Source organism: Erinaceus europaeus, chromosome 2 (genome assembly GCF_950295315.1).
Source record: "Erinaceus europaeus chromosome 2, mEriEur2.1, whole genome shotgun sequence".
In the NCBI taxonomy this organism is placed as follows: Eukaryota; Metazoa; Chordata; class Mammalia; order Eulipotyphla; family Erinaceidae; genus Erinaceus; species Erinaceus europaeus.
In genome coordinates, this window is record NC_080163.1 from 61,604,817 (window position 1) to 61,886,549 (window position 281,733).

Consider the following 281,733-nt stretch of genomic DNA (forward strand, 5'->3'; position numbering starts at 1 on the left):
AAAAGATCTGTGTACACATATGTTCTTGGCAGCACAATTTGTAATAGCCAAAACCTGGAAACAACCCAGGTGTCCAACAACAGATGAGTGGCTGAGCAAGTTGTGGTATATCTACACAATGGAATACTACTCAGCTGTAAAAAATGGTGACTTCACCGTTTTCAGCCGATCTATATGGAACTTGAAAAAATAATGTTAAATGAAATAAGTCAGAAACAGAAGGATGAATATGGGATGATCTCACTGTCAGGCAGAAGTTGAAAAACAAGATCAGAAAAGAAAACAGAAGTAGAACCTGAAATGGAATTGGCGTATTGCACCAAAGTAAAAGACTCTGGGGTGGGTGGGTGGGGAGAATACAGGTCCATGAAGGATGATAAATGACATAGTGGGGGTTGTATTGTTAAATGGGAAACTGGGGAATGTTATACATGAACAAACTATTGTATTTACTGTTGAATGTAAAACATTAATTCCCCAATAAAGAAATAAATTTAAAAAATAAAAATAAAATAAAATAACACATTTTTTAATAATTTTATAATTTTGCAAATCACTATTAAATCACAAATTTAAAATAAAGACATATTAAGAGTTAAGCAGTCACAACACCCCAATCTCTGCTCTCATATGGTGGAGGCACAAAATGGTAAACATAGCAAAATACTAGAATTGATAAATCTAGGTAATAGTATATGGAAAAATTTCAGTACTGTTGTAACTTTTCTATATGTTTGAAATTACTTTAAAAGTGTCTATTTTGGCTAGGGAGACAATATAAGGGTGATGCAAAAGACTTTATGCCTAAGGCTCTGAGGTCCCAGGCTCAAACCCCAGCACTACCAGATGTCAGAGTTGAGCTATGATCTTTCTGTACCTTTCTCTGTATCTCTTTCTCTCTCATTAAAAATTTTAAAAAATTATAAGAAAGCATTTATTCTCTCTTTTAAAAAGAAACAAAAAAAACAGCAATTTAAATAATTCAAGAAAATGTCTCAGAACTGGCTACGGAAGAAGGGCAAACGCTAGAAGAAGAAGAAGAAGAACTAAAGAACAGTTGATTCTGCTGAATACCCCATTAATCGAATTTCAGAAACTGCAGGTCAGGTGGTGGCTCACCTGGTTGAATGCATATGTTATATAAGGTGCAAGGATCCAGGTACAAGCTCACAGTTTCCACCTGCAGGGGGAGCTTCATTGGCAGTGAAGCGGTGCTGCAGGTGTCTCCCTGTCTCTCTCCCTCTCTTTTAAATTATATGTTTTGGGGCCAGGTGGTGGCACACCTGGTTGAGCGCACATGTTACAATGTGCAAGGTCCTAGGTTTGAACACCCACAACCACCTGCAGGGGGAAAGTTTTGAGAGTGGTGAAGTCATACTGCAGTTGTCTCTCTCCCTCTTTTTAAAAATTTTTATTTATTTATTTATTTATTTATTGGATAGAGACAACCAGAAATTGAAAGGGAAGGGGGTGATACAGAGGGAGAGAGACAGAGAGAAACCTGCAGCACTGCTTCACCACTAGTAAAGCTTTCCCCCTGAAGGTGGGGACTGGGGGTTTGAAGCTGGGTCCTTGCCCTTTATCACATGTCCTCTCAACCAGGTGCACCACCACCCAGCCCCCTCTCTCTCCCTCTCTATTAGCCCCTTCCCTCTTGACTCTGGCTAGCTCTATCTAACTAATAAATAAAGATAATGAAAATTTTTGGTTGGGATGTTTCTTGATGTATTCTTAGACAACTGTTGTCTAGGGTTACCCAGAGGGTGCAATGGAGGGACACACACACAAAAAAAAGAAAATTTTAAAAGAAAATTGTATTTATTTACATATTGAATAGAGACAGCCAGAAATCAAAAGGAAGGGGGAGGGAGACACAGAGACTCCTGCAGCACTGCTTCACCACTAGCAAAGCTTTCCCCCTGCAGGTAGGGACTGGAAGTTTGAACCCAGGTCCTTGCACATTGTAACATGTGCACTCAATCAGGTGTGCCACCATTCGGCCCCTCTGTCTCCCTCTCTATCTCCTCCTTCCCCATCAAATTTTCTCTGTACTTATGTTAAATAAATAAATATTTTTTTAAAAAATACGTTAAAGACAACAACAAGAAGAAATTCAGAAACCTGAATTTTTCTGTTAGCAGTGGTGGTGGTGGGCAGCTGCCCAGCAGTATAGGACTAAATGGGTGTTGGCTGAGGAGAGCATAGCGATTCTGCAAGACTTTCATGCCTGAAGCCCTGAGGTCCCAGGTTCAGTCTCTAGCACCATCATAAACCAAAGTAGAGCAGTGTTCTGGACTCACTCTTTCTCTCTTGCTCTCTCTCTCTCTCTCTGTGTGTGTATGTGTCGTTCATTAAAAATAAACAAACAGTGGTCCAGGAGTTGATATAGTAGATACAGTATTGGACCTAAAAGCTTTAGGACCTGAGTTCAATCCCTGGCAGCACATGTACCATGTGGTACATATTCTGATTCTCTCTCTCTCTCTCATTCTATCTCTCTAATAAATATTTTTAAAAAGTAAAACATAAAGTTACTCAAACTATTAAAACAAGAGGATTGAATGGATGTACAGTCTGACACTTATGAGAAAAATAACTACTGAAATCTACTGAGGTACATCATTGTGAAATCTCACAACACTGGAGACAAACAAGGTTTTTCAAACCTTTCAAGTTGTGGTGGTGGATGGATTTAAAAAGATAAGGGATGGGAGGGATGGGTGTGGGTAGATGGTTATGCAAGGAGACTGTGGTGCCTGAGGCTTCAAAGTCCCAGGTTCTATCCTCCCCCCACCTCCCCCCACCCCCATCACCATAAGCCGGAGTTGAGCGGAGCTCTAAGGGGAAAAAAAAGATAAGCACAGCGGATAAGAGTGCTGAGCTAGAATGCTTAAAATTACTGGTTCGCCTTTCAGTGCTGCATGCACCAGAGTGGTGCTCTGGCTTCTCTCTCTCCTTTCCTCATGTGAATCTCCCTTGCATATCTCATGTGAAGCAAATAAAAGAAATCTTTAGAAATTAAAGAGAATGTAGTCCAGGAGGTGGCACATTGGATAAAGCATTGGACTCGCAAACATGAAGTCTTGAATTCAGGCCCCGGCAGCACATGTACCAGAGTGATGTCTGGTTCTTTCTCTTTCTCCTCCTACCTTTTAAATAAATAAATAAGTAGATAATCTAACAACAGAAATGTCACAGTGGCTAAAGTACTGGACTCTTAGACATAAAGTTCCAAGTTTGATTCCCATCAATGGATGTGACAGAATGATACTCTCTCTCTTTCTCTCTTCCTCTCTTTTAAAATAAATAAACTTAAAAAAATAAAAATAAACAAACTTAAAAAAAATAAAAGTTAAAAAAAATAAAAATAAAAGTTAAAAACAGGGAGAAAAGGTAAAATCTGATATCTGGTTGGTATTTTTTCTTAGGAACTTTACAGCAGGAGCTCCAGTGGCATGCTATGGGTGAGCGTGCGGTACTTATACAGAAGCTCTACAGTTAAAACTTAAAAGTACACAGCATTGCCTTCAAGATTCTAAAAGAGAAAACACTTTCTTTTAAATTTTTTTAATATTTATTTTATTTATTTATTTCCTTTTGTTGCCCTTGTTGTTTTATTGTTGTAGTTATTATTGTTGTTGTCGTTGTTGGATAGGACTGAGAGAAATGGAGAGAGGAGGGGAAGACAGAGAGGGGGAGAGAAAGATAAGACACCTGCAGACCTGCTTCACCGCCTGTGAAGTGACTCCCCTGCAGGTGGGGAGCCGGGGTTCGAACCGGGATTCTTATGCCGGTCCTTGTGCTTTGCACCACCTGCGCTTAACCCGCTGCGCTACAGCCCGCCTCCCTTCTTATTTAATTTTATCTTAAACCCAATTCACCTATCCTTTATATCATAGGTAAAAACTGATTTACACTAGTCTCAGGCTTTCAAAGTCCCCACGAATCTGTCTTCTGTGCAGTCCTTTCCTCAAGAATCTCCCTGTCAAAAAAGAGTTCAGAATCAAGAATAGTATGAGTGAAAAGAGAACACCACACACACACACACACACACACACACACACACACACACACACACACACACACACACACACACACACCACACACACACGTGTAAAGGAGACTCCCAGAAGTACCATAAAAGGAAGTTTCTAGGAACACATAGACACAATGGAGAAAAATCTAACCAGGGGGGCCTGGCGGTGGCGCACTGGGTTAAGCGCAAGGACCTGCTCAAGGATCCTAGTTTGAGCCCCCGGCTACCCACCTACTTCACAAGCGGTGAAGCAGATCTGCAGGTGTCTGTCTCTATCCCTTTCTACCTCCCCCACTTCTCTCCAAATTCTCTCTCTACTATCAAAGAATAAGAAAATGGGGCCGGGTGATGGCACACCTGGTTGACAGCACTTGCTGCAATACGCAAGGACCCAAATTCGAGTGCCCAGTCCTCACCTGCATGGGGACAGCTTTGCAAGTGGCGAAGCAGGGCTGCAGGTGTGTCTCTCTGTCTCTCGCCTTCTCTGTCGCCCCCTTCCCTCTCGATTTCTGGCTGTCTCTATCCAATAAATAAATAAAGACTATAAAAAATAAAACATTGTTTAAGAATTAAAATTAAAAAAATCTACCCAGTATATTTCCAAGATCAACATACTGAAGGGAGTCCTGTGACACTTAGTCTTACCCACTGACTGTTATGACCTTTGTAGACATTTTTTTTTTTAACCATACCATTGTTCAGCTCTGGATTAAACCTGGGATTTCAGAACCTCAGGCATGAAAGTCTTTTACATAACCATTATGCTGTCTCTCTAGCCTGAAAAAAATATTATTTTCATGATAGACATAGCTCTAGCATATAGTGGTACAAGGGATTGAACTTGGGACCTTTGGGGCCTCAGGCATGAAGGTCTGCCAAGTTCAAGTGGCTACTGACCATTATGTAACAAGTTTTTTCTTTAAAAAAATTTGATTTCTATTAGCCAGTTTTTCCAAATTATATATTGTTTTGATTAGAAATACAAATAATCTCTGGCTAGGTAAGCCTGAGCATGTGAGTAACGTGGCTCCCCTCTCTGCCTTTCTCTGTCTCTCTTTTGGCCCAACATGTGATGTTGTCAGTTAAATAAAGTTAAAAATTCCTGGGGAAAAAAAAGAAATACAAATAAAGGGGCCTGGTGGTGGCATACCTGGTAGATGGCATATGTTACCATGCACAAAGACCCTGGTCCAAGTCCCCAGTCCCACTAAGAAGAAGAAAGCTTCACGAACTGTGAAATAGTGTTGCAGGTTTCTCTTTCTCCACACCCCTCTCTCCCTCTCCTCCCCCCCATATCTCCCCTTCCCTCTCAACTTTGGTTTCTACCTAATAAATAAAACCATTTTTTAAAAAGTTTATTTATTTATACTCTTTTGTTACCCTTGTTGTTTTATTGTAGTGGTTATTATTGTTGCCCTTGTTGTTGGATAGGACAGAGAGAAGTGGAGGGAGGAGGGGAAGACAGAGAGGAGGAGAGAAAGACAGACACCTGCAGACCTGCTTCACCGCCTGTGAAGCGACTCCCCTGCAGGTGGGGAGCTGGGGGCTTGAACCGGGATCCTTACTCTGGTCCTTGCGTTTTGCGCTTAACCTGCTGCACTACCACCCAACTTCCAATAAAACCATTTTATTTTGTTAACTCTCCTCTGTGTGTGTGTGTGTGTGTGTGTGTGAATTACACATTTTGTATTATTTATCTGTAGACTCTATATATGCTTGCTATATTTCAAATCAAATTTTCTTTTGTCACCATGCATGATGACCTGGCAACAAGCCCTAATCCTTACCTGCAGCGGGAATCTTCATGAGTAGTGGAACAGTGCTACAGATATCTCTCTTCTCTGTCTCTCTTTCTCACTCACATTCTGCTCTCTGTCTCTCACTCACTATCACAAATAAGGAAAAAAAAAGGGGGGCCGGGTGGCAGCACACCTGGTTGAGCACACATGTTACAATGCCCAAGGACCTGGGTTCCTGGACCTCATGTGCAGAGGGGAAACTTTGCAAGTGGTGAAGGAGTGCTACAGGTGTCTCTCTATCTCTCCTTTATTTTTTTTTAAACAAGAGTACTGCTCAGTTCTGGTTGCTCTTGGTGTCGGGCATTGAACCTGGGACATCAGAGCCTCAGGCATGAGAGACTCTTTGCACAACCATATGCTATCTACCCACTGCCCTCTCTCTCTCTTTTGATCACCCCCTCTCCCCTCAATTTCTGGCTTCTTCTATCCAATAAATAAATAAATATTAAAATATTTTAAAGGGAGTTGGGCAGTAGTACAGCGGGTTAAGCTCAGGTGGCATAAAGCAAAGCACAAGGATCAGTGTAAGGATCCTGGTCCAAGGCCCTGGCTCCCCACCAGCAGGGGAGTTACTTCACAAGCAGTGAAGCAGGTCTGCAGGTGTCTTTCTCTCCCCCTCTCTGTCTACCCCTCCTCTCTCCATTTCTTTTTGTCCTATCCAACAACAATGACATCAATAATATGTATAACAATAAAACAAAGGCAACAAGAGGAATAAATGAATAAATATTAAATAATAATAAGTAATAGAAATAAAGAAAAAGCAAAATCTTGATATGCAGATACTAGCAGACTATGTTTTTTATTTATTTTATTTTATCTTTTTTTTTTTTTTTTACCAGAGCACTGCTTAGCTCTGGTTTATGGTGGTGGGGGTGGTGGTGATGATTGTAACTTGGGACTACGGAGCCCCAGGCATGAGACTCTCTTTGCATAACTGCTATGCTATCTACTTGCCACTAGCAGACTAATTTAAAGCACTTCTTTAAGGAATTTCAATGGTCCTAAAATCCATTTTCAAATATTTGGCTCCAATCATAAATTCCAGATGGTCATAAGAAGATGACTGTAATAGACTACAGGAAATGAATTCCTAGAGGGCAGACATTGTGAGATCCCGAAGGACCTTATAGGCTAAGTAGTCCTGGCAAGTAGGAAAACTTTTAACTAAACCTGGAAAAGGACCAGGTATGTGCAGCTAGGGATTTCCCCACATCCCAGCCTTCTTCCTCAGTGTACCAGGTGTGCATCAGGATGTACTGATATAGTATAGAGTCCCAATAAGATGTAATATTATTAGTGTATGGGAAATGTCTCAAGTTCTTGGAGCAATGCTTTAAAATTTTTTGTATTTTTTAGAAAAGTTCTTGGGTGGGGGTAGATCGCATAATGGTTATGCAAAGAGATTCTTATGCCTAAGGCTCCAAAGTCCCAGGTTCAATCCCCCGCACCACCAAAAAGCCAGAGTTGATTAGTGCTCTAGTAAAAAAAAAAAAAAAATTGGCAGAGCTGGATAGTGACACACCCAGCTGAACACACTCATTACCATGCACAAGGACTCAGGTTCAACAGATACCCACCCATCCCTACCTGCAAGGCAGAAACTTCACAAGCAGTGAAGCAGAGCTCCAAGTGTCACTCTTTCTCTCTCTATATATATATACTCCCCTCTCCTGTCTCAATTTCTGTCTGTCCTATCAAGAAAACAAACAAACAAAACAAAAAAACTAGAAATTGTTCTTGACTTGCCACTGGACCTTAATAGAGATTAAACTCCTGGTCATTAGCCATCAGGACATCATGTAGCGTAAGCCACTTCACTTGGACTAGGTGTTAGTTGGCCTAGTTATCTGTTATACTTCTCCGGTCCAAAAGTTCTATATCAAAAAGAAGGGTTAGGTGCATGTTAGGATTATGTCTGAATGTCTTGAACAATTGCTTCAAGAGCAGATAACTCATATTTGTAGTGTATCTACTCAGGCTACACTCTGACCTCACCTGATTTTGAACACTATTATGTCATCACGGACAATTCCCGGGGCTAGGTAGTGGCACACCTAGTTGAGCACACATGTTACAGTGTACAAGGACCTGGGTTTGACCCCCCCAGTCCCCACTTGTAGAGGGAAAGTTTTGAGAGTGATAAAGCAGTGCTGCAGGTGTCTCTGTCTGTCTCCCTCTCTATCCCTCCCTACCCTCTTTATTTCTGGCTATCTTTACCCAATAAATAAAAATAATAAGAATAAATAAAAAAGAGAGAATTCCCTAAAGCCATTTGACCCAGGAGAAATAACTGTGAACCTGGATTACCAATATCACTTATGGAGTTGGAGCCCCTCTCAGAAGTTGTCCTGAAGGATTGTGAAGTGGTGAACTTTTCCCTGTGTGTAGAACATTAAGCAACATATTTCCTCATTCACAACAGCCAGAATAACCTGAACTTAGAATTTATGTAAATTCACCAGCACAGGCTAATTGGATGATGCCTAAGCTGAAATGAGCACTACGTGGAGATAGCTATCAAGGGGCTTTAAGGAAGATTCTTGAGGACAGACCTCTCAGAATATGCCATGAAAATGCACCTATTTGTGTCCATGTGTCTCATCTAAAATCCTCCACTTTGGAGAAAGCTCCTAGTAATCAGTTTGGTAAGACTAATGAAAGAAAATTAAACTATTTTACATTCCTTTATAACTGTTTTCTTTTTTAAAAAATGATATTGGTTTTTAAATTTTTTTTATTTATAGAAAAAAAAACATTAACCATACCATAGGATAAGAGGGGTACAACTTTACACAATTCTCACCACCAGAACTCTGTATCCCATCCCCTCCCCTGATAGCTTTCCTAGTCTTTAACCCTCTGGAAGTATGGACCCAAGGTCATTGTAGGATGCAGAAGGTTGAAGGTCTGGCTTCTGTAATTGCTTCCCCACTTAACATGAGTGTTGACAGGTAGATCCATACTCCCAGCCTGCCTCTCTCTTTCCCTTGTGGGGAAGGGCTCTGGGGAATCAGAGCTCCAGGACACATTGGTGGGGTTATCTGTCCAGGGAAGTCTGGTTGACATCATGCTAGCATCTGGAACCTGGTGGTTGAAGAGAGAGTTAACATACAAAGCCAAACAAATTGTTGACCAGTCATGGACCTAAAGGCTGGAATAGTGCAGATGAAGAGTTGGGGGAGTCTCCATTTTGTGTATCACTAGTAGGCATATTTTAATTATATTCCAAAGGGCCTGTGGCTATACTAGTGTTTTTTTGTTGCTGTTGTTTTTTTTTTTTGCCTGAGCCTGAAATCTGATATGCAGGTGGATCCTAATTATTTTTATTTCTTTTTAAAATATTTTATTTATTAATGAGAAAGATAGGAGAGAGAAAGAACCAGACATCACTCTGGTACATGTGCAGCCGGGGATTAAACTCAGAACCTCATGCCTGAAAGTCTAGTGCTTTAGCCACTCTGCTACCTCTCAGACCATGGATCCTAATTATTGTCTGGGGAGATGATATCATGGCTGGAAAAGGGACAGAAAGCTGGATCAGGGAAGAGAATAGCTCCCAAATATGGGAAAGGTATATGAATATTGTTGATTGTAAACCCCACTGATTTGATGTGATCTAGGGCCCATATTCAGCTTAGGAGCCTATGTGACCTCTGCATCTCTCTAGATCTGAGCTCACATTCTGTGGTCATAAGTAGGAACATTCCAAGCTGCCCCAATATCAGGACCCATCTTCCTCAGGTGTAGCATAGAGTATATTGTCCAGCTTCCCTTTGGAGGATGGAATATTCTCTACCATTATTGATCCAAGTTGAGGGCAACGTCCTATGGGGGACTACAAAGGGGTCTATTGTGTTGTTCCTGATAGAAATGACCAGTAACAATGGAAAGAGGGATTTATTCGAGGTCTAGGCCCATCATTTCTATTTGGGAATCTCAGGACTCCTCAATTAGGGCCCCAGCTGATGGGGTGGCCTGATAGTGACTAAAGAGTCATCATTAAAGTATGCCAGTCTCTTGCCCTTATTCAGCTTTTGCAGTCCTTGCTTTGATGAGGTTAGCTTTGGAGTGAGTGAGAGAACTATAGTAGAAAGTAGGTGAGGAGGGTATCTAAGTCTAAGTAGACACTATTTCATTATGAACTTGATACTGCCTCACTACAGACTATTGTATATTTTTGCTTTCAGGTATATATTTTACCTACTTTATGGATACATGTGAACATATGCTCTATCTTACTGAAACTAGTCTATGTCTAGGTTTTGGGACTTTGTTAGAAAGTGAACCTCCTGGAATGGAATTAGAGAATACCTTGAAAGGAAAGATCTCACCCTAGTAATGAAAGTGAAGGGTTGACATTCCATGCCCAACATCGCTGGACACAGTTTGAAGTGAAGCATGCTGAGGTGGTACTCTTTGCGTTGATTAGGTGGGGATCGGTGGATGCTGCCGGGATAGCCTGAGGGTGTTTCTTCCCGAGCAAGTGCTCTCTGGATTGGAGAGAACTCAACTGGAGCCAACCTAGGCTGCTGCGTGGGAGAGGGATCAGGAACTCATGCTAGCTTGCAGGAGAGAGACTCTGGAACTCTGGAGCCAGAAGGCAATCCCAAGTGTATTCAAACAGAAAAGCAGCTGTATATATACTTGCCAAGTAGGGTGGAAACAGGATGTGAAGTAGAGAGGGTGGAGCGAAAAGAGAGTGGTGGAAATCAGGGTGTGTCTGGGAGAGGGGGCAGAGCAAAAAGGGAGTATGAACCAGTGGGGATTAAACCAATGCCCTGCAGGCAGGGCGGTTCTAGTGGTTATGTAAATAGACTGCAGGGTTAAGTAGGGGGAAGCTGACGTACTGCCCAAGAGGATGCAATATCATTTGCTATGAATTGAGAGAAGCATGCAGGAAAGTGAGTCCCACCCTAGAGGTTCCAGGACTGGGGGAAATATAGGCTCTATAGAGGAAGTGGGAAGTTCCTGCTGTCTTAGGGTTTAAGAAGACAATATATAGTTATTGCTATAATCACATTATTTGGCAATTGAGTTAACTTAGAAAAAATCCCTTTATTAGTATTTGCTGTATCATACACAACATCACCATAATTTATGTCCTTTGACATTATTTGTATATAGTTGTGACAATATTGTTGTTTATTATTAGATAGAGACAGAGAGGAATCGAGAGAGGAGGAGGAGGTAGAGAAGGAAAGAGACAGAGACACCTGCAGCCTTGTTTCACCAATCATAAAGCTTTTCCCCTGTAGGTGGGAACCAGGGGCTTGATCCTGGATCCTTGTGCACTGTAATATGTGCAATTAACCACGTGTGCCACTGCCTGGCTCAAGACCACTTTTTTTTTCCTCTACCCAGACTCATTATATCATGTGCCTTTCCCGTAACCACTCATTCCCCTATAAGCAATTGACAAATACATGCAAGAACAACTTTATGTCTTTATGTGCTTCCTTTGGCACATAACCCTCCTAAATTATTTCATTACGTTTTCTTTAAAATCTTCCAGCATGTGACTTGGGAGGTGGTGCAGTGGATACGGTATTGAATTCTCAAGCACAAGGTCTCAAATTCAACCTCTGCCATCACATGTACCAGAGTAATGCTCTGGTCTCTCTCTTTCTCTCTGATAAATGAATTAATCTCTCATCCTCCTTGTTTATTTGACAGGACAGAAAGAAATTAAGGAGGAAGAGAGAGAGATACCTGTAGTACTGTTCCACTGCTCATGAAGCTTCTCTCTTAGGTGGGGACTGGGGGCTTGAACCTAGGTCCTTGAGGATGGTGGTATGTATCTTCAACTGAGTGCACCACTACCCAGCCCCTTAAACAAATAATTTTTTATATATATATTGATTTATTTGCTCATTTATTTGGGTAGAGACAGAGAGAAATCAAGAGGGGAATGGAGAGATAGAAAGGGAGACAGAGAAACACCTGCAGTACTACTTCAACACTTGTGAAGCTTCCTCCCTGCAGGTGGGGCCAGGGGATTGAACCTGGGTCCTTGTGCATTGCAGCATGTGTGCTTAACCAAATGCACCATCACCTGGATCCACAAATAAATCTTTTTTTTTTTTTTCCCGGGAGGCCTCTGCGGCCCCAAATAAATCTTTTAAAGAAAAAAAAATCTTGTAACAGGACATGACTTCAGATAACATGGAGTAATTGCCATCTTCACAAAGGAGCAAAGCAACTATCCAACTCTACATTGTACTGCCAGCTGGGAGCTTTATGAGAGGTTTCTGAGTCCTTCTCATCAAGTCTAACAGTGACCACCCCAAGAGTCATTTATGGGAACCACCTGGGTTCCTACTATTGAGCCCTTGTATTTATGTTTACTCCCTTTCTTATTTATTTACTCATTTTTGGTCATCACTGGGGCTTCACCACTTCACTCCAGGTTGACATTTTCATATAGAAAGAGATAGAAAGTGGGGGAGGGAGGTAGATAGCATAATGATTATGCAAAGAGATTCTCATGCCTGAGGTTCCAAAGTCCCAGGCTCAATCCCCTGAACCATAAGCTAGAGCTGAGCAGTGCTCTGGTAAAAAAAAAAAAAAAAAAAAAAAATGAAATGAAATGAAATAGAAAAAATATATATATATATAAAAGAAAAATATATATATGGAGAATCAAGGCTATAGGTGTTTCTCTGTCTCTTTCCCTCTCTATCTCCCCTCCCCCTCTCAGTTACTCTCTGCCTCTACCAAATAATAAATAAATAAATAACTGAGAGAGAGAGAGACAGAGAGAGAGAGAGACAGAGAGCTAGCACAATGCTGAGGCTTCCTTTTGCACTTGAAATTGTGTCTTGAACTTGGTCATGTTTGTGACAAAGCAAGTGCACTAATTAAGTGAGCAATCTTGCCTGCTCTTTCTCTTTAAAAACAATAAAAAACAAACAAATAAAAAAACACAAGCAAACAAAACAAAAAACACAGAGTAGTTATGCATCCAGTTAAGCACATATTACCAGGTGCAAGGACCTGGCTTCAAGCCCCTGATCCCCATCTGCAGCAGGGAAGCTTCATGAGAAAAAAAGCAGTGCTGCTGCAGGACTCTCTCTCTTTCTCTCTCTCTCTCTCTCTCTCTCTCTTCCTCTTTACCTCTCCCTGCCTTCCTTCTCAATTTCTTTCTGTCTCTATCCAATACATAATATATAAATAAAGGATTTTTAAAAACCAAATCTTGTACACAGGGAGTCAGTAACTTTATAGAGTTTTTAACCCTGCTATTCATAGGTGCCTTCTGAAATACACTTTTTCTTAGCAGAAAAAAGTGTCTCATTGTTAGCCTCTGCTTATCTTTATAAGAAATTATGGACATAAGTTGTCAGTAGCAAGTTTTGGGAACTCTTCAAGGATCCCCTTCACCCGGAGCTCAAGGATTAGAGGGCAGATTCACCACCACCAGTGCCAACAACTATCTGACTCACTGGGTTGGAAGAGTATCCAGGGTATCCTGACCAGTAAGCTGTCCCTGGCTGTGAGCATCACATTGACTCTGAGCTAAAAACAGATAAAACAGAGCTGGTCAAGGCTGTCCTTCAGATGTTCCGATAGGTGAGTGGATCTCAGGTGCCTGTGGCTAGCCAAGATGTTCCCAGTAGTAGCCAAATCAAGTCTGGATGTGGGCTCTGGAGGATTGGGGAGTGCTCTGGCCTGGGTAGCTACTGACTGAGACCATTCTGCCAGTCCTAAGGACTGTTTTTAGATTCTTCATTGGCTGGATTCCTTCTGATTCCTTTCTTTGTCTTTTCTCTTCCTCTATTTAAAGGAAATTCTCCTTGGGAAAATATGGGAAACACTCTCTGTTTCTAAGGGAAGTCTCTTGGCTCACATCCTTGGTAACTGGGGAAGATAAAGTTAAGATTCTACGAGTACAAAAAAAAAAAAAAATGATATTCTTAGTACCACCTGGCCACAATATTCCCTGGAGTCAGGTGAAAGATGGCCAGAGAACAGCTCTCTATATTGCAGCTGGGTCTGTTTTGCTGTAATCAAAAGCAATGGCTGGAACTCCCACATGGCCTATGTTTTATTATCCTCTATCAGAAAAAGCCAGATAACCATAAAGTGTTCTTTCGGAAGGGCACACACTTCAAACCTAAAGTCTTGCAAGAGCCAGACCCTGTTGAGTTCAGAGCAAGACCTCCATTTACAGTCTGTATCTCAGCCCTGATAGTTCACCCAAGAGAGGGAATTAGCTGAACCAAGAGAAAGGGAATCGTTCTCAGAAACTCAATCAGTATGCAAACAATTTTCCACAAAGAAGCACTAGGTCTGGATTGTTTTTATGGTGAGTTTTCAGACATTTGCTTGTTTTTCAGAGATGGGGGCTGGGGAGTGTGTGTAACTTCATTGTTCTGGGCAGCTCTTTTGTTCAGATAAAGAGAATGACACAATGAAAGAGAGGAAGAGACATCACAGCACCAGAGCTTCCTCCATGTGCTGTGAAGGTTAAAAACCTGGCTACCTTCATGACAAAGTATGTGCCCTACCAGGCGAGCTATTTCTGAGGCCCTTACTAAAATTTTTTTAAAGGATTTTATTTACTTATGAGAAAGATAGGAGGAGAGAGAAAGAACCAGACATCATTCTCGCACATGTGCTGCCAGGGATCAAACTCGGGACCTCATGCTTGAGAGTCCAAAGTGTTATCACTGTGCCAACTCCCGGACCACGTTACTAAATATTTTAAGGACAAATAATTTTCTCTTATAAAATTTTCACAGAGAGTAGAAAAAAGACTTTTCCATGTGGTCTGGGAGGTGGTACAGTGGATACAGTGGTAGATTCTCAAGCATGAAGTTCTGAGTTTGATCCCCAGTGACACACGTACCACAGTGATGTCTGGTTCTTTCCCCTCCTATCCCTCTCACTAATAAGTAAATTAATATTTTTTAAATACTTTACAATGTAAATATTTTTGTAAATATTTACAATGTAAAAAATTTACATTGTAAATACTTTACATCACTTCTTCTTCTTCTAGCGTTTGCCCTTCTTCCGTAGCCAGTCAACAGGTCAGGTTGAAAGCTGTGAGGAGCTGCTTGTTGCTGGCTTTGAAAGTGACTGGGATCCATGTGGATTCAGTCGGCTAGGAAGGATCGTCAGTTTCCCCAATGAATGGGTACTCACGGGATGCACCACGAGAAGGTCGATCCAATGCATCCCTTTACATCACTCTTAAACCGGAGCTCTGGAATTCAATCCCTGGCAGCACATATATCAGAGTGATGTCTGGTTCTTTCTCTCTTTCATCCTATCTTTCTCATTAATAAATAAATACAATTTTAAAAAAAGAAGAAGAGGGAGTTGGACGGTAGCGTAAAAAGTTAAGTGTACATGGCGAAGCTCAAGGACCGGCATAGGGATCCTGGCTCAAGCCCACGGATTCCCCACCTGCAGGGGAGTCACTTCACAAGCGATGACGCAGTATCCAAGTGTCTCTCTTTCTCTCTCCCTCTCTGTCTTCCTCTCCTCTCTCTATCCTATCCAACAACAATGCCATCAATAAGAATAAGAACTACAACAACAATAAAAACAACAAGGGCAACAAAATGAAAATAAATATTAAAAAAAAAGAAGAGAGAAAAATGGACTCTTCCTCATTTTATGAGGGTAGTATAAATTTTAATTGATACCAAACAACAATTAAAATCAAGAATAATTCAAGATAGGATCAGATTCATGGGTGAATCAGACAAATACGAAGCAAATGATCGATGTGTGCAATCCTGCTATTTATAAAGAAGGTGATATAACATGACCAAGTTGGGCTTGTCCCAGAAATGCAAAACTGACTTAACATCAGAAAATGTACCAAATAATCAAAACTCTTTTTTGCAACTTTGCCCCTCTTCTTTGCTTCAGTACAACTTGGGGTAGGGGCTGAGGAAAGAGTTCACTTGATAGTAGGCTGCTTTGCCACAGACATGACCCAGATTCAAGCCTGGCCCCCAGTGCATTAAAGGAAGCTTTGGTGCTGTGGATGCAAGTAGCATCCTGCTTTTTTTTTTTTTTTCATTAAAGATTTTATTTATTTATTTATTTATGAGAAAGATAGGAGGAGAGAGAGAAAGAACCAGACATCACTCTGGCACATGTGCTGCTGGGTACTGAACTCAGGACCTCATGCTTGAGAGTCCAGTGCTTTATCCACTGTGCCACCTCCCGGACCATGCATCCTGCTTTCTAGCTGTATGGCTTAGACTGCCCTAGAACTTATAAGATAAGACTCACGTTGTTTTTATCTACTGTGACTGACTTATTGTACTAGTATAATGTACACCAGGCCTACCCAGGTTGTTACATGTGTCAGAATTTCCTTCCCTTTTCCATTTCATTGTACAGTTAGACCACATTCTGTTTATCAACTCATTTGTCAGTGGACATTTAGGCTGCATAACCTCTTGGTCACTGTGGCCATGGCTACTATGAACAGAAATGAACATAAATCTCTTTACAATCCTGTTTTCAAAAGAAGAAAAAAATTGGGGTTGTGGTCGGGATAAATAGCATAATAGTTATTCAAAGAGACTCTCATGAGGGGCTGGGTGGTGGTGCACCTGGTTGAGCTCACATGTTACAATGCACAAGGACCCACGTTCAAGCCCCTGATTCTCTCCTGCAGGGTAAAAGTTACGCAAGTGGTGAAGTAGTGCTGCAGGTGTCTCTTGCTCCCTATCTCCCCCTTTCCCTCTCAATTTCTGACTGTCTCTATCCAATAAACAAAGATAATAAATACTTTAAAAATATTTTTAAAAATGAAAAAAAAAAAAAAGAAACTCTCATGCCTGAGGCTCCAAAGTCCCAGGTTTAATTCTCCACATCACCATAAACCAAAGCTGATCAGTGCTCTTCTTCTTCTAGCGTTTGCCCTTCTTCCGTAGCTAGTCAACAGCGTCAGGTTGAGCCTCATGTAAAGTTTCGAGACCTCCTTTGAATCTGGAGAGGTGGCAGTCGTTGACTATGTGGGTCATAGTCTGTCTGTAGCCGCAGGGGCAGTTCGGGTCGTCTCTGGCTCCCCAGCGATGGAACATAGCAGCGCACCGGCCATGGCCTGTTCGATAGCGATTGAGGAGAGCCCAATCATAACGTGCTAGGTCAAAGCCGGGTTGACGCTTGCAGGGGTCTGTGATGAGGAGTTTGTTCTTTACCTCAGCTGACTGCCAACTCTGTTTCCAAGAGTCTGGAACAGAGAAGTTCAGTGTAGGCGTAGGGGACCAGATTGGGTGATGAGACGTCAAGCGTTGAACAGGGTGGGCGAAGATATCCACGTATATTGGCAGGTCCGGTCGAGCATAGACGTGGGAAATGAGCTTAGATGATGCCACATCCCGACGAATATCTGGCGGGGTGATGTTGCTAAGAACTGGCAGCCATGGAACCGGGGTGGAACGGATGGTTCCAGAAATGATCCTCATGGAGGAATATAATTTGGAATCGACCAAGTGGACATGGGGGCTACGGAACCATACTGGGGCACAGTATTCTGCAGTGGAATAGCATAATGCCAGAGATGATGATCGTAGTGTGGAAGCGTTCGCGCCCCATGAGGAGCTGGCCAGTCTTGCAATGATGTTATTCCTCGCACCCACCTCTGCTCCAGTTTTTATGAGATGTTCGTGAAATGACAGGGTGCGATCGAGAGTAACGCCAAGATAGACTGGCTGGGCTTCATGCCGGATTCTCGTATCGCCAAGCTGCACATTAAGCTCAAGCGAGGCCGAGGCATGGTGTAGATGTAGTGCTCTGATAAAATATATCTAGATCAAATAACAGCTTTTTAAAACCTTTTTTTTTTTTTGTCAGAGCACTGCTCAGGTCTGGTTTATGGTGGAGCAGGGGATTGAACCTGGGACTTTGGAGTCTCAGGCATGAGAGTGTCTTTGTATAACCACATAACCATTATGCTATTTATCTCCACCCAGATTTCTTTTTTTTTTTTTTTTTTTTTTGAGGATCCACAAACATACTGTTTCCACGGGGACTGTATCTTTTTACATCTCCACCCATAGTGCACAAGGGCTCCAATTTCTCCATAGCCTTACTAACACTTGCTATTTTCTGGTTGCCCTTCTGATGTATGTGAGATATTATCACATTGTGGGTTTTGATTTTTCAATTCCCTAGAGATTATTGATGCCTAGCATCTTTTCACATGCTTACTGTCAATTTTTAATATTTTTTGAGAGATGTTAATTCAGTCCTTTGCCTATTTTTATATTGTTGTTGTTATCATCATTATTTTACCAGAGCACTGCTCACCTCTGGTTCATGGTGGTGCTGGTTATTGAATTTGAGACTTCTGGTGCCTCAGGCATGAAAGTCTTTTGCATGACCACTTTTTTTTTGCATACCAGGAAAAAGCCCTGTACATTTAAAAAAAATTGAATTATTTTTATATTTGATTTTTGTATATTAGCCTTAAAGTCTACAAGCATGATAAAGATTAATCTTTAAATTAAGGAAACATTGACAAAACCATAGGATAAGAGAGGTACGACTCCATACAATTCCCACCATGAGAACTCCGTATCCCATCCCCTCCCCTGATGGCTTTTCTATTTTTTAAAAAAATTTCTTTATTAGGGAATTCATGCTTTATATTCAACAGTAAATATAATAGCTTGTACATGCATAACATCTCCAAGTTTAGCTTTCCTATTCTTTTTTTTTTTTTCCCCCTTTCATTTATTTATTGATTGATTTTTGGGAACATAGTTGTTAAGTATCTGGTTAGTTCACAGGTCTGCCACCTAATATGTACATCAGTATTACAAACTTATACTTTCATTGCAGTATTGTGGCCTTCATTCTTTTCTTTTCAAGACTGCTATTATTGGCAGTACTGCTGGGGTTGAGATTCGCTTTTTTTTTTTTTTTTTTTTATTTAAGAAAGGATTAATTAACAAAACCATAGGGTAGGAGGGGTACAACTCCACACAATTCCCACCGTCCAATCTCCATATCCCACCCCCTCCCCCGATAGCTTTCCCATTCTCTATCCCTCTGGGAGCATGGACCCAGGGTCATTGTGGGTTGCAGAAGGTAGAAGGTCTGGCTTCTGTAATTGCTTCCCCGCTGAACATGGGCGTTGACTGGTCGGTCCATACTCCCAGTCTGCCTCTCTCTTTCCCTAGTAGGGTGGGTCTCTGGGGAAGCTGAGCTCCAGGACATATTGGTGGGGTCTTCAATCCAGGGAAGTCTGGCCGGCATCCTGATGACACCTGGAACCTGGTGACTGAAAAGAGAGTTAACATACAAAGCCAGAGCTTTCCTATTCTTTAAGCCTCTGGGAGTATGGACCCAAGATCATTGTGGGATGCAGAAGGTGGAAGGTCTGGCTTCTGTAATTGCTTCCCACCCCCAAACATGGGCATTGATAGGTCAATCCATACTCCCAGCCTGCCTCTCTCTTTCCCTAGTGGGGCAAGGTTCTGGGGAATCAGAGCTCCAGGACACATTGGTGGGGTTATCTGTTCAGGGAAGTCTGGTTGGCATCATGCTAACATCTGGAAACTGGTGGCTTTACATGTATCCATAAATTAGGGCAAAATATATACCTGAAAGCAAAAATGCACAATAGTCTGTAGTGAGTCGGTATCAAGTTTATAATGAAATAGTGTCTACTTAAGACTTAGATACCCTCCTCACCTATTTCCTATTACAGTTCTCTCACTCACTCCAAAGCTAACCTTAGCAAAGCAAGGACTGCAAATGCTGAATAAGGGCAAGAGACTGGTATACTTCAATGACGACTCTTTAATCACTATCAGGCCACCCCATCAGCTGGTGCCCTAATTGGGGAGTCCTGAGATTCCCAAACTGACTTGATGGGCCTAGAACTCAAATAAATCCCTCTCTCCATTGTTTGTTTGTTTGTTTTTTTAAAACCTTATTTTTAAAATTCATTTATTTATTTTCCCTTTTGTTGCCCTTGTTGTTTTATTGTTGTAGTTACTATTATTGTTCTTATTGATGCCATTGTTGTTGGATAGGACAGAGAGAAATGGAGAGAGGAGGGGAAGACATAGGGAGAGAGAAAGACAGACACCTGCTCAGCTGTGAAGCGACTGCCCTGGAGGTGGGGAGCTGGGGGCTCAAATCAGGATCCTCACACTGGTCCTTGCACTCTGAGCCACTTGCGCTTTACCCACCGCGCTAGCGCCCGACTCCTCCCTCTCTATTGTTACCAGTCATTTCTATCGGGAACAACAAAATAGATCCCTTTGTGGGCCCCCATTGGACCTTGCCCTCAACTTGCATCAACAATGGTAGAGAATGTTCCATCCTCTGAAGGGAGGATGGACAACATACTCTATCCTACACCTGAGGAAGATGGGTCGATACTGGGGCAGCATGGAATGTTCCTACTCATGACCACAGAATGTGAGCTCAGATCTAGAGGGATGCAGAGGTCACACAGGCTCCTAAGCTAATTTTGGGCCCCAGATCACATCAAATTGATGGGGATTACAATCACCAATAATTATAGACCTTTCCCATATTAGGGAGCTACTCTCTTCCCTGATCCAGCTTTCTGGTCCTTTTCCCAGCCATGACATCATCTCCCCAGACAATAACTTGGATTCACCTGCATATCAGACTTCAGGCTCAGGCAAAATCAAACAAACAAACAAACAAAAAACACTAGTATAGCTACAGGCCCTTTGAAATATAACTCAAATATGCCTACTAGCTATCTACAAAATGGAGGACCCCCCCAACTCTTCATCTGCACTATTCCAGCCTTTAGGTCCATGATTGTTCAACAGTTTGTTTGGCTTTGTATGTTAACTCTCTTTTCAGCCACCAGGTTCCAGATGTGAGCAGGATGTGACCAGACTTCCCTGGACAGATAACCCCACCAATGTGCCTTGGAGCTTCGCTTCTCCAGAGCCCTTCCCCACTAGGGAAAGAGAGAGACAGGCTGGGAGTATGAATTGACCTGTCAATGCCCATGTTCAGCAGGGAAGCAATTACAGAAGCCAGACCTTCAATCTTCTGGATCCCCTAGTGATCTTGGGTCCATACTCCCAGAGGGTTAAAGAATAGGAAAGCTATCAGGGAAGGGGATGGGATATGGAGGTCTGGTGTTGAGAATTGTTGAAAGTCTGTGCTATGGCCCTGGATTGAATTTTGTCAAACTCTTCACATATGTATTGAGGTTAATATGAATTTATGTTTTAGTTGAATACTGTGAATTTCATTAATTGTTTTCACTTTTTAAATTTTATTTTTATTCTTTTTAGTTTTTAATTTTGATTATTATTGCATAGAGACAGAAATTGAGAAAGGGAAAGGAGATAGAGAGGAAGAGAGACAGAGAAACACCTGTCACACTGTGTTACCACTTATGAAGCTTCTCCCTGTAGGTGAGTACCAGGGGCTTAAATCTGGGTCCTTAAACACTGTAGTGTGTGCGCTTAACCAGGTGCACCACCCCCCTGGCCCCTTCTCTTTTTCTTTAAAACATTTTAAAATTATCTTTTTTTATTGGATAGAGTCAGAAACTGGGACTGGGCGGTGGCATACATCCAGTTAAGAGCACACATTACAGTGCTTAAGGACCCAGGTTCAAGCCTCTCTGGTTCCCAAGGGCAGGGGGAACGTTTCACGAGCGGTAAAAAAAAAAAAAAAGGGATGCATGTGTCTCTCTGCCTCTTGTCCTTTCTTTTTTTTTTTTTTATTATTTATTTTATTTATTCCCTTTTGTCGCCCTTGTTTTCTTGTTGTAGTTATTATTGTTGTTATTGATGCCGTCCTTCTTGGATAGGACAGAGAGAAATGGAGAGAGGAGTGGAAGACAGAGAGGGGCAGAGAAAGTCAGACACCTGCAGACCTGCTTCACCGCCTGTGAAGCGACTCCCCTGCAGGTGGGGAGCCGGGGACTGGAACCCGGATCCTTATGCCGGTCCTTCGCTTTACGCCACCTGCGCTTAACCCGTTGCGTTACTGCCCGACTCCCAGCCTCTTGTCCTTTCTATATCTCTTCCATCTGAATATCTCCTTATCCTGTCAAATGAATAAAAAAAGTTAAAAAAAAATAAGAAGTAAAAAAAAAAGCATTAAGATAGAAAGCAGAAAAAATTGTTAAATAATCAGGAACCTAAAGGAAAGAATATTGCAGATGAGAATTGGGGTCTTCATTTTGGAAGACCCCAATTTGGTCTATTTTAGGTATATTCCAAGAGGCCCATGACTTTACTAGTTTTTTTTTTTTTTTTTTTGCTGAGTCTGACATCTAATATGCAGGTGGACCCAAGTTATTGTCTGGGGAGATGGTATCATAGTTGGAAAAAGGACTAGAAAGCAGGAACTGGGTAGAGTAGTTTCCAAATGTGGGAAAAGAAAATAAATATTGTTAACTGTAATCCCCAATGATTTGATCTGGGGCCCATATTTGTCTCAGGAGCCTGTGTAACCTCTGCATTGCTGTAGTTCTGAGCTTGCATTCTGTGGTCACAGCTAGGAACATTCTAGGCTGCACCAATTTTAAGACCCATCTTCCTGATCTTGGTAGAGTATGTTGCCTAACCTCCCTTCAGGAGAATGGGGCTGTCCCTACCAGATGCTGACTTCCTTGGGCAGATCCCGTCACCAGTGTGTCCTGGAACCCTGCCTCCCCATCTAGGGAAAGAGAGGTCCCTACCCATCTAGGGAAAGAGAAGGGCAGGGTGGGAGTATGGCTCGACCTACCAACACTCATGTTTAGCAAAGAAGCAATTAGAGAATCCAGACCTTCCACCTTCTGCACCCCATAATGATCCTGAGTCCATGTTCCCAGAGGGATACAAAATAGGAAAGCTATCAAGTGAGGGGATGGGATACGGAGTTCTGGTGGTGGGAACTGTGTGGAATTGTACTGCTCTTAACCTATGGTCTTGTTAATATTTCCATTTTATTAATAAGTAAAGTAGGAATTTTCATCCATAAAAATAATGAAAGGACATAACTGTAGATCTTACACATATCTGAGACTAATACGCAATAATTTAAACACTGCTGAGTCAGAAATTGATAGGGTACAGGGAGATAGAGAAGACAAAGGTGGAAGGACACCTGCAACACTGCTTCACCACTCACAAAGCTTTCCCCCTGCAGATAGGGACTGGAGGCTTGAACCCAGATCCTTGTGCATCCTAACATATGCACTCAACCAGACCCTCCTTAATTGACTTTCAGTTGGGAAAGCAGTCCTGCATTCCTGAGATGAACCCAGGTAGTCATGATATAGTGTGCTGTCAACTTACAAAATAACATGCATTTGTGTGTATGAAGGATATCCCTTTTTTGCATTGATTTTATTTGGTATCATAAACATTGACCTCAGTATACTAGTTGTAGTCTTTCTATCTTTAATTTTTTTCCACCTTTAATTCTCATCTAAAGAAATTTAAAGTAATTATACAGGATTGATTTTATTGAATGTTTGACAGAAGTTATCAGTGAAACAATTATTCAGGGAAGTATATTTGTGGAGGCTTTAAGCTATACATTCCTTCTCTTAAATTTATTCAAATTATCTATTTCTTTTTGTGTGATGTTTAGAATATTATGTCTTTGAAAGTTTTTTTTTTTTCATTTGATTTTAATTGTCAGGTATAATGGCATAACGATGTTCAGATTACTGCTTATTGGTCTCAAATATGTGTAGGATCTATGGTTACGTTCTTTCATCCCTGATTTTTAATTTAATTTAATTTTTAAATAGCCATCAGGGTTGTTGCTAGGGCTCATTGTCTGCACAATAAATCTACTGCTCCTGGCAGCCATTTCTTGTCTTTCCTTAATTTTAATGGAGACAGAGAGAAGAGGGAGAGAGAAACAGAGAAATACCTGCAGTACTATTCATGAAGTACTGCTCATGAAGTTTCATGCTGCAAATGGGAACTGGAATATTCTAAAACTGATACTAGATATCAAGTTATAAGCTTAAGAAACACCATGATTGGCACTCATTCTACTTATTTTATTTTTCTTTATTTTTTAAAAAAATTTCTTTATTGGGAAATTAATGTTTTACATTCAACAGTAAATACTATAGTTTGTACATGCATAACATTCCCCAGTTTCCCATATAACAGTACAACCTCCACAAGGTCCTCTGTCATCCTTCTTGGACCTATATTCTCCCCTACTTTTTTTTTTTTTTTTTTTTTTTTTTACCAGAGCACTGCTCAGCTCTGGTTTATGGTGGTATGGGGGATTGATCCTGGGACTCCAGAGCTTCAGACATGAGAGTTTGTTTGCATAGCCATTATGCTGTCTGCTCCCGCCTTTTCTCCACCTTCCATCCCCAGCACTGTTCAATTCTGGTTTATGTTGGTGCCAGGGAGTGAACCTGGAATTTTGAATGTTTAGGCATGAGTTTCTTTGCATAATCACTATGCTCCCTACACCAACCCTGTGCTCATTCTATTATTTTTAAATTTTTTATTAACCAGAATACTGTTCAGTTCTGGTTTATGGTGGTGTGGAGGATTGAACCTGGAACTCTGGAGCCTCAGGCTTGAGAGGCTCTTTGCATAACCATTATGCTATCTACCCTCCACCCCATTTTTTAAAATTTGTAATAGTAGGCTACAAGATTGTAAGATTACAGTGTATATTTCCACACCACAGCCACCACCAGTCTTATATCTCCATCCTCCCACCTCCCAAATAAAACCACTATAGTTCTCACAAGTTTTAGAAACAGTTTGCTTGCTTCTGAGTTGTTGTTGTTGTTTTCCTTTCTCAAGTTTATTTGTATCAGCTCTCTAGATCCTACATATGAGTGAAACCACCTGGTAGTTGTCTTTCATTTTTCATTTTGCTAAGCATAATCACCTCCAGTTCCATCCATTTTGTCCCAGAGGACACATCATCCTTTTTGATTGCAGAGTAGTATTTCATGGAACATATCTTTCATAATTTTAGGTAGTAATCTGCTGATGGGCCTTTAGGCTGCTTCTATTCTCTGCCTATTGTGAATAATGCAGCTGTTAACATAGGGCTGCATATGCCCTTTCAAATTAGTATTTCAGTGTCCTTTGGATAAATGCCTAAGAGTGGCATTGCTGAGTCATAAAATTCCATTTCTATATGTTTATTTTTAATTAATTAATACTATTATTATTTTGCCTCCAGGGTTATCTCTGGTGTTCAATGCTGGCACTATGAATCCACTGCTCCTGAGGGCTATTTTTTCCACTTTATTGGCTAAGACAAAAGACTTTGAGAGATAAGAGAGAAATAGAGAGGAAGTGAGAAAAATAGACACCTGCAGACTTGCTTTGATGCTTGTGAAGCACCACCTCCTGCAGATGGAGAGTGGGAGCTCAAACCTGAATCCTTGCTCAGGTCTTTGCACTTAGTACTATGTGCGCTTAACTGGGTGAGCCACAGCCTGACTTCCCATTTTTATTTGTTTAAGAACTTCGAATACAGTCTTCCAAAGGGACTGCACAACTCATTCTGTTCTTGAACTTAAGTGGGACAAATATAAAGAAAAACCTATCTGGACACATCATAGAAAGTACTGAAAACTAAAAATGAATAGAAGGAGATATAGGAAAAATGACAATGCTTTTCAGAGGAATGATGGAAACTAGAAGCCAATGGAAAGACATCTTTAAAGTGCTGAAAGATATTTATCAAGCGAGAATGCTCTACTCAGCAATAAAGTGAAAGGTGAACTGAAGTTCATAGGCAAATGGAAAACAGAGAACTAAGTCACCAGCAGACCTGCTGTGAACAGAGAACTTATTGAGACAAAAGGAAAAAAAGTCCAGACACAAGGGCATACACACATATTGGACCGAGTAGCAACGTACAGGACAAATATATAGGTAAATGTAATGAGTATTCGCTGTTTTGGAATGATGGTTATAAAATCTTGTGTGGCTTGAATATATGCACACCTAAACTACTTAACAATCATACTCATGGGGCCAGGCAGGGGCACACTTGGTATAGCAGACATGTTACAGTGCACAAGGACTCAGGTTCAAGTCCCTGGTCCCCACCTGTCGGTGGGAAATCTTCATGAATGGTGAAACAGTGTTTCAGGTGCTTCTCTCCATCTCTTTTTCTCCTTCTCCTTTCAATTTCTCTCTGTCTCCAGCCAATAAGTAAATAAATAAATAAATAAGCACAAAAGAAGGAAGGACATGTGGAACCATAGTATCCTAGTGTCTCAAGAGGTAAAAGTCATAATTTATGCTAGAGTTTATCAAGGTATTTATTTATTTATTTATTTATTGTCAACACTAGGGTTCCACTGCTCTGGACCACCATTTTCAGACAGAGATTGAGACAAAAAGAGAGAGGGAAAGACACACCACAGCTTTGGATTTGGGCTCTGTGTATAGTAAAGGAGGCATGCTCCCAGGTGAGTGAGCTTGATTGCTCTAAAATTTATTTTAAAAAAATCTGATCAATAAGTTAGTTAATGTTAACACTTCAACATAAGGCAAAGAGAGGAAGAGAAAAGATTATGAGCTATAAATGAAGTGAGCAAAAGGAAACCAACAGAAAGATGGTATGGCCCTGTAGGTGGTGCAGTGGGTAATCCTTGTGGAAAGATGAGGTCCTGAGTTCTATTCATAGTATTACATGTGCTCTAGTTTTCTCTTTTTCCTTATCTCTCTCTCTCTTTCTGAAATTAAGAATAAATAAAAAGAAAAAAACAAGATAGGGGGCTGGGTGGTGGTGCACCTGGTTGAGTGCATGTTACAGGGTGCAAGGACCTGGGCTTGAGCCCCTGGTCCCCACAAGCAATGGGAAAACTTTATAAGTGGTGAAGCAGGACTGCAGGTGTCTCTCTGTCTCTCTCCCTCTCTATGACCCCCTTTCCTCTGGATTTCTGGCTATCTAATAAATAAATGAAGATAATAAAAAACAAGATAGTAGATACAAATCCAAATTCAATAATTACTGTAAGCATAGCAGTAATTATATTAAATTATATTTTTATAATTACATTAAATGTAAATGGACTAAAACATTATTTTCTATTGCGATCAGAATAGACTTATACGTTTAGCTGGGCTCTGCATAAAAACATCACTAGCAATACAACTGAAAAATGAGGGATTCCTAGAGCAAACTGTGGAAGGGAGCAAGTTTTTAACTGACAGCTCTGCAAGGCTGAATGCTGAGGAAAATTCTAACCTAGGAAAGCTGTTCTTTCAGTGCTGCAGATTGGTTTTTAACATGCAAAAGAGGAGAACTCTTAATCTGTCTTTGTTGCAAACCTTTTATTTTGAGAAGACCTCCTGAGTGAGCCATTAAGTTATGCAAATGTAAAGCAAAGACTTTCTAGGAAACTGCTTGGAAAGCTAAACTGTACTTTGTTTTAAATTCTTGCTAGTGAGTGCTTAGATTCTAATTTGCACCCTACCCCCATGGCTGTGACTAGTATTCTTCTAAATTAACCTAAAGTAAACACAAGTCATCTTTATTTTATTTTTCTTTTGAAGACCACCAACTGGTATACCCAGCTCATGTGGAAGACTGGGTTTTCTATTAACACAATGTCCTCTTTAGGAAGTAAACATCTTGCCTTTTTTTTTTTTTTTTCTAAAACTGGACTTCCCTCACTTTTTTAAAAAAAAGTATATATCTAGAATTACATTCATAAAATGTCAGATGTTAATTGTCCAAGGAACAAATCATATTATTATAACCAAAGCCAGAAAAGGAAGTAAATATGGAAGTTAAGGCAGTGAACAAGAGGGTGGTCTTCATTTTTATTTTTTAAAACTAGAGCACTGCTCACCTCTGACTTATGATGGTGTGGGGGGATTGAAACTGTCATATCAGAACCTCAGGCATGAAAATCTTCTCGCATAAACATTTTGCTATATCTTGAGGGTGGCTTTTAAAAGGTAAAAAATGCACTGGTAGAGTACTGTTCAGGTTTCCCTCTCTTCTCTCTCTCTTCCTTTTTATCTCTGTCTGTCATGCTCTATTAAAACAAAAAAAGTGCCACTGGGAGAAGTGGATCCTAGCTCTCGCACCCGTAAGGGAAAGGCTACTTCTGGCGCTCTCCACTCCCCACAGTGGTTAATGCACTGGACTTACAAGCATGATGTTCTGAGTTTGATCCCCAGTATCATATGTGCCAAAGTGATGCTCTGGTTCTTTTATAACTAAATCTTTTATTTTTAAAAATCTTTTTATTTATTTGGATAGAGACAGAAATCTAGAGGGTAGGGGGTGATAGGGAGAGAGACAGACACCTGCAGCCCTGCTTCACCACTCATGAAGCTTTCCCCCTGCAGGTGGGGGCGGAGGGCTCGAACCCAGGTCCTAGCCCACTGAAACATGTGCGCTCAACCAGGTGCGCCACCACCCTGTGCCTAACTAACTTTTACATGAAAGGTAAAGTAAAGGGGATGGTGGTGGTGCACCTGGTTGAGCACACCTGTTACAATGTACAAAGGCCAGGGTTCCCCACCTGCAGGGGGAAAGCTTTACAAGTGGTGAAGCAGTGGTGCAGGTCTCTCTCTCTCTCTCCTTTTCTATAATCCTCTCGATTCCTGGCTGTTTCTACCCAATAGATAAACATAATAATAACAAATAAGGAAAAGTAAGATGAGAAAGTATTGGGGAGAACCGGTAAATGAGACGGGGGCACAAAGCTGTAAAGAGTTCAGATAAAGGTCTGGACACAAAATTAATAAGTACTGAATTGTTATTTTCATTTGGCACAGCCTTTCCGGTGACTGTAGGGAAAAAAAAAAGGTATGACTCAATCCCTACCTCAAGGAGCGGCAACAAGATTAAGATGAGAGAGGAGACAAAGAAACATGTAAAGGACAGTCCACGGTGGTGTCAGTTCTGTAAAAGAGCAATTCTGCACAGGGCATGGGGAGCAGGCTAGTGTTGGAACACCCCGGAGTAATAAGAGGAGTGCCACATACTAGCAGTGTGACCTTGTGCAAGTCCCGCGGCCCCGGGCTCAGGCTGTTTCCTGTAAGAATGACTGAAGCAAGGTCCGGCAAATCTCAGTGGTGGGGAGGATGAAGTCACCGCCATGCATGGGGTGGTCGCCATGCATTTCATCCTTTGCTACAGCAACTACTTATTCTTATAGCATGGATGAGAAGTCCGGGCTGACTGTGGGAAAAGAAAGGCAACGATAAAGGAGGTAACTTGCTTCTTCTCCACCCTCCGCACCCTGCGACTATGGGGCCGGGCACAAAACTGTCTGGAAACACAGACGCCATCAGGAGTTCAGAGCCCGTCTGGAGACCGGATTTCCGTGCCAAACTCAAGCCACCCCACCCATAGCCCGCCCTCAGTTTCCCCAGCTGTGTAATGGGGCTACACCTCCTCCTCCTCCTCCCTTTTCCTCCCCCAGTATACGCCTGACCCAACCGCGTGAGAAAGGCGAGAAGGAGCCCCCAGTTGCTGGCCTCCAGCCACCCCAGGTCCTCCTCCCACTTTGGCTTTGGCCTTTTGTACCGGCCCCACGTGACCCACCCGGGCGGCTCTTCTCTCCAGCTCTTGCCCCGCCCTCCGGCCTTTCCCGGCTCAGCGCCCAGCTCTTCCCGCTCCCCAGCCGCACCCCCCCTCCCGCGCTCCCGTTTCCTCCTCCCTCTCCCCCTCCCCCTCCCCCTCGCCTCCCTCTCAGGCTGTTCCCGCTCCCTCCCTCAGGCAGCCGTTCCCTCGCGACGCTTCCCCTCCCCCCGCGGCTGTTCCGCCGCCTCGCCGCCCCTCCCCCCGGTCAGAGCTCACTGTCTCCAAGATGGCGGCCGTGTCAGTTTGGGGCATCTCCGCGGTCCGGCCCGGGGCTCCGGGATCCCGGCTCTCTTCCCCGCCGGTAAGTAAGCGAGAGGCCACTTCCGACCATCTCCGGCCGTCAAGCCCGGACCCGAGCCGCTCCGGGGCCCGCTCGGCGGCCTCGCGGGGTCGGCGGGCGGCTGCAGGCCCCGCCGCGGCCTGCGCCGCCTCCCGCTGCTCTGCGCCAGGCCTCGGGCTGGGGCGCCGCGGCCGCCCCCTCGCGCCCGGCCGGCGCCCGGCTCCCCCCGCCCCGCGGCCCGCGCGTCGCCGGCCGCTCGAGCGCCCGCGGCCCCTCCGCCCTTCGCCCTGGCCACCCGCCCGCCCGCCCGTCCGTCCGTCCGCCCGGCCGCCCGGCCGCTCGTTCTCTTCGCCGCCCGCCCGGGCCCAGTTGGGGGGCAACCGGTGGGCAGGCGGGCGGCCCAGGCCGTGGAGCCTCGGGCTGGGCTGTGCGGTGCGGACAAGCCGCCCTCGGGGGCGCGCCCACCGCTCCGGCCCCACCTGCGTCCCGTCGCCCGGCGGCTCGGGGCTGAGCCCGGCCCCTTGTGCCCGCGCTCCCGGGGCGGCTCGTTCTCGCTCCCTCCGCGCTCCGTCCGGCGCGGGGCCCGGGGCGCGGAGCTCGGCGGCGGCGGGGCTGAGGCTGCGAGCGGGGGGTGACAGGCGGGCGCGGGTGTTGTGGTGCGGAGGCGGCAGCACGTGTGGTGTTGTGTCTGTCGGGCTGTCAGCCCCGGCGTCGGGAGGGGAGGCGGCGGGCGGCCTGTCAGCCGTCGGGCGGGTGCGGACAGAAGCCGCCCGACCTGTCAGGTTCCCCCTTCCCGCCCCCCCCCAGCCCTTATCCTGGGGGGGCGGGTAGCCCGCGCCCCCCCGCGCTCATGCCTCCTCCTCCTCGGAAGCTGCCTCTTTGGAGTTTTGAATTTGGAGGCGCGGGGACTTGCGAGCGACAGTGCTTCCCCCCCCTTTTTTTCTAACTCTTTCACGTGATTTCATTGTTAACTTAGTCCTCGGGCTCTGGTTTTCCCTCCTCCCTCCTCCACCCCCCCCCCCCCCCCCCCGCCGGGCAAGCTGCGGGCTGGTGCTCATGCAAGTTTGTAAAGTTTCTGGAGCTCTTTAAACACGAGAGCGCGAAGATGTGGTGTGTGTGTGTGTGTGTGTCTGTGTGGGTGTGTGGGTGTGTGGTGGTGGTGGTGGTGGTGGTGGTGGGGAAGGGAGGCCCGCGAAAGGACGGTGGGAAGGAAAGCGAGTTCGGTGAAGCTCCTTCTCTCCAGCCGCCGGGTACTTTGCAAAGAGTTGGGAAGTTGTAGTCTGCAGGCGCTTTACTTTTTCTGAAGCTCCGGAGACGGGTGGAAACAGATCTCGGCGGGAGAGACTGGGTAACTGTCATTCATTCTCTTCGTCTGCGAACGTAATCAATTAGGATCGTCCGGGTTTCCTTCAAATCAGGTGCTAGCTCCTTATTTAGAGTTAACATCTACATGGTGAACTTTTCTTGGAGTAATAATAGTAATATGATTTCTGTCCTCGGGGGATTTCTTTTTGAACTGCCAGTTAAAAACAAAACAAAACAAAACAAAACAAAACAAACCCTCTTGACTCGGTCTGAGTGTTCACAGCCTTTTCTGCCCTAGCAGTTGATGGTACCATCTATCGCTGTCCTGTTATCTATTAGTTTTCCTTTGAATTTCAATGTCACGCTTAGTAATTGCTCCGGAGACCAGTTTTCTAGCATTGTTTACATTGTCAGTGCACCTCAGAAGGAGAGCAGTTATCAAAAGCTCTTAAGTTAAACTTACTTTTGGAAGTCAAGGGGTTCTTTACTTTCAGAATTCATTCTTTTGGTGATTAAAAAATATTTGTATGAACTGTGTTCTTTTGTCTGTAAGAGACATACTGATTTTTATGCTGGAGAGACAATTTTTTTTTTATTAGTGTTCATTTCAATACAGCAGTCTTGAATTTTCATGGGCTGATCTCTTTAGAGCAGCAAACAGGCAGTCCCCCCCCCCTCCTTCTTCCTTTCTCTATATTGTGTTTTTGGTATGTTTAGTGTACATAGAGCTCAGGAACGTTCTGGGCCTTTCTGGTTTCAAGTTCATCTGTAGGTTGAACTTTGAACATTTTGACAGTTTGGCTTAGGAGGACTTATTAGCATGTAGTTCTTAAGTTCTAATGAAATTACATTATTAAACAAATTAAAAGTATTTTTAATTATTGGCTATTTTCAATACTTTATTGTTTCGATTTGGAGTTTTAAAGTAAAGGCTTGGGTGGTGGCACACCTGGTAGCATGAACATGTTCACCATGTGCGAAGATGCAGATTTAACCCAGTTTCCACTTCCACCCAGGAAGCTTCACAAGCAGTGGTGCAGTTCTGCAGGTCTCTCTCTGGCTCTTCTCACCCCCACCCCCCCAGTTTCTCTGTCTCTGTCAAAAAAATAAATACAAATAAAGAAGGAATTTTAAAGTGGTGATAATGCATTTACAGCTTGGTCAGTGTAAATTATATTTTTTGTTGTGGCTTCGCTACACCCAGCTGACTTTTTCAGAGAGACAAACAAAAAAACCACAGCATTGAACTCCCTTTAGTGTGTGTGTGTGTGGGGGGGTGGGGTTGTCCCTTGACTTGAACCTGGGTGGGGAGCATGGTAAAGCAGGTGCACTATGCAGGTGAGCTAGTTGACTGTCCCTATTTGTTGTTTTAAATAAATAATATAATTTTTAATGGTTTTGTTAATCTTACTGCTTTTTTGAAAACCTGTATGAATGTCTGAAATATGGAAGATTCATTCTTATTCTCATTGCAGGATTCTTCCCACTAGTCCAGATACTTGTTGAAGTACTGAATAGTTTCTTTGGGAAAGATGTCAAGGAAGAGTTTCAGTTCCTAGACTGGTGAGCAGAGATTGAGGAGTACCCCTTAACCAGTGCCCCTTTGATTAGTTGTAGCACAATGCTATTGTTCACCTCACTTGGTTTACTCACCCTGTCCTAATGATCACTTTTTAAAAACACCCCAGTTGTCTACATACATGATTGGAGTTTCAATGGAAATACATTAAAATTCCTATAGTTACTTAACAAATACTTGATTAAAAAACTAGGCTTGTTTCAACTGTAACTTGATGTAAAACTGACCTTGTTTTCAATTGTTTTTCAGGCATAAGATGTACATTTTTCAGCTGGGAATGAGATGTTCTTGAATTCTTACAACTTCATGAAGAGACCCATGTTTGGTGCTACTGAGAAATCTGTTGGGAAGTTTGAAGACACTTCAAATAACAGATTGTTTTGGTTTTAAAAGTAGAAATTGGGAGGCACTCAATTTCATGCAAGGAGGAAGCACTCAGGCCAGGAAACTTGTATGCTATGGTTAACTGGTTCCCAGTCTCCGAGAATGTTGTTTTCCATGGTGTAAAGCTTACTCAGCATCAGGATAAAGGATAACGACTCTATGGATATACAGAATCCTTCACCATGGTAAAACTCGCTAACCCGCTGTATACGGAGTGGATTTTGGAGGCCATCAAAAAAGTGAAGAAGCAGAAGCAGCGTCCTTCAGAAGAAAGGATATGCAATGCAGTGTCTTCATCCCATGGCTTGGATCGTAAAACTGTTTTAGAACAACTGGAGTTGAGTGTTAAAGATGGAACAATTTTAAAAGTCTCAAATAAAGGACTCAATTCCTATAAAGATCCAGATAATCCTGGGCGAATAGCACTTCCGAAACCTCGAAACCATGGAAAATTGGATAGTAAGCAAAATGTAGATTGGAATAAACTGATTAAGCGGGCAGTTGAGGGCCTTGCAGAGTCAGGTGGCTCAACTTTGAAGAGCATCGAACGTTTTTTGAAAGGTCAGAAGGATGTATCTGCATTATTTGGAGGCAGTGCTGCCTCTGGCTTTCACCAGCAGTTACGATTGGCTATTAAACGTGCAGTTGGCCATGGCAGGCTACTTAAAGATGGACCTCTCTATCGGCTCAACACTAAGGCAACCAGTGTGGATGGGAAAGAGAGTTGTGAGTCTCTTTCTTCTTTACCTCCAGTGTCACTGCTTCCACATGAAAAGGATAAGGTAAGAAAGGAATATATAGGGGGCCAGGCAGTGGCTCACCTGGTTAAGCACGTACACTATAGTGCGCAAGGACCCGGGTCCAAGCCCCCGGTCCCCACCTGCAGGGGGAAAGCTTCACGAGTGGTGAAGCATAATTGTAGATGTGTCTCTTGTCTCATTCCCTGTCTATCTCCCCTCTCAATTGCTCTGTCTTTACCCAATAAATAATAATAAAAAATAAGAAGAAAGGAATATATGTCAGCGGTCATAGAGCTAATGATAACTCATTACAGTTCTATGTTACTAGGAAGTTAATGAAATTGCATTCAGGTTTCTGTGTAGGGACTTGATTTTTTTTTTTTTCCTGTGAGAACTGAGATCCTGTTTGTTTTGATACTTTGAAATATTTGATGTTTAGGGCTCAAAGTATAAAATATTTATCCACCTAAGAGAACACATTAAAAAGTAGCATGCAACTTTAAAACTGCTACATAGAAGTTGGCAGGATACATATCAGCTGCTGGGAGTTGATGAGTAGGCAAATGCTAGAGATTTGAAACAAGCGGGTGACTCTAGGACCCTTTTATCACCTCTGTTGCAGGTTATCATTAGAAAGGATTGAGGGAGTTTCCTGGCCCATAGCAGTAGCTAAGCAAACTTAGCATTTTGTGTGTTTGCTGTTTATAGCTTAACTTTCTCTCATGTACTTTTCCTTGCAAGTAATGAAATCCTAAGTGTGATTATTTATGGTGTTGGCTAGTAGTGAATCTTTTCTTGGAGAGTTTTGTACTGTATTTATTTATTGGATAGAGACAGCCAGAAATTGAGAGAGAATGAGGTGATGGGGGAGACACACCCACACACACCCCCCCCACACACATACACATCTGCAGAACTTCTCCACTGGCAAAACTTAGACACACACACACACACACACACAGACACACACACACACCCTACTGGCAAAACTTAGACACACACACACACCCTGCAGAGCTTCTCCACTGGCAAAACTTAGAGACACACACACACCCCTTACTGGCAAAACTTAGACACACACACACACACACACACACACACACACACCCACCCTGCAGAGCTTCTACACACACACACACACACACACACACACACACACACACACGCACACACACACGCACACGGACACACACACGCCCAAAACTTTCCCCCTTCGGGTGGGTGGGGACTGGGGCTGTAACCTGAGTCCTTGAACATTGTAACATGTGTTGAGGAGTTTTGATACATGAATGACTTCCCTAGCTTTGCTGTGTGTTTTATACTGTTGCTTTTGCAGTTGAGCATTAGGTCTTAAAAGTTAAACTTTGGCCCTTAAATAAACTATATAGGTGATGTGGAATATTTTGTTGGGAACTAGTTTTCACATTGACCTGGTGTATCAGTTGTAAGTTTACCTAAGTCCTTGGAATTGTAGTTTTGTGTCTAGTGGAGGTACTTTAAGTTGCTGCACACATTTTTAACAACAGTAAAATACTCTTCATCAGGCTGCTTCAAGGATGAGAGGATTGTAAAGTTAACATTGAATATATTTAAAGTATTTGAGATTTGATCTAAGTTATTTAAGTTTATTGCAGCTTATAACCACCTATAGGCATTTGTTTAAATAACACTTGAAAATTAACATTAATTTTCGTTGATGCTTTTAGAGATATAATTTAGGAGTCAATTTTCCTTGTGGACTTTGAACTGGAAATATCACTTTACTCATATTGCCCTTATAATGACTCCACCACTGTCAAATTGACTGTCACATTCTCCTCATTTCATTCATAAAATGGTTCTGTATCATCTGAGCATTTAGTATGATTGTGATATTAGTGCCAGAAGAGAAGCACAGCGATTTATACTGCAGACTTTTTGAGGCACTGAGGTCTCAGAATGGATTCTATGTACCACCAGAAACTGGAGCTGAGCAGAGTTCTGGTTAAAAATATTGATACCACCACCAACAAATCAAACCAAACAAAGCCAAAAATTTGTGGTATGAAAATTTAAGGATTGCATGTAACCAAGATGCTTTATGCTGTAGTTCAGTGCTATTAAGAACTATTCTGGTCACTTATGACTGAATTTAAATGAAACATGATTCCTAAAGCTGTTATCAAGTGATCTACAGGTTAACTGCATGGAAACAGGAAGTAATCTGTAGTTTAGAGTGAATGCAGTGTCATCTGAACTGAGCATTAATTTTTTTCTTTATTTATTGGACAGAGACAGTCAGAAATTGAGAGGGAAGAGAGAGAGAGAGAGAGGGAAAGAGACAGGCACCTGCAGCCCTACATTACCACTCCTGAAGCTTTCCCCCTGCAGGTGGGGACCAGGGTCTTGAACCTGGGTCCTTGCATACTGTAATGTGTGCACTTAACCAGGTGTGCCACCTCCTGGTCCCTAAGAATTTTTTAAAAGATTTTTAAAAATATTTATTTATTCCCTTGTTTAATTGTTGTAGTTATTATTGTTGTCATTGTTGGATAGGACAGAGAGAAATGGAGAGAGGAGGGGAAGACAGAGAGGGAGAGAGAAAGATAGACAACTACAGACCTGCTTCACTGCTTGTGAAGTGATGCCTCTGCAGGTGGGGAGCCAGGGGCTCGAACCCGGATCCTTATGCAGGCCCTTGTACTTCGCACCACGTGTGCTTAACCCACTGCGCTATTGCCGGACTCCCGTATTAAGAATTTTTGTTAGAATTTCTGGGTGCTTGTATTTATAACAGTTTTGCCTGTTTAAATGATATATTTTAATTAAAGATATTAGCCACACAAAATGTTACTCCTTTCCTTGTTAGAAATAGCTCCACAGTGATTCACCTGGTTGAGTGCACATGTATTGTTCAAGGACGCTGGCTCAAGTCCTCGGTTTCCACCTGCAGGAGTGAAGAAGTGCTGCAGGTGTCTCCCTTCCCACTTCCCTTTCCTTTGCTACAAGTTCTCTCTGTCTCTAGTGAAACAAACAAAAAAAGTCAAAAGACTTTTGGGCACAGTGGTTTTCCTGTGCAGACACCAAGACCCATAACCCTGGTGGTGGCAAAAAATAAAAAAATAGCTCTGTTTATATAACTTACACATATGGTGGTGGTAATTGATTTTGAACTGTGTCTTTGGAAAATCTGAGTTTTGTTAAATAGGTTTCCAGTCATCCGATTGGAAAACTTGCATGGTGATATCTATGAAATTAGAGTTGATGAGATGTTTATATGCTTTTTCAGTGTAACTGGAGGTCTGTGCATTTGTAATTTCTCTGCTCTAGGCAACTTTTTCATCCAAGTAGACACAACCAGAGCTTTCTCTGTCATCCTGGTGACTGTCCTGTGGTACTGGGGCTCCAACCTGGGTCATATGAATTACAATGCAGGTACCTTGCTAGTAGGTGAGCTATAACTTATATAACCCAGAGGTGTTATATATTTTTAAGTGATGCTTTTTTAAAAAAGTTTTTAAATATTTATTTATTTTCCCTTTTGTTGCCCTTGGTTTATTGTTATAGTTATTATTGTTGTTGTTATTGATGTTGTTGTTGGATAGGACAGAGAGAAATGGAAAGAGGAGGGGAAGACAGAGAGGGAGAGAGAAAGACATCTGCAGACCTGTTTCACTAGCTGTGAAGGGATTCACAGGTGGGGAGCCAGGGCCTCAAACTGGGATCCTTACTCCGGTCCTTACACTTTTCGCCATGTGTGCTTAACCCGCTGTGCTACTGCCCAACTCCTGTGATTCTTTTTTTTTTTTTTTCAAATTATCTAATTTTTTATTTTTAAAATTTTTACCAGAGCACTGCTCAGCTCTGGCTTACGGTGGTGTTGGGGTGAAACCTTGGAGCCTCAGGCATGAGAGTCTCTTTGTGTAACCATTATGCTATCTCCCCTACCCGTGATTCTCATCTTTTTTTTTTTTTAATATTTAATTTGGGGCTGGATGGTGGTACACCTGGCTGAGCACATATGTTACAATGCTCAAGGATCCAGGTTCGAGCCCCCAGTCCCCACCTGCAGGAGGAAAGCTTCACAGGTAGTGAAACAGGGCTGCAGGTGTCTCTGTCTCTCTCTTTCTCTACCTCCCCCTTCCCTCTCAATTTCTGCCTGTCTATCCATAAACAAATAAAGATAAAAAGATAAATAACTTAAAAAAAGATTTATTGTATGAGGAAGGTGTGTGTCACGTCCCCCCCCCCCAATATACACATACACACAGAGAGACCAGGACACTGCTCACCATATATAATGCTGGAGATAAAAAATGGATCTTCACGCATAGTAGGAATACACTTTACCTGCCTTGCCACCTTTCTGGCAGCAAGTGGATTTTATTTGTAGCAGTGAATTTTCTTAGTGGCATTCTCCAAAGATGTGAAAGACTCACATTCAAAAACTTACTACGTTTACGTCTGGGGTGAGGATGTCTCCTTCGAGCAGATTATATAATGTCTGCTTTATTGTATTTTAACTTTTTCCTCTCCTTTAAATTTTAAGTTCTGATGTGGAATCGATTGTTTATGAATTGATGTTGTGAACCTAGATAGTCTCAAAAAAATGTTGCCAGGGTGTATTTGGCAGTGCTGAGGAGCAGAAAGTATAGGACAGTAGTTTCTCTTTTAGATACTGTTTAGTCCTGCATTTAGTCTTTGAGTACCTACTGTGGGCCAGGACCACTACCTGCACTGAAATGGTGTTATCATCACTGGGATGCAGATTTATCAATTGGTCTGGCCAGCTCTGGGTGAGAGATGAGATTCAGGGATGGTGTAGAGGAATCTGAGTTGTTTCTTTCTCCGATACTCCCCACCCCCATATGAACTCTTAACCTGTGTGGAATGAGATATTAATTAATCTTTGGGAGGAACTCTAGAAGTATTAGATTTTTAGCAGCTGAGTGAATGCACTTGATCTAAACCTTTGATGAAATCAGCTATATAGAAACAAATATCAAGAGTTGTTGTAAAGATAGTTGATTTAAATGTGTTCTCACATTCATAAATAATAAAGTGAATCCAAGGGATACTGTGACTTAAAAGTTTATTATTATTATTTTAATTATCTTTATTTATTGGATAGAGACAGCCAGAAATAGAGAATGAAGGGGGAGATAGAGTGGGAGAGAGACAGAGAGACACCTGCAGCCCTGCTTCACCACTTGCAAAGCTCCCTGCAGGTAGGGACTGGGGGCTTGGACTGGGGGCTTGAACCCGGGTCCTTGAACACTATAACATGTACGCTCAACCAGGTGCGCCACCGCCCAGCCCCCTGATTTAAAAGATTTATCCATGTTATAAGGGAAATTTCTGAGCTGTCTTTAGGGTGTGATAGTTTATGGTGAGTTTATTTAACTTAGTGATGTGTCTACTGTGTGCCAAGCATTACTTTAAAGCTCTATTTATTAACTTTTTCTATGTACAAGTCAGTGAGGTGAGGTAGGCATTTTTTTTTTATATTTTATTTATTTATCAATGAGAGGTATAGGAAGAAAGAGGGAAAGAACCAGACATCGCCTCTGGTACATGTGCTGCCGGGGATTGAACTCAGGACCTCATGCTTAGGAGTCCAGTGCTTTATCCACTGCGCCACCTCCCGGAACACATTTTTTAAATTTTTTTATTTTTTTATTGTTGTAGTTATTATTGTTCTTGGATAGGACAGAGAGAAATGGAGAGAGGAGGGGGAAGACAGAGAGGAAAGAAAGATAGACACCTGCAGACCTGCTTCACCGCTTATGAAGTGATTCCCCTGCAGGTGGGGAGACAGGGCTTGAACCAGGATCCTTACGCTGGTCCTTGCGCTTTGTGCCACCTGTGCTTAACCTGCTGCGCTACAGCCCAACTCCCAGAGGTAGGCATTTTTAAAACTTTTTTAAAAATTATCTTTATTTATTTGTTGGCTATAGATATCTAGAAATTAAGAGGATGGGGAAGATAGAGAGGGAGAGAGACAGAGAGACACCTGCAACACAGCTTCATCACTTGTGAAGCTTTCCTCCTGAAGACGGGAACCAGGAGCTTGAACCTGGGTCCTTGAGCATTGTCAACATATGTGCTCAACCAGGTGTGCCACCACCTGGTCCCAAGGTAGGCATATTTTATGGATAAAGAATCTGAGGCACAGAAAAGATTTAGCAGCTTGCTCAAATCACAAAGATAGTAAGTGGCAAGCATTAGGCTTTAAACTTGGCCATTCTTGCTCCAGAATCTTCCTAATGGCTACACCATTTTGGTTAATGTGTGTCACTACACTGAAGTAGACAATTGTGAATGATCTTAATGTTAACTTTCTAAAATACTCTCTTTAAAGAAAAAAATTTAAAATATTTTATTTATACCCTTTTGTTGCACTTGTTGTTTTATTGTTATAGTTATTATTGTCGTCATTGTTGGATAGGACAGAGAGAAATGGAGAGAGGAGGGGAAAACGGGGAGAGAAAGATAGACAGACACCTGCAGACCTGTTTCACTGCTTGTGAAGCGACTCCTCTGCAGGTGGAGATCTGGGGCCTCGAACCTGGATCCTTGTGCTGGTCCTTGCACTTTGCACCACCTGCACTTAACCTGCTGCTCTACCACCTGACTCCCAATTTTTAAAAAAAAATTATCTTTATTTATTTGATAGGGACAGCAAGAAATCAAGAGGGAAAGGGGTGAAAGAGAGACAGAGTCTACCTGCAGCCCTGCTTCACCACTCACAAAGCCATTCCCCTGCAGGTGGGGACCAGGGGCTCGAACCCAGGTCCTTATGCATTGTAATATGTGTGCTCAATCAGGTGCACCACCACCTGACCCCTCTTTTTAAAAATTTTAAATTATCTGTATTTATTGGATAGTAACAGCCAGAAATGGAGAGGGAATGGACAGGGAAGGAGACAGAGAAACACCTGCAACACTGTTTCACCACTTGGCAAAGTTTTCCTCTTGCAGGTGGGGAGGAGGGGGGGGCCTTGAACCTGGTCCTTGTACATTGTAGCATGTGTGCTCAACCAGGTGTGCCACCACTCAGCCCCACACATTCACTAATTATACTTTCATATCCATATTTCCCATCTCACTGTGTTCTTTTTCTCTCTATCATAGTACAAGTTCTGACTCTGAGCTGATTCTGAATCAGTAAAGCCAAAGATTATATGTAATCTATAGAGTTTTTTTATATCTGAGGTCGCCAGAAAAAGTCAAAATTATATATTTACATTTAAAATATGTATTTCAAAGATGTTATTTATTTATATGAGATAGAAGGAGAAAGAGGGAGTCGGGCGGTGGCGCAGTGGGTTAAGTGCACATGGTGCAAAGTGCTCAAGGACCAGCATAAGGATCCCAGTTCGAGCCCCCGGCTCCCCACCTGCAGGGGAGTCGCTTCACAGGAGGTGAAGCACGTCTGCAGGTGTCTAGCTTTCTCTCTCCCTCTCTGTCTTCCCCTCCTCTCTCCATTTCTCTCTGTCCTATCTGACAACAACAACATCAATAACCACAACAGTATTAAAACAAGGGCAACAAAAAAATAAAAAATAAATTAAAAAAAGGAGAAAGAAAGAGAACCAGGCATAACTGTGGTACTGTACCTTTGGGGTTTGAACTTGGGACCTCATGCTTGAGAATCCAGTGCTTTATCCCACTGCTCTACTTCCTAGGCCGCAGCATTAATTTTCATTTCAGTTGTCAGCAGTTTCAGAATTACAATTGATGATTGGCTGCATGAGTATAATGGAATGCTTTCATTTAGAATAACATGTTTGGCACAAGTAGAACCTGAAATGGAATTGGCGTATTGCACCAAAGTAAAAGACTCTGGGGTGGGTGGGTGGGGAGAATACAGGTCCATGAAGGATGATAAATGACATAGTGGGGGTTGTATTGTTAAATGGGAAACTGGGGAATGTTATGCGTGTACAAACTATTGTATTTACTGTTGAATGTAAAACATTAATTCCCCAATAAAGAAATAAATTAAAAAAATAAATGACATAGTGGGGGTTGTATTGTTAAATGGGAAACTGGGGAATGTTATGCATGTACAAACTATTGTAAAAAAAAAAAAAGCATTAGACTCTCAAGCGTGAGGTCCTGAGTTCAATCCCTGGCAGCACAAAAAAAAAAAAAAAAAGAATAACATGTTTGGATTCTTTGAATTGTGGAATGAAAGTGAGGGTTTAGTAAGAATTTCTTTTTGAAATGTAGATAGTACAGTAAGATGACTTATTTACCTTGTACATTCATTAAGAAAGTAAATGTCTGCTTTGAACCTTTTACTAAAGGAATTAAGGTAGACAGCATAGATACGGGAAATGAACTTTTTTGATATATTTTTATTATTTATTTATTGGATAAAGACAGCCAGAAATTGAGAGGGAAGGGGGAGATGAGAGACACCTGTATCCCTGCTTCACCACTTGTGAAGCTTCCCCCCTGCAGGTGGGGACCAGGGGCTTCAACCCGGATCCTTGCACACTGTACATAAGTGCTCAATCAGGTAGGTGCACCACCACCCGCCCCCTTGGTGTTTGTTTTTAGCTTACTAGTAACTTTTATTTTTCATTTACCATTTTTTAAAAATAACAATTCAGTATTGTGAACCTCTGAGAAATAGCATGTTTTTGGATGAAGCTAATTATTGAAACTGGTTGTCCATTAAAATAATCTTTTTATTTTATTTTATTATTTTTTAAATTATCTTTATTTGTTGGATAGAAACAGTCAGAAATAAAAAAAAAAGAAACAGAAATCGAGAGGGGAGGGGAAGTAGATAGAGAAGGAGAGACACAAAGAGACACCTGCAGCCCTGCTTCCCACTTGCAAAGCTTTCCCCTTGCAGGTGGGGACTGGGGGCTCAAACCTGCATCCTTGTGCGTTGTACATGTGTGCTCAACTAGGTGTGTCACCACCTGACCCCTTTAAAATTATCTTTAGATATTGAGTCTTAGAAGACTTATTTACAGGAATAATTTTCACTTTAACTTCAAGCTTCTGGGATTATGTTACACACATCATAATTTAGTTGAATGTGAGTATGCATGTGTGTGTGTGTGTGTGAGAGAGAGAGAGAGAGAGAGAGAAAGAGAGAGAGAGAGAGAAAGAGTGCTTATTATGTTCTATATTAGTTGTCTAGAAAACTTTGCATGGTAGTTAGCAAAATCATTAAAGTGTTGTTTGTGGTGTATTATTGTGGAACAAAATTATGACTTGCCAAAGCTTTGCATTTGGATAGGGAACAGAAAGTATTATGACCAATTAATGTTTAGGTTATTGCCCAGTGAGATAACCTGGAACAAAAAGATAATGTGTAAATCTATAGCCTTGTAATATAAGTTCTTTTAGTTTTAATTTAAAAAAATATATGTATTTACTTACTGGATAGAGGCAGAGAAATTAAGAGGGGAGGGGGGAGACAGATGGAGTAGGACAGAGAGACAGACACCTGTTGTCAGCTTTGCTTCACTATTTGCAAAGCTTACACCCTGCAAGTGGGGGCTTGAACCCGAGTACTTTCACATTGTAGTATGTGTGTTCAACCATGTGCACTGCCTACTGGTCTGGCCAGGCCCAGCCCTAGTCCCAGCCCCATAAGAGTCCTCACATGCCCTGCCCCAATAGAGAAAGATAGAAACAGGCTGGGAGTACGACTTCACCTGCAGTGCTCATGTCCAGCGGAGAAGCAATAAAAGAAGCCAGACCTTTCAACTTCTGCACCCCATAATGATTCTGAGTCCATATTCCCAGGGGGATAAAGAATAAGAAAGTTTCCAGTGGATGGGGATGGGATATGGAACTCTGGTGGTGGGAATTATATGGAATTGTACCCCTCTTATCCTACAATCTAGTCAATCATTATTAAATCAATAATATTAAAAAAAGTTCTCACATGATCCAGTAAACTCTTAGTTGAGCCAAATTATATTGTGTTACTGGAATTTGACACTTTGAATTCAAGTAAGTAGTGCTTTTATAGCAGTGTAGCATTTTTTTTCCCCACCAGCTTATCTCAGGCCTGGTGGCCATTAAATAATTTTTTTTTTTTTTGAGAAGAAGAGATGGAGAGAGAAGAGAGAGGAGGAGAGTCACTTACAGTACTGCTCCACTGTTCATGCCACCCCCCACCCCACGTAGGTGGGCACTGGGGACTTGAACGCAGGTCCTTCTTATTTATGGTGAGCTCTACTGGGTGCACCACTGCCCAGCCCCAGGAGTTTATGGCTTTTTGATTTAGAATACTTGTTAGAATGGGAATAAATTTTTCAAGTTACTGAGTTAAGAATGATAAAAACTGGGGGCCAGATGATGGCACACCTGGTTGAGCACACATGTTACAGTGTACAAGGACTCGGGTTCAAACCCCTGGTCCCTACCTGTAGAGGGAAAGTTTTAGTGGTGACACAGGTCTGCAGGTGTCTCTCTGTCACTCTTCCTCTCTATCTCCCCATTCCCTCTTGATTTCTGGCTGTGTCTATCTAATAATAATAATAATGATAAAAACTTTGATTAAGCTATTTGGAATGACCTCATAATGGTTTCACATTTTATGTGGTAGAATAGTGTTATTATAAAATTGTCTATAAATGTAAGCTTGGACATTTCAATTTCAAATATCCTGTTGCTGTACTTTATAGTAGTTGTCCCTGCTATTTAAGTTAAAGGATGAAGGATGTGCTGCCTACTTGAAGAATGATTATTTGGCACATGTGCACATCCCCACCCACTCACCACTGCTTGGCAGAGTGACTAATTCCTATATACACACACAAACAGAAAACCTGAAAGCAAAAGAAGCTACAAAAAAGTTAAGAGAGAAATTAGAAATAAATGAATAAAAGTCCTCAATTTAAAGTGTATATACTTTATAATAGCTTGCAAGTGTATGTATTTATAGTGTAACTATTGGGACACTTGCGCCCCCCCCCTTTTTTTAACACACCAGAGTACTACTCAGCTCTGGCTTCCGGGGGTGCAGGGGGTTGAACCTGAGACTTTGGAGCTCCAGGCATTCGAGTCACTTTGTATATCCATTATGCTATCTACCACCACCCAAGACTTGCTAAGGTAAAACAAAAAAAGACTTGCTCTCTAGCTTTTACATTGTGGAGGAGAGACTGAAAGTAGTCTTTAAGTAAAAAAATAATTATTTTAGAGAAAGTACTTTTTTTTTTATTATTATTTTTTTATTTTTTATTAAAGAAAGGATTAATTAACAAAACCATAGGGTAGGAGGGGTACAACTCCACACAATTCCCACCGCCCAATCTCCATATCCCACCCCCTCCCCCGATAGCTTTCCCATTCTCTATCTAGAGAAAGTACTTTATCAGTATTTATTTTGGATGGAGACAGAAACTGAGAGGGAAAATGGAGAAAGGCAGAGAGAGAGAGTGACACCTGCAGTTCTACTTCACTGCTTCTGAAACATTACCCCTGCAGATGGGTCCTTGTGCATTATATAAAGTGTGTGCTGTAAAAAGTAGGGAAGCTATCAGGGGAGGGGATGGGGTACGGAGTTCTGGTGGTGGGAATTGTGTGGAGTTGTACCCCTCTTATCCTATGTTTTTTGTTAGTGCTTCCTTTTCATAAATAAAAATTAATTAAAAAAAATGTGTGCTCTACCACATGTGCCACTACCCCTGACTCTCTTCTTCAAGTAATGGAAAGGATGCATGAGTAATTCAGGTGTTTTTTTTTTTTTTTTTGTAATGCATGTTTTGTGATACTGCTAAGTTTGCAACTGTTTTGAGTGCAACAATATTATATTCCTTACATCATTGTTTGTGTTTATGTGGTGCAACTCTAAATGTCTGGACCCTGAAGAGAAGTTAGCTGTATATAAAAGTTTGTTACTAGTAAGTCATTGAAGTAAATCCATTGTAAATGTAGTTAGGAATTGACTTTGTCTCAGTATATTTATTCTTATTGAAAAACATTTAAAAATAAAGCAGAAATGTGTTTTCACTGTATTACTGGTATATATTTTTTAGATTTTATTTATTTATTAATGAGAAAGATAGGAGGAGAGAGAGAAAGAACCAGACATCACCCTGGTGCATGTGCTGCCGGGGATTGAACTCAGGACCTCATGCTTGAGAGTTTAATGCTTTATCCACTGCGCCACCTCCCAGACCACTGTATTATTAATATTTTAAGAGGATTTACTTATTTATTTTTAAAGCTTTGTATCTATATATTATCTATCTTATCTTATCTAATCTATCTATCTGTCTAATCTATCTATGAGTGAGAAACAGCATTAATCTGGCACCCGTGACGCTGGAGAGTGAATTTTGGACCTTGTGCTTAAGAGTCCTTGGCTCTATCCACAGCACCATTTTCTGATTTAATAATTTTTCTGATTTTATTGATTTAATAATGATTGACTAGATTGTAGGATAAGAGGGGTACAATTCCATATAATTCCCACCATCAGAGTTCCATATCCCATCCCCATCCACTGGAAACTTTTATTCCTTATCCCCCTGGGAGTATGGAGCCAGAATCATTATGGGGTGCAGAAGGTGAAGGTCTGGCTTCTTTAATGTATTATTTGCTTGGATATAATCAACTGCATTTATTTTGTTCTGTCTTCAAGTTAGCTTATGAACTCTGTGTTTTGGTAATTTTTAGCCTATGACACACCCTGAAAGAAAACTTGAGCTTACTAAAGCAATCTTTGAGTTAGCCTTTGCTTATCAAAACTTCTATACTGAGTAGGTACATACAACCGAGACTTACAGTTACTAGCACTTTAGTCTTCCTTAGACTAACTTCTTTTTTTTCATTTAAAATTTTTTGTTAGGTGGTCCGGGATGTGGCACAATGGCTAAGGCACTAGACTCTGAAGCATGTGGTTCTGAGTTTGATCCCTGGCAGCACATGTACCAGAGTGATGTCTGGCTCTTTCTCTCCTACTATCTTTCTCATGAATAAAGAAATAAATTCTTTAAAAAATAATTTTTTATTAGTGATTTAATAATTCATTTACAAAGTTATAAAATAACAGGGGTATAATTCCACACCTTTCCCACCACCTGAGTTCTGTGTCCCCATTTTCTTCAATGGAAGCTGCATTAGTCTCCCAAGATCACAGATGTGGGTTTGACTATTATTTCTATATCTGTCTATCTATCTACCTACCTACCTATCTACCTACCTACCTATCTATCTATCTGTCTATATTTATATATATTTTCCCATTTACTCTGTGGTTTTTTTTTTTTTTCCTCCAGGGTTATAGGGGTTATTGCTGGGGCTTGGTGCCTGTACTACAAATCCACTGCTCCTGGAGACTGTTTTGTCACTTTTGTTGCCCTTGTTTATTGTTGCTGTTGTTATTATTATTGCTCTTGCTTTCATTGTTGTTTGATAGGACAGAGAAATTGAGAGAGGAAAGGAAGACAGGGGGAGAGAAGATAAGACACCTGCAGACCTGTATCACTGTCTGTGAAGCGATCCCCCTGCAGGTGGGGAGCTGGGGACATGAACTGGATTCTTACTCTAGTCCTTGCACTTTGAGCCATGTGCACTTAATCCTCTGCACGACCACTGGCACCCTCTATGGTTCTAAGTCACACCTACTACTTCTGAGTGCTCTTCCTCCACCTTCCAGGACCTGGTGGAATTGCAGTTCAGAACCCTCTGGTCATCTTTCCCTAACATTTGCCCCTCTGGGAGTATGGACCAATACTATGGGGTGCAAAAAGTGGGAGTTCTAGCTTCTGTTACTGTTTCTCTATTGGACATAGGCGTTGGCAGGTCAATTCATATCCCCATCCTGTTTCTATCTTTCCCTCATGGACTAACTTCTAATAAACTGAAATGAAGGGGAGAAATTAATGAAGATATTAGGTGTTGCATTTTCACAAGCCCTGTGCTCTACCCACTGTGCTAGCTCCCCAGCTGCAAAGATTTATTTATTAATGAGGATATTAGATACTACAACTTGCTTTAGGAGTAGTCATCTAAAGGACTTGATCATCTTCACTTTATTTTTTCCTCTTTGCCCCATATCAGTAGACTAATGAGATGTAAGTAGTTGCTTATATAAAGGTACTAACTGCATTTGCTAAGGTCTAACTGTGTGTTGGGAACTGTTAAGAGTGCTTTAATGTGTACTTTAAAAAATATATATACAATGGAAATATTGACAAGACTATAGGTTAAGAGGGGTACATGTACAACTCCACATAATTCCTGCCACCAGAACTCCATATTCCATTCCTTACCCTGATAGCTTTCCTATTCTTAATTCCTCTGGGCGTATGGACTCAGGGTTATTATGGGGTGCAGAAGGTAGAAGGTCTGGCTTCTGGAATTGCTTCCCCTCTGAACATGGGCATTGACAGGTAGATCCATATTCCTGTCTCTTTCTTTTCCAGGTGTAACATACTTTAATTGAAGTCTTAGTAGAGTCATACATGGTTAAATTTTGTAGATATTTTTGTATAATAGTTGTTTTTATTTATTTTACATTAATTTTATTGGGGTAGAGAGAACCAGACATATGTGATGCCAGGGACTGAATTTGGTACTTTATGCTTCAGAGTCTAGTGCTTTATCCATTTCAGCACTTACTGGGCCACTATAATAGTTATTTTATAATGTAATACAAGTTTTTGTTGTGACTTCTCAGAAAGCACCAAGTGGAAAATTAATGTATGCAATATATACTGTCTTTTTGTTTTTTATATTTATTTATTCTCTTTTGTTGCCCTTGTTGTTTTTATTGTTGTCGTCATTGTTGGATAGGACAGAGAGAAATGGAGAGAGGAGGGGAAGACAGAGAGGGGGAAAGAAAGATAGATACCTGCAGACCTGCTTCACCGATTGTGAAGCCACTCCCCTGCAGGTGGGGATCCGAGGGCTCGAACCTGGATCTTTATGCTGGTCCTTGTGCTTTGTGCCATGTGTGCTTAACCCACTTCTCTACCGCCCAACTCCTATATACTGTGTTTATCCTTTATTATTTATTTGTTCGGCCCAACTCCTATATACTGTGTTTATCCTTTATTATTTATTTGTTCGTCTTGACAGTGGCTAGTACTTTTAAAAGTTTCTATTATATTTATTATTGGTTAGAGACAGCCAGAAATCCAGAGGGAAGAAGGTGATAGGGAGAGAGACACTTGCAGTTCTGCTCCACCACTTGTGAAACTTTCTCCCTGCAGGTGTGGACTGGGGTCTCGAACCCAACCAGGTTTACCACCCCTGGACCCCATAGCTAATACTTTTCCCATTATACTTTTAAAACTGTAAAAATGAGTAGGTAGCAGGAATTGTTTGTTGAATCTATAAAAGAAATTGTACCATTCCTCTGGAAGTTCTAAGAACCTTCTTCATAGGCCTTCCCCCCCCACACACACTTCATGCACATACCCTTTTTCTACTTGGAATATCAGAGAAAGTATACTTTCTGCTCTGAACTTGAACTTGATTTTTAGCTATGAGAGAGCCGAATCTGTTGGTTTCTTAAAGTGGAATTATTATTATTATTTTTTTACACTGGGGAGTGTTTCTTAAAATTGTAATGAAGAATGCTTTTCATGTTCTGATTTAATATTTTTTAAAGAAGTGTGTATTAGGTATTAGAATTATTAAGATCCTCATGCCCAAAAAGTTGTTTACCAACTGGTTACTACTCTGGGGTGGAGTCAGTTCCAAAGTATTTACAACAGATGAGTTAGACCAGTAGCAACTTCATTCTTTTTTTTCCCAACTGAAGTAGGATTAGGAATAATTCAGTTGCAGATGGTTCTCAGCAAAATCTATACTGTTTCTTCTGGCTTTTCCTTTGACAGCAGAGTCATAACTTCCTAAATATGGCTTTCATCGACACTGTACACATAACTGTAAATTCAAGTTCACTCACTTTTAGCTTCAATAGAGAACAGGCGAAGAGACAGTTTTTAGCATGTCACTGTTTTGTTACTATTTAAACATATGGGTTACAGTAGTGTAGTATTTAGATTTGTAGAATGTTATACTGGGCCAAGGTGGTTTTTTAACTAGCCATGGGAGGAAAAAGACCTGGTAAGAAAAAAAAAAAGTATGTTGTAATGTTGATTGAGGTTTATTTTGTTGTTGAATTACATAATGCTCACAAAGTACATGCAGATTCTTAGAAAAAATACAGTTGAATCTTCAGAAATTTTTGAGACAGTAGCAACCTTAAGTAGCAGTGAATCTATGGTATTTCACAAATAGAGACTCTTTAGTGGTAGGGGCTTCAGTGTCTTAATGCCACATAGCCAAGTTAATAACATCTGTTAGGAGTAATCAGGCCCTTTTGGGTTCTGTACTTTTCATTAAACTGTAGTGCTGCCTTACAGTATTAGAAAGTGATGAGTGGTCCGGGAGGTGGTGCAGTAGATAAAGCACTGGACTCTGAAGCATGAGGTCCCGAGTTCAGTCCCCTGGCAGCACATGCACCAGAGTGATGTCTGGTTCTTTCTATATCCTCCTATCTTCCTCATGAATAAATATTCTTAAAAATAAAAAAGAAAGTGATAAGAATAAAATATGTAGTCAGAATAGTCTTCCTCAATGGAAACTGCATTTTCCATGAAATAAACCCTGTTCAAGAGGATTGTTTTTTAAAGCCACAAATATGTTAATCTGTTCTAGTATTTGAATATAGATAAATACCCTAAAAAGCTTTTTTGGGGAGAGTTTCCTATTTAAAAAGATTATTTATTGGGGCCATGTGGTGGTACACCTGGTTGAACACATTTTACAGTGCTCAAGGACCTGGGTTCAAGACCCACCTGTGGGGGGAAAGCTTTGCAAGTGGTGAGAATATACCTCAGGGGGGATACATCAAATACATATATTTAATTATTAAATGTATTAAACATATATCTTTAAATATTAAACATATAAAGTATAAGTAAATATATATTAAACATATATTTAATATTTGTTTACTTTAGTTATTTTTACTACATATGTGAATGAAAAATACATTTTTTTTTTTAACCAGACACTGCTCAGCTCTAGCTTATGGTGTTGTGGGAGAGGGGGGGATTGAACCTGGGGCTTCAGAGCCTCAGGCATGGGAGTATCTTTGCATAACCATTATGCTAGCTGCCCCTCCCATATTTGGTAATTTTTGCTTGCTTGCTTACTCACTTAAAATAGTCACCTCAGGTCTGGAAAAGTCATGATTTTTTTTTTCTGTGTAAATGTGTCGGTGTTTCCAACAACCCCAATATTTATAGTAATTAAAAAAATAAAAAAACTGGGGTACGGCTTGGTGTGGGTTTAAGACAAATTGAGAGGTTTATTACATTGCGTATAAAGGTATGGGAAGGTATGATTTAGGCAAGCAAAGTGGCAAGTATAAAAGTAGGCCCGACCAATGAGTTAGTCCATAAGATACTTATCAAAATTCAGCTACACATGTCCAGGTCCTGGGAGAAGTGGCCATGGTAGTCTTTGGGGAGAGAGCCAGAAAAGAGACCTACTTCTCGGAAGCTTGACAGTTAAATAAGTTTGCTTATTTAAGTTCGTCAGCCTGATGTCAGCTGTATGCTAATCACGTTTCAAAATCCTATTCACATGCTGTGTCACAATAAATATTCATCTCCAAATACAAGATATCTTTTTTCTTTCGGTGATAGAGTTGTAAGTTTTCAAGTATATATTCTACAGCTTCTTTATTAAATGGCTAGGAATAGCATTGCAGGATTATAATGCATTTCAATTTTTTTAAAATTTAGTTTCAGATATTTCATTCACTTTATTTTAATGAGAGAGATACAGAGAGAAAGACACACCACCCACACCACACCACACCACACCACATGTACACGCACACGCACACGCACACACACACACTAGAGCTTTACTCAGCTCTGGCTTACAATGGTGCTGGAGAGTGAACCTGGTACCTTAGACCCTCAGGCACGAATGTCTTTTGCATAGTCATTATGCTGACTCCTCAGCCCCCATTTTTTTTCTTTAATTCTTTTCATGCCCTTTTCCATAGAGGCACACCAGTTTGTTTTTTCACCAGCAGTGTGCCTAATTTTCCTTTTCTCCCTGTCCCTTGCAGTAAATGGTGTGCTATTATCCTGTACTATTATTTTGTTACTGTCAGTGTATCCCTTGAGGTCTTTTAGTAATTGGTTTGTGTATTTGGCTACACCCATTTCAGGTGCATTATATTAATGATAGTTGTATCTTGTTAATGAATTGATTCCTTGATCGTTATATAGTATATGCCTATGTTTTTATCACTCATTTGGGATAGGAGTTTATTTTATCAGATAATAGAGTACCAGTTTCTGCCCACCCTCCTACCCCCATTTTGGAATTGGAAAACCTTGCTTCAATCTTCTGAGTTTATCTTTTTATCTTGAGTCTCTTTAAATGCAGAGTATATAGCTGTGTACTGCTTTTTTTCTTTTCTTTTTCTTTTTAGTCTAATCATCCATTCACTCTGGTGACTTCTGACTTTAATAGAGTGATTTTTACTATATGGGACTTGTTCACTCTGCTATTCTGTACCTGAGAACTACCCAGATCTGCAAAGCAGCTTCATCATAGATGTTCAGGAAGCTGAAAGAACACCCACATTTCTGAATTCAAAACTGCTGACTCCATGAAACTGCATGAAAAATACTCCAGCCTCAAATTGTAAATGTGTAAAGCATTAAACAATATTAATGGCTGTTAGGGTACAGACAGAGGCAGTACTGCTTCAGATTTCTTCATCAGCTTCAGGCTTCTCAGTAGAATTTGTATAAGTGAGGAGAAAATGGAATGGCATATTCAAAATTTTAAAAGATAAAAATTTCCAGCCCAGAATACTTTACCTTGAAAAATTATTCAAACATTATTGGGGGCCAAGTGGTGTCATACCTGGTTAAGGGCTCACATTACAGTGCACAAAGACCCAGGTTCAAGCCCCTGATTCCTACCTACAGAGGGGAAGCTTCACAAGTGGTGAAGCAGGGTTACAGGTGTCTCTCTCTCTCTTTCCCTCTTTCTCCCCTCTCAACATCTCTCTTTCCAATAACAAATAAATAAATAAATACATATATACAGACATGATAAAGAAGCACTTTCTCAGACAAACAAAAGCTAGTGGAATTTGCCTCTACAAGACCTGCCCTATAAGAAATGTGAAAAGAATTGTTCATGAAAGGAAGGAACAAAAGAATATAAAAGTCTGTGCAGATGATAAACAAATAGGTAGAATCAGAAATAATAATAAAAGAGGAGACAAACAGAAAAGGGGGAAGGGAGGGAAAGGAGAAGGAAGAAATAGCCAAATGATGATGAGCACAGACCAGTGCAAAAAACCACTATTGTATCTAGTAAGTTGGAGTCTATGCTCATGATAACCACAAACAAAAAATACAGAGAGCAGACAACTAGAAGAATAAATGAAGAAATTGGGGGAATCATTCAAATGAAAAGGCAGATAGAAACAAATGAGAAAATAAATAACACAAAAAACAGGATATTTCTTATGAGAGAAAAAAAGTGTGAGAGTATGAACTCTCAGTGCACTGTCTCTCTTTGTGTCTTTGTTGCTGTTCTCTGGTGGTTCTGGGGATCAAACCCAGAATACCATGCATGAGAACAGACCCTGAAACTGTTTTGTTTTGACCTAAATTAGAAGAATGAATTTTTATATGTTTAGTTAAGTGGAAAATAAAAATGTTTTCATCACACTGCTCTGGATTGACCTTTTCTAGACAGAGAGACAGGGACAGAAAGAGAGAGGGAAAGATACCATAGCACCAAAGCTTCTCCCAGTGTGTTGGGGGCTGGTCTTGAGGCTGGGTCAAGCCAATGACAAAGCAGGAGCACTATCCAGCTGAGCTATTTTGTCGGTCTGTTTCTAGCCATATTTTAGGAGACCATTTTGAGGGCCAGTGAAATAACCTGTTTATATAGTGTGCTGCTTTGTCATGTATGTGACTCAGATTCAAACTTGGATCTTACCACATTGAAGAAATCTTAGGTGCTGTAGTCAGTCTCTCTCTCTCTCTGCCTGTATTTAAAAAAAAAAGAAAAAAAAAGAAATGCCCACCCCCCTTTTAAAAAGATTTTATTATTAATTAGAGAGGAGAAGAGACACAAAGAACCAGACATTACTGGCGCTTGAACTCAGTACCTCATACTTGAGAGGCTAATGCTTTATCCACTGCGCCACCTCCTGGACCACTGCTTTTTGTGTTTTGTAGAAAAAAAAAATCAGTTATGATTGAGTCTAAGAGTTACAGAACGCGTGTAACACAGATAACCTTTGAGTGACCTAAGCAGTTGGTTAAAAACTTCTTTTGAAAAGCTGAAAAACAAGATCAGAAGGGAAAACACTAAGTAGAACTTGGACTGGAGTTGGTGTATTGCACCAAAGTAAAAGACTCTGGGGTTGGAGGGAGGGTTCAGGTCCTGGAACATGATGGCAGAGGAGGACCTGGCAGGGATTGAATTAATATGTGGAAAATGGGGAAATGTCATGCATGTCCTAACTATTGTGTTTTACTGTTGACTGTAAACTATTAATCCCCCAATAAAGAAATTTAAAAAAAGAGAAAAACACTTCTTTTTATTAATGAAATAGTCTTTATTAAAGAAATCAAATTTGTATAGGCTGGACAAATATATAGTTTGCCACTCATTGCTCTGTATACAAAGTATCTAGATGATTTGTAACGCTAGTAAATAAATCTGTCAGTGAAAGCAGCATACAACAGATTGTTCTTGGCCTTTATGATTAACAGTTCATCCTAGTGTTACTTTTACTTGCCCTAAAATCTAGTGAGTATATTAGAATAGTGGCAAGGTTAAAGTTGGGGACACATACGTGTGAAAGAATTAGGTGGTTTTAACATTATTGGTAAAACTCGTTTAGTGACAAAAGTGGTAGAATTATGTCTGAAAGAAGGGAGCTGATTCCTTTGCTGTATACCTTTTGTGCAGATGGGATGGATGGATTGGGTTGGGGGGATGTTTTGCTTATACTATAGGCTGCTTTTCCCTCCAGGGAGACCTGTGAACTGTAATTGACCTAGTGAGCTGCCTGTTAAGCCTGGGCTTTCAGTTCTTTCTGCTTAGCCTAGTGCAGATTTATTTATTTATTTATTTATTTATTTATTTATTTATTTATTTGTTTATCTATCTACCAGAGTACTGCTTAGCTCTGGTTTATGTGGTGGTCCAGGGGATTGACCCTGGGACACTGGAGCCTGAGAGTGTCTTTTTGCATAACTATTATGCCATCTACCTCTGCCCAGTCCCATATTTATTATTATTATTTAAGTCTTTACATGCATTTAGTGTACAAGCCAGAGTTGAGGAATACAACTCCAACACTTAGAATCAATATCTCTAGGGGAACTGTCTGGGGAGCAATAGAGTAATGGGCTAGGAGCAGCAGGTATTTTTTGCCTAATAATTAAAATTCAGACATACATGAAACAACAGATTTCATATCCACTCTCCAGAAGAGACTTTAGATTCAGAACACTAAAAAAAAAAAATTTTTTTTTTTTTTGATACTTCTTAGCTGTTACTTCCTACTTTCCCACATCAGCTCTCATGTCCTCAAGGTCTTTTTTGGCAGTTTGGAGAAAGTTTCCCCTCTCATCATTCTCATACTTGTCTTGTAGTTGGTTGACCTTTTGGTTTATTACCTCAGATTCTTAATGTACTTTTATTTTATTGGGAAATTACACCCTTAAAATTAGCCAACTCTTTTCTCTTCCAGCTACTATTCAGAATGTGACTATTCATAATTAAAAAAAAAAAAAAACTTATTTATCAGTGATAGACCAGAGAAAGAACCAGAGCATCACTCTGGCATGTGTGATGGCTGGGATAGAACTCAGGACCTCGGGAGTTGGGCGGTAGCGCAGCAGGTTAAGCGCACGTGGCTTGAAGCGCAAGGACCGGAGTAAGGATCCAGGTTCGAGCACCTGGCTTCCCACCTGCAGGGGAGTCACTTCACAGGCGGTGAAGCAGGTCTGCAGGTGTCTATCTTTTTCTCCCCTCTCTGTCTTCCCCTCCTCTCTCCATTTCTTTCTGCCCTAACAATGATGACATCAATAACAACAACAATAATAACTACAGCAAAAAAAAAAAAAGAACTCAGGACCTCATGAATGTGAGTCCAACACTTTACGTGCTGTATCACCTTTTGGGTTGTTATTATTCATAATTTTGAAGGAAATTGCCTCTTACAAGTTTGTGACCTCTAATCTTTACTCTCCTCTCAGCTTGAAGGTCTATTCCTATGACTGTAGTCTGTTTTCTCTACAGCAAATCAGTATTTCCCACAACATTTTGCCTTTCTGATTTTAAGTAGACACTCCCATATTCAGAATAGAATCTGCCCAGCCATAAGAGCACAATCAACATGTCCCCCTCATACCCTAACCTAAAAATACATTGGTATTGGACTTACTATTTTGACCCCTTTTACTACCTTTTCAGAGGATGTGATAACCTCTCATTTGTGAGAAGATACTATCCCCTGTCTCTGGGTTATGCTCCACCTAAATGTTTCTAGTCTTTTTGCTCTGCCTCATATGTAGCAGATAGAGGTCTAGCCATAAAATTAAGATAAAAAATAAGCGAAGATCACTACTTCAGAACCTTCTTCCCATGTGTATGTTGTGTCTTTTTGTCTTCATAATGAGACCTCTTGTGAAAAGAGTATATTCATTCCAGTTCTGTTGCAGTCTAACCTTGGATCTTAGAGCGTCTTCTGAAACAGTTCTTGTGGGCAGTTTTCAGTGCTACCTGATGATGTAAGCAGTATTTAGCACTTGTTGACCATTCTCTGCTCCTTGACCTCTGGGATGATTCTTTCCTATATCTTATAAATGTCCTATATCTTTTTCTGCTCCATCTATATTCTTGGTAATTTGAGTTTTGTTTACTTTTTTTTTTTTTTTTTTTAATTTTAACTCTTCTACCTGTATTACATGTTGGATTCCCAAAGATTCTATTCTTTGCCTTCTTATTATTTCAGTATTTTGGAATTATCTCTAGTTTAGCCTTTTCTGTACTAGTAGATGACTCTAAATTCATATTTTAAGCCAGATCTCTTTTGAGTTTTATATCCCATTGTATGGTGATTTATCTCAGTCACTTCAAATTCATGATGACTAGATGGAATTTATCACCCTCCTTCAGCTTGCTTTTGTTTTCTTCCTGTGGTGAAAAGCATTGAAGTTGACTGTGACTCAAACAGGAACTTCACCATCTATACCTCTTCTGTATCTCTTGGATTCAGCTCTAGGTCTTCCTCCCCCCCCCCTTTTCTCCTCCTGCTTCTTTAACATCTCTTTTTAATTACCTTCTTCCTCCACTGTAGCTGATTCTTTATTGGTTTCCCATCTTCCAGTGTCTCCCTCCAGTTGATGTTCATGCCAAGAATGATCTGATTAAGAAGCGATTAAGAACATGGACTGAAGAACTAGACCATCTGGGTTTGCATGCCATGTTGACACTTTGTGACCTTGGGTAATTTGCTTATCTTTCTCTGCTTTCTTTATTTCTTACTTTTATTTATTTACTGGCTAGAGACAGAGAGAAACTGAATAGGAATGGGGAGACAGAAAGGGAGAGAGAGGGCAGAGGTAGATAGCATAATGGTTATGCCAAAAGGGACTCTCATGCCTGAGGCTCTGAAGTCCCAGTTTCAGTCCCCCATACCACCATCTGCCAGAGCTGAACAGTGCCTCTGGTTTAAAAAAAAAAAAAAAAGAGAGAGAGAGAGAGAGAGAGAGAGAGAGAGAGAAACACTTGGCAGCATTGCTTTACTACTTGTAAAGCTTCCCCTCTGTAAGTGGGGGACAGGGGGATTGAACCTGGGTTCTTGTACATGGTAACATGTGCACTTGACCAGGTATGCCATCACTCAACCCCTACATTTCTTTTCATAAAATGGAAGCTAATACAATGCCTACCTCAAAATGAAGTTGTAAAGATTTAATGAGCTAATATTTATCAGTGTTAAATAGAATTTTGCAAATAATCAAATATCCTGTATCTGCTGTAGTCAGTTCAGTAGCCACTAACCAGATTGAGTTCTTGAAATATGACTAAATAGAGGCCTGGTTAAGCACACACATTACAGTGCTCAGGGATCCAGGTTTGAGCCCTGGACCCCACCTGCAGGGAGAAAGCTTCATGAGTGGTGAAGCAGGGTTGCAGGTGTCTCTATCTCTCTCCTTCTCTAGCTCCCCCTCCTTTTTTTTTTTTTTTTTTTTTTTGCCTCCAGGGTCATCACTGGCGCTCAATGCCTGTACTACAAATTCACTACTCCCGTGGCCATTTTTTCAAATTTTTTTTGGATAGGACAGAGAGAAATTGAGAGAGGAGGGGGAAATAGAGAGGGGGAGAGAAAGACACCTGCTGACCTGCCTCACTGCTATTGAAGTAACAACCTCCCCCCCTCATGTGGGGAGCTGTGCAGGTCATGTGGGGATCCTTGTGCAGGTCCTTGCACTTATGGTATGTGCACTTAACTAGTTGTCTGGCCCCCTCTCTTTCCTCTCTCAATTTCTCTGTCTCTGATAAATAAATAAATAAATAAGTAAGTAAAACTATTAAAATAAAAAAATATGACTAAGGGGAGTCGGGCGCAGCAGGTTAAGCGCACATGGTGCGAAGTGCAAGGACTGGTGTAAGGATCCCGGTTCAAGCCCCCGGCTCCCCACCTGCAGGGGAGTTGCTTCACAAGTGGTGAAGCAGGTCTGCAGGTGTCTATCTTTCTCTCCCCCTGTCTGTCTTCTCCTCCTCTCTCCATTTCTCTGTGTCCTATTCAACAGTGACGACATCAATAATAACTACAACAGTACAACAAGGGCAACAAAGGGAAATTAAAAAAAAAGAAAAGAAAAAGAAATATTACTGTTGTGGTCTGGGAGGTGGCACAGTGGATAAAGCACCGGACACTCAAGCATGAGGTCCTGGCGTAATGTCTGGTTCTTTCTTCTCTCTCTCCTCCTGTCTTTCTCATGAATAAATAAATAAAATCTTTAAAAAATATATGACTAAGTTAATTGAAGAAGTGAAATTCAAATTTTATTTAATTTTAATTCAATTGAAATAGTAATATATAACTGGTAGGCAATGTACAGGACAGTACATTGTCCTGGACCTAAAGTCCAGTGCTCAGTAATTGTTAGCTATTATTTACTTTTCTAGAATTAAATGTACTATTCTGCTTCAAGTCCTTTAGTGCTACATCTATGGCATACACATACACATGCATATATATAAAACCTTTGGCAGCCTGGTAGGTAGTACAGTGGAATCGAGCATTGGGCTTGATCTTTAGTGTAGGATGTGTCAGAGGGATATTCTGGTTTGTTTCCTCACACCCTCTTTCTTCCCCTCTCTTTCCCTCTCTCTTCCTGTTCTCATAAATATTTTTAAAAAGCACAACTTTTAATGGCCCTTTTAAAATTTACTGTGTAGTTCCAGTCTTGTCTGCTGCTACTTGTTCACATACCATCTATGGTTCCACTATGTCAGTGATTCTCAGAGCGTGGTCCTGGGGCCAGAAGTAGCAGTATTGTCACCAGAAAATTTGTTTTAAAATGAGATTTTTAGACCATATTCAAGGTCTACTGAATTGAAACTAGGTTGGGGCCCAGCAGTTGTATGTTAATATGCCCTCCAGGTGATTTTGATGCTTTATAATATTTGAAAACTCCTGCATATTATACATACTTTTTAAAAAAAGATTTTATTTATTAATGTGAAATAGGAGGAGAGAAGGAAAGAACTAGATATCCCCTTTGTACATGTGCTGCCCAGGATTGAACTTGAGACCTCCTGCTTATCCACTGTGCCACCTCTTGGACCACTAGTTTTGTTTCTCTAAAGCTCTGTGCTCCACTTGTTCATCCCTCTAACCTCCACCCCAATTCCTGACAGCCACTAATCTTCTTACTGCCCCTGTTTATTTATTTATTTTATTATTTTTTTATTTACTAATGCTTGACAAGACCATAGGACAAGAGCTCTGCATCCCATTCCCTCCATGAGAAGTTTTCCTATTTTTTTTTAATATTTATTTATTCCCTTTTGTTGTCCTTGTTTTATTGTTGTTGTAGTTATTGTTATTATTGATGTCATTGTTGTTGGGTAGGACAGAGAGAGATCGAGAGAGGAGGGGAAGACAGAAAGGGGGAGAGAAAGATAGACACCTGCAGACCTGCTTCACCACTTGTGAAGTGACTCCCCTGTAGGTGGGGAGCCGGGGCTCCAACCGGGATCCTCAAGCTGGTCCTTGCGCTTTGCGCCACGTGCACTTAACCTGCTGCGCTACCGCCGGACTCCCGAAGTTTTCCTATTTATTCCTCTGGGAGCATAGACCCAGGATCATTATGGGGTGGAGAATGTGGAAGGCCTGGCTTCTGTAATTGCTTCTCTGTTGGACAGGGGCGTTGACAGGTTGATCCATACTACTTTATAAATTATTGGTTTGTTGGAAAAGTTGTGACACATTTTTACATAGCTAAACATAGGAAAAATACATCATATTTTTTTTGACAACCCAATACTTGTATTTCCTCAGATAAACTTTGTTTTCTCTGGTTCCTGTATTTTCCTTCTCTCTAGAATTAATCCCTTTTTTATTCTTCACCATTCCTCTCTTCTTTATCCTGGCAGATTTAGTTTTAACATAGAGGTTTTCTCTGATATCTTAAAGTAGACCATTCCTATCTGGTATGATTTGGTAGGTAATTTTTAGGGTTAGGAATATAGTGTTCCATAGGAAGGGAAACCTGTATTTTTTTAAAATTTCTTTATTGGGGAATTAATGGTTTACAGTCAACAGTAAGATACAATAGTTTGTACATTCACAACATTTCTCAATTTTCTTTCTTTTTAAAAATTTCTTTAGTGGGGGATTAATGGTTTATAGCCAATAGTGAAATATAATTGTTTGTGCATGCATAACATTTCCACATAACAATACAACCCCTGCTAGGTCCTCCTCTGCCATCATGTTCCAGAACCTGAACCCCCCCCCCCCCCCCCCCGCCCTGAGTCTTTTACTTTGGAGCAGTACACCAACTTCAGTCCAAGTTCTACTTAGTGTGGGAAACCTGTATCTATCTGTCTTTATTCCTTATCAGCCATCCTGCCTGCAGGCTAAGCTCTGCATGGATCTGACATCCCATACATACTTCCACCCTATCCTGTTTTACAGTGCATTATTGCTTTACTCCTACTCAATGGTCAGCTGAGGATCTTCCTTTTCATCTTTATATCATGTCTGGCATGTTTTCTAAGTATTGAACATATTCCAAGTGATTAAATCCTTAGAGAAAGAGATACGATCTCTGAAGTGACATGGAATGGTAAGTGCTATGACAGCCCTAACAGAGTGTGTAGAAACGTAAGAGGTTGGGAAAGTCATGGAAGTCTTCTCAGAGGAAGTAACAGATGAACAGTTACTGAAGTGGGGAAATAAATGGGTGGAGTGGGAAGCAAAAGTGGTTCCTGCAAAGGGAACAGCATGTACAGAGGCCTGGAAGCAAAATATTATAGGCACATAATCTTTAATATAAATAAAAAAGCAGTTGTCTTAAGTTTTAGATCTTGGTTTTGAAGTCACTATTTTTTCCTAGAAAACTAACATTTTATATATTTCTGTATTTTATGGATAGCCTTTTATACTTGAAGTCATACTTTCTTTGAGTGGATGGTTAAGGTGTAATGGAGTTACTACCAAGCCAGCAGTATCTTCTCTTTTCCCCCTTTCATATCTCCCTCTCTCTCTCTTCCTCCTCTTTCTCCTTCCCTCCCTCCCTCTCCCTTCCTTCCTTCCTTCCTTTCTCTTTTTACTTCTTTCTTTCTTTTACCTTTTAATGAAAGAAGAAAGAAAGGATTGTATTATCTGAAGAATTAGTCCACAAAGTTAGGAACAGTGTCAGCAAAAGTAAACACATTCCTGTCATTGCACAATAGACCAAGATTTTAACAAGCAGGTTCAAATTTCCAGTACTGATAAAGCATATACTCAAGAACTGTGAAAGAGGACTGAGGAGATAGTATCACGGTTATGCAAAAAATACTTGCATGTCTGAGGTACCAAAGGTCCCAGGTTCAACCCTTGTCACTACCATAAACCAGATGAATCATTTTACTGAGCAGTGCTCTAGTAAAATGGAACAAAATGATGGAAGTCAGTCCAGCATGACAGCCACAACTGTTGTCAGTTTTGTAGCCCTCAGAGTTGCTTCTTTTTTGCTTTTATATCTCATACTCAGCATTGAAGTTCTGTGTCCCATCCCCCAAAGGATACCACCATAGATTTCTCACTAAGTCTTAGAGACAGTTTGCAGTTTGGTTATTGTTATTGCAAATTTATGTGTTTCAGTTCTCTGTATTCTACATATGAACAAAACCATCTGGTAGTCTCCTTACATTGTTGTATATATTTTCTTTTGATGTAATACTTGAGTAGTAAGATAGGCAATCCAGGTGTTAGGAGAGCCAGGGTTCACTTAGCAGAAGTACGTATATGGTTAGTTAAGGGAATTAATGGAGTTAGAGCCCAAGTTTCTTTCGAGCCCAGCATGTCTTTCTTTTGTTCTTTCTTTCTTTTTTTTTTCTACATTTTTTTAAATTGATTTAATCATTAATGACAAGTCCGTTGGATAAGAGGGGTACAGTTCCACACAATTCCCACCACCAGAGTTCTGTATCTCATTCCCTCCACTGAAAGCTTTCTTATTCTTTAACCCTCTGGGAGCATGGACCTAGGATCTTTATGGGGTACAGAGGTGGGAGGTCTGGCTTCTGTAATTGCTTCTCCACTGGACATGGGTATTGGCAGGTGGATCCATACCCTACTTTCCATCTTTCCCTAGTGAGGCAGAAGCCCAGCACTTCTGTCATATCTAACTGCCTCTTGTTCTTGAAAATGGCAAACATTAAAAATGGTGGGTGCCCTATTAGCATCTATTACATACAGCTGTTAAATCATTTATTAAGTCCTATGTATTATAATTATATCTAGGTCCTGGTACTTTGTAAGATGATCAAAAAGTATTTATTGACGTTTTCCAGGTTTAAACGGAAGGGGAAGATAGGCAGTAGAGTTTTTCTTCTTTCCTTCTTTGTTTGCTTGTTTCTTTCTCTCTTTAGTTCTTTTTTTTTTTTTTTTATAGTACTAACTTTGTTAATAAACTTAGAAACTGAGCTGCCCTCACAAATTTGGTAATTTTTATAGGAAAAAGATCTTCAGTTGATTTCTCCAAGTGTTTTGATTTTTCAGGTGAAAGAACCATTTGCTACTTCCTTAGGGTGATATTTATTCTCTGTTTTGCTTATGTATTTTAAATAGCTTTGCATTTGTTTCCCAATATATAATATCTGTATTGGAACATAAAACTCAGGAAGTGTAAAAATAGTTTGTGAAAAGTATTCTTCTAACTACTGTTCCTCAGGGTACTGAAAAAACCAGTGAGGTTTTTCCCACCAGTGTCCTCCCAAGAGTCTGTAACTGTTGACATGAATCACTCCAACCCCTTCTTATTATGGTGTATCCACATCAGTACATTAGATTGGTGGTATTCCACTGTATAGATATATCATCATTTGTATAGCCGGACTTTTGCTGATGGACATTTGTTTTCAAGTTTTTGTAATTACAAACATCATTGAATTGAACAATTCCCCATTGCACATTATTTTCTTAAAATTTCCTGGAACTGCAGTAGCTGGGCCAAAATAGTGTTCATGTCTTTGTTATCTTTAATATTGTTAATTTCCTTTCTACAGTCACCAGATATTTATGAGAGTACTTGTTTTCCTATACTTGAAAACACAGTGTTACCAAACTTTTTGATTTTTGTTAGTGTGATAAATGAGAAATCATTACCCATTTTGACTCCATTCTTTTACTTATTAGAATTTGCTCTTCTAACCTGCTGACTAGAAACAGCCTCTTACCTGTATTTTTGCCACCATGCTTTCTTTAGCTTGATTCCTTAAAACAGTCAGTTCTTAGAGGTAATCAGAAATTGAAAAATTTTTAAACTTGTTATGTAGCTTTAAGAATGATTTAGGCCCTTTTACTGGGTCTCTCTGGTAAGCAACAGAAAGTAATAGATAAAACTGTCCCATTCTTACTTAGAATGAGATTCCCCCTCCCCTTTTTCCTTTGTAGAATGAATGAACTCCCCATCTTCTCCTATTTTCCACCTTTTTTTTTTTTTTAAAGATTTTTATTTATTTTATTAATGAGAAAGCTAGGAGAAGAGAGAGAAAGAGCTAGACATTACTCTGGTCCTTGTACTGCCAGGGGTTGAACTCAGGACCTCATGCTTGACAGCCTAGTACTTTATTCATTGTGCCACCTCTTTTTGTGTGTGTGTATTTAATGCTTTTATTATTATTATTTTATTATTATTTTATTTTTAAAATCTTTAAAAAATTTTTATTGGGGAACTAATGTTTTACATTTGACAGTAAATACAATAGTTTGTACATGCATAACATTTCCCAGTTTTCCATATAACAATACAACCCCCACTAGGTCCTCTGTCATCCTTTTTGGACCTGATTCCCCCTGATACCTGCCCCAGAGTCTTTTACTTCAGTGCAACACGCCAATTCCAGTTCAGGTTCTACTTGTGTTTTCTCTTCTGATCTTGTTTTTCAACTTCTGCCTGAGAGTGAGATCATCCCATATTCATCCTTCTGTTTCTGAATTATTTCAATTAACATGAATTTTTTAAGGTCCATCCAAGATTGAATTGTGCCACCTCTTGGACTACCACCCTTTCTAGTCTTAACCCATTACTATTTTTCTGGGAAACTCTGTTTAATAAATGACATAGTTTGTCCTGGTTTGTCAGTATTTAGAGAGTATGTTAATCAGTATTTGGATACTTGTATTTGAATAGACATTATACATTAGATATTAAGTTTGGGTTACGGCATTCCTTAAAGGTAAGTTGTCTAGCAAAGACTCACAAGTTCAGGTGACTTACCTAAGAATGTAGAGGCTAATGGAATAGTCAAAAGAAATGACACTGTCATCTAAAGAAACCTTGAATTATTACAACAATAACTGATTGCTTTAGGGCTATCTAAGAGCTTAGATCTCTCAGCCTAGTCACTTGTTTGATTTTTAAATTACTCTAGTGTTTGCTTGTTTCATTACTTAACCGGTTTTGTGGGCTTGAGTTAAGTGTTTCATTTTGTCCTTAAATTTCCTTATGACAGCTTGAGACTCTGCAGAGTTTTGGAGATAATAAGACACCACATTTGACAGCACTTACTATGTAACACTGGTAAATTATAAACATTCAGTAGATGTCATCTTTCTTCCATTCTAACCTGCCTTCAGAACAATTTATTATGTGCTGAGGAGAATTTATTATGTATTGACTAGAGAATGTGGGGTGTTTACTGTGTACCAGATAATAGAGATAAATAGATGGTCTGCTCTTAGGTAAGTGGATAAGGCTGATGACACCAAAATGAGTAAATAGTCTATAAAGTATCCAAACTGTCAGTGGTATCTACTAGATAAGACCTTATTTTAAAGTATTGAAGCGATACTGATACAAATTAAAGATTCTTAAAACTTACTTTGTAACTTTTAAAAAATATCTAACACTTAATTTTTAAAAATCTTAAAAATTTTTTTTATTATCTTTATTTATTTATTGGATAGAGACAGCCAGAAATTGAGAGGGGAGAGGGAGATAGGGAGAGAGACAGAGAGACACCTGCAACTCTACAAACCTTACCCCCTGCTGGTGGGGAACAGGGGCTTGAGCCAGGGTTCTTGTGCATTGTAACATGCACTCAACTGGCTACCACCCGGCCCCTTAAAAATTACTTTGGTTACCACACTTACCCTTATTTTATGCACAAAACTGATGTATGACAGTTTTTATTTAATTAAGAGTACTTTCAGTATGTTTACATTACAATTGATTAAGTATATCAGTGTACTTCCCATCTTAAAAAAAATGTTAAATTTAGGGGCTGGGTGTGACGGACCTGGTTAACTGTATATATCATTATGTACCAGGACCTGAGCCTGTTCCCCACCTGCAGGGATATGCTTCACAGGCAGTGAAGCAGGTCCACAGGTCTCTCTCTCTCTTTCTCTGTCTCTCTCTCTCTCTGTCTCTCCTCCATTCCCAATTTCTCTCTGTTAAGTAAAATAGAAAGAGGAAAAAAAGTAATTGGGAAAAAATGGCTGCCAGGAGCAGTGGCGTGGATTCATAGTGCCAGTACCAAGCTCCAGTGATAATCCTGGTGGCAATTTAAAAAAGAAAGGGTGGGTGGGTGGGTGGTAGTTGCACCTGGTTAAGTGCACATGTTACAGTGCAGAAGGACTTGGGTTGGAGCCCCTGGTCCCCACTGGTAGGGGGCAAGCTTTGCAAGTAGTGAAGCAGTTCTGCAGATGTCTCTTTCTCCCTCCCTCTCTGTCACCCACTTCTCTTTCAATTTTTGGCTGTTTTTATCCAATAAGATTATATTGGAGTCTCAAGCATGAATGTTGTTGGCATAACCATTAGGCTATCTCCGTGTCCCATACTTTCCTTTTATTGACAATAGAGCTTTACTGTCTTCATGTGGAAAGCAGGATACATACTTGGAGACCATAGTCCAGAATCTTTCTCCAGTGTGTTGGAGCCTGGGCTTGAACATGGATCTTGTACCCAGAAAAGCAGTTGCACTCCACTATCTGGGTGGCCTATTTTGCCAGCCCATGCTTGCTTTCTGTTGGTATGCATGAGACCCCTTCTGTTTCATTTGGTTTAAATCCCCCCTGCTTAACACTATTCTATTTACATAACCACTTCATTCTATTTACATAACAGCTGTTAACAAGTTCCACCCTCCCTCCAGGGCATTTGTGGTTCAGTGATAGGATTCTCGCCTGCTCTGCCCCCTCTTTGTCACACTCTGATTTTCACCAGTCACTTTTCTCTCCACCCTCTCTATGTCACATCCTGTTTCCACCTTACTTGGCAAGTATATATAAAGATAGCATTGTGAGTTTTACAGTACTGTAACTTGAGTTTAGCTTAGCTCGGTTTAGATTGGGCTGCGTCCTGCATGAATAAAGAGATTCTGCCTACAGCTCAACCATGAGTCCTGGGTCGTCTGTTACCCGCCCGTGAAGCCAGCCCATTGAAAACAACATAACCCATCGAAAACAACAGCTTTCAATATTTTAAAACATTAAAAAGAAAGTTGTTCCTAAGTTGCTTAAGTCCTATTCAGGTACACTAGTTCTGAAATATATGTTTTGACAACAAAGGTCTTTTTTGTTTTGTGGAATCCTTATCTCTATACCTCTTTAACTTTGTTGACTTTTTAAAAATATATATATAGTTAAAGGCAATGCCCTTTTCCCCACCTTTTTTTGTCTGCAAGATCTGCTTAAAAATCTCCACTATTTTTGTGTTTTTTAATTCTTTAAATTAATTTAATAATGATCGACAAGACCATAGGACAACAAGGATACAGTTACCACCACCAGAGTTCTGTATCCCATCCCCTTCATTGGAAGCTTTCTTATTCTTTATTCTTTATCCCTCTGGGAGTATGGACCCAGCATCATAATGGGTGCAGAAGGTGGGAGGTCTGGCTTTTGTAATTGCTTCTCCGATGGACATGGGTGTTGGCAGGTTGATCCATACTCCTAGCCTGTTTCTATCTTTCCCTAGTGGGGCAGGGCTTTGGGGAGGTGGGACTCTAGGACACAGTGGTGAGGTCATCTGCCCAGGGAAGTCCGGATGGCATCACAGTAGCATCTGCAACTTGGTGGCTGAAAAGCATTAAGATATAAAGTAGAACAAATCGTTTAATAATCAAGAGCCTAAAAGTAAGAATATAGCAGATGAGATTTGGGATCTCCATTGTGGAAAAAGCTAGGAAGTCTATTTTAGGTATATTCCAAGGGGCCCATGACTTTACTAATTTTTGTGAGAGCCTGAAAGCTAACATGCAGGTGGACTGCATGTTAGCAGTATTGTCAGTATTGTCTGGGGAGATGGTGTCAAAGTTGGGAATAGGACTAGAAAGCTGGATTAGGGCAGAGAGTAGCTCCTAAATATGGGAAAAGTATATAAACACTACTAACTGTAAACTTCATCAGTATGACCTAGGGCCATGTCTGTTCATATTAGCATAGGAGCCTGTGTAAACTCAGCATCCCTGTTGGTCTGAGCTCACATTCCATGGTCATAGCTAGGAACATTCTAGGCTGCACTCATTTCAGGACCAGTCTTCCTTGAGTGGCAGAGTATGTTGATGCAGCCTCCTTTTGGAGAATGGGGTAGTTTCTACCACTGTTGTTCTACATTGAAGGCAAGGTCCTGTAGAGCCTCACAAGAGGATAAGAAGCTTCACATTTAGGATTTTTCTGGGAATCTAATATTCATTCAGAATTTTAAGTTCTGGTGGCTAGTGGAGTTAGGGTCTTTGAGTGTACTTGCATTTGCAGTAAAATATCTGTGGGATTTACATTAAAGGAACAACAACAACAACAACAACAAAAAGCCAATATATGGAGTATGAGAGCTTACCCAGTAGAGCACAAACCGTATGTATGAGGACCCAAGTTCAGGACTACTGTGCCACTAAGGAGCACTGTGAATGGTGGTCAGTGCTTTGGTCTTTCCTTTTCTTATCTCTTTTTGTCTGAAATAAAAACAACAATTTTAAAAAAGTCAGTTTATTTTAATTGATAAAGATTATCTTTAAATTGCTAAAGATTATCAATAAACAGGTCTTTGTTATCTTTAATGTTTTATTTATTATTGGGTAGAGACAGAGAGAAATTGAGAAGGGGGAGGTAGAAAGGGAGAGAGATAGAGAGACACCTGCAGCCCTGCTTTACCACTTGTGAAGTTTTCCCCCTACAGGTGGAGACCGGGGGCTTGAACCTGGGTCCTTGTGTACTGTAATGTGAGTGCTTAACCAGGTGTACCAGCACCTGGTCCCTACTATCTTTTAAAAAAAAACTTATTTATTTATTGTTCATGGGGAGGGGCAGGACATTACTCTGAATAAATGCAGCCCAGGCTTGAACCTGTGTCTTGCGTGTGACAAAGCAAATTTAATATCTAGGTGTGCTATTTTGTCAGCCTCAAAACTTTTTTTTCAGAAAGAAAAAAGCAAAACATTTTGATTAAATCAAATGCTTTAATGTTTAAAGGTTTATTTGTTGTGTGTCACACACACACATCAGATTGCCACTTCATTTTCTGCCATACTGAAGATTGAACTGGGCCTCAGGCATGCAAAGCATATACTTTATCTGCTGAGTAACCTCCCTGGGACAAGCCCTGCCCATCCTCTTTTTAAAGAAAAAGACTTTCATATAAAGAAAAATGCCCTTGGACCTACATGATGAAACCAGAATTTTACTAAATAAACTTTTCAGTACTGAAAATAAGTATTGTGAATGGGAATTGAAGGCTTTTTATTACCTGCTGATTTGTGAGCACCTTGAAGGTAACTATTCATAGGTAAATCTTGTTTGTAGTTTGTATTTGAATATAAAGCAAGAAAGTCTTTGTATTCAATTGCAAAGTGCCTTCTGTGTGTCTGGCACTTAATCACCTGGGATTAGCCATTAAATGCTATTTGGTAAATTGTTTGTATTGTTGCCTCCTGATTCTTAAGCCTTCCTCACTTCTTATTCACCAAGGGCTGAAGGGATCTGGTTGTGGACTGCAGTCCTGCTAATGACTTGTTCAGGATTGTAGCCAGGACTCTGTTACAGAGGGGACACATTCCTGGCCTTACTGGACAGATTTATTTATGGGTTTTTATGTTAGCACTATTGCATGGCTTTGTGGATAACATTAGTGGAGCACCTCTAGATTTAACTTGCTATTTTCTGCTCTACTTTACTATAGTATTCTCTTTGCCTTAGTGTCTCCCCTGGCTTATTGGGTAGGGTGCTTTTGGCGTAGTTTCAAGCCCTGGTGCTACATTGGAGGTACATTGGCTTCCTCCCTAGAGGAAGCCCTAGTACTGTGATATCTATTCTTCTATGTCTCTTCGTCTGTCTCTGGATGAAAAAGTGGTTGGGAGCAGTGAAATTGTACATGCATGAGACTGTTAAAAAAATTGTAAAACTATTGTTTTGAGATTTAATGATAATGAATAGTTGAAGAATTATGAGTGATGATTTCTCAGCTAATTAAACAGACTTCAGCAGAATAACTAACTTAACCTAGTTCTAAACCTGTGACTAAAGCTATTCATTGCACCACCAAATAGTATCTTTTTGGAACACATAGTTGAGCCTTTTTTTTTTTTTTTTTTTAATTTCTAGTTGCAGCTTTTGTTTCAGTTTCTCTCTTATATTCTTTCTAATTGAATAACACCTCTTGATTTCTTAAAAATTTTTTTTAATTCTTTTATTTGACAGAAATTGAAAGAGGAAGAGAGGAGGACTGGGGAGACAACATAATGGTTATGCAAAAAGATTTCAGTGCCTGAGGCTCTGAAGTCCCAGATTCAACTCTTAGCACCAGTGTAAGCCAGAGCTGAACAGTGCTGTGGTGAAGTAAAATAAGAAAAAGGAGGGGGAGATAGGGAGAAAGAGAGACACCTGCAGCACTGCTTCACTACTCATAAAGCTTCCCCCGTACAGGTGGGGAGTGTGGGGGGCCTTGTACATGGTGTAATGTGTGTGCTCACCCCTGGTGCTCCACTGCCCCGGTCCTTGTAATTTGACTTTTAAACAGCGGAGGAGAGGGGTACAGTACCTCTTCCTCACCCTGCTCCTTCCCTAATCTTTGTATCTACCAGTTTCCATCCCAGGATGCAACTAACCTAAGCCCATCAATGCAAAACCATGGAGAGGAAATCCTGCTTATAAATGTGCAATTCAAGAGTTAACTGTGTGTACACACACATATGTGTATATTTGTCCTCTGTCATCCTTCTTGGACCTGTATCTACCCCCCCCACCCCAGAGGCTTTTATTTATATGTATATTTGTTTATCTGCTATTCTTCATCTTTTTTTTAATTTCCACTTCTCTTTTGCCCTGACTTCTACCCAAATAAATCAGTGCAAAAAAGAAAAAAATATATATATCAAAGCTCTAAGTTGTTTAAACAAAGCAAAACTGGTAGTGCTACCAACTGAAGACTTATTTGTTGAATTAATTATTGATTAATACAAGATATAAACTATTGGATTTTTTAATTAAAAGTTCATTATTATTTTATTTTTTATATACCACATGAGTGCAATCATGACATTTGCCTTTTTTAATAGCTAAAGTGGATAGAGACAGAAATTGAGAGGGGAGAGTGAGAGAGGGAGAGAGACACCTGCAGCCCTGCTTCACCAATCAAGAAGCTTTCCCCCTGAGGGCAGGGACCAGGGGTATAAATCCAGGTCCTTGTAGTCTATAATGTGAGTCCTTAACCAGTTGTGTCACTGCCTGGCGCTAAACTATTGGATTTTAATGAGCCAGTTATAGAAAGGTCTTTAATGTCAAGTTTTGGGGTGGTATCAAAGATGAATAGCTGAGACTAATCAAAAGGACTTAAAATACTTTGCTGTTTTCTATCTTTATGTCAACCACAAGACCAGATTTCTTCTCTGTATTTCATTAATTTTAACAGGCTACATATGGAAGAGAACCTGACAGTTTCCTACTGAGTCAGAAATTTAGAAGATCTGCTAATGTATAAGTCCCACTTTTACTATTTTATTTGGAAAATAACAATTTTTCATAAAACAATGGATCTGTCATACATTTCAAGTGAATTAAACTTAAAAAACTTTCCCCACGATATTTCTAGTAAGTTAAACATAGATACGTATAATCCATGCAAACAAAAATATTTCTGGGGACCTCATTAATTTTTTAGGGACCAGAAAGTCTAGAAACTCTGATGTAAGGTACTAGGCACCTATCCCTAACCCACTGTCAGTGCTGTATGAGTTTGGAAGCTCTTTGGACAGCTGATATGGTGACTGAGTAGAGGTCTTTTGCTTTAGTTACGGAAATGACAGCCTTTAGAATCCCACTTTTGACTTTTTTTTTTGTATGACAGTGACTGAGAGCATAAAGAAAGTATCTACCATAGTTCTAGATGGCAGCCTAAAGGAACTAAAATTTTGTATTTACTACAGCAGATGCCCAGTTTGCGAACTGGGCTGGCAATCTCATTTATGTTTGGCTGGTATGATGGCCTGTCACTGGTCTTTGTGTCTTATTTTTGTAATTTTTTAATATTTACGAGAGAGAGAGAGAGGGAGAGGGAGAGGGAGAGGGAGAGGGAGGAGGAGGAGGGGAGGGAGAGGGAGCACTAGCTGCAGCTCTGCCTCACTGTTTGTGAAGCTTTCCCGCTGCAGGTGGGGGCTGGGGACTCAAACCCAGGTCCTGTTTTGTAATGTGTGTACTGAACCAGGTGCACCAGCACACGGCCTCAACAGTAGTTTTTAAATGGTTGCAAAAAACCAAAAGAAGAATAAATACTTCATACATTTAAAGCTTATATGCAATTTAAATGTCAGTGATTATATAAGGTTTCATTAGAAAACTGTGACACTTATTTGTGGCTTCCCTAGTGCTTTACAGCACAGAAATTTAGTTGCCACATAGGCTTTCCTGTCTGCAAAATCTAAAATAGTTACTATCTGGAAAGTTTGCCAAACCCTGTTCTAATGTATATAAAGAATTCATGGGCTGGGTGCTGGCACACCTGGCTGAGTGCACATATTACAGTGTCAAGGAGTCAGGTTGGAGTTCCCGGTCCCCAGGGGGAAATCTTTTCGAGTGGTGAAGCAGTGCTGCAGGTGTCTCTCTGTCTCTCTTTCTCTCTCTAACCACCTTCTCCCTCAATTTCTGGCTGTGTCTATGCAATAAATAAATAAAGGTTAAAAAACTTAAAAAAATAATTTAGCACTTCTGATTTCTTCTACTGCTATATTAATCAAACTTCTTGGCTGGATTCTTGTTGCTCTTTGCTTTTGCCCTCTGTGCCTATACAGCCAGTGATTTTTTTTTTCCCTTTTTTTAAAAGTATTTTTTAAAATATTTATTCATTGCCTTTTGTTGCCCTTGTTGTTTTATTGTTGTAGTTATTATTGTTGTTGTTATTGATATTGTTGTTGTTGGATAGGACAGAGAGAAATGGAGAGAGGAGGGAAAGACAGAGAGGAGGAGAGAAAGATAGACACCTACAGTCCTGCTTCACTGCTTGTGAAGTGACCCCTTGCTGGTGGGGAGCCGGGGGCTTGAACCAGGATCCTTATGTTGGTCCTTGCACTTTGTACCATGTGTGCTTAACCCACTATGCTACCGCCCGACTCCCATTCTTTTTTTTTTATTGTTGTAGTTATCGTTATTGATGTCATTGTTTTGATGTCGCCATTGTTGGATAGGACAGAGAGAAATGGAGAGAGGAGGGGAAGACAGAAAGGGGGAGAGAAAGATAAACACCTGCAGACCTGCTTCACCACCTGTGAAGGTACTCCCCCTGCAGGTGGGGAGCCAGAGGCTCGAACCTGGATTTTTATGTCAGTCCTTGAGCATTTTGCATTTGTTTTTCTCTTTTCTTGGAGCACCCCTGCCCCTCACTTCACCCCACCCCAATAGTCAGTATCAGTTTATCTGTGGATACTGTGCACCAGGTATAGTTGTCAAGTCTAGGGATTTCTCTGTGAATAAAACCTAAAACACACTGATTTTTAAATTCTTTTTGAAACAATTTTTATTTTTAAAAATTATTTCTTATTGGATAGAGACAGAGAAATTAAGAGAGGAGGGGGAGATGGAGAGAAAAAGAGACAGAGACACCTGCAGTCTTGGCTTTACCAACTTGTGAAGCTTTCCCCCTGCAGTTGGGGACTGGGGGCTTGAACTGCCAGGCTAGATTTTTTTTTCCCCCTTTTGTTGCCCTTGTTGTAGCTTCGTTGTGGTTATTATTATTGCCCTTGTTGACGCAATTCATTGTTGGATAGGACAGAGAGAAATGGAGAGAGGAGGGGAAGACAGAGAAGGGGAGAGAAAGATAGACACCTGCAGACCTGCTTCACCGCAGGTGAAGCGACTCCCCTGCAGGTGGGGAGCCGGGGGCTCGAACCGGGATCCTTACCGGGCTAGCTTTTTGGGAGAGAGACCAGGAACTCATGGCAGCATGATAATACAATTCTTTATTCGTGCCAGAGTCTGGTGCGAGCACAGTGGGATAAGCCACATGGTGCCAAACTGCAGTGGATGCCTCCCACTCTGCATGCCAGCCCTTCTCCAGGTTGGGACTGGAGAGAAGAGAGAGAGAAGAAGAGAGCAAAAGCAGGAACAGAAGTGGGCTTTATAGGGTAAAACCGGAAGTGGCAAGTTGGAATGAAGATGGCTGGGAAAGGGGGTGGAGAAAAGAAAGAGTGGGAAGGTAGAAAGCTTTTGTAACAATGGTTGCTAGGGTTTTAACTGGTGGAATTAATGTACCCTGCAGGCAGGGCGGGTCTCGAGGTAGAAAGAAGCTAGATCAAAGGAATGGGTGGGGAATCTTTCAGGCGAAACAGTGATTATGTAAATAGGCCATAGTGTCAGCAATGGAGCATGGGGGTGGTGGCTGGCTTAATTAAGGTCCTACATTGAAACTGTATCCTTGTGCACTGTAATATGTGTGCTTAACCAGGTCCACCACCACCTGCCCCAAAACACACTGTATATATCTTTGTCCAGTTGGGGGTAGGGGGAGGTGTGGTGGTGACACAGCGGCAGCAAGTTAGCACATCTGGGAGACATGCACATGACCCATGTTGGAGTGCCTGGGAGAACTGTGATATTTGACGTGCACATGACCCATGTTGGAGCGCCTGGGAGAACTGTGATATTGTGGAAATTTTGGTGATACAGTGTCGCTCCCTTCCTCTGTCTGAAAAAGTTAGCTGTAGAAGTGAAGCCCCACGTACCATCACAAAAGGTATCTAATGTGTTACTAGAATCTGCAATAGAAGAAAATATAGTGTGCTAAGAGAGGCCTCATGGATGAAATGACATATGCAAAGAACTCTTTGGGGTCTGCAAAGTAAAGATTCGCATGGCTTGCTTACCTTCCCTTCTCTGACTACCTTGTGTGATAGGAAATGGCAGTCACACCTGCGACTCCTGATTGTTCCCTGTGCTATTTCTGTATATGACACATACTGCCATCTGATATCCTCTATATTTTGTTTTTGTTTCTTCCTACTAAAATGTAAGTTCTGAGAGTTCTTTTGACTTCTGCATTTTCCTTAGTATAGCAAATAGGGAATGCTCACATCTCATGAGTCAGCCTCAGTTATTGGTAATTCCTAGACATTTTTTTTTCTGTTTCATTATTTTTCATGCCTCAAATTTCAATTTTAATCTTGGGTTTAATAGCTCATTAACATTTTCTTTGATTACAAGTATTGAAAATGATAAAATTTTTACATTAGTGATAACCTGGGAAATGTGAATATGTTTTGTCATATTAATTCAGAGATACTATTTTGCATTGTTAAGGTTATTTTAAAGGATTAATTATAATATTTTCCAATTTTTAATTTAATTTTTTTATTTTAGTGATTTAATATTGATTTATAAGATTGTAAGATAGGGGAGCTGGTGGTGGTGCATCTGGTTAAGTGCACATCTTATAGTGCACAAGGACCGGGTTCAAGCCCCTGGTCCCTACCTGCAGGAGGAAAGCTTTGTGAGTGGTGAAGCAGGTCTACAGGCGTCTCTCTATCTCTCTCCCTCTCTGTCTCCCCTCCTCTCAATATCTGGCTGTCTCTGTCCAGTAAATAAAGATAGTAAAAAAATTTAAAAAGGCAAAAATTAAAAACAAAGATTGTAAGATAATAGGGCTATAATTCTATACAGTTCCCACCACTAGAGTTCTGCATCCTACACCCTCCACTGGAAACTTCTCTTTTGTTTATCCCTCTGGGAGTGTGGACCAAAATTCTTTTTGGGGTGTAGAAGTTGGGGTTCTGACTTCTGTAATTGCTTCTTACTGGACATAGACATTGGCAGTTTGATCCATACTCCCAGCCTGTTTCGGTCTTTCCCTGGAGAGGTGAGATTCCAGGAAATGTTGGTGAAATCATCTGCCCAGGGAATTCAGGATGGAATCAGTAACATCTGCAACTTGGTGGCTGAAAGGCACTAAGATGGAAAGCAGGACAAAATGTTTAATAAACAGGAACCATAAAGTAAGAATAGAGCAGATAAAAAAGTAAGGACTTTAGGGTGGAAGGAAGCTAGGAAGTCTATTTTAGGAATGTTCCTAGGAGCCTATGTTTTAGTAATCTCTGAGCTTGATAGCCTATGTGGGCGTGGACTAGAAATAATTGTCTGAGAAGAAGGTGTCAGAGTTGAGAGTAGAACTAGGAAGCAGGATTAGGGCAGAGAGTTGATTGCAAACTTGAAAATACATACATGCAATTAACTATATGATCTAACCTGGGGCCCATATCTATTCACATTTAGCACAGGAACCTGTACAACCTCCAGGTCCCTGTCAGACAGAGCTCATATCCCATAGTCACAGCTGGGAACATTCTATCTAGGCTGCACTCACTTCAGAACCAGCCTTCCTCGCGTGGCAGAGTGGGATCACCCCCCTTCCCTGTGGAGAGTGGAGTAGTCCCTACCATTTCTAGTTCATAGTGAGGTTATGGTCATGAAGAAGTCTGCAAAAGGGCTTATGTTGACATTCCTAGTGGGTGTAACCAGTGATGGTAGCGAGAGGGATCCATGAGAGGTCTAGGCCCATATTATCTTTGGGGGAATCCAAAAATTCCCTGTCTAAACTTTCTGTTTACTACTGGTGTTTATACCACACTTACATTGCTTTTACATTTACTGCTTGAGAAATTCATTATTTGGTAGACATTTGAAGACAAAGGAGAAAGTTCAGTGTTACTAAGTACTCTTCATGATGAATTTATTTCAATTCATACAGCATGGTTGCTAATCTGTATTTAGAAGATAGCCATTAAGAACAGTGATGATGCTGCTTTACTCCCATATTTACAAAGGACTTGAACCTAGGCTTATGCATTGCAAATCAGACACCCTTCCAGGTCTTCTTACTTTATTGGATAGAGACAGCCAGTAATTGAGAGGAAGGGGGGTAGATAGGGAGAGAGACAGAGAGACACGTGCAGCTCTGCTTCACCACTTGTAAAGCTTCCCCCTGTAGGCGGGGACTGGGGGCTTGAACCCAGGTAGTTTTACACACTGTAACGTGTGCTCAACCAGGTGCACCACCCATTACCTCCTTCCAAAAAAAAAAAAAATTGCCTTGTTCCACCTTTTTGTTATAAGCCCCACACTCACCTCTCCTAACTGACAAACATCTTTGTATAGTTAGGCATTTCCTACAGTCATATAAATGAAATCTAATAAATCTTTTTTTAGAAGATGATTCTTTTTTAAAAATTTATTTATTCTCTTTTGTTGCCCTTGTTGCTTCATTGTTGTAATTATTATTGTTGTTGTTGTTGTTGTTGTTGTTGTTGGATAGGACAGAGAGAAATGGAGAGAGATGGGGAAGACAGAGAGGAGAGAAAGACAGACACCTGTAGACCTGCTTCACCACCTGTGAGGCGACTCCCCTGCAGATGGGGAGCCGGGGGCTTGAACCGGGATCCTTCTGCCAGTCCTTGTGCTTTGTGTCGAAAGCGCTTAACCCGCTGCGCTACCGCCCGACTCCTGAAATCTAATAAATCTTTTTGAGATTGTCTTCTTTCATTTAACATAATTCAGGTACAGCAGTATTCTTTTTTATTGCTTAGTAGTATTCTGTTGTATACATAAATCATAATTTATCTGTTTTTTCCATTGAGGGACATTTTGATTGGTTTGAGTTTTAGGTACTTATGAATAAGACTGCTGCAAGGATTCACGTTACACTTTTCTTTCTTTTTATATTTATATTTATTTAATTATTTAGTTTTCCTTTTGTTGCTCTTGTTTTTGATTGTTGTTATAGTTATTATTGTTATTGTTACTGGTGTCGTCATTGTTGGATAGGACAGAGAGAAATGAAGAGAGGAGAGGAAGACAGAGGGGGAGAGAAAGATAGACACCTGCAGAGCTGCTTCACCGCTTGTGAAGCGACCCCCCTGTAGGTAATGGAGCCGGGGGCTTGAGCTGGGATCCTTACGCTGGTCCTTGGGCTTTGTGCCATGTGCACTTAATACTCTTTGCTTTCTTTTTAACTACAGCACTGCCCAGCTTTGGCTTATGGTTGTACTGAGGGTTGAACCTGGACCTCAGAGCTACAGGCATGAAAGTCATCTGCATAGCCATTATGCTGTCTCCCTGGTCCCATATTATTGTATGTGTGTACACACACATAGATTAGTTTCCTGTGGCTGCTTTAATAAATTACTTACCTAAACGGGTGCCTTGAAACAGCAGCAATTGATTCCCTCACAGTTCAGGTGACTAGGTATCTGAAATCAGTATTTTCATGTTGAAATTACTGGTAGTGTTAGCAGGCACTCTTTCCACTATTCTTCTAGCTTCTGATGGTTCCTGGCATTCCATGATTTGTTGCTTCATCACTCTATTCTCTCCCTCCCTCCCTCTGCCTTCTCCTCTTTCTCTCTATCAAATCTACATCCTTCTCTGTCTCTTTTCTTATATGATACTCCTGATATCATTTGGGCTTCACTTAATAATACAGGATAACCTCTGATTTCAAGATCTTAAACACACCCATTTCTAAATAAATTAATGTTTATGAGTTCCCAGAATTGGGACCTAGTATCTTTGGAAGTCATTATACAACTTATTCAGCATATACAATAGGTTTTTATTTCTCTTCTATAAATATCTAAGAAGAGAATTGTTGTGTTGTATGGTAATGGCATATTTAACTTTATAAGAAACTGTCATAGTGGTTATAGTCTTTCTCACTCTGACCAGCAATGTGTAAGTGTTCTACACCCTCACAGTTAGTTGGTATTTTCATTTTTTAAAATATTATTTATTTTTAGTGAGAGAGTGATTAAGAGGAGGGCATTGCTCATCTCTGGTTTATGGTGGTGCTAGAGGTAGAACCTAGGTATTTTGAAAGTTATTCTAGTTAATATACTTGTGAATGAAAATAGTATTGTGACAGTAATTTCTCTAATGGTTAGTCATGTTAAGCATTTTTTCCTGTTCTTGTTTATACCTTTTTTGGTGAAGTTATACCATTCTCCATACCCCAGCAGGGGCCTCACATAGGTAATTTCACTGCTCTTGGGCTGCTGTTTTATTCAGAGAGACAGAGGAACACCACAACATCAGAGCTCCCTCGTGTGCTGTAGCACCTTCTATGTGGTTCTGGGGCTCAAACCCGGGCAATGAACATGGCAAAGTATGTGTCCTACCCACTAAACTATCTCTTGGGTTCTTCCCTTTTTTCTGTTTGTTTCTTTTCTTTTCTTTTCATTGAGTTTGTTCTCTCTGTGTTTATGTTTTTAGCATTACACTGTATCAGGTCAATTTCTCATACAGAGACAGTGAAACATCACAGCACTGAAGCTTCTTCAGTGCTGGTAGTGTTCCTTTGTCATCTGCTGGGGCTTACACCTTGCCTAACCATATGACAAGGTAGACACCCTATTAAGTGAGTTATCTCACTTGCCCAAGTTTTTTTTTTTTTTTTTTTTTTTTTGCCTCCAGGGTTATTGTTGGGGTTCTGGACCTGCACTATGAATCCCCTGCTCCTGATGGCCATCTTTTTTCCCACTGTTGTTGCTGGATAGGACAGAGAGAAATTGAGAGAAGGGAAAACAGAGCAGGGGAGATAAGACCCCTGCCCCCATTGCATGTGGGGTGGGGAGCTGGGGGCTTGGGCCTGGATCCTTGTGCTTTGCACTATGTGCACTTAACCTGGTGAGCTACTACCTGACCTTTTCAAGTTTCTTTTTAACTTTGGTACCCCCAAAGATAGACTTGGGTCCAGGTGGTTAGAAAGATGTTATTACTTTTATAACCCTTAATGCTTCTTTGATGCAAACGTGCTTAATTTTTTGAGTTTCTAAATTGAAATAAATTAGACTTGAGTTCTTTTCTGAATCAATGAATTTACTCAGTAAAGGAAGTACTTTCTAAATCAGCATGTGGTAGATGTTTTAATCAGATGTGGTTGCAAGTAACTGAAAATATGGAGTAAAAGAGTGATTATATGATTAAATTGCAAAAAAGGGTAGTGGTGGAGTTGGCTTTAGAGACAACTGATTAAAGGTTTAGATCATTGCCCAGGTCTCTGTTTCTGTCTTTAAATTGCTCACACAGGTTTTCTTCATCTGATTGGGATTGTAACTGAAGACTGATTACTACTCAGATCCCTTGATTTTAGTGAATGGGGTGGGGGGAGAGGGGGAATCTGTTCACACTTGAGAGAAGAACTATTTTGGTTTTAGCATGAAGTCACTTATTGATCCCTAAAGTTGTCACTCTGGCCTATTTGAATATTTTTTTAAAATATGATTTATTTGCTTACTTATATTTTATGAGAGTGTGACACTGAGAGAATGCTGACCTGTGCACCTCTCTATCATATGTGGGCCTCCTAACGTGAAGCTGTACACTCTGTCCAGTGGACCACCAGCTTACATCCTTCTGCTAGATTATCTTCACTCAAACTTAACTACAGTACACTCTTGATTTTTCTTTTTTCCCCCCCTCTCTTCTTTTTGTCTGTTCCCTACAGTCCATATCAATAAATACACTCCATTATCACAGATGGAAAACAAAGAAGTACACTTTGATTTCCTTTAAGGAATAGTACTTTGCTTCCATATCCAGACCACCACTGTTTCTTACTATTTTGTAACTGTACTGCTTTTCTGTTTCTTATACACCAGTCTCTTTTCCTTTTGAACCCTTTACACATGCTGCTCCTTCTGCATGCACTTCCTCTAGCTTTTGTAAGGCCAGTCTCTTCAAAAAAGTATGACACCACTGGCATGCTGCTATGTATCCCTTTAGCACAGATCATTGACCCACCTGCTCCCTTTCATTCCTCACCTGCATTAACCTCAGATCGTCAGCCAAAAACGGGGCCAGATGGTGTTGCACCAGGTTAAGCACACACATCACAAGTGTGCAAGAATGCAGCCTCAAGCCCCTGGTCCCAACTTCAGGGGAAGGCTTTGTGAGTGGAGAAGCAGTGCTGCAGGTGTCTGTCTCTTCCTTTCTATCTCCCCCGCTCTGTTCTCAATTTCTCTCTGTCTCTATCCAATAATAAACAAAGAAAGAAATAATATTAACAACAACAACAACAAAAAGAAACAAAGGGCTTGTTTTACATGCCAGTTCCTTTTTTTTTTTTTTTTTCTTATAGCCCACAGATAGGTGAGAATATTCAGAATGTGTCTTCCTATTTCTGCTTTTATTGCTTTGTATGGACCCCTCCAGTTTTATGTTGTGGTAAAAGACAGTATTTAATCTCGGTCTCTCTCTTTTTAGTAACTCAGTAGTATTTCATTGCTTATATATACTTCAACTTCCTTATTCACTTTTCTGCTATTGTTTGAGTTGTTGCCATATCTTGGCTTTTGTAAATATCATTATAGTGAACATAAATATGTATATATATTTATATTTTCAAATTAGTGTTTTTGCATTCTTTGAATATATGCATGGAGGGGGTGAGATTGCTACATTGTGTGGTATTTAATTTTTTCTTTTTTTTAATATTTATTCCCTTTTGTTGCCCTTGTTTTATTGTTGTAGTTATTATTGTTGTTGTCGTTGTTGGATAGGACAGAGAGAAATGGAGAGAGGAGGGGAAGACAGAGAGGAGGAGAGAAAGATAGACACTTGCAGACCTGCTTCACCGCCTGTGAAGCGACTCCCCTGCAGGTGGGGAGCCGGGGTTCGAACCGGGATCCTTATGCCGGTCCTTGTGCTTTGCGCCACCTGCGCTTAACCCGCTGCGCTACAGCCCGACTCCCGAATTCCCTAATTTTTAAAAATTGTTTATTTTAGTCAGCAAGAGTTGGGTCAGAGTAATCCTCAGCTTTGGTTTATGGTGATACTGGGGATTGACCCTGGGACTTTCAGATTTCAGTTGTGATAGTCTGGTGCACTGTTGTACTGTCTTCCTGACCTTACACTTAATTTTTTTGAGAATCAGGAGAAATGCTTTTTTTTTTTTTTTCTATTTGAAAATAATGGTGACTAGTTTTGGTATTAGCTTATACTTTTAAAATTTTTTAAAAATTATCTTTATTGGATAGATACAGTCAGAAATCAAGAGGTAAGTGGGAGATAGAGAGACAGAGAGACACCTGCAGCCCTGCTTTACCGCTTGCAAGCTTCCCTCTGCAGGGTCTTGAACCTGGGTTTAGCATATGCACTCAACCAGGTGCGCCACTACCTGGCCCGTAGTTTATACTCTTACTGTTTTAATTCGAGTATAAATTTCTGAGTTATCTGTGGGCAGAGCTCTAAACTAAGCTTAAAACTTTAAAAACATTAGCTCATAGAGTTTGATTTGCAGCACACTTTTCCTCTAGCTACTTAGTGTCATGGACCGACATGTTATGGGCCAACCAGATGTTCTAAAGCACTAATAATGCCATTATTTTTACGTTGCACTGTTATGCTTCCCCATGGAGACTTCTGTTCAACTCTGGGTATTGTCTGTTCCCTTCTAATGCTTTCCTTTTCGACTGCCTATTTACTTAGTACTTTTTTGGAAGTTCAGGACAGGAAGGCCTGGAGTCAAGAATGTTTGAACACATAGTAGAGCACAAAAAGTTTACAAAAGTAGCTTGGACTGACATTTGAGTTAGTGAAGCTTAGTGGGTCATATGCTTCACCATGTAAATATGGTCACTTTTGAAATGAAAGGGTGTGCCAGGAAAACAGGTGTAAGTAAGCCTGGACTGTTTAAAGATTCCCAGTGATGGGATGATAATTAGTGTTGCAGGATTGATGATACACTGAGTCTAAGAACTTTGCATTGGAAATTGCTTTGCCTACAAGTATTTAGGAAGAAACCAGACAGAGTCTGGGCTTTTCTAAACGCTTTGGGGACTGAATGTAAGAAGTTAGTCAAGAGTCCTATAGATCTGTCTTAATTAGTAAGCCTTATAGATGAAGATGAAATCCTAGAATCAGAATGTAATCAATCCTGTTATATTCCAATAAGAAATTAGTGCCATGCTGTCTAGCATGCAGTCTTCTGGCCTGTAGTCAGAGGGCACTTACTAAGTAATTTTTGTTGTATACATGTCATGAAGACTTTGCCCAGATAAGTTCACATTCTTGCCAGTTTGTTCTATAGGAGGTTGTAACACACATTTGAGAGTAGGTTGAAAAGTGAACTTTAAGATTAGTTTTTCAAAAAGTAAAGTAAAGTAAAAGTGGACTCATCTATTAGTTAGATGATACATCACAGAATTTAGTCTTTAAACATTAATTCGCCAATTAAAAAAAAATTGAGTCTTTGCTTTTAAAATTCCAGTTTAGGAGTCTCTAATGGGAGCACTGTAATTGAGAATAGTAGCTATAATATAGCAAGACCTTTTTTTTTCTTCTTGTAACTTATTTTTAAGTTTAAAAATTATTAGTGATTTAATAATGATTTAACAAGGTTATAAGATAACAGGGGTACAATTCCATACAGTTCCCATCACCAGAGTTCCATGTCCCACTCCCTCCATTGGAAGGTTCCCTATTCTTTTTTTTTTTTTTTTTTTTAGTTTTTTAAAAAATATTTTATTTATTTATTTCCTTTTTGTTGCCCTTGTTTTTTTTTTTATCATTGTTATGGTTATTATTACTATTGTTATTGATGTTGTTGTTGCTGGGTAGGACAGAGAGAAATGGAGAAAGGAGGGGGAAGACAGGGGGAGCGAAAGATAGATACCTGTAGACCTGCTTCACCACTTATGAAGCGACCCCCCCCTGCAGGTGGGGAGCCAGGGGCTGGAACCGGGATCCTTACGCTAGTCCTCGAGTTTCATGCCATGTGTACTTAACCCACTGTGCTGCAGCCGGACCTCCCAGGTTCCCTATTCTTTATCCCTTTGGGAGTATGGACCAAAATTCCTTATGGGGTGCAGAAGGTGGAAGGTCTGGCTTCTTTATGCAATTGCTTTTCTGCTGGACATGGATATTGGCAAGTCAATCCCAGACTGTTAACAAGACTATTTCATTGTTAGGCAAATGTGGATTTTTTGGTAGAAAAAAACATTAAAGCTGTTTTTGGAATTGGAAGGTAATTAATTTACAACACCATCCCTGGAACTCCCCTGGTGCTATCCAAGGAGCAGCTAATGTGGTGCTGGGGCTCAAACCCCATATCCTTATACACAGCCAGTTATAGCCTAGTCCCAAACCCTGGGTTTGAGCCCGGGTACCACGTAGCTGCTCCTTGGATGGTACCAGGGGAGTTCCATGGGTGCTGCAGCAGTGCTGTAGTCTCTCTCTCTCTCTTATAGCTTGACCAGGGGTGAGATCATGTGTTTATTCCTAGCACTATATTAATTTCTTCTGGTGACTAATGCTAATCATCTTAAGCCTACCTTCTGTTTCCTTCTCCATAAAGATGTTTTGGCTATTCCTTTCTTACAGTTTTTTTTTTTAAAGATTGTCTTGCTGAATTATATGCTCCCAGGCTAGTCCTATATTTGGTTGTTCTGCAAAAATGAGTTAGCTGTTAAGTTTCCTGAGATGGCAATATTAATAATAAAATGAAAATTTCATTCTCATATAAAAAAACTAGAAGTGCCTTTTTATGTTTTAACTTAGAGTGCTTTATAGTTTCCTTTTCATTTAATCAACTCAGATGTGGTTACTGTTATCTCTGTTTTATAGAGGAGGAAAGAGCACTAGAGTAGGTCACTAGCTGTATTTTCAGCAATAGATTAAACCCTGAGAGCAAATTATTAAAGGTGAGTGATGAAATATGGTGGAGACCAACGTTGCACAGGGAGCTGTACATGCGAAGACATACATTGTAGAGTTTAAAATTGCTTTTCAAGGTTAAAAAAAAAAAGTACCAGATAGACATTGTATATTCACTTAGTCTGAGGTTGGCAGTACAAAATTTATAAATATGTGTTTTATATCTTCACTACATAATATCTTTATTATCATAATGGGATAATTGCTACATAGAATATGAATTGGTTTGGTTTATGCAGTGAAAAATTATTTTTTTTAATATTTAATTTTTTAAATTTTAAAAAATTTTTTCCCCTTTTGTTGCCCTTGTTGTTTATCGTTGTTGTTATTGCTGTCGTTGTTGTTGGATAGGACAGAGAGAAATGGAGAGAGGAGGGGAGCGATAGAGGGGGAGAGAAAGACTGACACCTGCAGACCTGCTTTACTGCCTGTGAAGCCACCCCTGGTGGCTTGAACCGGGATCTTTATGCTGGTCCACATGAATTTAACCCGCTGTGCCATCGCCCGACCCCCTGCAGTGAACAATTCCAATCCTAATGAACCTCTTGGTCTCAGCATAACTCTGCTATCTTGAAAATGCCTCAAATTCACCTCTCTTCTTAAGACTCTTAAAGTTCTTAAAGACTCTTAAGGCCTTAAAAGTCAGTGCTCTTGGTTTAGTGCTTCATTGATTATACAGTTTACTCACTTGTTAAGTACCTTACTGTGGTGTGGACCAGTTATTATCTTATATTATTTAACTGATTTATTTGTACTTACCTATTATGATTACCCTTAACTAGATTATGCGCTTCTTGAAAATGGTAAGCATGTTAAACACTACTATATTTAATCTGATTATAATTTTAGAAATTAAGAACTGAAAAAAATTTAAATAATCCTTCCAAATATTATTGTTTTGCAAATGAAATAGTAACTAGTGTAGTTATTTAACTCGTAATTTGAAAACTAGGACTAGAGAACTTGGATAGCCTTCTAGTTGACTATTAAATTTAATCTTAAGGAAGTCCTAAGCAATGCTGTTGATTGAAGCTACTACATTTTTATGTATAAACTATACTAGTGAAGAACAAGGCTATTTATAATCCCTGATTACAACATAGACTATTTCCTGTTTGCTTCTTATGACACATTCTTAGGGGCAGATTGCATGCTATTTTTGTAGACAAAGCATTTTGATCTTGAAAAAGCATTTTTGCTTTTGGACTAGATTTCTCAGTTTAAATAAATACTCAAGGTTTGTATTTTCATGTATTGTATTTGGTAGCGGTAACTTCTAGGTGTTAAGGGGTAGAAGTACTAATTTATAGAATCTAATCGTCCTGACTATTCTTGTGAACTATCAATGATTTCTGTTTTTTTTACATTCCAGTTTCAGTTTCAATATCACCACTGTGTGTACACACAAAGATGATAAGAACAGGAAACATTCTTATGTACAGATAAAACTACTTCAAAGATACCTGAGTGACCCCCCCTTTTGTAAAGACATACTTATTATCAAGAGAGAGTGAACCTGAACATTAATCCCTGCATCTGGAAGCCAAACTCAGGAACTTTTGCTTGTAAACTGAGTGCTCTGCTTTCCCAGGCTACTTAATTTTTTCATAAAATCCATTTTTATGCCATTAGTTATTGGCAAAATGTACATCAAGCATTTATAAAGTAAATGTTATTGGCTTATTTATTTGGTAGCATCACTTGTGGTTGGCATGTACCAGACCAGCTGAGACCTTTTTTTAAAGCAGAATACTGTTTCCACATGGGGTTAGATTATCTGCCCTCCTTTCTTCCTCTAAGAACTGAAATCAGTTTTAGAAGGGAGTCTTTGCTTGTGAATTAAGACTTTAATTATAGACTTTTTCTTCCCAAAGGCAGTTCCCTTTTCTGCAGTTGTTCTTGAGGTAGAGAGAGAGGGGTGTGTGGTGTGTGTGTGTGTGTGTGTGTGTGTGTGTGTGTGTCTTTGCTTGCAGCACTTGGATCTGTGCAGCACACTGGCTTTCTAGACATCCTTTGTATAGTAACAGCATGTGTGGAGGGGCTGGCAGCCTGTAAAACAGTTTTTCTTCTCTTCCCCCTCTCAACCTCATTCCCTCCCTAGATCTGGTGACATTACATAGATAAATGTGCTGGCTAGGAAAACAGCAGAAGGAATTGAATGTCTGCCAGAAATTTGTAGCATGAAACCAAGCTGGCTGCTTCAGCCTCGCTTCCTTGATCTCTTATTGTGTGTGTGCAGTCTGCACTTGTCAGGGCTTTCCTCATTGAGCATTACGTCACTCTATTTTCCACCTTCAATTACACTGCCTTTTCTTTTGAAGAGCTACTGTCCCTTAGCTTCAAACTAGTTCAACACTTACGGTTTCATTTATACTGTTATGGGGATAGTATTACAGACAATATATATATATAAATTTGATGTGATAATTGACTTATTTATGTGCATATGCATGCAAATGTGTTTTTGGTCAATAATAGGGTAAACTGTAGAGAAGAAAAGGCATCTTAATTATTAGAAATAGTTAAATTGTTTTAAAAAGATTTTCTTCAGGAAGAAGGTATTTTTTTCCCAAAGGACTTTGAAAATAGTATAGAAGATTGTTGATCACCACTACAAATAGTCATTTCTAGAACAGAAGTGATTCTTTTTTGCTGTCAGTTGAATTAAGATTTGAAATCTTGAAATTTGAGGGTTTTATTTTCAAGTCTGTTTATAAAGTTGGTTATCTTGATTGCAAATCTGCCAGTGATTTTAGAGAAAATTAGTCATTTATTTTCCAGAGTTTGATGAGCTTATCTAAATCCATGTTTAAAAATATGAGTTTGGCTACTGATTAAAACAATATATAGTCATTAAAAAATAAAATCGGGGAGTCGGGCTGTAGCGCAGTGGGTTAAGCGCAGGTGGCGCAAAGCACAAGGACCGGCATAAGGATCCCGGTTCGAACCCCGGCTCCCCACCTGCAGGGGAGTCGCTTCACAGGCGGTGAAGCAGGTCTGCAGGTGTCTATCTTTCTCTCCTCCCATCTCCATTTCTCTCTGTCCTATCCAACAACGACAACAACAATAATAGCTACAACAATAAAAAAAACAAGGGCAACAAAAGGGAATAAATAAATAAAATAAATATTAAAAAAAAAATAAAATCAGAGGGGCCAGGCGGTGACACACCTGGTTAAGTGCATACACTACAGTGTACAAGGACCTGGGTTCAAGCCCCTGGTTACCATGTGCAGCGGGAAAACTTTACAAGTGGTGAAGTAGAACTGCAGGTGTCTCTCTCCCTATCACCCCACCCCTCTCAATTGTTTTCTGATTCTGATTCTGTCCAATAATAAATAAATAAAAATTAAAAAAAGAATACATCTTAAAAAAATAAAATCAGGTCCATCTTTTTTTCCCCCTCTTTATTGCTTAAGTTTATTACAATGTATGGGAAAGCATTGTTTTTTAATTCATATATATATATACCTCTATAATATTTTCATTGCATTTGTTTCTTATGATCTGCATTGAATTGTAATGCATTTTCAATGTATATGCTTTCTTATTGTTCTGGAGACTGGAGTTGCATGATCATCATACTAATGGGACTGGTTTCTCTTAAGATTTCTTTCTCTTTTTCAAGATTTATATGTTTACTGTTACGAGACCTTTCTATTAGTCCTTCATATGGGCCATTTTTGCTATATTTTACTTAATTTTTAGTGTGTGTGTGTATGCATGCAGCCTTGGTGTCTCTTTCATGACACATTTGTCCCATAGGATTAGGACTTCATCCTTATCATTTCATTAATTTTTTAAATAAGATTTGTTTATTTGTTAATGAGAAAAAGGGAGAGAAGCAGAGCATCACTCTGTCATATGTGATGCTAGAGATCAGTCTTGGAACTCATGCTTCAAAGTCCACCATAACGACACTGCATTACTTCCCTGGCCACTTCATTTAATCTTAATTACTCCTTGAAAGCCTTATTTCCAAATAGTGTCATATTGAGGGCATATGAATTGTGGGGGTAGAAGGAGAGACATAGTCCTGTCTATATAATACTCCCCCGAAGATAGAAATGTCAACTCACTCAGCTGTTAGATAACATTTTAGTTAAAATATAGCCAGGAAAACAGAAACTGTGAGAAAATGTAATATAGGAATTTGATAAAGCAGTTGTTGGAGAAATAAAAGGCAAATGGGAATCGGGCAGGGCAGCGCACATGGTGAAGCGCAGGGACCGGCGTGAGGATCCCAGGTCGAGCCCCCGGCTCCCCACCTGCAGGGGAGTCGCTTCACAGGTGGCAAAGCAGGTCTGCAGGTGTCTGTCTTTCTCTCCCCCTCTGTCTCCCCTCCTCTCTCCATTTCTCTCTGTCCTATCCAACAACGATGACATCAGTAACAACAATAATAGCTGCAACAATAAAACAAGGGCAACAAAAGGGAATAAATAAAGATTAAAACAAAGTAGTTGAAATGTTCATTAGTGTGGGATTGGTTTTAAGATTTTTGTTGTAGCATAGAAGCCCCCCCACAATTAAATTTTTATTAAATTACTAGCAGTCCATTGGTTTACAGTGCTGTATGCATTTTGGGCATACACATGCATATATATATATATATATATATATATATATATATATATATATATCACACTGCTCACACTCACCACTGTGGTTCTAGTGTTTTGGGGTTGTTACACAGATATGAAAAGTTCTATGACCATCTTTCCTCTAGGTATTTGTCATTAACCACCTCCTTCCCCACAGTCCACGGACTTCCACATTTCTCGATTCTTTATTATACTCTTTATTACACTCTTCCATAGCTTCTTAGGCAGAACAATTTTCCCTTATTGGATTAATACCTTGCTTCTCTTGTAAACAAAAGAAGCACCAGGGTGCTTATTTTGGTCACCAGGGTTATCACTGGGGCTCAGAACCTGCATAATGACTCCACTATTGCCAGTGACTTTTTTTTTTGCTGGTATAGAGAAAGGGAGAGAAAGAGGGCGAGAGAAAGATACTTGCAACACTGCTCCACTGCTCATGAAACTTCCTTCTGCAGGTGGGGACTGAGGGTTTGAACTTAAGTCCTCCTTCATGCTAATATGTACTCTTAACAGGTGCGTCATTGTCTGACCCAGACTAAAGTTCTTCTTACCCTTTTAGTTAAATGTGGAATCGACTATTCCTTTATTGCTGTACTTCTTTTAAAAATATATTTATTTAACAAGGGCAACAAAAGGGAATACATAAATAAAATAAAAAAAAGAAATAAAAAAAAACAAGGGCAACAAAAGGGAATAAATAAATAAAATAAAATAAAATAAAGAAATAAAAAATATTTATTTATTTATTCCCTTTTGTTGCCCTTGTTGTTTTATTGTTGTAGTTATTATTGTTGCTATTATTGATGTTGTCATTGTTGGATAGGACAGAGAGAAATGGAGAGAGGAGGGGAAGACAGAGGGGGAGAGAAAGATAAACACCTGCAGACCTGCTTCACCGCTTGTGAAGCGACTCCCCTGCAGGTGGGGAGCTAGGGGCTTGAACCGGGATCCTTACGCTGGTCCTTGCACTTTGCACCACGTGCATTTAATATGCTGTGCTACTGCCCAACTCCCTATTACTGTATTTCTTTCTCTTATTCTTTGTGACTAGAAAAAGGGATAAAGATTGATTTATTATTCTTTGAATAATGCTAGTCTTTGATGAAGGCAAGGTAACCTTTGGTTAGTTCTATGTGAGTTATTGTTAATAAATAGGTGCACTAGTAATAATGGAAACTCTCCATATTTATTTACTTGTTTATGATTTTTCAACCAGAGCACTACTGAGCTCTGGCCTCTGGTGGTGTAGGGGATTGAACCTGGGACTTTAGAGCCTTAAGCAGGAGAGTCTCTTGGGATAACCACTATGCTATTTACCCCTGTCCTCCATTTTTTATCTTTGAGTTCAATCTTTAGTTATTTTATTATGCTGTGTGTGTCAGTGAATAAGTTGTTGGACCCTTAGAGCATGAGGTCTTGATTTCAATCCCTGGAAGTGCATGCCAGAGTGATGCTATGGTACTTTATCTCTCTCACTAATCATTATAAAACAGTCATCTTCTAAAAACTGCCGTTCTAGTTACAGAATTAAAGCTACTAAAAGCATTGGATTTGGAGTCAGGATAGTTACCTGACTTAAGTTGTCACATTATTTGCCATGTATATACCTTTGGCAATGATTTTTATCTTGAGGGAAATAATATATAATTTTTTGACACTCCCTTCCAGTTTCAAACACTGGGAGTCTTTATTTATATATATATTTATTTATTTATAAAATGGAAACATTGACTAAAACATAGGATAAGAGGGGTACAACTCCACACAATTCCCACCACCAGAACTCTGTACCCCATCCCTTCCCCTGATAGCTTTCCTATTCTTTAACCCTCTGGGAGTATGGACCCAAGGCCATTGTGGGATGCAGAAGGTGGAAGGTCTGGCTTCTGTAATTGCTTCCCCGCTGAACATGGATGTTGACAGGTCGATCCATAATACTGGTAGTCTTTTGTCTGTCTTTCTTCTTTTCTTTTCCTTTTTTTAAACCAGAGCACTGATCAGCTTTGGTTTATGGTGGTGTGGGAAACTGAACCTGGGACTTTGGAGCCTCAGGCATGAGAGTCTCTTTGCATAACCATTATGTTATCTACCCCCCCCCCAAACACTGGGTGTCTTACTGTAGAACATTGTACATCTTATCAAATAGGTATCAGTTATTACTTTTAGTATGTTTTGAGGAAATCATGCTATTTGCTAAAGTGCTACTTAACATAGATCCTTATTTGACTAGAATAAACGCCATGATTGCAGTCTCCCCTCTTTTCCCTTTCCCCTCCTCATTCCTGTCCTTTAGCATTGTGGCCTCATGCATGAGTGACTCACTGAGATGACATTTTCATTCGTGTGTGTGTGTGTGTGTGTGTGTGTGAGAGAGAGAGAGAGAGCGAGAGAGAGAGAGAGACAGAACGAACGAACACGAGAACACTTCCTCAGCACTACTTCACCATTCGTTGAGTTTACTTTGGTGCTGTGGTGCTTCCATGTGGTGCTGGGTTCAAATCCAGGGCCTCACACATGGTAAGATGTGAGATCTACTTGGAGAGCCCCTATCTCCCCATCTTCTATTGCAGATTGTTTGAAAATGTTATGAACATGAAGTTTTGTTGAATATCTTGTTCTTTTTAATGTGACACTGGCAAATGAACCCAAGGTCTTTCATGCATGATAGTATTAGTATTGCTGAGTGACCTCCTTGGCCCAATTTTTTAATTCATTATTTTCTTGAAGGAGAGGAAGGGAAGGAGGGACAGACTCAGACACTACAACACCATTTCACTTTTTATGGAACTTCCTTCTTTACTGTTGATGGTCCTCTCCCAGGCTAAGATTAAACCTAGGGACCTAGACATGGAAGACAACCCCTACTGAGTGAGCCAGCTCTGATTCACGTAGTGTGTGTGTGTGTGTGTGTGTGTGTGTGTGTGTGTGTGTGTGTCTCCCCATCCCCGTCCGTCCCACCAGAGCACTGCTCAACTCTGCCTTATGGTGGTGCTGGGGATTGAACCTGGGACCTCTGAGCCTCAGGCATGAAAGCCTTTTGCATAACTATTATCCTGCCTTCCCAGGCCCCACATCTTTTACTTTTTATGCTGTCACTTTACATTTATATTACATGTTTTTAGCATAGAAAAATATTAATGTAATGCTTGGGCTTTGTACATTTGCAACACTGTGTCACAGGCCAGTTTTTTCATCCCCAGTTTTAGATAGAGGAGAAGCACCATAAATGAATTTCTTCAAGAATTTTGCTTTTAATGTGGGTAACATACAGCCTAGTATGAATTAAGATGAATCTAATCCAGGACCACAGAGATAGCTCATTTGGTAATCTGTATACCGATACCATACCATATTCAAGACCCTGGCTTGAGCCCTGGCAACACATTGGAGCAAGCACCATGGACAGCACTAGAGAAACGCTCCATGCATGGTGGAATGGTAATAAAGTGCTTCTCTCTGTCTAAACATAATAATAAATAAATGGCCCAGGATGATAGTGTTGCTCATACTTTATATTTACACCATAGATCAAGTAACTTGGCTCAGTTGATACCTCTATGTGGCAAAACAAGCTAATTCTTAGAGGTAGATATACAAAGAACTTTGAAGGATAGGATAAAATAACTTGAAGAGAGAGAGAGAGAGAGAGAGCATAATATATGATTTCTAAAGATAGTAGATTAGGAGTAGAGGAAGAGAATGTTGGTATCTAGTATAGTGGAGGGGAGAGGTTGTAAATCCAAGTGTTTTTTTAAACTTTTGAGCCAGTCAAGGAAATGGATTAAAAATGTTTAATAGGGATTAATCTGGTAGCAATATGCAGAAAATAAAAACTAGAGTTATCAATCTATGTAGAAGGTTGAATATAGACAGCAGCCGCCGCCTCTGCAGACCCAGCATGAACTTGGACAAGCGCATCCACCTCGAGCTGCGGAACCGGACGCCCTCTGACGTGAAAGAGCTTGTCTGGACAACTGCCGCTCCTTCGAGGGCAAGATCGGGGGCCTCACGGAGGAGTTCGAGGAGCTGGAGTTCCTGAGCATGATCAACGTGGGCCTCACCTCTGTCGCCAACCTGCCAAAGCTCAACAAGCTCAAGAAGTTTGAATTAAGTGACAACAGAATCATAGGGGGCCTGGAAGTCTTGGCAGAAAAGTGTATGAGCCTCACACACCTGAATCTCAGTGGCAACAAAATCAAAGACCTCAGCACGATAGAACCGCCAAAGAAGTTAGGAAGCCTGAAAAGCCTCGACCTCTTCAACTGTGAGGTGACCAACCTGAATGACTACCGGGAAAACGTGTTCAAGCTCCTCCCGCAGCTCATGTACCTGGACGGCTACGACCAGCACAACACGCCGAGGGCTACGTGGAAGGGCTGGACGACGACGAGGAGGAGGAGGATGAGGAAGAGTATGACGAGGACACTCCCACCCCTGCAGAGGAAGAGGAGGAGGAGGAAGAGGGAGAAGAGGAAGACGTGAGCGGAGAGGAGGAGGAGGACGAAGCATACAATGACGGGGAGGTCTGAGGATGAGGACGAGGACAAGGAGGAGGAGCTTGGCGAAGAAGAGAAAGGTCAGAAGAGGAAGCGGGAGCCTGAGGACGAGGGTGAAGAGGACGACTAGAGCCCGCCGTCCATCTGTCCGTCTGCCCGGACAGAAATCTCTGTGATTTGACTGTTTTTACCCCCACTCCCTCCCCGTCTCCCCTCCCCGTCTCCCCTCCCCCCCCCAAAAAAAACACACTTTTTTCCTGATTGTAAACATTACCTTGGGCACCAGAGGAACCGTGTGTGGGGGCGGGGGGGGGGGCTGGAGGGTGGAATAAAAGTATTTTTACTGCTGATCTTTTATTAATTTTCTTCTCCCCCACCCCCATGTCCCCTCTTGGGTATCTTTGGGTATCTTTGCAGAGGTCACGCCCTCTGCACTGGGGGCCCGGCTCCCGACACCCCCACGTGTAACCAGCCCCCCAGAGGTGGTGGTGGCGGCCACCCCACGTCCCTCTTGACAGCTGAGCCCAGGCTGGCGGGGAGGCGGGCGTCACATGACTCCCGGAAGAGAACCTCCTTGTTTAAGACCCTCAAGACTGATAAGACCTCCTTGTCCTGGGGACCAGGGACGCGTTCTGTGTGACCGCGTGTCCTTGCCCCCACCTGCTACTGGGCCCTTCCCACAGCCTAGCGGGGAGGGGGCCTCTGCTGCAAGTTGAGTCTTCCCTGCTTTCCTCCCTTCCTTCCTAGCACAGAGAGACTGACCTAAAGCTGTATTTTCTTACCTCGCTGCCCCGAGGTGACCGCCACCCTGCCCCAATGTACAGGCTGCCTTCTAACCCCCGTGCCCGGCCACTTTGGGGGGGGCGGCCATCCCCGCACCCCTCTACTGTATAAAAGGACAACCTCGCCTCACCGGGTCCGCCGCCCCCCACCCTCCCCCAAGAGCCAAACTTTTGAGTTTTATGTCTGTTTGTCATTGATACATTTCAATAAAACTTTTTGATACAAAAAAAAAAAGAAAAGAAAAGAAGGTTGAATATAGTGATAAAATTAGAGAGACCAATAGAGATCAAAAAAATAAACTAAAAAGGAAAGAAAGATTTCCAAAGGAAAGGAGAGGCGGGGCCGGGTGGTGGCACACCTTGTTGAGCACACATGTTACAATGTGCAAGGAACTGGGTTCGAGGTCCTGGTTCCCCCCCTGCAGGGGAAAAGCTTTGTGAGTGGTGAAGCAGGGCTGCAGGTGTCTTTTTGTCTGTCTCCTCTCTGTTTCCCCCACCCCCTGTTAATGTCTGGCTGTCTCTATCCAATAAATAAAGATATTAAAAAAAAGGTAAAAAAGAAAGGAGAGGCAAAATAACTGCCTTGTAATAGCTTGGCAGTATCATATCTGGCTGAAATGTGAAGAAATTGATCTATCACTGACAGACAAGTGAGCTTTTGGATAATTAATGGATATGTAAAAGGTATATCACTTATCATATTATTTGAATTCAACAAATATGCGTATTATCATTTTTATATAGTTCTGACTAGGAAATAGAAATTGATATAGTATCTTGGCAGATGATTGTTTCTTTACCTAAATTTGCAGCAAATTGTATACATAGTAAAAGTATAAATTGAAATTTATCATTACTGATATAAGTCTGTAACATTTTCTTTCTCTAGTAATTTTGTTATGTCTAATTGTAGAAGCCATTGAATGAGCTCATCATCATAAAGATGAGTTCAATTTAATGCCCTTATTAATGCTTTGTATTGGCTTATGGGTTATGTGAACTGATTAAAATTGTACAAATCACCTCACTGTAGACTATACATAATGGAAAATGGCCATTCATGTTATGTATATAGCTGCATACTTTTCAAGAAAAGATATCCTAAAAATGTTTATTAAACAAACAGTGCTTGATACTATATGGGGTTCTTCAGAATTTAAGGAGATTAAATCTAACCCATGCATAGTTCCCCTGAAGATTACTGACTCTACAAAGAGAGGCTTTGAGTAAGTAACAGGTAAACTTGTTTGAAACTATGCATTATTTTGCTCTATTTTGATTCCAGTAAATGTTTACTTTACATACTGTGTAATAAGCCTATGGGGCAAAGGAAGAGGCCTGGGGTTCTTTTAGAATCCTTACCTAGCAGTCTGTGGGAACAGTAAAAAGGAAAAAATTGAGATATAAGCCATGAGAAATTATCTGGGAGTAGCATAAGTTTATCAAAGGAAAAATAAAGGAATGAAGAACTTGCATGACTAGAAGAGTATTAAAAATTACTTAACTGTCTTGATAAATATAAACACCTTCCAGCTGTCAATTTGTTTCCATTATAATGTTAACAAATAATTGTGCTTTGATCCATACTCCTAGTGGAGGAGAAGTGGTAGGAGGAAGAGGATAAAAGTACTCTGAACGCCAAGCTCCATCTGGACCTGCAGAGAGAGAAGGGAAAAGGGGAGGAACATTTAGAAGTAGTAATAAGGTCATGAGTGGCTTGGAGGGGAAGAGAGGACTGGACCTGGAAGACAAAGTGGGAAGTTATGTACAAATAGAGACAGATAGTTGTAGAGGTGACAGTTAACCCATGTCTGCAACTTTGGGAGAACCACGGTGGTTTGCAATGGAAGGACTTGGGATTCAGAACTCTGGTGGTGGGAACGGTGTGGAATTATACCTCTGTTGACATGTAATTTTGTAAGTCAATATTGAATCGATCCCCTCCTCCCTAATCATACAGTCAATATTTAAGAACAGAGACAGTGTAAAGGTAGATTTTAGTTCCTCAAAAGACTAGAAAAGGGAGACAATTAGAAGTATGTAATATTTTTTCAAAATCAAAGAACAAAATAAAACAAAGATATGTCTTGGGAGAAAATGAAAATTAGACTCAAAGGCGGGAGTATCTACAGATGATATATCTGGATATCTAAAATATGCTCTCAAATTTAGGATATTACAAAACATTGTCTAAAAATTATTTTCCTTCATTGTTTAATCCTCACATATTAGAGATCACCGGGAAAAACTGTATTATTATTATTATTTTTAAATTTTTTTTCTTAAAAAATCATTTCTTTATTGGATTAATGGTTTATAGTTGACAGTAAAATACAATAGTTTGTACATGCATAAGTTTTCCACGTAGTAATTCAGCCCCCACTAGGTCCTTCTCTGCCATCATGTTCTAGGACCTGAAACCGCACCCCCCCACTTACCCCAGAGTCTTTTACTTTGATTCAGTACACCAGATTGTCTTGTTTTTAAAACTTATTTCCAAAAGTACAACACAAAGCTACTAAACTGTCTATTGCTGTCAGAAATTGTACTATGTATTTACCTCAATGCTGCCATCTGGTGATTCTCGTGTAGATCTCAACATGGTGTGTAAGCAACCTAGGACAATTTCTAGAATGCGGTAGCCTCCTGCTACAAATCTACTCTGTTTTTAAGAAATTTAATGAAAATGGGTCTCCATAGTGAAAATGTAAAAGTACTCTGAAATTTCTTTGTAAACAATAGAATATTGATTGATTACTAAGACTATTACTGAACTGTCAGACTTAGTGCCAACTCATGGTACTTTCTGTCGGAGTTGCTTATTTTAAGTAATTTTTGTTTCTCAGGTACACCCACTGCCAGAATTCTTGTGGCATCACAACTAAGAGACTCCTCCACTACCTCACTGCCCCCACCCTCACATCCATCCCTGCCTTTTCCCTCTGATAATCATCTCCATAGCTTTCACAGAGTCTAAGAATTAATCTGCTCATTATTTTCTGCAAGTTCATAGTCATTTATATTCCACATATGTGTGAAACCATTTGGTATATGGCTTTGATTTTTACATACTTCACTTAGTATAGCCCCCATGATTTCCATCTATTTTACCCAGAAGAGTGCAATGTAAATTATTTCATTGAGTATATATTCCACAGTTCCTTTATCTAATCATCTGTTGGTGGGTAGTTAGGTTGATTGTAAACAGTGCTGCTCTGAATCCAGGGGTACATCTATCCTTTTGAATTGCTGTTTAGAGTCCTTCAGATAATTAACATTGCCTGCCATTAGTAAGGAGTGTTTAAAGACACTAATTTCTAGTTTAAAATTTTAAAGACAAAAGTTCTTTTTTTTTCTTTTTTAAATCTTTATTTATTGGATAGAGACAGCCAGAAATTGAGAGGGAAGGAGGTGATAGAGAGGGAGAGAGAGAGAGAGGGAGAGAGAGAGACCTGCAACACGGCATCACCACTTTTGAAACTTTCCCCCTGCAGGTCGGGACTGGCTGCTCGAACTTGGGTCCTTGCATATTATAACATGTGCTCTCAACCAGGTGTGCCACCACCCAGCCCTCAAGACAAAATTTCTTTTGCTGTGGAACAGTAAATGGTTTTCAGACTTTGTCTTTTCTGGTCCAGCAAAATAGCTCACTTGGGTAGTATGCTACCTTGCCATGTGTGCGACCCAGGTTCTAGCCTAGTCCTTAAGGTGTTTAAGGAAGCTTTGATGCTATGGTTTCTCTCTCTTCTGTCCCTCCTCCCCTCCCTCCTTCCCTCCCTGCCTCTATCTAAAAGACAAAAAGCAGACTCTTTTCCTCTTTGTTATATGTTTATTTTGTTAAATATGATCTAATCTATCACTCAGAAGTAGTAGCAGACAAACCAAGTACTGAGCTATACCCAATGCATGTCAATTATAACTTGGTTTGAATAATGATACTGACTCTGTCCTGCTCTACAGCTGCTGCTCAGAATGTAGGTATCTCCATCTCTTCTGTGATTATGTGTTACAGGGGACTCTTTATCTGAACCGATGTGTATTTCTTTTGTAGCTAGGCTGCTGAAGTAATTTAATATACATTGTATGTGAAAATGAGCCAGTCATTACACTGAATATTGTCCAATATTGAGTATAGAAGACTTTTTTTTTTTTTAAACTATCTTCAGTTTGCTTTAGCATTCAGCATAAACTCTGAAAGTGAAGACTTCTTAAAAATTTACTTTATTAGACAGAACAGAGAGATATTGAGAGGGGAAGGGCAGCTAAGGAGAGAGAAAGAGAGATAGCTATAATACTTGCTTCATCACTTGTGAAGCTCAAGACTTTGTCTTCTTTATTCACTACTATACCCTCAAGGTTAGAATACTTAGTAAAAATTAAGATAATCAATATAATGAATTAATAAAAATTTACCTTTTAGGGGAGTTTCCTTACTAGACAGACTGTTATACTAGGGAAGTGACAAACTCTAAAGTCACTGCTGAAAACAATCTTCAATAGTACTTCTAGTTCTTTCCTTTATTTCTGTTTTTATCTTACAGCCTAAAGTGCCTTCTGTGTTCTTTTAGCTTGTCAGCTCTCTTATTATGACCAGCACTTATATTTAACTAGACTTTTTAATCCTTTTTTGAATTTATTTAGAATAGAGACAGAAATCAAGAGGGAAGAGGGAGAAAGAAACACTTGCAGCACTGCTTCATGGCTCATGAAACTTCCCCAGCCCCCTCCCACCAGGGACTTAAACCGGAATCCTTATATATACTGACCACCACCTGGCCCCAGACTTTTTAATCTTAAATGAAGAGTATGCTTTTTAAAATCCTTACTGCACTGTTTTTTTTTTTTTTTTTTTTTTTTATGTGATCAATATGATCATTACAAGGGCAATTTATAAAGACTCAACCCAAGAGGCTTTGTAAAAGATGACCTAATTGGTTAGAAATTTAGGCGAGTGATAAAGTTGTCCTGATGTTATCAGTAACTTTCATAGGAATCATACCTTTACTTTCACTGTCATTCTGTTGATACAGTGAGGAATGCTAGTATATAAATGAATTTTTTTGTGTGTTTTTTATAGCCGGTTGCTGAACCAATTCCCATCTGCAGTTTCTGTCTTGGTACAAAAGAACAAAACCGAGAAAAAAAGCCAGAGGAACTCATCTCCTGTGCTGACTGTGGCAACAGTGGTATGTGATCTCCTTCCTGTATTCTTTCTAAAGTGTGTTGTTAGATAAGAGGGAAATATATTTAACTGAGTTTGTATTCTATATCCTTATGAAAGTAATGTTTTATCTCAGGCTTCATATAAACTTCTAGATGAGGAAAAGATTTAAATATATAGCTAAAATTTCTTACTCAGTCAATTTTAGTAAGGTTAAAATAAAGCTTTACGTAGGCTTATTTTCCCCTTTGATCTCTGTTTCACTGTCAAACATCTGCTTAAATCACAGCAATCAGTTTGAAGTTATTGCTGATTTAATAGTCATTGCTTGTCTTGACTTATGCCTCAGGTTCCATGAATAGAACCAGGGTGATAGCAGATTTATTTTTCTTGATAGAAACTTACATATGTCACTTTGGGAAGTAAGAGTGTTGACATTGCAATTTAGTGAATTGTGTGAAATTTTGCTCTTTAAAAAAGATTCTGTGAACTCTCCTAATTTGTCACCTCCAGAGATGTTCTTGCTGTTAACATTTTAAGAACTTACAAAGCTTACTGAAAGGCCTAGTAGACCAGCATTATCTTTGATCATTCTCTTAATTATCAGTGACAGTAGTGAAGTGTGTTAAATACCAACAATAGTCAGGATTTAAACCAGAAACTAGAAAATACATCAGATACTTTCAAAGGAAAGACATTTAATACAGGCATCCGGTATTAGTGGACTTGTTGGAAGGGTTTAAGAGACAAACTCTAGGCTGGGCTTTAAGGATCGATTCCTGGAACATTGTAGAAACTCACTGGGGAATCATTATATTCCCCTCTAATCTGGAGGAAAGGGAAGCAGGAGACTACTATAGATCTCTCTCTCTCTCTCTCTCTCTGGCTTGTTTTGTTTTAAACAGAGCATTAGCTTTGGCTAATGGTGGTGTTGTGCGTTGAGCCCAGGACGTTGGAGCCTCAGGTGTGAGAATTGTTTGCATAACCATTATATGCTATCTCCCATTGAGTTCTGGAGCTAGATAAAGTAATAATGAAAGATAAAGAATAATAAAAAATACAGAAAAAAGAAAAAGAAAGAAAATGTTGGCTCTGACCATCATCACAGTATAGCATCATCTCTTAATAGCCATAAAGATAAGGAATGGAAACTGGTATTTTCAAACTGGTACTTTGCTTTTATCAGAGAATGGTATCAGGAGAAAGGTGTTTTTTTTTTTTTTTTTTGCTAAGTTTCTGTCTTTGAAAAGCTGCATCTTTTTGCAGCCAGCTTCCATATAAGAATTAAATTCTGCGCAAAGTGCAAGGACCAGTGTAAGGATCCCGGTTCGAGCCTCTGGCTCCCCACCTGCAGGGAAGTCACTTCACAAGTGATGAAGCAGGTCTGCAGGTGTCTATCTTTCTCTCTCCCTCTCTGTCTTCCCCTCCTCTCTCCATTTCTCTCTGTCCTATCCAACAATGATGACAACAATAATAACCACAACAGTAAAAAACAGGGGCAACAAAAGGGAATAAATAAATAAAATAAATTTAAAAAATAAATAATAAAGAATTAAATTCTATCAACTAGATGTAGATTTTTTTCTTTTAGCTTTATATATATAGAAAACATGAAGAGAAGGTAGAAATACCTTTTGATTGGTAGATGAGCAGGTCAGGCATAATACCACAAAACAAAATGAACTCTAGATAGATCATATTTACATAAAAATATAAATTTAAAAGAAATTATATAAAAATATAGTGGCATGTTAAAAGATGCAGTGATTTCCAAACCATTTTGATAATGGAACCCTTTCTCCAAATCAAGTATTTTGGGAATCTCAATCTATAAAACAAACAAAAATGAAAATGTTTTAAGTAAATTGGAAATAAAATGGGGATGGGGAAAAGATTTTGTTATAGCCCTCTACCTTTTTTTTTTTAAAGTTTTATTTATTTTATATATGAGTAAGACAGAGAACCACTCCATCATATGCAACACAGGGGATTGAATTTGGACCTCATGCATGTAAAGAATGTGCTCTATATAGCCCACACTTCTGGAAGACAACTCTACAGGGGTGTTAAAGAGTTGGTACTCATGTCTGGAAATAGAAGAGAAGCAATCATAGAAGCCAGAATTCCTACCTTCTGCACCCCATAAAGAATTTTGGTCCATACCCCAGAGGAAGAGAAATGTTAGGGAAAGATGTCTCTGAACTCTAATTCCATCAAGTCCTGGAGAGAGAAGATATAAAAAGGAAGGACATTTGGAAGTAGTAATAAGTGTAGGTGTGACTTAGAAAGGAAGAGAAGGCAGAACCATAGGAAAAAATAAAGGGCGTATATAATAGTTAACCCATATCTGTGACCTTGGGAGAACTATTGCAAAGGGAATGGCGACACAGAACTCTGATGGAAAAGGTGTGGAATCATACCCCTCTTATTTCATAATTTTGTAAATCAATATTAAATCACTAATAGAAAAAAAAAGAGTTAAGTTTCTAAGGCATATTTCTGGTCACATAAACATCACCAAACTTCTAGATAAATACCTCCAGTGGTCCAGGAAGTGGTGCAGCAGGTAAAGCATTGGACTCTCAAGCAAAGGGTCCCAAGTTCAATCCCTGGCAGCACATGTACCAGAGTGATGTCTGGTTCTTTCTTTCTCTCCCGCTGTCTTTTTCATTAGTAAATAAATAAGCTTAAAAACAAACAAATAAAAAAACCTCCAAACACTTCTTATACTGAACAATAATTTGTTTTCTTTTTTAAAAAAGACTTCATTTACTTTATTAGATAGTGACAGAGAGAAATAGGGAGGGGGGGGAGAGAGAGAGAGAGAGAGAGAAGAGGGAAGAGAGAGAGAGTCAGCCTGTAGCACTGCTTTACTGTTTGAGAAGCTTTCCTCTGCAGGTTCAGACTGGGGGCTTGAACCTAAGTTGTGTGTGGCGACATGTGCGTTCAGCCAGGTGTACCACCACTTGGCGCTCAATTTGTTTTCATTCATTCATAGTTCATCTTTCTTATTCCAGTTTAGGATTATTGTTACCAGCACCTATTCTGGCCATTCAGACCACTTGTCAGAAACCAACTCTAGAGGAGGAACCCTTCCATTATAGGATGCACTCACACACTCACTTATATTGAGACAATTGATAAACAATAGTGAAGCTAATGTTTATCTTTTTGGAGTATGGAAGGGAAATCTGAATATTTGAGAAAATCTACACAGACATGAGAAGAATATGCAAATGCCACACAGTAACCCTGACCAGGAATTATTATTATTATTACCTCACCAGCAGTGTTATAATGCCACATTCAACAAAACTGTTATTCAAGTGCCAGCTGTGATGAAATTTTGCTTCCCAAACTGAAACTCAGTCTATATTCTAAGTTAAATAAAAAAATGAGAATAATTTGGGTGAAAAATAATCATATTTTATGGCAAAAAGTTAGAGGCTGTGAAGTATATAGAATATGTTTACATTTCAAGTATAAAGTCCAAGGAGCAGAGCTCATCAATAGGCAGCTTATCTGAGTGAAAGTTAATACTTGAACATATGAAAAACTGTTCAACTCAAGTCATGATAGGAATGCACACTAAAGCAGCTGTCAAGTGTCACTTTATTTGCCTTTATCATAATAAAACTTTAAATGTAAGAGAATCCAAATCTAGAGCTGATGAAATTGTGGTAAAGCATTTGTACTTTGTTCATGCCACTAGGTAGTAAATCATAGGGCTTGGACTATACTTTGGCAGTGTATGTCTACCTTTATAGCTATAAAAATGTACATTTCATTTTATTTATCAATCTCACTTCCAGGAATTTATACTAAGGAATTAATTTTTAAAAAGAGAATCTGTAGATGGGAAACAATTTATTTTGGTGTCTTTTTTTTTTTTTTTTCTATTATGGGTAATATTCTTAAGTGGTTCACAGTAGGAAAATGGTTAAGTAGATCACAGTTTGTCATTTTGGTGGCATATAATCAGTTCAACAATTATAATGTTTAGGGCTAGAGAGATAGCATAATGGTTATGTGAAAAGACTTTCATTCCTGAAGCTAAGATCCAAGTTCAGTTCCCAACACCAGTCAAAGATAAGCAGTACTCTGGTAAAAGTAAGTAAATAAACGAAGAATTTATTTGAATGAAATAATGAAAAGCAAACCCCAACTACATACCCTTTTATATTAAAGTTGTGTAAGGACTTTTGGTAAGTTAAGGAAAAACACAACATGAAAATGGCTATTCTAAGATAATAGGTTATAGTAAAGTAAGATTTCAACCTCCTTTCTCATTTTCTTTTTATTAGTGATGTGTTGATATACTTTTTTTTTTTTTTGTACTTAACCAGAGCACTGCTCAGCTCTGGCTTATGGTGGTGTGGGAGATTGAACCTGGGACTTTGGAGCCTCAGGCATGAGAGTCTCTTTGCATAATCATTATGCTGTCTACCCCTACTCATGACACACTTAAAATTTTTTTTTGTTATCTTTATTTATTTATTAGATAGAGACAGAGAGAAGTTGAGAGGGAGGAGAAGATAGAGAGGAAGAGAGACAGAGAGACACCTGCAGCCCTGCTTCACCACTTGCAAGGCTTTCCTCCTGCAGGTGGGGAGTGGGGCTTGAACCTGGGTCCTTGTGCACTGTAATGTGCTGTCAACCAGGTGAGCCATGACCCGGCCCCCCTCATGATACACTTTCTGTCTCATGAAAGTGAAATTTCTTTAGGCATAGAAGAAGATATTTGAAATCAAATTGACTGACTCTTAGGAGAGGAAATATTTTTTCCCCTTTGTTTTTGGTTACTGTTTGTATCACTAGAAAAATGTGCTTAAGTTTTAGTTTATCTTGAATGCCTTAAATTATGAGCAGACAACTCATACTAAGTAACGAGATGTCATCATACAGTTTTAGTTAGTAAAAGTAGCATGACTTTAAAATGAGAGCATAGAAGGGTAGAAAGTGAAATGTAAAATCCTTTTCCTTCCCAGTGTATAGATCTATAGACTAGGATTGTTCTTGTTTACCAAAGATGACCCAGATATATTTATATGCATACAATCATGCATCCACATATAATATTTTTATGGAGGCTTAACAACAATTAATGAAAGTTAGGAGTTTGTCAAATTTTTTAAATCATATTATGTAGAGGGGGCAGGGGTTCTAAGTTCTATTTAGTATGTTAATAAAACGGAATTAGAGGACCAAATCTTTATGAGAGGTATAGCATTCTTCTAGGAGTATCTTGTCTTTGATACATGTTTTGGTTTAAGATAAAATTCTTTTTTAATTTTATTTAATGCAGTTAAAAAAGTGATTGACTTGGCAGTTAGATGATAAATATTTATTGAGTGAATATATCCTTTTCAGCACTACTGTATTTATAAACTGTATTTATTTGGCTTGGTAATTAATTATATACTTATATATAACTTGAAAGTTTTATATATATTAGTCCTGCTTTAACAATCAGTTATTAGCAACCCAGGTTCCATAGTAAATACATGGAAGTTGATTGAATGAATAATGCTTTCTTTTAGTTCTCTTGAGTATAGAGAATAAGAGTGGCCATGTCAGGCATGTAGTGGATTATTTGTGAGTTGGATTATCTAGTGAAGACAAAGGCACATTGTTGGAGAGTGGGCCCACTGCCTGGGAAGTCCAGGCTGTTGTTTCCATAAGATCTGAGTGGTTTGACCCCAGGCTCTCTCCCACCCAGGGTCGAGCCAGTGGCAGGTTCCCCCAACCTCCTGAACTAATGATGGATGGCTTCTCTGGATGGGGTCTACCTTTCTGCACATGCCCCTCCTCTCCCCTTAAAACAAAGGCCATGAATTACTGTATATTGTGTTTGACCAAACTTGAAAACCACTGCAAACTCCTGTTACTCAACTGCCTCCCTCCTCTGAAGTGCCTGTAATTTTCCCCCCGGGGAAAATTGCATTGTGAGCTTGTGATCAAAGCTTGTATGGTAACTCTTCACTTTTTGTTTATTTATTTATTTTAAAATTTCTTCATTGGGGAATTAATGTTTTACATTTGACAGTAAATATAATAGTTTGTACATGCATAACATTTCCCAGTTTTCCATATAACAATACAACCCCCTCTAGGTTCTCTGTCATCCTTTTTTGGACCTGTATTCTTCCCCACACCCACCCCAGAGTCTTTTACTTTGGTGCAATATGTCAATTCCAGTTCAGGTTCTACTTGTTCTTTCTCTTCTGATCTTGTTTTTCTACTTCTGCCTGAGAGTAAGATCATCCCATGTTCATTCTTCTGATTCTGACTTATTTCACTTAACATGATTTTTTTCAAGGTCCATCCAAGATCGGCTGAAAACAGTGAAGTCACCATTTTTAATAGCTGAATAGTATTCCATTGTGTATATATACCACAGCTGGTAACTCTTCACATGTGATCAAATAGTTTATAGGTCAGAATGTGTTGTTTTGTCTTTGGGTTAATGATTACCTTAACCTTCTCCCTGTGCAATAGGTATATCTGCTTGCTTTCTCTCTCAATAAACTGGTTGCCCACTTCTCTGAGGCCTCTCCTAGAAAAAAAAAAGTGATTGAGTACTTATTAGTGAATTTCCTTTCATTAGGTCATCCATCCTGTTTAAAGTTTTCCCCTGAACTAACGGTTAGAGTGAAGGCCTTACGATGGCAATGCATCGAGTGTAAAACATGCAGCTCCTGTCGAGATCAAGGCAAAAATGCAGTGAGTATCTTGCCTTCCAGTGATACTTTGTTTTAGTAGTAGCATATGTAACTGATATTTTCCTCTAAGTATGGTTAACTATTTTTCAGTCAGTTGGTTCAACAGAATTTAGAACAATAGTCTTTGAAAACTGCATTTCGTAGTTTAAAGTATTTGTGTATTGAGACAGGTTATTTCCAGACAGTTACTAATGCATCTAATACATATATTTGCAGAGGCTAAGATACTTTAAAAGAGATATACTCATGTAATTTTTAAAAAATGTTTATATTTTTAAAATGTTTTTGTTGTCTTTATTTGATAGAGACAGCCAGAAATCAAGAGGGGAGAGGGAGATAGAGAGGGAGAGAGACATAGAGACACCTGCAGCCCTGCTTCACCACTCATGAAGCTTCCCCCCTACAGGAGGGAACCAGGGGCTTGAACCTGGGTCCTTGCGCACTGTAATGTGTGCTCAACCAGGTGTGCCACCACCTGGCCTCATACTCATGAAATTTGAGCACTATGGAGGGATTCATGCTGTCCTTTTCTTTTATTTGGAAAATTAAACAGACTAAGTTTATATATAGTAACTGAATAAACTTAGGAGTAATGGAACTGTAGGTCTTTATTAAAAATTGGATAGGCTTACCTCGTAGAGTACAAATATTACCATGTGTGAGGACCCAATTCTAAGCTCCTAGACACCATCTGCAGGGGGCAAACAGTGTTAGGTTACCTCCCTCAATCTCCCATAGTTTCTCTGTCTCTATCAGAAAGAAAGAAAAAAAAATTGGATAAAGCAAAACTTGTTAATTCTAGAACTATTTAGTTTACTCAGTTAATAAAAATTAAGGAAGCTCTTAAAGTAATTAATCTTCATAATAAAAATATTGAAACTTTGTAAGTTTAGATACTATTTTCTTGTGTGTTTTTGTTTCATATGGCCAAATATAACCGTCTGTTCTCTATTTCAGGATAACATGCTCTTTTGTGATTCCTGTGACCGAGGATTTCACATGGAGTGCTGTGACCCACCACTTACCCGGATGCCAAAAGGTAAGAAACATCAAAATAAAGCTGGAAGTACAAATGAAAGTACATTTTTTTTTGGATTTTAATTTTTTAAATATTTATTTATTTATAAAATAGAAACACTGACGAGACTATAGAATAAGAGGGGTACAATTCCCACCATCAGAGCTCTGTATCCCATCCCATCCCCTCCCCTGAAGCTTTCCTACTCTTTAACCCCCTGGGAGTATGGACCCAGGGTCATTATGGGGTGCAGAAGATGGAAGGTCTGGCTATTGTATTTGCTTCCCCACTGAACACGGGCGTTGGCAGGTCAATCCATACACCCAGCCTGTCTCTCTCTTTCCTTAGTGGGGCAGGACTCAGAGGAAGCAGAGCTCCAGGACACATTGGTGGGGTCATATGCCCAGGGAAGTCCAGTTGGTATCATGGTAGCATCTGGAACCTGGTGACTGAAAAAGAGTTAACATATAAAGCCATACAAATTGGTTACTAATCATGAACCTAAAGGCTGGAATATTGAAGATGAAGAGTTGGGGTCTCCATTTTGGAGATAGCTAGTAGGTCTATTTTAGGTATATTACAGACGGCCCATGACTTCACTAGTTTTTGCCTGAGTCTGACATCTGATATGCAGGTGGACCCAGGTTATTGTCTGGGGAGATGATGTCATGGCTGGAAAAAGGGCTGGAAAGCTGGATCAGGGAAGGGAGTAGCTCCCAAATATGGGAAAAGCGTATAAATATTGTTGACTATATAAAAGTACATTTTATGTTCTGTGTTAAAATAAAAAAATACTAATATAAATATTTCTAATAGGAACTACTTTGTGTGAGAGAGCTAGAGGTCAGAATACTTCCCTCATTATATGTGGTGCTGGGGATTGAACCCTGTGCCTCAGGCTTGCAATGCACATGCTCGAGCTGCTGAATCACTTGCCAGGCTGCATTTCTGCTTTTAGGTTTCTTAATTAAAATGTTTATAAGATACTTGATATTCTCTTTTTGGAGGATTGCAAGAACATTATTCTACTTTTGAATTTTAGTTGATTTTTTTTTTTAAAGGTGCTTTTGCTATCTTTAGAAGACTTAAGTTAATGTGTATCAGAAGAGTAAATATCTTTTTTTGCCTCCAAGATTATTGCTGGGGCTCTGTGTCTGCACTACGAATCCACTGCGCCTGGAGGCTATTTTTCTCATTTTGTTGCTCTTGTTGTTGTGCTTGTTGTAGTTGTTATTGTTGTCATAGCTGTTGTCGTTGTTGGATAGGACAGAGAGAAATGGAGAGAAGAGGGGAAGACAGGGAAGAGGAGAGAAAGATACCTGCAGACCTGCTTCACTGCTTGAACCGGGATCCTTACGCCGGTCCTTCCGCTTTGTGCCATGTGCGCTTAACCCGCTGTGCTACCGCCCGACCCCCCCTGAATTTCTTATCCAGAATCCAATATAGAACGTGACATTATATTGTAGCTGTCAGATTGTCGTAGTCTTTTCTAGTCTGTGTTAAACCCTCAGACTTTATTGTTCCTGATTGTGAGATCTTTGAAAAGTACTGGTGAGTTATTTAATAGATTTAGGTTACCTGCTTTATCAGGGTGAAATTGAGGTAATGGAGTCTGACATGAATATCACAAAAGTGAGGCAGGACAGTGGCATACCTGGCTGAGCACACACCTTACAATGGGCAGGGACACAGATTCAAGTCCTGGTCTCCAAATGTAGGGGGAAAGCTTCACAAGCAGTGAAACAGTTTTGCAGTTATCTCTCTACCCCCTCCTCGTGTACCCTCTCAATTTCTTTCTGTTAAACAAAAACTACTAAAACAAGCAAAATAAACAATGAAACATCTAATATGAAATCACAAAAGTGATACACCTCTCAGTGTATTTGTAACAGGGATAAATACTGGCGTATCATTACTATTGATAGTAATGTTAACTTTGATTTATGATTACAGGAGAGAATTCTGAGAAACACTTTAAAGTTACTCTTTTTCTGCCTGACCTGCTAACTCTGGCACCCATCATTGATTCTTACATATAGCAGGGCTTTTTTTTTTATATTTATTTTTTCATTTTCCCTTTTTGTGGCCCTTGTTGTTTTTTATTGTTGTTATAGTTATTATTATTGTCATCGTTAGATAGGATAGAGAGAAATGGAGAGAAGAGGGGAAGACAGAGAGGGGGAGAGAAAGATAGACCTTGCAAACCTGCTTCACCACCTGTGAAGGAATACCCCTGCAGGTGGGGAGCCGGGGGCTCGAACCGGGATCCTTATGCCAGTCCTTGTACTTTGTGCCATGTGCGCTTAACTTTCTGCGCTACCACCCAACTCCCACATGTAGCAATTTTTACTTTGGTATTTGTATAATGATAATTTTTCTGTTTTCATTATCAATTTACACTGTTTATTGAAAGTATAATTTAAGGGAGAACTATCCCTTTCATAAATTCAGTTGTTGATGATCCTTATGGAATTACGGACATTGCTTTATTCAGTGGATTATAATCTATTTCCATTGCTTTTTGTTACTTCTTTGTTCAAATTGACCCAGATATGACTATTGGGACTTCTTCAGGTTGACTCCATCATCTTTTGAGCATTTATTTATTTTCTAGCACCACAGGTGATTCGTATCATGCTTTCCCGGCTTGTGTGCTAGAATCAACCAATCCTCTATGGAAACCTAACTTTTCTTACAAAATAATAATTTGGAACCAATATCTAGGTTATAGGTGTAGAGTATGATTTTTACTGAGAGGCACTCTAAGGTAGATGTGAATCTCTTCATAGTTTCTAGAATTTTGTGTGTATGTTTTCATGTTTATGTTTTAGGGGAACTTTCATCAGTTTTTAAATAAAGCCCTTGATCTGAAACCAGTAAAGAGTGCCTGCGGCATCTGAAACCTTTAAATGTATGTTTATCATTTTGTGTGGAATTTTCTTTCTTTATAGGCATGTGGATATGTCAGATATGTCGACCTAGGAAAAAAGGACGGAAACTTCTACAGAAGAAGGCAGCACAGATAAAACGGCGCTATGCTAATCCAATAGGACGTCCAAAAAACAGGTTAAAGAAACAAAACACGGTGTAAGTTGTACTTGTGGCAAGGTGAGGGGAGAAAAGGATAGGGTCTTCTCTATAGGACTCACTTGTTTGCTTTGTGAAAAAGACATAGTTATTAAAATGGGCACTTTCATATAACAATGATGGCTAACACTTTTTTTTTTTTCAAACTGGAGAGACAGAGAGACACCTGCAGCCCTGCTTCAACAGTTGTGTAGCTTTCCCCCTGTAGGTGGAGACCAGGGGCTTGAACCCGGGTTCCTGTGCACTGTAAAGTGAGCACTTAACCAGGTGTGCCACCTCCTGGCCCCCTGGCTAACACTTTTTAAGCCTTAATCAAAGTGCCAAGACACTGTTCTAAGTGCTTTACATGTGTTAGATCATGTAATTCTCCACAGTACAATGAAGGAGGTGCTGTTGGCACTCATTTTTTTTCAAAGGAGGAAACTACAGAATAGAGTGATTAACTTACACAAGTATATAGATAGTGTTGAAGTGGAATTAAAACTCAAGTAGTCTGGTACTAGTACTGCCCTTTAACCATCGTTTTATACTGTTTTTCTTAAAAAAAAAAAAGGGGGAGGGTGTTGGGGTGGGGGGGTGGGACAGGTATTGCAGCTACAATGCACTGGACTTTCATGCTTAAGACCCCATAGGTCCCAGGTTCAATCCCTGAACATCACCATATGCCAGAAATGTGTCATGCTTTGGTCTCAGTCTTTCTCTTGACAAATAAATTAATACTATGGAAATAAAGTTATGTAGCATTTCACAAATGTCATTCTTGATACATTCTCAGTAATTATTATTACTATTATTATTGGTAATCACTGGGGTTTCACCAACCTAGGCTGTCTTATTCAAACAGAATGAGACAGAGATAGATAGAGAGGAAGACACTTGAGCATTAGAGCTTCTGTCAGTGTGGTTGGGGTTGGACTTGAGCCTAGGTCATAGCAAGTGCACTATACAAGTGAGCTATCTTACCTGCTCCCTTAGTACTTTATTTCTGTTAGATGGAACATGTCATTGGAGAGCTGCTTATGTTGAGGTTATGACTAATTGTCAGTTCTATTTCTTTTTTTTTTTAAAAGATTTTATTTATTAATGAGAAAGATAGAAGGAGAGAGAAAATGAACCAGACATCACTCTGTTGCATGTGCTGCTGGGGATTGAACTCAGGACCTCATGCTTGAGAGTCCAATACTTTATCCACTGCGCCGCCTCCCGGACTACGTGCCCAGTTCTATTTCTTGATGTAAAATAATGTGAGTTTTTCATCGATTAGCAGAAGTCAGAAATATAGTTAGCCCCCGTGGACTTGGAAACTGGGCTATGTCTTGTGTAGGTGGGGCAAGATTCAGTAGCTAATTCTCTTTTCTTTCTTGTGTATCTCTATTGTAATTCCTTTTGTTGTTATTTATGTAAAATATCTGTAGGCCTCTAAACTTTTCTTTATTGTCAAAAATTTCATCTACCATTTCTGCAGATGAGAGTATCTTAAACTTAGTAGAACTGAAAAGTACTAGCATTAGTAGTTTGAACTATACAAAGTCAGTATTGTAGCTCATAGTATCAAACTTCAGTTTTCCTAAAATAATCTCTTCATTCTGACATTCAGAAAGTAACCCATCTGTTTAGTGATAAAATGTAACTCTGAGTTGGTATAAAGATTGGAGTACTTTAGACCTGAGTGGATGGTAGTTGTTCTCAGGTCTCTCATTTTATGGATGAAGATACTGTTGTTTAGAGAGAATGTGATGTGGTCAAGACATACAGCTAGTAAGTAGCAAAATTGTGACTCAAACATATCATCTGACTCCTAACCTAGGATTCTTTTCACTACAAATAACTATCAATAGGTTTCCTGGAAATAGATGTTTTTAATAATCTCATTCATATGATATTTATAGTATGTGAAACATTCTTAACAAATTGATTTTTTAAATAAATTGTGGGGTATTTACTAATTCAATGTTATATGATATATAGAAGACTTTGAAAGAGTCTTTTTTAATAATTATCCTTTTCGGTTTTTGATTCTTCAGATCAAAAGGTCCCTTCAGTAAAGTTCGAACTGGCCCTGGAAGGGGTCGGAAACGTAAACTCACCCTCTCTAGCCAATCAGCATCATCATCAGAAGAAGGATATTTAGAACGAATAGATGGCTTGGACTTCTGCACAGATAGTAATGTCCCCTTGAAGTTCAACAAGAAAACCAAAGGGCTCATTGATGGCCTTACCAAATTCTTCACCCCTTCCCCTGATGGGCGGAAACCTCGAGGGGAGGTGGTAGACTACTCTGAGCAATACAGAATCAGGAAAAAGGGCAACAGAAAATCAAGCACTTCAGATTGGCCCACAGGTAAATGTTTACTTAGAAACAAAAAATATTCTTTAAGTGTATTATTTGAAGTGTCACTAGCCATGCTAGATAGTTTTATATTTATTTAAATTGTTTATGAAATATAGACTATTAATATACATATTTGATGATACTAAGATGATAATAATATCAGAAATTTAGAGATTTTAGGACCCCCCCAAAAAAAAGGGTGCATTTTTGATAGACTCCTAAAGAATCTGCAGGCAGAAATTTGGTTTGTAACAATGAACCAAGGACTACTTTACATTCATTAATTATCAAATGAAATCATGTGATGGGCATCTTAATGCTTTATTCCCTGAGGGAAATTGGAAAGTGTGGTGAATAAAATGTCTAAAAATAAGAAAAAGTTCAAAATATATACAGGCAGGATAATATCATTGAGTTTTCTATTTTAAATTGTTGCAAATATGGTTGTCATACTTCATAGGCTGTATGGAATGTGAGAACCACGTATCATTTGCAAATATATGTACAATTATTTGCAAAGTAGAAAACATCTGATTGCTCAGATGATTAAAATTCAAACTAGTGTCAGTGCTGCTGAGTGCCTTGTGAAAAAGTAGAAAGCGCTCTGAGGAAAGTAGAACTCTTTGGATCACATAGACCAAAGGGTACTCATTTTCTACAAGAGAGTTTAACTTTGATTTTTTTTTTCTCCCTCAACATCCTATTGGTGAGCATATGTCTTGTTTCCTCATTACTGCTTAAGTCAAATGAGTAATTGGGCGGCGGGGGGTGGGGGTGGGGAGGAGGGGGGCTGTAGCGCAGTGTGTTAAGTGCACATGGTATGAAGTGGCAAGGACCGGCTAAGGATCGTGGTTCAAGGTGTCTTCCCCTCCTCTCTTGATTTCTCTCTGTCCTATCCAACAACAATGATAGCAGTAACAACAATAGTAATAACAACAACAATAAACAACAGCCACAAAAAAGAAAAAATAGTCTCCAGGAGCAGTTGATTTGTGGTGCAGGCACCAAGCCCTATGATAACCCTGGAGATAAATAAATAAATAAATAAATAATAAATAAATGAGTAATTGGTTTAATATAGGAGAGAAAATCCTTATTATTGTTAGTCCCTTCCCCCTTTTATGCTGTTCTGGTTGATTTTTTAATATTTATTTATTCCCTTTTATTGCCCTTACTGTTTTTTATTGTTATACTTATTTTTGTTGTCATCATTGTTGGATAAGACAGAGAGAAATGGAGAGAGGAGGGGAAGAGAGGGGGAGAGAAAGGTAGACACCTGCAGACCTGCTTCACTGCTTGTGAAGCAACTCAGGGGCTCGAACCAGGCTCCTTACACTCATCCTTGTGTTTGCGCCACACTTGCTTGTTTGCTTACCCCCACTGCTCTACCACCCGACTCCTTGATTTTTTTCTTTTGCTTTTACATTGTTATTTAATAAGAAAATATGTAATTAACTGATAAAAATAGTTCTTGCAAGAAGCAGGCAGTTAAATAATTTATAAAGTTAGCCAGGTCAAATCCTCAATATCTCTGTCAGCAATCAGAATGCTTTTTATATGGTGTCTTTTTTTCCCCAGGAAACATGTATATATATATATTTAATTTATTTATTATTTAAAAAAGGAGACATTAACAAAACCATAGGATAAGAGGGGTACAACTCCACACAATTCTCACCACCAGATCTCCATATCCCCTCCCTATAGCGTTAACTGGTCGATCCATACTCCCAGCCTGCCTCTCTCTTTCCCTAGTAGGGTAGGGCTCTGGGGAAGCGGAGCTCCAGGACACATGATTTTTTTTTTTTTAACCATGTCTAATCAAGTAGTTTTCATGTCTTTTTCTGCTGCTTTCATTGTAGATAAGCTGCAGTTTGGACATATTAAGAAAACATGCTGGTGTATTGCACTAAAGTAAAAGACTCTAGGGTGGCAGGGGAGGTGGGGGCAAGTATAGGTCCTGGAAAAGGATGACAGAGGACCTAGTGGGGATTGTATTGTTATGTGGAAAACTAGAAATGTTATGCATGTACAAACTATTGTATTCACTGTCAAATGTAAAACATTAATCCCCCAATAAAGGTGAAAAAAGATAACCACCATAAAAAAAAAAAGAAAGAAAACATGCAAGTCATTTAGATTGAATTTAGGAGGAAAGAGTCTCATAATGCAGATCCTAATGAAAGGCATTTCTGAATTAACTATTTTGTACTGTAGATGGATTAGAAGAATCTGCTGAAAAATTTTAGAAATAGGAATTATTGGAACAAACACATAAATTACAAAGGAACAATTTGCACCATCTAATAACTTGCTGTTCAGTACTGTGCTAGATTGTGCTTGTATTCATCTGTGTCATGCACTAGGGGGCATTAAAGTCACATAGTATTTTCTAGAAGAAAAAAATGGATGTACATACATACATACATACATAAATACATATGTGTATATTTTTTCAGTTTGGAAATATTGTCATCATTGAGTCTTTGTCTCTTTTTTCTTAATGAATGTGTATGTGCAATAATTTGAAAATAATTGCCTGCCACTAATTGGTCTTTCAGCCACATTTATACAAAGAGGAAATGAGTCCTTCAGCCTTGTTAGCTCAGATGCAAAAAATATATTCTAATTCCTAATACTTCTTTCACTAATTTCATTGTCTATATGAGGCAGATACATCATCTAATGGTTGATTTGTATAATTGCTTATAGTTCACCCAGAGGGTTGTCTGTGATCCTTGGGTTTTTTGCAGTTGGTAATTTAGGAAGGACACACAGAATGTGAAGAGAGTTAGTACTTCCTAGCATAAGTTAAGGTAGGTTTTTTCAGAGGTAGTTGTTATTATTTGATGAGGTAAGGATTTATTGACCTCTTATTTTTATCTTATTGAATAGGGAAGAACCAAGAGGGAAAGGAGAGAGAGAGAGAGAGAGCGAGCAAGTGATTCTTATACCTGAGAGCCCCAATTCTATTCCTTGCCCTTCCCAGGCTGACCTGCTTGACTTCCTTGGCTAAAGACACAAACCCGTGTTCCCCCTGTAGAAAAGAGTGATTTCCTTGCAGCATGGCAAATGCAAATTCTCCTGCTCCCTGGCCAAAGAGGAGATCTTGATTCACCTCCCCTTGCAGTGGGCAAACTCTGCTCCTGCTGTATGGTTTTCTATTTTTCTAGCACTGAGCAATCCCCAAGCCAATGTGATCTTGATCTCGATCTCTCTCTCTCTCTCTCTCTCTCTCTCATTTTGTTCAAAATGCCGTCAATTTAGGATGCAACATTTTTTAGATGTTATTTATTGCCCCTCACATATCAACACACACAGAGGAAAAAATAAAGAATTGATTGACTTTATGAAGATTTCAGAACCATTTAAAAGTTCAAAATGAGCAACATTTCTGTTTTTTCTGTAGAGTGCTACAAATTGTATCTCACTATATTATAAACTTCTTCCACACTTTAATCAAAGATGAAAAATCAATATTTGAATATTACCATGTTAATTAAAAGTGTTAAGTTCATACTCTTTCAAAATAAATTTGTTTGTATAAAATAAAAAATAAGTAGTTTGTACATGCATAATATTTCTCAGTTTTCCACATAATAATACAACCCCCATTAGATCCTCGTCAAAATAAATTTCATGCTACTTGGGTCTTTTTCCCATTCTGCTTTAGTATGTATTATAGGGTTTTAAAATGCAGTCTCTTAATGAAATTCAATTTTAGTTATTTAATATTTTTAAGAATTCTTAAGACCAGGGTTTCCACTAAAGTTGGATATAATGGTGCGTATATTTTATTGGTTTGTATATTTTTAGGAGTCAGTTTGATGCTGTCTTCTTCACTGTTAATAATATTAAGATCTTTAAAGAAAATGTTTCTAGTTCATGTATTAAACTATAATATTGACAGTGTTTATTTATATTGATAATATTTCTTTATGTGCAGACAATCAGGATGGCTGGGAAGGCAAACAAGAAAGTGAGGAACGACTTTTTGGAAGTCAAGAAATCATGACTGAGAAAGATATGGAGTTATTTCGTGATATCCAAGAGCAAGCACTGCAGGTAAAGTTGTATATTCAGACTGGCCAACTAAGCAATTTGTTTCATGGATGACAAGAGAAGATTAACTATGCTTTGTGTACAGCAGTAACAGCGGTATATCCATCTGATCTGCAAATAGATGTTGTTTGTGCATCTAGATAGTCCTGTTGGCTAGGTTGCTCCTTTTGAACCCATGATAAATGCTTTGGTTTTGCAGATTAAAAATTAAAGCACATTGCTTTGGTTTCTAGTATTAAATTAGTTTGATTTACTTATTTTCTATCTTACATATGAAGGAGTTGGGATTTGATTATCCAGCCATCCAACCAACCAAAAACCCAAGCTACTTTTTAATAATAAGGCATCCATGTTAAAGTGTCTTTTTTTTTTTTTTTTTTAAACTTTTTGGGACGTATATCAAAATATAAATATATAGACAACCTATTTATGTGACAGATGTTGGAAATGCTAAAGTGAATAATGGGATTCTTCTTTCAAGTATAACCTAGGAGAGAATTTATAAATAAATTCATGAATGTAAGAAGTTTGATTACAGGATACATAGTGTTTGAAGAGAATAGGAGATAAACACCTAACTCTCCCTTTTGAGGTTAGAGGTGGATTCACTGAGGGGAAACACTATTTGTGCTGGTCTTAGAGGATGTGAAAAGATTATATATAATCAGAAGATTATAGAAGAACCTTTTCCTTCTTTGCCACCAACCCATGATATAAGCCAAGTTGAGTTCATCTCATCATGAAAATAAGAATAAAAAAAAAAAAGAATTTATAAGGCTGATGGTAGGGATTCATTACATAGGTGAAAGTTTTTTGATTAAAGGACCAATTTATATTAGTGAAAAGATAAATTCATGTGGGTCTTCTTGAGAAATAAAACTAGGAATATAAATATTCATCAGACATTTATTCATTCTACTGCTTTATGATTTAACAGAGTATTGGTAATGAGTGACCCAGGAGGTGGTGCAGGGGATAGAGTACTGGACTGAAGTCAAGCATGTCTTCCGAGTATTATTCCCAGAGTGATGTCAGGTTCTCTTTCTGTCTCTCTCATAAATAAATAAATAAATAAATAAATAAATAAATAAATAAATAAAATCTTTTATAAAACACCAACAGGAAAGCACTAGTAATGAGTTAGATGACCTGGATTCAAGTCTTGGTTAGTCACCACACATCCCTACTTCCACCTCAACAGAACCTTGAATACGTGTGATTTTATTGCTTATGGGCCAGCTTTTATTTAGATAGACACACAGAGAGATGGAGAGACACTGCAGCCCTGGATTTTTTGGGGGTTGGGCAAAAGAGACATCTTCACTCCCATTACACAGCATGCCAGAGACTGACTTGGAACCTCAAGAATGTAGCCCTTCTACCAGTAAGCTATTTCCCCAGCCACATACTAGGAGTTATTATTATTATTTTTTAATCTTTTATTATCTTTATTTATTTATTGGATAGAGACAGTCAGAAATTGAGAGGAAGGGGGAGACACAGAGGGAAAGAGAAAGAAAGATACCTACAACCCTGCTTCACCACTTGCAAAGCTTTTTCTCTGCAGGTGGGGAATCGGGGCTCGAACCTGGGTCCTTGCGCATTTCAACATGTGCCCTCAACCAAATGCGCCACCACCTGCCCGCCTAGGAGTTATTTTTATGCTTAAAATTTTCCTTTTTTTTTTTTTCCTTCCTTCCTTCCTTCTTTCCTTCCTTCCTTCCTTCCTTCCTTCCTTCCTTCCTTCCGTCCTTCTCTTTCTTTTTTTTAAAAAATTTATTTCTTTATTGGGGAATTAATGTTTTACATTCAACAGTAAATACAATAGTTTGTACGTGCATAACATTCCCCAGTTTCCCATTTAACAATACAACCCCCACTATGTCATTTATCATCCTTCATGGACCTGTATTCTCCCCACACACCCACCCACCCCAGAGTCTTTTACTTGGGTGCAATATGCCAATTCCATTTCAGGTTCTACTTGTGTTTTCTTCTCTGATCTTGTTTTTCAACTTCTGCCTGAGAGTGAGATCATCCTGTATTCATCCTTCTGTTTCTGACTTATTTCACTCAACATGGTTTTTTCAAGGTCCATCCAAGATCGGCTGAAAACGGTGAAGTCACCATTTTTTACAGCTGAGTAGTATTCCATTGTGTAGATATACCACAACTTGCTCAGCCACTCATCTGTTGTTGGACACCTGGGTTGTTTCCAGGTTTTGGCTATTACAAATTGTGCTGCCAAGAACATATGTGTACACAGATCTTTTTGGATGGATGTGTTGAGTTCCTTAAGATATATCCCCAGGAGAGGAATTGCAGGATCATAGGGTAGGTCCATTTCTAGCCTTCTGAGAGTTCTCCAGATTGTTCTCCACAGAGGTTGGACCAATTGACATTCCCACCAGCAATGCAGGAGGATTCCTTTGACCCCACACCCTCTCCAGCATTTGCTGCTGTTACCTTTTCTGATGTATGACATTCTCACAGGAGTGAAGTGATATCTCATTGTTGTCTTTATTTGCATTTCTCTGACAATCAGAGACTTGGAGTATTTTTTCATGTGTTTCTTGGCCTTTTGGATCTCTTCTCTGGTGAATATTATGTCCGTGTCCTCCCCCCATTTTTGGATGTGGTTATTTGTTGTCTTGTTGTTGAGTTTGGTAAGCTCTTTATATATGTTGGTTATTAAACTCTTATCTGATGTATGGCATGTAAAGATCTTCTCCCATTCTGTGAGGGGTCTCTTGGTTTGGGTAGTGGTTTCTTTTGCTGTGCAGAAGCTTTTTAATTTGATATAGTCCCATAGTTTTATACTTGCCTTAGTCTTCTTTGTAATTGGATTTGTTTCATTGAAAATGTCTTTAAAATTTATGTGGAAAAGAGTTCTGCCAATATTTTCCTCTAAGTATTTGATAGTTTGTGGTCTAACGTCCAAGTCCTTGATCCACTTGGAATTTACTTTTGTATTTGGTGAAATACAGTTCTTCTTCTAGCATTTGCCCTTCTTCCATAGCCAGTCAACAGCGTCAGGTTGAGTCTGATGTAAAGTTTCGAGACCTCCTTTGAATCTGGAGAGGTGGCAGTCGTTGACTATGTGGGTCATAGTCTGTCTGTAGCCGCAGGGGCAGTTCGGGTCGTCTCTGGCTCCCCAGCGATGGAACATAGCCGCGCACCAGCCATGGCCTGTTCGATAGCGATTGAGGAGGGCCCAATCATAACGTGCTAGGTCAAAGCCGGGTTGACGCTTGCAGGGGTCTCTGATGAGGTGTTTGTTCTTTACCTCAGCTGACTGCCAACTCTGTTTCCAAGAGTCTGGAACAGAGAAGTTCAGTGTAGGCGTAGGGGACCAGATTGGGTGACAAGACGTCAAGCGTTGGACAGGGTGGGCGAAGATATCCACGTATATTGGCAGGTCCAGTGGAGCGTAGACGTGGGAAATGAACTTAGATGATGCCGCATCCCGATGAATATCTGGCGGGGCGATGTTGCTAAGAACTGGCAGCCATGGAACTGGGGTGGAACGGATGGTTTGAGAAATTATCCTCATGGAGGAATATAATTTGGAATCGACCAAGTGGGCATGGGGGCTACGGAACCATACTGGGGCACAGTATTCTGCAGTGGAATAGCATAATGCCAGAGATGATGATCGTAGTGTGGAAGGGCTCGCGCCCCATGAGGAGCTGGCCAGTCTTGCAATGATGTTATTCCTCGCGCCCACCTTTGCTGCAGTTTTTATGAGATGTTTGTGAAATGACAGAGTGCGATCGAGAGTAACGCCAAGATAGACTGGCTGGGCTTCATGCCGGATTCTCGTATCGCCAAGCTGCACATTAAGCTCACGTGAGGCCGAGGCATGGTGTAGATGGAAAACAGATGATACTGTTTTTGCAGTGCTAGGGATTAGTCGCCATTTTTTACAGTAATCAGATATCAGAGACATGTCTTTCGTGAGTGTTTCCTCGAGGATGTCGAACTTGGATGCCTGAGTTGCACAGCAGATGTCATCGGCATAGATAGACTTCCTTGAAGAAGTTTCTGGGAGGTCATTGATGTAAATATTAAATAGCGTAGGAGCCAGAACAGAGCCCTGGGTGAGGCCACTTGAGACAAGTCTTCTTCTGGTAGACTTGTCACCCAGATGCACCCGGAATCTTTTGTTTTGGAGAAGAAACGATATAGTGTTGGCCACCCATGGAGGCAGGCATCTTGAGATCTTGACTAGGAGACCACGGTGCCAGACCGTGTCATAGGCTGCTGTGAGATCAACAAAGACAGCACCCGTCTTTAAATTCTTCTGGAATCCATTTTCAATGTAAGTTGAGAGTGCCAGGGCTTGTTCGCAGGTAGATCTTCCTGGGCGGAAACCAGCTTGGGTGGGTGTTAGGAATTTCTCTGTAAGATGAGAAATACGTGACAGAAGCAGCCTCTCAAGGAGTTTGTAACACACGGAGAGGAGAGAAATTGGTCTATAGCTGGCGGCCAGTGTTGGGTCTTTCTTTGGTTTCAAAACTGCTATTATCTTTGCAAGACACCAAATTTTGGGCATAGATTCAGATTCCAAGATGTGGGACAGGAATGAAGTGAGCCACTTCTTTGCCGTGGGGCCCAAGTTAAGAATGAGTTCTGGGGTGATGTTATCATAGCCAGCAGCTGTTCCCGGTTTAACCCTCTTCAAAGCGTCTTCCAGTTCAGACAGTGTAAAGGGAGAGAGTTTTGGAGATGGACAAGATAAACGGAAGTGGGATGACCACTCATGGGAAATTTCAGTGATTCAGTTTCATTCTTCTGCATGTTTCAACCCATTGTTTCCAACACCATTTGTTGAAGAGACTCTGCTTTCCCCATGTAATTGTCTGGGCCCCTTTGTCAAAGATTAGATGTCCATAGGTGTGGGGGCTCATTTCTGGACTCTCAATTCTATTCCACTGCTCAGTGTGTCTATTCATGTTCCAGTACCAAGCAGTTTTGATGACAATGGCCCTATAATACAGTTTGAGATCTGGGAGTGTGATGCCTCCGGTTCTGTTCTTTTTTCTCAAGATTGTTTTGGCAATTCTAGGTCTTTTCTGGTTCCAGATAAACATTTGTAGCATTTTTTTCTATTCTCCTAAAAAATGTGCTTGGGATCTTGATGGGGATAGCATTAAATTTGTAGATGGCTCTGGGTAATATATTCATTTTGATGATGTTAATTCTTCCAACCCATGAACATGGAATATCTTTCCACTTCTTTGTGTCTTTTTCAATTTCTTTGAGTATTGACTCATAATTTTCAGTATACAAGTCTTTCACTTCTTTGGTTAGGTTTACTCCTAGATATTTTATTGTTTTTGTTGCTATAGTAAAAGGAATTGATTTCTGGATTTCAATTTCTTCTAACTTAGTGTTTGCATAGAGGAATGCACTGACTTTGAATGTTAATTTTTAGCCTGACAGCTTAGTGTATTGCCTGATGATTTCCAAAAGCTTCTTGCTGGATTCCTTAGGTTTTTCCATGTATACTATCATGTCATCTGCAAATTAGGAGAGTTTGACTTCTTATCTTCCAATCTGTATGCCTTTAATTCCTTGCTCCTGCCTGATTGCTATGGCAAGAACTTCCAACACTATGTTGAATAGTAATGGTGATAGTGGGCAGCCCTGTCTAGTACCTGATCTGAGTGGAAATGCTTCCAGTTTTTCACCATTGAGTATGATGTGGGCTGTAGGTTTGCTATATATAGATTCCACTATCTTCAGGAATTTTCCATCTATTCCCATTTTTTTGTAGTGTTTTGATCATAAAGGGATGTTGTATTTTGTCAAAGGCTTTCTCTGCATCTATTGATATGACCATGTGGTTTTTGGTCTTGCTTTTGTTGATGTGGTGGATCACATTGATTGATTTATGTATATTAAACCAACCTTGCATGCCTGGGATAAACCTCACTTGGTCATGATGAATAATCTTTTTGATAAACTGCTGTATCCGGTTGGCTAGAATTTTGTTCAGTATTTTCGCATCTATGTTCATCAGAGATATTGGTCTGTAGTTTTCTTTTTTGGTTGTGTCCCTGTCTGCTTTTGGTATCAGGGTGATGTTGGCTTCATAGAAGCTGGCAGGGAGTATTCCAGTGTCTTCAATCTTCTGGAAGACTTTTAAAAGTAGAGGTATTCGTTCTTCTTTGGATTTTTTGTAGAATTCATTTGTAAAACCATCTGGTCCTGGACTTTTATTTTTGGGAAGATTTTTGATAACTGTTTCAATTTAATTAGTTGTGATGGGCCTGTTCATGTTATCCACTTCCTCTACTTAGTTTTGGAAGTTGGTAGGTATCTAGGAAATTGTCCATTTCTTCCAGGTTCTCTAGCTTGGTGGCATATAGTTGTTCATAGAAGCCTCGCATGATATGTTGAATTTCTGCAGTGTCTGTTGTGATATCTCCTCTTTCATTTACTATCCGATTTATTTGGGTCTTCTCCCTTTTTTGTTTTGTGAGTCTGGCTAAAGGTTTGTCGATTTTGTTTACTCTTTCGAAGAACCAACATTTACTTTCGTTGATCTTTTGTATGGTTTTCCTATTCTCAATGTTATTTATTTCTGCCCTAACTTTAGTGATTTCTGTCCTTCTGGTTGCTTTAGGGTTCCTTTGTTGTTCTTCTTCTAGGTCTTTAAGATGTGCAATCAGGGTGTTTATTTGTGCTTTTTCTTGTTTCCTAATGTGTGCTTGTATAGCTATGAACTTCCCTCTTAGGACTGCTTTAGCTGTGTCCCAAATATTTTGATAGCTTGTGTCTTCATTTTCATTGAACTCTCGAAACATTTTGATTTCTTCCTTGATTTCCTCTTTGACCCAGAAGTTGTTAAGATGTGTACTGTTGAGCTCCACATTTTGGCACAGTTACTAATCTTTTGTTGATTGTTAAGTGTTAGTTTAATTCCACTGTGGTCTGAGAAGATGCTTGGGATGATTTCCATGCTCTTGAATTGGCTGATGGTGTCTTTGTGGCCTAATATATGGTCTATCCTTGAGAATGACCCATGTGGATTTGAGTTAAATGTGTATTCCAGTTTCTTGGGATGAATGACTCTGAAAATGTTCAATAGTCTAGTTTATCTATCTTTTCATTTAGCTCCCTTATGTCTTTATTGATTTTCTGCCTGGATGATCTGTCAAGTTGAGAGAGTGGGGTGTTGAAGTCCCCTACTATGATTGTGTTACTGTTGATATATTGCTGTAGCTCTTTCAGTAGAAGTTTGATGTATTTAGATGGCTTCTCATTGGGTGCATAGATGTTAATAATTGTTAAGTCCTCTTGATTGACTGATCCTCTGAGCATTAAGTAGTGTCCATTCCTATCTTTTTTAATCTTATCTATTTTAAAGTCTATCATATCAGATATGAGGATAGCTGCTCCTGCCCTTTTTTGTGGGCCATTGGCTTGTATGATAGTTTTCCATCCTTTCACTTTAAGTCTGTGTTTGTCTTGTTGAGTTAGGTGGGTTTCCTGTTACAGCATATTGTTGGGTTGTGTTTTATGATCCATCTTCCTACTCTGTGTCTTTTAATAGGTGAATTCAGGCCATTGACATTTATTGATATCAAAGATTGAAGATATTTTAACGCCATTCTTGCAGAGTTTTAGAGTGTTTTGATATATATCCTATTTGTGGTGGTCTGGTTGTTTATAGGAGACCTTTCAGAACTTCTTTCAGGGCAGGCTTGGTGATGGTTGATTCCTTCAACTGTTGCTTGTCTTAGAAGGCTTTGATGCTTCCATATAGTCTGAATGACAGTCTAGCAGGATATAGTATTCTTGGCTGAAAGCCTTTCTCATTGAGCACTCGATAGATATCTTGCCATTCTCTTCTGGCCTGTAGTGTTTGTATGGAGAAGTCTGCTGCTAATCTTATGGGTTTTCCTTTGTAGGTGACTCTTTGTTTTTCTCTTGCAGCCTTCAGGATCCTTTCTTTATCCTTATTCCTTTCCATTCTAAGTATGATATGTCTTGGTGTCTTTAGGTTTGGGTTAATTCTGTTTGGGACCCTCTGGGCTTCTTAAATCTTTATGTCTTTGATGTTGTCTAGACTAGAGAAGTTTTCAGCTATTATGGCCTGGAAAATGCTTTCTTCTTCTCCTTCTCTTTCTTCCTCTGGTATGCCAATAATGCGTATATTGTTTCTTTTGAAGTCATCCCAAAAGACTCTGTTGTTGTTTTCAGCATCTCTTAATCTCTTTTTGAGATCTCTTACTTCTTTTTTAGTTGTCTCTAATTCATCCTCAATCTTGCTAATTCTGTCTTCATCCTCATAGATTCTATTCTCTCTGCCCTCTACTGTTTTCTGGAGTTCATCTATTTTGTTGCCCTGCTCTGATACTGTTTTAGCTTGTTCAACTAGTTGCATTCTTAGCTCAACTGTTTCAGCTTTCAGCTCTCTAATAACCATCTGATAACTAGTATTTTCTTTCATATTCTCATTTGTTGTTCCTGCATTTCTGATTACAATTTTTTCAAATTCTTTACTCAATCCTGTTATTATTTCCTTAGCTAATGTTTGGATGTTGAACTCGTTTTGTGCTTCACCCTCTGGAGGAGTTTTAGCTGGACTCTTGTCCTGGTTTGATTCTCCAATATTTCTTCTTGTTGTTTTAACCATTTTATATATTATGTTAGGAGTTCCCTTTATCAGTACTTTTCAAATTACTGATCACTATTGCTTGGATTGACTTGTGTCTGAGTAAGTTAATTAAAGGGTTCACAGTGGTGGAAGTTAACAGTTATTTCAATCCCTGAGTTGGAGCTCAGTTTAAAAGCCTCTTTTTTTTTTTTTTCCTTCCCTGTAGGCTATGGAGCCTGAGGGCTTTTAAACTATCAATAGGCTTCTTAGCTTAATCACTGACTCCTGACCAAGAGATAAAGCAGGGTGTGGTAGAGATAATCCAGTGGTTATGCAAAGAGACTTTCACAGCCCCTCAGCTATGCCACAGAGGTATAGGTCTTCTCCTGAGTTTCCTGGTTAGATCTCTGTCCCCTGGTGTCCCTTCCTGTCGCTGCTCCAGATTCTGAGGGTAGTAGCAATGGAGACTCAGAGTTGCACTTGATGAGTCTCTGGGGAGTCCTCTCCTCCCTTCAGCTGTCCCCTTGTTGGTGGAGCAGACTGGAGGTGGTGTCTCAACTGATAAACTGCTGAACTGTTAGCAGTAATTTAATCTCTCCTTAGGCCCCTCTCTCCTCTCTGTCACCAGCCACGTGTTTGCACTCACCGGTGATTTACTGGGTTCATGTGATCATTCTAGTCCTGTCTTGTTTGGTCCCAAGTGGTCTCCTTTGGTATTCCTAGTTGATCCGGGAGAGGAGAAGAGAGGAGAAGAGAGAAAGCCATCTGCTGCTCGTAGCTCCGCCTCCAGAAGTCTAATCTTTTTTTTTTGTTTTTTAAACCAGATCACTGCTCAGCTCTGATTTATGGTAGTGTGGGGGCTTGAATCTGGGACTTTGGAGCTTCAGGCATAAGAGTCTTTCTGCGTAACGATTATGCTATCTACTCCTACCCTTTAAAATTTTCTATATTTGGGGGAGTCCGGCGATAGCACAGCGGGTTAAGTGTAGGTGGCACAAAACACAAGGGCCAACTCAAGGATCCTAGTTCAAGCCCCCAGCTCCCCACCTGCTGGGGGTTCGCTTCACAAGTGCTGAAGCAGGTCTGCAGGTGTCTTTCTCTCTCCCACTCTTTCTTCCCCTCTTCTCTCCATTTCTCTCAGTCCTATCCATCAAAGACGACATCAGTAACTACAATGATAATAACTACAATAATAAAAAAAGTCAACAGAAGGGAATAAATAAATATTTTTTAAAAATCTATATTTAGGTAGGGGGAGTTGATTCAAGCTACATCATGTCTTTTTACAGATCTTGGTCATTTCCCCCCCAGCCAGCATTGAGAATATTAAGAATTTTAATCCCTACCTTGCTGTTAACAGTGTGTGTATAAAGGACAGAGACAGACTAATTTTGTCCAAAATCATCTTGAATTGAGAAATCATTGGCAAATAATGTTAAGTTTCTTTTGTAAACATAAATAAACAGTGGTATAGTCTGTCATTCTTATTTGCCTTTTCCACAGCTGTAGGCACTAGGCTCTATTATTTTAGTTGAAGATTCTGCCATTTTTCTAACAATTCTTGGTCCCTTTTAGGAGAGAATTGGGAGTGCAGTTCTACCCTTTTACTTGTTTAGAACCTAAGAAGTCCACCCATCATTCTACTTCCTCCCTCATATACTCCAACAAGCTCCCATGGTTCTGCTTACAAAATATATTCTCAGTATATTAAAAATACATATTTTCTCTTATTTTTTATTTACAAAAAGGAAACATTGACTAAACCATAGGATAAGAGGGGTATACCCCAACTCCACACAATTCCCACCACCATATCCATATTCCATCCCCTCCCGATAGCTTTCCTGTCCTTTAACCCTTTGGGAGTATGGACCCAAGGTCATTGTGGGATGCCGAAGGTGGAAGGTCTGGCTTCCCTGCTGAACATGGCCATTGACAGGTCAGCCTGCCTCTCTCCCTAGTGGTGTGGGGCTCTGGGGAAGTGGTGCTCTAGAACACACTGTTGGTGTTGTCTGTCCAGGGAAGTCTGGTCGGCATCATCTGGAACCTGGTGGTTGAAAAGAGAGTTAACATACAAAGCCAAACAAATTGTTGGCCAATCAGGAACCTAAAGGCTGGAATAGTGCAGATGAAGAATTGGGGGTGGGGGATTTCTCCATTTTGTAGATAGCTAGTAGGCATATTTTAGTTATATTCCAAAGGGCCTGTGGGTATACTAATTTTTTTGTTGTTGTTTTTTCCCTGAGCCTGAAATCTGATCTGCAGGTAGATCCAAGTTACTGTCTGGGGAGATGATTTCATGGCTGGAAAAGGACCAAAGAGCTGGATCAGAAGAGAGTAGCTCCCTAATATGGGAAAGGGGTATAAATATTGTTGACTGTAAACCCCGTTGATTTGATGTGATCTGGGGCCCATATTCAGCTTAGGAGCCTATGTAACCTTTTATCCCTCTAGATTTGAGCTCCCATTCTCTGGGCATGAGTAGGAACAATCCAAGCTGCCCTAATATCAGGACCCATCTTCCTCAGGTGTAGCATAGAGTATGTTGTCCATCCTCCCTTCAGAGGATGGAACATTCTCTACCATTATCGATCCAAGTAAAAATACATATTTTCAATGGAGGGAATGGGGACACTGGTGGTGGAAACAGTGTGGAGTTATACCCTTGTTATCTCATAATTTTATAAATCAATATTTAACCACTAATAAAATGTATTTGCCTACTTACTTGGTCTATATCACTTTCTATTATTGCTTGGACTTTCTGTTTCCAAACTAATCCCCTAGCCCTTTACTTTTTAATTTTTTATTATCTTTATTTATTTATTGGATAGAGACAGTCAGAAATCATGAGAGAAGGGGGAAATAGAGAGGAAGAGAGACACCTGCAACACTGTTTTACCACTTGCAAAGTTTCCCTTTGCAGGTGGGGACCAGGGGCTCGAACTCAGGTCCTTGTGCATTGTAACATGTGCACTCAACCAGGCACACCACCACCCAGCCCCTTGCCTTTACTTTTGTCTCTCTTGCCAATCACAAGTCTTTATTTTCACACAGTAGTCAGAGTAAATGTTCGTAAACTTGAGTTGAACCAACCCAAAACTCTGCTTAGAAGACCACTGATATTTTCCAGTCTTGCCTAGAATTAGGGAAAAAAAAAACTTTGTGCCCTCAATACTTTGTGTGATCTTGTGTCTTTTTCTCCCTTTAGTTTCCTTCCTCTTTTGCCTTTTATTTACCTGTAGGCCACTTCTTAGGCACACAAGTATACTCCTGCTTTGGAGCTTTTGTATTTATTGTTCTGTCCTCAGTGCCTTTCCTATAGTCTAGATATCTACTTGGCTCACTCTTCACTTAGTCTTTACTCGTGTGTCACCTTATCAGAGAGACCTTTCCTTTCCTAACTCTTCAACTAAAATAACATACATCTGTCCTTAACATGCACTCTTTCTTCCAATACCTACTTACTTTTCCTACATAGTACTTAATGCTTCTTGAATTTAAATTTAGATTTCTGGAATGTAAGTAAGTGCCTTGACAATGGGACTTTAGTTTTACTCCCTGATGTACAAAAAGTACTTGAAATATAGTAAAGGCTCAAGAAATATTTTTAAAGTATTATTTGAATGAAAAATTTACTAAAATGGGACAGGAGTTGAAACAATAAGACTGTGATGAAAAAGATGACGACTAGGGAGAGTTGAAAGGAGAGATGAACTCTACTGAAACTGAGTGGGAGTAGTATAAACTGGTGTTGTTTACAATCTGGTTAACTTTGTTTCTTCTTCCATTTAATTTGTGAATATGCATGTATGTGGCACTAAAAAAATATATTACAGAATAAGCAGGCATACAAGGAGGGTCAGGGAGAAAATAAAAGATTACCATGTAAAGAATTTTGACTTTGAAGACTAAATGACTACTATAAATATAGTGGGCAGTATGACTACTGGAACATGACAATCAGCAAATACTTGATTGTCTACTATGCATAAGTTTATATTGGGAAATGTATATGTATATATATGAAAGAGTAGGAGACCATAGAATCACCCTGAATATGTGATGCTAGGGCTTGAACTTGGTACCTTATACTTGCAATTCCTGCAACTCGACTGCTGTGCCAGCTGTCCAACCTGTAGTCGTAATTGCATATAGAAACTCAACTCTGATGATAGACCAAGTGACTAATTGAAGAAGATGTGAACATGAACACCTACTAGCTTAATAATTACAGTGATGAGTGACTTAGGGTCTAAATGAAGGCAGAGGACATAGATGGTTGCCACAAATTGTAAGAAAGATTAGGATAGGATAAATACAGTGTTGGGTTGAGAATGAGGGTAGAAGGAGAAGGTAGAACCAAGTAAGTGTCCTGGAATTTTTATATTTTGAGTAGGTCATATTAATATGGGGAAAAGAACTTGTTTTGATAGAGGAAGAAACCAGGGCCCCATAGTTAGGAGTTTGTAGAAACCTAAATTGAAGAATCTGTGTAGACTGTTGTACATGAATATGGAGGTCAGGAGAAATTTGGCCAGATTTGCCCAGTTATCAAAACACAGATGATAGTTGAGACAACATTGATAATAGCTGATATTGTAGATACCAACTTAACAGTAATTACTAGTTACTGTGTACCAGGTACTTGAGCAGTAGTAGTGGACTGAACACATTTAAAAATTCTTATTTTCAGTAGCTTACTGTTTATTTGGATTAGAATTGGGATAAAATAAATGATATATCACGTGGTAGTGCTACAGAAAGATTATTTAGAGGTAAAGGATGGAATTATACAATTTAAAATTGTTAGGTTATGGGTTACCTATCTGTCATTTAGCAGAAACCTTGAAGGAGGGGGGAAAGAATGATCCATGTAGATTTTACAGAGAGATGATGATATTCTACTCAAGAAAGCAGAAATGCAAAAGCCTTGAATAGAAATATGCTTGGCATGGTCAAAGGAAAACATGGAGACCAGTGTGGTTAGAACTGAAAAAGTAAAGGTGAGAATAGAAACTAAATGGTGGGTCAGTAGCTAACTTTTTTTTATTATTAATTTTAAAATTTATTTTAAAAAAGGATACATTAACAAAACCATATAGGATCTTACAGACCATTATAAGGACTCTCTAGTATCCCATATGAGATAGAATAACTGGGACAGTTTTAAATCAATGAGGGATTTAGGCTCTCCTGTGGAGATTAAAGGAAGAAATACACAAGGCAGCAAGAATTTAGGAGACTATTAGAATTATCCAGTATGCTGATTCAGGTCATAATGGTAGTGGTGGAATTACAATTCTGGTTCATTTTTAAGGGTGGATCCATTAGGATATGCTGATGGGTTGGATAATTATGAAAATGAGGAGTCAAGAGTGACTCAAGTACAGTTGAAGGGGATTGCATTGTCATTTATTAAGTTGGGGAGGATGCAGGAGGTGTGGGGTTGGGGGACAGATGATTAGTAGTTTGATTTTGAACACATTAAGCTTCATATTAATTCATATTGAGGTATGTGTTCTTTTAAAGAGAGAAAATAGCAAGTAGATAGTGGGACATAAGTATTCAGAGTGCAAAGTGTAGTTTTAGGCTTAGCAGTTCAATTTATGGCTTTGAACCGGTATTTAAAGGATGAAGCTAGTTGATATCTCCACAGAAAGAGAAGAATGACTAAGGAAATTGCTTAGCAGACAGAGTGCAGGACTTGTCTGGTTTGATCCCCAGCACTGCACGTATCAGAGTGGTGTTCTAGCCTGTCCCTCCCTCTCCACTCCTTTTTCCCTGAAATTCACTCTATTGCCACATTAAATATGTAAACCTTTAAAAGAAACATTTTGAAGAGTCCTGTGATAGTACAGCTTTTGGTGGTCAGAGAAACAGATGCTATCACTAGTGGAAGTAAGGGAAAAACCTCTTTGGAGATTGTGGTCCCTTAAAACCAAGTGAAGAAAAAATATTTCACAAAGAAGGGATGATGAATTTTGCAAATAGACCAAGGAAAATGAGGACTGAAACATTGAACATCAGATTTAGTCACATGGAACTGATCTCAAGAAAATAATGTCTATTCTGACAGGAGAGAGTGAAAATATAATTGGAATGAATTTAAGAAGGAATGGAAGAAATTAATTGGTTGTATCAGTAATATATGTCTATTCTTTTGAGATAATTTGTAATGAAGGATAATAAATAGAGAGGATAGTGAGAGAGAGATGATATGAGAGGACTCCCCATTTCTACTTCCCCCAACCCCTGGTAGTCACTATTCTACTTTATGTCTCTTAGAAATTAAATACTGGATGGCAATAGTACACTAGGTTAAGTGTACATGGTGGCACTAAGCACAAGGACCAGCGTAAGGATCCTGGTTCGAGCCCCCTGCTCCCCACCTGTAGGGGGGGTTGTTTCATAGGTAGTTAAGCAGGTCTGTAGGTGTCTCTCTCCCCATCTTCCCTTCCTCTCTCAATTTCTCTTTGTCCTATTCAACAACAACAGTAACAGCAACAAAATGGAGAAAATGGCCTCCAGTAGCAGTGGATTCATATTGCAGGCACTGTGCCCCAGCAATAACCCTGGAGGAAAAAAAAAAAAAAAAAGAAACGAAGAAATTAAGGACTACGTCCAGGCAGTGGTGCACTTGGTAGATCACACCTGTCACCATGCATAGGAGACCTGAGTTCAAGGGGAGAAGCTTCACGACTGGTGAAGCAGTGCTGAAGGTGTCTTTCTTTCTTTCTTTCTTTCTTTCTTTCTTTCTTTCTTTCTTTCTTTCTTTCTTTCTTTCAATATTTATTTATTTATTCCCTTTTGTTGCCCTAGTTTTGTTGTTGTAGTTATTATTGTTGTTGTTATTGATGTCGTCATTGTTGGATAGGAAAGAGAGAAATGGAGGAGGGGAAGACAGGGGGGTAGAGAAAGACAGACTCCTGCAGACCTGCTTCACTGCTTGTGAAGCGACCCCCTTGCACGCAGGGAGCCGGATGCTCGAACTGAGATGCTTACTCCAGTCCGTGTGCTTTGCACCATGTGCGCTTAACCCACTATGCTACCGCCCAGCCCCCTGAAGGTGTCTCTCTCTCTCTCTGTCCCTCTCTATCTCCCCCATCACTCTCAATTTCTCCCCCTTCCTCCCTCCAGTAAATAAATAAAATATTTTATTTTTTTGACTATTTATTTACTTTTTGTTGCCCTTTTTTATTGTTTTTGTAGTTATTGTTGTTATTGATGTCGTCGTTGTTGGATAGGACAGAGAGAAATGGAGAGAGGAAGGAAAGACAGAGAGGGAGAGAGAAAGATAAGACACCTGCAGACCTGGGGCTGGAACCGGGATCCTCACGCCGGTCCTTGCGCTTTGCTCCGCGTGCACTTAACTCGCTGCACTACCACCTGACTCCCAAAAATAAAATATTTTAAAAATAAAATAAAAAAATATTGACTACCTTAAGCAGACCACTTATAAGTGGAACCCTATAATATATGTCCATTTGTGTATGACCTATGTTATTTAACCTAATGTCTCCAAGGTTCAACCATGTTGTAGCATACGTCAGAATTTCCTTAATTTTACAGGCTCATGTTTGTTTGTATGTATATGCCACATTTAGTCTGGTGTCTGTCTTCAAGCATTGGCATACAAGTACCTGTTTAAATTTTTACTTTCCAATTCTTTTACAAACTCATGAATTGCTGTTTCAATGTGGTAATTCTGTGTTTAATTTATTTGAGGAAATACCATGTTGTTTTCTCCATTACACCATTTTACATTTCCATTAGTATCACACAATTTTTGTTGTTTTGTTTTTTGTTAATAGCCATTGCCCTGGGTGTGAAGTGATGTCTTATTTGTGATTTGCATTTACTTCTGAGTAATGATGATAAGCATATTTTCTTTTTTTTTTTAATTTTTTTTCTCTTTTTTTTATTTATTTAAGAAAGGATTAATTAACAAAACCATAGGGTAGGAGGGGTACAACTCCACACAATTCCCACCGCCCAATCTCCATATCCCACCCCTCCCCCGATAGCTTTCCCATTCTCTATCCCTCTGGGAGCATGGACCCAGGGTCATTGTGGGTTGCAGAAGGTAGAAGGTTTGGCTTCTGTAATTGCTTCCCCGCTGAACATGGGCGTTGACTGGTCGGTCCATACTCCCAGTCTGCCTCTCTCTTTCCCTAGTAGGGTGGGTCTCTGGGGAAGCTGAGCTCCAGGACATATTGGTGGGGTCTTCAATCCAGGGAAATCTGGCCGGCATCCTGATGACACCTGGAACCTGGTGACTGAAAAGAGAGTTAACATACAAAGCCAAACAAATTGTTGAGCAATCATGGACCCAAAGCTTGGAAAAGTGGAGAGGAAGTATTAGGGAGGTACTCACTGCAAACTCTAGTGTACTGTTTTCTTACTTTGGTGCCATACTCCAAACTCAGTCAATTTCTGCTTTGCGTTTCGACTTCTTTTTTTTTTTTTTTTACATGCATAACATTCCCCAGATTCCCATTTAACAATACAACCCCCACTATTTCATTCATCATTTTTCATGGACCTGTATTCTCCCCACACACCCACCCACCCCAGAGTCTTTTACTTTGGTGTAATACTCCAATTCCATTTCAGGTTCGACTTGTGTTTTCTTTTCTAATCTTGTTTTTCAACTTCGGCCTGAGAGTGAGATCATCCTGTATTCATCCTTCTGTTTCTGACTTATTTCACTCAACATGATTTTTTCAAGGTCCATCCAAGATCGGCTGAAAACGGTGAAGTCACCATTTTTTACAGCTGAGTAGTATTCCATTGTGTATATAGACCACAACTTGCTCAGCCACTTATCTGTTGTTGGACACCTGGGTTGCTTCCAGGTTTTGGCTATTACAAATTGTGCTGCCAAGAACATATGTGTACACAGATCTTTTTGGATGGGTGTGTTGGGTTCCTTAGGATATATCCCCAGGAGGGGAATTGCAGGGTCATAGAGTAGGTCCATTTCTAGCCTTCTGAGAGTTCTCCAGACTGTTCTCCACAGAGGTTGGACCAATTGACATTCCCACCAGCAGTGCAGGAGGGTTCCTTTGACCCCACACCCTCTCCAGCATTTGCTGCTGTTACCTTTTCTGATGTGTGACATTCTCACAGGAGTGAAGTGATATCTCATTGTTGTCTTTATTTGCATTTCTCTGACAATCAGAGACTTGGAGCATTTTTTCATGTGTTTCTCGGCCTTTAGGATCTCTTCTGTGGTGAATATTCTGTCCAAGTCCTCCCCCCATTTTTGGATGGGGTTATTTGTTGTCTTGTTGTTGAGTCTGGCAAGCTCTTTATATATGTTGGTTATTAAACTCTTATCTGATGTATGGCATGTAAAGATCTTCTCCCATTCTGTGAGGGGTCTCTTGATTTGGGTAGTGGTTTCTTTTGCTGTGAAGAAGCTTTTTAATTTGATGTAGTCCCATAGGTTTATACTTGCCTTAGTCTTTTTTGTAATTGGATTCGTTTCATTGAAAATGTCTTTAAAATTTATGCGGAAAAAAGTTCTTCCAATATTTTCCTCTAAGTATCTGATAGTTTGTGGTCTAACATCCAAGTCCTTGATCCACTTGGAATTTACTTTTGTATTTGGTGAAATACAGTGATTCAGTTTCATTCTTCTGCATGTTTCAACCCATTGTTTCCAACACCATTTGTTGAAGAGACTCTGCTTCCCCCATGTAATAGTCTGGGCCCCTTTGTCAAAGATTAGATGTCCATACGTGTGGGGCCTCATTTCTGGGCTCTCAATTCTATTCCACTGGTCAGTGTGTCTGTTCATGTTCCAGTACCAAGCAGTTTTGATGACAATGGCCCTATAATACAGTTTGAGATCTGGGAGTGTGATGCCTCCGGTTCTGTTCTTTTTTCTCAAGATTGTTTTGGCAATTCTAGGTCTTTTCTGGTTCCAGATAAACATTTGTAGCATTTTTTCTATTCTCCTAAAAAATGTGCTTGGGATCTTGATGGGGATAGCATTAAATTTGTAGATGGCTCTGGGTAGTATATTCATTTTGATGATGTTAATTCTTCCAACCCATGAACATGGAATATCTTTCCACTTCTTTGTGTCTTTTTCAATTTCTTTGAGTAGTGACTCATAATTTTCAGTATACAAGTCTTTCACTTCTTTGGTTAGGTTTATTCCTAGATATTTTATTGTTTTTGTTGCTATAGAAAAAGGAACTGATTTCTGGATTTCAATTTCTTCTAACTTAGTGTTTGCATAGAGGAATGCCACTGACTTATGAATGTTAATTTTATAGCCTGACACATTACTGTATTGCCTGATGATTTCCAAAAGCTTCTTGCTGGATTCCTTAGGTTTTTCCATGTATACTATCATGTCATCTGCAAATAAGGAGAGTTTGACTTCTTCTCTTCCAATCTGTATGCCTTTAATTCCTTGCTCCTGCCTGATTGCTATGGCAAGAACTTCCAACACTATGTTGAATAGTAATGGTGATAGTAGGCAGCCCTGTCTAGTACCTGATCTGAGGGGAAATGCTTCCAGTTTTTCACCATTGAGTATGATGTTGGCTGTAGGTTTGCTATATATAGACTCCACTATCTTCAGGAATTTTCCATCTATTCCCATTTTTTTGTAGTGTTTTGATCATAAAGGGATGTTGTATTTTGTCAAAGGCTTTCTCTGCATCTATTGATATGACCATGTGGTTTTTGGTCTTGCTTTTGTTGATGTGGTGGATCACATTGAGTGATTTACGTATATTAAACCAACCTTGCATGCCTGGGATAAACCCCACTTGGTCATGATGAACAATCTTTTTGATATACTGCTGTATCCGGTTGGCTAGAATTTTGTTCAATATTTTCGCATCTATGTTCATCAGAGATATTGGTCTGTAGTTTTCTTTTTTGGTTGTGTCCCTGTCTGCTTTTGGTATCAGGGTGATGTTGGCTTCATAGAAGCTGGCAGGGAGTATTCCAGTGTCTTCAATCTTCTGGAAGACTTTTAAAAGTAGAGGTATTAGTTCTTCTTTGAAAGTTTTGTAGAATTCATTTGTAAAACCATCTGGTCCAGGACTTTTATTTTTGGGAAGATTTTTGATAACTGTTTCAATTTCATTAGCTGTGATGGGCCTGTTCATGTTATCCACTTCCTCTTTACTTAGTTTTGGAAGTTGGTAGGTATCTAGGAAATATTCATTTCTTCCAGGTTCTCTAGCTTGGTGGCATATAGTTGTTCATAGAAGCCTCGCATGATATGTTGAATTTCTGCAGTGTCTGTTGTGATTTCTCCTCTTTCATTTACTATCCGATTTATTTGGGTCTTCTCCCTTTTTTTTTTTTGTGAGTCTGGCTAAAGGTTTGTCGATTTTGTTTACTCTTTCGAAGAACCAACATTTACTTTCATTAATCTTTTGTATGGTTTTCCTATTCTCAATGTTATTTATTTCTGGCCTAACTTTAGTAATTTCTGTCCTTCTGGTTGCTTTAGGATTCCTTTGTTGTTCTTCTTCTAGGTCTTTGAGATGTGCAATCAGGCTGTTTATTTGTGCCTTTTCTTGTTTCCTAATGTGTGCTTGTATAGCTATGAACTTCCCTCTTAGGACTGCTTTAGCTGTGTCCCAAATATTTTGATAGCTTGTGTCTTCATTTTCATTGAACTCTCGAAACATTTTGATTTCTTCCTTGATTTCCTCTTTGACCCAGAAGTTGTTAAGAAGTGTACTGTTTAGCTTCCACATTTTGGGACTGTTACTAATCTTTTGTTGATTGTTAAGTGTTAGTTTCATTCCACTGTGGTCTGAGAAGATGCTTGGGATGATTTCAGTGCTCTTGAATAGGCTGATGCTGTCTTTGTGGCCTAACATATGGTCTATCCTTGAGAATGATCCATGTGGATTTGAGTAAAATGTGTATTCCAGTTTCTTGGGATGAATGACTCTGAAAATGTCCAATAGTTCTAGTTTATCTATCTCTTCATTTAGCTCCCTTATGTCTTTACTGATTTTCTGCCTGGATGATCTGTCAAGTTGAGATAGTGGGGTGTTGAAGTCCCCTACTATGATTGTGTTACTGTTAATATATTGCTGTAGCTCTTTCAGTTGACATTTGATGTATTTAGATGGCTTCTCATTGGGTGCATAGATATTAATAATTGTTAAGTCCTCTTGATTGACTGATCCTCTGAGCATTAAGTAGTGTCCATTCCTATCTTTTTTAATCTTATCTATTTTAAGGTCTATCATGTCAGATATGAGAATAGCTGTTCCTGCCCTTTTTTGTGGGCCATTGGCTTGAATGATAGTTTTCCATCCTTTCACTTTAAGTCTGTGTTTGTCTTGTTGCGTTAGGTGAGTTTCCTGTAGACAACATATTGTTGGGTTGTGTTTTCTGATCCATCTTCCTACTCTGTGTCTTTTAATAGGTGAATTCAGGCCATTGACATTTATTGATATCAAAGATTGAAGATATTTTAACGCCATTCTTGCAGAGTTTTAGAGTGTTTTGATATATATCCTATTTGTGGTGGTCTGGTTGTTTATAGGAGACCTTTCAGAACTTCTTTCAGGGCAGGCTTGGTGATGGTTGATTCCTTCAACTGTTGCTTGTCTGAGAAGGTTTTGATGCTTCCATCTAGTCTGAATGACAGTCTAGCAGGATATAGTATTCTTGGCTGAAAGCCTTTCTCATTGAGCACTCGATAGATATCTTGCCATTCTCTTCTGGCCTGTAGTGTTTGTATGGAGAAGTCTGCTGCTAATCTTATGGGTTTTCCTTTGTAGGTGACTCTTTGTTTTTCTCTTGCAGCCTTCAGGATCCTTTCTTTATCCTTATTCCTTTCCAATCTAAGTATGACATGTCTTGGTGTCTTTAGGTTTGGGTTAATTCTGTTTGGGACCCTCTGGGCTTCTTGAATCTTTATGTCTTTGGTGTTGTCTAGACTAGAGAAATTTTCAGCTATTATGGCCTGGAGAACGCTTTCTTCCTCCCCTTCTCTTTCTTCCTCTGGTATGCCAATAATGCGTATATTGTTTCTTTTGAAGTCATTCCATAGGACTCTGTTGTTGTTTTCAGCATCTCTTAATCTCTTTTTGAGATCTCTTACTTCTTTTTTAGTTGTCTCTAATTCATCCTCAATCTTGCTAATTCTGTCTTCAGCCTCATTGATTCTATTCTCTCTGCCCTCTACTGCTTTCTGGAGTTCATCTATTTTGTTGCCCTGCTCCGATACTGTTTTAGCTTGTTCAGCTAGTTGCCTTCTTAGCTCAGCGATTTCAGCTTTCAGCTCTCTAATAATCATGAGATAATTAGAATTTTCTTTCATATTCTCATTTGTTGTTCCTGCATTTCTGATTACAATTTTTTTCAAATTCTTTACTCACTCCTGTTATTATTTCCTTAACTAATGTTTGGATGTTGAACTCGTTGTTTTGTGCTTCACCTTCTGGAGGACTTTTAGCTGGACTCTTGTCCTGGTTCGAGTCTCCAATATTTTTTCTTGTTGTTTTAACCATTTCATATAAGTTAACAGTTTTTTCAATCCCTGAGTTGGAGTTCAGTGGTGTAAAAGCCTTTTTTTTTTTCCCCCTGTAGGCTATGGGAGCCTGAGGGCTTTTAAACTATCAATAGGCTTCTTGGCTTAATCACTGACTCCTGACCAAGATATAAAGCAGGGTGTGGCAGAGATAATCCCATGGTTATGCAAAGAGACTTTCACAGCCCCTCAGCTATGCCACCGAGGTATAGGTCTTCTCCTGAGTTTCCTGGTTAGATCTCTGTACCCTGGTGTCCCTCCCTGTTGCTGCTCCAGATTCTGAGGGTAGTAGCAATGGAGACTCAGAGTTGCACTTGGTGAGTCTCTTGGGAGTCCTTTCCTCCCTTCAGCTGTCCCCTTGTTGGTGGAGCAGACTGGAGGTGGTGTCTCCACTGACAAACTGTCAAACTGTTAGCAGTCACTTAATCTCTCCTTAGGCCCCTCTCTCCTTTCTGTCACCAGCCACGCGTGTTTGTACTCACGGGTGATTTACTGGTTTTCTGTGGTCATTCTAGTCCTGTCTTGTTTCGGTCCGGGTGGTCTCCTTTGGTATTCCTAGTTGATCCGGGAGAGGAGAGGAGAGGAGAGAAAGCGATCTCGATAACTTTTTTCTTTTCTTTTTTTTTTCCCCCCATAAAAGCAGGTTCCAGTTTTTAAAAGAAAAACAACAAAAATCAACAGCTGAGTAGGTGGTGTAGCAACAGAGAGCATGATTTACAAACTTGAGGTCCTGAGTTTGATCTTCAGCACTGTGCATGTCATTTTCTCCCTCCCTCATGAATAAATGAATAATTTTAAAACAATCTTTTGGAATTCACAGTATTAATTAGTTGAGAGCAACCTCTGCTCTACTCACATTTTTCTTCCAGAACCTTTGTAATTCACTATTGATGTTCTTGTCCTAGAGGTTTTTTTAACTTCTTTTTTAAAAACATTTTTAAAAATATTTGTTTATTTATTCCCTTTTGTTGCCCTTGTTGTTTTATTGTTGTAGTTATTATTGTCATTGTTATTGGTGTCGTTGTTGTTGGATAGGACAGAGAGAAATGGAGAGAGGAGGGGAAGACAAGAGAAGAGGAGAGAAAGACAGACACCTGCAGACCTGCTTCACCGCCTGTGAAGCGACTCCCCTTTAGGTGGGGAAACAGGGGCTTGAACAAGGATCCTCATGCTGGTCTTTGTGTTTTGTGCCACCTGAGCTACCACCCCTACTCCCATTTCTTTAACTTCTTAACCTCTCAAGTTTTGTTTTCCCCTCCCCATTTTATAAAGTAGTGTATTGTTTTTCAGTTTTATGGGGTAGGTCCTGGCAAACACTAGAAGAAGAAGGGTAGGTCCTGAGAATTAAATGAGATAGTAGAGTAAGGCTTAGAGTGTGGCGCATGTGAAGCTTTGCAGAGCATGGTAGATGCTGTGCCAGTACAAATTCTCATTATCCTTCAAGGTCTTGTGCTTTCCATTTTCATGCATGTGAATTCATTCTTACAGACTCTTTCATCAGGTAATTTCTAATCCCTGATGAGTGGAATTATTTATTATAGTGTTTCTGTGGGAAAATGTTCAAATACTATTCTCCCCACCACTCATGTCCTTATGTTGATAATACAGCCCATTTCTCAATATGTCATTTTTTCCCATGTGGAGTAGAAAAGAAAGATCCAGGAGCAGCTCTGTAGTAGGAGACAAAGGGGAAGGGAACAGGATGTATCCGTATTATTGTAGTTTGGTATTTCAACTAGGTCTGAACTTGGGGCTACTATTGCAGGAGTGGCCTCTATATGTTGGAAGTTGTAATTAGATAAATCGTTCTACAGAAGTGGAGTCTTTGCAGGACAATAATAATCTTGTCTCAAACTTGTGGTCATAATAGCTTCATTCTCCAGAATAGACATATTTAGTTATCTTTTAGTTTAGTTCAACTACTAGTGTTCCCTCTCATATACTAAAAGGATCAAGGATTAAGCCAGAAATATGTTATGTTTTAAAGTTATTGATTTATTCAAGTGAGACCAAAGTGTTGAAAATATGTGTGTTAGTTGTGAATTAACTTAACCACTGTAAAAAACAGTCTAAAGATTCCTCCAAACATTAGAAATGGGCCTATTGTGTGTAGTCTGGCAATTCCTCTTATAGGGATTTACCCAAAGAATAAAAAATTACCTATCTGGGAGTCGGGCGGTACGGCAGTGGGTTAAGCGCACATGGCACGAAGTGCAAGGACCGGCCTAAGGGTCCTGGTTCGAACCTCCAGCTTCCTATCTGCAGGGGGGTTGCTTCACAGTTGGTGAAGCAGGTCTGCAGGTGTCTATCTTTCTCTCCCCCTCTCTGTCTTCCCCTCTTCTCTCCATTTTTCTCTGTCCTATCTAACAACGAAGACATCAATAACAACCACAATAAAAAACAAGGGCAACAAAAGGGAAAATAAATAAGTATAAAAATTAAAAAAAAAAAACTACCTAAAGAGATCTGTATCCATCTGTATAGGCCAAACTTGGAAGCAACCTAAGTGTCCAGTGATAAGATGAATGGTTAGGAAAGTTGTGTTAGGTGTACAGAATGGACTACTACTTAACTATAAGAAGTGCTGAACTTTTTCCTTTGCCATTTCTTGGACTGAATTTGAAGAAATTGTGTTAAATGTGATGAGCCAGAAGGACAAAGACAAATACCAGCTAAAATACAGGATGAAGCTTAATTTAGTTGTGGCCTATTGCAGTAGAATCAATCACTCTTAATGGGTGGAGGTGGGAGAGGGTACCGAGAGGGTGCTGTAGGAAGACTTGAGTTGGTGGTAGGCATGCTATTCAAACACCTATCATGGGGAGGTAAGAAATTGTACTTACGTAACAGCAACTGTCTTATGAATCATTATTTCTCTAATAAAGTGATTTGGGAAAAAATTGAGCTAGTTGTTTACAAAAGTGTTCAGTTTCTTGATTATTGGAAAGTTACAACTTTAATTAAAGAGGGTTTGACTATAATTTTATTTATTCTTTTGATGCCTGGGACTTGCACATGCATGATCCCACTGCTCCTGGACTGGCTTCTTCTTTTTGTTTTAGATAGAAGAAAAGGGAGAAGGATCAAAATACTATTCCACCATCTGTGTAACTTTCTCTGGTGCCATGTTGCTTCCATGTGTGCTAGGGCTTGAACCTGAGTGTGTGTGTGTGTGTGTGTGTGTGTGTGTGTGTGTGTGTGTGTGTGTGTAGACATGGTATGTTGACACCCTGCCAGATGAGCTATCTCCAGTCCTTGACTGAAATTTTAAAATAAAATTACTAAGCAAAAGTGACCTTGTAATTCGTATCTGCCAACTTGATTTCGGCAAGGGTTGGGTTAATGAGTGAACTAAGCAGGTGTTGCTTCTTCACTGGTGTAGAGCCTTTCTTAACCTCTAAACCATAGTGAGCGGAAACACACTGGCTCATGAGACTCTGTCAGGGGAGTTGGGAGGGTGGGTGGTGGAAGGCAGAGGTAGATGAGCACCTGTACCAGAACCTTTTACAGTACAAAAGGGCGAGTGTAGGAGAAGGCAGTGGGAAATTCTGCCCCTCGTCTAGTTTAATACAGACTCTTAATTGCGGTGATGTGCAAGCAATTATACTGGAACTGGATATCCACTTTCACATCAGGCATCCACCTGGAAGAGCGGCGGGCAGCTGATGACAAAGCTCTCAAACAGCAGGCAGTGCCACAGCAGGTGCATGTTTTCAACATTTGTACTTCCTATCTTCCTATTTGATCCTTGTCTCTGGAAGTTAGATTTGGTTTTTGAGATTTGGTACTTCTGATAATTTCTATGCAATAGCAGTTTTTTTTGTTTGTTTGTTTGGTTTTTGATCTGTGACTATAGGTTAAAAGACAGTACTTGGTGAATAAGAATACGTATTCTGGAATTTAGTTGAAAGAACAATGTTTTTAAAATCTTTTTAGAAAGATTTATTTTAATTTTGAGAATCTATGGTCTTCTTACGTATTTCCTTATGGTTTTTATATTTGCAAGAACCTTGGTACTATTCATGTCATAATACAGTTTATTCAGCTAATAGATGTTTATCTTTTGTTTTGAGGTGTCTAAGGAAGAGGTTGAGGTTTCACCTGGCTGTGTTCCAGTATGAAACCCTAGATAAGTCCCTTGGCCTTTTATAAAACGGAGCTGTTAGACCAGAGAGAGTTCATGAATGAGTTGTCATGAAGAGGCTTCTTCTATAGATGAATTTACATAAAGACAATAACAATCTTTTATCTTTTGTTTGAAGATGTGTAGGTGGGGGTAGTGACTCTAGTAGGAACTTTTAATCTCAGTAGTTTTTAAATTATAAAGTTGAAGTTTTATTTTGGTGGCTATTGTGATAGAGTTATAAAGACTTGTGTTTGATTAGACTAAATTTTAGCTTTGTCTTTTTTTCTTGTCAGTTAATGTTATAGAGTATGGTAAACATACAAGTATCTGCATACACTATATAGAGAACGTGCATTCACATGTGTTGTATATGAATCTGCTGCTATATTGGGTATAGAGAAAATAAAATCATTCTTGAATTTTAGATTTAAAAACCTCATCTTTGTAGTTATTACCAGTGAATTATATTTTAATTGCTAGACTTTAAGAACTATCTTCTTTTTTACATAGCGTAGTTTATTACAGGGGTAGGGTATCATAGAGATTGGTTTTATTATAAACAGAAAGTGAGTATGAAGAGCAGCATATGTGACAGTATTGCTTCCATTGACCAAATTTGTAAAGAGCTACTGATGAAAGGACTTTTAGGGGTAGGATAATATGAATTCAATACTCTTGATTTGTCATATTCTATTTACATTGTCCCTAAGTATCTGCTTTCCAGACTAAAATAATTGTTCTTTCCTATAGGTACATACATGCTCAGGAGACTTTCCATTGTTGTCAGTTGAAACACTATGTATGTTTGATCTTGGCAAGTGTGCAACAATCCTCCCCCCTAAAAATTATCCTTTATCATACCCTCCCCAAGATGCCATCAGTTTGTTTTTAATAACTAAGTTATTAAGCTAAAGTATAGAAAGTGCAGTAACACCAACTGTATTTGTTTTTAAGAGGTCGATTAGCATTTTTGCTCTTCATTTGGGTGCTCTATTTAAAAATATGCAGCTTATTCTAAAACATTATCTTAAATTCTTGGTGTTCCTTTTATTGTTGTTGTTCACCTGTGGAATCCTGAGAAGACACCATTTAGATTCAGATTGTTTTTTGTTTTGTTTTATCAATATATTTAATCTAGCTAACTTTATGTATTTTTGACTGCACAGAAAGTTGGAGTGACTGGTCCCCCAGATCCACAAGTCCGCTGTCCCTCTGTCATTGAGTTTGGGAAGTATGAAATTCACACCTGGTACTCTTCCCCATATCCTCAAGAATACTCAAGGTATGTTTTGAGAGACCCTTTAACTTCTGTGCTTAGATTCAAAACTAGAAGGAACTTTGGGGACATTTTAGTCCCGATAATCTTTTTACTTTTGAGGAAACTGGTGGCTTTTAATAAAGTCCACAACTGCAGCATACTCTGACCGCCACTTAATCTCAGTTTGCTTTAGATCTTCTTTTCTGTAACTTGTCCAAAAAGAGTTATTTGAAATTGGAAGCCTGACATATGGTCACAATGAAAGTGGAACATTTTTTCTTAAAGAAACATTTGCCTTTGTAGTTCACACTAAGAATAAAAAAATAAATAAAAAATAAAAAGTCTCATACTTTCGGGAGTCGGGCGGTAGCACAGTGGGTTAAGCGCACATGGTGCAAAGTGCAAGGACCAGCATAAGGATCCTGGTTCGCCTGCAGGGGAGTCGCTTCACAGGCGGTGAAGCAGGTCTGCGGGTGTCTATCTTTCTCTCCCCTTCTCTGTTTTCCCTTCCTCTCTCCATTTCTCTCTGTGCTATCCAACAATGACAACATCAATAACAACAACAATAATAACTACAAGGGCAACAAAAGGAAATAAATAAATGTTTAAAATTTTTTTTAAAGTCTCATACTTTAAATAAATGTAAAGTTGCACAGAGTAGCCTTTTATGTAAATTTTTATAATTAAAATTTTTTAGTGACTGGTTTATTTTCCCAGGCATAATTAGACAAATGCTTTACAGTTAATTACATCTGATATCAGTAGCTTAGATTTCCAAATATAAACATCGATCAGTCATCATTTACCTAATATTGCTTATCTAGCATATTAGCAAAAAAATTCTAACAGCATTAAGTTATTTAGTGCTTTATGGTATGCACAAATGCTCTAATATGGGTTATTCCTAACAAGCTGAAAAATATATGTGTAATTTAACTGGAAGTTGGGTGTTTTAATGATCCAAAGTACAGTTGTTAGCAGAGGGGTACAATCTCTCATCTCCCTTATAGGATATATATGTATCTTTTTTCCCCCTCCTTCCTTCTCTTCCTCTTTCTTTCTTTCTTTCTTTCTTTCTTTCTTTCTTTCTTTCTTTTTTTCTTTCTTCTTTCTTTCCTTCTTCCTCCCTTTATTATTTTCTTTCCATATATTTAATTATTATTTAATTATATTTAATTATATATTATATTATTGTCTGGTTTCTAAATCTAGCAAAAGTACAAAAATAAAAGAATGTTGACAGACTTCAGTGACAAAGACATGAAGAGAAAACAAGATTCCAGGATACTAACATACAAACTCATTAAACAACCATTGAAAACCATTTATTTTAGGATCAGTCCAAAACACTATGGTAGATCTTTAAGGTAACATTTTACTTACATTATGGAATAAAAGCAATTAATAGAAGTTTGTTAAAAGAAGGTTAAATGTTAGAGGGCAGAAAATTCCTCAACTGCCTATAAAACTCATGTGTTCAAGGTAATTTAGTCAGGAGTTCAGGGTAGCTAAGGTGTTGTATGATAAAGAAAAAGTTAATTTCTTCATCAGGCTTAAATTATTACTAGTGTTATCTTAATTGTATTCTTTGCAAACTGTCCAGATCATGAGAGCTCAATTTAAAAAAGAAAGCTTATTTAACATCTGTATTCACTATTCATCAGCTATTCCAGAGATCTTAGTACAGATAGATTGAAATTATAGGTACCTTTTCTACTCAAAGAGGAGAAAGTGTTTGATCTAGGAATAGAAATAAAATGCCAGGCTCAGCACTTGCTTTTCAAGAAGACTGAAAATGAAGCATGAAGTCTGTTGTCTTGAACTTTAAAATCTGTCAATTCTTTAAAATTGAAGATACTTTCTATTCGCTTCCCCACCCATTGTAAAAGGTTCCTTAATTTTTCATCAGAAAATATTTCTTTAATTTAGTATATTCTTCAGTAATTGGGACTGTTTTTTATCTATGTATTTATAATTCTATGAGTTGTATTTAAAAAACTTCCTATTTCATCGAGTTTAGTTTTTTAGTTTTTTTTCCCCTAAAGCTTTTAAGCTTACATGTAAGATACTGCTTAAGATTTGCAACTAAAGGGGCCAGGTGATGGTGCACTGGGTTAAGCACACATAGTATGAAGTGCAAGGCCATGCAAAGGATCCCAGTTCAAGGCTTCCCCGCTCCCCACTTGCAAGTGTGTGTAGGGGGTCAATTCACAAGTGGTGAAGCAGGTCTGTAGGTGTCTGTCTTTCTATTCCCCTCATTATCTTCCTTTCCTCTCTCAATTTCTCTTTTTCCTATCCAATAAAAATGAAAAATGCCCACCAGGAGCAGTGGATTTTTAGTGCCTGCACCCAACCCCAGTGATAACCCCAGAGGCAAAAAGAAAAAAAAATTGCAACTAAGAATTGACTAAAAGGTTTAGAGATCTTATGTTTTTCAGGTAGTAAATGTGAATCCTTGTTTTATTAGTCCACTATTCTGGGGCCAGGCAGTGGTGCATCTGGTTAAGCACACATTACAGTGTATAAGGACCCAGGTTCGAATCCGTGGTTTCCATCTGCAGGGGGAAAGTTTCATAAGTGGTGTAGCAGGGTTGCATGTATCTCTCTCTCTCTCTTTCTTTACTTCTCCATCTACCTCCCCTGTCAGTTTCTTTCTACCTAATAATAAATAAATAAAAATTTAAGATAAAAAAATTAGCCACTATTATTTTGTGCTAAATTACTTCCAAGTAATTTTATTAAAGGTTTTAAATTTTTTTCTATAAAGTTCAAATCCCAAAACATGCTAATATAGGAAAGCTGAGACAAAGATTTCAAAAGAAGAAAAACATTAGATATTTGTACATATATTATATAATAAAATGATTTTGGATCCCTGACTTTGAGAAAAACAACATTATAGAACAATAATGAAGTAATATGACTGTTACTTCATTTAGAAATGCATGATCAAGTTCCAGACACTGAAGAATATAAACCATGGTTTTAACCCTGTGTTTCTCTAAGTAGGTCACATGATGCTCACACACAGAAGACAGGTTCAGGGGGAGCCCCATGCTGCCAGTAAGACCAAGATATAGGTTTCCCCAAGATAGCTCACCTGGGCAGTGCAACTGCATGACCCAAGTTTAAGCCTGGCCCCCAGCACAGTAGGAGAAGCTTTCAGTGCTGTGGTATATTTCCCTCTCTTCCCCTACCTCTTTGTCTGTTTTTCTTTCTTGATGAAAAAGGAGGCTTGGAGCAGGAAAGCCCTAGCAAGGACAAAATAAGCATAGACTGAAGGCAGGAGTAATTTTGATTATGGAATGGTCTCTGCTCCTGAACTGTTTAAACTTAGCTTTATAACGACATCTTTACCATTTACTAAGCTTACTATTATACTAAATATCTTTGGAATAATACTGAGATGGATATTACTTTGTTTCACAGAACAGAGTTCTGCAAACACAATCAAGACTATACAGCCTTTATCTGACAGAACCAGGGCTTAAGTCCACCCTTATTTTACCTTGTAGCCATAAGCTTTAATAGCTGTGCTGTCAATACTCCATATTTGTATCTAGCTTGGTTTCAGCTGACTTTTACCATAATAATTGATTAAAGTAATATTTTTATGCAGGTTTTTTTTTTAATTGTAGTAAAATTCACTGCTACTTGACCTGTTGTAAAGGCCACACTTACTGGCATCTTGGGCAATGTTCACAAGCTGTGAAAGACCATAGGCATCCTGGGAAGAATATTTCACATCATCTTAGAAGAGAAGCAGTATTTCCAAAGACCACATAGATACAGTCATGATTTCACAGGCTGAGATAACGAAACAATAGCCAAATAGACTAAACTAAAAAATACAGAGGCTTTACTCTATGATGCAGCTGATCAAAGTAACCACATACCTGTTTGATAGTCAAGACCTAGATACTAATAAATAGAAGATGATACAAAATTGTACTGAGTAGTTGTCTCTAGGGCTAGGAGTATACATAATCTCAGTAACTACGTACATCATTCCACTTAGTGGTCTTTTACTGGGTTGTCAGAAAAGTCAAGATGCATTTTTGCATTGACAAACAGAAGAAATATATCATGACTTTCCCCAACAACCCAGTATATAATGTATTTTCTCCGTTCCTGTTTTTCTTTTTTCTTCTTAAACAAAAAGACTGTAGTCATTTGTACATTTTATTTTTTGAGGAGTTTTACTAGGTGATCCCCTTTCAACTAGCATCTTATCCCAGTGGGCTTGCTTACAATAAAGTAAAAGAGTCCTAAAATGTTTTCAGCAGCATCGGGGAGGTAGTTTAGTATTAGACACAATACATGGCTGTATGAGGCCCCTTAACTATTTTTAAATTTTATTTATTTATTCATTTCGATAGAGACAAATTGAGAAGGCAGTGGAAGGGAGGGACATACCTGCAGTACTGCTTTACCACTTGGGAAGCTTCCCTGATGAAGGTGGGCACTGAGGGCTTGAACTTGGCCCTTGTGCACTGTACTTTAGAGTGTGCTCTGCTTTATATGCTAACATCTGGCCCCTAAATAAAATGCTAAAAAGAGAAAATATGCTGTTTGAAAAGTATTTTCAGGCCATAGGGTGGTAGTGCAGCAGATTAAGCGCACATGGCGCGAAGCTCAAGGACTGGAGTTAGGATCCCGGTTCGAGCCCCTGGCTCCCCACCTGCAGGGGAGTCGCTTCACAGGCGCTGAAACAGGTCTACAGGTGTCTTTTTCTCCCCCTCTCTGTCTTTGCCTCTCCATGTTTCTGTCCTATCCAACAATAACAATAACGATAAAAAACAAGGGCAACAAAAGGGAAAATAAATATATAAAAATTTTTTTAAAAAACATATTTTCAGCCAGACCAAATAATAAAGTAGTGATTACTTTTACTTTATTATTTTTCATATAAAAAGTTTCACCTAAGTTTTATTTTAATCACTATTAAAATGGCATCCACCCTGCTATTTCAAGGAAATACAGTGAATTTTCATAATTTACCAAAGAAGACTTGGAAATAATTTTTTTCAATTTTATTTCATTGAACATTTTTTTATGAGGGGGCTAAAAGGGAGAGGGGAGAAACACCAGTGGACTGTTCAGCTCTGGTTCCTGGTCATATGGGGGATTGAACCTGGGACTTCAGAGCTTCAGGCAGAAAGTCTTTTGTATAACCATTATGCTATCTCCTCCACTTGAATACTTTCTTGAAAACTTTAAAAAAATTTATTTTGCTCAGCTGGGAATTGAAACCGAGGCATGTAAAAGCACAAGCATGCAAACCCAGGGCTCTACCATCTTGCTCTCTCCCCAGTCCTTTCGTGCACAACTTGAGTGCCAGTCCAGCTTAAAAAATAATTAAGTCTTCTTTTACAGATCTTAGTAAATAAAGTATAACTTCTTTTCACGTCTCTATATTAAGACCTAAAAGTTGGATCTAGTGCTTTTAACATTGGCGTTTATCTTTATTATTATTATCTACATGTTTGTCACATGGCCTTTCTTCCTTGACTGCCTTCTTCCCTCCCCTGATTTCTGTTTAGTTTTCTCAGATTTACACTATAGGAAATACTTAATAATAATATTTAGTTAAAATCAAATTTGTAGTTAAGGATTCTTTAAAAATAAATCTGGCTCCAGGAAATGAGCCCAGGCCCTATTTTGTATGCTATGTTTTTTTTTAGATGGAGAAACAGAGAGAAACAGTAGTGCACTGACTGCTGCACTATCCCTGGAGCTACTACTCCTGGTGCTTCCATGTGGTGGCAGGGCCCATGCGTCCTATTAGGTGCACTACCTCCTGGTCCATTCGAGATTCTTCTGTATCCCACCTTCACCACCACCCCAGGGCTTTGCTGGGCTTTTTGCCTGCACAATTCTGTCAGTCCCAGTTGACTCTTTTCTTGTTTTGTTTTTCCCAGGTATAGAGTGAGAAGCAGGGAGAGGGGAAGATAGACAGAGAGATAGAGAGAGAGCACAGCACTGTTTCACCATTCATGAAACTGCCACTTTTGCATGGTACTCCCATGTTATGACAGGGATTTAAATCTGGGTCCTCAAGCATGACCAACTTCTCACCTGACTACTTATGTATCTTCATTTTGCAGCAATTTAAAATTTTTCATCAAGAATCTTGTGTAGGTAAAGATAGAGTAAGTAGTAGGAGAGTTCTAGAAGAGCACTAATTACATTTTATAGGGAGAATCTCATTCTTCCACCTTTCCTTTAAGAAGAAATAATTCAAAATTAATTTTTCATGGTTTCTTTTTTTTTTTTTTTAACCAGAGCCCCACTTAGCTCTGGCTTCTGCTGTTATGAGGGATTGAAACCAGGATCTTAGACCCTAAGGCATGAGAGTCTGTTTGCATAACCATTATGCTATTTCCCCTCTAAAAGAACTCAGAATTTAAATATTCAGAAAAACAGACTAGCAGTTGTGATTCACTTTGAGATTCAGTATATCTAGTGCTCACAATAGGTGATGAAATTTGTAGTTGGAGCCATTTTGCTTTTTAATTTGTAGTTCTGGTGGTAAAGAAGGAAATAGCTATACTTCCTTTGAGTAGTAAGTTTGAGCAACATGCAGTAAAACCTAGGAATCCTCTTTTCTCTGCCCCTGACTACTTCATAATGTCAGTCTTTGTTTCAATCACTACTTTATTTTGGAATTATTTTGTTATTAGCAATATCATTTCAGGTTGTGCTGGTTTGGCTGATATTTGAGATTTTGGAGAGCAGTAGTACTTGTTACAGCCATATAAAAGCTTTACCAGAAGCTTTCATTATATTGAGTGGCGCTTTTAAAAATAAGATGTGAAGGGTTGACAAGATAGCTTACCTGGTAGCGTGCTTGCCTTGCTATGTGTGACCCAGATTTGAACCCCTACAAACCTCATGGTGTTACTACAGCACTGGGCAAAATTGTAGTGCTGTGATGTCTCTTCTTTTCTCTCTGTCTTAATCTGTTTCTCTATATATATGTCTGAAAAAAAAATTCAGCCTGGAGTGGTAAAATGGTTCATGTGTGAGGCTTCAGAGATACCAACAATAGGGTGGGTGGGTAAGTGGATGGATAGAAGGCTATGAGGCTGTCTAGGAAGAACCAGTGTGTCTAGGAAGAACCAGTGTGAATCCCCAGGAGAGAAGGAAATTTATTTATTTATTTTATTGTTATCTTTATATATTTATTGGATAGAGATAGCTAGAAATAGGAAAGGGGAAGATAGAGAGGGAGACAGACACCTGCAGCCCTGCTTCACCACTTGCAAAGTTTTCCCCCCTGCAGGTGGGGGCCAGGGGCTCAAACTCAGGTTGGTAACATGTGCTCAACTAGGTGCGCCACCACCCAGCCCCCAGAGAAGGAAATTTATAATGCACCCGTTTCCATCCTTTAGGGCCATAAAACACTTAGTGGACACAGGAGGAATGTTCCATAAATACACGTTGGGAAAGGCTTTAGTTGAATGTTAAATACTTTTAAATAAATTATAATTATGCTAGGATCAACAGGATAGCTCTCCTGGATAGTACTCTTACTTTGCCCCATGTGTGACAAGGTTTAGCCTGTCTCTTCCCCCACCCGCTTGCACTGGGGAAAACTTGGGTGCTGTGGCATCTTTCCTTTTCTCCCTCTGTCTCTCTTATCACTGTTTGTGCAATAGTCAGCTTAGAGTGGTGAAGTCCTGGCAGTGACTCCCCCCAAAAAAAATATAATTATGCTTCAAAAGTGGTTTTGAAAGTAAAATTAAAAAAAGAGTTCTTGTTTTTATACTTTAACAAATAAACCTTTTTGTATATATTAGTTTGCTAAGCAGATATTGTTTTCTTTAATTTCAGAGTAATCTTTTAAAAGCATAGCTTTCCAAATTGTGATAGCTGCCAAATTGAGGGCTACTTATCTCCTTTGATCTTGATACTTATTTACACAAGGAAAGATACATTAATCTCTTTGTATTATATTAGGTTGGCCAGTATTTTTGCATATGCAGTTATAGTGATATGGTCAGAGTTCAGATTAAGAAGGCATGACTTGGTGCTGGATACAGTTCAGGATGTAGGGAAGCCTCTGTGTTGCTGATATGCTGGTGAGATATTTTATAATAGAAAAGCCATATTGTCTTTTAGATTCAGATTAGCAGAGGTAGTGTAAGTAAGCCATTGGTATTTAATCTAGATCATGTTCTATTACTGTATAGACTCATTCAATCACTTAATTGTTTAGTTCCTCATAAAAGGAAGAAGTCTTGTTAAATGTTAGCTCAGACAGCAAAACTCTGAATAATACAAATTAACAACAGATAAAGCCTGAAAGAATAACTTGAACTTTCATCACACTTGTTGAATAATAGACTTTTGAGTCATAATGGTGAAAGGTAAAATCAGAATTTTAGGAGTGAAAGGAAGGAAGTAATATAGTACTTCTGAATTTCTTGGGGGAACAAAAAGATATACTTTTAAAATTAAAAGGCTACACTCAAACTGCTGTTAGTAAATCTGCTATATGTGTATTTTACTCAGCAGTGTCTCTACCTAGTATACCTAGCACAGGGACTGAGTTAATATGTATTGAACAAATGCTTACTTTCTGACATTAATAAATGATTTAATAAAGGAAGAAAGAATCCATAGATTGACAGAATGTTCACTTATTGGCATGTTCAAAGATAGATTTTATTTTCTAGGTGACAAGAATGTGAGACTTTCCTATTTGTCAACTTTTTAACTTTTGACAAGAGTAGGAAATACTAATCTAATAGAAGAACTTGGAAGATAGTGTCTTGATTTCTCACCCCTGACCTTTGCTGTTAAATAATTTGAACTTTCTGTCCAGACTAAGTTGTATTTTTAGTTTTTAAAGTCTTTGATTTTACTAACGGGGTAATGATGCATTCTCCACACTTCTGAGGAAGAGAAGGTGGTAGCAAGACACGAACCTAAGACCTTTTACATGTACACTATACCACTGAGTAACACCTCCAACCTACGTGCTCTACCTTTCTACCTGGATAATGATGAAAACCAAAACAGAAGAGTCAGATATAAATTAATATTTTTATATGAGTAGTAATATACAAGATATAAAACCTCTCTTGTTTAATTATCACTTACAGGCTGCCTAAATTATATCTTTGTGAATTCTGTCTAAAATACATGAAAAGTAGAACTATTCTGCAACAACACATGAAGAAATGTGGTTGGTTTCATCCTCCTGCCAATGAGATTTACAGAAAGAATAATATTTCTGTTTTTGAGGTAAAGTAGATGTCTAGTAGTTGTCTTCATGTACATTTCAAATAGAGTGTCACCTGTATTGTAGCTAATTGTGCAACTCATTATTTTTGGAAAATGTTATCTTTTGTTCATTTGCTACAGGGTCACATAATCCAATTTATAAGAGAAGTAGAATTTGGTCAGTCCAAAGGATGCCAAGTTCACAAACATGATGACAGAATAAACTATTCTGTGTTTTACTGAATCACAGGCATCAATTATAGTACATTAACTAGAAGGGGAAAGTATTGTTAATTAAGGTTCCATTTGATTATGAAATGTCAACTGTTTTTGTACATGTTTTTATATAACAAAATTATTAGAATCTGTGAAAGAATCCCTGCAGCTATTTACAAAGAATATTTTGTGGAGGTATATTTAAAGCTGTGGGAAATCTTAATTTTTCTTACACAAAATGAAAAGAGTAATGCCGTCATTAGTGCTTCTGTTGTGTTAGCAGTAGTTTTTAGTTTTGTGATTGCCAAGTACTGAGTACCTCTCACGAGTAACTACTCTTTACTATGATGATAAATTTCAGATTGTTAAGATCTACTAAGACATTCACATTCTTGATCATCCCTAAGACTATTTTAGGTGAAGAACAGAGGATCTCTTCACCTTGGGGAGATATAGTTGATATACAACGTTTCGGAATACTCCAGAGCAAACAACTTAATCATATAATTATGTGCATTTTGAAAGAAGCAATATTAAATAAATTATTGAGAAGTATTCAGTCTTGAATGGCCAAACATCTGTTGGCCTTTTCCTAAATGTAAACTCCTGCAGCTCTTAAGAGCATTGATGTGACAGGAGCATTCAAGCTCAGTCCTCCTGATCTTGACTGTTTGAATGAAAAAATTCTTATTTGTCCAGTTAATATATAGAAAGCTTGGTGGGTGCTTCTGACAATAATTAATACTCCTTTAAGTAGCATAATTTGGAAATAAATCTAGTCATGGCAGCCAGATCAGGTTGTTTCTGGCCACTGGCACAGATTAGACTAGTTATACCCTGCTTTACAAATATATTTAAAAGATGATGTATTTGGACCTTATGTTGAATTAATTAATTTTTTTTCCCCCACTCAGCTCTGACTGATAGTGGTGCAGGGGCCTGAACCTGGGGCCTCAGGCATAAGAGTCTTCTTGCATAAATATTAATGCTGTCTCTCCCACCTGAATTATTATTTTTAAAAGACTCATACCAGTTGCCATCTGCATCAATCTTGTCATAAAAATAAAATGTTCTACTTTTAAATTGGTCCAGTTAAAAGTATAGTATTTTATATGTATAGTTATCTTAAAACAGCAGGTATTGTAATTCTACTATAAGGGATAGCTTCTATGTTCCAGAGCATTCTGATAACCAACAGCTCCAGTAAAATTGACAGTGGATACCCAGAGTTGCTTTACTGAAGTATGTTATTCTAGAATTAGAGAGACACTCTGCTGACCGTTTGTTCTGTTTTCTTTTCTTTTTTTTTTTTTTTTCCCCACCCTGCTAGGTTGATGGTAATGTGAGTACCATGTATTGTCAGAATCTGTGTCTCTTGGCAAAGTTGTTTCTTGACCACAAAACACTCTATTATGATGTGGAGCCATTTCTTTTTTATGTCCTAACACAGAATGATGTCAAGGGCTGCCATCTTGTTGGCTATTTTTCTAAAGTAAGTATATATCTACTTAAAATTTGTTCACCTTACTGGTCCTCACTGGGAGACATTATTGAATACAGCCCCATTTGGGTATCATATAGCTTTTGGGAAAGGAAAGTAGAGCATTGAGAAATTCAACAAAGTGCTATAAGGTGCTTAGTAACACTCAACAGACTGTACTCTCCTGGGAACATGAGCTACTGCTTATACTCCTGAGGAAACGCTTTTAAATGGCTTCTGATCCCTAGGTAATAATTGATGGAACTTGTGTGAAATAAACATAGTCATTACTTCTCTGAGTTCTTTCTCAGTTTAAATTTTTTATTCCAAATTTGAATTTTTCGTATAAAAATAAGCCTTTTTTTTTTTTTAAAGGATGTCTTCTCTCCTTAATCTTCCATTGGTCGGGGGTGGGGGTGGGTAAACAAGTTTATTTTTCTAGACAAATAACAAAAGATGCACTTGGATTTTAAATATACCCAAGGATAATCATATAATTAAATAGAAAGTGCTAGTTTTTGTTGACCATTTTAATTGTTGCATATATGTTAAAATACACTTAGATAATTTTTTTTTTTTTTTTTTGGTTAATTTAGGAACAGCAATTAGGGACTTGGAACTTCCCTGTGTAGTGCCAGAGAAGGAAAAAAACAACAAATCACTTTGAAATAGTTGATGAGTTGAACTCTAGAGTGTCACTTTGACTTGTCATTTGTAACTTTACAGATTGATTGGAACTCAGATTCCTCTGCTCATCTTCAACATTGACATACTGATTTTGAGTTGCAGATGATGTCAGAGGGCATCATTTTTTATTTTAAGCCTTTATTCTCCTGGGTGCTGGTTGGGTAATGTCAGTGACTTCTCATTGTCTAATCTCCTTCCAGTTGGATATTTTTTTTTCCCTGGAAGTACCTTATTATTCCCAATCGACCAGAGCTGTGGTTTTGACTATTAGTCTTTGTTTCTTAATAATTAGTCTTACCAGCTTTTGAAATGGTTGTTTTAAAACTCAGTTTATATTTTCTCCTCCAGGAAAAGCACTGCCAACAGAAATACAATGTTTCCTGTATAATGATTCTTCCCCAATACCAGCGTAAGGGCTATGGCAGGTTTCTCATCGATTTCAGTAAGGATATTTTATAATTTCTCATTGTGAACTTTTCTTATAATGTTACTATTTTTAAGATTTGCATATGATTTATTGTTTACTAGCATCTTATCACATAGCTGTATGAGACTTTCTTAAAGCCACGGTTTTTTCCTTTTTGCTTGGCAATGAAAATTTAAATAATTGAATGGCAAACTTCTGTGTGATCTATCGAAAATACCTTTAATCTGCAACTGTTAGTACAATTGAGAGCTTATTTTTTCTGATTTTTTCTTTTTTTAATTTTTATTTATAAAATGGAAATACTGACAAGACTAGAGGATAAGGGGGGTACATTTTCACACAGTGCCTACCCCCCAGAGCTCCATATCCAACCCCCTCCCTTGATAGCTTCCCTATTCTTTATCTTTTTACCTTTCTTCTTCTTCTTTTTTTTTTTATTCCTCTGGGAGTGTGGACCCAAGGTCATTGTGGAATACAGAAGGTGGAAGGTCTGGCTTCTTTAATTGCTTTTCTGCTAAACATTATTATTATTATTATTGTAGTAATTCTAACAACAGTGCTAAACACATTGTATGACTGCTTCAAGTAGCGCTAATAAGGAATTACAGCACTTGCCTTGCTTCTGTTACTCATTTATCTAGGAAGTCATGTTTTTTAATTCCTATATTATTTATCATGTTTTTAGTTGCTGGTTCTACCTAACAGTTCAAAATAAGTAGTGTGATTAGGAAAAATAAAGGTGAATAATAAATGGAATGACTTAATCTGGGTTAAGAGTTGAAATTAATAGTTGTTTTTTTTGGTTTGTTTTATTTTAATTATTAGTATAGAGAGAAATTGAGAAGGGAGGACATATAGAGGGAGAGACAGAACACATGCAGACCTGCTTTACTGCTTGTGCAGCATCCCCCTTGAGGGTGGGGAGCAGAGGCTGTAACCCGGGTCCTTGCACTTAATAATATGTGTACTTAGCTGGGTGCACAACCGCCAAGCCCCCAAAAGTAAAAGTTTTAAAGAGGCCATTGTAAAACTTGCATTTTGTTTTATTCATAATTTTACTTAGAAAATAGCAACATTTAAGGAAATTTTCCTTTATATTGCTAAAATAACATTTTAGGGATATCATTCATAAACAAACAGTGGTTCAAACTAGGGACTTTAGTATGGCTAAATATAAGATGATTATATCACCAGCTTTAATTCTTATAGGAACCACAGAAGATTATTCTACTTGGTCTTAGACTATGCTTCTGACCAAATTCCATTAGAAATATGAGCCGTCATTGGAATGATCATATTCTAGTATTTTATCTAAACTTGTTGGGAAGGGGGAGTGATAAGTCTAACAAAGAGACAGAAAAAAGGTAAACAGTTAAAAGACTCCTTAGAGTGATCACACAGACTTAACATCTTAAGCATGTCTAAGTGCTTTGGATCGCATAACTGTATCTATGAATTCTCTGTAGATGAAAGGAATATATTATTAGTAAATGGGAAATTCAACAAAAGAAAAGTATCTGAACAAAAAGGAGTATTAAATGAAAAAATATCAGCCATTTGTTATTTTTGAACACTTTCTTGACCTTTTTGGATTAGTAGTAGAAGTAGAACATAAATTATTTTCTTTAATATCAATAACTGTTTCAAACTAAGACTCATGGTCGGAGATATTATGCCATTAAAAGCGAAATTTGGAGAAAATATTTTATAAAGGTGATTAGTAATTTAAGTAAATTCTTTTCACTTACCTTTCTCAGTGTATATATTTTCCTACGCTACCTCTCTTAGTCTGCTTTTGAGTCTTATTCTTTATTAACAAATTTCTATGTTTCTTCACTTTGTTATATGTCCTTTGAGCTTATGCCTCCCCCCCTTCTTGTGAGACCTGCACTATACAAGAGGACTAAATAATACCATATATTCCTATATTCCATTCACACTAATGTTGATCTTGCGGCTTACTGGAATTAACGTGATAGGTAATTGTGATGAGAACTTAAGCTGAAGTAGAGAATTTTGATCTGATTCCTTTTTTTGTTTGTTTTCTGATTCTCCTGTTTTATGTAACATAAAATTAAGACCAAAAACAATTGTTCGATTAAAATTTTAACTACTGCCATCTAGTGGTATAAGTAAAACATGGAAGGGCTGTCTTCTCCACATAGTACATTAAATAGAAATCATTATTTCCTTAAACTTAAAAAAAATATTTTTATTAGCAATTTAGCAGTGCTTTATGAAATTACAAGATTTCATGGGTATAATTTCACACACATGATGTATCTAAGTTACCATGTCATCTTCCAAAGTCATGTACCCCACACCTTGATAGCCACTATAGTTCTCATAGGATCTGAGACAGTTCAGTTATCTTTTTCTTTTTTTATAGATATTTCTTTCTTTATTTTCTTTTGCTGCCCTTGTTATTTCATTGTTGTAGTTATTATTGTTGTCATTGTTGGATAGGACAGAGAGAAATGGAGAGAGGAGGTGAAGACAGAGGGGGAGAGAGAGATAGACACCTGCAGACCTGCTTCACCACTTGTGAAGTGACTCCCCTGCAGGTGGGGAGGCGGACTCGAACTGGGATCCTTGCACTGGTCCTTGCACTTTGTGCCATGTGCGCCCTTCCTTCCTTCCTTCCTTCCTTCCTTCCTTCCTTCCTTCCTTCCTTCCTTCCTTCCTTCCTTCTTCTCTTTCTTTCTTCATCCTTTTTATTTTTAAATATTTTTATTTATTTGTTATTGGCTAGAGGTAGAAATTGAGAAGGGAGGGGGAAGGTAGACAGACCTGCAGGTCTGCTTCACCACGCGTGAAGCTTTTCCTCTGCAGGTGGGGACCAGGAGCTTGAGGTCCTTGTGCACTGTGATGTGTGCACTTAACTAGGTGCGCCACTGCCTCTCCCTCCCCGCTCCTTTCTTTGTTCTTACCAGAGCACTGCTCAGCTCTGGCTCATGGTGGTGCAGGGGATTGAACCTGGGACTTCAGAGCCTCAGACATGAGAACCCCTTTGCAATATTATGCTATCTCCCCTACCCTGATTATTTTTATATTTTTCTGTAATTTGATTTGGTTTAGTTACCTTTTCCATATATGAGTGAAACCATCTGGTAGTTGTCCTTCATTTACTTATTTCACTCTCTCCAGTTCCATCCATTTAGTCTCAAATGATACAATCTCATCTTTTTTTTTTTTAATTTATATTTATTTATTTATTTTCCTATTGTTGCCCTTGTTTTTTATTGTTGTTGTAGTTATTGTTATTGTTGTTATTGATGTCATCATTGCTGGATAGGACAGAGAGAAGTGGAAAGAGATGGGGAAGACAGAGAGGGAGAGAAAAAGATAGATACCTGCTTCACCACCTGTGAAGCGACTCCCATGCAGGTGGGGAGCCAGGGGATAGAACCAAGATCCTTAAGGGTGACTTAGCCTGCTGCACTACCGCCTGGCTCCTTTTAAAAATTTTTTTATTTTGACCACAGAGTAGTTTTTCATTGAACATATATGTCCCATAATTTCTTTATCTATGGGTTTCTCCTTGGATGTTTAGGTAGTGATATTTTAGCTATTGTTGTAAATAGTTCAGCCATGAACCTTAATTTTAATAATGTAGCTTATTAATATGAAATTTGAGTGTGTGTTTTTTTTTTTAAGAATTTGTTTATTTATTCATGAGAAAGGCAGAGAGAGAAAGAACCAGACACCACTCTGGCACATGTGCTATCGTGGGATTGAACTCAGGACCTCATGGGTGAGAATTCAATGCTTTTATCTACTGCACCACCTCCCGGACCACAAAATTTGAATTTTTTAAAGTCTAAATGTCTTAATACAATAACTATAGGCAGAGTTATACTACCCTAGTGTACAGTGATATAAATTATATAATTTTCCCAAAAAGTTGTTTTAATTTTTTTTTTGGCATTTTACAGTTTTCTTTTAATTTGCTTTTGAAATTCTTAATGCCTATACTAGTTGGGATTGGTTGTGGATCAAGGGCTTGTTATTTTTGTAAGTTAGCTGTTTAAAGTTGTGATTTGGTGGTCTCTTTAGGTTATTTGTTATCAAAACGTGAAGGACAAGCAGGATCTCCAGAGAAACCATTATCCGATTTAGGTCGTCTTTCCTACATGGCTTATTGGAAAAGTGTAATATTGGAGTGCCTTTATCACCAAAATGACAAGCAAATCAGCATTAAAAAGTTGAGCAAGTTGACTGGAATCTGCCCTCAAGATATTACTTCCACACTCCACCACCTCCGAATGCTGGACTTCCGTAGTGACCAGTGAGTATTACATTACTTTGTGTCCTCTGAAAGATAATTTAGTGGACATTTTTGGATCTGGCAGCTGTTATTGGTAAAAGTGCTACCCTTGATAATCGTGAGACATTATTTTCTACATTTTATACTAATGATCATATTTTTAAAACTCTTCTCTGGTTTTTCTCCTAACTTTCAAGCTCAAGCTACAGAATCTTTTATTTTCCAATATTTGGAACATGTTCCCCAAGTAAGAAGTAACTACTCTAGAAACAATGTTAATTAAAGTACACCCATGGTTAATTTCCATATAAATGGTATAAAATTAAAAATATAGATCAAAATGAACTCAGCTCGCTCTTAGTAGAATGGTTAAAAAAAAAACTCACAAAGAAAGTAGTAATTTAGTTAAATATATGAAGAACTAGAGGTAGCATGCAGGAGGGTAACAGAGATTCCAGAGGCGAAAAGTCTAAGGTAATAATTAAAATAGTTGTATCCATCTCCATAGTTGAGTGTGATGTATTTATCTGGCTTCCTATTTCTTAGCTGTCTCATATGGTGATTAAGTTTTGGATTTTATTTTCTAGGATGGCTGTTTTGAAACATTTATTATCACTTCCAATGAGTCTTGGACATTATAGCTACATACTCATTGTTGAGTATAGTCCTTATACATCGTTGTTTGCTATAAACTTTTCTCTGGTTTCAGATTTGTGATCATTCGCCGGGAAAAGCTTATCCAGGATCACATGGCAAAGCTTCAACTGAATCTGCGACCTGTAGATGTAGATCCAGAATGTTTGCGCTGGACTCCTGTTATTGTCTCCAATTCTGTTGTCTCAGAGGAGGAAGAAGAGGAGGCTGAGGAAGGAGAAAGTGAAGAACCTCAGTGTCAGGAAAGAGAATTAGAGACAAGTGTAAGGGTTGGTCTCTATTTTTGATGATGGTTATATTTTTGGTTTTCCTAAATATTTGAGAGTTGATTATAGGCTATGGTATCTTTTCTTTTTTTAAATGCATGTTATTTATTTTCATGAGAGTGACACAGAAGAAGAGATAGATAGGTAGATAGATAGTAGAGTACTACTAAGCTCTGATTTGTGGTGTAAGGGGATTGAACCTGTTACTGTTCAAGCCTCAGGTTTGAAAGGTTTTTTGCATAGCCATTATGCTGTTTCCCCTGCTGTTATTGTGATGTCTTTTTTTTTTAAATATTTATTTTATTTATTTATTCCCTTTTGTTGCCCTTGTTTTTTTTTTTTTTTATTGTTGTAGTTATTATTGTTGTTGTCGTTGTTGGATAGGACAGAGAGAAATGGAGAGAGGAGGGGAAGACAGAGAGGAGGAGAGAAAGATAGACACCTGCAGACCTGCTTCACCACCTGTGAAGCGACTCCCCTGCAGGTGGGGAGCCGGGGTTCGAACCAGGATCCTTATGCCGGTCCTTGTGCTTTGCGCCACCTGCGCTTAACCCGCTGCGCTACAGCCCGACTCCCATATTGTGATGTCTTAAATCAACACAGTTAACATTAAAATCTCAAGAATTTACTTCATCGATAAAAATTTCAGGGAGATTGGGTTTCATTTAATTATTTGTACTTTTTATATTTTAAAAATTTATTTTATTATTTATTCCCTTTTGTTATCCTTGTTGCTTTATTGTTGTAGTTATTATTGTTTCTTGTTGTTGTTATTGATGTCATTGTTCTTGGATAGGACAGAGAGAAATGGAGAGAGGAGGGGAAGACAGAGAGGGGGAGAGAAAGACAGACACCTGCAGATTTGCTTCACCACTTGTGAAGCGACGCCCCTGCAGGTGGGGATTCGGGGGCTTGAATTATGGCAGTCCTTGTGCTTTGCACCACATGTGCTTAACCCGCTGCACTACCACCTGACTCCCTATTTGTACATTTTTAAGCTTTGACTTATTAGAAGATTTTCAAATATGTTACAGTGTTACTTATGAATAAATATTTCTCACCAGAGTAGCTACATTTTAAGATATATATATATATTAATTGAGAAATCTCAATCAACCATTGCTAAAAAATGAAATGAGATAAATAAAACATCAAAAAATGTAGATACATGCATTATTTTTTATTTTTATTATTTTTTATTATCTTTATTTGTTGGATAGAGACAGCCAGAAATCAAGAGGGTGATAAAGAGGGAGAGAGACAGAGACACCTGCAGCCCTGCTTCACCACTCGCAAGAGCCACATCTTTTTTTTTTTTTTTTAATTGGGGAATTAATGTTTTACATTCAACAGTAAGTAAGTACAATAGTTTGTACATGCATAACATTCCCCAGTTTCCCATATAACAATACAACCCCCACTAGGTCCTCTGAATCCTTCTTGGACCTGTATTCTCCACACCCACCCACCCCAGAGTCTTTTACTTTGGTGCACTAAGCCAATTCCATTTCAGGTTCTACTTGTGTTTTATTTTCTGATCTTGTTTTTCAACTTCTGCCTGAAAGTGAGATCATCCCATATTCATCCTTCTGTTTCTGACTCATTTCACTCAACATGAATTTTTCAAGGTCCATCTAAGATTGGCTGAAAATGGTGAAGTCACCATTTTTTACAGCTGAGTAGTATTCCATTGTGTATATATACCACAACTTGCTCAGCCACTCATCTATTGTTGGACACCTGGGTTGCGTCCAGGTTTTGGCTATTACAAATTGTGCTGCCAAGAACATATGTGTACACAGATCTTTTTGGATGGATATGTTGGGTTCCTTAGGATATATCCCCAGGAGGGGAATTGCAGGGTCATAGGGTAGGTTCATTTCTAGCCTTCTGAGAGTTCTCCAGACTGTTCTCCACAGAGGCTGGACCAATTGACATTCCCACCAGCAGTGCAGGAGGGTTCCTTTGACCCCACACCCTCTCCAGCATTTGCTGCTGTTCCCTTTTCTGATGTGTGACATCCTCACAGGAGTGAAGTGGTATCTTGTTGTTGTCTTGATTTATATGCATGTTTTCTAATAGAGCAGTAAGTACACAAATGCCCTTGGTCACTTAAGGCTAACGGAGTGCTTTATTCTGTTGTATGGTTTTCAGTACTTTTCTCCACTTTATCTTTTTTTAAAAGCAGTGCTTTCATCTTTATTTTTTTATATTTATTCCCTTCTGTTGCCCTTGTTTCTTTTTATTGTTGTAGTTACTATTGTTATCATTGTTGGATAGGACAGAGAGAAATGGAGAGAGGAGGGGAGACAGAGGAGGGGGAGAATGATAAATGCCTGCAGACCTGCTTCACTGCTTGTGAAGTGACTTCCCTGCAGGTGGAGAGCTGGAGGTTCGAACCAGGATCCTTACACCAGTCCTTGCGCTTTGTGCCACATGCACTTAACCCGCTGCACTATAGCCCGATTCTCTGCTTTCATCTTTTAGAAGTCTTAGGTCCTCCTTTGATAGTAAAAACAATCTCATATCCATTGAATGTGCTTTTCAGAATGAAATTAGTCAGAATAAAAATCTATCAAAATAATTACAGAAGGGGGGCAGGCTGTGACCAGCCCAGTGGAATGAACAGTGTGCAAGGACTTGGGTTCAAGCCCCCAGTTCCTACCTGCAGGAGGAAAGCTTCTTGAGCAGGGAAGCAGTAATGCAGTTCTATTTCTTTCTCCCTCTCTGTCTCCCCTTCCTTATCAATTTATCTCTGTCTCTATTCAATAAATAGCTAAAATTTAAAAAAATGATAGTTTTTTCTACACCCCACCCAATAAAAAGCATTCCTTTTGATTTACCAGTGCTCCAGAACCCATCTTTTCTTAGTTTATACCTTTTAATTTCTTAGAACAGTTAGTATGAGCACTAGTTTCTGGGTTAGATAGCTTGGGTTTATTATCCTAGCTTCTTCATCTGCTATTGTATGACCTAGGCAAATTACTTACGGTCTCTGTGCTTAAGGTTTTGTAAAATGGGAATATAATGATAAAGCTGAATAGTTTTTTTGTAAGAATTAAGCATGTACATCTTAAAACAATGCATAGGGAATATGTTATTTTAATAATTACTAAGTTTTCCTCTTAAAACTTATCTAGTATTTAAATAAGGCCAGACTAAACAACATAAAATTATAGTCAAATAAGACTGCAAAATTAACCATCTTGGTCATTTTTATTTCTCTGTAAAAATCAGGTGTTAAAGTCTGCTTCTCGGGAGAACAAAGAACAAGATTCTTATTCTTCAGTAGAAAGTGAAAAGAAACCAGAAGTTACTGTACCAGCTAGTTCTACACGTTTGAACAAACAAGTTCTTCCCTGTGATAGTCTTCCTGCCAATAATCAGCCATCTCGGAGAGGCCGCTGGGGGAGAAAGAACAGAAAAACCCAAGATCGTTTTGGTGATAAAGATTCTAAACTGCTCTTAGAAGAGACATCAGCTCCTCAGGAGCAATATGGTGAATGTGAAGAAAAATCAGAAACTTCCCAAGAACAGTACACTGAAAGTGAGGAGCAGTTGGCACCTTCTCAGGAGCAGCCAAGCCAGGATGGGAAGCCAGACATTCCCAAAAGAAGACTAAGTGAAGAGGTCAGATTATGGCGAGGTCAGCTAAAGAAAAGCCCTGAAGCACTGAGGTGTAGATTACCAGAAGGCAATGATAGACTACCTCGTCGCTATAGTGATGGGGACAGGGCTCTTCTGAGGGGCTTCAGTGAGAGTAGTGAGGAGGAAGAAGAGCCAGAAAGTCCTCGTTCCAACTCGCCACCAATTCTTACAAAGCCTACCTTGAAGCGAAAGGTAAAACATTTCTTCCTCCTTTTACATCTACTGTATGTAATGCTAAGATTCTGTTCTAAAAGGGTAAAATATACAAATTCTGTTTTACACTTCAAAATGAAATTAGCCTTATACTTTAGCTTGTCTTCCAGTGAACACTGTGTGTGTGTGTGTGTGTGTGTGTGTGTGCGCGGGGGGGGGGGGGATTAATTTAGAAGTCATAGTGATGACTTTTTTTCAAAATTATTTATTTCCTTTTGTTACCCGTATTGTATTATTGTTGTCGTTGTTGGATAGGACAGAGAGAAATGGAGAGAGGAGGGGAAGACAGAGCGGGGGAGAAAAAGATAGACACCTGCAGACCTGCTTCACCGCTTGTGAAGCGACTCCCCTGCAGGTGGGGAGCTGGGGGCTCAAACTGGGATCCTTACGGCAGTCCTTGCACTTTGTGCCATGTGCGCTTAACCTGCTGTGCTAACTGTTCGACTCCATGGAGTGATAATTTTTAAAAGCATTGTTAGTGTGGTGTGTGTGTGTATGTGTGTGTGTGTGTCGGGGGGGAATTGGCGAGAGGAAAGAGAAGGGCTATACTAGAGCATCACTTTGGTACATGATGGGGTTGAACTCGGGACTTTATGATCTTAGGTTCAAGGTTCCTGATTATGTGCCATCTCCCAGGATATGATAAGCTTTTTCACCTTGATGACTTACCATTCATTTTATGGCTATTAAGAATATAAAACTTGCAGGTGTCTCTCTCCCTATTACCTCCTTCCCTCTTGATTTCTGGCTGTCTCTATCCAATAAATAAATAAAGATAAAAAATGTCAGAGCAAGACATTTTTTTTTTTTTTTTTTTTTCCTCCTCCAGGGTTATTGCTGGGCTCGGTGCCTGCACCATGATTCCACCGCTCCTGGAGACCATTTTTTTCCCCCTTTTGTTGCCCTTGTTGTAGCTTCGTTGTGGTTATTATTATTGCCCTTGTTGACGCAATTCGTTGTTGGATAGGACAGAGAGAAATGGAGAGAGGAGGGGAAGACAGAGAAGGGGAGAGAAAGACAGACACCTGCAGACCTGCTCCACCGCCTGTGAAGCGACTCCCCTGCAGGTGGGGAGCCGGGGGCTCGAACCGGGATCCTTACGCCGGTCCCTGCGCTTTGCGCCACATGCGCTTAACCCACTGTGCCACCGCCCGACCCCCCAGAGCAAGACATTTTTAAAGAAAAAATATAAAACTATTTTTAAAGTATGTTCAGGTTAGAATTATATAATTACAAGGGAGAAGAAAGTTTTATAATGTTTGATGAAAAGTGGGCATAGTAGCCCCCCATATTGGTATGGCTCAGAATGAAGTTGTTTATCATCATCATCATAATAATAATATTTTTACATTATATTATTGTTAGAAGCTGTTCATCTCAAAAAAAAAAAGAAGAAGCTGTTCATCTTGGGAGGCATTGTTTTCCCTGTACTTGTTTTTTTCCTCTTCCTTCCTGTCCCATCCCCAGTGGTTTGACTTAACCTTGTTTTAAAAATATTTTCTAAACTACATTCCACCATCTTACCAAGTTTTCTGAATCATAACATTGCTAATAAATGCTGTGATAATGATGTGATGATAACAAAGCTTATTAAACTGTATTGCCAGAACTATTTCAGGCTGCAGACTGAACTTCAAGCATTGCTACATGGCAGACAGAAATGTACTAGCACCCTGAATGAACCACTTATCACTGTGGGCTTATAGCTTCCATTCAAAGTAATGAAGTCATTTTTTCCTTAGCAGGATATCTTTAAAAAGTATATGGTGGGAGCAGGAGCTTTTGGGGTAAGGGGGAGCTAGCTATTGGGTCATTAGAAAAGTCTTGACATATTTTCTATGCAAAAACAGGTCATAACTTTTCCAGCAATCCAATAGCTATTGAAAATAAAGGTTTTTTTTTTAAATTTTAAAACAGTTTTAGATAACAGAATTATTGCATAGAAAATACAGAGACTTCCTGTATGCCCTAAATCTGTTTTCCCTGATTATCAAATTTTTCATGGAGTAAACTGTACTAATATATTATTAACTAAAATCTATACTTCGCTCAGATTTTCTCAGTTTTCCCCAGTGTCCTTTTTTTAAGAATCCTATCCAGCACACCGTATTACATTTAGTGGGCATGTGTCCTTGGGCTCCTCTTAGTTGCAATAGTTTTTCAGACTTTTCTTGTTAATAGTCTTAAATAGTGCTAATTGGGGTTTTAGGATTGTTATTGTTGTCATTACCAGAGATTCACTGTTCCAGGCTCATTTGTTCTGATAGAAACAGAGAGACAGGTGGGCTGGGTAATGGCACAACCAACTGAGTACATGTTACCATGTGAGAAGCCAAGTTCAAACCCCTCAGTCCCCACCTGCAGGTGAGAAGCACTGCAGTGGAGCAGTGCTGCAAATGTCTCTTTCCCTTTCTCTCCCACCCTCCCTTTCTCTATAAGAAATATCAGGGGGTGGAGAGGCTACAAGAGCAGTGTGTCACTTTGCTGGTACTGAACCCCAAGTGTAACTTTGATGAAAAAGTTAATTTATTGAATTAAAATTTTTAAATATCATTTCTCTGTGTAAAAATAGGTACTCACTTTATTTTTCCTATTTGATTTTGATAGGACAGAGAGAAATTGAGGGGATGGAGAAAGATAGACACCTGTAGACCTGCTTCACTACTCGTAAATCATCCCTGCTGCAGGTGGGGAGCAGGGGTTCAAATTTGGGGCCTTGCATGGGGCCTTGCTCATGGTATTATGTGAACTTAACTGGGTGCATGACTGCCCAGCCCCTCTGTGTAAATATAAAAAGGAAGTGTTATAGGCAGTGAGATCACGTATAAAGTATTTTTTCTTTTTTTATAATTTTTATTTGTAAAAAGGAAACACTGGCAAGAACCATAGGATGAGAAGGGTCCAGCTCCACACAGTTCCCACCATCAGAACTCTGTATCCCATTCCCTCCCCTGATAGCTCACCTATTCTTTATCCCTCTGGCAGTATGGACCCAACGTCATTATGGGGTACAGAAGGTGGAAGGTCTGGCTTCTGTAATTGCTTCCCCACTGAACATGGGCATTGCTAGGTCAATCCATACTCGCAGCCTGTCTCTCTCTTTACCTAGTGAGGTGGGTCTCTGGGGTAGGGGTGCTCCAGGACACATTGGTGGGGTCGTCTGCCCAGGGTGGTCCGTTTGGCATCATGGTAGCATCTGGAACCTGGTGGCTGAAAGAAGAGCTAATATATAAAGTCAAACAAATTATTGACTAATCGTGAACCTAAAGGCTGGATTACTGCAGGTGAAGATTTGAGTGTCTCAGTTTTGTAGATAGTTAGTAGGCCTATTTTAGGTATATTCCAAAGGGTCCATGACTTAAAAAGAAAAAAAAAAAACTAGTATTTTTGAAGTTTATAAAGAAATTAACTTGACTAGAGAGGGGGAGATAGCATAATGGTTTTGCAGACAGACTCTTGTGCCTGAGGCTCCCACATCCCAGGTTCAATCCCCTGTACCATACCATAAGCCAGAGCTGAGCAGTGCACTGGCAAAAACAAACAAAAAACTGGCGTAATTAATAAATGATGAGAAATTTACTTGACTCTGTCAGAGGCTGTGTTTTTTCTATATTGGTAGGGTATGACCTTGAACAAACCCTGTTACCTTTTTGACCTCTATAGAATTTTGTTATCTCTGGTGGCAGCTGCTCCTACTCTGCTCCTGCTCCTCCTCCTCATTATTATTATTATTATTATATTGCCACCAGGGTTATTGCTGGGGCTTGGTGCCTGCACAATGAATCCACTTCTCCTGGTGACCATTGTTTCTTTTTTTAATTAATTTATTTTTTATTTGATAGAAGGAATTTGAGAGGCATGGGGGAGATGGAGAGGGAGAAAGATTGAGAGATACTTACAGCCCTGCTTCACTGCTGTGCTCATGTAGCTTCCCCCCTTGCAAGTGTGGACCAAGGGCTTGAATGCAGGTTCTTGCAAATGGTAACATGCGCACTCAGTTTGGTGTACCACCACCTGGCCCCTATCTTTATTACTTTACAATAGGTTTTTCTTCACTTGAGGAAAAGAAATATTAAGGGATTAGATTTTATATCATTGCAGTGTTGAAATAAACACATCCTTGAGTGTTAAATTAAACAGAACTGTTAATAAGGGAAGTATAATCTCTGCTCTTAAGGCATGTTAAGGTTAAAACCCACATTTGAGATTCTACAAAGTTGCTTTCAGTTACTTAATATAAAGATGTACCTTACTTTGTACTTTGAAATAATATTAAAATGACTTTTGGCAAGCAGCATCTTCATTTTATATGTGCTCAGTCTATTAGGTTTAGAAACTATTAATCTTGTTAATAGGAATTTTAGTGTTCATTACTATAAATGCTTTCTGTTTTGAATAGAAACCAATTCTTCACAGAAGGAGGAGAGTACGAAAACGCAAACACCACAATAGTAGTGTGGTCACAGAAACAATTTCTGAGACAACAGAGGTATTAGATGAACCTTTCGAAGACTCTGACTCCGAAAGGCCGATGCCAAGATTAGAACCCACATTTGAAATTGATGAAGAGGAGGAGGAAGAGGATGAAAGTGAACTCTTCTCTAGAGGATATTTCTGTCATTTGTCCTCACAAGATGTCCTCAGATGTCGATCATCTTCTAAAAGGAAGTCTAAAGATGAAGAAGATGAAGAGTCAGATGATGCTGATGGTATGTTGCCTATTATTATTTATCACATAGTAATAGCTTCAAACACATCAACTTTTAAAAAGGTTGAGAAATGAACACAGCTCACTAGCAAGTAATGGATAACAGTAATCTCTGAAAGTTGTGTTATGTGTGTTCATCCTCATTTTCTGACTAGTCTCCTGTGCTTTTAAAATATATACACCTGTCTATTAATATCATACAGAGACTGAGAAACAACCAGGGAGCATCATTCTGGCACATGCAGTACTAGCAGTTGAACTTGGGACTTTATGCTTCTAAGTCTACCACCTTCTCTGTGCTTTTAAAAGTTATCCCTTACCACCCAGGACCTATTTTTTGCCTCTGCAGGAAATATCTTGCTCCTAGGAAATTTTTTTTTTTTTATGTCTAATCATTTCTGAGCTTTGATCTGGACTTTAATTAAGGGGTAGTTTAGCTTTAGTACCAGGAAGATATTTAATTAATGATTTTTAGTAGAATGTACACCCTATAGACTTATTAATTTCTGTATCCTGAATGCTTAAAATAGCCACTCAGTAACTATCTGCTAGATGAATGAATATTAAAGAGATGTTTTTTTATATAAGATAGATTTATGTCTGTTCAGGAATTCTCACTAAATCACAGCTCTAATGTATCTTATTCAAGTATTAATGAGTCTCTAATAAAAATAGTAAAATTGCTTCAAAATTTACAGCACAGCTTTAAAAAGTGCAGGTATTTGCTTTTGTAATGGCCATGTTCTTTCTTTGTTAGAAATAAAAATTAAAAAAAAAAAAAAAACTTGACTCATAGGTGAGTTGGGTCACAAACTTGTCTTTTACATCCCACTCTGAAGTTCTTTGGTTTTGTCAGTTTATCATTCTGCTTGCATCTGCAGAGTTTGCTTTTCAAGGGATTAAATTGAGCTAGTTTATTTTGCTGGGTGAATTTGAGCAAAGGGAGGTGGTTATCCATCTTGATGCATATAAGCATATAGCTTTTATGGTCTAGACTGGTGAGCTTTCATTCCTTTAAAATCACCAAAAATTAGGGGGAGGGGGTGGGATATGGAGATTGGGTGGTGGGAATTGTGTGGAGTTGTACCCCTCCTACCCTATGGTTTTGTTAATTAATCCTTTCTTAAATAAAAAAATAAAATTAAAATAAAATTTTAAAAAAGTCACCAAAAATCTAGTTGATAATTTGAAAAATTCTCTTTATTCTCATATTTTATATAAGTGCTTTAAATATAGAAATAATAATGACAAGTCCTTTGTTTTATTATCAGTGATTTTTTAGGCTTGTGGTATATTTTGAAATATATAGTTAAGAAACTAAATTTTATTTTGTAAATGTGTTTTAATACAGTTCTATCTTGGATCATGGCAGGCTTCCTGTTTATGTGAACAATTCCCCCACCCCCATGCTACCATTTCCTTTGTTTACTTTGAAATTATTGGTTTGTCGGAGTCATGATATATTTTTCTATACAAAAATGTGCCATGGCTTTTCCAACAGCCCAATATTACTGCTAACTATACTACTTTTTTTGTTTGTTTTTCTTTCCTGAAATTCCTGGTTTGCTTTTAAAAAATTCATAGGAAAAGTGAATGTGCAGGAGTTGGGTGGTGGCGCAGCAGGTTAAGCGCACGTGGCGCAAAGCGCAAGGAACAGTATAAGGGTCCCTGTTCAAGCCCCCAGCTCCCCACCTGCAGGGGAGTCACTTCACAGGTGGTGAAGCAGGTCTTCAGGTGTCTGTCTTTCTCTATCCCTCTCGTCTTCCCTTCCTGTCTCCATTTCTCTCTGTCCTATCCAACAACAACATCAATAACCACAACAATGTTAAACAACAAGGGCAACAAAAGGGAAAATAAATAAATATTAAAAAAAAAAATTTTAAGTGAAAGTGCTTAATGCCACACTAAACTTTTTGACTAATGTTAATGTGTGCTGTGCATATTTTATTATAATACTAAATGTATCTAGAATTTCATAGCATGTAGCAGATGTTATATTTTCCTGGATGAATTATATTCATATATCTCAGTATATATGAATACTTATTTATTTTCTATTGAGGTAATACTGGTTTATAAGGTTGTATATGTTTTAAGTAAACCTTATAACTAACCTCTGTTGAAATTGTATTTTGCCACACTACAAACATATATAAACATTTAGTGTATAGTAGGATAGGGTTTCAATTTCATTGGGAAAGTTTGGATTATTTAATATAGCTGGCAAATATGGTTAAATTTTATTCCGAAATTGTATGAATAATGAATAAAATGCTAATGTCAAGTTGATGTCTAATTGGTCATTGCCATAGACACATTAACATTTTCTTCAGGTCTTAGTACTAAGTGCCTTACAATTATTCCCATATAAATACATCCATTGAAGTAATCTTGCATAGAGAATTGTTCTGCTGTGGTCTGGAGTAATTGGCATATAATATTACCAGAAATAATGATTTGTGAGATAAAAACAAGGAAACAAAAGGTAAATAGACATTGCCATAAGAGGAAAAAAAAAGGAAGAAAAAAAAAGAAATGAATGGAAAAAAGGAAAGAAGGAGCTGATGTGAAACTTACAGTAAAGATTAGCATATCTGCAATAATGTAGTAACCATTTACTGGCCTTGTTAAAAAACACCTCCAGTTTATTGATTATGAAACTGAATCTTAGAGTAATTTCCCATAGCCATACAGTTTGTGAGGATGAACTGGCCCTGGTTCTTAATTAGTGGATGGTATCATGTTGATCAGGATTCTTTAATTATTCTGTTAGTTGAGTATATGACTATATGACATCAAAAAGATGTTCATTATATAGTATGTCAGTATAGTAGAAGTTATTAATAAGATTCCTCTTTTGGGTTCCTGATAATAATGAGACATTTGCAATTACTGACAAGTCATTTCTGTTTCACATGCTGGCCTTTAGAGAAAGACACTATAAAATGCAAGTAAAATTTAAAGTCTTGTAATCCTTTTTTCTTTTCTTCTCTTCTCCCTACACAGACACTCCTATCCTAAAACCAGTATCTCTCTTGAGAAAATGTGATGTGAAGGATTCTTCACTCGAGCCAGATACATCCACACCTATGAAAAAGAAAAAGGGATGGCCCAAAGGCAAGAGCCGAAAACCAATCCACTGGAAGAAGAGGCCTGGTCGAAAACCAGGATTGAAGTTGAATCGAGAAATCCTGCCTGTTTCTACTCAAGAAAGTAATATTGAGCCCATTGCTCCCATTCCTAAATCTGGACGTAAATCTAAAATTCAAGAGAATGAAGAAACTGTTGAATCAAAAGAAGACTTGACCTTAACCGAAGAAAGAAAGGAGGAGGAGGAGGAGGAAGAGGAAGAGGAGGAGGAGGAAGAAGAGGAGGAGGAGGAGGAGGAGGAGGAAGAGGAGGAAGAGGGACATGTGGAAACAGAAGAGGTTGAAGAGGGAGAAGAAGAAGATACAACCAGCAGTGAAGTTAGAGCAGCTTCTCCAGTAGAGAGCAATAATAGTCCTGAGACTGAAACAAAAGAGCCCGAGGTTGAGGAGGAAGAAGAAAAACCCCGTGCCATAGAAGAGCAGAGGCAGTCAGAGGAAGAACAGCAAGAACTGGAAGAGCAGGAGCAAGAGGAAGAGGATGAAGTGGCTGTAGCGACCAACCAGAATGAAGACCATGATGCAGATGATGAGGATGATGGTCATCTAGAATCTATAAAGAAAAAAGAGCTAGAAGAACAGCCCATTCAAGAAGATGTCAAGGAGGAGGAGCCTGGTGGCCAGGAAACTTTTTTAGAAACTAATATGCAGAGCAGTCAGGAGAATATAAAGGATAAAGATGAAACAGAACCAGATTCTGAAGAGGAGCAGACTTCTCATGAAACATCTGTGATATCAGAGCATTTGCCAGGGTCTGAGGATGATCATGAAGAAGACTCAAACTCTAAAGAAGAGTTGATTGAGTTAAAAGAGGAAGAAGAGATTCCTCATAGTGAACTGGACCTGGAAACTGTGCAAGCAGTGCAGTCTTTGACTCAAGAGGAAAGCAATGAGCATGAGGGAGCCTACCAGGACTGTGAAGAAACTCTAGCTGCTTGCCAGACCCTACAGAGTTACACCCAGGCGGATGAAGACCCTCAGATGTCAATGGTTGAAGACTGTCATGCTTCCGAACATAATAGCCCAATATCTTCTGTTCAGTCTCATCCCAGCCAATCAGTCCGTTCCGTCAGCAGTCCCAATGTGCCTGCCCTTGAAAGTGGTTTCACCCAGATCAGCCCAGAACAAGGATCCCTGTCCGCACCTTCTATGCAGAACATGGAGACCAGCCCCATGATGGATGTGCCTTCCGTATCAGACCACTCTCAGCAGGTGGTGGACAGTGGCTTCAGTGACCTGGGCAGCATTGAAAGCACCACAGAAAACTATGAGAACCCAAGCAGTTATGACTCCACAATGGGTGGGAGCATTTGTGGGAATAACTCTTCTCAGAGCAGCTGTTCTTATGGTGGGTTGTCATCCTCCAGCAGCCTAACTCAGAACAGTTGTGTTGTCACTCAGCAAATGGCAAACATGGGCAATAGCTGCAGCATGATGCAACAGAACAGTGTCCAGCCTGCTGCCAACTGCAATATCAAGTCACCTCAGAGTTGTGTGGTGGAGAGGCCTCCCAGTAACCAGCAGCAGCCACCACCGCCACCACAGCAGCAGCAGCAACAGCAGCAGCAGCAGCAGCAGCAGCAACAACAACCAGCACCACAGCCTCCACCACCCCAGCAGCAACAACAACAGCAGCAGCAGCCACCTCAGCCCCAGCAGCCTCAACCCCCACCCCCACCCCAGCAGCAGCCCCCCCTTTCACAGTGTAGTATGAGTAACAGTTTCCCTCCAGCACCTATGATCATGGAGATACCAGAATCTGGAAGCACTGGGAACATAAGTATCTATGAAAGGATTCCTGGGGATTTTGGTGCCGGCAGCTACTCTCAACCATCAGCCACCTTCAGTTTAGCTAAGTTGCAGCAGCTGACTAACACCATTATGGACCCTCATGCCATGCCTTATAGCCATTCTCCTGCTGTGACTTCCTATGCAACCAGTGTTTCTTTGTCTAACACAGGACTGGCTCAGCTAGCTCCATCGCATCCATTAGCTGGGACCCCTCAAGCACAAGCCACCATGACACCGCCCCCGAACTTGGCATCTACCACCATGAACCTCACATCACCTCTGCTACAGTGTAACATGTCTGCCACCAACATCGGCATTCCTCACACCCAGAGGTTGCAAGGGCAAATGCCAGTCAAAGGGCACATTTCCATCCGTTCCAAATCCGCACCACTGCCCTCTGCAGCTGCTCACCAGCAACAGCTGTATGGACGCAGCCCACCCGCGGTTGCCATGCAGGCTGGCCCTCGTGCATTGACTGTTCAGCGTGGCATGAACATGGGGGTTAATTTAATGCCAACCCCCGCCTATAATGTCAATTCCATGAATATGAACACCTTAAATGCCATGAACAGCTATCGAATGACACAGCCTATGATGAACAGCAGTTACCATAGTAACCCTGCCTACATGAACCAGACAGCACAGTATCCTATGCAGATGCAGATGGGGATGATGGGAAGCCAGGCCTATACCCAGCAGCCTATGCAGCCAAACCCTCATGGAAACATGATGTACACTGGCCCCTCCCATCACAGCTATATGAATGCTGCTGGCGTGCCCAAGCAGTCACTCAATGGACCTTACATGAGAAGATGAGCAAGATGAACTTGCAGTTAAAAACTTAAATATATATAAATAAAGGAACCTTTTATACTGACAAACCAGAGAAAAATGGACCTTTTTTTCCAGTTAAAATATTGCTGTAGATTTAGAGGAATTTTTCTTTGGTTTATTTTATTTTTTAGAAAACCTGGTCTTTTTTTTTTTTTTTTTTTTGGGTTCATTTTGTTCTCAGTCTTGGTTTTCTTCACAATCTTGAACATTTTACAATAGAACTCATCTAAAAGTGGATTTGGGGATGGGGAAACATGCACACAAATTTTTCATAATTAAAAAGAGCCTTACTTTCTTTACACACCACATGGACAGAATCTCTGTATAAGTGAATTACCTTTATTTTATTTTAAGATGTATGTTTCCCCTCACTGTTTGCAGCTCCCAGTGTTGTCCTTTTTAAATGTTATATAATACATCTCGAGGGTTAACCAGACCCTTTCCTCCAAACCCAACCTTTCATTTCCTACTTCATTCCAGCAGGAGGCACTTATGGGAGACTCGGATGGGAGACACATGGAGAACAACCCAAGCTCCTTAAACTTGTTATTATTGTTAATATTATTAATATTATTATTATTATTAAAGTGAGGCAGGAAAATGCTTCTCCTTTTAAAATCCCCTCCACTCCCTATACACACACACACACACACACACACACACACACACAGATACACATGCACACAGATACACACACCTCTTGAAATCGTTCCCCAAGAATGTTTCTTTATATATGAACTTCATTAAAATGTTTGTTTTTCTTAAATCAAGTGTAACATAATTTTTTACTATTCCCACTCAGCACTCAGAGACACAAAAATACTGTAAGTCTCAACAGCAGAAACTCAGAGGAAAGCTGTTTGCATTCCTATTCCAGCCTTGAAGGAACAGAGATGGTCAATTTACAGTCAAAAAGAGGAAATTAACCTCTTGTTTTTTACCACCTGGTGAATCAGCCATAATGCACATATTCCACACAGTCTCTTGTTTTTAGTATGTACTTTGAGATGCTAAGGGTCTCTATTCTTGAGCCTTTGACTCTTTGATTAAACTCAAATAGCAGTCCCCAGTAATTAGCCTCTTACATTCTTACATAAAGTGTTTGTGGATGACTGTACATTTCAGAGATTTGAAAAAATAGCCAACAAATCTCTGACACTGATTATTTTATGTTGGAAGAGATAATGCAAAATGTGTGTCATAAAGGGAGATCATGGTGTGAATTTTATAGCTACTTAACTGATACATACCTCTAATTTTCATTTGTCTTTGAAGAGCCTGAGTTCATTCCCTGTGAAACAGAGTGCACCAGCCCCTCGCCTGTGAGTGGCTAAAGAGAAGAGGGATAAACCAACCACCAGCATTGTAGGGCAGATCTGGAAAGCAGGGTTTTAGTAGGCTCCTATGTTGCTCCTAGCTCCATTATCTTTTTCTCTTGTGCAGCCAATTCTCCCCTTCTCTTCCTATTACTTGCTCCAGGGATAGGTAAAAAAAATATATATCTATATATATCTATATATGTGTGTATTCCATCATTAGAAGATGGAAGCTATCTATTATACCACTCGGTATGTGCAGTCAAATATCCAAAAGGGGGAAGAACTGCTTAAAGAAATACCTGTAAGCATTTAACTCTCTCCTTTATTTGTACATTTTATATAGATAAATTTTTGAAGTACTAATTAGGCATTAAATTTTTTCAAATGCACAGGTTTGTTCGTTTTTTTATATACACTTTAATTGACTTTTCTCAAATGTGTAAGGTAGAACAAGGCAGAATTCCACATTTTACCGCTATCAGTTCTGAGCATGTGCAAGGCTGTGTAGGACCCAGTTTCTCTGTATATACTCTTCCAGTTCCCAGTCATCTATGTAGAAAGTGCACTGTGCTGCCCTCTCCCTACATCTTCAGCTATGTCATTGCTTCCTGGTTGGGGTGGGGATGGGGTGGGTCGGGAGGGAGGTATAATGGGAGGAGGGTGGGCCAAGGCAGAAGGAGAAGCTGTTGAAATGAGGGCCGTGAATTCAGTTTCCGTTGGTTAGCGGTTGTGTTTGATTTTGTTTCTTTCTTAAAAAAAAAAAAAAAAAAATTCAATCGGGCAGCTCCCTTTTCCACAAGCCTTTTTGTGACTGTAGAACTATTATAGAGAAAACGTTCTTTTCTATATTATAAAAGAAATTATCCAACACAGTAATATTGGTACCTGTCATTTTTTCACTTCTGTTTTAAAAAAATGTATTTTTAGCAAGATAACTTGGGTAATCTTCTAAAAAAGAAATTTAAAAAAACTCACTGTTAGTGACTTTGATGCCTTTTAAAATAAGAGCTTTTTCATTTCATTCCATCTTTAAAATTTTTTATCTTTGTTGTAGAATATTAAAAACTATTTTAAGAAAGATAAAAATTCTCTTTAAAGAGATCTCTAGAGTGTGTGAATAGAGCTCCAGATGCCTCTAAAAGCCGCATGTACAAATGAAGCTAAGTCTATTACTGTCTGTTTATATTTGCTTTTCCTGTTTTGTAACCTCTTTGTACTTTGTTCATGGTGACTTGTAAGCTAAGGGGAAGGGGTGCCTAAATGCCTTTGTATTTCTCCATGTCATGCGCTCCTGGGCCAGTTGGTCTCCCTTCCTCTCCTTGTATGTAATATCACTTTTTCCCCCCCTTTCTAGCAAGTACTTTCAAAAGAACTCTGTACATTTTAACATAAAAAAATAAATTATGTTGAGCCATTTTGGATGTCAGTCTTGCATGTGGAATTTTTCTCCCAAATACATCAAACTCTAGTTTTGTTTTTTCCTGTACATATAGAAACTTACAGATATTTGCCTTTTCATGTTCCTCTTAATAGAGCAAGTTAAATTCATGACCTTAACTTGGAAATTCCAATTTTCATGTACCTATTTAAATGCCAATAAGATAAAGAAAAGTGAAGTATTGTTGCCTTACTTCAGACTTTTTAGGGAAATCCATTTGAAAAACTGAAGGGATTATAATTCACCGAACAGCAATAACAAAAAGAAAATACTGTTGTAAAACATAAGTAGCTGCAAAACATGGGACGTAAATTAGGAGAGGGTTTTTTTTTTTTAAATCTTATCATGTAACCCTTTTTATGTAACTCAAGGAAAAAATGAAAATATTTTTTCATCTCATTTATCAGATTATGTAGTCTAGGAAAAATAGAATTCAAGATTCTGAATAGTGTGTGTAGCTAGGGCCTTACACACGCTCAATTTTGCCACTCCTGGGTTTTTTGTTTGTTTTTTAATTGTTTTATTTAATAGAACAGGGAGGAGCAAAGGAAAAAGGGAGAGAGACACCTGAAGGCACAGCTTTACCACTTGGGTAGCTTTCCCCTTGTAGGTGAGGGCCAAGGGTTTGAACCCAGGTCCTTGCACATGGTAATACGTGCACTTAACCAGGTGTGCCACCTCCTGACCCTGATTATTGATGTTTTCTTAGATAATTGTATTTGCATCTCATCATTCAGAATTTTGAACATAAAAGCAGATTCCAGAAAATGAGACTCAGCTTTAGGAAATTGACAACTTTTCTTGGGTAGGGAGGTAAGGCAGCTATAAGTTCTGGAGGCCTCACAATTTATCTGCAACCCTTTCATTCCATGGTAGGCATTTGGGATATATGCATGAATAAGATCTATAGCAGATAATTATTTCTTTGAAGCCTTGTGACCAAGTTTAAGGCAATATAGTCATGTCATCTAGAAAAATGGCTTATTTCCCTTGATTCAGTTACCATGATCTGAGCCCAGGACTTGTCCCTGTGTAATTATTAGTGGATTGTCTCAAAAGCATAACCTCTTCCTCCTATCTGCTATAGTGAACTCAACACAGAACAATTTTGATTTTTCTCCAAAGGAGGTAATGTGAACAATGAATATTTCAGACATTTAAATGTTGGTTGTCTCCTCATGATATATTAAACTTCAAATTCTTTTTTTTTTTTGGCACCAGGGTTATTGCTGGAGCTTAATGTCTGCACATCAAATCCTTTGCTCCTGGTGGCCATTTTTTCCTTTTTTTTTTTTTCCCCCTATTTTGCCAGATATGGCAGAGAAATTGAGAGGAGAGGGGGAGGAAGAGAGATACCTGCAGACCTACTTCACTTGTGAAACTTTCCCCCTGCAGATGGGGAGCAGGGCCTTGTACTCGTTCCTTGCCCATAGTAATATGTGCTTTACCAGGTGCACCACCACCCGGCCCCCGCTTTTAATCCTTTGACAGTAATAGTCAATTGAAGAGAGGTGGTGCTCTTACTGTCCACCCTCTATTTTACTTCTTATCCAAAAGTAGAGGATAAAGGGCTAACCGATAGTGCTATTGATGAATGAGTATATTGCTGAGAACCTTGGCTACCAAAGTTAGAATCTTGCCATGGGTTCAATGACTCTTAGGGTATCAGAAATCACATTCCAATAAAACCTTGCCGAGCATCTTTGGTGGTGCCTTGCTTTGTAGCATAGTAATTAGTGTGTTCACTGCACATCAGAGTCTGTTACGTTGTTAGGTTGACAATTCTAGCTTTTTAAGCAAGAATTTGTTTCAGGTTTTCCAAATTACAGCCTGGGCAGTGTGTGATGGGTCTTGTTCTTCCTCTAGTCTCTTCATAATGTGCAAGACATGGGTCAATGGTGAAGATCATGGAAAGAGTGAAAAAAGCCAACTGTCCTGTTGACAGAATAAGCAGTTGTTAAGGTAAGTAGGTATGAAGAGCTCTATATCCTTGATGCAACTTTGAGGAAATTAAGAATTCAGGTGAAATGTTTCTATGAATTAACTCAGAAGACTGCCAGAATAACACTTTTCCATATTGGCAAATGTCTTGAACTCTTGAACCTGCTCATCCTATTAAAACCTGACACTGTGTGTGTGTGTGTGTGTGTGTGAGAGAGAGAGAGAGAGAGAGAGAGAGAGAGAGAGAGAGCGCGAGCAGTGGGAATGACGTTAACTTCCTTGCTAGAAAAGTTCTTTAAAGAGCAGGGTAGATTTACTATGTGAGTTGGTTGGTTATATGCAGTATAGTAGCATAGACCCATGGCTGTTTGTTCCAGAGTGACATCTACAAATGGGATTTAGTTGAGATCTTTTTGCTATTGATACATTAACTAGGGACCTAAATATTGATACGCAGATTACATAAACCCTCAAAAAGCAGCAAATGAAAATTTTGCCTGAAATAAGGAAAACTCTGGGATATAATGGGCTTTGGCTTTTTGAGATATTTGAAAATATTAGAAATAATCATAGAGAATTTCCCTGTGGCTGTAGTGAATACAGTTTTACTGCTTTGCTAACATTCTTGTTAGAAAAATATTTTCTTTACCATTTATCTCTCTACTATATAGTTATTTCTGAAACACATTAAGCAACATTTTAAAAATTAAAGTTTTTTGGAATGAAGTCCTCATTCTTTCCCCAGTTCTTACATGTGTTGATTTTGGATACAGAGAAATTGAGTGGTAAGGGGGAGATAGAATAGAGGGGAGGGGGACCTGTAGCACTGTTTTACCACTATAAAACTTTCCCCTGAAGGTGGGGACTGAGGGCCTTGAAGTTCAACAGGGTGCATCACCATCCAGCCTCCTCCTCCTCTCCTCTTCCTCTTCTACTTCTCCTCCTCTTATTTTTTTTTTTTTACCAGAACTTTGTTCAGCTGTGGCATATGGTGTTACAGGGGCTTGAACCCGGGACTTAGGAGCCACACTAATGATAGTCTTTTTGTATAACCATTATGCTTTATCCTCCACCTGATGTTTATTTTAAGCAGCCATTTTCAGAAATGTCTCTACATGCACAAAGATGAGTAAGCAAAGACAAGTGAATGAATTGAGATAAAACCGATTGTCTATCCCTTAAGTGTAGATACTTGTTTAGTTCATTGGAGTTTATCTGAATATAGATTGAAGAGTTAACATCTACACAATGTTGGGAGACACAAGTCATACTGGTCATCATTCAAGTTATGTATGTATTTATTTTTACTAGAATACTACTTAGCTCTGGGTTATGGTGGTGCTATTAATTGAACCTGTGATCTTTGGTGCCTGAAGCAGGAAGGTTTTTGTTTGTTTTGCTTTTGCATCACTGCCAGGATAGCCTGAGGGTGCTTCTTCCCGAGCAAGTACTCTCTGGGTTGGAGAGAACTCAACTGGAGCCAATCTAGGCTGCTGCGTGGGAGAGGGATCAGGAACTTGTGCGGAGCTAACATCGCAGGAGATACATTCAGGAACTCTCGGAGCTGGAAAGCAATTCCAAGTGTTTTTACTCAGAAAAGCAGCTTGTATATATACTAGCCAAGTAGGGTGGAAATAGGGTGTGACATAGAGAGGGTGGAGTGAAAAGACAGTGGTGGAGATCAGGGTGACTACGAGAGGGGGGCGGAGCAAAAAGACATCGTGAACCAGTGGGGATTAAACCAATGCCTTGGAGGGAGGGTGGTGCTTAGTTAACAGTGGCTTATGTAAATAGACTGCAGCTTTAAGTGGGATCAAACCAATGCCCTGCAGGCATGCTGGTGCTTAGTTAAGCAGGAATAGAGACAGAAGCTTTAAGCCGGGGGAGCTGGCATACTACCCAACACATCACCATTATGCTATTTCCCCACTGTTTCCTCAAGTTATTTAAATTGGTCTTTGAAAACATTTTGAGCTCCAGAATTTTTCCTTTTTGAAAATGTCATATAAAATCCTTTGAATCACTGTCCTAAGTTTAAAGTATTTTAGAAAACTAAGAAATGTTACACATGTACAAACTACAATATTTTGCTTTCAACTGTAAACCATTAATCCCCCAATAAAGAAAAAAAAAGTATCTTAGAAGTGAGTAAAGAAACAACCATAAAGAAAACATCTTTATTACAACTGAGGTTCTCTATGCCCTATACAAGTTCTAAAATGTGTAATTGGTGCATTACATAGAGTAAAATTGCCTAATCCCTTTAGTTTTCTTTTTAAATGTTTAGAAAGCCAGTTGTAGTAAGTTATGTCAAAGTCACTGAATATGATCATAGTTTTCCAAAGAAAACATATATTGACTAAGAGTCAATGGTGAAGGCTCTATGAGAGCTAAGGGTCTTTTGTAAAATAGAGTGGTTTCCTGCTGTTGATTTTTAAGTTTGAAACAAATAGGTGATCTCACTCACAGATGAGACCCAAGAAACAAAGCAAAGTGCAATAAAGAGTGAATAGTAAATGGGCTGTAGTCTATCTTAGCAGACCTGGGAACTCAGGAGGAAGACAGGAACACTAAGGGTAAGCTGGGGACCTGAATCCCTGTGGTGGGACAGGATGGCAGCTTGGTGGAGTGTGAGCTGTAGTGACATCCATCTTGGGGAAATGTGGAAATGAATCCTACTGACAACAGTTCTATAAATCAACATTTCCTCAGTAAAGTGTTGCTAATGTTAATAATACTAATTAAAAATATATATATATCGGAGTTGGGTGGTAGCACAGTGGGTTAATCACATTTGGCGCAAAGCATAAGGACCAGCGTAAGATCCCAGTTAGAGCCCCCAGCTCCCCACCTGCAGGGGAATCACTTCACAGGTGGTGAAGTAGGTCTGCAGGTGTCTATCTTTCTCTCGCCCTCTGTCTTCCCCTCTGTCCATTTCTCTCTGTCCTGTCCAACAACAACGACATCAATGACAATAATAATGATAACCACAACAACAATAAAACAACAAGGGCAACAAAAAGGGAATAAATAAATATTATATGCTGGGAAATAGTGCAGATGCAGTCACGTCTGCCATGTTGTCCCCTCAGGCTACTGCTAGTTCCCGCGAGAGTTGGGACATTCTCGGAGTGCCTGTTTCGCCATGTTGTGCCCTCAGGGCATTGTCTATTTCCCCGTGATATTTGGAGTGCTTTGGTCACTCCTCCCCCTTCCCATTCTCATGAGAGTTATTATATCCTGGAGTGCTATGGTTACTCCTCCCCCTTCCCATTCTCGCGAAAACTGCTCCTATAAAAGCCCTTCTTCTTCCGCACCTCGTTCTCTTGCCAGTGTTTCACTTCGGTGTTCAGACGCAGGAAAGGTTACTGCGTGAGGCGGCCATTTTCGCTACCTCCACGTGGCCCAACCTGCTTCTCTAGCACCCAACTCTGAGGTGCCACCGCAAATAAAGATTTGTGTTCCCTCTTCCCTCCAGACCTCCTCTCTCTCTTCTCTGCGGCACACAACAACAATTATATATATGGCAGGTTGACAAGATAGCTCACCTGTGTAGTGTGTCTGCTCTGTCGTGCACAGTACCCAGATGTGAGTTTGGTCCTTTTTGGTATCTTTCTCTCTGTCTCGTATCTGTGTCTATCTAAAATATGTGTGTGTGTGTGTGTGTGTGTGTGTGTGTGTATGGAGAAAAAGCAGTAGTGAAGCTTCTGAACTGGCAAAAAATCAAAAGTTTATTAAAATAATAATAATAAAATAAAAAGTTTGATGGGGGGGGTCGGGCGGTGGCACAGTGGGTTAAGTGCATGTGGCGCAAAGCGCAGGGACCGAGGTAAGGATCCCGGTTCGAGCCCCTGGCTCCCCACCTGCAGGGGAGTCGCTTCACAGGCGGTGAAGCAGGTCTGCAGGTGTCTATCTTTCTCTCCTCCTCTCTGTCTTCCCCTCCTCTCTCCATTTCTCTCTGTCCTATCCAACAATGAATTGCGTCAACAAGGGCAACAAAAGGGGGAAAAAAAAAATGGCCCCCAGGAGTGGTGGATTCATGGTGCAGGCACCGAGCCCAGCAATAACCCTGGAGGAGGAAAAGAAAAAAAAAAAAAAAAAAGTTTGATGGGCCAGGCGGTGATGCACCTGGTTAAGCACACACATTACAGTGCACAAGGACGCAGGTTCAAGCCCCTGATCCCCACCTGCAAGGAGAAAGCCTCATGAGTGATGAAGCAGGGCTGTAGGTGTTTCTCTGTCTCTATCCCTCTCTATCTCCCCCTCGCCTCTCAATCTTTATCATTATCCAATAATAAATAAATAAAATATAATAAAAACTAAAAAAAAATGTAAAGTTTGTCTAGCTTTGTTTAAGGGAAATATCTAAAATCGAGACATCCTATTTTGACAGTCCCCATGGGCTCTTGATTAAAAAGGCGTGAATCTGAAAATGGGATGTAGTGAACTATTTAAGAACAACTGTGATGAGCTAAGGAAATTATTCTATCAAAATCACACACTGGGGAGATAGTTTAGCCCTAATTTGCCTGCCTGTAATGCCAGAGGCTATAGGTTCAATCCTAGCACCACCTTTTGCCAGAACTGAGCAGTGTTCTGTCCTCTTTCTCTCCTAAAACATATATCGAATTTGTTTAAACAGAGAGAGGAAGTCAAAGCAAGCAGGTTTAGACCAGCCTCTACAATTGACCTTACTTGAGTTACTTCCTTGAGGACCCTGGGCTGAGGGTGGGAGGCTGGTCTTCCATCAGTCAACACCCCACTGCTGGTCTGAAACAGCTCTGTCTTCTGTTGGCTCCTGCCCACACTGCCTCCTGCAAATTTGAGATGTATCATGTTAAGACAAAGAGAGAGGTTGGGAGTATGGATCCACCTGCCAGCATCCTTGTTCAGCGGGGAAACAATTACAGAAGCCAGACCTTCCACCTTGTGCTCCCCATAATGACCCTGGGGCCATACTCTCAGAGGGTTAAAGAACAGGAAAGCTATCAGGGGAGTGGAGGGGATATGACGTTCTGGTGGTGGGAATTGTGTGGAGGTGTACCCCTCTTACCCTATGTTTTTTGTCAGTGTTTCCTTTTCTATAAATAAAAATTAAAAAAAAAAAAAGACATGGTTATACCCAGAGACAAAGAACAGCTTTGCTACTTAGCATCTTCTTAGTTAATTTTTGTCACCAGTCTTATTGCTGGGGATTGGTGCATGCACATCTCCACAGTTCACATAACCTCATCTTTTTTTTTTCTTTCTTTCTGTCTTGATACAGAGTAAGAGATAAGGGAGAGAAAAGAGAGACACCTGCAGGACTGCTCTATCACTTGTGAAGCCTTAACCCAACCCCACCCCACAGGTGGGGAACACGAGCTTGAACCTGAGTTTGCATTTGGTCATGTGTGTGCTTTACTGGGTCCTCTGAAATCTTATGGCTGTTTTTACTGTGAAAGAGTATACACAATGCATAGGACATGTACTATATACTCAGTGGATCTGCATAAAATGAATACTTCTGTAAAAATAAATTAGTGAGGGGGTCAGGCGGTAACATAGCAGGTTAAGCACATGCGGCACGAAGCTCAATGCCCCGTGTAAGGATCCCGGGTCAAGCCCTGTCGTTAAAGTTCAGAGGCTCCAGCAGGCCGGCCTAGCGACGTGGCGGTAGACAGAGACAGAGACTCGGGGACACACGGCTGGGCTGAGAAGCTGCAGTTTAATCTTTATTCACCAACGGGCAAATCACCACACCATCATTCTCCCTCCGCGGCTGCCGGCTGCTGCTGGGACTCTGGACATCCTTAGCATAGGGGGCGGGGAGAAAGCGGGCACGAAACTAGCAAGGGCCAAACCAATTCTCTCAGAGGTCGGGGGGGGGGAGGGGAGCAAACCAATATGAAACATACCAACAAAGCCCCACATTCCCCACCTGCAGGGGAGTCACTTCACAGGTGGTGAAGCAGGTCTGCAGGTGTTTATCTTTCTCTCCCCCTCTGTCTTCGTCTCCTCTCTCCATTTCTCTCTGTCCTATCCAACAATGATGACATCAATAACAACAATAATAATACTACAACGACAATAAAACAACAAGGGCAACAAAAGGGGGGAGCAAAAATAAATAAATAAATAAGTGAAAAAATAAATATAACTGAACAGGAGCCCAGAAATTCTCCCACCCTGATTCCAGGGAATAGCTGCAGGTGGGTAATATATGAGCTCAGTCAGGTATGCCACTGGCTGGACTAACTGTTCCTGTCACTTACAACCTGAGTATGTATTTTTTTATTAGTGATTTAACATTGGTTTACAAAATTATGAGGTAACGGGTATAATTCCACCACCAGAGTTCTGTGTCCCCATTACCTTCATTGAAAACTGCAGTAGTTCTCCCAAGGTTATAGACATGGGTTGATTATTATTTCTTTATCTATATTTATGTATAGAAATGCCCATTTTCCCCTATAGTCTTCCTTCTCTTCTAAGTCACACACCCATTACTACACTAAAACGTCTTTCCTTGTTTCCTCTTCCCTCTCTGGGTCATGATGGAATTAGAGTTCAGAGCCCTCTGGTTATTTTCCACTAACATTTTTCCCCCTATGGGAGTAGTGACCAAAATTCTTTATGAAGTGCAGAAGGTGGGAGTTCTGGTTTCTGTAATTGCTTCTCCAGTGGACATGGGCATTGGTAGATCAATCTGTATCCCCAGCCTTTTTTTTTTTTATCTCTCCCTAGTGGGGTAGAGCTCTCAAGAGGTGAAGTTGTCTGCTCAGGGAATTAAGGATGGAATCATAGTAGCATCTGCAATTTGATGGTGGAAAGGTGGTAAGATATAAATCAGGATAAAATGTTTAATAGGGGTTAAGCGCACGTGGCACGAAGTGCAAGGACTGGCATAAGGATTCTGGTTCAAGCCCCTGGCTCCCCACCTGCAGGGGAGTCGCTTCACGGGCGGTGAAGCAGGTCTGCAGGTGTCTATCTTTCTCTCCTCCCTCTCTGTCTTCCCCTCCTCTGTCCATTTCTCTCTGTCCTGTCCAACAATAATGACATCAGTGACAACAATAATGATAACCATAACAATGATAAAACAACAAGGGCAACAAAAGGGAGAAGGGATAGTCTCCAGGAGCAGTGGATTTGTGGTGCAGGCATCGAGGCCCAGCAATAATGCTAGAGGCAAAATATATATATTTTATTTATTTATTATTTTAATGAGTGAGAGGTACAGAGAGAAAGATAGATGCCAGAGCACTGCTCAGCTCTGGTTTATGGAGGTGTGGGGGATTGAACCTGGGACTTAGTAGACTCAGGTATGAAAGTCTTTTTGCATAACCATTACGCTATCTCCCCAAACCTCCAGAAGACTCATTTTTTTCAAAGATCAGTTAATTAAATTTGTGTAGGACTATTTCTGACTACTTTGCCCTGTTACATTTCTGGACACTCCATTCTCTCTATCTCTCTTTTTCATTACCATCTTGTTATTTTAAATTTTCTTAATATTATTTTGTTTTCCTAGACCATTGCTTAACCCTGGCTTATGGTGGCTCTGGGGACTAAACCTGGGACATAACTATGTTATCCAATTAGCCCTCAATATTAGTATCATCCTATGCTGATTAATGTAGTTTCATAGAAAGTTTTATAGTGAGTTACTGTTAGTCTTCTGACTATGCTCTTCAATATTGAGTTTCCCATTTTTTACATACGCTTTAGAATCAGTTTGTTGATACCTACAGGATAATTTGTTAAGGTTAAAAAAGTTTTTTTGGTTGTTTCAGGAAAAAAGAGTGTTACAGAGACAGAGAGAGAGCGGGAAAGTTTCCTTCAATACTGTAGGGGCTGGGTTCATTTTAAAAAATATTTATTCCCTTTTGTTGCCCTAGTTGTTTTATTGTTATATTATTATTGTTGTCATCGTTGTTGGATAGGACAGAGAGAAATGGAGAGAGGAGGGGAAGACAGAGAGGGGGAGAGAAAGATATAGACACCTGCAGACCTGCTTCACTGCTTGTGAAGGGACTCCCCTGCAGGTGGGGAGCCGGGGGCTCAAACCGGAACTGGGATCCTTATGCCGGTCCTTGCACTTTGCAGCACATGCGCTTAAGCTAATGTGCTACCGCCCAATTCATAAGTTGACACTTTAGAGTTCCTATCTATGAAGATGGAATATCTTTCTGTTCATTAAGCTTTTTGATATCTTTCCATATTTTTTTTAGCTTTTCCTCATACAGACTATATACATATGGCTTTTAAAATTTGATACCTAAATATTCAGTTTTTTTTTTTAAATGTTTTTTTTTTTTTTTTTTACTTCTTTACTGGGGAATTAATGTTTTATATTCAACAGTAAATACAACAGTTTGTACATGCATAACATTCCCCAGTTTCCCATATAACAATACAACCCCCACTAGGTCCTCTGTCATCCTTCTTGGACCTGTATTCTCCCCACCTTCCCATCCCCACCCCAAAGTCTTTTACTTTGGTGCAATATGCCAATTCCATTTCAGGTTCTACTTGTGTTTGCTCTTCTGATCTTGTTTTTCAACTTTTTCCTGAGAGTGAGATCATCCCATATTCATCCTTCTGTTTCTGACTTATTTCACTCAACATGATTTTTTTCAAGGTCCATCCAAGATCGGCTGAAAACGGTGAAGTCACCATTTTTTACAGCTGAGTAGTATTCCATTGTGTAGATATACCACAACTTGCTCAGCCACTCATCTGTTGTTGGACACCTGGGTTGCTTCCAGGTTTTGGCTATTACAAATTGTGCTGCTAAGAACATATGTGTACACAGATCTTTTTGTATGGATATGTTGGGTTCCTTAGGATATATCTCCAGGAGAGGAATTGCAGGATCATAGGGTAGGTCCATTTCTAACCTTAGAGAGTTCTCCAGACTGTTCTCCACAGAGGTTGGACCAATTGACATTCCCACCAGCAGTGTAGGAGGGTTCCTTTGACCCCACACCCTCTCCAGCATTTGCTGCGGTTACCTTTTCTGATGTATGACATTCTCACAGGAGTGAAGTGGTATCTCATTGTTGTCTTTATTTGCATTTCTCTGACAATCAGAGACTTGGAGCATTTTTTCATGTGTTTCTCGGCCTTTTGGATCTCTTATGTGGTGAATATTCTGTCCATGTCCTCCCCCCATTTTTGGATGGGGTTATTTGTCTTGTTGTTGAGTTTGGCAAGCTCTTTATATCTGTTGGCTATTAAACTCTTGTCTGATTTATGGCATGTAAAGATCTTCTCCCATTCTGTGAGGGGTCTCTTGGTCTGGGTAGTGGTTTCTTTTGCTGTGCAGAAGCTTTTTAATTTGATGTAGTCCCATAGGTTTATACTTGCCTTAGTCTTCTTTGTAATTGGACTCGTTTCATTGAAGATGTCTTTAAAATTTATGCGGAAAAGAGTTCTGCCAATATTTTCCTCTAAGTATCTGGTAGTTTGTGGTTTAATATCCAAGTCCTTGATCCACCTGGAATTTACTTTTGTGTTTGGTGAAATACAGTGGTTCAGTTTCATTCTTCTGCATGTTTCAACCCATTCTTTCCAACACCATTTGTTGAAAATACTCAGTTTTGATGGTGCTGAAGTAAATGATTCCTTTTTAACTATCACCAGAGTTATAACTGTGATTCTTCTTTCCCTTTCTTTCTTTTTTCTTTCTTCCTTTCTTTTTTTTTTTTTTGATAGGACAGATAGAGATTGAGAGAAGACAGGGAGAAAGAAAGAGAGACACCTGCAGACTTGCTTCACTTCTCATGAAGCTTTCCCTCTGCAGTTGGAGTGGGGGCTCAAACCTGTGTCTTCACGCATGGTAATGTGTGTGTTTAACTTCATGTACCACTGCCCACCCCCAATAATTATTTTTAAATTTCAAAACCTCTTTGATCATTGATGATTTGTAATAATAAAGTACAGGATAAGAAGTCTTAAACAACTTTTATTAACGGTGGGATTAATGGGAAGAAATAAGTTACAATATAAAATAATTGAAGATTAGTAAAATTTTTTCTAATGGGCACATATAAAACCTAGGGTACAAAGTAAGCAGAATATATATCTTTAAAAATGGGAGAGGGGGACTTGGAGGTGACACAGTCAGTAAAGCACACAAGTTACCATGGTCAAGGACATAGGTTTGAGGCTCCCCTGCAGGGGTATGCTTCACAAGCCATGAGGCAGGTTGCACGTGTCTTTTTATCTCTCCCCTTGTCTCTTCCTCTTGTGTTCTGTTTCTCTATTTCTATCATAATAGGAGAAAAAAAGGGAATCATATGCTAAGAACAATGTTGAAGTTAAAAGGGAAATTACAGTACTGCAAAGCAAATAAGATCTGACAATTAGAAATCTAGTTAGTCAAAGAATTAGTGCCCAGCAGAGAAGAATGAATACTGTGAGTCCCATGTAGTTCAGATGATCATGTGATCATAGTCTGTAGTCTAGAGACCAGAGAAGGTCTTGTAAGGTAGTGATATTTCCTGGAGAGTAAAAAGGAGTGAGTCAGGTCAGTGTAATTCTCCCAACTGAGCCATGAAGGGTAGGCCTCAAGCCTTTCCTAATAAAAATCCTCTAGATAGAGGGCCAGGTGGTGATGCACCTGGTTAAGCGCTCACACTGCAATGTGCAAGGACCCAGATTCAAGCCCCTGGTTCATACCTGTAGGGAGGAAAGCTTCATGAGTGGTGAAGCAAGGCTGCAGATGTGTCACTGTCTCTGTCTCTTCCTTCCCTCTCAGCTTCTCTCTGTCTCTACCCAACTAAAAACAAACAAACAGGGAGTCGGGCAGTAGCGCAGCAGGTTAAGCGCACGTGGCGCAAACCACAAGGACTGGGGTAAGGATCCCGGTTTGAGCCCCTGGCTCCCCACCTGCAGGGGAGTCGCTTCACAGGCGGTGAAGCAGGTCTGCAGGTGTCGAATATCTTTCTCTCCCCTTCTGTCTTCCCCTCCTCTCTCCATATCTCTCTGTCCTATCCAACAACAACGACATCAATAACAATAATAATAGTCACAATGACGAAAAAACAAGGGGGAAAAAAAAGAAATAAAACAACAAACAAACAAACAACCCTCTGGATATGTAAAGACAAACTTTTTTGCCTCCCTCAGTAAAGTTATATCCTAGTTAGGTTATCACTCTATTGTTACTCTTCACCTACCATGTTATTCAGTAGATCTGCCATTTTAGTTGTATACTCAATAAAGTCTATAATCTACACAAAAAGGAGAAACCAGAAGAAGAAACCAGAACAGCCTCGAGTAAAATTGGATCATTATCTATTTAAGTTGTAATTCTATCGATGTAGCCTAGTAGGTTAGCTCTCAATAAGCACATTATGAACTCTCAGTGTCTCTATTACCAATGAAAATTCATTTTTTTGTTATTGGATAGAGACAGAGAGAAATTGAGAGAGAAGGGGGGAGATAGAGAGGAAGAGAGACAGAGGGACACCTGCAGACCTGCTTCACCACCTGTGAAGTGACTTCCCTGCAGGTAGGGAGCCTGGGGCTTGAACCGGTATCCTAACTGATCCTTGCACTTTGCACCACACGTGCTTGACCTGCTGTGTTACCGACCGACTCCCTACCAATGAAAATTCTTAATAAAAACTGGACATAGATTTTGAATATAATTCATCGTTCAAAAATATAGAAATTAAAAATAATAAATGATGGGGGTTGAGTAATAGTTTTTTTTGGGAATTGACAGAGTAAAGGATTTAAGGGAGCGAGCCAGGTGGTAGCACACTGGGTTCAGTTCACATAGTATGAAGTGTAAGGACTTGCTCAAGGATCTCAGTTCAAGTCCTGGCTTCCCAGGTGCAGGGAGAGTGAGGGGTAGCTTCACAAGTGGTGAAGCAGGTCTGCAGGTGTCTCTTTCTCTCCCCCTCTCTATCTTCCCCTCCTCTCTAAATTTCTCTGTCCTATCTGATAAAAATGGAAAAAAATGGCCTCCACAAGCAGTGGATTCTCACCAGAGTAGTGCAGGTACTGAGCCCCAGTGATAAGCCTGGAGGCAAAAAAAAAAAAGAGAGAGTTTTTTTTCAAAATTATCTTTTTAAAATTTATTTATTGGAGGGAGGTGGGGCTACAGAGCAGTAGCAGCTGTGTTTCTCCCCTCTCCTCTCATGGGTCAACTAGGAATACCAAAGGAGACCACCTAGGACTGCAACAGGAGAGGACTAGAACAACTTCAGGAACACAACAAATCATCAGTGAGTGCAATTACGTGTGGCTAGTGGCCAGAGGAGCCTAGGGAGAGATTAAGTGGCTGGTAATAGTCAGGCAGTTTATCAGTTGAGGCACCACCTCCAGTCTGTTTCACCAACAAAGAGACGGCTGAAGGGAGGAGAGGACTCCCGTAAGACTCACCAAATAAAGCTGAGTCTCCATTGCTACTGCCCTCAGAATCTGGAGCAGTAGGGGGGAAGCCCTGTGCTGACACCAAGGGACAGAGAACTAACCAGGAAACTCAGGAAAAGATCTTTACCTCTGTGGCCTAGTGGTAGGGGACTGTGAGAGTCTCTTTGCATAACTACTGGATTATCTCTTCCCCACCCTGCTTTATCTCTTGGTCAGGAGTGAGTGATTAAGCTAAAAAGTATAGTTTAAAAGCCCTCAGGCTCCCATAGCCTACAGGGAAGAAAAAGAACTTTTTAATTACCTTACTTAGAAACAACTCAATCTAGGCAAGAGTGATCAGTAATTTGAAAAGTACTGTGAGAGAGACCTCATAACATACTATATAAAATGGTTAAACCAACAGGAAGAAATATTGGAGAAATGAACCAGGACAAGAGTCCACCTAAAAGCCCTCCAAAGGTTGAAGCATAAAATAATGAGGTCAACATCCAAACACTAGTTAAGGAAATAATCACAGGAGTGAGTAAAGAATTTGAAAGAGTTGTCATCAGAAATGCAGAAACAACAAATGAGACTCTGGAAGAAAACACTAATTATCTCAAGGTTATTTATTAGAGAGCAGAAAGCTGAAATAGCTGAGCTAAGAACACAACTAGCTGAACAAGCTAAAACAGTATCAGAACAGGGTAACAAAATAGATTAACTCCAGAAAACAGTAGAGAGGAGAGAGAATAGAATCAATGAGGCTGAAGACAAAATTAGCAAGATGGAGGATGAATTAGAGACAACAAAAAAAGAAGTAAGAGATCTCAAAAAGAGATTAAGAGATACTGAAAACAACAACAGAGACCTATGGGATGACTTCAAAAGAAACAATATATGCATTATTGGCTTATCAGAGGAAGAAAGAAAGAAAGCATTATTCAGGCCATAATAGATGAGAACTTCTCTAGTCTAGACAACATCAAAGACATAAAGGTTCAAAAATCCCAGAGGGTCCCAAAGAGAATTAACCCAGACTTAAAAACACCAAGACACATCATATTTAGAATGGAGAGGAATAAGGATAAAGAAAGGATCCTGAAGGCTGCAAGAGAAAAACAAAGAGTCACCTACAGAGGAAACCCATAAGATCAGCAGCAGACTTCTCCACACAAACACTACTCCTCAGAAGAGAATGGCAAGATATCTATCGAGTGCTCAATGAGAAAGGCTTTCAACCAAGACTACTGTATCCTGCTAGACTGTCATTCAGACTAGATGGAGGCATCAAAACCATCTCAGACAAGCAACAGTTGAAAGAATCAACTATCACCAAGCTTGTCCTGAAAGAAGTTCTGAAAGGTCTCCTATAAATAGTAAGACCACCCTAAATATGCTATCTATCAGAACACTCTAAAAATTACAACAATGACATTAAAATATCTTCAGTCTTTGACATCAATAAATGTCAATGGCCTGAATTCACCTATTAAAAGACACAAAGTAGGAAGATGGATCAGAAAACACAACCCAACAATATGTTGTCTACAGGAAACCCACCTAACTCAACAAGATAAACACAGACTCAAAATTAAAGGATGGAAAACTATCATAAAAGCCAATGGCCCACAGAAAAGGGCAGGAACAGCTATTCTCATATCTGACGTGATAAACCTTAAAATAAATAAAATTTTAAAAGATAGAGAAGGACACTACGTAATGCTCAGAGGATCAGTCAATCAAGAGGACTTAACAATTATTAACATCTATGCATCCAATGAAAAGCCATCTAAATACACCAAACATCTACTGACAGAGCTACAGCAATATATTAACAGCAACACAGTCATAGTAGGGGACTTCAACACCCCACTCTCTCAACTTGACAGATTATCCAGGCAGAAAATCAATAAAGACATAAGGGAGCTAAATGAGGAGATAGATAAAGTAGAACTATTGGACATTTTCAGAGTCATTCATCCCAAGAAACTGGAATATACATTCTACTCAAGTCCACATGGGTCATTCTCAAGGATAGACCATATGTTGGGCCACAAAGACAGTATCAGCAAATTCAAGAGCATTGAAATCATCCCAAGCATCTTCTCAGACCACAGTGGAATGAAACTAACACTTAACAATCAACAAAAGATTAGTAAGAGTCCCAAAATATGGAAGATCAACAGTACACTCCTTAGCAACTACTGGGTAAAAGAGGAAATCAAGGAAGAAATCAAAATGTTTAGAGAGTTCAATGAAAATAAAGACACAAGTTATCAAAATATTTGGAACACAGTACAGAGAGGGAAGTTCATAGCTATATAAGCACACATTAGGAAACAAGAAAAAGCACAAATAAACAGCCTGATTGCACATCTTAAAGACCTAGAAGAATAAGAAGAACAAAGGAACCCAAAGCAACAAGAAGGACAGAAATAACTAAAATTAGGGCAGAAATAAATAACATCTAAAATAAGAAAACCATAAAAAGGTCAACAAAAGTAAATGTTGGTTCTTCGAAAGAGTGAACAAAATCCACAAACCTTTAGCCAGACTCACAAAACAAAAAAGGGAGAAGACCCAATTAAATCGTATCATAAATGAAAGAGGAGATATCACAACAGACACCGCAGAAATTCAGCATATCATGCAAGCCTTCTATGAACAACTATATACCAGCAAGCTAGAGAACCTGGAAGAAATGGACGATTTCCTAGATAAATACAATCTTCAAAAATTAAGTAAAGAGAAACTGGATAACATGAACAGGCCCATCACAGCTAATGAAATTGAAACAGTTATCAAAAATCTCCCCAAGAATAAAAGTCCTGGACCAGATGGTTTTGCAAATGAATTCTACAAAACCTTCAAAGGAGAACTAATACCTCTACTTTTAAAGTCTTCCAGGGAGTCAGGCGGTAGCTCAGTGGATTAAGTGCAGGTGGTGGAAAGCTCAAGGACCTGTGTGAGTATGCTGGTTCGAGCCCCCGGCTCCCCACCTCCAAGGGAGTCACTTCACAAGTGGTGAAGCAGGTCTGCAGGTGTCTATCTTTCTCTCCCTCTCTCTGTCTTCCCCTCCTCTCTCCATTTCTCTCTGTCCTATTCATCAATGACAACATCAATAACAACAACAATAATAACTACAACAATAAAACAACAAGAGCAACAAAAGGGAATAAATATATAAATATTAAAAAAAAGTCTCCCAGAAAATTGAAGACACTGGAATACTCCCAGTTTTTTAAAATTCTTTATATATTTGATAGAGACAGCCAGAAATCGAGAGAGGAGAGGGAGATAGAGAGAGAGACATAGAGACACCTGCAGCCCTGCTTCACCACTCATGAAGCTTCCCCTCACAGGTGGGGACCAGGGGCTTGAACCTGGGTCCTTGCGCACTGTAACGTGTGCTCAATCAGGTGCACTACCACCCAGCCCCAACATTCTACATTTTTAAAGACTTTTTTAACTTGCTTTTCCCCCCTTTTTTTGTCCTTGTATTTTTTATTGTTGTAGTTATTATTGTTGTTGTTATTATTATTATTGGATAGGACAGAGAGAAATGGAGAGAAGAGGGTAAGACAGAGAGGGGAAAGAAAGATAGACACCTATAGTCCTGCTCCACTGCCTGTGAAGCAACCTGCCCTGCAGGTGAGGAGCCGGGGCTCGAACCGGGATCCTGATGCCAGTCCTTGCACTTTGCACCAGGTGCACTTAACCTGCTGCACCACTGCCCAACCCTCTCCCTTCCAGTTTCTATGAAGCCAACATATACCAAAAGCAGATACGGAAACAACCATAAAACAAAATTATAGACCAATATCTCTGATGAACATAAATGCTAAAATATTCAACAAAATTCTAGACAACTGGATACAGCAGTCTACTGAAAAGATTTTTCATCATGACCAAGTGGGGTTTACCCCATGGGTGCAAGGTTGGTTTAATATACGTAAATCAATCAATGTGATCCACCACATCAACAAAAGCAAGACCAAAAAAATGGTCATATTAATAGATGCAGAGAAAGCCTTTGACAGAATACAACATCCCTTTATGATCAAAACAGTACAAAAAATGGGAATAGATGGAATATTCCTCAAGATAGTGGAGTCTATATATAGCAAACCTACAGCCAACATCATACTCAATGGTGAAAAACTGAAAGCATTTCCCCTCAGATCAGGCACTAGACAAGGCTGCCCACTATCACCATTGTTATTCAACATAGTGTTGGAAGTTCTTGCCATAACAATCAGGTAGGAGCAAGGAATTAAAGGCATATAGAAAAAACAAAAGGCATATGGATTGGAAGAGAAGAAGTCAAACTCTCCCTATTTGCAGATGACATGATAGTATACATAGAAAAACCTAAGGAATCCAGCAAGAAGCTTTTGGAAATCATCAGGCAATACACTAAGGTGTCAGGCTACAAAATTAACATTCAAAGTCAGTGGCATTCCTCTATGCAAACACTAATTTAGAAGAAGTTGAAATCCAGAAATCAATTCCTTTTACTATAGCAACAAAAACAATAAAATATCTAAGAGTAAACCTAACTAAAGAAGTGAAAGACTTGTATACTTAAAATTATGAGTCACTACTCAAGGAAATTGAAAAAGACACAAAGAAGTGGAGAGATATTCCACGTTCATAGGTTGGAAGAATTAACATCATCAAAATGAATGTACTACCCAGAGCCATATACAAATTTAATGCTATCTCCATCAAGACCCCAACCACCTTTTTAGGAGAATAGAACAAATACTACAAATGTTTATCTGGAACCAGAAAAGACCTAGAATTGCCTCAACCATCTTGAGAAGAAGGAACAGAACTGGAGGCATCACACTCTCAGATCTCAAATTGAACTATAGGGCCATTGCCATCAAAACTGCTTGGTACTAGAACATGGATAGACACACTGACCAGTGGAATAGAATTGAGAGTCTAGAAGTAAGCCCCCACACCAATGGACATCTAATCTTTGACAAAGGTGCCCAGATTATTAAATGGGGAAAGCAGAATCTCTTCAACAAATGGTGTTGGAAAAAATGGGTTGAAACATGAAGAATGAAACTGAACCACTGTATTTCACCAAATACAAAAGTAAATTCCAAGTGGATCAAGGACTTGGATGTTAGACCACAAACTATCAGATACTTAGAGGAAAATATTGACAGAACTCTTTTCTGCATAAATTTTAAAGACATCTTCAATGAAACAATTCCAATTACAAAGAACACTAAGGCAAGCATAAACCTATGGGACTAAATAAAATTAAAAAGCTTCTTCACAGCAAAAGAAACCACTATCCAAACCAAGAGACCCCTCACAGAATGGGAAATCTTTCCATGCCATACATCAGACAAGCTTAATAACCAGAATGTATAAAGAGCCTGCCAAACTCAACTACAAGACAACAAATAACCCCATCTAAAAATGGGGGGAGGACATGGACAGAATATTCACCACAGAAGAGATCCCAAATGCCGAGAAACACATGAAAAAAATGCTCCAAGTCTTGATTGTCAGATAAATGCAAATAAAGACAATGAGATACCACTTCACTCCTGTGAGAATGTCATACATCAGAAAAGGTAACAGCAGCAAATGCTGGAGGTAACAGCAGCAAATGCTGACCCCACTTTGTGGGGTCAAAGGAACCCTCCTGCACTGCTGGTAGGAATGTCAATTGGTGCAACCTCTGTGGAGAACAGTCTGGAGAACTCTCAGAAGGCTAGAAATAGACCTACCCTATGATCCTGCAATTCCTCTCCTGGGGATATATCCTAAGGAACCCAACACACCCATCCCAAAAGCTGTGTACACATATGTTCCCAGCAGCACAATTTGTAATAGCCAAAACCTGGAAGCAACCCAGGTGTCCAACAATAGATGAGTGGCTGAGCAAGTTGTGGTCTATATACACAATGGAATACTACTCAGCTGTAAAAAATGGTGACTTCACCATTTTCAGCCGATCTTGGATGGACCTCGAAAAATTCATGTTAAGTGAAATAAGTCAGAAACAGAAGGATGAATATGGGATGATCTCACTCTCAGGAAAAAGTTGAAAAACAAGATCAGAAGAGCAAATACAAGTAGAACCTGCACTTGAGTTTACGTATTGCACCAAAGTAAAGACTCTGGGGAGGGTGGAGGTGGGGGTAGAATACAGGTCCAAAATGATGACAGTGGACCTAGTTGGAGTTGTATTGTTATATGGAAAACTGGGAAATGTTATGCTTGTACAAACTGTATTTACTGTCAAATGTAAAACACTAATTTCCCAATAAAGAAATAAAATTAAAATAATATAATATAAAAAGAATTATTTATTAATTTTCTAGATGCTTTATTTCTATTAGTACCAAACTGAAAAAAAATTATTTATTGGATAGAGACATCCAGGAATTGCGTGGAAGGGGGAGATAGAGAGGGAAAGAGACAGAGAGACACCTGCAGCACTGCTTCACCACTTGTGAAGCTTTCCCCCTGCAGGTGGGGACTAGGGGTTGAACCATGGTTCTTATGCAGTGTAACATGTGCACTCAACCAGGTGCACCACCAACTGGCCCCCCCAAAAATAGATTTAAGAGACAAGTGAGCATACATAATATGTGGACTTTGAATCCTGAGTCTAAAAAATTAGAAATGTTTATGACTAAGAGAAATTTGCTGCATATTTGATGATATGCACAAAATAATACTACATAGGAAATGATCTGTTATCATGTGTTAACCTTTTAAGTGTGATACATATATATACATTCTTGGTTTTGCTTTTTGTTTTCTTCTTTTTTTAGTATTTATTTTATTTATTTATTCCCTTTTGTTGCCCTTGTTGTCTTATTGTTGTAGTTATTGTTGTTGTTGTCGTTGTTGGATAGGACAGAGAGAAATGGAGAGAGGAGGGGAAGACAGAGAGGAGGAGAGAAAGATAGAAACCTGCAGACCCGCTTCACCGCCTGTGAAGCGACTCCCCTGCAGGTGGGGAGCCGGGGTTCAAACCGGGATCCTTATGCCGGTCCTTGTGCTTTGCGCCACCTGCGCTTAACCCGCTGCGCTACAGCCCAACTCCCTTGTTTTCTTCTTTAACTGCCAACATGGTTATCACCGGGGAATGATGAATCTACCACTGCTCCTAGAGGCCATATTTCCTTTTTTTTTTTTTTTGCCTTTTCTTTATTTGATAGGATAGATAGAAATTGAGAATAGAAAGGGAGACATCAACAGACCTACTTCACCATTCATGAGGCTTGTCCACTGCAGGTGGGGAGCTGGGGTTTGAACCCATTTCCTCAGCATAGTAATATGTGCTTAGTTAGTTCATTGTAGTATTCTCTCCTCTTTTGAATATATTTAAAATTATCTGTGGTATAAGTTTTTGAAAAATCATTAGATGGAATTAAAAGCAATTAGACAAATACGTTTTTTAAAATTATTATATTTATTGGATAGAAACAGAAATAGAGAGGGAAAGGGGAAATAGAGAGGAAGAGAGACAGAGAGACACCAATTTCACCACTCATGACGCTTTCCCCCTATAGCTGGGGATTGGGGGCTTGAACCTGGTTCTTTGTGCATTGTAACATGTACACTCAACCAGATGTACCACCACCCAGCTCTGACAAAGAAATAAGTCTATGACCATAATAAAAATATATATATTTGGCAAGAGGGCTAAAAAATGAATGGGAAAAAAAAAGAATGGCCACTCTATACCCACTAAACTAGTAGAAATTATAAATGTAAAAAAATTAAAATAAGGGACAAGTGGTGGATGAACCTGGTAGAATACACACACCAGCATGAGTGATCAGCCTGGTTCAGGCCCCTAGGTACCATCTGAGAAGGGAAAGCTTCACAAGCAGTGAAGCAATGCTGCATATGTCTTTCTTTCTCTCTTCCTCCCTATCTTCAATTTTTCTCTGTCCTATCACATTTAAGAGACTAAAAATAAAATAAAATAAAGTAAAGGGAGGAAATAGCCACTGGGAGCATTTGATTTGTTGTGCAGGCACTGTGCCCCAGAGAAAACCCTGGGGATAGTAGTGGTGGTGGTCGTGGTACTAAGTTTTTATTTATTTATTTATAAAAGGAGACATTAACAAACCATAGGGTAGGAGGGGTACAACTCCACACAGTTCCCACCACCCGATCTCCATATCCCATCCCCTCCCCTGATAGCCTTCCCATTCTCTATCCCTCTGGGAGCATGGACCCAGGGTCATTGTGGGTTGCAGAAGGTAGAAGGTCTGGCTTCTGTAATTGCTTTCCCGCTGAACATGGGCGTTGACTGGTCGCTCCATACTCCCAGTCTGCCTCTCTCTTTCCCTAGTAGGGTGTGTCTCTGGGGAAGCTGAGCTCCAGGACACATTGGTGGGGTCGTCTGTCTAAGGAAGTCTGGTCGGCATCATGCTGGCACGTGGAACCTGGTGGCTGGAAAGAGAGTTAACATATAAAGCCAAACAAAGTGTTGAACAATTATAGACCTAAAGGCTGGAATAGTGCAGATGAAGTATTGGGGGGTACTCACTGCGTAGTGTTGTGGACTTTTGCTTTCAGGTATATATTTTGCCCTAGTTTATGGACATGTGTGAACATATGCTCTATCTCAGGGGACCTGGTCTATATCTAGGTTTTGGGACTTTGTTAGGAAGTGAACCACCTGGAATGGAATTAAGAGAATCCTATTAAAGGAAAGGTCTCACCTGAGTAATGAAGCTGAAGGGTTGTCATTCCACACCTGAAGTCTCTGGACACAGTCTGAAGTGAAGCATGTTGAGGTGGCAATCGTTGTGTTGATTAGATTGTGATCGGTGGATGCAGTATTATTTGATATGAATTGAGAGAAACATGCAGGAAAGTGGGCCCCACCCTAAGGTTCCAGGACTGGGGCAAATATAGGCTCTATAGTGGAAATGTGAGGTTCCTGCTGTCTTAGGGTTCAAGAAGACAATGGATAGTTATTGTTATCATCTCATTATTTGGTAATTGGGTTAACTTTGAAAAGTCCCTTTGATAGGGTTTGCTGTATAATACCCAACATCTTGTATATAGCTGTGTCACCGGTTGCTTCTGTTTTCCCTGGTCTAGGCTTTTGAGAGAGTCAACATAGCAAAGACTCAACCTATATATTTAAAAGACTCAGTCAGTGTTTTAAAAAGTTGGAGACATAAATCAATTTTTCCCCTCTCATATTAATTAAATAGTGATTTATATGACTATAATTTAAGAGTAAGGTGTAATATTGGTGAGAATGCATAAAAGCTGGAACTCTTAAACTCTTGATGGAAATATAAATTAGCTCAACTGTTTTTGGAAACTTCTTCTACTACCTATTGCAGTACATTTAAATATCCTATCTCCCAGCAGCTCCATTTGAATTTATAAATCTAGAGAGACAGATGCATACATACCTCCAAGATAAATAAGTGAGAGTGTTCAAACTAGTAAAAAATGTAATGGCCCAAAGCACCCCACATGTTATCAACAACTAAGAGAATGAATAATTTTTAGTAGGCATAGGCAAAAGAGTTTTACATACCAGTGAAATAACCACAGTTACATGTGATGGATGAAGCTTAGAGATAATATTGAACAAAAATAAATCAAACACAAAACAGTATGTAGGAAAGCAAATAAAACAATCCAGGTGCCCAACAACAGATGAGTGGCTATGAAAATATACTTGACAGAAAACTATGTAGCTGTTAAAAATGACAAAGTCATATCCTTTTGCCATATCTTGGAAAGAACTTGAAGAATTTGAGGATAAAATGACATCCTTTCTAATGAATAAATGTTCCATAATTTCTCTACCCAGTCATCTGGTGATAGGCATTTTTATTGATTCCATAGTATGAGTATGCAAACAGTGCATACCACTATATTTCTTTCTCTAGTAGTCTGCAAAATTTTTCTTGTCCTTAATTTTTGATAATTTTAAAATGATATGTCTTGATATAAGTTTTTTTTAATTGAGAAATTTCTGTGTTCTGTCCCAGATTTGGAAAAATTTACCTTTTATTTCTTTGAATATGGTCTCTGTTCCTGTCTCTCTCTTCTTCTTGTTCTGGATTTCCTATTACTCTTATACTTACTTTTCTAATGAAGCCTTATATTTCTCATAGAATTGCTTCATTTTAATAAATCTTACATGTCTACTTTCTTCCATTTTTGAGACTGTGGATTTTATTCTCTAATGCTGATAATCTCTTCTCTGCCTGATTGAGCCACCTTCCTAAGTTTTCCAATTGAGCCTGAATTATACTCAAAGCATTCTTCACATCCTGAACCTCTGGAATTGTGCTTGCAAGTCTTTAATCTTTTTAGTGAAGAATACCTTGAGTTTTTTTTTTTATTAATCTACCTCTGTATTGTAAATCCAGAATTTTTAATTTCTTTAAAATGCCTCATGATAACTTTTCTAAATTATTATTATTTTTTTTTTTGCTAAATCTTCCAGTTCTACATCTTTATGGATTTCTATCGTAAATGTATTTCATAATTTTATCCATGATGCTTGAAACTTCTCTGTTTTCACATTTAACTTGGCTTCTGTTTTTCCCCAGAGGTGAAAATGTATCACCCAGCCACCATTTAAAGGCATCGGGGGGGGGGGGGGTCGGGCAGTAGTGCTGCAGGTTAAGCGCACATGATGTGAAGTGCAAGGACCAGCATAAGGAGCCCGGTTTGAGCCCCTGGTTCCCCACCTGCAGGGGGGAGTCGCTTCACTGGTAGTAAAGCAGGTCTGCAGGTGTCTTATCTTTCTCTCCCCATCTCTGTCTTCCCCTCTTCTCTCCATTTTTCTCTGTCCTATCTAACCACGATGACATCAATAACAACAATAATAATAACCACAACAACGATAAAACAACAAGGGCAACAAAAGGGAAAAAATAGCCTCCAGGAGCAGTGGAGGCACTGAGCCCCAGCAATAACCCTGGAGGCAAAAATAAAATAAAATAAAATAAAATAAAATAAAATAAAATAAAATACAAAGACATCAAAGGAAAGTCATAATAAAAGAAGTGCAGATCTGGGAGATAGAGACAGTAGAGATAGCTCACCTGGGTTCAAGCCTCCAGCCACCACCTGGGGCTACCATGCATGTCACCAGTGGAAGCTTCCTGAGGGTTGGGTCTGTGTTATGGGGTCTCTCCTTCCCTCTGTTTCTACCACTGTTTCTTACCCTCTATCAAAAAAAAAAGGCAACACACTAGTCAGCCAGGAGCAGTGGAATCATTTAGGCACGAGTCATGCAGGCAGTGAAAACCCTGTCAGGAAAAAAAAAAAAAAAAAAGGAAAGATAAATAAAGGCACATTGCAACCTTAAAATGTTTTAAAATTTTAAACATTCTATTTATTTTATTTTAATTAGAGAGATACAAAGAGAGACAAAGAAAGAGAGGTATCAAAGCAGTATTCAGCTCTGGCTTATGGTAGTGCTGGGAATTGAACCTCGGACTTTAGAGCCTGGGGCATCAAAGTCTTTTGCATAACCATTATGCTGTCTCCCCAGGTCCCAAAGATTTTTAAAAAAATTTTTAATCAAAGCAATCCTCCTCCTCTCTTATCCCCCCCTTTAGTTGATATTTTCAATTCCAGGGTTACCACTGGGGCTCGGTGCCTGCACTACGAATCCACTGTTCCTGGAGGCCATTTTCCCCCATTTTTGTTGCCCTTGTTGTTGTTGTTATTGTTATTGCTGTCCTTGTTGTTGGACAGAGAGAAATGGAGAGAGGAGGGGAAGACAGAGAGGGGGAGAGAACAACACCTGCAGACCTGCTTCACCGCTTGTGAAGCGACCCCCCCTGCAGGTGGGGATCCAAGGGCTCCAACTGAGATGCTTGAGTGGGTTCTTGTGCTTTGTACCATGTGTACTTATATCCACTGCACTACCGCCCATCCCCCTAAAAAAAAAAAAAATATATATATATATATTTGCCTCCAGGGTTATCGCTGGGGTTTGGTGCCTGCACTACAAATCCACTGTTCCCAGAGGCCATTTTTTTCCCCATTTTGTTGCCCTTGTTATTGTTGCCATTGCTGTTGTTGTTGTTGGATAGGACAGAGAGAAAGGGAGAGAGGAGGGGAAGACGGGGGGGGGGTGGGGAGAGACACTTACAGACCTGCTTCACCGCTTGTTAAGTGACCCCTCAGCAGTTGGAGAGCTGGGGTCTTGAACCGGGATCACTACTCCGGTCTTTGCACTTTAAGCCATGTGTGCTTAACCCACTGTGCTAATGGCTGGCCCCCCTAAAAATATTTTTTATCTGTGGGCATCAGGGAGTGAAACCAGGTGCATATGCTCTACTGTGAGCTCTGCTAGCCCAGTTTATTATTATTATTACATATTGTTATGAGCAGGGAAGGTGGGGTAGACCAAAGTACTGCTTTAGGACCCCTGGAGCTCTGCCTGTCTGTCCTGGGAGTTCCTCCCATGTGGTACCTGAGATGAGAACCAGGGCATCAAATACATGGAAGGCCTGCGGTTTATGTGCTGAGCCAACTCCTCCCTCATTCAACTTTTTACATACTGAATTTTCTTAAAGCAAGGTCCACAATTACAGAAAAATCATTGGAAGGAAGAAAAAAAAAGCCACATTTATGCTTTCCAGGATATGTTTTAAAATACCAAACAGAAGGGTAAGAGGAAAAAAAAAAGCATACCTCTCAGTGCCAAAAAGAGGTTAAAAAAGGAAAAAGGCTCTTTTTGCATTTGGGTTGAAAGAAAAGGTTGGGGGGTGGGGGGTGGGGAGACACGGTCTGCTAATAAATGAGCAAAAGTGTGCCATCAATGGCAGTTGTTTCAGATGATGAGTTCACTTTCAAAGCTCATTTAAAAAAATCTATAATAATAAAAAACAGCTCAGCTGGGTAGTGACTCAGTTGGCATGCACATGTTACAGTGTTCAAGGACCTAGGTTCAAGCCCCCACTCCCCAGCTCTAGGGAGGCAGCTTCACAAGTGGTGAAGCAGGTCTGCAGGTGTTTCTCTTTCTCTCTCTCTCTCTCTTTCTCTCTCTCTCTCTCTGTGTGTGTCTTCCACTTCCTTCTCAGTTTCTCTCTGTCCCTATCAAAAACCAAAACCCGGGAGTCGGGCTGTAGCGCAGCGGGTTAAGCGCAGGTGGCGCAAAGCACAAGGACCGGCATAAGGATCCCGGTTGGAACCCCGGCTTCCCACCTGCAGGGGAGTTGCTTCACAGGTGGTGAAGCAGGTCTGCAGGTGTCTTATCTTTCTCTCCCCCTCTCTGTCTTCCCCTCCTCTCTCCATTTCTCTCTGTCCTATCCAACAATGACAACAACAATAATAACTACAATAATAAAACAACAAGGGCAACAAAAGGGAATAAATAAATAAAATAAATATTAAAAAAAAAAAAACCAAAACCCAAACCAGTCAAGGTCCAACAAAATAGCTCACTTGGGTAGTGCACTGCTTTACCATTGTGGGAGTCTGGCTCCCACCACATTCAGTGCTGTGGTCTATCTATCTATCTATCTATCTCTATTAAAAAACAACCAAGGAAATAATTACTATACACAAACACACCTGGCTTTGACGAATCCAGTTGTGGGTTATGTGAGCACAGAACCCGCTGTGCCAGAACTCTGTGAGGGACACTGGATAATGCAGTGACTCAAGTGGATCCAACTTCCTTTTCTTGTGGGGCTCATATTCTAGTTGGGGGATAGGAGAGATAGGTGCAGCACAGTTACAGTTGAGGTCTAGTGGAGGAGACAGTTTATAACACAGAGGGCGATAGAGAGTTGTAAGCATAAGGAACAAAACAGAAATAGGAAAGGGAGCTATGAAGAGTGTGGGGGTGGGGTAGAGGAAGGTGGAATTCTAGACAACATGGTTGTGGACTCTACTGTGGACTGAATGGCCTTCCACCCCCACCTCCAAAGTCATGCGTTGAGTTCCTAATCCTCAGCACCTTAGAATGTGATGCTTCTTTGGAGATAGGGTCTTATTTTATTTTATGATTAGTTGCTATTTTCTTTCTTTTATTTTACAGGACAGAGAGAAATTGAGAGGGGAGAGGGGAGAGAGAGGGGGAGAGAGAGAGAGAGACAGAGAGATACCTATAGCACAACTTCACCATTTGTGAAGCTTCTCCCTGCAGATGGAGACCTGGCACGTGAACCTGGGTCCTTGCACATGGTAATGTATGCACTCATCTGGGTGTTCCCCTGCCCAGTCCCCAAGAGAGGGTCTTTGAAAAGGTGATAGAATTACAATTAGATGATGAATGCAGGTCCTAACCCAACATGATGGTGTCCTGATTATTGGTAGATGAGATTAAATGATTAAATGATCATGAGCAAAGAGAAGACTAGTGAGGATACAAGGAGAAGACAGTCCATGAGAGAAGTTCTCAAAAGAAATGAACCTTGTCAATTTTTGGATCTTGGATTTCTAACCGCCAGAGTGGTGAGAAAGTAGGTGTTTATTGTTTTAAGCCATCCAGTCTGTGCTACTATCCTAACAGTCAGAAGAAAGCAAGGAAATGAGTCTAGCATTGGGTGTGAGGAGGTATAAGCAGATGCAAAGGTCCTGAGGTAGGCACGTGCTCCAAGTGGGCAGGACAGAACCATGGAAGACCAGGGAGAGAACAGGATTCACAGGAGTAGCTCCAGCCTTTACTCTATGATATGAAACTGTTGGAGGAAGGCTTGGGGCAAGGAAACAACACATAGCCTGATCTGTGTTTAAGTGGGATCATTCTGACTGCTGATTTTAGAATAGACATTAGCTGACCAAGGGAGGAAGCTGGGAAACCAACTGGAAGGCTGTTTAGGTCTTTGGAAGAAAGATGAGTGTGGCTTGAAGTGGGTAAGACATACTGAATTTCTAGGTTGATTTTCTGCATTTTGAAAAATTTTACTTATTTATTAATGGATAGAGACAGAGAATCTGAGGTAGGAGGGGGAGCTAGAGTGAGAGAGAAAGACAAACACCTGCTTCACCGTTCATGAAGCTTTCTTCCCATGTTGGGCGTGGGGAGGCTCAGCTTGAACTCGGGTCCTTGTGTATGGTAACATGCACTCACCCAAGCATGCCATCATCCACTCCTGCTGGGTAGATTGAAGTCAGAGCCAGTAAGGTTGGAGGGCAAGTCACACATGGGATGTGATAGAGAAAGAAGACCCAAGAGAACTCCAGTGTTCTTGCAGGTGGTGTTATCCTGGGTTGGGAAAGTGACAGAGACTCGGCGCTGGACATGCTAGAGGCTTTGTGTGGAGCAAACTGTTCAGTGTGTGGTGGAGATATGAGGTCTGCAGCTGGACCCTGGAGAGGGGCAGTCCTGAGGCAGGGTGGCAGGAACTGGTGACAAGCAGCAGTGGGGTTTCCAGTGGGGCAGAAAGAGGGGTGATGCTGGGAGGGAGTCGTGGGGCACTGATAGTCCAAAGACAGAAGCACAGCCAAAAAAGTCAGAGAATTAGACTGGTGTGTGTGTGTGTGTGTGTGTGTGTGTGTGTGTGTGTGTGTGTGTGTGTTGGGGGGGTCGTCTGTTGGAAGGTGGAGGCTGAACTTGGAACTTGGGCTTTAGGCCTATCAGATGGGATCAAGAACTGACATTGGAGCCTGGGGGCTGAAGACCCCCAGAGTAAGGCTTGGAAGGATTGGGGACACACAAGTGGAGATAGGTCAGGCCAATGAGTAATGCAAAGAATTGTTGACAACCTGAAGATCTAAAACAAAAACAAAAACAAAACAAAAACAAAACAAAACTATCTGTGAAAGGACCAGGACCAGAGCATCATTCTGGGGTATTTGGTACCAGGGATCAAACTGGGAACACATATACACAAGTCCAATGATCTCTCTGCTGTTCCACTCCCGCCAAGCCTGCAAAGATTTTATAATTAAATATTTCTTTCTTTTTTTCTTCCCTCCTTCCTTCCTTCCTTCCTTCCTTCCCCTTTCTTTCTTTCTTTCTTTCTTTCTTTCTTTCTTTCTTTCTTTCTTTCTTCCCTTTCTTCCTTTAAAAAACTATTTATTTGGGAGCCGGGCGGTAGTGCAGCGGACCAAGCGCACGTGGCGCAAAGCACAAGGACCGGCATAAGGATCCCGGTTCGAACCCCGGCTCCCCACCTGCAGGGGAGTCTCTTTGCAAGTGGTGAAGCAGGCCTGCAGGTGTCTGTCTTTCTCTCCTCCTCTCTGTCTTCCCCTCCTCTCTCCATTTCTCTCTGTCCTATCCAACAATGACAACAACAATAATAACTACAACAATGAAAAACAACAAGGGCAACAAAAGGGAATAAATAAATAAAATAAATATTTAAAAAAACTATTTAATTTGATAGGACTGAGAGACTCTGAGAGGGAAGGGGGGTAGAGAGGGAGGGGTGGGGGTAGATAGCATAATGGTTATGCAAAGACACTCTCATACTTTAGGCTCCAAGATCCCAGGTTCAATCCCCTGCACCACCATAAGACAAAGATGATCAGTGCTCTGGTAAAAAAAAAAGGGGGGGGGGTGAAGACAGACAAATATCTGCAGTCCTTCTTCACTGCTTCTGCCTATAGGTGGAGACTAGGGGCTTGAACCCAGGTCCTTATGCATTATAATGTGTGCACTTAACCAGGTGTGCCAATGCCTGCCCCTAATTAAATTTTTCTTTTTAAAAATGTTATTTATTTATTTATTTTGGATATAGACAGAGAGAAATTGAGAGATGGAGAGAGAGACACCTGCAGCACTGCTCCACCCACTAGTGAAGCTCTCCCCCCACCCCATGCAGGTGGAGACTGGGGGTTTTAACTTTGCACACAACAAGATGTGTACTCAATCAGGTGCACCACTACCCAGCCCTACCTGCAAAGATTTTGAAGTCAGGGTGGGGACCTCTTGGGAATTCACTTTTACCAAGCACCTCAAAGCCAGACAGATTCTGTGACTCCTTTCCTCCCTACCCCTATGCCCCAATTTTTCTTCAATCAGCAGAAAACAGTCCAGACAATGTGGTCCTACAAAACACTCCTTCCTCTCTGGATGCCTGGCCCCTACCCTCCTCCTTGGGGATTGAGCCACTTGACCCAATTCTGGAGCTTGAGTCTCTTGTGGTCCTCAGAGGCACTCAATGGACTCCTTTGTGGACTCATCTCCTTGTTCCCAGCATGGTTGGATCTTCAGGCTTCTTCCTGCTTCCTTGCATCAGAGTGTCTCAGAAACTATGGTGTGTGTGTGTGTGTGTGTGTGTGTGTGTGTGTGTGTGTGTGTGTGACTGGTAAGACAATTCACCTGGGTAGTGTGCTACTTTATCATGCATACAACTTAGGTTCAAGCCTGGATACCACCACAATGAGGAAGTGTTGATGGTGTTCTCTCTCTCTTTCTCTAGGGTTATTGCTGGGGCTCAGTGCCTGTACCAGGAAGCCACTCCTCCTAGTGGCCATTTTTTTCCACTTTATTGGATAAGGCAGAGAGAAATTGAGAGAGGAACGGGAGATAGAGAGGGAGAGAGAAAGAGAGACACCTGCTGATATACGTCACCACTTGTGAAGCATCCTCCCTGCAGGTGGTGAGTGGGGGCTGGATCCGTGCATGGGTCCTTATGCTTAGTACTGTGTGCACTTAACTGGGTGTGCCATCACCCACCCCGCCTCTTGTTTTTCTCTCGCTCCTTCTATCTGAAAAAGTTCAACTGAAGTGGTATATCCCTGGTAACAACCAAAGAAGGAGAAAGAGGAGGAGGACAAGGAGGAGGTGGGGAGAAGGAGGGGAAGTAGGAGAAAAAAAGAAGGAAGGAAGGAAGGAAAGAAGGAAGGAAGAAAGGGAAAGAGAGAAATTCTAAAGGCCTCTGTATTCCTTATTGTAAAATGTAGTAGAATTTGTCCTCATACAGAGAAGCCAGCCTCTATGGTAGCCCTCACTTGGGGTGACACTCAACACCATGCTCAGATTACTAGCGATTCATGGTGAGATGAAAGGAACAGGGTACCCAGAGCAGAACTGGAAACTATCAGGTTTGTCATTGTGTCTTTGAGGGCAAATGGGGATGTGAGGGGATGGGAGTGAGCTGAGTCAACAGTGATGGATAGGACAGAGGGAGGGAAGTGGGAGTGGGAGTGGGAGGGGAGTCTGAGGGATCCCTCTATCTAGGAAGGCTCCTAATGGGTGGGGAGACTTGCAGTGGCAGAAGGTAGCGCAGACAGAGCTGCTGGGGAGGGACAGGTATTATCATAAAAGAAAGGGGGAAAGGGTGGCCACTAGAAAGAGTGGAAGCACCAAACACCAGCAATAACCTTGGTGAAGAGGGGGACCAGGTGGTGATGTACCTAATAGAGCGCCCATGTGCGGAAGACCCAAGTTTAAGCCCCTGTGCCCCACCTGCAGGGAGGAAGTTTCAAAGCAGTGTTGCAGATGCCGCTCCTTGTCTCTCTTTCTCTTTCTTCCTCTCTATTTTCCCCTTCCCTCTTGATTCCTCTTTGTTTCTATAAGAAGAAAGAGAGACAGATAAAGAAAGGAAGAAAGAAAAAAAGGAAGGAAGAAAGGAAAGAAGTTATTAGAGGTGGCAGTTTCATTGTGCTGCCCCAGTGATAACCCTGGTCACAAAAGAAATCAGCAACAAAACAAAACCTTGGTGAGGGAACAAAAAGAAAAAGGAAATCGAGGGGCCAGGTGGTGGCCCATCTGGTTAAGCACTCACATTACAATGTGCAAGGACTCGGTTTAAGCCCCTGGTCCCCACCTGCAGGGGAAAAGCTCGAGTAGTAAAGTAGGGCTGCAGGTGTCTCTGTCTCTCTCCCTCTCTATCTCCCTCTCCCCTCTCAATTTCTCACTGTCTTTGCTCAGTAATAAATAAAAATGTAAAAAAAAAGAAAAAAGAAAGAGAGAAAGAAAGAAAGGAAGAAAGAAAGAAAGGAAGAAAGAAAAAAAGAAAGGAACCAAGGAGACATGTAACCAGGTCAAAGATGCCAGGCAGAAGGTATGGCTACAGGCTGTGTAGTTTGGGGCAGAATTCTGACTGTGACAGGCTGAGGAGAGATGAGGCAGGAAGTCTTTTTTTTTTTTTTTTAATTCACTTTTTCAAAAATCATTTTATTGAGTGTTGACATATGGGTACAATTTCTCATCTTCCCATGATAGATGTCTGCAAAACACTCTCACCTTTTCCTAAACAAAATTTAGATCCTTTCCCACCATCATGCACCAGGACCCCAAAGCTCTCTCCATCCCCTCTTTCCCTTTCCTTTTTTCTTTTTTTTTAATATTTATTTTATTTATTTATTCCCTTTTGTTGCCCTTGTTGTTTTTATTGTTGTAGTTATTATTGTTGTTGTCGTTGTTGGATAGGACAGAGAGAAATGGAGAGAGGAGGGGAAGACAGAGAGGAGGAGAGAAAGATAGACACCTGCAGAACTGCTTCACCGCCTGTGAAGCGACTCCCCTGCAGGTGGGGAGCCGGGGTTCGAACCGGGATCCTTATGCCGGTCCTTGTGTTTTGCGCCACCTGCGCTTAACCTGCTGCGCTACACCCCGACTCCCTCCCCTTCCTTTTTTCAAGAGTCCTTTCTTTGGTGCCATACATGAGGGGAGAGAAAGTCTTAGCCTCTCTTTCTGGCAGGCTGGCTGCAAAGAAGGAGGAGGGGCACTACCAGATAAAGGCTTGTGGGGAGTCCCCAGAAAGAAGCTGAGGCAGAGGCAGGCAGAGGTAACCACATTTGTTGAGCCAGTGGGAAAGAGGGTGAAGCCCAGTAGACACACCAAAGAAAAAGCACTGACAAGGGGGTGGGTATAGATCAGTGGAGACCTGGGTGGACAAAAGAATCCAAGTCTAGACAAGGAGTGGGTGGAGACAGGTGTGGATGGGAAGGGTGTGGAGAAAGCTAAGGTTGAACACTCATCCTGGTGGCCTTCACTTCTCTCCCAAAGTGGGAAGGGACAGCAACTGCTGAAGCTAAAGAGTAGAGAGGAGGGAGTCTGGGCCTGAGGTTGAGAGCAAGAGCAAATAGAAGGACTGGCAAAAGAGCTCACCTGGAAAGTGTGCCTGCTTTTCCTCTCTGTTTGAGCCCAGCCCCAACTGCAGTGGAGGAATCTTTGGTGCTACAGGATCTCTCTCTCTCTCTCATCATTTTATTATTATTAAAAAACTGATTAGTGATTTAATATTGATTTATAAAATTATAAAATATCAGGGGTACAACTCTGCACCATTCCTACTACCAGAGTTCTGGATCCCCAATCCCTCCCTTGTAAGCTACAATAGTTCTCCAAAGGTTATAGATATAGGCCAACTATTACTTCTATATTTGCATATATTTGTTCATATTTTTCCCCTATGGTCCCATCTTCTCTTCCTTTCAAAGTCACACATACACCTATTACTACATCCAAATGTCCCTCCCTTTTTCCTTTTCACTCCCTGGGTCTTGTTGGAGCTGAACTTCAGAGTCCTCTGATCATCTTCCCTCTATCATTTCTCTCCCACTGGGAGTATGGAAAATTATTTTGGGAAGCAGAAGGTGGGATCTCTGATTTCTGTAATTGCTTCTCTATAGGACATGGACATTGGCAGGTCAGTCCAGACCCCAGACCTGTTTCTATCTTTCCCTAGTGGAATAGGGCTCTGGAGAGGTGAGGTTCCAGGACACATTGGTGAGGTTGTCTGCTCAGGAAAGTCAGGAGGGAATCATAATAGCATCTGCAGGGTCTCTCTCTGTCTCTGTTTCTATCTGAGAAAGTCATCCCAGAGTAGTGAAACTCCAGCAGTAACAATAACAACAAAGAGGGAGAGAGAGAGACTGAAAGAAAAGAAAAAGCACTGGATAGAGTAATTTATTCACTCATCTAAGGGCTCAGTTTAGGTTGAGCTCATAAATAAATTCTCTTCAGCATTTGTCAAGATTCCAAATGTAAAACATCTGCCTGCTTTTTCTGTTTTCTCTGAATGTCTTGGCTTCTAGGTGCTTTCATCTCTTCAAATTCCACCCTGGAAAGGGCAATTATTATAGGGATATGTTACCTTCATTTGTAAACCTTGGACAGGAAACGAGGCATTTCCCAGCTCAATATTCACCTTTGTGATGAACTCCTGACATTATTTCAGACATGTACACTGGAGAATGGAAAGCTCTCCTCAAATATTTGAATGGCTAGCACACAGAAGAAGGGTTTGAGTAACTTCGATATCCTGCCAGAGGGCAGAGCAGAGGCTGCTGCTTAGACTCCAGGGAGGCAGGTTGGAATCCATGTGGAATAAAGAATTAGCCCTCTTTGGAAGGCTGCCCAGAATGATGGGGCCTGGGAGTGTGAGAATGAGTCAAGGAATTCAATACTCCCACTGGTTGAGAAATGGAAAGGCAGTTCTTTTGGAATCTGAGATTCTCTGGTTTTCCATTTGTCTTTCTGATCTCCCCTTGACACTCATGCCTCACAGATGACTGAACCTTCCTGGCTCAAATCTGAACTGGACAGCTGCAGACTGAGATGGTTAAGAATCAGAAGTTAATGAGACACTAACTCTGTTGGTTCCTTCTTTCCTACAAGGGGTTAAACCTACAGGCATGGAACAGGAGGGAGTTCAGGGTCCAACTTCAATCTAGGACAGGAGCTCTAGCCTTGAAGACACAGTATAGACTCCAAAGATTGGCTGGTATGACTCAAACCCGACGTTCTACAGTTGGCCAGCTATTGGTCTCAAACAAGTTATTTATCCCCTCTGTGCCTTAGTTTCCTTATCTTTTAGATGGTGATAATGGCACCTGCTTCATGGTTTTTTTTTTTAATTAGGGTCTAATATGCTTAAGAAGGACTGCTGATTCACTCAATATACTTGAGCTATTTATATTACTTGATGCACGAGGCAGTTTTTATCTTGGGAAGCTTTATTAATTATGAATGATGTTTCTTTTAAGAACATAAATCAGTCTAGGTACATGAATGCATAATAACAGAATGGGATGGGGGGCAGTTGGAAACTTCAGGGAAGGAAGCAGAAATGTAAAAAGGAATTCCCTTCCATTTAGACTGCAGTACAGCACTGACTTATGTAACCATTGTCCTGGAGGAGAAAGGAAAGAGATGGGGCTGCTGGGAACTGTACCTTCTGTGCTAAGGTGCTTGCTTTCCTCCCTTCCTCCCTCCCTCCCTCCTTCCTTCCTTCCTTCCTTCCTTCCTTCCTTCCTTCCTTCCTCCCTCCCTCCCTCCCTCCCTCTCTCCCTTCTTCCCTTTCTCTCTTATCCTTCCTTCTTCTCTTCCTCCCATCTTTCCTTCCTTCCTTTCTTGCGTCTTTTATTCCTTAATTCCCTCCTCCCTCCATCCCTTTCTCTCTTATCCTTCCTTCCTCTCTCCCATCTTTCTTTCCTTCCTTCCTCCCTCCCATATTTCTCTTTCTTTCCTTCCTTCCTTCCTTTCTTCCTTCTTTCCTTCCTTCCTTCCTTCCTTCCTTCCTTTCTTCTTTCCTTCCTTAATTCCCTCCTCCCTCTCTCCCTTCCTTCCTTTCTCTCTCTTATCCTTCCTTCTTTCCTCCCTCCCTTCCTCCCTCCCTCCTTCCTTCCTTCCTTCCTTCCTTCCTTTCTTCCTTCTTTCCTTCCTTCCTTCCTTCCTTCCTTCCTTAATTCCCTCCTCCCTCTCTCCCTTCCTCCCTTTCTCTCTCTTATCCTTCCTTCTTTCCTCCCTCCCTCCCTCCCTCCTTCCTTCCTTCCTTCCTTCCTTCCTTCCTTCCTTCCTTCTTTCCATCTTTCCTTCCTTTTTTCCTTCCTCCCTCTCTTCTTGGATAGAAACAGAGAAAAATTGAGAGGGAAGGGTGAGATGGAGACAACTTCAGCATTGTTTCACTACTCGTGAAGCTTCTTCCCCTGCAGGTGGGGAGCAGGGACTTGAATCTGCATCCTTGTGCACTGTCATGTGTGCTCTTAACCAGGTGTGCCACCACCAGGTCCTTTGTGCTAGGGTTTCAACTTAACTTTCCCAGGGCACTTCCTCACTATGGGTGCACTCTAGCTAGTAAGAAGAAAAGGTGAGAGGAGCCTTGACAGCACCACCTTCAGGAGAGATGGGACCATGGCAGTAAGGAGGTGGCCCTTGGTGAACTTAGAGGGGGCAGTCTCTTCAGCCCTCATTTGAGGAACAAAACTGTGAGTTTTGTTTCTATGCTTCTAAAGGACTAGATTGGAGCCACAAAGGGATGCATTGGATCGACCTTCTCGTGCTGCATCCCGTGAGTACCCATTTATTGGGGAAACTGATGATCCTTCCTAGCCGACTGAATCCACATGGATCCCAGTCACTTTCAAAGCCAGCAACAAGCAGACATCAGGCTCAACCTGACGCTGTTGACTGGCTACAGAAGAAGGGCAAATGCTAGAAGAAGAAGGAGCCACAAAGACAGCATAATGATTATGCAAAAACTCATGCCTGAGGCTCTGAGGTCTCAGGTTCACTCCCCTGCACTACCATAAGCCAGGTCTGAGCAGTGCTCTGGTCTCTCCCTGTATCTCTTTCATTAAAATAAATAAATAAAATATTAAACAAATAAAGAACTAGACTGATCCTTGGACTGATCATTTAAGGATACTATTGTCCACATCTAACTACAGTAATTACTATTGGGTAATTGCTCATAACATATTGTCTATGTCTTTATGCAAAAATGTGTCATGACTTTTCCGACAATTCAATATTCCTTAGGTACTGTAGGCATCCCATCTGGCATTGCCACGACATTCACCTGAAACTTTTTTTTACTGGGGTGATTAATAGTTTACAGTCAATAGTAAATAGAGTTGTTGGCACTATGTAAAATGTCTCCATTTTCCGCAAAGCCCTCTAACCCCACCTAGATCCTATTCCACCATTGTGCACCAGGACCTGAAACCCCCCTCCCCCTCAGAGCCCTTTACTTGTGCAATACACCAACTCCAGCCCAAGTTCTGCTTTGTGTTTTCCTTTCTGTTCTTCTTTTTCAACTTCTATCTTTGAATGAGGTCATCCCATATTCACCCATGTTTTTCCTGACTTCTATCACTGAACATGATTCATTCAAGCTCTATCCAAGATGAGGTGAAGAAGGTAAACTTATCATTTTTAATAGCTGAGTCTATACACCACAACTTACTCAGCTACTCATCTGTTGTTGGACACCTGGGTTGCTTCCAGGTTTTGGTTATTACAAATTGTCCTATGAACATAGGTATACACAAATCTTTTTTGGATGGGTGCTTTTGGTTCCCTAATATATATCTCCAGAAAAGGAATTGCAGGGTCATAGGGTAGGTCCATTTCTAACCTTCTGAGAGTTCTCCAGCCTTCTCTCCACAGGGGTTAGACTAATTTACATTGCCACCATCAGTGCGGGAGGGTTCCTTTGTCCCCATAACCTCTCCAGAATTTGTTGTTACTATCCTTTTCTGATGTATGATATTCTCACAGGGATAAAGTGGCATCTCATTGCTGTTTTATTTGCATTTCTCTGACAATCAAGGACTTGGAGCACTTTTTTCATGTGTCTATTGGCCTTTTATATCTTTTTTTGGTGAATATTCTGTTCATATCTTCTCCCCATTTTTGGATGGGGTCATTTGTTTTCTTTTTGCTGAGTTTGGTGAACTCTTTATATATTTTGGTTATTAACCTTTTTTCTGATGTATGGCCTATAAAGATTTTTTTACTTTCATTCTTTCTTTCTTTTCTTTTTTATTACCACCAGGGTTATTATTTTTTATTGCTGCCAGTGGGCCTTGGTACCACCACTATGAATCCATTGCTCCCAGCAGCTGTTCCCCCTTCCCCCCCCTTTTCTTTTAATTTTTTTTCCCAAGCCATGAATATGGGATATCTTTCCACTTCCTTGTGTCTTTTTCTATCTCCTTGAATAGTGACTTGTAATTTTCAGTATACAAGTCTTTCACTTCTTTTGTTAGGTTCATTCCTAGATATTTTATTGTTATTGCTGCTATAGTAAATAGGACTGATTCCTGGATTTTTTTTTCTTCTTCTGACTTAGTGTTTGCATAAGAGGATGTTACCAAATTTTGTATGTTAATTTTGTATACTGACACCTTACTGTATTGCCTGACAGCTTCCAGGAGCTTCTTGCTGGATTCTTTAGGTTTTTCTGTGTATACTTTTTTTTTTTTTAAATCTTTATTTATTGGATAGAGACAGCCAGAAATCTAGAGGGAAGGGGAAGATAGAGAAGGGGAGAGGAAGAGAGACACTTGCAGCCCTGCTTTACCTGCATTACCCCAGCAGATGGGGACTGGGCATTGAAACCCACATTTCAACATATGTGTGCTCAGCCAGGTGTGCTGCCACTTGCCTCTCCTCCCCCCCATGTACACTATCTTTCTTTCTTCTTGGACTTGGAGTTGGGCAGCAGGGGAGTTGGATAAACATGCCCTGGACATCCTCCCATGGTAGCACAGATAAGGACGTTCTTGTCAGGAGAGAGAAATGTCATGTAAATTTGAGTTATGCTCAGGGGCATAGTAAACTGTCAATAAATGCTGGTGCTCAGTGCTGCCTGCTGACATGGGAGTGTTGAGAAGGGTTTGTCTGATGACAGTACTGATCTGCTGATCCTCAGTTCTTCTTCTAGCATTTGCCCTTCTTCCGTAGCCAGTCAACAGCGTCAGGTTGAGCCTGACGTAAAGTTTCGAGACCTCCTTTGAATCTGGAGAGGTGGCAGTCGTTGACTATGTGGGTCATAGTCTGTCTGTAGCCGCAGGGGCAGTTCGGGTCGTCTCTGGCTCCCCAGCGATGGAACATAGCGGCGCGCCGGCCATGGCCTGTTCGATAGCGATTGAGCAGGGCCCAATCATAACGTGCTAGGTCAAAGCCGGGTTGATCCCCAGTGATTGTCCTTATCTTAATGGGAAAGAGGAAGAAGTCCTTGCTGCTGAGATGGCTGGTTTAGCTGCTATTCCAAATCCATGTCAGCCTATTGAATGAAGCAAATGCCTTTCAAGAGCACATTCCTATGTTGTTCTTAGTTTGAAATCTTCCTGATAGCTAAGAAGATCCAAGACAACTGCCTCATGAGTGAACCCTGGGCAGGCAAAGACATTACTGTCATTTTTACTTCATTAGATGGGGATTGGGGAGAGTTTGGGGTGGGGTGTGAGTTTGTTAGTGATCCACAGTATAGTGGATGACACATGGGTATAATTTCTTTTTCTTATAATTTTATCAGGGAGTTAATGGTCTACAGTACAGTTGCTGAAACATGGGTAAAATTTCTCATCATTCCATGATCAGTATCTGTAAAACAATCTTACCTGTAACTTAGCCCCCCCCCCATCTTGAAATTAAGCCCCAGGACCTCAAAGCCTTCCCTTCACTCCCCCACCCCCACCCCCTACCCCATAGCCTTTTCCCTGCCCTTCTCTCCCGGAGTTCTTTGCTTTTGTGCAATACAGCAAATATAGTCTGAGATTTTCTATGTGTTTCCCCTTTCTGTTTTTGTTTCTTAGGTTCTAGAGTGGGATCATTCCATAGTCATCCTTCTCTTTCAGGGTTATCTCACTTCACATGATTGCTTCAGTCTCCATCCAAATGAGGCAAAGGAGATTACTTTATGATTCTTTTTTTTAAAAATATTTTTTATACTCATTTTCCCCTTTTGTTGTCCTTGTTTTTTATTGTTGTTGTAGTTATTTTTTTAAAATACTTTAATTTATTTTATTGTTAGATAGAGACAGAGAGAAATTGAGAGGGGAGGGAGAGGTAGAGAGGAGACCTGCAGTCCTTCTTCACCACTTGTGTAGCTTCCCCCTTGCAGGTAGGGAACAGGGACTTGAACCTAGGATCCTGTGCACTGTGATGTGTGCACTTAACCAGGTCTGCCACCACCTGGCCCGTTTTGTAGTTATTATTATTGTTGTTGATGTCATTGTTGTTAGGACAGAGAGAAATGGAGAGAGGAGGGGAAGACAGAGAAAGGGAGAGAAAGACACTTGCAGACCTGCTGCACCACCTGTGAAGCAACTCCCCTGCAGGTGGGGAGTTGGGGGCTCGAACTGGGATCCTTATACTGGTCCTTGCACTTTGCACTACATGTGCTTAACCCACTGCACTACCGCCCGACACCTACTTTGTTGTTAAAATTTTTGGCAGCTCTAGCCGGGCTAGCTTCACGGGCTGGCGGGTAACAGAGACGCGGAGACAACGGCTGGGCAGGGAAGCTGTATTTCTTTATTCAGGTACGATTCATAAACTAAGACAAACTAATTACCAAACAGAACTCTGCTGTCTCTTTGCGGCGGCACAAGCACTCCCTCTTACTCTACAGCTCTGGAACTCCCCAACTCTCAAACTCTTCAACTCAGGAACCCTCTCTCCCGGTTCCTTGGGGCGGGGCCAAGCGGCCTGCGAAATTAACTGGACTGATCCAGTTCTCTTGGCGGGGTAGGGCTAGAACAAACCAATGTATCCTTGCACTTTGCACCACATGTGCTTAACCCACTGCACTACCGCCCGACACCTACTTTATCATTCTTAACACGTGAGTAATACTCTACTGTGTGTATATACCACAACTTTCATATACATACATATATATATATATATTACATATAAACAGAGAAATTGAAAGGGGAGGGGGAGATTAAGAGGGAGGGAAGCAGAGAGACACCTGCAGCACTGTTTCACTACATGTGAAGCTTCCTGCCTGCAGGCCAGGGCTGAGGGCTTGAACCTGGGTCCTTGTGCATTGTAAGGTTTGTGTTTAACCAGTTACACCACCACCCAATCCCTATACCACAACTTTCTTAGCCATTCATCTGTTGTTGAGTATCTGGATTGCTTCCATGCTTGAAGTATTACAAATTGTGCTGCTATGAATATAAGTGTATACAGAGATAACTTTGGATGGGTGTGTTCACTTCCTTTGTCCTATGTCCTTAGGAGAGGAATTGCTGGGTTATAGGGTAGGTCTATTTCTGGCATTCTGAGTGTTTTTCAAACTGCTCTCCACAGGGATAGGCACACTTTCTGATTTCCTCATAGATGTCTGCAAAACATGCCCCACCCCCAACCCGTTCCTCTTGTTCCTGTTGCACTGTTTGTTCCTCTTGTATCATTGCAAGTGTTAGTTGGAGGACAATCAAGTCAAGACCTTTTGAATAGTCATGTTCTCTGCAAACTCTGAGTCTCAGGAATTAAAAAACAAACAAACAAACAAAAACTTTGGGAGCTGGGCTGTGGTGCACCCAGTGAAACATACACAGTACTGCGTGCAAGGGCCTGTGAGAGGGATGCTTCACAGGTCTGCAGGTGTCTCTCTTTCTCGCTCCTCTATGTCTTCCTCCTCTCTCTCAATTTCTCTCTGTCCTATCCAATAAAATGGGAAAAATGGCCACCAGGAGCAGTGGAGAGATAGATTAGTCACAGTAATGTCACCTATACTCACAGCAGGTGCTCAGAGGGAGGCAGGGATGGCATTATAATAGAAGTAAAACTATTGATGGGAATGCAAATTGGGTTTAAAACCTGCAGACAATAGTTTGGAGACTTCTCAGAATGTTAGAAATGGACCTACCTTATGACCTGGAAGTTCCTTTTCTCAGGACATACTCAAAGGAAGCAAATACACCCATCTAAAGAGATCTGTGCATACCTATGTTCATAGCAATACAATTTGTAATTGTCAAAAAATTGGAAGCAGTCCAGGTATCTAACAACAGATGAGTGGCTGATAAAGTTGTGGTATATACACACAATGGAATACTACTCAGTTGTCAAAAACAGTGGAGTCATTTTCTTTGCTTCATCTTAGATGGAACTTGAAGGAATCATGTTAAGTGACAATAGGTCCAAATAAGAAGGATAAATAATGGATAATCTCACATATATGTAGAATAAGAACAAAAAAAGAAGACACAAAGTAAAATTTGTATATGCAGGAGGTGGGCAGTGGTGCACCCAGTTAAGTGTACACAGTACTAAGCTCAAGGCCCTTGTAAAGATCCAGGTTGAAGCCCTGATCCTCACATGCAGTGGGGGAAGCTCCACAAGAAGCAAAACAGGTCTGTAGGAGTCTTTGTCTCTACTTATTTATCTTCCCCTCTCGTCTCAATTTCTCTCTGTCTCTATCCAATAAAAATTGGAAAAAAATGGCCACCAAGAGCAGCAAGGATTCATAGTGCTGGTCCCGAGTCCCAGCGATAAACTTGGAGGCAAAAATAAGATAAAATAAAATAATAAAACTTTTTTTTTTCCTTTTTGATGTGTTGCACCAAAGGAAAGGACTCTGGGGGAAGAGGGCAAGGGGTAGGTTTTGGGGTTTTGGTGCATGATGGTGAAACAGACCTAAGTTGAAGGTGAGAGTTTTTCTTTGACACCCATCACAGAAAGAAGAGAGATTGTACTTATGTGTAAGCGACTGTATTGTAAATCATTAACCCCTCAAGCAAAAAAGGAAGAAAAAGGAAGGAAGGGAAGAAAAAGTAGAAAGCAGGGGTGCTCTGGGCTCCCAAAGAGACTTTTTAAACAAGTGAAGAGTATCTTGAGGTCTGACGAGTAAATTGTAATTAAACTAGACAGGGGTGGAGTTGGGGTGAGGTGGGGTATGAGAGTGAGAAAAGTCATTTGGGAAGGGACATCAAGGACAAAGTCCCTGCAGAGGGATGGCACTGACCCAGTCTAAGGCTTGAGTACAGGTCCCAGGCAGGCTGTGGCAAGATAAGCTGGTAGTGGGAAGGAACCAACTATTCATGGCCTTGTAGGCCATAGAAAAGATTATAAGATAATAGGGGGCTGGGTGGTGGCACACATGGTTGAGTATACAGTATACAAGGACCCGGATTTGAGCTCCTGGTCCCCACCTGCAGGGGAAAAGCTTCACAAGTGGTGAAGCAGTGCTGCAAGTGTCTCTCTGTCTCTCTCTATCTTCCTCTTCCCTCTCCATTTCTGGCTGTCTCTATCCAATAAATAAAAATAATAAAAATATAAAATAATAGGGGTTTAATTTCACATCACTCCCACCACAAAAGTTCTCTGTCCCTCTACCACTAAGAAGTAACTATCATAGCTCTCCCAAAATCATAGTTATGGTTTGATTATATATATATATATATATTTTTTTTTTTCTTTTTTCAAGTTTGTGTGTTTCAACTCTCTATATTCCACTTATGAGTGAAATCACTCCATAGTTTTTTCTTTTTCTCTTCCTTCTCAGATAAACAGAATAGCACTTGACTTCCTCAGGTGTTATCCAGAATCTCTTCCCTCTCAGTGATGGTACAAAAACAAAGGTTCCTTGTCACAAAAGTTCTTGGGGTTCAGAGCCTTCTGGTTATCGTCCCTTAACATTTCTCCTTCTGGGAGTATGTACCAGAATTCTTTTGGGAGTGAAGAAGGAAGGAGTTTTAGCTTTCGTAGTTGCTTCTCTGTTGGACATGGACGTGGCCATGGACAATTTTTTGATCTTCATTTTAGGAGAAAAGCATACACAGATGCTAAGCTCAGGAGAGACAAAGATCAGATGGGTGCTTTGAAAAGATGAGTGTCACTACTGGGATGGACTGGTGGGTGGCAAGAATGATGGCAGCAGGCTAGTTGCCTGGGGCACAGGTACAAGGACCTGGCAGAGGCATGTGCTGGGGAATCAAACATCTGCCTCTTAGCAGTCTGATTACAATCATGGTTATAGATGTGTTGGGCTAGGGGAGAGAATGCCCTTCAATGTACTCAAACTACATGTGGCATTCAGGAACTAAAGTGTGTCTCTTCTCAATTTACCTGTGGTCTAAGCATGAGCTTCACCTGAATTTTGGGATCTTTACAGGAAAATGAAATATCTCATGTTGAAATACTATCTTGGATATACTGAGCTAAATAAACTATCTTACATTTAATTTTTTTTTTTACCAGTTTGACCATTTTTTTAAAAAATCCTTTTTAACTTTGTGATTAATAGTGGTCTACAAGATTGCAAGATTATAGGGTTTATTTCCACACGCACCCACAACCAAAGTTCCGTGCCCTGACCCTCTCAACAATAACCACCATAGTTTTCACAAAGTCTTAAAGACAGTTTGTTTACTTATGCTCCCCCACCTTTCAAATTCATGTGCTTCATCTCTCTCATTTCTGCATATGAGTAAAGCCATCTGGTAGTTGTCTTTCACCTCTTTGTTTTGCTATATGTAATTGCTTCCAGTTCCATCCATTCTATCCCAAAGGACACAATATCACCTTTTTTTTTTTGATAATCCATGGAGCATATGTCACATAACTTCTCTATCTAGTCATCTGTCTTTGACTATTTAAAAAAAGACTTATTATGAAAGAGAGAGAGAGAGAGAGAATAAGATAGGTGTGAGAGAGACCAGATTGCTAATCAGCTGTGGCACTAGGTGGTTCCGGGGATTGAACCTGTGGTGTCAAGGACTTCAAGCATACAGTTTGGTGTTTTAAGAGGCTGAGCTATCTCCCTGTATCTAAACTTTTTTTTCCTAATAATTACCACGGGAAATGTTAAATTCTTTAAAAATTTTATTATTATTATTTTTCTTCATTGAATTATTTTTTATTAATGATTTAATATTGATTTACAAAATTACAGAATAACAGGAGTACAACTCCACACTTTTCCTACCACCAGTCCCTCCATTGTAAGCTACTGCAGCAGTTCTCCCAAGGTTGCAGATACTGGTTAACTGTTACTTCTACAACTATCTGTCTACATTTGTATATATTTGCCTAATTTTTTTTTCTTTACTGGGGGGATTAATGGTTTATAGTTGACAGTAAAATACAGTAGTTTGTACATGTGTAACATGTCTCAGTTTTCCACATTCCCCACTAGGTCCTCCTCTGCCATCATGTTTCAGGACCTGAACCCTGGCCCCCAACCCCAACCCAGAGTCTTTTACTTTGGTGCAATACACCAACCCAGTCTAAGTCCTACTTTGTGTTTTTATTTTTAAAGTAATTCTTTTTTTTTTTATTGAGGGGGTTAATGCCTTACAGTACAATCAGTGACATATTCATACAATTTCATTAGATAATAGCCCCCCAGAGTTTTCCTTCTAACCCTTCTCCCTCCCCAGAGTCTTTTGCTTTGGTGCAATATACTATGTTCAGTCCATGTTTCACTTTGTGCTCCCCCTTCCTGTCCCCACTTTATTAAGTCCCACTAATAAGTGAGGTCATTTGGTATTTGTCCTTCTCTTTTTGGCTTATCTCACTCAGCATGATGTCCTTGAGTATGCAAAGATGTCCAAGAGGATGCAAAGGAGACAACTTCATCATTTTTAACAACTGAGTAGTATTTCACTGTGTATATATACCACAATTTTTTAAAATCACTCATCTGATGTTGGACATCTGGATTGCTTCCAGGTTCTAGTGATTATGAACTATGCTGCTATGAACATAGATATATACAGATCTCTCCTGATAGCTGCTTTTGTCTCCTTTGGGTAAATCACCAGGAGAGGAATTGCTGGGTCATAGAGTAGGTCCATTCCTAATGTCTCAGTAAGTCTCCAAATTGCTTTCCACAATGGTTAGACCTTTTTGCAATCCCACTATCAGTGAAGAAGTGTTCCTTTCTCTCTACATCCTCTCCAACATTTGTTATTTCTGTCCTTTCTGATGTATGACATTCTCACAGATATAAAGTAGTATCTCTTTGTTGTCTTTATTTGCATTTCTCTGATGACCAATGACTTTGTGCACCTTCTCATATATCTGGAAATGATAAATTCTATCCAGGACCGTGATTGATGCCCCCTATTACACTTCAGTTGGATAATGCTGAGAAGGACGGAAGAAGCAGACTAAGGCCCAGCCTGAGAAAGGACAGTGTCCAGGCCTTAATACTATGCAAGCTCCAAGGTGGAGGAGACTTTAAGGGTAGCAAATTAGAGGGAGGGGAAAGCCTACCAGCTAGATAGGAGGCGGATGAGTCAAGTCCTCAAGCCTGTAGGATACTGTCCAGACAACTGAAAATCATTCGTTGGAAATCATTTCCCCAGAGTATAAGAGAGACACTCATTATCTAGTCTCTGGTCTGTGACTGGTTAAATGCCTACACCAAGATTCCAGGTTGGAGGCCAAAAGAAGCAGGCCTTTCCATAGTAACAGGTCTGCAGTTATTCCTTGCAGATTTTCAAGCGTCAGGCAAAGCTCCACCCCTACAGATGCAGGAGTGAGCTGGGCCTGTCCCCAGACTGAAGGGAGCTGAAGTCCGGGCCAGTTTTCCCTGCTGTCAAGTGCAGGGGTTGGTCTGGATGAAGCCCAGTCCCTTGGCCCCTATTGCTTCCCCCGGGTGTGACCAAAGCAGTCAGGTGCGAGACTCTTCATAAGTGAACTAACACCCACCGTGTAGGGGGTGTTGCCAAAGGGGGTGTTGTGTATGAGAGAGTGTCGGGAAGTGGGAAGGGGGCGTGGGGCCGGAGAAGAACGTGCGCGGCCCCGATGCAGGGACCTTTCTACTGCGCCCAAAAGGAAAACCCGTTCGCTTCATCCTGGACACGTCTGCAGGCTATAATTGGTAAAGATGCAAATGAGAAGCCCACATGGTCTGCAAAAGGGCAAACGAAGCTCGAAGCGAGTGACGGGGGTGGGGAGGGAGACAGGCTCTTCCTCGCGGTTGGGGGAACCCGGCACACAGCTGCGGAGATTCGGAGTGGGTGCGTCCTCTGCCTCCTGGGGGCGCCCCAGGCCCGGCTCCCTCGCAGCCCCCCAGGAGAGCCCCCCACGCCTACCACCCCGCTGCCGCGCTGGTCAGCCTCTCTGTTCTGCGCCCCGCGATGCTGGGGCTTCCGCAGTCGCCTCCAGGCACGCAGGTTCACGGTGTGGCACCGGCGCGGGCCCCGGCAGCAGCCTCCCCGCACTGCCCCCATCCCCTACCCAGCGCCCCGCAGCAGGGTGCTCAGCTGCGCCCCGCTAGCTCTGGGGTGAGCGACCGGCTTTGTTCCAACCCGGCGACCCGACGGCGCTGGGGGCCCGCAGTGCATCTGGCGGAGGCGGCGGCTCTGTAGTGGCGGGGAGCCGGCCCGCTCGCTAGCCTTCCTGCGGCCATGCACCAGCGCGGGCGCGCAGTCTCGTCTGGTCCGCGGGGCCCCCGGACCGCTAGCTGCCCCCGCGCCCCACTGTACTGAGCGCGGGAGCCGCCTCCTTTCGGGCCGTTCGCCGCAATACAAGCCGCCTCCCCGCCCCCGCCCCCCGCGCCGCTGCCGCCGCCGCCGCCGCGGCAGGATAGGGAGGGAGGGAGGGGCCGCAGAGGGCGGGCGTGCAGGCGGGAGGCGGCGGGGCCGAGCCCAGAGCCCGTCCCGGGCGCCGACGAGCCATCTCCGGCCGCGGCGGGAGGCGCCATCCCGGGGCCCTCCGCGCACCTCGCCGCCGCCTCCCCTGCCCACCCGGCCGCCGCCTTCCCTTCCCGCGCCGGGGAAAGACGCCCCCCCCTCCAGTATAGTCTCCCCCTTGGGTGCCTCCATCTCCTGGGGAGGGTGTCAACACCTGGAGAGCCTAGTGTGAGGGGTCCGGGAGGCGGGGACCCGGGCGCCGCGACCCGCCATGGCTCAAGCGGCTAAACAGCTTAAGAAAATCAAAGACATCGAGGCGCAGGCCCTTCAGGAGAAGGAGAAGGAGGAATCCAACAGGAAGCGGAGAAACCGCTCCCGTGACCGAAAGAAGAAGGTAAAAGGAAGGGGGGGGGGAGGCAGCGGTGGCGCCACGGAGGTGGCTGCCTGGGGAGGGGGCTCCGCAGACGCGGGAAGGAGGGAGGGACGGAGGGAGGACTCCGGGCTCTGGGCTCCCGCAGAGTTGCTGCCGCCCCGGAGTGGAGGGCGCGGGCAGGCAGCCGCGGAGCGAAGGGGAAAGGGAAGGGGAACGGGAAGGGGAAGGGGCAGGGGAAGGGCAGAGCGGGCGGCCAGGGCGCGCGGAGCTGTGCCGGCCCCACAGCCCTGGGAGTCCTTTCAGCACCTTGGACAGCGGCCGGCGGGCCAGCGCGACTCCCTGAGCAACTTTTTCCGTCTCCAGGGTGGGCTGCCCCGCTCTGCCCGCCGCCCCACCGGACTGTGTACAGAAGCTGGTTTGGGGGGGGAGGGGACGCTGGCTCCAGGCCTGGGAAGCTGCCCTGTCGATCCCTTCCTTCCTTCCCACCCCCACCCCTCCACACCCGGTGACCCGCTCTCTGGCGCTGGGAACATGGTTGCCAGGTCTCTGAATGAGTAGGGCTCCTGCTAGACCTCTGGTTCCAGTGGCAGAAAGGAATGCACGCCCACCCCATTGGGGTGGGTGGGTAGGGGGATTTGACACCATTTCATCATTGTTCGGATCATTCAAGACTTATGAATGGGCAGCGTGGTGTGGGGGAGAGGGTGCTACTGTCCAGTTTGGCCCTAGGCCTGGTCAAAAAGTGGGCCTGCCTATGTATGTATGTATGTATGTATGTACGTACGTACGTATGTATGTATGTATGTATGTATGTATTTTAGAAGAGTGTGAGACTTACCCCCAAATGATCCCCAAGTTACCATTGGGGGCAACTGTTGCTATATCTGGCATTTCCTTTCTGGGTCTGGGGTCTTCCTGTCCCTCACTTAAAGCACCTTTCTAAACATCTGTAGGGACTACACCTTTGACTGTGTGTGAAGAGAGGGGGCAGTTAACTGGGAATTCTAGCTGAGAGGTGATCTAAACCACCACCCCAACACACACACACACACACACACACACACACACCCATAGGGGCTCTAAATTATGGAAGCAATTCTGGGGAGTGGAATTAGGACTGAACTCAGTGTTGGACATGGGACATGCATGACCTGAAAAGCATTCTTACCAATAAGTGGGGCTCTTCAGGCTTTCAGGTTAGCATTGGTCTTGGCTGAGAAGTAAACATTAATCTCCCCAACCCCCCCCCCCACATGCACATGCACACACACACGCACACACACACACAGACACAATTGTAGAAATTGGGAGCCTCTAGCTGAGAACAGAGTTGGGGACAGGTTGGCTATTTCTCAAGTGGTCAACAGAACCAGCACTCAGACTCTTCCTGGAGGTGAGAACCTTTCCCTAGAGGTGAGACTTAGAGGTGCAGATGGTCTCTGTTTTTAATAGAAGTCACCAACCCAGTCCAGGACTACCTCATCCCTCTCAGAAGGTATCCCTCCTCCCTCAAGGGATTGCAATCTTGTGTGTAAATAGTAGTTTTCACAAGGCAACACCCCTTCAGCAGGACCAGGAAAAGAGGCCTTCCCCAAACTGATGATGGTGAATCAGAGTTTGGGTTGGTGCCACCTAGAGAGGGAATCTCATCAGGTCCTTCTGCTGGGGTCTGAAATACCAGCGCCCATCCTGTGAGTCAGGGAGGGGTGGGGAGAGTCTGGTGATAGCTGCCGGTGTTCACCCACTATCTTGGCATGAATGTAATCTTCTTGCTAGGAAGGAGTGCTCTCTATTTCCATCCTTGCCTACTGCATTCAGAGCCAAGTCGAACCTCTCCCAAACTGCTCACTCAATGTTTTTATCCCACTTCTTGCTCTCCAGCTTCTACCATCATCTTTTTGAGGAATAGGCAAAACAAGACTCCCTTCTTTTCTTCTCTGATTTATCTCCATTCTATGAGGCTCCCTTTAGCATAACCCCCTAAGTCACAAAGTAACCATTTTAGCATTCTTTTTGCATCTTTGATCTCCATCTTTATGTTCTTAGTAAACTTTATTTTTATTTTTAGTGCTTAATGGTAATATATCTCCTCAATCTCACCCAACTGAGTTATTTTGTTTCACTAGCTGGTTAAAGCATACTGTGTCAGCAGCCATTCAGAAATCTTCCATACAGGTTTTCTTTACTTCATACAATATTCTGGGCTCTGTGATTGACACAAGAATAAGGACATCTTAATTCAAATTGCTAATGATGATATAAACTCTTAGAGCTGGTCCTTTGGGTAGGGGGTATATAGGATGGGGTGAGGTGTTGGGGGTGCTTCATTTTGCATTTCACAATGATTATTCTTTCTCTTAGTTAGTGGCATGGTTTTGAAAGCTGGGTTGGGGTCAGAACTAATACTGATAGCAAAATACAAGATCAGAGGAGGTGGAAAAAGAGAGAGGTGAGGGAGTAAGGTCAATGCAGAAAGATCACTGACTGAAAGCAGAAGGAAGTTCATATAGAGGCTGGTGCCTGATTTAAAAGTTTGCAAAAGATAAAATCTAGCTAAGACCCATTTTCCACAAATGAGTTCATTTTATTTCAAGGCAAAGTCTATTTAAATAAGAAGCTGAGGACTTTACAATTGGCCACCACTGGCTACAGGGAAGCTGTGGGGGAAGCAGCCTCACAGCAGCTTGGAGAAAGGACTTCATATCTGCAAATAAACATTCGACTCCCAGGGGGTTGGTAATGCCTGTGAATGTATGTAGTTGAGCTAAGGACATTCTGAATTCACTAAAAGGAAAGGTGTTTGTCTCATAGGTAACCTACTTAATGGGGACTGCTAGAGCAGAACTGCATCCCTCCCCGTTTGTAGAAATAATCACGGTTGTAACTTCAACAGTGGTTGCAGTTTTTACAGTTGATGATATTGTGTGGGAAGGCGCTTGCTAAAGGGTGCTGTGCACCAGGGGCTGGAGGCTGATGTTGTGACGCACTGACTGACACAGATAGAAACCACCTCGACATAGGGAATTGAGCTCAAACTCTGGGGAGCTCTGAAAATGCCTGCATTCTTCTGGGGCTTCATTCAGTTTTCTGTTTGTGGAGCACACATCCTCAGCAGATGTTTGCTGCTGGAACTCTAGCATTTTTTTAAAGAATAAAATCCAGGATTGGTGACATTGGCTGAAAGTATCTTCCCTCACACTGTCTGAAGGTGGGTTTGGAGATAAATAAATTGCAAAGCATGTGTAAGGCAGGCACTGACATTAATAATGGCAGCTTTCTAAGGCTGAGGAAGCCATGGACATAAGGATAGGCGTGCTTTTTATGTTTGTCTAGAGGTTTCAGTTAGGAGAGAACAGGGAGGTGTCGAGAAAGGGAGGCAGAAAATACGTGCGGAGAAAGAAGGACAGGATTAAAGAAAAGAGGAGGAGGCAAAGAAGGGAGAGACAGATAAATGGAGAGAGAAGGGAGTTGGCATCTCAGTCTGACTTTAAAGGGTTACTCTAAACCTGCCACTTGCAATGCCTATGAGGACCCAGAGATGGTGCTTGCAGAGCTCACCCTGTGTCCCTTGTTCTGTCTACCTACTTCAGTGTGTGGTGTTGGTATCAGAAAAGCTCATGCCCTATGTGTAGCCATGAAACTTAGATGTGCTTGGTTAACCAACACACAGTGGCTATGCACTAAATAGTTGTGGAATGAGTGGAAACACATTTTGGTCTCTTTTTGTCCAGATCATTAGGCAAGTGTTCAGGTGATTGATATGCTCCTGACTGACTGTCATGTGTGTGTGTGTGTGTGTGTGTGTGTGTGTGTGTGTGTGTGTGTGTGTGTTGTATCTGAAGAACACCTGCTACTCCTTTCCGGATAATTTTCAAAGCAATGCAAATCTGCAGGCAGGCAGTGGAGCCATCACAGTTTTTGGTGCAGTGAATGCTCCCACTGAGCATGTAGTTAGTTCCTTGCACATCCCTGCTACACTCAGTGGCAAGTGGGTTTTAGTCATTTGCACAACAGTACTGCTTAAATAGGGCTTGAAAAGCCAAGCCGAGGGGCTTGGATGCAGACGTGTATCAAGCAAGCCCAACGTGCACAATGGCCTCACCTGCTCTGCTGGGAAGGCAGCACTAGCTGCCTCTTCAGGCTCTGCAGCTCTCCAAAGGGCCTTGGCCTTCCACTCACAGCTGGACTGCAAAGATGGCTTCACTTGATCCAGTGATCAGACTCACAGGGGAGGGGAGGGTAGGACAGCGCTGAAACAGTCATGGCCAGCCAGGGTGTGGGGCAGTGGGGTGAAGGTGAGGGCAGGAGGGAGGAAGTGGGCCCAGGACTACCATTTACGAGGAGCTCCAGGTTCTTTTATTATTATTATTTTTTTATTTTTTAAATTTTTTATTTAAGAAAGGATTAATGAACAAAAACATAAGGTAGGAGGGGTACAACTCCACACAATTCCCACCACCCAATCTCCATAACCCACCCCCTCCCATGACAGCTTTCCCATTCTCTAGCCCTCTGGGAGCATGGACCCAGGGTCGTTGAGGGTTGCAGAAGGTAGAACGTCTGGCTTCTGTAATTGCTTCCCCGCTGAACATGGGCGTTGACTGGTCGGTCCATACTCCCAGTCTGCCTCTCTCTTTCCCTAGTAGGGTGTGTCTCTGGGGAAGCTGAGCTCCAGGACACATTGGTGGGGTCTTCAATCCAGGGAAGCCTGGCCAGCATCCTGGTGGCATCTGGAACCTGGTGATTGAAAAGAGAGTTAACATACGAAGCCAAACAATTTGTTGAGCAATCATGGATCCCAAGCTTGGAATAGTGGAGAGGAAGTGTTAGGGAGGTACTCACTGCAAACTCTAGTGTACTTCTGCTTTCAGGTATATATTTTGCAGTAGTTTATGGATACGTGTGCACATAAGCTCTCTCTCACAGAAACTGGTGTATATCTAGGTTATGGGACTTTGTTAGAAAGTGAACTACCTGAGATGAAATTAGAGTGTACTATAAAAGGAAAGGTCTCACCCGAGTAATGAAGCTGAAGGGTTGTCATTCCACACGTGAAGTCTCTGGACACAGTCTGAGGTGAAGCATGTTGAGGTGGCAATCTTTGCGTTGGTTAAGTTGTGATCGGCGGATGCAATATTATTTGGTTTGGATTGGGAGATGCATACGGGAAAGTGGGCCCTATCCAAGGGTTCCAGGACTGGGGGAAGTAGGGGCTCTATAGTGGAGATGTGAGGTTCCTGCTGTCTTAGGGTTCAAAAAGACAATCGATAGTTAATGTTATCATCACATTATTTGTTAATTGGGTTAACTTTGAAAAGTCCCTTTGTTATGGTTTGCTGTACAGTATCCAGTATCTTGTATATAGCTGTGCTATTGGATGCTTCTAATCTACTTGGTCTAGGCTTTTGAGAGAGTCCGCATATCAAATACACAGCCTATATATTAAAAAGATTCAGTTTGTGTTTTGAGAAACTTTGAGACATACAATTGATTTTCCCCCTCTCATATTAATTAACTACTGATTTATATGTCTACATTTTGCTAGGAGTGTACATAAACACCATTCCCACCACCAAAGAACTGTGACCCATCCCTCCCGCCCACTCCCAGGTTTTAAGTTGTGCTGTAAGCTCCAAGTGAGTTTATAAATTCAGTCAGGAGAGAACCGGCAGGACGGAATGAGAATGCTGTTCATTACACAGCTTGAAACTTAAGGTCCTGTTGCTAGACCGCAACCCCAGTGTATGTTGTGGTATGAAATGATATTTGTATACAAAATCTGTGTTTGGTGTTTGCATAGCATTTTATCATTACACTGCACACTGGTCTTTCAAAATGTTGATTTATTTTTAATTTTTAAAAATATTTATTTATTTATTCCCTTTTGTTGTTTTATTGTTGTAGTTATTATTGTTGTTGTTATTGATGCCATTGCTGTTGGATAGGACAGAGAGAAATGGAGAGAGGAGGGGAAGACAGAGAGGGGGAGAGAAAGACACCTGCAGACCTGCTTCACCACCTGTGAAGCGACTCCTCTTTAGGTGGGGAGCCAGGGTTCTAACCAGGATCCTTACACTGATCCTTGCACTTTGCGCCATGTGAGCTTAACCCACTGCGCTACTGCCTGACTCCCTATTTTTTTAATTTTTAACTTTATTTGTTTAATTTACTTGATAAGGCACTGAGAAACTGGGAGGGAAAGGAGAGAAGGACAGAGAGACATCTGCATCATCATTTGTGAAGCTTTCCCCCTGCAGATGGAGGCTGGGGACTAGAATCCAGGTCCTTGAGCATGATAACATGTGCAGATAACCAGGTATGCCACTGCCTGGCCCCTAAAGTGTTAACTTATCAGCTGCCAGAGTTTTAAAATAAATGACAACTCCGATAACCCTTGCTTTGGCATGTCTTCTTTTCGTGTTCTGGGAGCCTCCAGAATGGAAGCAACTGTGTCTCATCCAGGCTCAGCTGGTGTCAGTAACTTTGTCAGTCTGCTCTGTGTCTATCTTCTACCCAGTTCCTCCCTCCCCAATGCAGAGAAGAGGCGGTGGAGCTGTTCCCAGGGCACTCCATTGCTCCCCAACCACCTACTATACCAGGAGAGCAGGGGCTGAGGGACAGAGAAGATGCTTCATGCTCAGTGGCCCACACTACGATAGACACAATGGTTTGTGCATTACTGCACCTCACAGCCACTGCTCAGAGGAGGTGGAGCAGCAGCCTTGGATCCAGAGCTTAAAGCCTTGTATAGGAAGGCCCCAGCCAGCCTCCAGCCCCTCTCTCTTTTTTGGCTCATCGCATCAGACCACTCGCTCTCTACTTCTGTTTTTATTTTATTTTATTCTATTCTAGTTTGAAGAGAGACAGGGAGGAATTGAGAGGGAAAGGGGAGATGAGAGGGAGAGAGAGGGAGAGCACACTAGGGTGAGGAAGAAGGAGAGGGACAGAGAGAGGAAGAGAAACACTTGCAGCACTGCTTTACCACTTGTGAAACTCCCCATGACAGGTGGGCACTGGGGATTTGAACCCAGGTCCTTGTGCAGGGCAACGTGTGTGTTGAACCTGGTGCACCACTACTCAGACCCACTCTCTATTTCTGTTTACCCCTTCTCAACGACAGTGCTTTAAGAGAAGCTGTAGTCTGTTACCTGGGGGTGTAGCTCATAGTTACAGTACAGGACTTGTCTGTCTGAAGCTTCCAGTTTGACCACCAGTGCTGTAAGTATCATAGTGGTGCTCTGGCATCTCTCTCTCTCTTATATGAAATAAATTAAATATATTTTTAAAAAGATACACTTTAGTCTCAGACCTCCTTTCCTTCCTCCTATAAGAATGAGCAAGCATCAGTGACAAATGCTGTGTGCCAGGCATTCTTCATATATTTTAGCTCACTCCATGCTTGGCCTCCACAATGCCTTTGTACAGGTGAACATCTATTTCCTCTTCCTTCAGTGTCTAAACCAAGCCCTTATTCTATTTAAGAACGACCCTTATTTTTGGTGGTGTCAGGGATGAACCCAGGACCTGGAGTATGTACGTTGCAACTGCTGAGTGTTCCCCTCCCCTCCTCTTATATCAGGGAGGAGAGACAGGTAAGGAGGGGGGAGACACCACAGCAGCACTTTGCTATCCATAAGGTTCCCGTGGTGCTGTACTGGCCTTTCCTCCTGGTGGGAGGACTCAAACCCAGGACCTTGCATATGGTAAGGCACACTGTTCTGGGTGAGCTGTTTCCTGGCTCCTAAAAAAAATGTTTTCTGATGTTCCCTACTTTCTCTGCACTGTACTACTTTGGTTTTTATATTGCATGTTGTATGCTTGCACATATATGCACATATATGTCCAAGGACACACACACATCAATAAACGTGTTTATATATATTCACACACATGTCTGAATGCATTCAAATGTGTGCACACATTTGTCTGAGTGTTCATGTGTGCCTGGGAGTATGTGCATATATGTGAGACAAATACTTCTTATATCCTTTCTACTAAATAGTAAGCTCTTTGAAGCCAAAGCCTGAGTCTGCACATAACCAGCCAGTAAATACTTATGTCTTGAGAACTGATTTAGAATCCACACAGTGAAGTGGTTCAGATTTTTTTTTGTTGTTGTTGTTGTTAAATCTCTCTACTTGATTTCAGAAGCTCTGGCCCCATGGAATTGGAAGCAAATAAATATATCCCCCCCCCCCCGAACCAATCTAACCAAAGCAAAATCTGTTGCTATCCATGTTTGATTTTTGAAAAAGGCAAATAAACTTTGCCTGGCTCCATATGTCCACTGATGGTGCTCAAAAAGCAGTGCCAATCTTCCTCTCCCAAGGCACAAGACCAGGAATCAGATTCTAGCATCAGTCTGGAGGCCAGTTTCAGTTCTTTCTTTAACCAACTCCCCATCCCAAGGATCTGAATAAGCCTCTGCATTTTTCTGAGCCTCAGTTTACTCTTCTTTACCAGGGTTAAGAGTCAAATCTGAGAGCACTCTGCCAACTGGGGAACTCCTCAAGATTTAGGAGTCCATAGTCAATGACACAGTGACTGTTAATGAGATTATTCTTTCTATTAAAGTCCCTGCCAAGATTCATGCCTGGCCTTCCAGGGATTGTGTGACATCTTGCTGTTTGCCTGGGAAGGTCAGCACATTCTTAGTTCAGTGCTGGCATAATTAGAGAAGGATCCTTTCAGTCATAGCTGCTTGTCATTTTCAGGAGAGAAATGAAATTCTTGCTATGCCAAGAAGTATTATGTTAGAATAGACCTACTGGGTCCAGTCTCTAACTAGGAGGTGTGGCTTATGAAAGCCACACAAGGCACTTATAGCAGCCTATCAAGAGGGCAACAGAAAAGTGGTTATGGCATCTCCGGAGAATCTCATGGCTGTTTGACCTTGGCCACCAAGCCTGGGAACATCGAGGATAATGGAGCCCACAGTGTGTGAGGCAGATAAGCCCCACCCTGAAGCTTTGACATCTTAGGAGTGCAAGCATCGCACGCCTTCAGGGGACAGTGCATGAAAGCATTGCACGCAAGCATTGCACACATTCTGAGAGATAAATGCTGTCCTGCTTTACTACTCATGAAGCTTTCCCCTTGCAGGTGGGGACCAGGGGCTCAAACTCAGGTCCTTGTGCATTGTCATGTGTGTGCTTAACCAGGTGCACCACCTACTGGCCCCTATCAATAAAATCTCAATCAAACAAAAACAAAACAGTTCCAAGATGTAGGGGAGCACGTGGCAGCAATGGAACTAAGATGTTGGACACCCAGCAGCTGAAAAATGCATCTGGGAGATGGTGGCCTGTTGTCACAGTCTCACCTTTGGGGCAAAGCCTTCCTGCTTCTGGCCCTATGGTGTTTGCTTTTGTGTTCTTTCTCTCTTTCTCTCTCTCTCTCTCTCTCTCTCTCTCTCTCTCTCTCAATCAAAGCACTTATCAGCTATGGTTTATGGTAGTGTAGGGGATTGACCTGGGACTTCACAACCTCAGGAAGGAGGGTCTCTTTACATAACCATTAGTGCTATCTACTCCAGCCCCTATGTTTTTTGTTTTTTTTTTTCTTCCTCCAGAACTATTGTTGGGGCTGTGTCAGCACTACGAATCCATGGCTCCTGGAGGCATTTTTCTTTTTAAATGTTATTTATTTATCTATTTATTTACTTTTATTGTTGTTGTTATTGATGTCATTGTTGTTGAATAGGACAGAGAGAAATGGAGAGAGCAGGGGAAGACAGAGGGGGGAGAGAGAAAGACACTTGCAGACCTGCTTCACCGCTTGTGAAGTGACCTCCTTGCAGGTGGGGAGCCGAGGGTTCGAACCGAGGTCCTTACTCCGGTCCTTGTGCTTTGCATGGCCATGTGCGCTTAACCCGCTGCGCTACCCCCCGACTCCCCTCCCCCCTTTTTTTTTTTTTTACAGAATAGGACGGCGAGAAATTGAGAGAGGAGGGGAAGATAGAGAGGGAGGGAGAAAGACAGACACCTGTAGACCTGCAACCCCCTGCAATTGGGGAGCCAGGGGCTCTAACCAGGATCCTTGCTCAGGTCCTTGTGCTTTGTACTATGTGTGCTTAGCCCACGGTGCTATTGCCCACCTCCATTTTCATTCTTAATCCCCTTCTCCCTCCTGTGTCTATCTAATCTTGGGCCATTGAAATAGCTCACTTGGGCATTGCACTGTCGTATACATGACCCAGGTTCGAGCCTGGCCTCCACTTCATTGATGGAAGATTTGAGCTGTGGTCTTTTTCTCCCTCTACCTTGTGGCCTCTCTGTCTCTATTTTAAAAATAAAATCTCTGTTCTTACCATTGACAGAGTTTGTATTCTGGAATTATTTTCTGAGCAGTAAACAAGAATTGAACCTGCTTTTCAGGATCTAAGTCCCTGACCATATGCACACTTGTGTGGAGGGAACATGTGGATGTGGAGCAGGGGTGGTTCTGGCATTGTGGGCCACATAGGAGCAAAGGCTATTGATGGGCTACAGAATGAGCTGGAGGAGGGGCTGAGACAGAGAGCTAAAGGGGGGGGCAGCTCAGAGTGACTCCAGGTAGAAGTGTGAAGGTTGCCTTTAGTATATTGGAGCCTTTGGTGCAGAAATGAGGTGAGTGCAGAAATGAGGTGGATTTGGGTAGTGCTGTGGTAAGTAGGACATCTCACATACTGAGGGACAGCCCAATGGAGGGGCTGGCTGGTCTTAGCAGGGTGCCTGGCAGGTGGAGAACATATGATGATGAACTAGAAATGCACATGGGCACTAGAGTAAGTTGACTTTTGTGACTAGGACAGGGTAAGTATTAAGTATTAGTAAGCAATCAAGGATGAGGCAGTTGACTCTATTTAGACATGGGCTAACATATGTGCACATGTGTATAAGCCTGTGCATGTTATGTGTGATTATATGCTAATTGGGATGCGTGTCCAACTTGGTGTTTGGGTAGGTAATCGGTCTGTTTCAGTGAGCTTAGAAAAAGAAACAAATGATGAGTTCTCCTTTTTTGGGGGGGTGGGTAAGGGTCATAAATTGTAAGTAGCTTCCTGGAACTCTCAGTTGCTAGGTCAGAGGTGACAGTCAGCTTTCTGAAATACTGGGAAACATGTCAGACTGTGGTAGGGGAGAGAAAGAGAAAGAGAGAGAGACAGAGAGAGAGAGAGACAGGGCACCCAGGGCACCCATCTGACATATACAATGCCAGGTACTAAACTCAGGACTTCATGCATGAAAGTCTGGTGCTCTGCTTGCTGCAGACTTCCTAGACCCTGGAATGGTTGGTTACCTTAGAGAGGGCACAGACATGTGATAAAGCCACATGGCCTCGTGGGAACTAAAGGAATCTGGTAGAAGCTGCTGTATGCAGGGAAAGCAAGCTCACGGGCTGAGAGAAGCAGGACACAATGTTTTTAAGGAAGTGAGCTTTGTTGCCACTCGCCATGTGCTGAGTAGCTATGTGTCCACTAAAATAAAGCGGTAATAAAATGTGATTTTATGAGCTGGGAGGTTAGCTCAGTGATAGTACACCAAACTTGCATGTCTGAGGTTCATTCCCTGGCACCACCAGAGCCAGGGCTGAGCCATGCTGTGGTCTTTCTCACTCTCCTTAAAATAAATACATAGGTAAATCTTTTCAAAAATAATGTTTTATTTTGTTTTTAAAGATTTATTAGTGACAGAGAGGGGAGAGAATCATTCCTGGCACATATGATGCTGGAGATTGAACTAGAGAACTAGAGGACATCATGCTTGTAAGTTCACTCTAGCTACTGTGTCACCTCTCAGGTCTCTCTCTCTCTCTCTCTCTCACACACACACACACACACACACACACACACACACACACACACACACACACACATGATTTAAAGAAGATGCTGCTAATAAAAAAGCAGGAGTATATTTAAAGTGTACTGTAATTTAGAAAATTAAGTGCATTTAACAGAAAGGATAAGGGGCCAGGTAGTAGCACACTTAGTTGAACACACATGTTACCATGCACAAGGACCTGGGCCCAAGCCTACAGTTCCCACCTACAGGGAAAAAGCCATACAGTGGGTGAAACAGTGCTGCAGGTATCTCTCCTTCTCTCTCTCCTTATCCCTCCTCCATTCTCAATTTTTCTGTCCTATGAGAAAGAGAGGGAGAGAGAGAGAGGATAGGAAAAAGTTAACTGCTTGTAGTGGTAGATTTGTCATGCAGTCACTGAGCCTCAGAGATAACCCTAGTGGCCAATAAATAAATAAACAGCAACCCTGATTGACCTTTTCTGGTTCTGGAGGTGAGAGTTGGGATTAACTGGTGACATCACACCCCCTCGCCACCATCCAACAAAGAACCCAAAGTAGTATTAGCTAGAGCCAAGTAGGTAACAGAATGTACTGGCTCCGACTGGAGTTGGAGTATGGTCCTGAGAGCCTGAGCTGTTGGGTCTTGGCATGTGAAGCTGTCCATTGTAAATGAAGTTGAAAATGTGTGTGTTGGGTCAGATATTCCATGCTGCAGCCAGAGCCAGCTTCCAAGAATGCAAATCTCCATACTCTCCTGTAAAGCTCCAGTGGCTTCCCAATTGCCCTTGGAATGCAGTCCAGACCTGTCACCTGGCTTCCAAATGCTTTTCTTTAGATCCTAATTGCCTTTCTTACCTCTTTCTGTCCCACATGGTGCTCTCAGCTGTCCTCTGAACTCCTTCTAGTACTTTTCATACTTTGATATGCATGCTCTCTCTTGCCTTTAGATCTCTCAGTTGAATCTTTGACCTCCAACATCAATCCCAACTTCTTCATCAGAATACAGTTTAAACATTGCCTCCCAATGAAGTTGTCCCCTGTTATTCCAGTATACATATGGGCAAGGTGACAGGAGCTTTAAAGGGATGTTAGTGTGTCAGGAAGCCACCTTTGATTGACATGTTTAATCAACCATAAAGAAATAACAGGCTCTGGAGTCTGACCCTGGACTCATGTCCTGACCCAGATATTTACTAGCTGGGTGACTTTGGAAAAAGTTGCTTAATTACCTTCCTTGAATCTTGGTTCTGTTACTTGTAAGGCAGAAAGAAGGGTATCTGTACTAGATAACCACACAGAGATATTGAAAAGATTAAGTGAGTTATTATCTGTGAAACATCAGGAAGGCAGTGAGCATTCAATAAATGCTGGATGCAGTGTTCCCACGCAGACCATCTCTCATCCTGGAGCAGCCAATAGAATCTAAGGTAGGAGCATTCAGAGACAGGTACACAATTCAGGTTTGAGCCTGGCCCCCACCACATTGAAGGGAGCTTGAGGTGAAAGTAGTTTCTTTACCTCTCTTTGCCTCTCTGTCTGTATGTTGGGGGGTATGTGTGTGTGTGGGGTGGAGTGCCTTGACAGTCTAGTGGAGTGGGAGAGAAAAACACATGCCTGTACCCAGTTTACCAAATGGCAAAATAACTAAATTCTTTCCTTGTATATAATTTTTCTTTTTCTTCCAGAGTTATCGCTGGGGCTCAGTGCAGCACTATGAATCCACTGCTTCTGGTGGCCAAGTTACTGGATAGGACAGAGATAGGAAGGGGAGATAGAGAGGGAGAGACCTCTTGTGAAGCGTTTCAGCTGCAGGTGGGGAATGGGGGCTCGAAGCCAGGTTCTTATGCTTAGTACTGTGTACATTTAATGAGGTGCACCACCGCCTGGCCCCCTTGTATGTAATTTAGATGTGAATTCCTTTTCAGAAATAGTTATCAAGTCTATGTCCTAAGGTAGGGAGTATTCATCTCACATTGCTGCCAATGACTTGAGTTGGGGGCGATTTCAGAGATGTGTGAACCTGATGTGAAACACCAGTTAAAGTGAAGAATTAGAACCAGCCCAAGTCAGAGTAGCTTCTGGGTCAAAAATACCGATAGAGTTGTTCTGAGTTTGAGAAGCTGCTCCATTCTCCTTTTATGCCGAGATCTGGCAAAGTCACTTCATTTATTTCTCTTTGCTTTTCATTTTGCTTTTAAGATAAGAGAAAGGGAAGGAGGGGGTGGGGCAGAGACCACACTACTGAAGCTTCCTTTGAAGCCCTACTGAGATCAAACCTGGGTTATGCATATGGCAAAGCAGTCTACTATGCAAAGGCACTGTTTCACTGGCCCTTGGCAAATTCTTTCTCTGTCAAGCCATTTATTTATTTATTTTTTATTATTTATTTTTGTCTCCAGAATTATTGCTGGGGCTCAGTGTCTGCACTGTGAATCCACTGCTCCTGGAGACTATTTTTTCCTCCTTTTTTTGTTGCCCTTGTTGTTTTATCGTTGTTGCGGTTATTATTAATATCTTTGGATAGGACAGAGAGAAATAGAGAGGAGGGGCAGAGAGGGGGAGAGAAAGATAGACACCTGCAGACCTGCTTCACCGTTTGTGAAGTGACCCCCCCCGAAGGTGGGGAGCCTGGGGCTTGAACCAGGGTCCTTACGCTTGTCCTTGCGCTTCACACCATGTGCGCTTAACCCACTGTGCTACTGCCCAGCCCCCTGCCATTATTAACAGTTGTATTAATAATGATTTACAAGATTGTAAGATTACAGGTTATAGTTCCATACTGTACCCACCACCAAAGTTCTGTGCCCACACGTTCCCAAAGATAACCGCGCTAATTTTCACAGAGTCTTAGAGACAGTTAATGTCTTTCAGTTCTTAAAAGTCCACATGTGAGTGAAACCATCTAGTAGTTATCTTTTACCTCTTGTTTCAGTAAGCACAATAACCTTTGGTTCCATCAATTTTGTTCCAAAGGATATCATCTTTTCAATTACAGTGTAGTATTCCATAGATTATATATATCCCATAACTTCTTTAGTCTGTCATCTGTCAGTGGGCATTTAGGCTACTTCCACTCTCTAGCTATTATAAATATTGCAGCTATGAACATAGGGATGGGGGCCAGGTTAAGTGTTCAGGTTACAGTGCTCTGGGACCTAGGTTCAAGCCCTTGGTCCCTACCTGCAGGGGGAAAGCTTCATGAGTGGTGAAGTAGGGCTCCAGGTGTCTCTTTGTCTCTCTCCCTCTCTATCTCTACCTCCCATCTCAATTTATCTCTGTCTTTATCCAATAAATAGAAAAATAAATAATATTTAAAAGGGGGGGGTGCATACATCCTTCCAAATTAGTGTTTGCATGTCCTTTAAATAAATGCCTAAGAATGGTATTGTGGGATCATAAGGTAATTCCATTTTTAGACCAATTCATTTTAGTGACATTTGAAAGAGGTGCTTTTGTATTTCCTACCTTGGGAAGTGAGAAAGTTTCCTAGCTGGTCTTACTCTAGTGGTATAGCGTTCAAGTAGCAGGCCCTCTCCTAAGGTTGGTCCTACCATGGGTGGGGCCGGGTGATGGATGATGTCCCTGAGACTTCTAGGATTTAGCACTCAATGGCAGGGGTCCAGGACCCACCTCAGATGTTGAGTCATTGCTGGGTAGAGACAGGCTCCACCCTCTACTCTAGGGAGAGCAGCCACAGCCCAGTGGCTTGTCTTTCCTTAAACATGAACTTCTTGCTTGTCACATGTCAGCTGCTCTGCCCTTGTTCTCCACTAGCTCTGCCTGTGAAGGGCAGCTTGGACAACAGGCAGTGTGGGTGGGTTACACTCAAAATCCTGAGTTGCCACATATGTGAGAGGGCTTAAACGAGGTAGGTGGGAAACACTTTATTTTTTAATCCTTTCTCTAAGTCATTTTAAAAAATATGTGATTAATTGTGGTTTACAAGACTATAAGATTACAGAGTATAGTTCTATATCACACCAAAATTCTGTCCCCCCCCTTTCCAATGATAACCTCCATAGTTCTCACAAAGTCTTACATTTTGTTTGCTTCTGTTTTATTTATTTATTTATTTATTGTAAGTCCACATGTGGAAATACCTTAAAATGGTTTTGTATTGAACTAACAGTGCATTGTGACAGTATGGAAGCTTTAGCTGTGTGTCATTAAAAATCAACAACTGTCTGTCCTACATCAAATTCACCAGCAAAAGACCAATTCTGTCTTCTACCTGGCAATCGAACCCATGAATTTGTACCCATGCAAAAGTTATACCATTATCTGATTCCTCTGGGAAGGACTTTAAAAAAATGTTGCAGCTTATTTTTCACCATTTGAACAATCACCCTATTGTGGAAATGTTGCTTTCTAAGACTGTTGCTGTCACAGAGGTGGAATTCCATAGTTCCCACAGGTAAGTTGCCTGCACCCCCTCACCCTCCACCAGAACACAGGTTCCCCTATTCTTCCATGACACCACCCCTCTGACTCCTCATTTTGTGTCTCCACATCTGCTGTAATAGATCACAACTCATTAATGTTTTACTCTATATTTCAGGAGGAGCCTTTTTTGTTGTTGTTGTCACCAGGGTTATCACTGAGGTTCAGTGCCTGCACAGCTGCACCATTCCTGATTACCACCTTTTTGCTTTTTTTTTTTTTTTTTTTTAGTGGGTAAGGGGGGGAGGAGAGAGAGAGAAGGAGTGAGTGAGAAAGAGACAGAGAAAAGGAGAGACACCTGAGTCATTACTCTGCCATTTGTGACACTTCCTTTCCTACAGGCTCGGTGCTTGAACCTAGGTCTTTGCTCATGGTAATGGTCCCTCAGGAAGGCCTCTTGGGCCTGTCAGAGGTCCTGTAGAAAGGGTGCCTACTCTGAGGGACGTTGCAGATGTGGTGTCCAGGGTGCCTTACTGCTTGGGCACTGTGTGTGGGTACAGGCAGGTTTTATGTTTTTAAGTTGATGGCACTTTCAGTTAAGTCCCAGGACAACCCTGGATAATGGACTTAGTCTGGAAATGATTCCATTACAGTACCTTGCATCTCTCAATTAACAGAGGATAAGTGTGATCTGGACAAGGGAGCCTCTCCTCCCTTCACATCATCTCCAGTTCATGAACTTTAACTCCCTGGTATTGCAGATGGAGAACAGTGAGGAAGCTGGGCCTCAAGCCCTTGCTCTTGCTTCTCAAATGCAACTCTGGATGCTTCTTCTTCTTCTCCTTCTTCTCCTTCTTCTCCTTCTTCTCCTCCTTCTCCTTCTCCTTCTCCTCCTTCTCCTTCTCCTCCTTCTCCTCCTCCTCCTCCTCCTCCTCCTCCTCCTCCTTCTTCTTCTTCATTTTCATTTATAAAAAGGAAACACTGACAAAAAACATAGGATAAGAGGGGTATAACTCCACACAATTCCCACCACCAGAACTTCGTATCCCATCCCTCCCCTGATAGCTTTCCTATTCTTTATCTCTCTGTGAGTATGGATGGACCCAATGTCATTGTGAGTTGCAGAAGGTGGAAGGTCTGGTTTCTGTAATTGCTTCCCCGCTGAACATATGTGTTGACAGGTTGATTCACACTACCAGCCTGCCTCTCTCTTTCCCTAGTGGGGCAGGGTTCTGGGGAATTGGACCTCCAGGACACATTGGTTGTCTGTCTAGGGAAGACTGGTTGGCATCATGCTAGCATCTGGAACCTGGTGGCTGAAAAAAGAGTTAACATATAGAGCCAAACAAATTGTTGACTAATCATAAAGGCTGGAATAGTGCTTCTTTGCTCCATAGCTTCTCCTAAGACAAGAAATAACCTACAGACTTATAAGGATCTTCTGAGTGTGTCCACCACTCTGCAATTGTGCCAGTTTAGAAGGTTGCAAAGAAATTTAGCTCCTGGAGGCCAGCTAGCTGCCCGTGGCCAAAGGTGTGCTCTGAACTGTCCAGACTGCAGAGTGTAGGGACCATGCCATGGGATTCTGCTCAAACTCCTTGTATCTGCTTTACCCTCTGTTCCATCTCCACAGCACTAGGGTCTCAGGCATACTGAGGAAGGGGGCAGGATTTGCTGACAAAGGGCAGAGGCTATACGTGTTATTGGAAGGTCAGCGGTCCCACAAGCTGGTCCTTTGGGTGCGTATGTTTTGAGAGCTCGTGTAGCCCTGTGATTCTGTGAGCCTCCTGCTGAGGCCAAGAAGCTGTCTTCTCCTGTAGTTGCAAGGCCCAGAGCACCTGCCGCAGGTGAGCAGAGGACAGACGCAGAGGCAGGCTCTGCACCTTCTATTTTCAGTGCAAGGTGACTGGCTCTGCCACATGCTGAGCTGCTTTCAAGGTCATGAGCAAAATGCAAACTTGCCTCTTCCCAGGGAGCCCAGAGGAGCTCAGGAGGGACGCTAATGGGGGAGGGGGACTTGAAGCCCTAACTGCCTGCATTTTCCTGGAAAGCAGATTGCTGTCTAACCCACAGCCCAGAGACAAGGCGACATGTCATGGAACACGTAGTGTGTATGGCGTGTCAGGCAACCGTGATTTTTCTTTTCTTCTCTTTTGTTAATAGATAGGAGATAAATCAAGAGAAAGGGGAGATAGAGAGGAAGAGAGAAAGAGAAACATTTGCAGCATTGCTTCAACACTCATGAAGCTTTGTCCCCTTGCAGGGAGAGACCAGGGCCTTAAACTGGGGTCCATGGTAACGCGTGCGTTCTAGCCACTTCCTGACCCCAATTGTGGCTTTTCTTTTAGTATAGTTTTTAACTTGTTATTAATAGCTTGCTACAAGATTATAAGACTACAACATATAGCTCTACACCATACCCACCACCAAAGTTCCCTATTCCCTAGCCTCCAATCTTCCAAAGATAACCACCAGAGTTCTCACAAGTCTTACAAACACTTCGCTTGCTTTTGTTTTGTTTAGATTATTTATTTATTTATTTGCTATTTATTTATTTATTTATTTATTTTGCCTCCAGGTTTACCCCTGGGTCTCAGTATCTGCACTATGAATCCACTGCTCCTACAGCCATTCTTTCTTTTTCTTTTCTTTCTTCCTTTCTTTCTTTCTTCTTTTTTTTTTTTTTGGATATGACAGAGAGAAATTGAGAAGGGAGGGGAAGATAGAGAGGGAGAAAGATAGATACCTGCAGATCTGTTTCACCACTTGTGAAGTGAGCCACTGCAGGTGGGGAGCCATAGGCTTGAACTGGGATCCTTCTTTGGATCACTCCACTTTGTACTATGTGTGCTTAACCCAGTGCACCACTGCCCAGCCCCATTGTTTGGATTTCTTTTTTTTTTTTTTTTTTGGCAAGTTCATATAAATCAGTCCTCTAGATTTCACAGAGGAGTGAAAACATCTGGTATTTATCTTTCATTTCTTTACTTATTTTGCTAAGCATAATCTCCAGTTCTATCCATTTTGTCCCAAAGGACACAATATTGTCTTTTTTTGATTGAAAAGTAAGTATTCCATGGAATAGATATCCCGTAACTTATTTAGCCAGTTATCTGTTGATGGCCATTTAGGCTGCTTCCACTCTTTGGCTGTTGTGAATAATGCCGCTGTGAACATAGGGATGCATATATCCCTTCGAATTAGTGTTTCAGTGTCCACTGGATAAAAGCCTGAGAGTGATATTTATGAATCCATCAGGCACTCTTCCATTTGTATTTGTTTAAGGACTCTCCATACAGTCTTCCAAAGGGGCTGCACCAGTTTGCATTCCCGCCAGCAATGTTGGCTCAGTTCCCTTTTCTCCACAACTTCTCCAACACTTGTCATTTCCTGGTTTGTCCAACTGTGGCTTTTCAGTGACGTGTCTCACAGAGATGAACGGTGTATTGAGAGAGAGATCTTAGCTTCATCCTTAAACTGAGTTTCCAAAGGAGTCAGGATATTCAGAGAAGTCAGCACTCCACTTGAGGGAGCTGGGCAGCACAGGTTCTTTCTCCTCTTCTGGCCTCTGCTCGCTCCCCAGCATCTTGGAATACAGTGTTCACTGTGGTTTTAATGTCATCCCCAAGTGCTGGACACCCATCACATTATCTCCAGTGGCTGCTTTCTGGGGCTGGGGAGAGCCAGAAAAATTGTTCTGGAATGGGGGAGGCCAAGCTAGAGTTGAATGACAACTGTCAGCAACCTCTGGATTTTTGGGGAGGGGAGGTTGACCTTTTGGATACTTGGCTTCAGGGAGCCCTGGAGTGATGGATAGTGGCTGCAGTCCCACAGGGCTGGGTGAACCCAGCATGACCACTGTGGGACTTATAAGTCTGGCCAACAGCCATATGGAGTACTGGTGTCTAAGTCTTCAGGAGGGTAAGTATATTTTCCCCACTAGTCAGTGTCCAAGCTGAGGTCAAATCTGGGATGGCATCTCTTTATAAAGTCCCACAATTTTTTATTTTTACTTCATTTTTTAAAAATGGTCTTTTATTTATTTTGTAGTATTAATTTAGTCTATCTTAAATAAGAGAGAAACTGAGAGGGAAGGGGGAGATAAAGAGGGAGAGAGAAGGGCAGAGGTAGATAGCATAATGTTTATGCAAAAAGACTCTTGTGCCTGAGGTTCCAAAGTCCCAGGTTCAATCCCCTGCATCACCAATAAGCCAGAGCTGAGCAGTGCTCTGGTTAAAAAAGAAAAAAAAAAAAAAAGAGGAGGAGAGACAGACAGAGAAATACCCATAGCCCTGCTTCACCATTCATGAAGCCCTCCCCCCACCCACAGGTGACTAGTAGAAGCTTGAACCTGGGTTCTTGTGTGCTCAACCAGGTGTTCCACTACCCAGCCTCCTTTAAAAAAAAAAAAAAATTACAGCATAGAGAGAGAGAGAGAGACACCTGCAGCATACTTCACTCCTTGTGAAATTTCTCCCCTTCAGGGGGGACTGGGGACTTGAGCCTGGGTCCTTTTGCGTGGTATCTGATACGTTCATCTGGATGCACCATCTCCTGGACCATATCTTTTTTTTTTAAATAACAAGTAGGCAGTAGCAGATGCTGGATGTCATGAATAGAAATCCATACAGTTTTATGCTTTCCTGTCTATCAGCTGTCTCCCCAGGTAACAGAGGGAGATTGTGGTACCCAGTTCTTGATGATGAAGGAGAGAGAGGCAGACAAGGACATGTGTTCTCACTAAGCACTGGATGGAGCCCACTTAGTCTAGGGGTGAGAGGACAGCCTGTCCTATAGGTGGGAACATTGGGGTGGGGCAGGGCAGGTGAACTTGACCAAGGCCGTGCATCAGAGCTAGGGCTGGGATTCACATCTGGCTTTCCAATTGGAAATTTCCCCCTTACTGCTACTAGAGTTGTAATGAGAATTAATAACATGAAACAGATATAAAGTGTTGGGGATGGGGGGAGAAGCTCAAGGGGGAATTGAAAATCAACAATAATAGGCCAGAGAGATAGCTTGCTGGGTAGTGTGTGTGTCTTGCAATGCTTGGGGCCCAGGTTCAAGTCCTGATGCCACATGGAAGTTCTGGTGCTATAGTATCTGCTCCTGCTTCTCTCTTTGTCTGTGACTAAAGTGTGGTCCAGAGTGATGCATGTTCATGATCTTGCCTCTGCCAAAAGAGAAGAGGGAGAGGGAGAGGGAGAGGGAGAGGGAGAGGGAGAGGGAGAGGGAAAGAAAGAGAGAGAGAGAGAAAGAGAGAGAGATATCAAGAATGTTTAGATCTGATGAAATAGCTCCCTTTGATAGTATGCTGCTTTGCCATGCATGTAACCGAGGTTTGAGCTCGGCCCCCACTGTATTAAAGGAAGCTTCAGTATTGTGATCTCTGCCTTTCCTTCTCTGTCTATAAAAAGAGCCTATTTAAAATAAAGATAAAGAGAAATCATTTTTTTTATTGCCACCAGGGTTATTGCTGGGACTCAGTGCCTGCATGATGAATCCACTGCTCCCTGCAGCCGTTTTTCCTTTTTTTTTTTTCTTTCTATTTTTTAATTATTATTATTTGATAGGACAGAGAGAAATTGAGTAGGAAGGGGGGAGGTAGAGAGGGAGAGGGAGAGAAAGATAGACATCTACAGACCTGCTTCATATCTCTTCAAGTTTCTCCCTAGCAAGGGAGCAAGGTTTCAAACCCAGGTCCTTGTGCATGGTAACTTGTGCACTCAGCTGAGTGTGCCATCACCTGGCCCCCGTGAGAAACTATTTTAAAAGGCCATAACACAGAGCTTAGAGCTTGATGAGAACTTCACAATCAGTTCCTCTGACTCTGTAAGGTAAGGTATCATTCCCACCCACTGTGAGCTTATAGCCACTTGGGGAAAGAAGCCATATATTCTCTAAAAGAGACACCCACACCGTAGAAGTACATAGAAACATAGAGCTAGACAAAGACATAAACACAGAGGTAGACTTAGCTGTAGCTGTAGAAATAGATGGACATACACAGTTCAGCTCCCCCAAACAAAGTTTGAACACTGCAGTCAGGAGAGTGGCCACAGCCCTATGGCCTGGCCACAAAGAAGCCCAGCATCAATCACCCCCTTCTTCCAGCTCCACTGCCCTGCTTGCTATCGTCTCCTGGTCATGTGTTACCGGTGCTGAACATTTTGAGGAAAAGAAACTTGGGGGAGGGAGCAGTGAGATAGCTCACCTAGGAGGGTGCCTGCCTCGCCATGGCTGAGATCCAGGGAGTGGTACAGCACAGGAGGCAAGAGGAGTCTTGTTGCTATGGTATCTTTCCTCTCTCTCTCTCTCTCTCTCTCCCTTTCTCTGTCTCTCTTCTTCTTTGTCTTATTATCTCACTCTGTCTGAAAAAACCAGCCAGGAGAGGTGAAGCTGGACATAAGAGACATAGAGACTTAAGCACAGGTAGAGAGGATGTGGGTGCAGAACTAGACAATGACAGGGACATGGGCATAGAGACATACATAAAAGGGGGTGAATGGCCAAGACCTTTGAATAGGAGTATCAGGGATGAAGGATGCTGATCTTGACTCAGAACCTCCTCCCCTCCTTGGGCTTCTGCTTCTCATTTGTAGAACGGAGGCCCTAGAGGAGGTTACCTCTCATAGCTTCTTGGATTGGGCCTTGAAGTTCTTCTGCCTGCTCTCCCTCTTGGTGGAAACCGTGATCCAGAGAAAGGAAATGATGTATCAAAATCCCACAGCTGTTTCTAGAAGTACTAGAAGCAAGTGTCTGGACTTGACTTTTCTGTGCTAAGGCGAGAGAGACATGCCAGTCCTTACCAGCTGTGATTCTTAGCACATAATGTAGTGGAAAAACTCTGGGATGTGAAGAGGGACCCTGATTCCTTTATTCTCAGCTTTGTCCTCAGCCCTACTGCAGAAGGCAGCCAGTTCTGAGCATGCATTGTGGGTGGAGAGACTGGATTATTAAGGACCTGCCCCATGTTTTGGCTGTGAGGAGGCTGCCTGGGAGCTAGGATTTGGGTACAGAAGCCTGAGCCACCTCTGGGACCTGCTGAAGGGAAACATGCCCTGAATAAATCTGTCCAAGTTGGTCCTTGGCCCACTGCCCTAACTAGTTCTCTTTGGTGCCACACAGGGCTCTTGGCATGTTTAAGGCTCAATGAACTGCCAGCCAGACGTGGCTGGATGTGGGCACTTAGTTTGTCCCATATATCTCTGGCCACAATGACTTATCAACTTCAGCCTGCCCATTCGACAGACTGGAGCTGAGGCTTGGGTAGGAGCAGTTGTCTTACCAAGGCTTATGGCTGAGCAAGTGCAGAATCTGAGACATATAATGCTACTTGGTTGCAGTGTCTGGTTGCTCATTGAGGCATGCGCTCTCTCTCTCTCTCTCTCTCTCTCTCTCTCTCTCATTTATCTACCTACCTACCTATCTATCTCCTAATATTTTTATTTTACTTTTTTCTTTTTATTTCCTTTCCTTATTTTCCTTTCTTTCTTTTCTCCCTCTCCCCCCTTCTCTCCCTCTCTCTTTCTTTTTATGTCTTTTTATTTTTTAGATAGAGGCAGAGAGAAAGCAAAAGAGACCACAGCGCCAAAACTTACTTCAATGCAGTGGGGGCCAGGCTTGAACCTGGGCCACTCACATAGCAAAGCAGCGCGATATCCAAGTGAGCCACTTCACCGATCCTGACTTCTTTCTTTAGAAAAGAGTGAATGAGGGGCCGGGTGGTGGTGCGTCTGGTTGAGCGTACATGTTACAATGCACAAGGGCCCAGGTTCGAGTCCCTGGTCCCCACCTGCAGGGGGAAAGCTTCATGAGTGGTGAAGCAGTGCTGCAGGTGTCTCTCCGTCTCTCTTCCTCTCTATCTAACCATTCCCTCTCAATATCTGGCTCTCTCTATCCAACAAATAAATAGAATATAAAAAATTAACAATATATAATAGGAATATAATTTGATATTTTAAAGTTTTCATTTTGAATCCCCTAAGACATTTTTACTGTTGCAACAATTTTACATGCAGGTAAAGAATGATATTTGAGGTACTTCTTGCAGATCCTGATCAGATAACCTATGAGTTCTGTATTTTAATCACTAGCTACCTGATATATAGCCAAGATTCTGGTCATTCAAGAATTTCTAGTGAGATTAGGATAGAAGAAGAAAATCTATTTTAAAAGAAATGATATCCAGGGACACAGCATAATGGTTCTGCAAAAGATTTTCATGCCTGAGGCTCTAATGTCCCAGGTTCAATCCCCAGCACTGCCATATCTACATCTCTCTCTCTCTCTCTTACTAATTAAAACATTAAAAGAAAAATCAGATGTAAAGGGAAAAATTAGTACTAGGATGGAAGGGGGGTGCAAAACACAAGAATAATGATGCAGATAACCCAGAAATAAACTTAATAAGTGCTAAAAAAAAAAAGAGAGTGAATGAGACAAAGCTCCTTTGCAGATGGGTGCCCTGTGATCTTCATACTTATCCAAAGTCTATCTTTTCAGCTTTTGTTTTCTTCCTTCTTTCCTTTGATCTCTGCCTGCTAGGTTGTCTCCTCTTATTCACACCAGCAATGCTGTATACACAGTTTAAATGCTGTCTCCCCTCCCTCCACCCCAGGGCTGCCCAATAAAGCCCCATTCACCTTTCAGAGTCCAGAATAAAATCACTTCTTCCTGGAAGCCTTCTATGATTTTATGAAGCAGAAATAATATCTGTCTATCTGTCTATCTATCTATCTATCTATCTATCTATCTATCTATCTATCTATCTAATCTCTGTGTGTTTTTAGCACTACTAATCTCCCTGGTATAGCACTCATTGTTTTGTGTCTTTTAAGATCAGAGGTCAGGGACCAGGTGGTGATACACCTGGTTGAGTACACATGTTACCATGCGCAAGGACCAAGGCTCAAGCCCTTGCAGGAGGTAAGCTTCCCAAGGTGTGAAGCAATGCCGCACCTCTCTCTTTCTCTCTCTCTCTCTATGTCCTCCTTTCCTCTCAAATTTTGTCTTGATCCAATAAATAAATAAAAAAGTTTACTTAAAGGGGTCGGGCAGTAGTGTAGTGGGCTAAGCACACGTGGCACAAAGTGCAAGGACCAGCGGAAGGATCCCCACCTGCAGGGGAGTCGCTTCACAGGTGGTGAAGCAGGTCTTCAGGTGTCTATCTTTCTCTCCACCTCTCTGTCTTCCCCTCCTCTCTCCATTTCTCTCTGTCCTATCCAACAACAACGACATCAATAACAACAACAATAATAACCACAACAATGGTAAAACAATCAGGGTAACAAAAGGGAAAAAATGGCCTCCAGGAGCAGTGGATTTGTGGTGCAGGCACTGAGCCCTGGCAATAACCCTGGAGGCAAAAGAAAAATAATAATAATAAAGTTTACTTAAAAAAAACAGAGCTCAACTAAAGTTTACTGTACAGGGACAGAGAGCAAAGCTCTTTTTTGACCCCGTTGTGCATGTATTCATCTCTGCCACTGTGTCATGAAAGCAGCTGCACATAGCACAGTAAGTGGATGAGCTTGGCGGCCTTCCAATACAACTTTATGTACACTGAAAACTGCATTTCTTTTTAAAAGATTTTATTAGTGATTTAATTTGATTTACAAAATTACATGTCAACAGGAGTATAATTCCACATTGTTCCCACCACCAGAGTTCTGAATCCCCAGTCCCTCCATTGCAAACCACTGAAGTTCTCCTAAGGATGCAGACATGAGTTAACTGTCATCTCTATGGCTGTCTACATTTTATATAATTGCCCCCTTTTTCCTCCAGGTCCTGTCCTCTCTTCCCCTCCAAGCCACATATCACCCTATTACTACATCTAAATGTCCCTCCCTTTTTCCTCCTCTATCCTCTTCCTCTTATCACTTGTCCCCCACCAGAAATATGGATCAAGATTGTCTTTGAGGTGCAGAAGATAGGAGTTCTGGCTATAACTGGTCCTGTAACTGGTTCTGCACTGGATGTGGGCATTAGCAGGTTGATCCAAAACTGTATTTCATTTAATTTTCATTCTTTTTAAAAGGTTCTTCTTCTACTGCCCACAACCATTACTTTCAGTGTGTTCTGGGAGGTGATGCAGTGGGTAAAGTACTGGGGGGTTCTGAGGTCTATCTCTGGCTCGGCATGTACCAGAGTGAGGCTCTGGTTTTCTTTTTTTCTCTTTAACAAATAAAAAAATAACTTAATGGCTCACTTGGGTAGTGTACTGCCTGACCATGTGCTTGACCCAGATTCAATCCTGACACCCCCCCCCCCCATTGAAGGAAGCTTTGATGGTGCCCTCTCTCCATCTGCCTCTCTACCTTTAGCTAAAAACAAAAAAATATTTATTATTATTATTATTATTAGTTGCCTCCAGGGTTATTGCTGGGGCTTGTTGCAGGCATTATGAATCCAGTGCTCCTGGGGACCATTTCCCCCCATTTTATTGGACAAGGCAGAGAACTTGTGAGAGGAAGGGGAGATAGTGGAAGAGAGAGAAAGATATCTATAGATCTGCTTTGCCATTTGTGAAGCACCGTCCCTGTAGGGGGAGAGCCAGGGGCTTGAACCCGAATCCTTGCACAGGTCCTTGCACTTTGTACTATGTATGCCTAATCAGGTGTGTCATCGCCTGCTCCCGAAACAAATAAATCTTTAAAAAATACTCTTAGCTTGTGGGTTATAGTAAAACTAGCTGCAGACTGGATCTGCCCACAGGTTGGCAATTTGTCTTTTCTTCTTTTCTTTCATTGAGACAGAAACATAGAAGAAGGAAGAGAGACACCCATAGCATTACTCCACCACTCAGAACCTACCCTTCTGCAAGCGGGAACCAGGGCATTAAACTTGGGTCCTTGTGTATAGTAACATGTGTGCTCAACCAGGTGCACATTCCTTTGAAGGAGGATACAGGCAAGGCTGTAGTGCTGCTTTTCCTTTTCCTTTTCTTTTCTTTTCTTTCTTTCTTTCTTTCTTTCTTTCTTTCTTTTCCTTTTTCTTTTCTTTTCTTTTTTTTTTTTTTTGCCTCCAGGGTTATTGCAGGGTCTCAGTGCCTACACCAGGAATCCACTACTCCTGGAGGCCATTTTCCCCCCTTTTGTTGCCCTTGTTGTTGTAGCCTTGTTGTGGTCATTATTGTTGCTGTTGATGTCGTTCGTTGTTGGATAGGACAGAGAGAAATAGAGAGAGGAGGCGAAGACAGAGGGGGGAGAGAAAGACAGACACCTGCAGACCTGCTTCACTGCCTGTGAAGCGACTCCCCTGCAGGTGGGGGGTGGGGGTCCAGAACCGGGCTCCCTACGCTGGTCCTTGCACTTTGCGCCACGTGCAGTTAACCTGCTGCGCTACCGCCCGACCCCCAGTGCTGTTTTTCTTGGCTAGAGAAGCTGAGTCCATGGGGCCGAAAGTGGCAGGTACATTGTGGTGTGTCGGGTTCCCTGAGGCCTCTCTGGAGGCTGGAATTCCTCCGCCCGATGAGTAGTGCCCAGGAATGGGGCACTGAGCTAGCGTGGCTGCTGGAAACCCTGGCAGTGTCCAGGATCCCGTGTGTCTGCTGTGAAAATAGAAACAATCTGTGGGTTCCTTCCTGTGTCCCTGGCATCACACTCCTGGAACCAGAGGCAGCAGTGTCTGTGCTGTGGAGGGGGAAATTGTCACCCGTAGCTAAAATTAGATGTTTTGTTTGAATTATGTCAATTTGACTTAATTGCTGGGGAGTGTCAATGTTCTTCAGAAATCCCCAGCACTTAGCTCTGCCAGCCTCGGTGGATGATAGTAATCCCTTCTATTTGAGTAGTACCCACAGCATCCCTGCATTGCCCCTTTCATTATCTCATTTGATCTCTCTCAGTGAGAGAAGGTCAGCAGCCCAGAGCCCCGGGAGTTATATTCTTACACCCCCTGGGAGGTGCTAAGGCCCTTGTGAGGCAGAATGAAGAAAGGAACCCAGTTCTAATTTCTCAGTGGCTTCTAGTCTATTAGTGCTGTACTTGCAAAACTTTGTACTTTTTTCCTTCCTTTCCCCCCCCCTTTTTAAAAAAATATTTATTCATTTTCCCTTTTTGTTGCCCTTGTTTTATTGTTGTAGTTATTATTGTTGTTATTGATGTCATTGTTGTTGGATAGGACAGAGAGAAATGGAGAGAGGAGGGAAAGATGGGGGGGAGAAAGAGAGACACCTGCAGACCTGCTTCACCACCTGTGAAGCGACGCCCCTGCAGGTGGGGAGCCAGGACTTGAACCGGGATCCTTCCTCCGGTCCTTGCGCTTTGTGCCACCTGCGCTTAACCGCTGCACCACCGCCCGACTCCCCTTTTTTCCCCTTTTTAAAAATTTATTTATTAAAAGGAAACACTGACAAAACCATAGGATAAGAGGGGTACAACTCTACATAATTCCCACCACCAAAACTCTGTATCCCATCCTACCCCCCAATAGCTTTCCTATTCTTTAACCCTCTGGGAGTATGGACCCAAGGTCATTGTGGCATGTAGAAGGTGGAAGGTCTGGCTTCTGTAATTGCTTCCCCACTGAACATGCATGTTGACAGGTTGATTCATACTCTCAGCCTGTCTCTCTCTTTCCCTAGTGGGGTAGGGTTCTGGGGAATTGGACCTCCAGAACACATTGGTTGTCTGTCCAGGGAAGGCTGGTTGGCATCATGCTAGCATCTGGAACCTGGTGGCTGAAAAGAGAGTTAACATATAAAGCCAAACAAACTGTTGACTATTCATGAACCAAAAGTTGGAGTAGTGCAGATGAAGAGTTGGGGGGCCTCCATTCTGAAGATAGCTAGTAGGCATATTTTAGTTATATTCCAAAGGGCTTGTGACTATAATAGTCACCCCACCCCAGCCTGACATCTGATATGCAGGTGGATCCTAGTTAATGTCTGGAGAGATGATGTCATGGCTGGAAAAAGGACCAGAAAGCTGGACCAGGGAAGAAAGTAGCTCCCAAATATGGGAAAGGGGTATAAATATTGTTGACTATAAATCCCATCGATTTGATGTAATCAGGGTTTTCCCTCCTTTTTAAGTTTTTTTATTTAAGCCCCCAGTCCTCCTCCTGCAGGGGGCAAGCTTTGCGAGTGTGAAACTTCAGGTGTCTCTCTCTTTCTCTCCCTCTCTGTCTTCCTCTTCCCTCTCAATTTCTCTCTGTCCTATCAAATAAAAATTAAAAGATTAATTTATGCTGGCAGAACAGCTCACTTGGATAGTGTGCTGCTTTGCCATGTGTATGACCACGGTTTGAGCCCCCCCCCCCCCACCAACTGAAAGAAGATTTGATGCTGTGGTTTTTCTTCCTCTTTCTTCCTCTCTGTCTCTGTCCTATGGTTTTTTCAGTGTTTACTTTTTATAAATAAAATAAGAAAGAAAAGATATCTTTGCTTCTTAGAAGAGGAGCAAGGAAGAGAACCAGTATCTTCTGCTGGCAGACCTGATACTGGGGATTGAACTCAGCACCTCATTCTTGAGAATCCAAGGCTTTAGCCTTTGTACCGTCTCCTGGGCTGCTATCTCATGTTTTCAAAACTGTAGTCAAGATTGGCTTCATGTGCTGGCACCCCATGCTGTCGTAGGAAGTGCCCTGAGCTAGATTTCATGTCTTGCTTGAGTGATTTTGAAACTATCCATCAGTTTTTAGCCAGAGTCCATGAACTTTTAAGATAATTTGTTAATTTATTAAAAAATTTTAATTATGCTTTATTGGATAGAGACAGCCAGAAATTGAGAGAAAGGGGTGGGGAAATAGAGAGGGAGAGTGACAGACAGACACCTGCAGCACTGCTTCACTACTTGTGAAGCTTTTCTCTAGCAGGTGGGGACTGAGAGCTTGAACCTGGGTCCTTGCACACTGTAACATGTGTGCTCAACCAGGTGTGCCCCCGCCTGGCTCCATCCATGAATTTTTATATTACATTGGGCCATATAGATTGTGCAGGTAATTTGGGCCATAAGACTGTCTACTCGGGCTAGGACTTGTGTTTATTTATTTTTAGTTATTTTTTTCTATTTTTAAATTAGTGATTTAGTAACAGTTTACAAGATTATGTGGTGACAGGATATAGTTCCATACTATATCCACCACCACAGTTTTGTCTCCATCTCCCTAACCTCCCAACAAGAACCACCATAGTTCCCACCAAGTCTTAGAGATAGTTTGGCCATCTTTTCCTCTTTTGTGTTTCCTTTTTAATTTTTTCATGTTTACATGTTTCAGTTCCTTACATGGCCCCTTTCTAATTAGCCTGAGGTATGATTTAATCTGGATCTGGGCATAGGAGTGCTTTAGAAACAGCTTCTCTACCCATCTTCTCCAAAAGTGGGATTCCCAGCTGGCTTCAGGTGGTCAGGCTCCAAGCCCTCCTCCTCTGCCCTTGGCCTCTGGACTCCCAGGACCCTTCTCCTGGCACAGGCGGAGTTGAAGATGCAGAGATGTGTCCTTCCTGTAGCACCAGGCTGGGAGCAGAAAGGATCTTCAAGGACTCTATCCCAATGTTATGAATCACTCCTATTCTCATTTTTTTTAAAGATTTTTTTTTGTAATTTTATTTATTTATCTTCCTTTTTGTTGCCCTTGTTGCCTTTTTATTGTTGTTATAGTTGATGTCGTCGTCACTGGATAGGACAGAGAGAAATGGAGAGAGGAGGGGAAGACAGAGAGGAGGAGAGAAAGACAGACACCTGCAGATCTGCTTCACCGCCTGTAAAGTGACTCCCCTGCAGGTGGGGAGCCGGGGGCTCGAACCGGGATCCTCATGCCGGTCCTTGTGCTTAGCGCCACCTGTGCTTAACCTGCTGCGCTACCGCCCTGCTCCCTCCTATTCTCATTTTTAATTTTTTTATTATTGAGTTACAAAATTATAAGACAATAGGGGCAAAATTCTGCACCACTTCCACCATTAAAATTCTATACCCCATCCCCCTCCAATGGTAATTGCCATAGTTCTTCCAAGGTGATAGTTTTTTTTTCATTTTATGTACTTCCTCCCTAAGCCACACCTACACTGCACTTACTACCACTTCTGAGTGTCCTTCATTTTTCCTCTTTCCTCTCAGATAAGAGAAATAGCCCCTGACTTTCTCAAATGTTCTCCAAATTCTCTTCCCTCTCAGTGATGGTATAAAAACAAAGATTGCTGATCAGAAATGTTCCAGATCCTGGTGCAACTGGGGTTCGGAGCCCTCTGGTCATCTTTCCCTAATATTTCTCCCTCTGGAAATATGTATCAAAATTCTTTTTGGAACACAGAAGGAAGGAGTTTTAGCTTCTGTGATTGCTTTTCTGCTGGACATGGCTGTGAACCACACCTATTCTCTGGATCTGATATAGACTGAGTTCTCTCTCTCTTTTAAAATATTTATTTATTTATTCCCTTTTGTTGCCCTTGTTGTTTTATTGTTGTAGTCATTGTTGGATAGGACAGAGAGAAATGGAGAGAGGAGGGGAAGACACAGAGGGGGAGAGAAAGATAGACACCTGCAGACCTGCTTTACCGCTTGTAACCCCAGGGCTCTGTTCTGGCTCCTACGCTATTTAATATTTACATCAATGACCTCCCAGAAACTTCTTCAAGGAAGTTCATCTACGCCGATGACATCTGCTGTGCAACTCAGGCATCCAAGTTCGACATCCTCGAGGAAACACTCACGAAAGACATGTCTCTGATATCTGATTACTGTAAAAAATGGCGACTAATCCCTAGCACTGCAAAAACGGTATCATCTGTTTTCCATCTACACCATGCCTCGGCCTCATGTGAGCTTAATGTGCAGCTTGGCGATACGAGAATCTGGCATGAAGCCCAGCCAGTCTATCTTGGTGTTACTCTCGATCGCACTCTGTCATTTCACAAACATCTCATAAAAACTGCAGCAAAGGTGGGCGCGAGGAATAACATCATTGCAAGACTGGCCAGCTCCTCATGGGGCGCGAGCACTTCCACACTACGATCATCCTATCTGACATTATGCTATTCCACTGCAGAATACTGTGCCCCAGTATGGTTCCGTAGCCCCCATGTCCACTTGGTCGATTCCAAATTATATTCCTCCATGAGGATAATTTCTGGAACCATCCGTTCCACCCCGGTTCCATGGCTGCCAGTTCTTAGCAACATCGCCCCGCCAGATATTCGTCGGGATGCGGCATCATCTAAGTTCATTTCCCACGTCTACGCTCGACCGGACCTGCCAATATACGTGGATATCTTCTCCCACCCTGTTCAACGCTTGACGTCTCGTCACCCAATCTGGTCCCCTATGCATACACTGAACTTCTCTGTTCCAGTCTCTTGGAAACAGAGCTGGCAGTCAGTTGAGGTAAAGAACAAACACCTCATCACAGACCCCTGCAAGTGTCAACCCGGCTTTGACCTAGCACGTTATGATTGGGCCCTCCTCAATCGCTATCGAACAGGCCATGGCCGGTGCACCGCTATGTTCCATCGCTGGGGAGCCAGAGACGACCCGAACTGCCCCTGCAGCTACAGACAGACTATGACCCACATAGTCAACGACTGCCACCTCTCCAGATTCAAAGGAGGTCTCGAAACTTTACATCAGGCTCAACCTGACGCTGTTGACTGGCTACGGAAAGAAGGGCAAACGCTAGAAGAAGAAGAACTGCTTGTGAAGCAACTCCTCTGTGGGGAAGTGGGAGCTCGAACTAGGATCCTTACGCTGGTCCTTGCGCTTTACGCCACCTGCACTTAACCTGCTGCTCTACCGCCCAACTCCTGGGGTTATATTTTTAGTGTTGTAACAGATTTGAGGGAACTGGGTGCAGGTGCTGCTTTTGGACTCTGTCCTTTCTAGAAGGTTTATATATGTGCTTGTTGCTAACTGTCCTGCTGCCAGGAGGACTAGTCAAAAAGTGCTGACCGATGCCTGTGTGCTAAGTGTTAAAGCATCTTGGGTCCTGCTCCCTCTTTCCCATGTTCCTGTCTACCTCCCTCCCCTCTCTCACTCTAACTGGCTTCCCCCTTACTATCTTTGGGTTGGATGTTACCTCTACCTTTAATGTTCCTTCCAGAGCTGGGTGACTTTTTCTTACTATTTTATCTGATAAGACAGAGGGAAATTGAGAGGGGAGAGGGGACAGAGAGGGAGAGAGAGAGAGAGAGAGAGAGAGAGAGAGAGAGAGAGCTGCAGATCTGCTTAGCCATTCATGAAGCTTCCTCCCAGCAGGTAAGGAGCAGAGATTCAAACTTCAGTCCTTGTGCTTGGCAACATTATGTTCAACCTGGTGCACCACCACCAGGTCCCCCTAGCCCCCTCCCCATGTTTTTTTTGTTTGTTTTTTATTTGTAACTAGTTGTGGCTTACAAGATTCTATATTTTAGGGTACAATTCACACTGCACTCACCACCCTCCCAACAATTGCCACCATAGTTGTCACAAAGTCTTAAGAGACTGTTTGCTTGGGTTATTGTTGTTTTATCTTTTGCAACTCCATGTGCATCAGTTCTCTAGATTATACATATGAGTGAAACCATCTGGTCTTTCTTGTTTTTCACCTCTACTTGTTTTGCTAAGCATGGTCATCTCCAGTTTCACCCACTTTGTCCCAAAGACACAGTATCATCTCTGCAGAGTTCCATAGAGCTTAACCTCTTTTTTTAAAATTTTGATTTATTTATAAAAAGAAAACATTGATAAAACCATAGGATAAGAGGGGTACAACTCCTCACAGTTCCCACCACCAGAACTCCGTATCCCATCCCCTCCCCAGATAACTTTCCTATTCTTTAACCCTCTGGGAGTATGGACCCAAGGTCATTGTGGAATGCAGAAGGTGGAAGGTCTGGCTTCTGTAATTGCTTCCCCGATTAACATGGGCATTGACAGGTCAATCCATACTCCCAGCCTGCCTCTCTCTTTCCTTAGTGGGGCAGGGTTCTGGGGAATCCAAGCTCCAGGACATAATGGTGGGGTTGTCTGTCCTTGATGGCATCATGGTAGCATCTGGAACCTGGTGGCTGAAAAGAGAGTTAACATATAAAGCCAAACAAATTGTTGACTAATCATGAACCTAAAGGCTGGAGTAGTGCAGTTGAAGAGTTGGAGGGGGGTGTCTTCATTTTGTAGATAGCTAGTAGGCATATTTTAGTTATATTCCAAAGGGCCTATGACTATACTAGTTTTTTTCCCCCCTGAGCCTGAAATCTGATATGCAATAAGTAGGATCTGATAAGATCCTACTTATTGTCTAGGGAGATGATGTCATGGCTGGAAAAAGGACCAGAAAGCTAGACCAGGAAGACAGTAACTCCCAAATATGGGAAACGTGTATAAATACTGTTGACTATAAACCCCATTGATTTGATGTGATCTGGGGCCTATATGCAACTCAGGCATCCAAGTTTGACATCCTCGAGGAAACACGAAAGACATGTCTCTGATATCTGATTACTGTAAAAAATGGTGACTAATCCCTAGCACTGCAAAAACGGTATCATCTGTTTTCCATCTACACCATGCCTCGGCCTCACGTGAGCTTAATGTGCAGCTTGGCGATACGAGAATCCGGCATGAAGCCCAGCCAGTCTATCTTGGCGTTACTCTCGATCACACTCTGTCATTTCACGAACATCTCATAAAAACTGCAGCAAAGGTGGGCGCAAGGAATAACATCATTGCAAGACTGGCCAGCTCCTCATGGGGCGTGAGCACTTCCACACTACGATCATCATCTCTGGCATTATGCTATTCCACTGCAGAATACTGTGCCCCAGTATGGTTCCGTAGCCCCCATGCCCACTTGGTCGATTCCAAATTATATTCCTCCATGAGGATAATTTCTGGAACCATCCATTCCACCCCGGTTCCATGGCTGCCAGTTCTTAGCAACATCGCCCCACCAGATATTCGTCGGGATGCGGCATCATCTAAATTCATTTCCCACGTCTACGCTTGACCGGACCTGCCAATATACGCGGATATCTTTGCCCACCCTGTTCAACGCTTGACGTCTCGTCATCCAATCTGGTCTCCTACGCCTACACTGAACTTCTCTGTTCCAGACTCTTGGAAACAGAGTTGGCAGTCAGCTGAGGTAAAGAACAAACACCTCATCACAGACCCCTGCAAGCGTCAACCCGGCTTTGACCTAGCACGTTATGATTGGGCCCTCCTCAATCGCTATCAAACAGGCCATGGCCGGTGCGCCGCTATGCTCCATCGCTGGGGAGCCAGAGATGATCCGAACTGCCCCTGCGGCTACAGACAGACTATGACCCACATAGTCAACGACTGCCACCTCTCCAGATTCAAAGGAGGTCTTGAAACTTTACATCAAGCTCAACCTGACGCTGTTGACTGTCTACGGAAGAAGGGCAAACGCTAGAAGAAGAAGGGGCCTATATTCAGCTTAGGAGCCTATGTGACCTCTGCATCCCTGTAGATCTGAGCTCACATTCTGTGGTCATGAGTAGGAATGTTCCAAGCTGCCCTAATATCAGGACCCATCTTTTTCAGGTGTAGCATAGAGTATGTTGTCTATCCTTCCTTTGGAGGATGGAACATTCTCTATCATTGTTGATCCAAGTTGAGGGGAAGGTCCTATGGGGGCCCACAAAAGGATATATAGTGTTGTTCCTGATAGGAATGACCAGTGAAAATGGAGAGAGGGATTTATTTGAGGTCTAGGCCCATAATGTCTGCTTGGGAATCTCAGGACTCCCCAATTAGAAAGGGGCCCAGCTGATGGGGTGGCCTGATAGTGACTAAAGAGTCATCATTAAAGTATGCCAGTCTCTTGCCCTTATTCAGTTTTTATATTCCTTGCTTTGATAAGGTTAGCTCTGGAGTGAGTGAGGGACCTGTAATAGAAAGTACATGAGGAGGGTATCTAAGTCTAAGTAGACTCTATTTCATTATGAACTTTATACTGACTCACAGCAGACTGTTGTGTACTTTTGCTTTCAGGTATATATTTTGCCCTAATTTATGGATACATGTGAACATATGCCCTATCTCATGGGACCTGGTCTATATCTATGTTTTGGAACTTTGTTAGGAAGTAAACCACCTGGAATAGAATTAGAAAATCCTATGAAAGGAAAGGTCTCACCCGAGTAATGTGGCTGAAAGGTTGACATTCCATGCCTTGATGTCTCTGGACACAGTCTGAGGTGAAGCATGCTGAGGTGGTATTCCTTGCATTGATTAGGTTGGTATCAGCAAGAGCATAACTTCTTTAGCCAGTCATCTGTTGATGGGCATTTAGGCTGCTTCTATTCTTCGGTATTGTGAATAATGCTACTATGAAGATAGGAGTGCATATGTCCCTTTGAATTCGTGTTTGCATGTCCTTGGGTTAAATGCCCAAGAGTGGTATTGCTGAAATGCAAAGTAATTCCATTATTTAAGGACTCTCCATACAGTCTTCCACAGGAGAAGCAGCAGTTTGCATTCCCATTAGCAGTGTAGCAGAGTTCCATTTTCTCCACAAACTTACCAACACCTGTCATTTCCTGTTTTGTAGATGTAGGCCAGTCTCTCAGGCGTGAGGTAGAATCTCAGTGTAGTTTTTAATTTGCATTCCTCTAATGATAAGTGAAATGGAGCATTTCCTCATATGTCTGTGGGGCATGCATATTTCTTCTTTAGAATACAGCCTATTCAGTTCTTTTAAAAAATATTTATTTATTTATTCTCTTTAGTTGCCCTTGTTTTATTGTTGTAGTTATTGTTGTTGTTATTGATGTTGTTGTTGTTGGATAGGACAGAGAGAAGTGGAGAGAGAAGGGGAAGACAGAGAGGTGGAGAGAAAGAAAGACACCTGCAGACCTGCTTTACCGCTTGTGAAGAGCTGGGGCTCGAACTGGGATCCTTATGTTGGTCCTTGAGCTTTGTGCCACGTGCGCTTAACCCACTGCGCTACCGCCTGACTCCGTGTTCAATTCTTTTGAGGTGACTGGATTTTATAGCTTTTTACTGCAGCCTGAGAAGTGGTGTGGTAGATCAAGTATTGGATTCTTAAGCATGAGTTCCTGAGTTTGATCACTAGCAGTACATGTGCCAGAGTGATGTTCTGGTTCTCCTTCCCTTTCTCTTTCTAATAGATAAATCAGCAAAAAGTCACTTGTTTTACGAGAACAAGAAAAGGGGTGAAGAAAGTGGGGACCAGGGGGAGAGCCAGAGAACTACTCAGCTCTGACATAAAGTGGTACCAGAGGCTTCTGTAGCCTCTGACATGCAGTGTAATGTTCAGATAGGTGACTGGCTATTTATTTATTTATTTATTTATTTATTTATTACCAGAACACTGGTCAGCTCTGGCTTATGGTGGTGCTGGGGCTTGAACCTGAGACCTTTGGTGCCTCAGGCACGAAAGGCTTTTGGTGTAACTACTATGCTATCTCCCCAGTCCCTGCCTCTTTTTCTCTTTCTTTGTCACTTCCTCGGAAAAGGCTACTGTGAATTAACTCCTTTCTTCCCCTCTCTACCTCTCTTCCAGCTAGCTGCCCACATGCCTGTAGTACCCCATCCTTCCCTGGAATTACTCAATTTGTGGATTATTAAAAAAAAAAAAAGAAATTCTGTGAGAGCAGAGGGCCTGCTTATTTCACTCAGTGCCTTCTCCAGAGTCTAGAAGAATGTGTGACACACATGTTTATTAAGTATGTATTGAACGAAATAGTGAATCCTTACTGCAGTGCTGCAGCCTCGGTGCCATTGGCCTCATTTGAGAGCTGGGAGAGTGAGGCCCTCGAGCAGTCGAGAAATGGGGCTTTGCTGGCTCTGCAGCACAGACAGGCTATCCAGAGAAGGGATAGCCTTGCTCACCCTCAGCCTGCCTTGCTCACCCTTGCTCACCCTCAGCCTGGAGCGCAGGGATCACTGCCTTGCTCACCCTCAGCCTGGAGCGCAGGGATCAGGAACACGTGTGCTGTGTGTGTGTTTTGCACGGGACTCTTCCCCTGGGTCTTGACATGGCATTGTGGAAGTTCTGCTAGGTACTTTATTTTCCAAAAAATTGGGGAGAAATTATTTTGATTATTATTGTTTTACCACTAGGGCTTTGCTGGGGCTTGACACCTGCATGATTCCACCACTCCCAATGGACTCTTAATTTTTAAATTTTTTATGCATGAAAGGGTGAGAGAACCAGAGAAAAAGACACCTTAACACTGCTTCATGGCTGGTGAGACTTGACCTTTGTGTGGTGCTACCAAGCTGTGTCCATGAGCTGTGCACTGACAAAGTATGCACTCTCTTGAGTGAGCTATATCCTGCCCCCCAGAGATTATGTTGATCTTCATTTTTTCCTGCTTCCTTCAGTTTGCAAGGAAATGTTAAATGTCAACACACACACATACACACACCCCTTTCTTGTAAAGTGAAGGTCAGATTCTTCCAGGCTCAGAATCTGTGCTAGAGACTGGGGCTGTTGCTAATGGTGGAGATTTGACAACAGGACAGCCAGCTGGAAGAAGAAACCCTGTCCCACCCCCCTTCATTAGTGAACAGAGGCCATGGACCCTCAGGAGTCCCCAGATATGGGTGCAGGGGCCTGGATAGGTCTGTGGGAAGCTGGGCACAACCAGAACAGAATCAGAAGCAGGGGACTCAAGGCAAGTGAGTAGATCAGTCCTTCCCCCTGTATCTGTAGAAACTGAGATGGCTCCGAGGAAGCAAAGCTCCAGGACACATTGGTGGGGTCATCTGTCAGACCTCCCACCTTCTGCACACCATAATGACCCTGGGTCCATACTCCCAGAGTGATAAAGAATAGGAAAGCTAGCAGGGGAGGGGAGGGGATACGGAGCTCTGGTGGTGGGAATCGAACCCCTCTTATCCTATGGTCTTGTCAGTGTTTCCATTTTATAAATAAATAAATTTAAAAAAAAAGAAAGTGAGATGGAGTCATGCAAGTTCATTCTGGGGTTACTGGTCCCTGATTCTCAAGCAAGGCCCAATACTGCCAGCCTGTACTTGAACCCTGAATGCTGGGAGCATGGTACTGCTGACGGTGGGCTGAGGGGCTGTGGCGCCCCAGGCCTGGAAGGGCAGAAGCAGGAAGCAGGAATGTTTGGAGTTTAGAAAACAGAAGAGAAGGGATAGCGGGCTTTTTTTGTACTCATGTCCTCCCCTCCCCCTTTCTGGCTCCACACCCTCTCAGCCCCACTTCTGGCTCCCTGGAAAGGCTGAGGGAGCTTCAGGGAGCTTGAGAGGCCTTCTGCCGCCCAGCCTGTCCTGCACACAACCAAACTTTCCCTTTTGTAGTGGAACATCAATGGTGGATGCCACACGCCAGCGCACAGCTCCTGGAGAGGCAATCCTCCCGGAGAAAGGAGGTTCAAAAGCTGCAAATCCAGACGAAGAAAGAAAGGGGAACCCGAAAGCCAGCCTCCCTGCTGAAAATGCTTTCTCTGACCCCATCCGAAGTGCAGGACAGCTGCAATGGCCGTGCCAGGGCCGGCTGGGCCACCAACCTGTAAGAGGGCTGAGGAGGGACGAGATATCTGTTACCCTCTTGCTAGCACACTGCACCAGGGAGGTCTTCCCACCCTCCCCCAGGATACTCAGAGAATGTCTGTTTCTCACCTCCAGCCTTGTCAGGGGCTGGCTGGCAGGGCCTAGGCAGGTGGGGCCCATGAGTTTTAGGAAGTGGTCACTCTGCCAGGCAGTTCTTATCCTGAGGCACTGCCCCTCACCTGAATCGGGTGGGGAGTGGTCTCTTTCAAGATGGAATTAAATAAAGTAGACATGAGTCCATAAGCAAAGACAAGAGCAGAAACAGAGGCGTTTGGCACCTTCCTCTGTTTCTGCTCTGTGGCCCCATGCAGTGTCCCCCAACACAGTTCAGGGTGCAATTATCATGCTTGGCTCACCCCAGGGGGGGTGATTTCTTTACTGCCCCTGCCTCAGGATGTCCCCAAATTTGAGTCATTTTAAGGCCCCATGTCTTCCTGCTGTGTATTTGTTGTTGTTTTATTATTACTATCATCATCTTTAATATTTTATTGGTTATACAGTGAAATTGAGAGGGATGAGAGGGGGAGAGAAAGAGAGACACCCACAGCACTGCTTCACTTCTCAAGAAGCTTTCCCTGTGCAGATGGGGACTGTGAACTTGAACCCAGTTCTTTACACATGGTAATATGTGTGCTCAACACACCAGATACACCAATACTTGGTCTCTTTCTATTGAACCTTAATTTAAGACCCAGATTTATTCTTCATTCTCTTTCCTCCCCTCCCCTCCCCTCCTCTCCTCTCCTCTCCTCTCCTCTCCTCTCCTCTCCTCTCCTCTCCTCTCCTCTCCTCTCCTCTCCTCTCCTCTCCTCTCCTCCCCTCCCCTCCCCTCCCCTCCCCTTCCCCTCCCCTCCCCTTCCCTTCCCTTCTCTTCCCCCTCCCCTTCCCCTCCCTTCCCCTCCCCTTCCCCTCCCCTCCCCTCCCCTCCCCTCCCCTCCTCTTCTCTCCTCTCCTCTCCTCTCCTCTCCTCTCCTCTCCTCTCCTCTCCTCTCCCTTTTCCTCTCCTCCCCTCCCTTCTTTTTCCTTCCCTCATCCCTCTCCCCCTCTCTCTCATTCTTTCCTTTCCTTTCTGTCACTGGGGCTTCATCTCTCCTGGCTGGCTTTTTCAGATAGAGTGAGATAATAAGACAGAAAGGTAGAGAGACAGAGGGCCAGAGGGAGGGAGGGAGGGAGAGAGAGAGAGAAAAGAGAGGAGAGAGAGAGAGAGAGAGAGAGAGAGGAAAGATACCATAGCAACAAGACTCCTCTTGCCTCCTGTGCTGTACCACTCCCTGGATCTCAGCCATGGCGAGGCAGGCACCCTCCTAGGTGAGCTATCTCACTGCTCCCTCCCCCAAGTTTCTTTTCCTCAAAATGTTCAGCACCGGTAACACATGACCAGGAGACGATAGCAAGCAGGGCAGTGGAGCTGGAAGAAGGGGGTGATTGATGCTGGGCTTCTTTGTGGCCAGGCCATAGGGCTGTGGCCACTCTCCTGACTGCAGTGTTCAAACTTTGGGGCACTGAACTGTTCAGGGACTTGGCTTCTTCCTCTGCACAGTGGGTGAGCTGTCTCAGTCAAATCCTCTTGCTGCATCTTTCTGTTTGTACCTGAGTACTGCTCAGCTCTGGTTTATGGTGGTGCTAGGGATTGAACCTGGGACCTTGGAGCCTAAAGCATGAAAGTTCGTTTGTATACCCACTATGCTGTCTCTCCAGGCCTACTATCTCCTTGGGGAGGGAGAAGGCTCATATGTCTAAGAGAACTAGTCAGCTTGAAAGAACCAGCGTGTCTGTTTCTGACATATTGAAATTTCTGACGTGAGCTAGATTGAGCATAGTGATGACAGTAGCTTCTATTTTTTTGAACATATACCCAAATGTCACAGTGTTTATTTATGGATTGCAGGGTTATAGATAATTTTAATTTTCCTCATCCCTATCATATTTTATATTGCTGCTGGGGCCTTGTACTTCTTTTATTCCCCCTTTTCTATTTGTGATTAATAGTAGATTATAAGATTGTTAGATTACGATGTAAAGATTCACACCACACCCACCACCAAAGTCCTGTGTCCCCAGCCTTCCATCTCTCAAAGATAACTACCATACTTCCCCAAGTCTTAGGAATAATTTACTTGCTCCTGTTTTTTTTTTTTTTTTTTTAATTTTCTTCTTCAAGTTCATGTGTATCAGAGCTCTAGATTCCACATATGAATGAAACCATCTGGTAGCTGTATTTTTTTTTTCCACCAGAGCACTGCTCAGCTCTGGTTTCTGGTGGTGTGGAGGCTTGAACCTGGGACTGTGGAGCCTTAAGCATGAAAGTTTCTTTGCATAACCATTATGCTATCTACCCCCACCCAGTAGTTGTCTTCTTTCATCTCTTATTTTGCTAAGTGCAATCACCTCCAGTTCCATCCATTTGGGGCCATAGCTTCTTAATTATAGACCCACTGGGGACTGCGGAGGCCCCATTGTGTGGGAATGCTGCTGCTTCTTCTGGATATTTGTTACTTCAGTGGGCCTCCTTCCAGGCCAGCACCCTTGAGAGGAGGTTCTGGAGCTGCTGGCATGGGGGAAGAAGGGGGTTGCAGGGTCTGTCAGTCTAAGTAAGTAGCCCAGCCCCTGCCTGCTCCTCCCACCCACCATGGCACATAGTTGGGGGGGAGGGCACAGACTTCAAACATGTCTTCTTTTAGGATTCTTAGATGGCTTGTGTGCCATCTGTCATGCAAAGTGGCCTAAACAACAGAAATGAGTGGCTTTCCCAGTCCTGGAGGCTGCAGATTCAAGTCAAAGTGGCAACAGAGTGAGATCCTTCTGCAGAGCATAACAAGAGGGGCGGGGCTTTGGTCCAGCCATTTCTCCAGGCAGAATTCTGGTGCTTTGCCAGCAAACATTGACACTTCTTAGAGTGCTGAGGCCTCCCCTAGACCTCCATGCCACATTCTCAGGGCATCCTCTGTGTGTATACTTCTTTGTCTGTGTCCACACTTCCCTTTCATATCAGGATGCCAGCCATGGGGCGGAACTAATGACATCATACTAAAAGCTTAATTAATTCTGAAAAGACCCCATTTCCAAATTAAGTATATTTCAAGGTGCTAGGAATTTAGGACTGGAAAATTTTGGGGATGAGGTGAGGGAGGATATTTAGCCCATAACACTTGAGTAGGCATGTGTCCAACTTATGTGCTCCAGAGTTTACTCAGGAGCCCTTGATTGTCCTTGGAGAAATTTTTGTTCTCTGGACTCTGTGGACTTTCAGAACTGGTAGAGATGGCCTCTTGCTTACTGATGAGGAAAAGAGTTTAGAAAGGCACATCCTCTGTGACTGAATGCCAGATGCCTGAATCCCAGGTCACCAGGCTTGCCACCACTGTGTGCTTCCTCTGGTGGGACAGTTAGGTGTGAGTGTATTTTATGACCAGAAGAAGGAATTAGAAGGGCAAGGTATTTAGCATGTGCCAGATACTTGCAGAACTCATTTAATTTTTATGAGTACAGATGTGCTAGCCAGGATCATTCCAACATTAAAAAGTTATTTGTGTGGTTGGGGAGATAGCATGATTATGCAGATTCTTAAGCCTGAGACTCTAAGGTCCCAGGTTCAGTTCCCCATACCACCATAATAAGCCAGAGCTGAGAGGTGTTCTGGTAAAAAAAAAAGTTATTTGTGTATCAATATGACACACACATACACACACACACACACACACACACACACACACACAGAGAGAGAGAGAGAGAGAGAGAGGATATCACTTTGACATATGCAGTGCTGGGGACTGAACTCAGAACCCCACACATGCAAGTCTAGTGCTCAGTCTGTTGTGCCACCATGTGGAATGCCCTTCTTCCCTTCCCTTCCCTTCCCTTCCCTTCCCTTCCCTTCCCTTCCCTTCCCTTCCCTTCCCTTCCCTTCCCTTCCCTTCCCTTCCCTTCCCTTCCCTTCCCTTCCCTTCCCTTCCCTTCCCTTCCCTTCCCTTCCCTTCCCTTCCCTTCCCTTCCCTTCCCTTCCCTTCCCTTCCCTTCCCTTCCCTTCCCTTCCCTTCCCTTCCCTTCCCTTCCTTCCTTCCTTCCTTCCTTCCTTCCTTTCTTCCTTCCTTCCATCCTTCCATCCTTCCTTCCTTCCTTCCTTCCTTCCTTCCTTCCTTCCTTCCTTCCTTCCTCCTTCCTTCCTTCCTTCCTTCCTTCTTTCTTTCCTTCCTTCCTTCTTTCTTCCTTCCATCCTTCCTTCCTTCCATCCTTCCTCCCTCTCTTTCTTTCTTTTTATTGTGGTAAAATGCACATAACAAAAATCTACCATTGCAACTGTTTCCTAGCACAATGCAGTTGACATATTTGCTTTTGTAACACTCTTATTTCACTAAGAAATAGACTGTCAAAAAATTCATAGACTTGGTAAGAAGGATGGATAACAAAATAAAACTTTGAGATCCGTCTTTGAGAGGACCCAGCTGGAGAAAGTCAGGACTCTAAAATGTCTTCCCTTAATTTACTTTTCTGGGATGAGGCAGATAACACAATGGTTATGCAAACAGACTTTCATGCCTGAAGCTCCAAGGTCCCAGGTTCAATTCCCCCATACCTCCAGAAGCCAGAGCTGATTAGTACGCTTTTATAAACTTTTTTTTTCTTTTTTGAAAGAGTTCTTTTAATGTTTTAATTGGGGGGTGATTTACAGTAAAATATAGTAATTGGTACATTTGTAATATTGGTACATTTGTAATATTTTCTGTACAATACTCTAATCCCCCACCTAGGTCCTCTTCCACCATCATATTCCAGGACCTGAATCCCTTCTCTTCAGAGTTCTTTTTCTTTTTCTTTTTAATTTCCTTATTGGGGAATTATTGATTTACAATCAACAGTAAAATAAAATACAATAGTTTGTACATGTCTACCATTTCTCAGTTTTCCACATAACAACTGAAACCTCATTAGGTCCTCCTCTGTCTTCCAGGACACGATCCCTCCTCCCCACCCCAGAGTCTTATACTTTGGTGCAATACACCAACTCCAGTCCAAGTTCTGCTAAGTGTGGGAGCTTATTTCTGGGCCCTCAATTCTATTTCACTCATCAGTGCATCTATTTTTGTTCTAGTGCCAGGCAGCTTTGATTACAAATGGCCCTGTACAATTTGATATCTGGCAGTGTGATGCCTCCAGTTCTGTTCTTTTTTCTCAAGATTGTTTTGGCAATTCTAGGTATTTTCTGGTTTCATATAAACTTTTGTAGCTTTTGTTCTATCCTCTTAAAAAAATTGGGTGAAACCTTGATGGGAATTGCATTAAATTTGTATATGGCTCTGGGTATGATATTAATTTTGATGATGTTAGTTCTTCCAACCCATGAATATGGGATATCTTTTCACTTCCTTGTGTCTTTTTCTATTTCCTTGAATAGTGACTCATAATTTTTGGTATACAAGTCTTTCACTTCTTTTGTTAGGTTCATTCCTAGATATTTTACCGTTATTGCTGCTATGGGACTGATTTCTGGATTTTTTCTTCTTCTGACTTAGTGTTTGCATAAGAGAATGCCACAAACTTTGGTATGTTAATTTTGTATACTGACACCTTACTATATTGCCTGATAGTTTCCAGGAGCTTCTTGCTGGATTCTTTAGCTTTTCTATATATACTATCATATCATCTGCAAATAATGATAGTTTGACTTCTTCTCTTCCAGTCTGTACTGGATGAATTCTTCACCTCTTCATCTGTACAGAAACTTTTGTATTGGAGAGTCAGGTGGTAGCGCAGTGGGTTAAGTGCACACGGTGCAAAGCACAAGGACCGGTGTAAGGAGCCTGGTTCGAGCCCCGGAAGGGGAGTTGCTTCACAGGCGGTGAAGCAGGTCTGCAGGTATCTGTCTTTCTCTCCCCCTCTCTGTCTTCCCCTCCTCTCTCCACTTCTCTCTGTCCTAACAATGACGACATCAATAACAACAACAGTAACTACACCACCACCAACAAAAAAAACAAGGGTAACAAAAGGGAAAATAAATAAATAAATATAAAAAAATGAAACTAAAAAGAAAATTTTGTTTTGGATGTAGGTTTGTTTCCTGCTTGGCCCTGTATAACTGCTCCATTAGTTCTGACAACATTTCCCAGCAGCTAGAAACAACAGACCTGTCCTCTTGCCGCTATCTTAGGTTCAACACTACAAAGACAACAGTGCTCTACATGTATGTTTGTGTGGCATGGTATGTGTTATAATATCATTCTGGTTTAAGGCTAATCTTCAACTGTAGATTTACAACATATTTTGAGTATTCAATCATCCATCAGTGGACATTTGGATTGCTTCCATATTTTAGTTCTTGTGAATAATGCTACTATGGACTGTGGTATATAGATATCTCTTTGAGTCCTTTCTCTAAACTATTTTAAATTACCCAGGAGGGGTGTTATTAGATCACACGGTCGTTTAAATTATTTGATGAATTGCTTTACTTTTTTTTTTTTTTTTTAACCAGAGCTCTGCTCAGCTCTGGCTTATGGTGGAGTGGAAGATGGAACCTGGGACTTTGAAGTCTCAGGCATGAAAGTATCTTTGCTTAACCATTATGCTATCTACCTTGCCCTGCTTTACTCTTTTACACTGTGGATATAATAATTTATATTCTCTCACTGTGCAAAAAAGTTCCAATTCCTCCATCTTCTTGCGAACACTTAATATTGTAGTTTCTTTCTTTAAAAAATTATTAGTGATTTAATAATGACTGACAAGACTGTAGTATAAGAGGGGTACAATTCCATACTATTCTCACCACCAGAGTTCTGCATCCTATCCCCTCTATTGGAAGTTTCCCTATTCTTTATTCCTCTGCGAATATGGGCCAAATTCTTTTTGAGGAGCAGAAGGTGGAAGGTCTGCCTTCTGTAATTGCTGCTCTGATGGACATGGACACTGAAAGCTTGATCCATACCCCTAGTCTGTTTCTATTTTTCCCTAGTGGGGTAGGTGTCTGGGGAGGGGGTGTTCTAGGACACATTGGTGAGGTTGTCTGCCCAGGTTGGCGTCATGGTAGCATCTACAACTTGGTGGCTGAAAAACATTAAGATATAAAGCAGAACCAATTGTTTAATAATCAGGAATCTAAAGGTAAGAACATGAAAGGTGAGATTTGGGTCTTCATGTTAGAAGGAGCTAAGAAATCTATTTTAGGTATATTGCAAGAGGTCCATGACTTTACTAATTTTTGCCTGAGCCTCACAGCTACCATGCAGGTGGGCTTGGAGTATTGTCTGGGAAGATGGTGTCAGAGTTGAGGATAGGACTGGAAAGCTGGATCAAGGCAGAGACAAGCTCTGAAATATGGGAAAAATATATAAATGCCATTAACTGTAAACCACATCAGTCTGACCTAGGACCCATGTCTATTCATATTTAGCACAGGAGCCTGTGTAACTTCTGCATCCCTGTCAGTCTGAGTTCCATGGTCACACCTAGGAACATTCTAGGATACACTCATTTCAGGACCAGTCTTCCTCGAGTGACAGAATATTTTGACATAGCCTCCCTTCAGAGAATGGGGCAATTTACTCTCATGGCCCAAGGCCACATTTTTAAAAATTGATTTAATAATGATTGACAAGACTGTAGGATAAAAGGGCTACAGTTCCACACAATTCCCACCACCAGAGTTCTGCATCCCAGCTCCTTCATTGGAAGCTTTCTTCTTCTTCTTCTTCTTTTGTTTTAATGGGGGATTAATGTTTTACACTCGACAGTAGCTTTCTTATTCTTTATCCCTCTGGGAAGCATGAACCCAGGATCATTATGGAGTGCAGAAGGTGGAAAATCTGGCTTCTCCGCTGGACTTGGATGTTGGCAGGTTGATCCATACTCCCAGCCTGTTTCTATCTTTCCCTAGTGGGGCAGGGGTCTGGAGAAGTGGGATTCCAGGGTACACTGGTGAAGTCATCTGCCCAGGGGAGTCAAGTTGGTGTCATGGTAGCATCTGCAACTTGGTAGCTGAAAAGGCATTAAGATATAAAGCAGAACAAATTGTTTAATAATCAAGAAACTAAAGGCAAGAAAATAGCAGATGAGATTTGGGGTCTCCATTTTGTAAAAAGCTAATAGGTATATTCCAAGGGGCCTATGACTTACTAACCTTTGCCTGAGCTCAACAGCTAACATTCAGGTGGGCTAAAGGTATTGTCTAGGGGAGATAGTGTCATAGCTGGAAATAGGACTAGAAAGATGGATCAGGGAAGAGAGTAGTTCTCAAATATGGGAAAAGTATATAAATATTGTTAACTATAAACCCCATCAATTTGATCTGGGACCCGTATTCAGTAGAGGAGCCTATGTAACCTCTGCATCCCTGTAGGTCTGAGCTCACATTCTAGGCTGTACTCATTTCAGGACCCACCTTCTTTGAGTGGCAGAATATGTTGACTCAACCTCCCTTCGAAGAATAAGGAAGTCCCTACCAATGCATTGAGGGGAAGAGCCAAGGCCACGCTTTTATTGGGTCTCTGGATGCTTTGCTGAGTACCTTTTTTTGTGTTTGTGTGCAAAGGGCTCCTTGATCCAGAGAGCTGGATATTAGTGAGAGACTCATTGGTATTGTCAAGAACCCTTGAGTAACAGTAGTGAGTGCATAAGGAATTGTCCCAGTTGGAGTGACACTGTGTCCCTGGTACCTAACCCCCAGGCATGACTGGTGTTTAGAGTTCAGTATTTTCATTCATGTGCTGTGAATGAATAATGGAGAAGGTGACCTTGCTTATTTTTAAACAGGGGCTGAGGACAGCTATGCATGTAGTGAATGTGCCCATCAGAATCTCTGGGTTTGCTTTGGCAGAAATGTGAACCCACCATTCTCATCTTGTTGTCCATCATCACGTAATCTCAAATCAATGAGGGAAAGAAGGGCAGGTTTGAAGGGGCGGGGGGCGGGGTGTGGTGATTCCCCTTTGGAAAATGGGTCTCAGCCTTTTTCTTACTCCATGAAGGACACAATGGCATGATCCTTCTCAGGTGGCTGTGTCTTACAGTGTGGTCTTTGAGTCTCACCGTCCCCCAGACATCTACAGCACTGTTGACATTCTAGAGTCAAATCCACGATGGCCATGAAAAGAAAAGGTTGTTTCTAGCTGCTGGGAAGTCTTGTCAGAACTGTTTCACAGGTTATATAGAACTGAGCAGAAAACAAACCTACTTCAAAGTTATCTATATAGATGAAAAAGTAAAGAATTCATGCAGAAAAAAAAAGTGAAGGAAAGACACTGTAGAGTCCTGCCTTTCTCCAGATGGTTCTCTCAAAGGCAGATATCAAACTTTTATTTATTATTATTATTATTATTTTAATATTAATTTATTTATTCCCTTTTTGTTGCCCTTGTTTTTTTTTTATTGTTGTAGTTATTACTGATGTCATTGTTGTTGGATAGGACAGAGAGAAATGGAGAGAGGAGGGGAAGACAGAGAGGGGGAGAGAAAGACAGACACCCGCTGACCTGCTTCACCGCCTGTGAAGTGACTCCCCTGCAGGTGGGCAGCCGGGGGCTTGAACCAGGATCCTTAAGCCGGTCCTTGCACTATGCGCCACCTGCGCTTAACCTGCTACGCTACCACCCGACTCCCTAAACTTTTATTATTTTTTATGTTTTCTTCTTAGCAAGTCTTCAATGCACTAGTTTCAGAGCTGGTGCTTTCAAGACCAACACTGTGTTTCATTAGTGAACTTTTGGATTTGTAGTGAGATGGAAAATATATGCAGCTCCTACTTAACATTTTGACTGAACATTCACTTTTGCAATGTAGTGTCTCTGAATGGAAATCTTATGTTAATTGATGTAGCCTACAGAGATCTACATGTTGGAGAGTGCCTTAGCTAGGAACAGAGATAGGTTCAGTCTGGCAGAGCACTAAATTGCATGTCTGAGGCCCCAGAGAGCACAAGTTCAATCCCTGGCACCACCTCATACAGGAACTCATAAATAAATCTTTAGCAAGATTTTATTAGTGATTTAATAGTGGTTTACAAGATTGTAAGATTATAGGGTATATTTCCATACCACAGCCACCACTAAAGTTCTATGACCACACCTTAATGATAAGCACTATAGTTCTCACAAACTGTTAGAGAATTTGTTTACTTCTGTTTTTTTTTCTCTTCCAATTCATGTGTTTCAATTCTCTATAGTTCACATATTAGAGGAACTTCCTTGCTTACCTCACTGAGTGTAATCCCTCCTGTCTTAGCACAGGAAGCTTCAGGAAGGAAAGGAGAACAGTAATGCTGGAGCTTGTCCTGTGTGACCTACCTAGATCAGCATTTTGCTCCTTTCATCTCCTCTAATCTCTCCAAAAAATGTGCAGCTAGAGGGGCTGAGTAGTAGCACCTAGAGTCTACATCTTACCATGAGCAATGACCCAGGTTCAAGTCCCTGGCTCCCATCTGTGGGGTGGGAGGCTTCACAAGTGATGCAACAATGCTACAGGTATCTCTCCTCCTTTCTCTCTTCTCCCCTCTCCTTCTCTTTCCCCTTCCCATCTGTCTCTTCTGTTTCTTACCTCCATCAAAACTAAAACAACAAATGAAAAAAGAAAAAGTGGCTAAAAAAAAAAAAGAACAAGGGGTTGCTGGGAACAGTGGACCTGTGCAAGTACCAAGTCCCAGCAGTAACCCCTGGTAGAAAAAAAAAGTGCAATGGGTCTAACATTTATTTTCCCTGCCCATTTCTGATCAGGACTTCCTTTTCCTGGTGCTGAAATCCTGGGTCACCCTTTCCTTTCTCCTTTTCTTTTGCCCAGGTGAGATCCCCCCCTCACCTTTTATCTGAAAGTTTGAGTGGCCATCATGATCTTTGTTCAGGAGCTTTATGTCTTTCTCCTTCATACACCCTGAGTTTCAAAACATATATATTTGAATGAAGTGGTTTGGGTGCTGCATTTTCTCATCCCAGGCTTTGGTCAGATTTGTAAATAATGAAGCAGACCAAGGTCAATATCTTCTGACAAGTGATTTAAGATTCCTAGCAGATGACCTCCTGGAAGAGGCTCCCAGGCACATTTCTCAATTATTCACAAGCTACAGAAAGGTATAAATCATTCACGAGATGATAATAAGCATGGTGCATATTTCTGATGTGATCCATAGAATTTATGAGATCTGGATTTGGGTCCTGCTCTTTTAGAAGGTCCCCAAGAGGGCAAACCCTGTCTGAATAACCACAGATCATCTTGTTGTGCTTGTGTGGAATGTGGAGTGACTTTGTGTTCCCTCCTATTCCACAGGACCATTTCCCATACTCAAAACATACGTTGTTGCTCAGGGAGGCATCTAGTGTGTAGTAGTCAACCCTATAGTGCACCCCCCCACTTCTATCAAAGAAATAACTGGCCCCAAATGGCAACAGTGCCCAGGTGGAGGGACCCTATCTTTGTGCTATTGCTAGTGTTACTGTCACCAGAACCTGCTTTAGAAATAGGTTCTCTTATTTTACAACATTTCACAGTTCCTCTTGGTGTCTGTCCCCTTCAAAGTATGAACAAGCCTGCTATCAGACAAGAAGGGAAATAGAATATTCGAAGAGGGGGAGTTAGAGAGGGAAAGAGACATCTGTAGCATTGCGTCGTTTTCACCAGGGCTGGCTTCATGGACAGAGACAACCAGAAACTCGTGGCTGAGCTGAGAACACAGTTTAATCTTTATTCACTAGTGGGCAAACAGTTCAACACCTAATCGTCACACAATGTGCTCCTCCATCCTTCTCTCCCGGTGGCACCGTCAGGAACTCAGGAAGTATATAGGATAGGGGGCGGGGAGAAGGGAGAAGCGCAAAATTAGCAATGCCTAAACCAAATCTCCTGGAGGCGGGGGTGGGGGGGTGGGGGGGGTGGGGGTGGGGAGTGAGACCAAACCAATGTAACAGAAGGATCATATAAATAGACCACAATGTCAAGCAATGTAACAGAAGAGATCCCAGAAGCATACCAACAGCATTGCTTCATCACATGTGAAGCTTCCCTTCTGCAGGTGGAGTCTGGGGCTTTCAATCCAGGTCCTTGCTTATGGTAACACATGTGCTCTACCAAGTGCACCACCACCTGGTCTCAAAATATTGAGGCCAAATGACCACGTGAGCCAGAAATTCCACTCCTTGGCTATATCCCAGAGAACTGGCAGCAGGGACTCAAAAACACACCCATGTTCACAGAGACATTATTCACTAAATGGCTAAAATGTGAAAGCAGCTCATGTGTCTGCTGATAAATGAGTAGATAAGCAAAAGGCGGTGTAGACATACAGCAGAATGTTACTCACCCTCAAAAAAAAAAATGGATGAAATTCTGACACATGCTGCCACTGGCATGAACCTTGAAAATGTCACATTAAATGAAGTAAGTCAAATACCATTTGGATTCCACTTCTGTGAGCCATTCAGTGTGATCCCACTCACAGCATCAAAAAGGGATGGAGACAGAAGGGGAAGGTGATGTTTAATGGGAATGGTTCTGTGGATGGGCGGAGGTGATGGTTCTGTAACTGCATGAAGATACTTAATACTGAAGATACTGAGCTGTATGCACACTTCAAAATAGTTATGGTGGTCTGGGAGGTAGCACAGTGGACAAAGCAGGGGACTTTCATGTGTGAGGTCCTGAGTTCAGTCCCTGGAAGCACATGTAACAGAGTGAGGCTATAGCTCTTTCTCTCTCTTCTCTCTTTTATTAATACATAAATAAAATCTTAAAAATAAATAGATAAGTGACTTGTTGAGAGTACTTACTACCATGCTCAAGGACCTGGATTTAAGATCCCAGTCCTTCCTGCAGGGGGAAAGCTTTACAATCGGTGAAGCAGTGCTATGGATATTTCTCTTTCTTTTTTCTTTTATATCTTCCCTTCCCTTTTGATTTCTCTGTCTCTATCTGAAAAGTAAGTAAGTAAGTAAATCTCTTCATTTAGATATTGAATTGCTGGGTTTGGGGGTGGAATAGCAGATAAAGTATTTGTCGTTTTCGCTGGGGCTGGCTTCATGGGCGGGTAACAGACGACGAGAAACACACGGCTGAGCAGAGAACGCAGTTTAATCTTTATTCACGAGCGAACAGTTCAAAAACTAACCTAAACTAATCAGCACACAGATCTGTCCTGCATCTTTCTCCTCAGGCGGCAGCAGCAGGAACTCAGGAAGGAGCTCAGGAAGTATGTAGGGTAGGGGGCGGGGAGAAGGGAGAAGCGGGGAAACTAGCAAGGCCTAAACCAAATCTCCTGGAGGCGGGGGAATGAGACCAAACCAATGTAACAGAAAGATCATGTAAAGAGACCACAACATCAAGCAATGTTAACAGAAGAGATCCCAGAAGCATACCAACAAGTATTGGTCTTCCAAGTATTATGAGGCCACAGGTTTAATTCCTGGGAGCACATGTGCCAGAGTGATGCTCTGGTGTTCCCTCTTTCTCTCCTTCTCCCTTTGCCTCTTTTTCTTCCCCCAACACAGGTAATTTTTTAAATGGTTACAATGAGGACTTATCTTAGGTATATTGTACCCTAATTAAAAAAAAAATTTTGGATTAAGACAAAGGCCTGGGACCCAAGAGAATACAGGCTGCCACTGGCAGGCAGCTCTGGTATTTGAAAAGAAAATTTAAGGAAAGAGAAGGCAGTTTCCAGATCTCTCCATCCAAAAGGATGTCTACAGTTGCCTCGGTGCCATGGGAACCAGTGTCTCCTGGAGGAGAGGTAGCAAGTGAGGGCAGAGAGGCCAGTGGCGGCTGTATATGGAGTAGTTTGAAGCTAGGGATGTGGCTATCCTGAAATGACAAATGCATGGTGTTTGCATTTTGGAAAGATCTCCTGGGACTGTACAGGCATGTGGGGAGATTGTGGTGCTGAGGAACCAGCAGGCAGTTAGTGGCAGATAGAATGGTCTGGCTGGTGGGTGATGGAAACCAGTGAGGAGCAGTGGCAGATGGGGGAGAGGCGGGACTGCTGTGTGGATGCTTTCTCTCTCTCTTTTAAAATATTTGTTTATTTATTTATTCCCTTTTGTTGCCCTTGTTGTAGTTATTATTGTTGCTGTTATTGATATCATTGTTGTTGATATTGTTGTTGGATAGGACAGAGAGAAATAGAGAGAGGAGGGGAAGACAGAGAGGGGGAGAGAAAGATAGACACCTGCAGACCTGCTTCACCGCCTGTGAAGTGACTCCCCTGCAGGTGGGGAGCCAGGGGCCTGAACCAGGATTCTTATGCTGGCCCTTGTGCTTTGCGCCACGTGTGCTTAACCCGCTGTGCTACCGCCCAACTACCATGTGGATGCTTTCTCACAGGGCACAGGCACTGGGAGCACAGAACACAGGCACTGGGAGGAGTCTTGGCTGAGTGTCATTGTGTGGGGAGGAGGGAGAGCTAGAAAGATCATGAATTTCCTGTCACACATGTTCAATCTGAGGTGCCCTGGGCTCATCTGCATGGATTTCAGTCTGAGGAATAAGGTGTGGGCCAGAGAGACACCAGATTGTCTGACTGAAGGGTCAGTGAGGGAATCATTCACGAATTCATTCAGTATTTACTGAGTGGAGG

General features: G+C 41.0%; 2 protein-coding genes and 1 pseudogene across 14 annotated transcripts in view; all 3 read left to right on the top strand.

Moving 5' to 3' along the window:
- Positions 1–29,535: 29,535 nt before the first annotated feature.
- KAT6A (lysine acetyltransferase 6A) lies at positions 29,536–178,640 on the top strand. 5 transcript variants are annotated; one of them, XM_060181829.1, is made up of 18 exons: positions 29,574–29,665; positions 32,425–32,512; positions 32,778–33,694; positions 99,508–99,616; positions 106,199–106,314; positions 107,271–107,352; positions 110,283–110,418; positions 112,443–112,759; positions 116,697–116,815; positions 144,241–144,356; positions 153,443–153,584; positions 155,110–155,271; positions 156,295–156,388; positions 160,430–160,661; positions 161,350–161,563; positions 164,798–165,400; positions 169,821–170,130; positions 173,136–178,640. In XM_060181829.1, the coding sequence occupies exons 3-18, from the start codon at positions 33,095–33,097 to the stop codon at positions 175,880–175,882; spliced, it is 6,099 nt and encodes a 2,032-aa protein (XP_060037812.1). In that variant the 5' UTR covers positions 29,574–29,665; positions 32,425–32,512; positions 32,778–33,094; the 3' UTR covers positions 175,883–178,640. The 5 variants fall into 5 exon arrangements, with proteins under 5 accessions (XP_060037817.1, XP_060037812.1, XP_060037830.1 ...); XM_060181847.1 differs by having other exon boundaries at positions 161,350–161,557; XM_060181857.1 differs by having other exon boundaries at positions 110,283–110,397.
- On the top strand, positions 92,945–93,870 carry LOC103113233 (acidic leucine-rich nuclear phosphoprotein 32 family member A-like; annotated as a pseudogene).
- A 48,618-nt stretch (positions 178,641–227,258) lies between the features above and the next one.
- Positions 227,259–281,733, top strand: part of ANK1 (ankyrin 1) — a 329,883-nt gene continuing 275,408 nt past the window's right edge. For 2 of the 9 annotated variants that reach the window (XM_060181879.1, XM_060181902.1), the window contains exon 1: positions 227,259–227,558. In XM_060181879.1, coding sequence (XP_060037862.1) covers positions 227,436–227,558 — 123 coding nt within the window. In that variant the 5' untranslated portion in view covers positions 227,259–227,435. The remainder of the gene's footprint in view (positions 227,559–281,733) is intronic. The other 7 variants (XM_060181866.1, XM_060181872.1, XM_007522760.3 and 4 more) reach the window with 4 other exon arrangements.

What these genes read in the sequence shown, in the direction of transcription:
- KAT6A (XM_060181834.1), top strand. Translation starts at nt 33,095, where the DNA reads ATGGTAAAACTCGCTAACCCGCTGTATACGGAGTGGATTTTGGAGGCC. An exon ending in GAGATCAAGGCAAAAATGCA is followed by an intron (nt 106,315 to 107,270) that starts GTGAGTATCTTG and finishes TCTCTATTTCAG; the next exon opens with GATAACATGCTCTTTTGTGA. An exon ending in TATCCTCAAGAATACTCAAG is followed by an intron (nt 144,357 to 153,442) that starts GTATGTTTTGAG and finishes TATCACTTACAG; the next exon opens with GCTGCCTAAATTATATCTTT.